The 288,358-nt window shown below is 38.7% G+C and overlaps 3 protein-coding genes and 1 long non-coding RNA gene across 26 annotated transcripts; 1 reads left to right on the forward strand and 3 right to left on the reverse strand.

The window, feature by feature from the left end:
- Positions 1-261: 261 nt before the first annotated feature.
- On the reverse strand, positions 262-120,677 carry LOC100522542 (uncharacterized). 6 transcript variants are annotated; one of them, XR_014838605.1, is made up of 11 exons: positions 120,554-120,675; positions 114,979-115,005; positions 113,444-113,603; positions 111,147-111,297; positions 97,040-97,389; positions 94,355-95,136; positions 93,048-93,165; positions 80,962-81,082; positions 43,244-43,398; positions 2,972-3,134; positions 262-1,914 (listed from the first exon to the last, which is right to left on the reverse strand). It is a non-coding gene; the product is annotated as an uncharacterized LOC100522542 (long non-coding RNA). The 6 variants fall into 6 exon arrangements; XR_014838604.1 differs by lacking the exons at positions 43,244-43,398; positions 114,979-115,005 and having other exon boundaries at positions 262-935; positions 94,355-95,133; positions 120,554-120,677; XR_014838607.1 differs by lacking the exons at positions 262-1,914; positions 43,244-43,398; positions 80,962-81,082; ... (3 more) ...; positions 114,979-115,005; positions 120,554-120,675 and having other exon boundaries at positions 94,355-95,238.
- A 1,447-nt stretch (positions 120,678-122,124) lies between these two features.
- On the reverse strand, positions 122,125-135,022 carry CDO1 (cysteine dioxygenase type 1). The gene is given in 5 exon segments (NM_001167643.2): positions 122,125-122,863; positions 124,477-124,646; positions 129,429-129,583; positions 131,392-131,469; positions 134,613-135,022. Coding segments are annotated over 5 exon segments (603 nt in total). The 5' UTR covers positions 134,783-135,022; the 3' UTR covers positions 122,125-122,833.
- Positions 135,023-142,808: 7,786 nt separating this feature from the next.
- Positions 142,809-160,088, reverse strand: ATG12 (autophagy related 12). Its single transcript, NM_001190282.1, is given in 4 exon segments — positions 142,809-142,960; positions 143,891-143,953; positions 150,058-150,194; positions 159,721-160,088. Coding segments are annotated over 4 exon segments (423 nt in total). The 5' UTR covers positions 159,884-160,088; the 3' UTR covers positions 142,809-142,900.
- Positions 160,089-160,268: 180 nt separating this feature from the next.
- AP3S1 (adaptor related protein complex 3 subunit sigma 1) lies at positions 160,269-240,616 on the forward strand. Of its 18 annotated transcripts, none has more exons than XR_014838602.1 (8): positions 160,269-160,440; positions 185,940-186,031; positions 189,603-189,714; positions 193,421-193,455; positions 207,922-207,993; positions 224,404-224,511; positions 234,057-234,097; positions 239,897-240,616. XR_014838602.1 is itself a non-coding variant. In XM_085014325.1 (8 exons), the coding sequence occupies exons 6-8, from the start codon at positions 224,425-224,427 to the stop codon at positions 239,956-239,958; spliced, it is 294 nt and encodes a 97-aa protein (XP_084870451.1). In that variant the 5' UTR covers positions 160,269-160,440; positions 185,940-186,031; positions 189,603-189,714; positions 193,421-193,455; positions 207,922-207,993; positions 224,404-224,424; the 3' UTR covers positions 239,959-240,616. The 18 variants fall into 18 exon arrangements, 9 of the variants coding, with proteins under 9 accessions (XP_084870451.1, XP_020940316.1, XP_020940311.1 ...); XR_014838600.1 differs by lacking the exon at positions 193,421-193,455 and adding an exon at positions 238,591-238,638; XM_085014325.1 differs by lacking the exon at positions 234,057-234,097 and adding an exon at positions 238,179-238,323.
- The last annotated feature ends 47,742 nt before the right edge of the window (positions 240,617-288,358 follow it).

Consider the following 288,358-nt stretch of genomic DNA (forward strand, 5'->3'; position numbering starts at 1 on the left):
TATATATGGCCTAGGAATTCCACTTTGCATATGCTTTAAAGTATATACTTTAGAGCAGTGGTTCTCAACGTGTGCCCCAAAGACCTCTGGGAGCCTGTGAACCCGCTTCAGAGAGTCTGAGATTATCTGTGTGCAGCTTGATTTTCATCATCCATCTCAACCAAAAGAATGTATGACATTGAATATAAAAACAGATGAACACCCAACTTCTTGTACAAATCTAGATATTACAGAGATGCACACAAATATAAAGCAATGTCACTCTTATCATTAAGTTTTTATTTGGACAGTACTGCTCTTTGTCATTTTAAGACATGTTATCTATGCTGACATATGTAGTAGGTAAAATTGTGTACCCCTCCAAAAAAAAAATATGTCCCAGTCCTAACTCCTGGGCCCTGTAAATTTGATCTTACTGGGAAATAGGCTTTTTGCAGATGTAATTAAGGATCTCAAGATGAGATCATCCTGGATTTAGGGTGCACCCTAAATCTAATGACTGGTGTCCTCATAAGAGAAAGGACAGGGAGATCTGAGACACACAAACCCAGACACACAGGGAGAAGGCCATGTGAATACAAAGAAAAAGATTGGACTGATGCATCTACAAGCCAAGGAAAGCTAAGTAAGGATTGCCCAGAGCCACCAACAGCTAGGACAAAAGCACAGAACAGATTCTCTCTGAGACCCCAGAAGGAACCACCCCGGCAACACTTTAATTTCAGGTTTCTGGTCTCCACAATTGTGAGAGAATACTATTCTGTTATTTCAATATAATATTGAGTATTAATATATTTTATATTTCTATAAGGTAAATATATGTGGATATACACATATAAGGAGTTGACTGTATGAATTTGACTGTTAATTGTGGGAGCCAGTTAAACAGTCTATGGGAGGCTGCTGCTTCTTCGGCTGGTTCTGGAGCCTGAAGCCTGCAGGAAAAAACAGTCAAAAGGGAACGATGGATATGAAGTAGAAGAAGAAATAGGGCATGTGAGGATGGGCCACAACCCACTTCACTTTCTCCCTGCCTCTAAACCTCCAACTTCAGTGATGAGGGATCTGCAGGAAAAGCTGCTGTTATTCTTCATAAAGTTAATTAAACATGCTCCTGGCTCAGAGCCAGAGAAGCTTCAGGTGTATAAAGAAGTATCGCTGCTGCTTCCTCACTTCCATCTTTCAAATGTCCCTTGTGGCTCACTAACTTCCAGCTATGTAGGGAATGGAATTCTGGGAAAGACTAGTTCCAGCTTAGCTAATTAGTACAGCTATTTATTTATGTATTTATTTATTTTTAATGGTTTTTATTTTTTCCATTATAGTTGGTTTACCATGTTCTGTCAACTTCTACAGCACAGCAAAGTGACCCACTCACATACACACATATATATATACATATTCTTTTTCTTACATTATCGTCCATGATGTTCCATCATAAGTGACTAGATATAGTTCCCTGTGCTATACAGCAGGATCTCATTGCTCATCCACTCCAGATGCCATAGTTTATATTTATTATCCCGAGATTCCCAGTCCATCCCACTCCCTCCCCCTTCCCCCTGGCAACCACAAGTCTCTTCTCCAAGTCTATGAGTTTCTTTTCTGTGAAAAGGTTCATTTGTGCCATATATTAGATTCTACATGGAAATGACATCGTATGGTATTTGTCTTTCTCTTTCTGACATACTTCACCTAGTATGAGAGTCTCTAGTTCCATCCATGTTGCTGCAAATGGCATTATGTCATTCTTTTTTATGGCCAAGTAATATTCCATTGTGTATATATACCACATCTTCTTAACCCATTCATCTAGCACAGCTAATAATGTAAATCCAGCATAGACACTTTGCAAAAGTAGGCAGGTGGGTGTGTGGGAAGAATCGTGTTCCTTTTTGCAAGCAATCTACTCTTCTGGATAAAGACAGAAAATGAATTAACCTTTATTTGTAAGGGTCAAATCAGAGCTACAGCTGCCAACCTACACCACAGCCACAGCAACGCCATATCCGAGCTGAGTCTGCAAACTATGCTATGTCCTTACCCCCTGAGCAATGAAGCTTGGGTAATGACCTAATCTTTCTGATACCTGAGCAATGAAGCATGGGTGAATGACCTAATCTTTCTGATACCTAATTTTTCCATCCATAAAAAGCAGATAATAATACCTATTTTGGAGGTACTGAGAGGATTAAATGAGATAATATCCATACAGCACATTATGTGCATGTTCATTGCAGTGTAGAAAGAAACAACTCATATCTGATCCTGTATAGTATCTTTGAGAGCTATATACAAACATACCACTGATAAGCCCATCAAGTGTTAAATAATTGAATGATTAATTTTTTTGTCTTTTTGCGGCTGCACCCATGGCATATGGAGGTTCCCAGGCTAGGGGCTGAATCAATGTTCAAATCATAATTCTTTAATAATGTGAAGATATTTACAATATACAGCCCATGTAAACAACATGAGCAAGGATCCAGCCTATCAGGAAAAGGTCTGAGCTAGGGCTGCAGTGCTCTCTGCATCCTCTGCTCCAGATGTGTATTCTAACATACATATTTGGCAGGCAGGTGCATGTAGATTAATTGCATGTATGGGTTTTGATTCAGAGTGAATTTGGAGTGAAATTGTTTGTAATCTTCAGTTGGTGGGAACTCAGAAAGTGAGGGATACCTGAATTTTAGCCCATCCCCCACAGACTGCTCCCTAGTGAGGACTTATCTGATATCTCTGATATTTAAGATAAAGTCAAATGGCACATTAATCCATTATTCTTCCCAGTTCCTTAATCTATTTGAAGAAATAAACAGTAATATGCAGAAAGGCTACCTAACCAGATTTTTGTGAATACCCAGATCTGTGAGTGCTAATAAGGCACATATTTTTTCCACAGGAGGCAACAAATTTGAAATTTAAAAACGGATGTAACCTCTTCAGAATCTTGCCAAGAGTGTCTGCTTACCTGATAGCAAATAAAGAACGAAACCACAAGGAAACCCTGATGTTGGCCAGTCATGCAGATCACATTTGTGTCTCAAGAAAAGGGTAAATTCAGAAGACTTTAGTCTCTCCACCAAAGGCTGAATGGAAAACAGCCAATCTTTGGACGCCAGGAATCCATCCCCCTATGTTGTCAGAACACCAGAAAGCTGTAGTCAGACCATGATCTTTCCTCTCCAAAGTAATTTCTCAACATTGCAGAGTTAGGATTTTAGGTTATGAGCATGTAATGGGGCACATTTTAAACACACATTTGAAAAATGTTTGGCAGTTTTAAAAAGTTGAAAACAGTAACAAATATACCACCTTGGGAACATCAATTCTGCATTCTCCAAAACACAGGAAGCAATGGAGGAAGAAGTTCCATATATGAATGGGCAAGTGGCCCTGTAAACACACTGTGAGGCTTTCAGAGTCATCCCTCATCGTCAACTCCCACCAACACTATACTGGCCACTAGGGGGTGCTGCTCCCTTTCTAGTAATTCTGCTCAGGCACAATTATTCTATTGTTTGCTCTTTTTTTTTTTTTTACCCATCTGGAATTTACAGTAGCACAGCTGAAATATTTAAGCAAAAACTTTGCCCAAGGGACCAGGATAACAAAAGAAAAAAGAGGATGAAAAGTGGCTAGTGAATATATTATACAACTTCTAAAAGTCATGTTAACAGATTTGGACTTTTTCTGCAAAACTGTGCCCAACCACTGAAAAGTTTTAAACATGAAAGAACCTAATTAGAGTTACATTGCAAAAGAGTATTCTGGCTGCCACATAAAGACTGCATTAGAGAGATGAAAATATTGAAACAAGGAGACCAATTGAAAGACTATTATAAAAACCGAGATAAAGGACCAGATAAGGTGACCAGAAATAATATGTCTGGTGATGGCTGACTAGCACCTGTTGGGATGAGTATAGGATGGAAGAGGGTATGAGTCAGTACACTAGAGGATGAAAAGATACCTGACAGGAGCAACTGAGTAGAATTTAGAAGATGCTGTGGGAGAAAAATGAAAGAGAGATTTGATTAATTGATCTGATGGATAGTCCCTGAGATTGAAAAAAAGAGTTCCCTAAATGAAACCAAACTACTCAGCTATTCAGACACATTCTGGTGATGCAAAAGAAACTGGAGCATCCTGGCAGGAGAGAGCAGAGAGCAGTCATTTCTGGGAAAACTAAAATGTGGCATTCTCTAAATGAGTACCTCTGTTTTCTAGGTACTGTGTTAGGTGTTTGAAATACAAAGAAGTCAAGAATCTTTATTTTTACTGTAACTTCCTCCCTTAAAAAAAAATCACATTACAGAGTTCTTGTGTAGTTCGGGTGTTGTCATTGCAGTGGCTTAGGCCATTGCTATGGTTTCAGTCCTGGCCTGGAAACTTCCACATGCCATGGGTATGGCCAAAAGCAAAAAAGAAAAAAAGAAAAAAGAAAACAATCACATTACAAGACAGAGAAGTGTCTTCTCTTTACTCCATAATAGGTGATAAATAAATATTGGTTGAAGGGACGGATGAATAGAGAATACAAATGATAATTGTTTGGATATAGAGCACTATTCAGAACCCAGCTCTTTCCTTTCCTGTCATTATATATGGCAATCTTATTTTAAGCTTTTGAAATATTAGGGAGTTATCTGGTGGCTCAGTGGGTTAAGAATCTGGTATTATCACTGCTGTGGCTCTAGCTACTGCTATGGTGTGGATTTGATCCCTGGCCCAAGAACTTCCACATGCAGTAGGCCTGGTTAAAAAAAAAAAAATGAGAGAGAGAGAAAAGAAAAGAAAATAATAGGATTATGTATGTGCCATCTTCAAACAACTATATTTACTGGGTTACCTTTAATGAGATAATCATCATCATTTTCAGTTTTAGGGATATTTTAGTTGGAAACAAAATTACATTAAAAAATACAGAGGAACAGTTCCAGATGGGTTGTCAGGACAGAAAGCAACTGGAGAGAACCTTAGTTCATTTGCATTGAGATTACTGTAAGGCTTACAATACAAAGTGTCTTATATACCATATTATATAATTGGGTAGCAAGAGCTAATAAGAAAACAACATCTTTTAGCTTAATATTATGCACTTGGAAAATTCAGCCATAGTTTTGAGGCTTAAGACAGACAATGTAGTGTAATTAAGAAGAGCCTAGTTAGAATGTCCTTTAAAAAGGTCACTGTGGAAAATAGTATGCAGATTTCTCAAAAAACTAAATATAGAACTAGCATATGATCCAGCAATCCCACTCCTGGGCATATAGCCAGACAAAACTACAATTCGAAAAGATAAATGCACCCCTATGTTCACTGCAGCACTATTCACAATAGCCAAGACATGGAAACAACCTAAATGTCTATCGACAGATGAATGGATTATGAAGATGAGGTAGGTATATTCAATGGAATACTACTCAGCCATAAAAAAGAACAAAATAATGTCATTTGCAGCAACATGGAAGGGCATAGAGATTCTCATACTAAGTGAAGTAAGTCAGAAAGAGAAATACAAATACCATATGATATCATTTATATCTGGAATCTAAAATATGACACAGATGAACCTATTTACAGAATAGAAACAGACTTACAGATGTGGAGAGCAGACTTGTGGTTGCCAAGGGGAGGGAGTGGAAGGGACTGAGAGTTTGGGGGTAGTAGATGCAAACAATTATATTTAGAATGGGTAAGAAATGAGGTCCTGCTGTACAGCACAGGGAACTATATCCAGTTTCATGATAGAACATGACAGAAGACAATGAGGGAAAAGGACTGTATGTATATAATCAGGTCACTTTGCTGTACAGAAGAAATTGACAGAACATTGTAAATCAACTATCGTTTTAAAAAAGAAAAAGAAAAGGTCACCCTCTATAATCCTATAAACTACAAATTATTCAGGGTTATGCTGCTATATGACACATTATACAGAAAAAAAAAAGAATACAGTCTGTGTCTGAGTAATAGTCTCATTCTATTGTTCCTGCATCTATTCATCTAGAAATTTAGGAATCACCCTTGATTTCTCTGTTTTCCTCAGTACTGCTTTTAGTATTTTTAATAGAAAGAACTATAATAACTTCCAATTTGAGCTTCTTGCCATAATGTTCCTTACTCTCTGCATCAGGAGCCAACCTGGAAATGTTATCAGTTCTTTGCTATACCAACCTTATATCCAGGAGCTGAGAAAATAACTACAGACTGTATCTTAGGCACACCTGGGCTTAGAGTGAAGTAGACTTGAATCAGAAGCCCTGCTCTGATTGGTGAATCACAGTGATGTTTGGAGTCCCCTGCAGTTAGTGTTAGTTAGCTAGCACTGCGTCATCCTCAAAATTAGAATTATTTCTCCAAATGCATGATTTCCAAGGTAGATGGCCAAAGTCCCTAAAAAGAAGACAAGCTGCACCATCATGGAAAAGAGGTTTTTTCAAGGATAGTCAACATCTTACTCGAAACATTCTAGGGCTGGGAACAGACTCAAGTCTGAAAGTAGATGAAGGCTCTTGTCTCTCTGGAGTGGAGATTCAGCTCAGGTTTCTCCCAGCCTTCACCCTACCTGGAGTCTGGGACTGCATAAATCAAGAAGGACCTTGGTGGGTTGCCTACCAATTTTATTCCTGTGGACCCAAGTGAATTAAGTACAACCAGAAATCTCTGCATAGTAACCCTATTCTAGGCCTAATGAATAAACACACTCTTGCTTGTTAAAATGAAATATATTCTTTATAACACACTGTCTTTAGAAACCCTTCTGATTCCATTGATTTCAAGGAGGCCATTTGCTCAGCTTTTTCTACCAGTCCCAGTTTACTAAGGACAACCAGTGAAGCAGGTTTTAATGGTGGTGGTACTCTCCTCCCCGATTAAATTATCATGGCCAGATCAAGAGTCTTCAAGACTGCAGTGCTGGCGAGAAGGTGAGTGGAAGGGATGCTTACAATACTGAATTCAACATGGAGGTCCTCTGAAGTCTTTGAATTCATTCCTCTACCTCATACAAAGAAACTTTTTCCCCTTTGATACCATTTAACATAGCCATTCACTGCAGGCTTATATTTGCTAATCCAACCACTAGGCTTTTTATCTATTTATTTATTTTAAAATCTCTTTATTTATTTTCCAGACCACACCTGTGGCCTGTGGAAATTCCCAAGCTAGGGGTCAAGTTGGAGCTGCAGGTGTGGCCTACACCACAGCCACAGCAATGCCAGATCTGAGCTGCATTTCAGCTTGTGGCAACACCAGATCCTTAACCCAATGAGCGAGGCCAGGGATTGAACCCACATCTTCACAGACAGTATGTCAGATTCTTAACCCACTGAGCCACAATGGGAACTCCCAGCCAATACACTTTTAGAATCACAATTGATTTCCTGAGCCAGCTCAAAGAATAGCAACACTTGCTCAAAACATAAGCTATCTGAACATATTCCCTCCTCAACCAAGCACCTTCAAAGTCCATTTTCATTAATATTCTAAAAATTTTTATGATGTGACTTAGTAAATTCCTGCAATTCCTTAAAATATAACCTTCATTCTCCCTATTCAGGTATTATGTTTCCTTCTATTTGAGTTTAAATTCTGGTTATCAGCCAAGCTACAATGAGATTTAAAGCATAATTGTCAGCTTTCTTCTGCAAGGGAGGTAAGCTTCCTTGACACAGCCAAGTAGTAGTCTATCAGAAGATTTGGAAGGTTTTATACTTGCCAAGTCCTAAATGTGTCCTAATATTTGCTCTTCTAAATGTCAGGATCCTAGTTTCTCCTTATCATTTTAGTGAATCTTGATGATTTTATTTAAAAGTCATAGTGAGGTTGTGAATTCAACCTTATAATAAGGCAGCCCTAGAATTAATCTCTCGGTTTGGTTTTCAGTGACTTCAAGCTCCATCAATCACCTGAAAGGTTTAGAGTTTCATCCTGTGCTTTAAGGAAAAAATTTTTAAGACGTCAGTGTGCCTTTCTTTCAGTTTTTCATCTAGTGCCTTTGCAGACAATTCTCCTGCTTAGTACACCAGAGATTGGCTCCAGCTGAACACAGACTGGAGATTACCTGTCTCACCACAGGATACCTTGGGCTGTTGGCTTCCAGCCTGGAATCTGAACTTCTGTCACTCTCTCAGTGTGATTTTTTTAGGGAGTATGTATGAAGTAGACTATAATAATCATTCAGATTGGTGGGGGGCTTATGATTAAAATCAGATGAACAAAATGCTATGTTACTGGGCATTTTGATATTTATGCTGATTGCGTATGAGCTCTTGGACTTGTCCTCAAAGGTTCTGAAAAAAAAGGACAAGTCATCTCTTCAGAGAATACAGCTCATCAAATAGTATGATAACATGTTCATGTAATAATTTCCCACCTTCAATTCTCTTTAGAATATGATACATGGGAGTTCCCGTCGTGGCGCAGTGGTTAACGAATCCGACTAGGAACCATGAGGTCGCGGGTTCGGTCCCTGCCCTTGCTCAGTGGGTTAACGATCCGGCGTTGCCGTGAGCTGTGGTGTAGGTCGCAGACGCGGCTCGGATCCCGCGTTGCTGTGGCTCTGGCGTAGGCCGGTGGCTACAGCTCCGATTCAACCCCTAGCCTGGGAACCTCCATATGCCGCGGGAGCGGCCCAAGAAATAGCAACAACAGCAACAACAACAACAACAGACAAAAAGAGGCAAAAAGACAAAAAAAAAAAAAAAAAAAAAAAAAAAAGAATATGATACATGAAAGAAGGAAAAGAAAAACAATAAAAAAATAAATAGAAAATCACACAAATAAGTTATAAAGAATTCTTACTGCTAATGACTCATATTTTTGCTACCTTTAGCTTTACAATGATAATAGCTTATTAAAGCTCTGTGACTTGTATGGTATGGAATCTGATTCCCCCATCAAGAAAAGGGGTTATGTGATGTATGCCAGATAATCACTTTCAGAATAGAAATATGATTAGACAACTGCACACTGACCTTTCTAAAGGGATACAAGAAAAAATTTTTGGCCATCCCCTTATGGTTATCATTGGCTATCTGCCCAACATATAAATTTCTTACCATACAGCTGACTCAGCAAGAAGAAGAAAAATATTCACCAATAATTTGACAAAAGTTATGTATAATACTGAGGGTTCATATGTCATATTTTAGGTATTTACTTAATTCAGATGGAGAATAGGATAAACTTTTATTTGGAGATTTGGAATTTTATTTGTGCTGAAAATTAACCCATTCCAGATTCCTCACTCAGTGGTTACACGTGATAAAGTACTTAATCTTGAGAGTGGGTGAAATTATTAAGTTTCCCTAATGTTAAACCATAGCAAGTTTTTTACTGGCTTTTAAAACACGGCAGGGATGCAGTTTCTGAGTTAGGCTATACAATTCTTATGTGTATATTTCATTTGAAAATTCATTTCGGCAATAGGACAAGGGGAAAAAGAAGGAAACCGACAGTATATTGTGTCAAGGGTGAAGATGACAGAGAAAAGGCTAAGGTCCAGAGAGTAATCTCACATGAGCTTTCTTACTACACAGGAATAAAAGATGATAAATTATTATTATTATTATTATTGCTTTTTAGGGTGGCACCCACAGCACATGGAGGTTCCCAGGCTAGGGATCTAATTAGAGCTGTAGCCGCCGGCCTACACTATAGCTACAGCAATGCGGGATCTGAGCTGTGTCTGCAAACTACACCACAGCTCACAGCAACACCGGATCCTTAGCCCACTGAACAAGGCCAGGGATCGAACATGCAATCTCATGGTTTCTAGTCGGATTCGTTCCTGCTGCACCAGGTCGGGAACTCCAACAAATTATTATTATTATTATATAACTCTACACTGTCCAAATGCACTATAAAAAATAGCGTGTTTTCCTTAAGCCCACACATAATCATACTTTATACATATAAAAAGAAACCATGTTTCCAAGAATTAAACACAAGAATAAAGACTCCAGCAGGGAGACTAGCTCAGGGGGCAGAAATCAAAACAGGAAGCTCTTCCTGAGGAATTGTGGTCACAGTGTGAGGTCCTGACACAAAATGTGACAAGAAGTTGCTAGGAACTGTGAAGAGAAGAGAGTATTGTAAATCTCTTGGGGATGTGGTGTGGAGAATTAAGTTTGGCTACGAGAGGGAAACAAAAAAAAAAATCTAGAGTGACCAAATCAATCTCGCAGAAGAAAAACTGTGAGAATTTAGACTACCATACTTTAAGACTTATCATAAGCATCTTGAATAAGACAATGTGATATAGGCACATGGATAGTCAATTAAAACAATGGAACTAAATAAGTCCAGAATAGACTTACAGAAAAATACCAATGCAATTCTTTGGGAGTAGGGAGGAGAGTTACCTTTACAATTTGTTTTTTAGTAAGTGGTGTTGAATAAATTGGATAATCACATGGAAATCAAAATCAGCTTTGATTCCTATATAATACCATACACAAAAATTAATATGCAATGGGTAATAACCAAACATGAAAGGTAAAATAAATTTTTAGGAGAAAATGTCTTCATGACCTTGCTGTAGGTAAAGATTTCCTAAAGAGGACACAGTAAGCACTATCATTGAAAGAAAAATATTAGATTTCATTGAGTTACAAACTTAAATTCATCAAAAGGTATCATTTAGAGAGTGAAAAGACTGGGAGGAGAAATTCACAACTGATAAAGGACTCATAATACATACATACATTTTATCAGATTGCTCACTTTAGAATTTTGTACTTGACTTAACATATAGTATACCTCCATACAAAATTTTTAGATGTTGTGGATAAAGAAAAAATTATAATGAAAATTATAAAGAGGAGAAGTGAGTTAGTAGCGACAGAGAAGAAACAGAAGCACTAAATGGACAAGTCATACTATCTGCTCTGTGACTCCAGGATGTGGCAATTCCTAGAGGAGCTGTTGTGTTCCAGGGTTGCGGTCAGGTTACTGAGCTACAGCTATATTGGGAACCATTCTTTATTTTTCCTTGACGATTACTGAGACTGTTTTCTGCTCTCCCTTGTTTTCACTTGGATTCTTGCAATAAAATCTTATCATCAGAGGTAACTTGAACTTATCTCTAATTTTTGCAACCTGTTGTGTTTACCTGACCAACGTTCTTGCCCTCTTTTGTGAATAGCTGGGGACCACTCTGAACACTTTCTCATTACTCAAAGTTTTGTTTCCTGAGATGTTGACCCAGTCTCCAAGTACTATACTGGGCCCAAGGTCCAGGCATGGTTAAGTAAAGCACAGTCTTACAGGAGGCTGATGCAGGGGTGGGCACCTGTCCACTCAGACCAGTCAATGCTATTCCCATGACTTTTCCTGAAACCACTGGGAAGAAGGCAATCTCTTTCCTTGAGGTTACTAGCTTGATTAAATACAGTCTAGAGTTAATGATGACCACTTTTCCAACACAATGGGAAGAATACCTTGCTTGAGAATGAAGCCAAAACAGAGGAAAGCAGAGCAGAGATGGAGAAGAAAAAGCGTAGGAGTGACTGCTAACAATATTCCTGAAGGTCCTGGATCCAGTGATGGTTGGATCCATATTTAATTGCTTTTTAGCTTAAACTAATTTGTTCTAGATTTCTACACTTGCAACTCAATGCCCTAATAGCAGCCATTGACCAATATAAAACCCTATCTCAATTACTTTTTCAAAAAAATATCACTGCTCTTTCAGGAACACAGAGGATTTATATATGCATTTTCCCTTAATGTTACAGTTATTTTTTTCCTTTTAAATTAGTATTTATAAGACGGTTTTTATACTATATATCAGAATGTATAAAAATTTTACCAATTGCATGAGATTTCATTGAAACTCTTAGAAGATCACCATTTTTTTTTTAAAAGGGCTGCACTTGTAACATAAAAATTGCTGGGCTAGGGGTCAAATCAGAGCCGCAGTTGCTGGCCTACACCACAGCCATAGCAGTGCTGGATCTGAGCCATATCTGCAACCTAAACTGCAGCTTAAGGCAATGCCGGATCCCAAACTGCTGAGTGAGGCCAGGGATCAAACCTACATCTTCATGGATACTAGTCAGATTCCTTAACTTGCTGAGTCACAATGGGAATGCCTGTGGTTTGAATTTAAATTGAGGAAATAAATAAAATAATTTGTCAGGGCCATGTATATTCAGTAGTTATAGTACAAACATAGCTTCCCCAAAGAATTATTCTCCTTTCTTCCATGGACCCTCCTGGGCATAAGCTGCTAAAATGAGATTTTAAATTATTGGCATGATCGAAATGCTCAGAAAAATCAGTGCTCTTAGAAACTGTTGAGCTCTCATTATTTTTCAAATACTTAGAAGTCAACCCTTTTGAGTGCTATCTTCAATTTCCCCACAAAAATCCATGAGTAAAGGAAATAAAAATCATAGCAATACCAACAGAGCCAGCAGAATAGTGCTGAGCTAATCTGCATTTTCCTCTGGGATCTGCTCCCAGGCCAAGCCCTTGGCTAATACTCATTGTGTGCGCCCTCTCCCATGAATGTGTTCTCCAGAGAAAAGCCTGGATTCCCACATCATAAAGGCTGAAAGCGTTCTCTGGTGCTTTCAGAGCACACCACATCGCACTGCAAAAGCTTGTAGTTTTCATTGTTACGGTTTTCAATTCCAGTTTTAATAGCATGAATTTTGATAGCAGAACTTTCTTCTTAGTTAATGCTAATCAGTGGTTAATAGACAGAACTTTAGAGACTGCAGATGACTGAATTACTCTTCCCTCTAAATCAGAGTCTCAATTAATAAAATGTACAGCTATTCAAACAACAATCCTGCATTCCCAGAGCAAACAAGTTCTCTCACAATGGCTTTCATGGGTTTTGTGCACAAATTCTCCCCCTCTGGCTGGCCTTTGCATTCCCATTTTAAGAGCAGAAGATGAAGCACTTTTCAGCAGAAAGGTAGTAGGTGTATTTCTTTTGGCTTGCTGCGTTGTTCATTTTATTTCTAAACACTGATCTTATTACATCAATGTAAGGTGATACATTGTATCAGATTTACAAATATTTGATTATTGGAATAAATTCAGATAAGACTACATCTCAAGTTCTCCAAAGAACTGAAAAACAAGGAACCCATGTGCCTCCCAGCAGGAGTATCTAGGCTTTTAGCTAAAAATAATTTCATTTTTAATAATGCTCATTATTATCTCTGGTCTCTAGCATAAATACATCTTTAATCAGTGAATAAATGAATGGATGAATTCTAGTTCATCAGGGAAATTTTCTCTTTCTTTTACAACTTTGGTTTGCTAATAGTTTGCAATTAAATCTTTGCTGCTGAAGGTCATAAAAAGAACTTTGATTTATCATATAAATTTCATCTGTCTTCCTTTCAGAACGTTTTCCTTCCTTAACTTTTTCCCAGAAACCTAACGGGGAGCGACTGAAAAGGAAAATTCAGTATTCATCTTTTTTCTTAGGCTCAGCCAGTAATTTGGGAGTCTAAGAGAATACGCCTGTTCACTGATTGGTGGAAGTCTTTTTTTTTTTTTTTGTAATGGCCACATTCAAAAAAAATGTATTCCTGGGCTAGGGATTGAATCTGAGCCACAGCTGTGACCTATGCCACAGCTGGGGCAATGGTGGATCCTTTAACCCACTGTGCCAGGCTGGGAATCGAACCTGCACCTTCACAGTGACCCAAGCTACTGCAGTCAGTTTCTTAACCCACTTTGCCACAGTGGGAACTCCTGGTGGAACACTTATGGCTAGATAAACAGTTCTTTGTAAGATGCTGATCTGCAAAAATCAAGTCAGGCAGAATGTCAAATGAGAGGCAAAATTCCAATTCTCCTGAGGGACAATGTGTTCCGAAAAAACAAAGCAAAAGTTTCCAGCGCTTTTATACTGGTCTGCATACCATGTTCAGGTATGCTCACCTCTAAAATTTATCTCGTTAATTCCACCATGAATTTTTAATGAATTTTTATTTTTTGCATTATAGCTGGTTTACAGTGTTGTCAGTTTGCTACTGTACAGCAAAGTGACCGAGTCACACACACACTCATATATATATATATACATTCTTTTTCTCACATTATCCTCCATCATGCTCCATCACAAGTGACTAGATATAGTTCCCAGTGCTATACAGCAGGATCTCATTGCTTATCCATTCCAAATGCAATAGTTTGTATCAAAACCCCAGATTCCCCATCCACCCCACTCCCTCCCCCTTCCCCTTGGCAACCACAAGTCAGTTCTCCAAGTCCATGAGTTTCCTTTCTGTGGAAAGGTTCATTTGTACCATATATTAGATTCCAGATATAAGGGATATCATATGGTATTCGTCTTTCTCTTTCTGACTTACTGCACTTAGCATGACATTTTTCACAGAACTAGAACAAACAATCCATAATTTTATATGAAACCATAAAAGACCCGGACTTGCCAAAGCAATCCTGAGGAACAAAAACCAAGCAGGGGGCATAGCTCTCCCAGACTTCAGGCAATATTACAAAGCCACAGTAATCATGACAGTGTGATACTGGTACCAAAACAGACAGAGAGAGCAATGGAACAGAATAAACCCAGACACCTTCAGTCAATTAATCTTCAACAAAGGAGGCAAGAATATATAATGGGGAAAAGACAGTCTTTTCAGCAAGTGGTGCTGGGAAAAATGGACAGCCACATGTAAGTCAGCAAAACTGGAACACACCCTTACACCATGCACAAAAATAAACTCAAAATGGCTTAAGGACTTAAACGTAAGACAAGACACCATCAAACTCCTAGAAGAGAACAAGGCAAAACATTCTCTGATATAAACCTTACAAATGTTTTTTTGGGTCAGTCTCCCAAGGCAATAGAAATAAAAGCAAAAATAAACCAATGGGACCTAATCAAACTGACAAGCTTTTGCACAGAAAAAGGAACCACTTAAAAAAAAAAAAAAAAAGGCAACCAACAGAATGGGAGAAAACAGTTTCTTTCAAATGATGCAACTGACAAGGGCTTAATCTCTAAAATATACAAACAACTTATACAACTCCACAGCAAAAAAAACCCAACTGCCCAACTGAAAAATGGGCAAAAGACCTGAATAGACATTTTTCCAAAGAAGATATACAGATGGACAACAAGGACATGAAAAAAATGTTCAACATCCCTGATTATTAGAGAAATGCAAATCAAAACTACCATTAGATACCGCCTCACACCAGTCAGAATGGCCATCATTAATAAGTCCACAAGTAACAAATGCTGGAGAAGCTGTGGAGAAAAGGGAACCTTCCTACACTGTTGGTGGGAATGTAAGCTGGTACAGCCTCTATGGAGAACAGTACAGAGGTACCTCAGAAAATTAAATATAGAACTACCATGTGACCCAGCAATCCAACTCTTGGGCATATATCCAGACAAAACTTTCCTTGAAAAAGATACATGCACCTGCATGTTCATTGCAGCACTATTCACAATAGCCAAGACATGAAAACAACCTAAATGTCCATGGACAGATGAATGGATTAAGAAGATATGGTATGTATACACAATGGAATATACTCAGCCATAAAAAAGAACAAAAGAATGCCATTTGCAGCAATGTGGATGGAACTAGAGACTCTCATACTAAGTGAAGTAAGTCAGCAAGAGAAAGACAAATACCATATGATATCACTTATATCTGGAATCTAATATACAGCACAAATGAACCTTTCCACAGAAAAGAAAATCATGGACTTGGAGAACAGACTTGTGGTTGCCAAGGGGGAGGGGGAGGGAGTGGGAGGGACTAGGAGTTTGGGGTAAATAGATGCAGGATTTGCCTTCGGGATGGAGTAGCAACGGGAACTTGCTGTGTAGCACTGGGAACTCTGTCTAGTCACTTACGATAGAACACGTAATGTGAGAAAAAAGAATGTATATATGTATGTGTAATTGGGTCACCATTGCTGTACAGTAGAAAAAAATAATAACTTGGTCACATAAATATGGTCAACTGCTCTAGTGGCTGACTTTTTTTTTTAATTTTTTTTTTTTTTTTTTTTTTTTTGCTTTTTAGCGCCTCACCTGCAGCCTATAGAAGTTCTCAGGCTACGGGTCGAATCAGAGCTGCAGCTACATCACAGCCACAGCAATTCTGGATCCGAGCCACATCTGTGACCTACACCACAGCTCACGGCAATGCTGGATCCCCGACCCACTATGTAAGGCCAGTGATCTAACCAGCAACCTCGTGGATACTAGTTGGATTCATGTCTGCTGAGCCACAATGGGAACTCCCTCTAGTGGCTGACTTTTAAAGTCTGACCTTAAGATTTGAGCAACTTTGGCCGAAAGAGGCAAAAAAGTAGGAATCTGCTATAGCTTAAATTGATTTTTCACATCAGTTTGAAGCTGCTTTAGGGGGAAAATAACCTGCATCATCACTTTTCATCAAAACCAGTTAAGAGAAGAGACAGAAGTTAAGAGTGAAACAAGTCAGAGAAGGTCCAAGCCAGCACCAGCTCTCCTGGAATGCCACAGCCCTCACTCAGCCCTGAGAGTAGCAAGCAGCTGGGTGCTAGTTGCTTTCCCTTTTCAATCTTGTGTTTCCCTTGAAAATGAGTTCTCAGATCTCTCTGGAGGAGTGACTGCAATTGTAAACAAAGAATATGGGTGAGAGAAAATAATTCAGTTATTTTCTACCCTTCTCCAAATAAGGCATGGAAGTTAAACTTGGGAGAAGACAAAATGAAACCACCCCAGCATGTAGATAAATAGCATCTGTTTAAATGATTGCACTTGGGATTTTGTAAACACCGTGAATACAGGTCAAGAAGCACGTGGCTTTGTGGAAACTGTTTAATGGATCTTTATGAGCAGCCTAGGAACAGAATCCGAAAGGTGACAACTGTAGATAATGGGACAGAGTTGGATTGTGGGAGAAATTAACTTTGCTAATCTCTAGATCAGGAGATTAGATTTAGATCAACATAATGCCTGGGATTCATAAATAACAGTGGAGGGAAGAAATGAATGTCCAGAAAGCTGTTATTCCTCTGCTTAGCTTTTAGCAAAGTCTGAGGAATTTGATCGGGTTATTTGAGAAATTCCTGTGGTACTTATGACATAATTAGACTGAGGTTTTCATAGCTTTGCTTGCCTTCCAGATGCTAATGATTGCTGCATAGGAGGTGTTAAATGAGTTTTCCTTCCTATCGTCTCCGGGGGTATCTGGCAGTGTGGGTACCCTGTCAAGTATGCCTCAGGGGTGAATCACCAGATCCCCAACCCCTTTTCTACTCTGGAGGCAGAGATTAATCCCCAGGCCTCGTTTACCTCCCTGACACTGCCCAGAACTTTAAAGAAATTTTAAAGTTTCATACATCCTCAGGGGTATGACCGCAGGCTCCCGTATGCAGGCTGAGCTTGGCCCAAGAAGGCTTTTTCACACCAAGGATGTTTGTCTCCTCCACCTTCCCATTCCTCAAGGGCTCTGCCTGCAATGTTCTCAGCCTCTGAGCAACCTCAGAAGCAGCCAGCAGAGCTTCAGCCAGATTTGGAGAAACACAGCCAACAACACAGCCTAGAGAACACTAAGCAAGCTTGTGAACATCCTAGAACTCGCCCACCTGGTCTGCCCCAGGGCATACCCCCTTCTTGAGGGTTTATGCTCATGGTCAGCTTTGAGTGTAGATGGGAAGTGAGTCCCCCAAAATACACCCTTCTTATCCTAAAAGTGTAGGCCGAGGTAGTGAGAAAAGGGGACCTGGGCTTGCGTTTTAAAAGCCACCACTGTGAGAATATAAACTGGTACATTTCCATACTGATGGAAACAGTTTGGAGTTTCCTCAGAAAATTAAATATAGAATAATCATATGATCCAGCAATGCCACTCCTGAACATATAGGAGGAATGTGAACATATAGTTCTAGACAAGACTACAATTCAAAAAGACACATGCACCCATATATTCATTGCAGCAGTATTCACAATAGCCAAGACATGAAAACAATATAAATGTCCATCAACAGATGAATGGATTAAGAAGACGTGGTACATATTATACAATGGGATCCCACTCAGCCATAAAAAAGAAACGAAATAATACCACTTGCAGCAACATGGATGTAACCAGAGATTCTGATACTGAGTGAAGTAAGTCAGGGAGTGGGATGGACGGGGGGTTTGGGGTTAGTAGAAGCAAACTATTACATTTAGAATGGATAAGCAACAAGGCCCTACTGTACAGCACAGGGAACTTTGTTCAATATCTTGTCATAGAACTTGATGGAAGACAGTATAAGAAAAAGAATGTATAAATGTGTGTGTGAGAGAGACTGGGTCACTTTGTTGTACAGCAGAAATTGGCACAACACTGCAAATCAAGTATAATTTTTCAAAATGTAAAAAAAAAAAAAAAAAAGCCACCATCATGATGGCCATTCTGACAGGTATCAACCCTGACTATGCACCACAATCACCTGGAGAGCTTAAACACCAAACCAAAAGCACACCTAGCTCACTCCTGACACTCAGACCTAATCAGGTGCTGCCACTGGGAGGTTAAGAAGGCACCACAGATGGTTCTCGTCTTTGGCCAGGGCTGAGAGCCTCTGCTCTAGACTTAGACAATGATCAAATTTTCTGGTTATAGAAATTAACTCACTGAGGTAATAGTCTCTGCTCTCCTTTTTGTGCTTGGGGGAAAGAACAAAGTAAATGTTGGGGAAGATGATGTCTACTGGGAGATAGAAAGGATGCTTTATCCTCTTACGGAGGCAATAAGGGGGCCTGCAGCTGCCCTCCACCTACAGCTGTACAGGCAGGAGTTGACCCATATAGTCACACGTTTCAACATGTCCTTCTTGATTGTCACTGAAAGTTTTCTAGGATAATCGTGGGTTCACATGCTCTGGTAAGAAGTGATACAGATTCCACGTACCCTCTACCCAGTCTTCCTCCATGATGATATCTTGCAAAATTCTAGTACAGTTCCTCAACCAAGATATAACTCATATGATTTGCTGATCTTATTCAGATTTCCCATTTCATGTGCACTGTAAATTTAGTTGCATACAATTTTTGACTGTCCATAACCACGGTCAAGAGGCAAAACAGTTCCATCATAAGGATCCCCATGTTGTCCTTGTAAAACCACACCCTCTCCCTCTACCCTCCCTATCCTTCTAACCCCTGGAAACCACCAATCTGTCCTCCATCTCTAAACCTTTGTCATTTCAAAAGTATCTATAAATGGAATCATAATGATTATAACCTTCTGGGATGGGCTTTCCTCGCTCGACATGATTCCATGGAGTCATTACATGTGTTAACGGTACTGCATGGAGCAAATTGCACCACAGTTCATTAACTTATTCACCCATCCGAGGATCTCTGGACTGTTCCCAGTTTCTAGCTATTATGAATAAAGCTGCTATGAACATTCATTTTGTGGGTGAAGTTTCCATTTCTTGGAGTAAATATCCACGAGTACAACTGCTGGATCAAAAGGCTTAGTTTTATACGAAACTTTCCACTGTGGCTGTACCATTTTATATTCCCTCCAACAACAGGGGCCAGTTTTTTTCACATCCTTGTAGTTTTCACGACTCTTTATTTTAGCCCTTCTGATAGGTATGTAACAACATTTAAGTGGGGTTTTAATTTTTATTTTTCGTATATCTAATGACTTTGAACATCATTTCATGTGCTATTTGCCATCAGGATGTCTTTCTCAATGAAGTGCCTATCAGGTTTTTGCCCATCTTCTAACTGGATTGGTTGTTGTTTGCACTGTTGAGTTTTGATTTCCTCATATATTCTGGCTACAGGTTTTGTCAGCCAGAGGGCAGACAGGGAATACAAGTAAATGCTGAGGGCTTCAGAATTACATGCAGTTGTACATTAGGTGATAGAATATAGTCAGTATGCAGCTCAGCATCTGGTTTTAGTTCTACTGCAGTTTGCCTTTAGTTAAAAATAGATGTGATGGTTGCCAATAACTTTCCCTGATTAACGTGAAATGATTTATGCAGAAGGAAGAAATTCCAAGCCACATCAACACAATGTATTTCCATTGTCTAAGTCTGTTCAAACACAATGTCTAGCATTTCAGAACTTTTTAATAACCAAACGATGTTTAAAAATGAGAGGTTTTCGCATTTTCACAGGATTGGCAGTCTTGCTTCATGCTGCCTTTAAAAATCATTTGTGAAAGTGACAGATATTTGCAGTTGTCCTCATGACATCACTGAAACCAAATGTTTTCTGTCAAGGTCAGGTGAACCCATTAAGGAAGTTGCTAATGTCAAGTTACCAAGTGACAGAATGTTAGATTCAATAAGAGCAAAACTAGAATGAGATCCAGACTGTTCAGCTCTTAGTCCTGGGCTGTAGTCTTGACACTACCAGAAAGTCTTTAAAAGAGAGGGGGGGAAAGAGCTTTAAAACATCTGTTACATAATTTTTTTAATTGAGATGCCAGATCATTTGGGAAAATCTGGATAAAGAAAAAAACACTCACATTCATGCCACCTTTTCCACTTTCAGAAAGTGGAGTAATTTTATTTATAGAATAATTTAATTCAGTGTGAGAAAAATGCTGGAATGTTTTCTTATTGTTTTCTAGGACTTAGTGATTTCAAAGCCCTCTCTTATATTAGCTATAGATCCAGAGCTTCCAACAAGGTCATTTACATAAGAATTTCTATCTTAAAAAACTGCTTGTAGAATATAAAGAAATCAGGAGGACAAGGAGTCACTTGGCTCAGAATAAAGGGGGAAATAATTATGAATGATTATTCCCAAGAATTAATTTTAAAAAGACTTTTTTTGGCTGGTATTGTTTCTTAGAAAGCAATTCAACAGCATTTATTAAGTATTCAATTTGTACTTCAATCAACCCTGTCCCCATTTTCAGTTTTAAAAAATTTCTCTCTTCTTCAAGGCCTGGCTTGGACACAAACTTCTTTCCTGATTTGTTTCTTCCTGTCCTGTGGCACAAAGATGATTTCCTCTTGTGTTTTGAAGACTTTTTTTTTAATTTTACCTGTTACAAAGTAAGCTCCCTGAGACCTCATCTGTTTTGTTCAATACTAGAGTCTCAGAATCTATAAGAGGTGCTCAGAAAATAATTGTTTTCCCCACTTGCTGGTCTTTCTCATTGAACTAATACAGGCACACCTGATTTAGAGTTGCCCTGCAGACTGCTGAATCATTAAAGCCCTCTCAGCCAATTCAGAAAAATCTCCAAATTGCTATGGCTATACTCTGGCCATGCTTAGGTTAGGATGGTGCACTTGCTTAAGGGAAAGTGGTAGTTAAATTTATGTGTCAATATGGCTAGGCTAAGGTGCCCATATGTTTTGTCGAATACAGGTTTTGTTGCTGTGAGGTATTTTTTAGATATGATTAACAGTTAAATCAGTAGACTGGGAGTTCCCATTGTGGTGCAGTGGAAATGAATCTGACTAGGAACCATGAGGTTGCGGGTTCAACTCCTGGCCTCACTCAGTGAGTTAAGGATCTGGCATTGCCATGAGCGGTGGTGTAGGTTGCAGATGCGGCTCAGATCCAGCGTTGTTGTGGCTGTGGCTTAGGCTGGCAGCTGTAGCTCCGATTTGACCACTAGCCTTGGAAACTCCTCATGCCACTAGTTTGGCCCTAAAAAGCAAAAAAAGAAAAAAATCAGTAGACTGGATAAAAAAGATTACTCTCCATAATGTAGGTGGACCTTCTCCAATCAGCTGAAGTTCTTAAGAGGGAAAAAACTAAAGCTCTACAAAAAATTCTGCCTCCGGACTGCCTATGAATTCAAGGCTACAATATCATCTTTCTCTGGGTCTCAACCCTGTTGGCCTCCTGCTTAGGACTTGCCAGACCCTTCCATCACATGAACCAATTCCTTAATATTTCTCTCTCTGTATATGTATGTGTGTGTATATATATATACACACATATGCATATGTACACACACCCACCCCACTGGTTCTGTTTCTCTGATGAGCCCTGACTAATACTGGAAAGAAGACAGAGAGGGAGACTGGCAGTGATGCTTTTTTTTTGTTCACTTGTTTTCCCTGTGAACATAATGTGACCTAGAGCATTTTTCTGTGCACCAAGCTGAGAGGATTACATTAAAATGATGAGAAGAGTGACCACAAAAATCCCTTGTGCTGCAGAAAGTTTCACCTTCTAGCAAAAGCAAGTTTATGGAAAGAGTTATCATGCTTAAAGATAAGAACAAAAGGAAGAGGCTATAAATCTTCTGACTTCCTCAACAAGGACAAAATAGCTGAAAGTAGTATGCCCTCTAGTAATATTTTCAAAAAGATAGACACACTGTTACTTCAAGGTGAAGGCGGTGCTTTAAACAGTGTGTGAGAAAGCAATAGCTCAATTGTGCTCCAGAACAGTATCTCAAAAGCAAATGTTTAGAAATAATTTTTGTTAACAAAAGTAACCTAAAAACCTATAAAACTTACATATTTATACACTTTAAAGTTGGAGATAAAATGTTAAAATGCAATATCTTTCACAGTTCATGAGAATGGAAATGACAAGAAAGTGAGGGGTAACAATACTCATATCAGACAAAATAACCTTTAAAACAAAGGTCATTAACAATAGAAATACAAACAAAGATAAACAACTGGGACCTAATCCAACATTTAAGTTTTTGCACAGCAAAGGAAACAATTAAAAAAGAAAGAAAGAAAAGACAACCTACAGAATGGTAGGAAATAGTTTCAAAAGATGCAACTGACAAGGGTTTAATCTCCAAAATATACAAACAATTCATATAGCTCAATAACAAAAAACAGACAACCCAATCAAAAAATGAGCAGAAGACCTAAATTTAGGTCTCCAAAGAAGACATATGAATGGATAGTAGGCACATGAAAAAATGTTCAACCTCACTAATTATTATAGAAATACAAATCAAAACTACAATGAGGTACCACCTCACACCAATCAGAATGCCTATCATCAATAAGTCTACAAATTACAAATGCTGGAGAAGGCGTGGAGACAAGGACACCCTCCTACACTGTTGGAGGTACAACCAATGTGGAAAACAGTTTGGAGGTTTCTCAGAAAACTGAATATAGAACTATCATATGATCCAGCAATTCCACTCCTGGGCATATATTTGGACAAAATTTTCATTGAAAAAATTACATACACACCTATGTTCATAGCAGTATTATTCACAATAGCCAAGACATGGAAACAACCATGTTCATCAACAGGTGAATGGATTAGGATGTGGTATATATACACAATGGAATACTACTCAGCCATAAAAAGAACAAAATAATGCCATTTGCAGCAACATGGATGCAACCAGAGATACTCATACTTAGCGGATAAGTGAGAAAGAAAGATAAATACCAATGATATCACTTACATGTAGAACCTAAAATGTGGCACAGATGAACCTATCTAAGAACAGAAACAGACTCACAGACATGGAGAACAGACTTTGCGGTTCCCAAGGGGGAGGGAGTGGGATGGACTGGGGACTTGGGGGTTAATAGATGCAAATTATTACATTTAGAATGGATAAGCAATGAAGTCCTACTGTATAACACAGGGAACTATATCCAATCTCCTGGGATAGACCATGATGGAAGGTAATATAAGAAAGGGAATGTGTATGTATGTATATCTATATATCTATGTCTATATCTATGGCTGGGTCACTTTCTTTTATAGCAGAGATGGGCACAGCATTGTAAATCAACTATGCTTTAATTAAAAAAACAAGACAAAATGAATGCCATTAATAAAGATAAAGGACACTACACAATGATAAAAGGATCAATACAAGAAGAGGATCTTACACTCATTAACATATATGCAGCCAATATAGGAGTGCCTAAATACATAAAACAAATACTAACAGACATCAAGGGAGAAAGTGATAAGAAAATGATAATAGCAGCGAATTTTACATCACACTGACATCAGTGAGCAGATCTTCCAGACAGAAAATCAATAAGGCAACAGAAACCCTAAATAACACTGTAGAACAGTTAGACTTAATTGATATTTTCAGGACATTAATCCAACTAATCCCAAATACATACTCTTCTCAAGTGCACAAGGACTATTCTCTAGTACAGACCACATACTGGGACAAAAAGCAAGTCTAAACAAAGTTAAGAGTATAGATAGAAATTATTTCAAGCCTCTTTTCTTATCACAATGGCATGAAACTAGAAATCAACCACAGAAAGAGAAATGAGGGAAAAAATGACTACATAGAGCATGTAAACAACATGCTCCTAACAACAACAACAAAAACCAATGGATCACCAACAAAATACAATAGGATGTTAAAAACTAGTTTGACCAAATGACAAAGAAAACACAACCATACAAAATCTATCCTTTCCCCATTGTACAGTTATTCTTGAGTGCTGCCCCATGTAGTCAAAAATCCATGTAAAACTTCACAGCCAGCCTTTCATATCTGCAGATCTGCAGCCACAAATTCAATCAAATGTGGAGCACGTAGTATGTATTTATTGAGAAAAATCCATGTATAAGTGGACCTGCACAGTTGAAATTTGTGTTGTTCAAGAGTCCACGGTATAGTCTTGGTTCTTTTGTTACAAATTAATTTACCATATAAGTGTGCTTATTTCTGGGCTCTCTATTCTGCTCCATTGATCTAGTATCTGTTTTAATGTCAATGCCACACTGTTTTAATTACTATAGCTTTGTGATACAGTTTGAAGCCAGGGTGCACTTTGTACTTCATTTATTATGCTGAACCTTTGGTTGAACTTTTAGGAAAGGACTCAAAATTCTAAGAGAGAATCCATTGGAGAGAAGTATCATTAATATGTGTAGGTGGTAAGAATCAACTTAGCTGATTTTAAAGGAGGAGACTTTCTATACAAAACCCTAAAAATATTTTTCTCCATCACATTACTTCTAGCTCATATGGAAGATCTGAAAGAATAGAAAAAGTAGGGGAGTATTCCTAAGTATTAAACCTGGCTGGATGTTGACGTGTCATGAAAATGAGTAAGTTCTGCACCGAAGAGGGTCCTAGAAATAGCAGGAAATAATAGTTGTTCTCTGCTACATAGTATTTATGATATTTTCAGGAGTAAATAAAGTCTTTTTGAGTATGTTTGCATTTCCTGTTGGGACTATTTCTTAAAGATAATGAGTTCCATACTTTAACTATAGATTTTGTCTCAAATGTATTGTGCTTATTATTTTAGAATAAACTCTTAGAGTTCCTGCTGTAGTGCAATCAGATTGGCAGAATCTCTAGAGCACTGGGATGCAGGTTTGATCCCTAGCCTGTCATAGTGGGTTAATATCCAGCATTGCTGAAGCTGTGTCATAGGTCCCAACTGTGGCTCAGATCTGATTCCTGGCCTGGAAACTCCGTATGTTGTGCGTCAGCCAAAAGTGGAAAAAAAAAAAAAAAAAAAAAGAATGAACTCTTAATCTAGCAAAACGAACACTTATGAAAATATAGTATAGTGAAAAGAGCATGAACTACGAAGTTGGAGCAATTTGGACTGAAATTCCAGCTTCACCACATACCAGCTATGTAATCTTAGGCATATTGCCCAACTTCTGTAAATCTGAGGACTCTCATGGTGATTCAAACTACTAACCTTATTGGTCTTGTTTTATTTTTTATAACTAAACTCATAAATAAAGTGGTCTCCTCACTTTGACTGGAATTTTAACTCCCTAATCTGGTCTAACCTTTCATGTGTCTTTATGTTTTTTGCACTGCATTTATCATTTACTTAATTATCTACCTTTTTGACTAGATTGAATGTAAAAAGGTATAGTCACTTTGGAAACAGTTTGGCACTTCCGCAAAGAGTTAAAACAGTTGCCTTATTATGAATCAACCCCACTCCTAGATATGTACTCAAGAGAAATCAAAATATGTGTCCACACAAAAACTTTCACATGAATGTTCATTTTAATATTATAATAGCCCAAATATGGAAACAACTCAAATATCCATCAAGAGCACAATGGAATATTATTCAGTACTGATAAATGCTACAATATGGATTAACTTTGAAAACATTATACTATACTTAGAAACATTAAAATCACTGGCAATTCCAAATGCTAGTGCAGATGTGGAGCAAAAGGAATTCTCATTTACTGATGGTGAGATGGTAAAGCCACTCTGGAAAACAGTTTGGAAGTTTTTTACAAAACTAAACATACTCTTACCATATGATCCACTGATCATATTCCTTGGTATTTACCCAAAGGACTGGATATAGATGTTTAAAGCAGCTTTATTCATACTTGCCAGAATTTGAAAGCATCCAAGATGTTCTTCAATAGGTGAATGCATAAGTAACCTTTGTTATATCCAGACCATGGAATATTATTCAGCACTTAAAAGGAATGAGCTATCAAGCCATCAAAAGATATGGAGGAGCCATAAAGTTATTACTAAGTGAAAGAAGCCAGTCTGAAGAGGCTACATACTGTATGAATCCAACCATATGACATTTTGGAAAATAATAAACAAAAAATAAACAGTTGCCAGGGGTTGGGGGTGGGGAGAGGTGGAAAACAGAGGAATTTTAGGGCAGTCAAAATATTCTGTGTGATACTAATAATGATAGATATGTGTCATTACACATTTGTCCAAACCCACAGAATGTACCACACCAAGAAAGAACTCCAATATAAACTGTGGACTCTGGGTAATAATGATGTATCAATGCAGGTTCGTCAGTTGTAAACAAATGAACTGTTCCAGAGGAGGATGTTGATAATGGGCAAAGCAATGTTTGTGGAGGTACAGGGGTTATCTGGGAAATCTCTGTACCTTCCTTTCAACTTTGCTGTGTACCAAAAACTGCCCTAAACATTTAAAAAATATGCTAATGAAATAAACCAACTATAAAAGACCACATATGATTCCATTTATATGAAAAGTCCAGGAAAAGGCAAACCCATAAAGTAAAATAGTGGTGGCTTATGTCTTGGGGTGGGGGGATGAGAGATAAGCAGGGGGTTATAGCTAAGGGTTTAAGGCTTCCTTTTTTTTTTTTTTTTTTTTTTTTTGGAGGGGATACACTTCCGCAAAGGCTTCCTTTTGAGATGATGACAATGTTTTAAAAATGACTGCAGTGGTGGTTGCACATATTTTGAATATACTATAAACTTTAAATTGATAAATTGTATGGTATGTAAATTGTATCACTAAAAGCTGTTAAAGAAAGCTATATGTCCTCTTGCTTATTTTCTTTCAATAAAATGTAAAATAAACTTTACACTGTGTTTTCTGTAATACTCAGGGTTTGGTTATTTCTGAAAAACCTAATTAATTAAATGTTCTAAATTTCTGAAGAGCTTAAGATATTTAAGTCAGCTAAGTTATTTTTTTCCATAAAATACTTAAGGGCACAAAAATATAAACAGACATGTTTGATTAAATTGTAACAAATACTACCTCTTAAAATCATTGTATTTTATGAATATCAGACAATACTACAAATACTTTTGACTTAGTTATTACACTTTCTGAAAACTTTAAAATACCATCTACCTAAATTTTAATACCAATAACAATTATGTTACTCTATACTTTCCAACTTAATTTCTAAGATCCTTAGAGCTTAGACTTGCATTAAATTAATTTATGTATAAATTTGGTTACCTGAAGTCTTTGGTTATCTGAATTTTTTTTTTCTTTTTAGGGCCACACCCATGGTATATGGAGGTTCCCAGGCTAGGGGTCGAAATGAAGCTACAGCTGCCAGCCTACACCACAGTCACAGCAATGCCAGATCCGAGCTGTGTCTGCAACCTACACCACAGCTCACGGCAATGCCAGATCCTTAACCCACTGAGCGAGGCCAGGGATTGAACCCGCAACCACATGGTTCCTAGTCGGATTCATTTCTGCTGAGCCGCAACGGGAACTCCATGGACATTTTCTAAGGAGATTAAAATTTATGAAGCTGGAAATTACAAAAACAATGTAAATGAGTAATATGTCTTTAGTTTTTGCAAAGTTTCAATTACAATATAAATTTAGTACATTAGATTTAGTATACTCATAGTCTTAGGTAAACTAATGATATAGTTAATATATCTGAAAGTTAAAATTGAAGCTTTAATTTTCATCTTGTTTATATGCACTTGTGTTACATTTAAACTTACATATAGTATTATAATCGAAGCATGAAACTGAGAACCTTATGAATAATAAAGAGAAAAAACTAACAATTTAGGAGGAAATAGTCTTTGAATATTCAGTATGCTCTTTAATACAAAGAAAAGAAATAAAAGTCACATCTTATTTGGTAGCTTTTATGAAAAAAAGAACTTCTTTATCTCACAGAAAGAAAACTTCTAGAGAAGTCTCCCAACTCTGTGATTTGTGCAGATTTCTTTTTATACTAAAATTTCTAATTTCTGTAAAAGTTAAAATTTCTATTGTTACTTACTGATGTGATTGATTTAAATATTATTATTAGTATAGCTAAGATTTTTAAATCTTTTTTGGTCTTTAGACACCTATGTCTTATGTTTATAGACTAATGCTATAAAATATTTATTTCATAATTATTTTTGATAATGATTTTCCCAAATTTAGGCTTTAAATGTTGCATAATGAAAATGTTAAGATATTTTTCATCTAAAGTATCTTTCAGATTTCCCCAAGAAGGATTCTGGGACAAAGCAAGGACTTGGTCTGGGAATTTATAAAATGAATGACACTGCAAGTGATTAAGAATATGTATTATACGCTATGTGTTTTTTTAATGAGCTCTAATTCTGAGAGCTGTCCTGTCATCGGTCTCATAGAGTGTGTGGAAAAAACCCTCTCAAACCAAACACACTTGACCTCTCTAGGTTAATTATACACAGCTAAAATGTTATGAATGCATATATATTCTTATTTTCAGGATACTTGAGAATCATTTATATTAAGAGGTCTCGTTTTTCTTCATTCTAACAATTCTGGGTAATGTAATGTAGGACTCAGAGCCATTTTGCTTTGTTATCAATAGATAGTGTCTGCCTTTCCCTTATACTTGTATAAAGGGTTTTACACAAACAGCAGATCAGAAATTCTGGACAAAACTTCAAAAGATCTTCAGTTAAGACCTGCTAACCTTTTGAGTCCACAAAAAAAAAAAAAAAAAAAAACCAGATTCATGGATCCAGACTTGCCAAACAAAGCTGGTTTTATTATCACAAAGAGACACCTTGTCAGACTTCAAGAAGAACAACTTAGAACCCCCACAATTCTTTCAGCCAAAAGCAGTCATTCTCACAAAAGTAGATCTTAAGATAAGATTAATAAAACAAGAATTAATTACCTAGGGCTAAAGGAACAGACTTAATTATACTAAATGCTTTATTTACAAGGGGTATATTAAAATTTAATTTTCCCTTCTTAACTCCTACCCTCAGGAATAATTCCCTACAGATCCCATAGACTAAAGATTTGGTTAGTTTATTTTTTGAAATAATATGAATAGTAACTCAATCAGTGAGACTGACTATGTGCCCTTTTTGCACATGATATTTTGCTAACCAGAATGTAATTACGTCGTCAGAAAAGTGACTTGTGCCTCTAATTGTTTACACTCTACTACATTAAGGATATGTCGATATTAGCGATTTTTTTTTTCTTTTTATGACCACACCTGTGGCATATGGAAATTCCCAGGCTAGAGGTTGAAATGGAGCTGCAGCTGAGGCCTCTGCCATGGCAACACCGGATCTGAGGTGCATCTGAGATCAACACAGCACTTCGTAGCAATGCCAGATCCTTAACCCACTGAGCAAGGCCAGGGATCAAACTTCAACCTCATGGAGACTACATCAGGTCCTTAACCCACTGAGCCACAATGGGAACTCCATGATATTTTTTACATTAACAATACATTAATTTCATGTGTCTCCAAAAATGCATCTAAGAATATTCGGGTTATGTGCTATTATTAGGATTGTGTGCTCTTTTTAGGGATGTCTATTTTAACATTTATAAATATATCCTATTCAGCTTTGTTCTGCTTTTTTTTAACAAGAGATCTGTGATGGTGAATTCTGTGTATCAAATGACTAGGCTATAGTATTCATTTAATCAAACAGTAATCTAGATGTTTCATGAAGATACTTGGAACATGTAGCTAATACTTATAATCAATGACTCTAAGCAGAGTAGATTACCCGTGATAATATGGGGGGCCCTTTTAATTACTTGATATTTTAAAAAGCAAAATCTGAACTTTCCCAGGAAAAGCAATTCTGCTTCAGAACGGAGACGTCATCTTCTGTCTATGCTTCAAGCAGGGTCTGCCCCACAAATTTTGCACATCTCAGTGCCCCCAGCTGTGTATGTCAATTTCTTAAAATAGGGAGTTCCCATTGTGGCTCAGTGGTAATGAACCCGACTAGTATCCATGAGGAAGGAGGTTCAATGGGTTAAGGATCTGGTGTTGCCATGAGCTGTGGTATAAGTTGCAGATGCAGCTTTGATCCTGCCTTGCTGTGGCTGTGGTGTAGGCTCGCAGCTGCATCTCTGATTCATCCCCTAGCCTGGGAACTTCCACATGCCATACCTGTGGCCCTTAAAAAAATTCTTAAAATAAATTTCTTTACATAAGTACCTATATCTATGTCTGCCTATATAGCGATCCTGTTGGCTTTATTTCTCTGGAGAACCCTGACTAATAGAGGAGTGGATTTGCATAGAAGTTAGCTAAGGTTATAGGAACACTGTTGGTACCTGTAGAAAAATAGATTTTTCTCTATGAAAAGATGACTGACGTCATTTAAGGAATAAATCCATAAACTGGATTTCATAGGACCACCAGCTTGTAAAATAAGGATCTGAAGGGATGGGCACAGACCAAGACGTATTTTTAAAATAAGGCATTTTATTCTTAATCAAATTATATCTATTTGTTTCAAGGTCAGAATGTGAGAATTCAGAATGCCATGAGTTATCAAAGCAGAGTTCTCTTTGCCCTAATTTTTCATCTTAATGGCTGATTAGATAACTTTTCCATTGACACACCAGGCTTTTATGTGTCACCTACAGAGTGGATCTTATTTTCTCTATCAGACTTCTCCTCAAATATTAAATGCTTCAGAGAAACAAGCATTCCAAAGTCAACAAGGCAGAGCTGGAAAAATACATTTCTTTTAAAATCATAACCACACTTGACCACAGAACAGATTTGTCTCCTTTGGGAGACCACATCTATTTCCGTTCCAACTGCTAACACCAGTTAAAATGCTATTTACCCTGTCTTCAGAGGAAAAAGCATTTTCAAATTCATATTCTTACGTCTTCATCTTCATCTAAAAATTTTTAGAAGCTTTTTTTCATAACACAGTTGTAAAATTAGTTACCTCCACTAAATACCTGGAGGAAAGGGGCAACAGGAATTTGAATGATTTTTGTAAGAACAGTTTCAAAGACTAAAAAAGGATTTCTACCTCTCAAATAGTTCCTCACAGTACCCTGTAGAAAAAGACTTCATTTCTAGCCTGTTATTTTGTATCTATTGTTATTGGCAATTAAAATAAATGTCAAACAATAATGAAAAGGTTATGAGACAATTAATATATTCATGTGCTATGGAGCTTTCATCTATTCATTTCCTAAATTCATGTGAGCCTTTTGAAACAAAAATCATGGAGTTCCCACTGTGGGGCAGTGGGTTAAAAATCTGACTGCTGTGGCTGGGATTGCTACAGAGGTATGGGTTTGATCCTAGGTCTGGTACAGTGGGTTAAAGTACTGGTGTTGCTGACAGTATGGCAAAGGTCACAACTGTGGCTTGGATTCACCCCCTGGCCCAGGAACTTCCATATGCCATGGGTATGGCCATAAATAATAATAATGTTTTTTCATTTTTAAAAATTTGAAAAATCAGAAAAATGTGTTCCTTACATTACTATCCCCTAGGATTTTGGTTCTGCTACTTTGAACATCAATTGCTATAGAAGGTTCTCCATAAAGAATACACTTTATCTTTTCCAGAATACAAATGCTAAACATTTAAAAATTCTACAGACTATCATAAAAGATCACCATATCAAATTGTTACAAGAATAAAAACAAATTTCCCAACAATATTTACATTGTTATGTAATGTATAAATTGGTATGTGTATTGCTTAAACAGGAAAAAATCTGGAATAAGAGTTATCAGTGCATATCTCAAAGGACATATGGTGCTAAGGGTAGAAGGAGACATACCTAAATTACAAATATTTACAGAGGACCTATTTATGAAGAAGCCTAGAACCTATTAGAAAAGATCTTCTACAACTAAAGATATAAAGAAGGAACTACAGAAGTTCCCATAGTGGCTCAGTGGTTAGCAAACCAGACTGGTATCCATGAGGATCCAGGTTCGATCCCTGGCCTCGCTCAGTGGGTTAAGGATCCAGCATTGCTGTGAGCTATGATGTAGGCTGCAGATGCGGCTCAGATCCTACATTGTTGTGGCTGTGGTGTATAGCACCTACAGCTCTGATTCAACCCCTAGCCTGGGAACCTCCATATGCCACAGGTATGGCCCTAAAAAGAAAAAAAAAAAAAAAAAAAAAGAAGGAACTACAAAGAGATGGGGAGGAAGGGCAAAGTCAGAGTAGGCAACCCAAAAACAAGAAGACTATTTAAATTGCAGAGGATCTTCCCAAGGAGTGAAGGGTCTGAGCCCCACATCAGCCTTCCCAGCCTGGGGTTCCTGAGCTGGGAAGACAAGCCTCCAGAATGTTTGGCTTTGAAGGCCAGATGGGTTTACCTTCAGGAAACCCAGAGGACTGTGGGAAATAGAGGCTCCACTCTTGAAGGGCACATACAAAAACTAATATACTCTGGGACCCAGGAAAGAAGCCATAACTTGAAAGAAGACTGGATCAGATCCATCTGCTGACCAAAGAGTGTCTCCTCGAGAGGCATGGTAACTGCAGCTTACTCTAGGAACACAGACAGTGGGAGTAGCCATTTGGGGGAACTTATTTTACCACAAGGACACTAGTAAATGCCAGTGCCATTGTGGAGTCCTCCCTCTAATATACTAGCCTCTGGACCCAGCCTCAACCTTCCCACTAGCCTGTAAGCACTGGGACTGGGACTCCTCAGGTCAAGCAACTAGCTGGGCAAGGACACAGACCCACCCACAAGTGGACAGGCTGTTTTAAGACTCTCTGAGCTCACAGCCACCATTGAATGTGGCCCTGACTACCAGAGGGACAAGGAACTGGACCCACAACATGGTGCACAGCACTAGACCCAGGATTTCCAGGGCCCTGTAGCCAGAGACCCAGGACCCAGCTCCATCCACCAGTGGGCAGCCACAAACCCCAGAATATCCATGACCATGACACCACCCACAACCAAACTTGATCTAGCCTCAAGAGCAATCTCACCCACCAGTGGGCAGACATCAGCCCCAAGAACTGCCATGACCCAGCCCACCTACCAACAGGGCAACAGTAGCTCTGAGACACTCTGGGATCCTCAGCCAGTCACCCTGGGATCCAGCCCCATTCATCAGTGGGCTGATATAAGCTTCAAGACACCCTAGACCCCGCAGCCAGCTGTGTTAGGAACTGGCCCCATCCACCAATGGTCTAACACCAGCTCTGAGAAACCTGGGTATTGTAGCCATACCCCAGAACCTGTCTTCACTCACTGGTAGAGAAGCACCCACTCTGGGACCTCCTTAATCCCAACCTCACCCACCAGTGAGCCAGAACTAGCCCCAGCACATACATCCCATGATACTGCAGCCAGCTGCCTTGTGACCCAGCCCTTCCAACAGCAGCCAGCAGGCTCCATACAAGGCAGGACCTGGCAACAAATCAGACAGGGGCCAGCCATGCTTACTAGATCACCCACCATAGTGAGTCTGCCACAAAAGAAGGACACAAGGAGCCCACAAAGGGGTAAACAGCCTTAGGGACCAGAGAAGAAAGCATTACTGGGACATCTTACAAAAGACTGCTTCTTCAAGGTCAGGAAATATAACCAACCTACCAGCTACACAGAAATAAAAACAGAAAATTAGGCAAAACGAGGTGAGAGAGGAACATGTTTCAAATGAAGGAATAAGATAAAACCCAAAAAGAACAACTGGTGAAGTGGAGCTAGGCATTCTACATGAGAAAGAGCTCATGGTAATGACTACAAAGATGAAAGAACTTGGGACAAGAATGGATCAACAGTGAGAAGTCAGAAATTTTTATAAAGAATTAGAAAATATAAAGAACAACCAAACAGAGATCAAGAATACAGTAAGTGAAATATAAAATACACTAGAAAGAATCAGCAGTAGAATAAATGATACATAGAAACAAATAAGTGAGCTGGAAAATACAGTAGCAGAATTCACTGAAGCTGAACACAAAAAAGAAAAAGTATAAAGAGAAATGAGGACAGGTTAAGAAACTTACAGGCCAACATCAAGCATACTAACATCCACATACAGGGGTCATAGAAGGAGGAGAGAGATTGATAGAGATAGATAGAGAGAGAGAAAGAGAGAGAGAGAGAGAGAGAGAGAGAGAGGCTGAGAACATATTTGAAGACATAATAGCTAAAAAATTCTCTAAACTGAGAAAGGAAATAGCCATCCAAGTCCAGGAAGTGCAGAGAACCAACAAATGATTAACCCAAAGAAATTCACACCAAGACACATTGTAATTAAAATGGTGACTATCAACAGACCTAAAGGAAAAAGTTGACAGTAACACAATAATAGTAGGGGGCTTAAACACCCTACTTACACCATGGACAAATCATCCAGACAGAAATCAATAAGGAAATAATCACCTTAAATGACATATTAGACCAGAAGAACTTGATAGAGACATATAGAATGTCCCATCCAAAAGCAGCAGAATACACATTCTTTTTAAGTACACATAGGATACTGCCCAGGATAGAGCCCATGCTAGGTCACAAAACAAGCCTTGGTAAGTTTAAGAAAATAAAATTATATTAAGCATCTTTTCCAACCACAATGTTATGTGACTAGAAATCATCTACAAGGAAAAAAACCGCCAAAAAAAAAAAAAAAAAAAAAAAAAAAAAAAAGCCCCACAAACATGTGTAGGCTAAACAATACACTAAAAGCAACCAAAGGGTCACTGAAGCAATCAACGAAGAAATTTTTAAAAATGACAATGAAAACACAATGATCAAAAATCTATGGGATACAGTAAAAGCAGTTCAAAGAGAGAAGTTTGTAGTGACAGAAGCTTACATAAGAAAAAAAATCTAAAAGAAACAACCAAAACTTACACTAAAGGAATTAGGAAAAATTCAAACAAAATTTAGAGTTAATAGAAGGAAAGAAATCATACAAATCAGAGAAGAAAGAGACTTAAAAAAATAGAAAAGATCAATTAAAGTAAGAGCTGGCTCTTTGAAAAGATAAACGAAATTAATAAACCTTTAGCCAGAGTCACCAATAAAAAGAGAGGGCCTAAATCAATAAAATAAGAAATGAAAAAGGAAAAGTTACAGTTGATACCACAGAAATACAAAGCACCATAAGAGATTACTATGAATAACTATATGCCAATAAAGTGGACAACCTAGAAGAAATGGACAAATTCCTAGAAATAATCTCCCAAGATTGAACCAGGAAAAAATCACAAGTATTAACAGACCAATTACCAGTAATAAAACTCAATTAGTAATAAAATAACTCCCAGCAAACAGAAGTCCAGAACCAAATGGCTTCACAGGTGAACTCTATGAAATGTTTAGAGAAGAGTTAATACCTATCTTTCTCAAACTACTCAAAAAAATTACAGAAAGAAAATAATGCTTCTGAACTCATTCTACAAGGCCAGTATTACCCTGATACAAAACTAGACAAAGATACCACAGAAAAAGCAAATTTCACATAAATATCACTGATGAATAGAGATGAAAAGTCCTCAACAAAAAATTAACAATACATTAAAAGGATCATATACCATGATCAAGTGGGATTTATCCAGGGATGCAAGAATGGGTCAATATGCACATATTAATTAAGGTAATACATCACATTAACAAATTGAAAAAACATCATCTCACGGATGCAGAACAAGCTTTTGACAAAATTAAGCATCCATTTATGATTAAAAAGAAAAAAAAACCTCTCCAAGGGAGTTCCTGATGTGGTGCAGTGGGTTAAGAATCTGACTGCAGTGGCTCAAGTTGCTGCAGATGTGCAGATTCAATCTCTAGTCTGGTACAGTGAGTTAAGGTATCTGGTTTTTGCTGCAGCTGTGGCATAGGTCACAGTTGTGGCTTGGATTCAATCTCTGGCCTGGGAGTTTCCATATTTCATGGGTGTGGCAATAAAAATAAAAAAAAAAGCCTCTCCAAAAAGTGGGTATAGAGGGAACATACCTCAGTGTAATAAGCCATATATGCTAAGCCCACAGCTAATATCATAATCAAAGGTGAAAAGCTGAAAGCATTTCTACTAAGATCAGGAAAAAGACAAGGATGACCATTCTCACCTCTGTTATTCAACACAGTATTATAAAACCTAGCCACAGCAATTAGAAAAGACAAGGATTCCAAGTCAGAAAGGAAGAAATAAAACTGTCATTGTTTGCAAATGACATGATACTACACATAGAACATCCTAAAGAAGTCATAATGCATTTGGTAATGTTGTAGCATACAAAATTAATACATAGAAATCTGTTGGATTCCTATATACTAACAAGGAAATATCAGAAAGAGAAATTTAAGAAACAACTCCATTTACAATGGCATCAAAAAGAATAAAATACCTGGGAGTTCCCGTCGTGGCGCAGTGGTTAACGAATCTGACTAGGAACCATGAGGTTGCGGGTTCGGTCCCTGCCCTTGCTCAGTGGGTTAACGATCCGGCGTTGCCGTGAGCTGTGGTGTAGGTTGCAGACGCGGCTCAGATCCCGCGTGGCTCTGGCGCAGGCCGGTGGCTACAGCTCCGATTAGACGCCTAGCCTGGGAACCTCCATATGCCGCGGGAGCAGCCCAAGAAATAGCAACAACAACAACAACAAAAAAAAGACAAAAAGAATAAAATACCTGGAATGAACTGTCCTAAGGAGGTAAAATACGTGTACTTGGAAAATCAGAAGACATTGATGAAAGAAAATGAAGACAACATAAGAGGAGAAAAGATATACCATGTTTATGGATTTGAAGAATTAATATTGTTAAAATAACCAGGAGTTCCCATTGTGGCTCAGCAGTAACAAACCCGACTAGTATCTATGAGAATGCGGTTCAATCCCTTGCCTGGTTCAGTGGGTTAAGGATCCAGTGCTACTGTGAGCTGTGATAAGGTGCAGTGCAACTCAGATCTGGTGTTGCTGTGTCTGTGGCATAGGCCAGCAGCTGCAGCTCTGATTTGACACCTAGCCTGGGAACATCATATGCCACAGGTACGTCCCTAAAAAGACAGAAAAAAAAAATAACCGTACTACCAAAAATAACCATACTACCAAAGATTCAATGCAATACCAATTAAAATACCAAAGGCATTTTCCACAGAACTAGAACAAAAATTTTTTTTAATTTGTGTGGAAACATAAAAGAACCCAAATAGCCAAACCAATCTTGAGAAAGGAAAACAGAACTGAAAGAATGAAGTTCCCTGTCTTCAGACTAGACTACAAAGCTACAGTAATCAAAACAGTATGGGATTGAAACAAAGACAGACACATAGATTTTAAAAAATGGAAAAGAATATACAGCCCGGAAATAAACCCATGCACTTATGGTCAATTAATCTATGACAAAGTGTGCAAAAATATATGAATAAAAGACAGTCTTTTTTTTTTTTCTTTTTTAGGGCCACACCTGTGGCCTTTGGAAGTTCCCAGGGTAGGGGTCAAATCAGAATTACAGCTGCTGGCCAACACCAGAGCCATAGCAACACCAGATCCGAGCCACATCTGTGACATATGCCACAGCTTGTGGCAACTCTGGATCCTAAACTCACTGAGTGAGGCCAGGGATTGAACCCACATCCTCATGGATACTAGTTGGGTTCTTAACCTGCTGAGCAATAGCAGGAACTCCAATACAGTCTCTTTAATAAGTGGTACTGGGTAAACTGGACAGATACATGTAAAAGGATGAAATTAGAACATTCGATAATTCCATATACAAAAACTAAACTCAAAATGGATTAAAGACCTAAATGTAAAACTAGAAACCATAAAATTCCTAGAAGAAACTACAGGCAAAACACTTTTACATAAATTGTAGTTATATTTTTTTGTTTCTATCTCCTAAAGCAAAGGAGATAAAAGTAAACAAATGAGATTTAATTAAACTTAAAAACTTTTGCACAGCAAAGGAAACCACTGATAAAATGAAAAGACAACCTACTGAATGTGAGAAATATTTGCAAATGATATGAGCAATAAGGAGTAAACAACCAAGTTATATAAATAGCTCATACTACCTAACACACACACACAAAACCAAACAACCTGATTTAAAAAATGGGAGGAACACCTGAAGAGACATTTCTCCAAAGAAGACATGCAGATGGCCAACAGGCACATGAAAAGTTGCTCATCATCACTAATCAGTAGGGAAATGCAAATCAAAACCACGATAAGATGCCACCTCACACCTGTCAAAATGGCTATTATGAAAAACAACGAATGTTGGTGGGAGTGTAGGAAAGAAAACCCTTATACTGTTGGTGGGAATATAATCTGGCATATCCACTGTGGAAAACAGTATGGAGGTTTCTCAAAAAACTAAGAATAGAACTACCATATGATGAAAAAAATTTCACCTCTGGGTATATAACAACAACAACAAAAAAAACCAAAAAATTTAATTCAAAAAGGTACATGCACCCCATTGTTCATAGCAGCATTATTTATAATAGTCAAGATATAGAAGCTGCCTAAGTGTCCATCAACAAAGGGATGGATAGAGAAGACGTGGCATATACACAGTGGAATACCACTCATCCATAAAAAAGAATGAAATTTTGCCATTTGAAGCAACATGGATCGACGTAAGGGTATTATGCTAAGAGAAACAAATCATAGAAAGACAAATACCATATACTATCACTTTATGTGGAATCTAAAAAATGAAACACATGAATGAATATAACCAAAAAAGAAACAGATTCGCTGATATAGAGAGCGAACTTGTGGTTACCAGCAGGGAGTGGGATGGTCAAAGGGGCAAGACAGCGGTAGGCAATTAAGAGGTACAAACTACTTTGTATAAAATAAAGGATATATTGTACCACATGGGAATATAGCCAATAGTTTATAATAACTATGCATGGAGTATAATCTATAAAAATTGTGAATCACTATGTTGCACACCTGAGACTAATGTTATAAACCAACTATTCCTCAATTTTTAAAAGATTCAGAAAAAATCCATATCAAAATCACTTGGGGAAAAAAAAAATCACTTGGGGAATAACCAACTAAAACTCTTCACATGAGTCAAAGACATGAAAGATAAAAGGAAAGACCAAAGTATTGTTACTGATCTATGGAGACTAAGTAGACACGACAATGAAATGTAACATGGTATCGTGGAACAGAAAAAAGACATTAGCATAAAAAATGTGAAATCCAAATAAAGTCTTTAGTTTAACTAATAGTATCATACTAATGTTAATTTCTTGATTTTTACTAAGTGTACCATGGTTAACTAAAATGTTTGAGGCCTAATGAAGGGTATAGGGAATTCTCTGCAACTTTTAAATAAATATAAACTTATTTCCAAATAAAAACTTTAATAAAAAAGGGAAAAGGGGAGCTTATAAAAATTACACATTCCTGGAGTTCCCATCATGGCTCAGTGGTTAACGAATCCGACTAAGAACCATGAGGTTGCGGGTTCGGTCCCTGCCCTTGTTCAGTGGGTTAAGGATCAGGTGTTGCCGTGAGCTGTGGTGTAGGCTGCAGACGTGGCTCAGAACCCGCGTTGCTGTGGCTGTGGCATAGGCTGGTGGCTACAGCTCCGATTAGACCCTTAGCCTGGGAAACTCCATATGCCGTGGGAGCGGCCCAAGAAATGGCAAAAAGACAAAAAAAAAAAAAAAAAATTTACACATTCCTAGACCCCACGTCACAGTTAATAAAATAGATCAAGCAAGGAAATCTGCATGTTAAATATGCTCCCAGGTAACTGTGCTGCAAATCAGAGTTTAAGAATTTCTATGCTATGTACTTCAAAAAATGTTTTAAACATTTAGACTATGTATGAAAAAAATTAACAAGAATGAATTTATGCATTACTTATGTAACTAAAAAGAATATGAGAACTGTCAGTGGTTCTCATCTTGGGCTGGATGTCAGAATCACCTGGAGAAGTTTAAAATAATCCGAAAACCAGAGCACTCCCCAAAGACTGTGTCAGAGTTCCCAGGGGTTGGACCCACGCAGGAGTAGGTTTAAGAGATGCATGGTATTTTACTGCTTTATTGCAGGAAAAATTTTATAAGAATTTCCCAAATTCTCAGTATCTCATGCAGTACATTTTATTTAGAAAAAGTTACACTGAAATTATTTTAAAAGAGAATGAGCTATGGGTTTTTGTTCGCAAAGAAGGAAGAGGGAAGTCTAGTCTCATTTTCCAAGCAGATCTCCACTCTTTTTCAGGCTGAGGATGAAATGTTACCAGCCTTTTAAAGGTCGGTTAGTGGAGGCATCTAGTTCTTTCTGAAGAACAGAACTGCTCAAGCCACATATTTACATGGTTGCAGCAAAAGCAGCCATGTCTTAATCTGATCCAATGCTGCACCCAATCCAGCCAGGTGTCTGGACCAAGTTAGTATCTAACCTAAGTCGGGTCTGAGAGAACTTTCCTGGTATTTTTTTTTTTTTTTAATGTGAGAAAAAAAGGGAGTTCCCATCATGGCGCAGTGGTTAACGAATCCGACTAGGAACCATGAGGTTGCGGGTTCGGTCCCTGCCCTTGTTCAGTGGGTTAACGATCCGGTGTTGTCGTGAGCTGTGGTGTAGGTTGCAGACGCGGCTCTGGCGTAGGCCGGTGGCTACGGCTCCGATTCGACCTCTAGCCTGGGAACCTCCATATGCCGCAGGGGTGGCCCAAGAAATAGCAAAAAGACAAAAAAAGAAGAAAAAAAAAAAGAAAAAAATATAGCTAATCTTTTTTTGGGGGGACTTGAACTGTGAGATATTAAACTTGCAGAAATAAATCAAGTAGTGCCTTTTTTTTCTTTTTTTGGATTTTTAGGGCTACACTTGCAGCATATGAGATTCCCAGGCTAGGGGTCGAATTGGAGCTGTAGCCTCCGGCCTACACCACAGCCAGAGCAATGCCAGATCCCAGGTGGGTCTGTGACCTACACCACAGCTCATGGCAACGCTGGATCCTTAACCCACTGAGCAGGGCCAGGGATCAAACCCACATCCTCAGGGATACTAGTCAGATTTGTTTCCACTGAGCCATGACAGGAACTCCAAGTACTGCCTTTTTTTCTCAGTTATTGCTCAGTACAATAAAACATCCATGTTCCCATTGGCATATGATGATCAAAGAATCATAACATACATACCATACATAAACACACTGTCAGCAGTGATTCCTTTATTAGCAAAAGAGTGGAAGTGGGGAGGGAAAATAAGCTTTTTTTTCCACATTTAGTATATATTTCAATGTTTTCTAGAAAATTTTCATAATCAATGGATCATTATGTTACCCAAATAATTATTTAAAACCACAGGGGTCAGAAACTTTGATTATAGTAGGTAGTAGCCCTGCTGCTAGACTGTAATTAATGCATTCATAAAGGAGCATGTGTATTACAATATCACAAATTTGACTTAATATTTAGGTAACTGTATTTATAAATAATAGTTTTCATTTGTAGCCCTATATATGGTGTTTTTATGCATTTAAAACATTATTCTTAGAAAAAGTCTGCAGACATCAAGAAATTTCCAGAGAGGTTCATGACATAAACTAAGTTAAGAATCTCTGCTTAGAGCAAAACAAAAGTCTATTTAACAATTAAAAATAATAATGGTCTTTGACTCCTGTTAGAGGAGATTTACAAGGAATTCCCGCCATGGTGCAGTGGGTTAAGAATTCAACTGCAACAGCTCGGTTTGCTGTGGAGGCACGGGTCCAGTCCCTGTGGGTTGCATTGGGTTAAAGGATCTGGCACTGCCACAGCTGTGGCTCAGATTCAAGCCCTGGGTGAGGAAATTCCACACGCTGTAGGTTATGGCCATAGAGTTTTTAAATTTTTCTTCAATTAAAAAAGAGAGAGATTTATAGATCCTTAAAAGTCCATATGTTGGGACTTCCCATTGTGGCTCAGCAGTAATGAACCTGACTGGTATCCATGAGGATGAGGGTTCGATCCCTGGCTTCATTCAGTGGGTTAAGGATCTGGCGTTGCCATGAGCTGTGGCATACGTTTCAGACACAGCTTGGATCCCGCGTTGCTGTGGCTATGGCATAGGCTAGCAACTGCAGCTCTGATTCAACTTGGGAGCTTCCATATGCTGCAGGTGCAACACTAAAAAGAAAAAGAAAAAAAGAGTCCATATGTCAAAGAAGTCTTTATTTTTTAAACACCTAGCACAAAGAAAATAACATTACCACTCTTATCTGGAGGTAAACCATCTTCCTATAGCTCTAAAAAGATCTTTTGTTTAGAAAGAGGACTTAAGCAGGAAACAATTTTTACAACAAACATGGTATTTTTTTCCTTTAATCAAGTAAGCAGTATTTGACAAAGTCCCAATTTATCATATTTCTCTTTCAAATGATGGAGAGGGTGCTTTGGAATTTCGACTGAATTTTTCTAAACAAGAGACCCATATCCCATTTTATCTTTCTGGATCTAAAAAAAGAGGAACAGGATCCATACAGCAAGTCAAAATGATACGACACATACAGTACTCAGTTTAGGATTTCAAGATTATTGCCTGGAATCACTGTATTAAGGTTTCATAGCTCAAACAACATCTTCAGAAGGGCAATGCAGAGAACTGAGCAGTAAGTCAGCCGCAGGTGTCTGTGTTAATATGTTCCAGAGTGTCCGTGGACTTTAAAAAGTTTGCAGAAGGATGGCAGTGAGAGAAGTAAAGACCTCAGGACTTAGTAAGGGGATATTAACGGATGGGGATGAGGAGGGGCTGCAATGTCATGTGATGCCCCACATGTCAACAGAGCACAGTGTGTAATAACCTTGCTTGCCCCTCCGTGGGACACATTCCCACCCTCATTTTGAGTTGCATAAGTAGAGATTTCAGGGTTTCCTTTTACCTTATCAGTGAGGATGCTGTTTATGGTGCAAGGCATCAGGACTTATGGACTAGAGAAACATCCCTCTCCCCTCCTTCCTCTTACTTCTCAGTGTCTGAGTTTGAAGCAAGATGCAGGGCATCCCAGGTTACCCTAGGAGGGCAGGGAAGTCCCATCTAAGAACAGAAATGAGAGGGATCAGGATGGAGGACTATCAGGGCGCAGATATTCAAAAGAATGGCACCAACCAACACATATGCTGCATGTTTTTAAGGTTTATCTGCTTCTGATTGTCCTGGCTCCATCAGCCATATTTATTAATAAATAAGGAGTGATCCACCAGAGACACTCAAGTGTGGCCTGTGGACAGGAAGCATCATTCCAGGAGCTTGTTAGAAATTCAGAGTCTTGGGATCCAGCCCAGAGCTACTGAGTCAGAATCTCTGGGGTGGGGCCCAGGAATCTGTGTTTTAACAAGCCTTCTGGACAGTTTCTAGGCAACCAAGGTTCAGGGAGCCCTGACCTAGACAACCATCTACAGACTGTTCTTCTCAGGAAGAAGGATGTCATTGTGTCACCAGGCAGCAGTAGTATGATGGGGTGTTTATTAAGTGGCCAAAGCCCTACACCTAAGGGCACCAAAGCCAAGATCTCATTGGAAAAAAGACCAAGCGGGAAAAAAATCCATGAGTTTGTCTTTAACTTGCCCATGCTGCACCCATGCCAGTGAGTTTGCAAAACATGCCACACCTCTACTATGACTAATTGTTTCGAAATTGCAGGCAAGAAGAGAGGTGGAGTAGTTCAGAGAATTAAGGCAGAACAAGTTGTTTATATAGTTTGAAATCTTTTCCGGTCTGTCCAATGACTTTCTATAAACATGTTAAAAGCCAAGACTGGATCATATGCATGTTTTTATTACCAAGGACCTGCTTGGAACCTGGTTCATTATAGCTGCTCAAGCAATGTTGAAAACTGAATAAATGAGTGAATAAATAACATTAAATGAAGCTTTCATCTTTACCTCCACCTATTAGCTTTATACTGCTACCAAAAAAACTTACCACTAATTTAGTGGCTTAAACAAAAATGTATTATCTTATAGTTCTCCACATCAGGAGCCCAGCATGGGTCTCACTGGGCCAAAATCAGGGTGTCAGCAAGGCTGCATTTCTTTCTGAAGGCTATCGGGGGCAATTTACATCCTTGATCATATGGGTTGTTGGAAGAATTCAGTCTCTTATGGTTGCAGTAGAAGAAGTCCCCACTTCTTTGCTGGCTGTCTGCTGAGGGCTTACCTAGGTTCTAGAGGTAGCCTGCATTCCATGCTCATGACCTCCTTACGCCACCCATAAAACAGCAACAGAGGGTTGAGTACCTCTCAGGCCTTGAATATCTCCTCTTTCTGATCCTGCTACATTTCTCTGGCTGGCTCATTTGCCTTCCTCTTCCACTTTTAAGGATGCATCTTAGTAAGACTCATATCAAGATTCATTAACTTCACCATAGCTGCGAAGTTCCTTTAGTCATGTAAGGTAACATACTTACCAATTCCAGAAATTAGGATGTGTATATCGTTGGTGGGCCATTATTATGCCTACAACACTCTACTGAATAAAGTGTATTACAAGCATCTGACTCCCAGGAATTTGGTGGAGAGTAGATACAATATTCTTATAGAATGCACTGATCTAAGGCATCAATAGCCAGAATCGGCCCTTTGAGAGATGATGAATTTAAAGAAATTTCTAGCTTTCCACTACCACCACTTTGAAAACTTTCCCTCTTACATTTCCTCCTTCTTTCACACAGGGCTAGACAGCACCCAAGCTCTTAACCCTTCCTCCTCTTTCCCTTTTCCTGCTTCCCAATCAAAACATAATAGGAATAGCAAATAATCATTGACTGTTCTACTATATACTGAGTATTTTCACACAAACCATTTCATTAAATGATCTCAATTCAGTAATTGTATTTTCATTTTGGAGGAAGAGGAAGCTTAGAACATTTAAATAATCCATTCGATATAGTAGATAATAAAGCTGAGATTCTATTACAAGTCCTTATTATTATTATTATTATTATTATTATTATTATTTTGGCTTTTTAGGCTCTAACCTGCGGCATATGGAAGTTCCCAGGCTAGTGGTTGAATTGGAGCAGAAGCTCCCAGCCTACACCACAGCCACAGCAACGACAGATCCGAGACTCATCTACGTGAGACCTATACCGCAACTCATGGCAATGCCAGATCCTTAACCCAGTGAGCAAGGCCAGGGATCAAACCTGCATCTTCATGGATGCTGGTCAGACTCATTACCCCTGAGCCACAATGGGAACTCCACACAAGCCCTTATTGTTAATCATTACAAATCTTACCTCCTTGAGATGCCCTGTTTTCACATTTTTCCCTTCACCCCAAGAAATAAACAGGAAACTTAATTCAAGCTTATCTGTTCACTAGCTGATATGCAAAGAAATCTTAGTCAGTGTTCTCCAGAGAAAAAGAACCAACAGGATATATAGATATATATAAGGGATTTGCTCAAGCAATTAGGGATATACAATATGGAAATTAGAGAATCAGGAAAGTAGGTGGTATCATTCAATTCCAAAGGCCTGAGATGCAGGGTGCCAGTGACATAAATCGTGTACAGGACCTGAAGGCCCACACTCTAAGAGGATCAGGGGCACTGGAGTCTGTGGGCAGGAGAAGATGGGTGTTTCTAAGCACCTTTCCCTCTCCTCTGCCATTTTGTTCTGGTCAGGCCCTCAGTCATTGGATGACCCACCCACATTGGTGAGATTGCTCTTCTTTATTCAGTCTCCCAATTTAAAAGCTAATCTCTGCTGCAAACACCCTTACAGACACACCCAGAAACAATATTTTACCAGCTATCCGGGCATGCCTTAGCCCAACAAAGTTGGGCACATAAATTTACCCATCAGAGGGACTTTCATAACAAGATTTCAAGCTGTAAAAATCACCTGCAAGGGTCAAAATCAAAGTAATCTTGTGATAAGCCACAGAGGAAGTGAAAACATCTGGTTTCATTTGGGACAGAAACATTTAAAACCCTAGAAGAGTAGGAGTTTAGGAGAAGAGCATTGGAGAATTCATTTTCATCCTTTCTGTGCCAGGAAAACAAAGCACTTGTTTGAGGTAGTTAGAAAGAAGGACTAGGGGAAGTCTCAAGAACACTAGTTATTACTATAGACAATATTTGAACAAAGCCCCTCACTTCTAGATTAAAATTCTGTCCCTACCAGAATTGTATCCAGATTGGTCCACATGTTTCCTCAATATGTGAAGAACATGTGAAGTAAGAATTAATGAGTAATGGAGTTCTCTTGTGGTGCAGCTGTTAACCTGGCCTCAATGCAATGGCTCTGTTTTCTGCTGGGGCCCTGGTTTGAACTCTGGCCCTGTAACGCCTATATGTCATGGGCATGGTGGAAAAAAATGAAAGAAAAAGAAGAAGAAGAAGAATTAAGTAATGAGTTACTCTGCCCCTCTTTTAAATATTTAGCCATTCTTTGTCTAGTTTTATTAATTGGTATTCAGTGACTTATTATTTGTACATAGGGGTAGAATATTTTGCTATTTGCTGATATCATGATAGCTACAGAGGGTAAAAAAGCAAGAATAAAAAGTTCAAACACAGATTGAGACACACTCAGCAACCAGCAATTATAATATGACATTTTTAATCTTTATCCTGGACGATGCCTTAATCGAGAATCCCAAGAAACCACAAGGAAACATGGATTTGATTTTAAATGACTTGTTTGTTTGGAGGCCTAGTCTTGTCCCTAAGAGATTTATTTTTAACAACTGTCCCATACAGGTAGGGAAGCCCATTTCCCCTTTGCTCCTTCATGTTCCATTCACGAAAAGGAACTGTGTTCCTGGAGAATAGGGACAAGACAGTAGTTCCTTCACCACCAAAGACTGTTTCACCCTTAGATTTCCCACCAGCTTTCCTGAAAGAATAATCAACATTCTCTTATGACTTACACCTTTATTGAAGCCATAAATGAGTATTTATTGTACCCAGTGTTTGCCATACATAATTTGCCATGAATGATAATCCTATAGCTATGGTAAGTGTTTAATTTTTTTTTTCATTAGCAGGACTGACCTTGTGAAAATGATCATGTGGGTGAGTTTGTCTTCACGCATCTCTCCTCATTCATCACTAGTTGACTCTTAAGATACCAAGAGGACAGAGGATGCTATTTGATCCACTTTTACAACTACACTTCCAGACTTCACCTACCTAGCATGTGCTTTTCCAGTGTGCATTATGTGGCTTTGGGATTTGTATTGCTGATCTCAAGACCCTATTCTAAAAAAATTTGGTCCAGTTCACCTCTCCAAACTGAGTTCACCACTTCAGAACTTAGCTCTTTAACAAATAGATAAGGAACCAGTTACAGGACAGGGTCTATGTCTTATATATATATCTCTATTCCCAATATCTAGGTCACTTCCTGGCTATGATAATAAATAAGGACACCACAAACCAATAGTACAATGTATAGTATTTCATCTGTGCCAAGCAACTATTTATACAATTTATATATATTAATTCATTTCTTCTCATAACAACTATATGAGATAGGTACTGATATAATATTCATTTTATACATAATAAAATTAAACCTGTTTGATGAGCTAATGAATGAAAGAATGGGAAGTCACAACATATGCTTAAGTGGACTTCCTTGAAATAATTCCTTTGGGTCTGGAAAGATACTTGGGAGTGAGGGGATCTAACATGGAACAGGACAAGTCTTTCACATCCCTTCTGTGACATGGTACCCAACTTAAGAGTTTTTCAGGAATCTCACCATGGCTATGGTCTTGCTTCAGACAACTGTGCTCTATCATTTTTCTGATTTTAAGGAGTTCCAGGAGTCAGCACACGTTTTCCCAGGTCAGGGAAGTTCCTTGGAGAAATTACAGCTCTGCAATCCAAGGATCCTGAGGACCATAAGAGAGGTGAACAGACGAAGCCAGCTTAACCAGCTAGAGAAGCCCGTGGGACAGTGCTGGTCCTGGTTCTTCCTCTTGTCTACAAGGGCTCTGTACTAATTTTCTATTTTCCTTAAGATAGTACCAAAATCTCAGCAGCTTAAAATAACACTCATGTGTTACCTCACAGTTTCTCTAGGTCAAGAATCTAGAAATGGCTTATCTGGATCTCACGAGGCTGCAGTTAGACTGTCACCAGGATGCATTCTCATCTGGAAGCTTGAATGGGGAAGATTCCACCTCTAAGATCACTCAGGGTGCTGGCAGAATTCAGCTCCTCACAGCTGTAGGCCTGAGGACCCTGCCTACTTCCTGCTTGTAGATTGGTGGCTTCCCTCAGCTCCTTGTCACACAGACCTCCCACAATAGCCCCTTATTTCTTCACAGTCAACTACAGAGTTTCTAGAGTATGTGTTATCAAATTGAACTTAGGTCTCCTTGTTTGCCAAGCAACAAAGGCAATTTACCAACACCAAGTGTGGTGAAGGGAAGTACAGTGTTTATTGCAGATGCCAAACAAGGAGTATGGGTAGCTCATACTCAAAAGACTCAAACTCTCTGATGGTTTGCAGGAAAGCAGGTTTTTTGTCTCTGTCTGTGGCATGCAGAAGTTCCTGGGCCAGAGACTGAACTCGTGCCACAGTGGCAACCTGAGCTACAGCAGTAGCAATGTCAGATCTTTAACCTGCTGAACCACCAGATAACTCCCAGGGAAGTGTTTTTAAAGGCAAGATTTAGGGGTGAAGACTTCAGGATGCATGACTTTCTTCTGATCAGTTGGTGGTGAGATAACAGAATATTGTTTCAAGAATCTCAGTCATCAGCCTTCTGGTTCTAACCAGTCTGGGGCCTATGCATTTATGCTCAGCATGTGGTCACTGTCTACCACCTATGGCAGGGCAGTGTGTGTGGGGGTGCTTATTTTTTGCAGGACAACTCAAAGATATCCATTAGATTATTAGGTAAATCCCTTGAGAAGGAATCAGGACTGAACTTCTCTTGTTTGACTGCTTTTCCTTTCTTTCCAAATTCCTTTACTTTCCAAATTAACAACAGCTTGTACCTGTTTTTTGGAACTCAAGGAAGTCCTAGGAAACTAAAGCCTATTCCTACAAATAAGAAATGGTGAGCATGGAGAAGCTTTTGTACCCAAGAGGGCCCTGCAGAGTCCTGCTTGATTCCATGTAAGCAAGATAGAATCTTATACATCCTATTGTAATCACTGAGCTTGTAACCTCTCTTCCACAGTCTCTCAGGACAGTTTCTTGAAAGAAGCCCCACCACGCCACACATGGCCATTCACTAGTATGTGAATAGGCATTATCAGGAACCCTGTCTGACCTGTTCATGAAGGGATCTTGAGTTGAAAATAGTGCCTCTCCTCAATTAATGTCTATCCATGAGTGAGTAAGTGGATGACTTCTGGTATCACACCTGTGGTAAAGAAAAGGAGTAAACATGCTGGGCAGGAATGAGGCTAGAAAGCGTGCTCACGTTAATCTGATGTGTACAGATGGCCCTTTGCTACTATTTACTCCAAGTTTACTAGTCCATTTTCTACAACAGAAGGTCATAGGCAAAGAAAATTGAGGCAGGAGACAAGGGAGGAGGAAAAAGACCTTGGGTGAGGACACATTTTCTGGTGGACAGAAAACTCATCTGCTCTCAGGAGGGATTGGATCCTAGGCCCCAAGTCGTCCTGGTTGTCTCTGCTCTTCATAATCTTTGAAAGCACTATAAAAACATAACAAGGGCCCTATGCCTTTCTCTTTTATAGTACTTTTACCTTATAAACTCTCAGAGTTTTCTTTGAGCCTCACTCTTCTGGTAGCAACAATGGACACAACGAGAAAATAAATGGAAAGACAGAGAGACTGAAATGAGAAGGGAAATTTTTAGCATTAAAGTGGCTCCAGGATCCAGATAAAGATAAACCCAGATACTGCTTAGAGCCTTGAGTGTTTGACCATTCTTCCTAGAGCATTTCCTGTGGGGCCCATCACATTGTACTAAATTTGACCCAGGTGGTACAGGCATGTACACATGTAGGAGCCGGGACATGAGGACAACAGCAGAGCAGATATTCAAGATGTGGCCTTTGCCATTCATTTTGACCATACTGAAACATGGCAGTTTGTCAACCAAATTCAAGACCAGTTCAACATTTAAAACACTGGTTGTGGAGTTCCTATCGTGGCACAGTGGAAACGAATCTGACTAGCATCCATGAGGACACAGGTTTGATCCCTGGCCTTGCTCAGTGGGTTAAGGATCCAGCATTGCTGTGACGTGGTGTAGGTTGCAGACACAGCTCGGATCTGGCGTTGCTGTGGCTATGGTGTAGGTCGGCGGCTACACCTCCAATTCGACCCCTAACCTGGGAACCTCCATATGCCATGGGAGTGGCCCTAAAAAAGACCAAAATAATAATAATAATAATAATAATACACTGATTGTTGGTGTGTCCACGTGCTAGTGCATGTGCACAGGCATAGATACAGGCATTGGGGAGGGCACACCCAGCCTCACTTTCTATAAATCAAGCAGGTATAAAGGGGAGGAATAAAGAGTTAAGAGGGAAAAGAAGACATGAGACTTTTCCTACAGAAACCCAAGGTGTGTGAGAAGGACAGGGATCAGAACTCAAGAGACTGCCTGTGGCCTCCTCTTCAGCAGATTTTCTAAATTCCAAGTGCACAGGAACTTTCAAAAAGGATAAAGGATCTATTCACAGGCAAAGCCTTCACCAAAACTTATAAATCAGAGCATATTGTATAACTAAGAGGTAGGCTCTGCAATCAGGCCAAGAAAAACTCTAAAACGGCAGGATTTATTTCCAAGAAGAAACAGTGACCACAGAAAACAAAGCACAAAAAAGCAATAAATAATTGGTGTTACCTTTCCACCCACAACTCTTTGTTGCTATATGTCCCAGGCATTTCTAACATACAGTTCTCATCTTCTGTGTCACTGGCAGATCATGCTAACTCACCAGAGACTCTAAGGACTTGAGTGACCCTTAGAGGGTCTGGAGGTCTTAAGACTTTCTTTGCCTTGTTCCTTTCCTCCAGTCTCCCATCTCCCCCACCTCTCCCTATCCCCACCTCCCACCAATGTGGCTGATAATGAGACATGTCACTTATCTCCAACAATCACCCATTACTTCTGGATGAACTGTATAGAGGGCCTCAGAACACTTTTATACTTCCATAAAATATTTCAAACATCTTCCTAGCCAACTAACCAAGTAGGGAGCTGGAAGCACTTAGAACCTTTCCAAGCACTGGTCTTTCCAGTTTGGACACAGTTTGTGATTATAGATGATATTCAAAGAAGTCATAACTGAACTTTATTTGAACCCATGAGGCTAGGGAAGCTTTTCTCAAGAGACAGAATGTACAATGGCAAAAATTTTACAAGCTAATTAGGGACAGTCAGATTTCTTGGCGCTAGTTACAAAGATATGTAGGCACAAAGAATTTCTGCTTAGCTCTAGGTAGGAGAATCTTTGAAATTCTGGCTGTGCTATATTTTTGGAGTATACTGTGAGCAGAAAGAATATATAATAACCTTAATAAAGGTAAATAAGAACTGGCACTTTAGTTGAGTGCCATACATGCCAAGGATGCTCAGAAATGCACAGGAGTGGTAGGAAGATGAAGTCAGAACTTGAAATTAAAGCCTTTACTTGAACAACACGATAAAAAAGAGAGAGAGGACAGAGTGGGAGAGGAGAAAGGACATAAACATGGTAAGTGGGTAAGAGTCACCTTGGAATTTATGCACAAGGCATTAGCTGCAAGAAATGTGAAATGCTATTTTTTTGCTTAAGGAATAAAAGTAACAAAAAGGTTAAAATAGGGAAAATAAGTTTATCTGGGACCTGAGTGGACTGAGAGACAGAATTATTTCTACAATTAAGATACACCAACCCTTATCAAGGTTATGGTGAACTTCATTAACATTTGTCTTCTAAGCTGACAAAATAACCGTCTTTTCTTTTTTTCTAAATTTATGTATTTATTTTTCCACTGTACAGCATGGGGGCCAAGTTACACTTACATGTATACATTTTTTTCCACCCTTTGTTCTGTTGCAATATAAGTATCTAGACATAGTTCTCAATGCTACTCAGCAGGATCTCATTGTAAACCCAAGTTGTATCTGATAACCCAAGCTCCCGATCCCTACCACTCCCTCCCTCTCCTGTCAGGCAGCCACAAGTCTATTCTCCAAGTCCATGATTTTCTTTTCTGTGGAAAGGTTCATTTGTTCTGGATATTAGATTCCAGTTATAAGTGATATCATATGGTATTTGTCTACTTTCTGACTTATTTCACTCAGTATGAGAGTCTCTGGTTCCATCCATGTTGCTGCAAATGGCATTATGTCATCCTTTTTTATGGCTGAGTAGTATTCCATTGTGTATATATACCACCTCCTCTGAATCCAATCATCTGTCGATGGACATTTGGGTTGTTTCATGTCTTTGCTATTGTAAATAGTGCTGCAATGAACATGCAGTGTATGTGTCTTTTTCAAGGAAACTCTTGTCTGGATGTATGCCCAAGAGTAGGATTGCGGAGTCATATGGAAGTTCTATGTATAGATTTCTAAGGTATCTCCAAACTGTTCTCCATAGTGGCTGTACCAGTTTACATTCCCACCAGCAGTGCAGGAGGGTTCCATTTTCTCCACAACCCCTCCAGCATTTGTTATTTGTGGACTTATGAATGATGGCCATTCTGACTGGTGTGAGGCGGTATCTCATGGTAGTTTTGATTTGCATTTCTCTTATAATCAGTGATGTAGAGCATTTTTTCATGTGTTTGTTGGCCATCTGTATACCTTCCTTGGAGAACAGTCTATTCAGGTCTTTTGCCCATTTTTCCATTGGGTGATTGGCTTTTTTGCTGTTGAGCTGTATAAGTTGCTTATATATTCTAGAGATTAAGCCCTTGTCAGTTGCATCATTTGAAACTATTTTCTCCCATTCTGTAAGTTGTCTTTTTGGTTTCCTTTGCTGTGCAAAAGCTTGTCAGTTTGATTAGGTCCCATTTGGTTTATTTTTGCTTTTATTCCTGTTGCTTTGGGAGACTGATCTGAGAAAATATTCATGAGGTCGATAGAGAGTATTTTGTCTATGTTCTCCTCTAGGAGTTTGATGGTGTCCTGTCGTATATTTAAGTCTTTCAGCCATTTGGAGTTTATTTTTGTGCATGGTGTGAGGGTGTGTTCTAGTTTCATGGCTTTACATGCAGCATCCGGGTTTCCCAGCTATGCTTGCTGAATAGACTTTCATTGTCCCATTTTATGTTCTTGCCTCCCTTGTCAAAGATTAATTGACCATAGGTATCTGGGTTTATTTCTGGGTTCTCTATTCCATTCCATTGGTATGTCTGTCTGTTTTGATACCAGTACCACACTGTTTTGATGACTGTGGCTTTGTAATAGTGCTTTAAGTCTGGGAGAGTTATGCCCCCTGCTTGGTTTTTGTTTCTCAGGATTGCTTTGGCGATTCTGGGTCTTTTGTGGTTCCATATAAATGTTTGGATTGTTTGTTCTAGTTCTGTGAAAAATGTCATGGGTAATTTGATAGGGATTGCATTGTATCTGTAGATTGCTTTGGGTAGTATGGCCATTTTTACAATATTGATTTTTCCAATCCATGAACATGGAATATCTTTCCATTTCTTTACATCTTCTTTAATTCCTTTGATTAAAGTTTTATAGTTCTCAGCAGATAAGTCCTTTATCTCTTTGGTCAGGTGTATTCTGGGGTATTTGATTTTGTGAGGTGCAATTTTAAAAGGTATTATATTTTTGTATTCTTTTTCTAATATTTCATTGTTGGTATACAGAAATGCAACTGATTTCTGAATGTTAATCTTATATCCTGCTACTTTGCTGAATTTATTAATCAGTTCAAGTAGTTTTTGGGTTAAGTCCTTAGGGTTTTCTAGGTATAGTATCATGTCATCTGCATACAGTGACAGTTTTATCTCTTCTCTTCCTATTTGGATGCCTTTGATTTCTTTTGTTTGTCTAATTGCTGTGGCTAAGCCTTCCAAAACTATGTTGAAGAGCAGTGGTGAGAGTGGGCATCCCTGTCTTGTTCCAGATTTGAGTGAGAAGGCTTTCAGTTTTTCTCTATTGAGTATTATATTTGCTGTGGGTTTGTCATAAATGGCTTTGATTTTGTTCAGGAATGTTTCCTCTATACCCACGGGCAAGAGTTTTGGTTTTGATCATGAATGGATGTTGGACTCTTTCAAATGCTTTTTCTGCATCTATTGAGATGATCATATGGTTTTTGACTTTTCTTTTGTTAATGTGGTGTATGACGTTAATTGATTTGCGTATGTTGAAGCATCCTTGTGAACCTGGGATGAACCCTACCTGGTCATGGTATATGATCTTTTTTATATGTTGTTGGATTCAGTTGGCTAAGATTTTGTTGAGAATTTTTGCATCTATATTCATCAATGATATTGGGCAATAATTTTCTTTTTTGGTGGTATCTTTGTCTGGTTTTGGAATGAGGGTGATGGTGGCATCACAGAATGTCTTTGGGAGTGTTCCTTCCTCTTCAACCTTTTGAAAAAGTTTAAGGAGGATGGGCACCAGATCCTCTTTATATGTTTGGTAGAATTCACCTGCGAAGCCATCTGGTCCTGGACTTTTATTTGTAGGGAGTGTTTTTATGACATCTTCAATTTCATTTCTAGTGATCGGTCTGCTCAGTTGGTCTGTTTCTTCTTGATTCAGTTTTGGCAGGCTGTAAGATTCTAGCAAATTGTCCATTTCTTCCAGATTGTCAAACTTGTTGCCATATAGTTGTTCATAGTGTTCTCTGATGGTATTTTGTATTTCTGCAACTTCCATTGTGATTTTTCCTTTTTCATTTCTAATTTTATTTTTTTTGGGTTCTTTCCTCTTCTTAGTAAGTCTAGCCAAAGGTTTGCCAATTTTGTTTACCTTTTCAAAGAACCAGCTCTTGGTTTTATTGATTTTCTCTATTGTTTTTTGAATCTTTATTTTATTGATTTCCTCTTTGATCTTTATAATTTCCTTCCTTCTGCTGACTTTAGGTTTTTTTTGTTCTTCTTTTTCTAATTCATTTAGGGGGAGGGTTAAGTTGTCAATTTGAGATCTTTCTTCTTTTTTGAGAAAGGCCTGTATTGCTATGAATTTCCCTATGAGCTCTGCTTTTGCAGTGTCTCATAGATTTTGAGAGGTTATGTCTTCATTAGCATTTGTCTCCAGGTATTTTTTAATTTCCTTCTTGATTTCCTCATTGACCCATTGGTTTTTGAGTAGCATGTTGTTTAGTCTCCATGTAGTAGGTTTTTTCTCATTTCTTTTCCTGTGGTTGATTTCTAGTTTCATGGCATTGTAGTCAGAGAAAATACTTGAAATAATTTCTATGCTCCTAAATTTGTTGAAGTTAGCTTTGTTTCCCAATATGTGGTCGATTCTTGAGAATGTTTCATGTCCACTTGAGAAGAATGTGTATTCTGATTTTTTTGGATGTAGTGTCCTAAAGATGTCAATTAAGTCTAACTTTTCTATTGTTTCCTTTAGGATCTCTGTTGCTTTATTGGTTTTCTGTCTAGAGGATCTGTCCATTGATGTGAGCAGGGTATTAAAGTCTCCTATGATTGTATTCCCATCAATTTCTCCCTTTATGTCTGTTAATATTTGTTGTATGTCTCTGGGTGCTCCTGTATTTGGGGCATATATGTTGACAATAGTAATATCCTCTTCTTGGATGGCTCCCTTAATCATTAAACAGTGTCCTTCTTTGTCTTTCTTTATGTCTTTTGTTTTAAAGTCTATTTTGTCTGATATGAGTATTGCAACTCCTGCTTTCCTGTCATGTCTATTGGCATGAAATATTTTTTCCCACCTCTTCACTTTTTCCTAAGGTGAGTTTCTTGTAGGCAGCATATTGAAGGTTTTTGCCTTTTTATCCACTCAGCCACTCTGTGTCTTTTGATTGGAGCATTCAGTCCATTGACATTTAAGGTGATAATTGACACATGATTATTTATTGCCATTTTAAACCTTGTGATCCAGTTGATTCTATGATTCTCCATTCATCATTTCTTTTTTTAGTTGGATAGTCTCCAATTATTTTCTGCTTGAGTGTTTTTCTTTTCATTTTTTGCGAATGCAATGTTTGGTTTTGATTTGTGGTTGTCCTGTTTTTTAAGTATGCTAACCCCTTCCTATAATTATGTGTTTTAGCCTGATGGTCCTGTAGGTTCAAACACTTCACTACTATACTAAAATTAAGAAGAGAAACAGACAAAAAAAAAGGAAAAAAAATTTTAAAAAGAGTCTATTTATTTCCTCACACCAAGTCTTTTTTTTTTTTTTTTTTTTGTCTTTTTGTCTTTTTGTCATTTTAGGGCTGCACCTGCAGCATATGGACGTTCCCAGGCTAGAGGTCCAATCGGAGCTGAAGCCACAGGCTACAGGGATCCGAGCCGCATCTGTGACCTACGCCACAGCTCACAGCAATGCCAGATCCTTAACCCACTGAGCAAGGCCAGGGATTGAATCCATGTTCTCATGGATCCTAGTCAGGTTTGTTAACCACTGAGCCACGATGGGAATTCCCAACACACCAAGTCTTTTCTAAACACTCCCCACCTTTTTTTTGCTGAGAAATTTGGATGGTTGGATTGACAGCATGGTATGTGAGAAAAACATCTGTATGAGTCAAATGATCCTGGCTCTCTCTAACACACCAGGCAGTGCATATCATTGGGTCCCATCATCGATGGATGATGAACTGTTCAGCCCTTATCCCCTTCAGTGAAATGGAAAGCATTGACTCTACATTAGTCTGCTAGTGCTGCTATAACAAAGTATGACAGACTGGGTGGTTTGAACAATAAGAATTTATGTTCTCACAGTTATGGAAGCCAGAAGTACAAGATCAAGATGTCAGCAGGGTTGGTTTCTTCTGAGGCCTGTCTCTTCTTGGCTTGGAGATGACCATCTTCTCCCTGTGTCTTCACAAGGTCTTCTCTGTGTATGTGTCAGTGTCCTAATCTCTTATTATAAGACACAAGTCATATTAAGACCCACCCTAATGACCTCCTTTTGCCTTAATTATCTCTTTAAAGACCCTATTTGCCATGAACTCCAATGTTCATTGCAGTACTGTTTATAATAGCCAAGACATGAAAGCAATCTAAATGTTCATCGTCAGAAGAATGGATAAAGAAGATGTGGTACATATACACAATGGAATATTACTCAGCCATAAAAAAGAATGAAATAATGCCATTTGCAGCAATGTGGATGGACCTAAAAATTATCCTAAAGTTAAGTAAGTCAGATGAAAAAGACAAATATCATATGGGATCACTAATATCTAGAAGCTAACAAAAAATGATACAAAAGAGCTTATTCACAAAGCAGAAACAGACTCAAAGGTTTCTAAACCAAACTCAAGGCTACCAAAGGGGAAATGTTGGGGAGGGATTAATTAGGATATTTGGATTAAAATATACACACTACTATACATAAAATATATGGGTGACAAGGACCTACTGTATAGCACAGAGAAATACACTGGATACTGTGTAATGACTTATATAGGAAAAATATCTGAAAAGAAATGGATGTGTGTAACTGATACACTTTGCTATACACCTGAAAGTAACACAACACAATAAGTCATTTTACACACTGCAATAAATTTTTTAAATGCAAAGTGAGTAAAAAAATTAACAAGCTAAAATTGGTTTTGAAACTATAAAACATTCTTTTTTAAAAGACCCTATCTCCAAGTACAGTCACATTCTGTGGTACTGGGTATTTTTCAGCCCATAGCAGACACCAAGGAAGTAGAGACCAAGATAGGAGTTTTTAAAAGGGGCTTCTTCTTCTCCAGTTTCTCCCATCATTTCCATAATACCATCCCTAACTGTGAGCTCTGTAGATGAGAGGAGGTTCCCAGTCTCTCCTGAGGCCAGGACTGATATCCTCATTTGAGGACCCACTGTGGGGACTAAGATTTGACCTCAGAGTCCTTAGTGGAACATCACTCAACAGTCAGAGGGAACCTACAACAGACTTTTCTTCCTTTTCTTCTATAAAAACTGCATATTCTCTTTGCAGATATTGTGCCTGCACGTGATCCAGTATAGAGCTGCATCTTCAAGGTATATCTGTTATTTCACTTGTGAACAAAAGCTTCACAAATTTTCTCTCACCTTTCTAAAATGTGATATGCATACCATTGGCAACACCCGTGACAATATAAGCAGGGTATCAAGTTACACTGAATCCAACAGCGAAAAGGTTATTCCCTTTTGATCAATTTTTAGTTCTTTTGATTAAATGAAAAACAAAATATCAGGTTGGGGCTAATATGTCTTTAACACCTGACACCAATCTTTCTTTCTAACAAAGAGGGCGGACCTTAGGTCAGAGAGTTTAGCAGGCAAAAATAAGCAGCTGGAACTTAATATTCTTTAGTCTCCGTTACATGTATTTTTAAACTTAAATTCTATCACCAGGGAGGTGAGAAGTATTCATTGATCTTTTTAAGTCAATATGTATGTAAACGGAGTTAATTTAAAGAAAACATTAAGGGAATCATAGCACAGGTGGTATTTGAATATGGCAAAAACTGTGCAGGCAATTTTTGCATTGGTGAGTTACAAATGACTGAAATTTGGAGAAATCTGCTTTATTTCATTTAATTATAGCAATAATTCTACAGAAATCAACTATAATAGAAAAAATAAAGATTTTTATTTTTTCTGTTATAGTTAACAGAATATTCTTCATACTTTAATGAAGAAGAAACTGAGGTTCAAAGAGCTTGTTATTCAAGATCACCCATCTAGGAGTTTCAGGGGTGGCACAGCAGAAATGAACCCGATTAGTATCCATGAGAACTTGGGTTCGATCCCTGGCCTTGTTCAGTGGGTTAAGGATCTTGTATTGCCATGAGCCATGGTGTAGGTCACAGATGTTGCTCGGATCTGGCATTGCCATGGCTGTGTCATAGGCTAGCAGCTACAGCTGTGATTCAACCCCTAGCCTGGGAAGTTCCATATGCCGCAGATGCAGCCCTAAAAAGACAAAAAAAAAAAAAAAAAATCACTCATCTATTTATTTACAGAACCAAAATTCACATGCAGGTGTGTCTGACTGCAAAGCTTATGCTCTTAACCATTCAACAACCCCACTTGTTCATCACACCCACAACTTATTGAGTAAAATAAAAGGTAACTGCCTAAAGAAAACACCTCAGAAATGGGAATGTGACTAGGGAGGGATAGCTTGGGGTTTAACTAGTATGTTAAAAAAAAATTTCTTCAGTCAGTCACTAAATTTGTACTGAGTGTCTGCTACTGCCAGCCAAGAAACTTGCTACTGAATTATGATTTTTCTGGGAGTAACCAAAGACATGAGTTCCCAGACAAGAAAAAAATCAACCAAAGCAAATTAACACAAAACAGGGAAATCTCTTTTTCCATGGTGATCACCTAGTGGATTGAGAATGATTTAACCGCCAAAAGATCAGCAAGACTCGTCAGCAGCAAAGTGTACTGACCTTCCGATCTGGACCATAAAGTAAATATCAATGATCTCCTCATAAAGGAACATTGCGCCATTACTACTTCAAGGCATGGGGCTCTAAAGTACAAAGCAGGAGGTTCTTATCCAATCTCTGTTGGTATGAATTTCTCAGCGTTGGCAATAATCCCCAGTAATTTTGCCAGAAAAGTCATTGCAGTCTTTTAAAGACTTTACCTAGGAGGACTGCCAAGACAGAAAATTCAAACTGTGACAGGGGTCAGAATCCAACTCACTCATGCTTCCCCAGCCCACTGTACCACCTATCATAAAAAAAGGTGATCTGCAAACTGGAACCTGTTGGTGAGCAACTGACCAGATGAGGATGAACAATATCTGTAATTTCTATAGCACCAGAACAGCAGCAGAGAGAAAGGAATCAAATGATTCTCTGCAGCCTCTTTCTCTTTGTGGGGCCCTCTACCAGGAGCCACACCCGAGAGGCATCCTCTGAAATCCAGCACCAGCAACCAATGGTTGCTCCCTCTAGTCCTGGGAATCTTGAATCAGAGAAAGAGCAATAGAGTTTGCTCCCGGAACAGAAGCCCTCTCTGTGGAGTCAGTTTGGGAGTTTCCCTCTACTTCTTTGTTCTATGTGAAATGTTTCCAATTTGGGGAGGGGGGGCACTTGGAAACTTTTGATTAAATATTCCCTGAGAGTCAGCCTCCACCACACAGTATCTTGGCACTGACTGCCACACTTCAAGGGGCAGAATCCCTTACGCCTAAGCAAATAGGATGATTCAGGTTTCTATCAGAATGTACCACCCTTTCAATCAGCAGATTCAGCCAACTTGACCATAAGGAGCTATTTTTAATATCCTGTGAAAAATGTTGCAGACTACCACATAATTGCAAAAAAAATAAGAATACGGGGTCCTTCAAAATTATTTTTAACATTTATCAATCTCAAAGTAACTACATATGTTTTTAAAATAAAGCATATATGTCTGAGATAGATCATTCAGTCTGATGAACAAACAGATTCTCAGAAAAAGATTTCCTAAGGAACCTCCAGTCTATAAGCTGAAAAGGATTACACTGTGCCATTAGCTCCTTGAGGATAAAAGGATGTTTTGTTTAGATTTAAATCCCTAATGCTTAACCCAGTACTTAGCCCATAGCAACTGCTTAATAAAAAATAAATGCTTGGGAGGTGCTTTGTTTTAGTTAACACTTGTGCCATTCATGGCACACTCACTGTGGGCCAGGCACAGATCTGAACAATGTACATGTATTAACTCATTTAACCATCAAACTACCCTAGGGGGTAGATTTTTTTTCCTTCCACATATATAGATGACAAAACTGAGCCTCAGAGATATTGTATAATTTGCTCAAGTTCTCATTACAAAGAATTTTAAAAGCCAGGATACAAACTAAGATTTTATTGTTTTCCGTGTGTTTAATTGTAACTTCGCAGAGTCCTCAGCTATGGGTATTCAGTAGGGCTTTGGGCACGGCTGAGCCACCATTTTAATAGAGTGCCATTGGGAAACTCCACCCCATATGAGGAGGAACGGGTGCCTTTCATGAAGAGGCATTAATCTCCTCGTCTCTAGGCTACTAATAAACAGCTTCACAAGCATGCATCACAGTGCCAGTCCCAACCTGATGTATTTCAGACAGTAAGCTCTCACCTGGTCTTTAAGGAGAATGAGAAATGACATGAACGAATGACTGAGTGAATGAACATCCATTCCTGCAGGAAGAATTTAAATGACATCTATTACTTTTTCTGAAATGTAAGCCCTGCCATGAAAGAAAAGCATGTCAGGGTTTGTTTCTAGTGGCTGAAGCATTAGAATTCATCAGTAAAAGGCACAAAAACATGAAGCCGAGAGAGAGACATGAGGCCAAGCCCAGCCCAATGTGGTCAGTCTGACTCCACGGCTTCCCCTCAGCTCTGTGTGCTCCAGAGAGGAGGGACTATGAGAGATGCAAAGAAATGTGGAGCGTGCTGCCCCCGAGGAGCTCAGGTGACAGAAGGTGAAACGTGTCCATCGATAAACACAAAACAAGGCCAAAATGGGACCTGAGTTTACAAAAAGTAAAACAGAGAAAGATTTGAACCAAGTGTTCTCAGAGCACAGAGAGGGTCAGGTGACTGCCAGCTAGGAGAAGCAGGAGATACCAGCCTCTGAACTAGCTGTTTTTTGATTAATAGAGATTAGAGGGGAAGGACTTTCTACACAAGTGTAACTCCCTGGAAATGCAGTGGGAGGGGAAGAGGAGAGAGAACAGGCAGTTCATTCCAGTTGATTAAGCAGTAGTTGCACACTGGCCAACTCTGGGCTAATCTTCCTTTGGCTAGTACATTATTGTTTTTAAAAAACAACAACAACAAAAAAAAACTCCACAAATGATGTATTTCAATGCCCTGACGGAAGATGCGGGTTCGGTATTAGTCACTATCCTCCGCTATCTGACTGAGCAATTCACATACTTGTGTTACCTGCTGTCTCTGAAGGTTTTAGGATGGGTTATCCCTCCACTAAAGCAGAGGGTGTCTGGAGGCTTGTTGGGGAACAAGGGAATGGGCAGGGGTTCTTCACCTGGAATTGAGGCAGAGAGGGAGTTGGGGGAGAATGTGTGTCTGTCTCTATGAGGTTGAATTTCACAGGGGAAAAAAAATGCACCTTTGTTTTCACTAACCTCTAATTGAAATCTAGCATTTCCTTCCATTTTAGAACATGAGCAAAAAAAATCACATTAACAATGTGGGTGACTTTGTCACCAATAAAACTCACAGATGAACTCACATTAGCATTGTCGCAGAGATCTTAAACTACTGTTTACGTTCATCAGTACGTCAACACTGCGGTAGTTAGGAGACCTACGTCAGCTGTTCTCATACAATGAGTTCATAAGGAAGTACATACACTACCATATCAAACATTTGATAAGTATTTTGATATAATTTCCATTTCACTGGTTTCCTTTACACTCTTACATGTTTTATTTTTCACCATGCCAACAAAATCGGCCATGACACCAAATAGGTTAAAAACCTCTGCTGAAGGTAGCTTGGGCCCATGTAACAGAGAGCTTTAAATATCTTCAGTGGTGTGAATTTAATCCGATGGGCCAATAGGAACTACTGAAGAGTTTTTTTTGGTTTGATTGTTTTACTGTGAATTGTTATTTTTTTTTTTCTTCTTTAAGGTCACACCAGCAGCTTATGGAAGTTGGGCTAGGGGTTGAATCAGAGCTGCAACTGCAGGCCTATACTACAGCCACAGTAATGCCAGATCCAAAGCTGCATCTTCGAACTATGTTGCAGGTTGTGGCAACAATGGATCCTTAACCCACTGAGCGAGGTCAGGGATCAAACATACATCCTCATAGAGACTATGTCAGGTTCTAACCCACCTAGCCACAATGGGGATGCCTATAAATTATTACTTTTTAATTATATGATTGATGCATAATTACTTTTAGTAAATTTTGTTGAAGTAGAATTATAAAGAACTGTACCCTCTTCAAAGTGCAGTGAGTTTTAACAATGTGTAGATACACATGTAACAAACACTACAATCAAGATACAATTTGGGTGGTAGAAAGTAAAATTTTTAAATTGTACATCCTGCTCTCCTTTTCCCACTCTGGGCTCACAGCCATTCACTGAGGGACCCAGGACCCAAACTCTGCAGAAGAACAATTCTCAAAGCAGTTCAGGTGTCCAAAGGGATGGCATATTGAATAAAAGAGATGTATATTGGGAGTCCCTGTTGTGGCGCAGTGGTTGACAAATCCAACTAGGAACCATGAGGTTGCAGGTTCGGTCCCTGCCCTTGCTCCGTGGGTTAACGATCCAGCGTTGCTGTGAGCTGTGGTGTAGGTTGCAGACGCAGCTCGGATCCCGAGTTGCTGTGGCTCTGGCGTAGGTCAGCAGCTACAGCTCCAATTTGACCCCTAGCCTGGGAACCTCCATATGCTGCAGAAGCGGCCCAAAGAAATAGCAAAAAGACAAAAAAAAGAAAAAGAAAAAGAAAAAAAGAGATGTATCGTGGGATACATACATGCACAGACTAGTGTTAGTCTTCAAATATCTATCTATGTAATAATTTATGGAACCCCTACCAAGATCACTACTTTTTAAGGGTTAAGGAAGGGACAGAATCTGATCATTCATTCTTATTTCCCGAGAGCACGCAATGCTGCTAACCATACAGTCACATGGATTGATAATACTTGTTTTATATTAGCTACTACTTAAGCTACACTTTGCTGGAACTCCGGAAAACTAGAGACATTCATTAAAAAAAAAAAAAAATCTCCAGTAATCTTCTCTCTGGGACACTGAGAAATTAGGCCAATTTGGTTTGTCAGCTTCTACAAATATTTACCAGGATAGCATAAAACTAAACAAAGTCACAAGACTGTTTGCTTTAGTAGTTACCTTAGCTGCATCAGGGTAGGTTTCCACCATCCTAAACAAGGCTTTTTAGGGCTGAACACGAGGCATATGGAGATTCTGAGGCTAGGGGTCTAATTGAAGCTACAGCTGCCAGCCTACTCCAGAGCCACAGCAACACAGGATCCGAACTCAGGCTGTGACCTACACCACAGCTCAGGGCAACGCTGGATCCTTAACCCACTGAGTGAGGCCAGGGATCAAACCCACAACCTCATGGTTCCTAGTTGGAATTGTTTCCTCTGCACCACGATGGGAACTCCAAGGAATGCTGAAGCTATTACTGAAACTCTCCAATATACTTTTTTAGTGTCTGAGATAAAACTGAAAAGAGAAAATTTTATAGAAGGGTGTATATGGAGTTGTTTGACTATTATACAGGTTTTTGTCACATGCTTCCTTGTAGTATTCATGTTAGGGAAGCAAATTACACTAAATAAATACGTTTGTTCCAAATTAAATTTTCTGCAAGAATGTTCGTAAGCCTATCACTGCATGCTAATGATTACAATACAGTGACACAGTGATTTTTTCTCCCCGATGTACATGGTGAGTGTTTTAGCATTTACTTTAATAATAATTGTTGTCATTTATTGAATACTGACTGTAGATCAACATTGTATAAGACACTTTATTTATATTTATGTGTCTTCATTTAATCCACACAACAATCCTAAAAACAGTATTAATAACCATATTTTTTTTACAAATGAGGAAACAGAGAAGCATAGAGTGCCAAGTGGCAGGTCTGACTCTGTCTTCCCAAATTACATTCCTTTCACTTCCTTATCTTAATATTGGATACCTTATCTCACTGTCTAGAGTTTGTTCACTATACTTCAGAATCTCATTTTACAACACCTGGATTTGAAAGGTGTGAACTAAGAGTGATGGATTCTAAGAAACAAATTCATGGACATGGAGAACAGACTTATGCTCACCAAGGAGGAGCGGAAGGGAGTGGGATGGACTTGGAGTTTGGGGTTAGTAGGTGCAAAGGAATGAATAAGCAATGAGATCCTGCTGTATAGCACTGGGAACTATATCCAGTCACTTGTGATGGAGCATGACAGAGGATAATGTGAAAAAAAGAATATATGTATATATATATGTATAACTGGGTCGCTTTACTGTACAGTAGAAATTGACAGAACACTGTAAATCAGTGATAATAAAATTTTAAGGCAAAAAAATAAAATGAAAGCTGATTGTAACTTCAAAAAAAATTTTTTTTTTAAAAAGTACTAGATTCTATTTTGCAGCAGATAATCTCATCTTTTGTAACTAGTGAGATTGCTGAGGCAAGGGGTAAATTTTAAGAAGGGGATTGATCCCACCAAGTTCCCAGGACTAATTGGCTTCGTTCTTCTTCTAAGACCTTTACTCTGGCCTCCTTCACTTCTTACTAGAGACTGAATGTTTGTGGTTCCCCAAAAAACTCATGTGTTGAAACCCTAACCTCCACTGTGATGATATTTGGAGATGGGGCTTTGGGGAGGTATTTAGGTCATGAGGGTGGAACCCTATGACAGGATTAGTGCCTTTTTCAGAACAGACATACACTCCCTCTCTGCTCTCTCTGCCATGTGGGGGATACAGCTAGTAGATGGCATTCTGCAAACCAGAAAGAATGGCCCCAGCAGACACCAGATCTGCAGGTGCCTTGATCCTGGACTTCCCAGCCTCCTAACTGTGGGAAATAGTGCATGTTGTTTAAACACTCCTTCAACGGTATTCTCTTACAGCAGCCTGAACTAAGAAAATTCTTTAACTCCCAGTTACTGCACAGCCATACAAATGCACCTGAGGCTATCCCTGATCATCTTTTCTTTTGACTCTTTTTTAGCCTATTCTTAGTTTTCTTCCTAAGAGAGTGCTTTTTCCCATAATTTAACAATAACTGCAGAGACTGCTCAGAGAACTACTGCAGGGCCTGCTTTAGCTCTTGGTGATCAGTACACTGAACAAGCACATTCATGAGAGGTAATCAAAAGGAAATGTGAGCTTTGACTCCAACTGTCCCTTTAATATGTGTTCAGCTACTCCTTCCCCTGAATGCAATCCAGCGTGTTCCATGACTCTTCCGCTCACTCTTAGGGAATAGGCCATCTTAGGTCATTTTATGTCATAAAACAGTCTCTATCTGATGAGAATGTCCAGTCTCATGTAATAGAAAGAACTCTTTGATTTAGTGTTAAATCTTTGCCCTCTCCTAGCAAGGGCAGGCTTCCAGAAGAGTGGTGAACCATTCCTCTCACTCCCAACCTGGCAAGCAAAGCTCCTAGGTCCCTGGGGTTGAAGGAAAGAGGGGAAGGAGTAGAAAGTTCTTTCTTGACAGGTGTCATTCTCAAGGGCTTTGCATGATCTGAAATGGCAGATGCTTAGAGGACTACTTAATAGTATTCCTAATGGATGCATAAGGACTTCTATAGGTTCTTCAGAAAATCCTTTAATAGGACCCTCCGACTGCAACTCTGCTTGAGAAACCAACAGTTTATCAACAACTTTTAACAAATGTCATTTTGATCTGCTTCGTTATGCCCTTTGGTACCCGAAAGCTATTCTATCTCAGAACCTCGGTCCACATTTCCTATTTAACAACCTACAACACCTGCCATTACATTAGTCTTATATATTATGGCTCCCTTTCACTGAGTGCAGAATGGCATTCCTTTTAGCCGTAAAATTATATATAAGAAAAATGCTGACTGGCCTTGTTATAGTACTTGAAATTTTTCTTTCTTTCCTTTCTTTTCTTTTTTTTTTTTTTTTTTTTTTTGTCTTTTTGTCTTTTCTAGGGCTGCACCTGCAGCATATGGAGGTTCCCAGTCTAGGGGTCCCATCAGGGCTGTAGCCACTGGCCTAGACCAAAGCCACAGCAACTTGGGATCCAAGCTGCGTCTGCAACCTACACCACAGCTCATGGCAACACTGGATCCTTAACCCACTAAACGAGGCCAGGGATCAAACCCGCAACCTCATGGTTCCTAGTCGGATTTGTTACCCACTGAGCCACAACAAGAACTCCAAAAATTTTCTTATAATTAATTACCATTCATTCAAAACTTTGTTTTGACTTCAATTTAAAAATGATTTATAATACCTCTTCCACTGATGCTAATTCTTTTTTTTTTCAATTTGTTCCACATTTGATGGTTGTCAATAAAAAGACACTCAAGTTATCTGTGCTTAGACTTGAAATCAATTCTGTCTCTCCTTGCTGACGGGAAATTTTCCTATGAGCTCATTTATATATTTTCCTATGTAAAAATATAGAAGAGGGTATACACCAGAATTCCTAATCTCCAGATTCACACCACAACTGCAGATCACTGCGCCATTCTTGGTCAATATCACCTGTGCTGTTGATGGGCTTATTAGAGACTCATTGGAGTTACATAGTTTAAAATAACAGTAGCATGTTAATTTTTAAACACTTCAATCCCTTTTCCTCTCTCTCACTCTGCCCTAGAATTATATTAGAGATTACTGTGGCAATTCCATCAGCATGGCAGTGACTAGGGTGAGGAGAGTGTGGCATCTAGGATACAAAATTTAAGGAGGCAGTCACTTCCATGGTCATGCAAGCTCAGTGCCTCCTTAAATTCTGCACTCTAGGTACCTCACTCACCTTACTCTTACCTAGTCTCTGTGTATTAGACTTGCATTTATTCAGTAATCTTGAGTTCCCATCATGGTGCAGCAGAAACGAATCTGACTAGTATCCATGGGGATGCAGGTTCGATGCCAGGCCTTGCTCAGTGGGTTAAGGATCCCATGTTGCCATGAGCTTGTGAGTTGTGATGTAGTTTGTAGACATGGTTTAGATCTGGTGTTGCTATGGCTGTGGCATAGGCCAGTAGCTATAGCTCTGATTCAACCTCTAGCCTGGAAACCTCCATATGTTACAGATGCAGCCCTTAAAAAAAAAAAGAAGTAATATTCTTGAGAACCTTCTGTGAATCAAACACTGGTCTTCATAGTGGATCTCCAGAAGGTGAGCAATCAGATAAAAGTTTCTACCCTTACTGGATAGTAACAAGTGCCATGAAGAAATATAAAGCAGAGAAAGGGAACGAGGAAGTGTCAGGCTGGGGTGGGGCGTGTTATTTCAAATAAGTTGGTCAGGGAAATCCTTACCAAGAAGGTGACATTTGAGAAAAGAATTGAAGAAGGTGGAATATTTTTGAAACCTTGACAAAGTGTTCAAAGTATTTTCTAAATTTGTTGGCAATGATACAGGATGAATAGATTTCATAAAAAATATCTAGTTTCTTTTGACAAATCCAAAGAACTGGCCATGAAGAGCCACACCACTGTAAAAGAACTAGATGGAGATGAGAAGGGCTAGCCACTTTGAACCAGGACTTAAACTGGACAAGAGTTTTCTGGTTCTCTATGTTTCCAGCCACTCGCCATCCTCCGTTACATCACCTGTCTGTCCATTGTAAGCACTGGAGTGTGCAAACTTGGGCAAGAGTCATTAAGAAGGATCTCAAATGCTGATAACCTCCCTCCAGGTAGTAACTTAAAGGTTTGGTGGCTATTATGATGAGACGGTATGTTTACCAGATCACAGTAAAATCACTCCACTGGTGAAGCAAGGAGACCTTGACTCTGGACTCCAAAGATGAGTGATGTTTACTTAATTGCTCAAAGCTAAGGAGAGACACAAAATCAAATACCTCGGAATACACCTGACCAAGGAGGTAAAGGACCTATATGCCGAGAACTATAAAACCTTAATCAAAGAAATCAAAGAAGATGTAAAGAAATGGAAAGATATTCCATGTTCCTGGATTGGGAAAATCAATATTGTGAAAATGGCCATCCTACCCAAAGCAATCTACAGATGCAATGCAATCCCTATCAAATTACCCATGACATTTTTCACAGAACTAGAACAAACAATCCAAACATTTATATGGAACAACAAAAGACCCAGAATTGCCAAAGCAATCCTGAGAAACAAAAACCAAGCAGGAGGCATAACTCTCCCAGACTTCAAGAAATACTACAAAGCCACAGTCATCAAAACAGTGTGGTATTGGTACCAAAACAGACAGACAGACCAATGGAACAGAATAGAGAATCCGGATATAAACCCTGACACCTATGGTCAATTAATCTTTGACAAGGGAGGCAAGAGCATAAAATGGGAAAAGGAAAGTCTATTCAGCAAGCATTGCTGGGAAACCTGGACAGCTGCATGCAAAGCAATGAAACTAGAACACACCCTCACACCATGCACAAAAATAAACTCCAAATGGCTGAAAGACTTAAATATACGACAGGACACCATCAAACTCCTAGAAGAAAACATAGGCAAAACACTCTCTGACATCAACACCATGAATATCTTCTCAGGTCAAAGCAATAGAAATTAGAGCAAAAATAAACCCATGGGACCTAATCAAACTGAAAAGCTTTTGCACAGCAAAGGAAACCCAAAAGAAAACAAAAAGACAACTTACAGAATGGGAGAAAATAGTTTCAAATGATGCAACCGACAAGGGCTTAATCTCTAGAATATATAAGCAACTTATACAACTCAACAGCAAAAAAACCAATCAATCAATGGAAAAATGGGCAAAAGACCTGAATAGACATTTCTCCAAAGAAGATATACAGATGGCCAACAAACACATGAAAAAATGCTCAACATCGCTGATTATAAGAGAAATGCAAATCAAAACTACCATGAGATACCACCTCACACCAGTCAGAATGGCCATCATTAATAAATCCACAAATAACAAGTGCTGGAGGGGCTGTGGAGAAAATGGAACCCTCCTGCACTGCTGGTGGGAATGTAAACTGGTACAGCCACTATGGAGAACAGTTTGGAGATACCTTAGAAATCTATACATAGAACTTCCATATGACCCTGCAATCCCACTCTTGGGCATCTATCCGGACAAAACTCTACTTAAAAGAGACACATGCACCCGCATGTTCATTGTAGCACTATTCACAATAGCCAGGACATGGAAACAACCCAAATGTCCATCGACAGATGATTGGATTCGGAAGAGGTGGTATATGTACACAATGGAATACTACTCAGCCATAAAAAAGGATGACATCATGCCATTTGCAGCAACATGGATGGAACTAGAGAATTTCATCCTGAGTGAAATGAGCCAGAAAGACAAAGACAAATACCATATGATATCACTTATAACTGGAATCTAATATCCAGCACAAAGGAACATCCCCTCAGAAAAGAAAATCATGGACTTGGAGAAGAGACTTATGGTTGCCTGATGGGAGGGGGAGGGAGTGGGAGGGATTGGGAGCTTGGGCTTATCAGACACAATTTAGAATAGATTTACAAGGAGATCCTGCTGAATAGCATTGAGAACTATGTCTAGATACTCATGTTGCAACAGAAGAAAGGGTGGGGGAAAAACTGTAATTGTAATGTATACATGTAAGGATAACCTGACCCCCTTGCTGTACAGTGGGAAAATAAAAAAATAAAAAAAATTAAAAAAAAAGCTAAGGAGAGAAGATAACAGTGGGATGTCCTGTTGCACAGCAACTGACATGACCAAAACTTTGTTAAAACCCTGCTGTCCTAGACTACTCAGGTTCTAACATTCAACTAGTCCTTTTCATGGAGCAAAAAATTTAAAAATTATGGAGTATGCAAGGCATGATTTTCTGTCTCAGCAGAATTTTAATACAACAAGTAGTCACAGGCCTTTGAAACACCACTCATCTGCTGGCACATGTCAGGGACAGGAATTTTCCACATGGCTGAGATGCTCATAACGTTCATTGAAACTATCCTGAGGAAGAGATCTGTGATGGCAGAGAGCTCCAACAGCCACTTCTGTGAAGGGATGACAGCTAGAAGAGGTGAAGGCACATCGCCATAACAACTATCCCTTATTCTTTACATGCTTTATCTGGATTTTCGTTCCTGCAACGCTCCACCTAAATTACAAGATTTTAAACTGATGCCAAGTAGGTGAGAACAAGTTAAGATTTCTCAACTTCAACTTATATAAAATCTCAACTGTGAAATGAACCAGTTTTGTTGTAAAATAACAATTGCTGGGACCACTAAGACTTTGAAGCAGACATGGCATGTTTGCTTGACAAACGATGAAGAGTCTGGATACACTACAATCAATTCACTATATTTGAACTTCATTAAAAAAAAAAATTTCACACCCTGCCTAGTGTACAGAATATATTGTCTCAGCTTTATTTCACAATCAGCTAAAAAAGAAAAAGCAAGAAAGAACTGTGTGTGTCTCGGGGGGGCATATTCCCAATCTTAACTCCAAGTAGGTTATTGGAAAATTTAACTTTCATATTGGCAAAAATGAAAACCATGGGTAAAATACTAAAACTATTTTTAAGACAAGTTTGCAGATAACTACCAGGCCATTCACATAATGCAAATACCAAACTCACGTGAGGTGAAGGGAAACATTTTAGGGCAAACCAAAGAAAATTTGTGAAACAGGAGAAATTTCTCCTTTGCGTGCAAAATATCTCTTCTCTGTACTTTTCCTCCACCTTTAGTGGCCTTTCCTAAACACTGCTCACCACATGGTGCCCCTAATCAAGCTCTCCTCACATTTCTGCCATGCCCTTTCAAAATATGCACCAATGGGAAGACACAAGACACTTTTAAAAATCTTCTTGAAAGCTCTGGTTCAAAAATTTCCTCTGATTTTAAGAATGTGAGGTAAAGAAGATCAAGGCAACAAAGACTTTGTCCCTTTACAAATTCTTATGACATGCTTCTCCTCTGGAGCACATTTTTCAAAGGATGTCAATCACTTTAACAATGATAGGTTTTTGTAGTGTTCTTTCGGAAATCAAGCATTAGGCAGCAGCATCTGGCCTGTAGATTGTTCTAATTGCTCTAATATCTTCTTGTTACATCTATTGCATCGTAAAGGTATTTTGCAAAAGTTTTCTTGGGATATCCTGAATAAACATATGTTCTAATTATGTAGAAGACCTGGACTTACCAAAAGTAAAACCAAAAGAAATCATATTTTAATTTTTCCATTAAAAAAACCTTCAGAGTTCTTTTTTTAGCCAGCATATATCCCTTTTCATTCTTTTTAGTTTTGCCTGTAAAACAAGTCTGCAAGTAACTACTGACCCGTGCACAAAGCTTAAATACTAAATTCTTATTAACTGCAGGAAATTCTAATTTTAGCTTGACCTTCCATATGTGAGAGAAACCACAGGTGAGAGAGGTATTACTTTAAAATATTTAAGATGCAATAAAGCCATTTAACAAGAAACACATTTTTTTTACAAAACAATGCCATTTGCAGCAACATAGATGGAACTAGAGACTCTCATACTAAGTAAGTCAGAAAGAGAAAGACAAATACCATACGAGATCACCTATACCTGGAATCTAATATACGACACAGATGAACATTTTCAAAGAAAGGAAACTCATGGACTTGGAGAACAGACATGTGGTTACCAAGGGGGAGGGGGAGGGAGTGGGATGGACTGGGAGTCTGGGGTTAACAGATGCAAACTATTGCATTTGGAGTGGATAAGCAATGAGATGCTGCTGTATAGCACTGGGAACTATATACCTAGTCACTTGTGATGGAGATGATGGAGGATAAAATGAGAAAAAGATTATACATATATATGTGTGTGTGACTGGGTCACTTTGCTGAACAGAACACTGTAAACCAACTACAATAAAAAAATAAAAATCATTATTAAAAGAAAAACACAAAACTGAGTGGATGAGGTTAAAGGGATATACATAAACTCTGTACTTTCCACTTATTTTTTCTGTAAACCTAAAACTTCTCTGTAAGGTAATATACATTAATTTTTAAAAAGTAAACAAACAAACAAAAAAGGCTGAGGAACTAACTTTGGGTACAGGGCTCTTTGCAGTGCCCAGAAAGCCCAAGAGGCGATGGGAAATTCCGCTTTTGCCAAGGTTGACCCTGCTTACCTGCTTTCCTTTCGTGAACCATTACTAAGGTGCAGCAATGTCTCAGGATGGTCCGCAAATAGACGACTCAGGACAGTCCCTGTCCTCAAGGCTGTGCACTATATGAGAAAACACCCAGCTTTTCTCCACTTTCTGTGATGGCACCTCCCTATCCACTCCTGGCACCTCCTTCCTTCCCGCAGAGGAAGAAGATTCTCTCTTCTGACTTGTCTTTTCATCCACTTCCTTTTTTCATCAACTCGCTCCTCTCCTTCTGAACACCTTCCCCTCCTCCTATCAATTCCTTCCTGGCTAAAAACCTGTGCCCATCTCCCCTATTCTGAGTGACCCTTCTTTACGCTGTGCTGTCACCTCAAGATACTACTGTCAACATTCTTTCCCTACCAGTCACCCTGAACAAGCACTGCCTGCATGGGAATCACCTGAGGAGCAGTGTTCCAGCACAGATTCTGATCCAGTGAGGGCCTGAGAATGTGCATTTCTAATGAGCACTCAGGGGACACCCATGTGGGAGGGTATCTCAGTGTGTTCCCTCTTGATTGTTCTTTCATCCCTTATGGCCCGTTTCTTCCACCTCAATGAAATGGTTCCTACAAATCACCCCTGATCTTCCTACCCTCAAATCCAAGGGCTCTTTTCTTTGTCTTCAGCTTCTCTAACGTGTCCCCAGGATCATGTATCTCCACTGGTCACCTACCACCCCTCTTGTGGGTTCACTGGCCTGATACGCCTTTGGCTCTTCTTCCACAGGCAATATCTTTGTAGCACTTGCCCTTTTTGACACTTGAAGGAACCTAGTTGCCACCTAGCTGATGACCTCCAAATTCAGTATTTGCTCTTTGGTTCATCTTTGTCCCCTCCCTCAGAATTATCCAATATCTTGACTCCATTGTGTATTTTTCAAAAGTGTACTTCTAAGGGGACTTTTCCCCCAAATCACATTCCAACCTCCCACTAGCCATTTGTTATGTCCACCTGGACAAGGTGATCATGCCTGAAAACTTAGGTTTTAGACCAAACTCGAGACCTAATTTCTATGCCTCCCTTTTCTGTTTCTCTTAATGGTGTCATTATCACACCAGTCACACAAACTCTCAACCTCTAAGTTATCCTTGGTTTTCCTGTCATTTCAAGTCCCATCACTAACTCTAAGCCAGCAGGACAGAGGAGGAGGCTCACAGGATCCAGCAATGAGTGAGTTGAGACTATGTACTGTGAGATTTGCTAATCCCATTTCTAGCTACATTTTAGCAGTATTTTACATCCTTGTGAAAAATCTAGATAAACCTCAGCTAACCTATCATCTTAAACTCTTGTGCTCTTTTCTTCTTTCTCTTTTAATTTTCATTTGCATCCACATCTCCTATTTTCTTTACATTTCTCTGTTATTTCCTTCTTCCTTTGCTTTTCTCTTTCTCTTCTATCAGTAATCAATCATACTTTTTAAAAGGAATCATATTCCCTTCACCTCTCCCAATCAGTGCTCCTTTAGTGAACAATATTCTACCCAATCCTACCACCCTCATCTCTCTCCCATTATATTCCATCACCATACTCATTCTTGCAATCCTTTTTAATCTTTTTTTTGGGGGGAGATGCATGCCTATGGCATGTGGAAGTTCCTGGGCCAGGGATCAAACATGCACCACAGCAGTGACCCAAGCTGCTGCAGTGACATCACTGGATCCTTACTTAACCCACTGAGCCACAAGGGAACTTCTGCCTTCTTAATCTTAAAATAGTTTCAGGAGAACAACGACCATTCCAGTGTTGTTCCTGTCTTATCTTGCATCCCCTGGTTTCTGGCACTGGGTAGGTGCTCAGTAAGCATTTATTAAAGGAATAAAGAAGGAAGGGAAGGAGGGGGAGAATATGATCCCATTTTGCAGATGAGTAACTATGGCTTCAAGAGATTAAGCAGCTTGCCTATAATCGTACGGTTCACTGGTGACAAAGATGGGTTTTTATGTCTGTTCTGTGTTAAGGACACCGCCTTTCTGTGTTCCCAGCTCTGCATTAGGTGTCCTAGGAGGAGACAAATATGTACAAGGTAAAGGCTATGCCCTGAGGCGTATATAAATTAATAAGGGAGCTAAATGCACAAATAGCTGTAATAAAAAGTAGGGTATAATCATGAGTTCACATTTCCTAAAATGATTTGTTTACTACCTAGCTTCCGGGTAAATAATTTTTGAGTGTGACAGAATAAAACAAGTTAATGAACAGTGTTTAGTTGGAAGGTTCTCCTTTTCCCTGGAGCCTTGTGGTTGCCTCTACTCAGACTAAAAAAACCCTTGAAAGCCAACCAAAGAGGACTTTCCACCCCATGTTAGAACTAGTGGCCCAGGTTAATGGAGACTCCACAGTAGTTCTCAGCCTAAAACAGACGCAAGGTGCTTAGGAGCAAGTCTTAACTACAGGCTGGCAAGAGCAGAAACAGTGTTACTAAAAGGTGCTGCCAGTTTATTGTCTTCTACAAGTTGCTACAAAAGAGGAAATTTCCCTAAGGCTTGGAAGAGACAAAAAGTTAATTTTTTTAAGCCTCAACTAGATAAACAATGTAGGTTTCTCTTATTATTTTTCATTCTCAGATGCTTTATTACAAAAACATTTGGCCTTCTGAAGAAAAATTTGGTATGACTTTCTGGCTGCTTAGCAAACAGACTGACTGGGTAGTATGCTCAAATTCATGCAAGCCACTAAGGTAGAATGCAAATAGCAAGCAAGTAGGTACTTTAGAGAAGTTAGTGTGGAGTGCAGCTCTGGAATGCAAAAGTTTGATATGAAAGGGTAGCATTTGCCATGGACAAGTAGGTTCCATATGTGTTTATTACATTTCTAAATCTCTAGTAGTTTGGGGTTAGATTGTCATAAATCAGACATTTCAAATCAGAAGGATTAATGGCATTAGAACAACTAGCCATCTATTTGGGGGAAAAAGAAAAGTCAAATCATTGTCTTAACCTTCCATGAAAAAAATATATCAAGTGTGTTTTAAAATTTAAATAAAATTTCAGGCTGTAAAAGTACTAGAAAAACTGTGCAAGAGGTAAATCATTTTACACCCATAGGGCAAATAAGAGTCTTGGTAGCATGACACCAAAAGCAGAACCCTGAAACATGCAACTATATGTAAGCACGCTCAAAAATGAAAAAAGAAAACTCCTGTATTGCCAAAAATGTAATAAAACAATGTCAAAATTAAAAACTAAAAAAAAATATTTAAAACACAGGCAGAAAAAGAATTTACATTTCTACAGTGATTCAACTCAAAAAGGAGGAAATACATCCTTACTATAAAAAGATAAGAAAAACAAATTTTTTAAAAAGATCCATAAGTTCTCAGATTGCCAAAAATATGTAAGAATCATCACATCCAGTGACAGCAAGCATGTAGGAAAATGAGCCCTCACACAGGGCTTCAAAATGGACCCAGCAATCCTATTTCTAGGAACTATTCTAGAAAATTTTTAGAAAACTACAAATCAATATATATCCAAAACATTTATTATTATTTATAATAGTGAAAAACTGAAATATATTATGATCCAATCATACAGTAGAATATTCTGCTACTATTAAAAAATCAAGAGCTGGATATGCTTTTGCTGACACAGAGAGTTATTTAAAATATGCTATTAAGTGAAAGAAAACCACATTAGACCACAACTTGTGTAACAGTTTCTTTTTTAAAAAAAGATATCAAATAACAGAACTTGTGTAATAACTTCTTTTAAAATAATACATATGCACACACATACATGTGAGTGCTAATAAACATATATATATATGTGTGTGTGTGTGTGTGTGTATTAACATATGCATATAGGAGTTCCTATAGTTGCTCAGTGGAAATGAATCTGATTAGTATCCATGAGGATGCAGGTTCAATCCCTGGTCTCACTCAGTGGGTTAAGAATCCCACAATGCCATGAGCTGTGATGCAGGTCGCAGACGTGGCTCTGATCCTACATTGCTATGGCTGTGGTGTAGGCCAGCGGCTACAGCTCCAATTTGACCCCTAGCCTGGGAAACTCCGTATGCTGTGGGTGTGACCCTAAAAAGACAAAACAAAAATATACATAAGATGTGTATATTAAAAATACACAAAAATATTTGTATAAAAATATACAAAAATATACATACACATGGAGAGAGAGAGAGAAAGAAAATGGACCAGATAGTCACCAAGGGCCCCACTGGAGTTGAACTGGCTTTGAGGATCTGGTGAAACCTGTATTAGCTTAATGCCAACTTCAAGCCCTTTGAGAGTTCAACACCCTTCCCTGAAGTGTACTTCTTCATGTTTCCTTCTGGCTCTGCACTTCTGTATCCCTGGGTACTGGTCTTGTTTCATCTCATGAACTTCAAGATAAAACTTAGTCTTTTCACAACAAATCCACTCCCAGGAAGCCTTTTGTGAGTTTTGGCTGACTTTATTGAAGGGTTAAGCAGGATGGTGGTGATCACCTAGACTCCTGGCTCAGTAGCTCTTCAGTCTTCTTCTGCCTGATTTTGGGGACGCTTTGGTGCTGGCCAACATCTGGCCATGAGAGGAAGGTAATAGACTAAGATTCTCTCCTTATCGTTAGATATGTGTGTGTATGTATGCATGTATGTATTGTATATGCACATGTATATGGATGTATATATAATAGTGTATGTTTACAAATGTACATAATATCCTTTGGCTCTCTGGATATTTAAAAATCTAGTAAAGTATTATTCAAAAGTTAACAATGGCTATCTCTACATAGTGGAAATTTGAGTAAATTTTATATTCTTTATATTTTTCTAAGTTTTTTGAAATTTTTATAAGCATGTACTATTATTACAATAAGAGGAAATTTGTTATTTCACTGTGAAAGGATAGAGGTGTAGAACTGATGACACAGCAGTTTTTTTCTGGATCTGTCCACACCTGCTCTGCAGAAACCCAGCCCCTTCAAATTCACCCCTAATTGTTTGAGGACCCTGTGGGAAATGTCCACAGGCACCATGAAACAGCCATCTGGCTATCATGTTAGCCTCCCATTTGCTGTCTCTCCTGCAGTAACATCCCCCACCCATACGCCAAAGGGCATTTGTCCTCAGATGGCCCTCAAAGAGCCCCACACTACTGCCAGCCAATGCCCTCCAGCACCTCAACCAAGGGACCAAAGGTCCCACAAGGCCACCATCCCCTATCTTTGCCCAAAATGACTTTATTCTACTGATTTTTTCTTTTGCAGCTACCACAGAGAACACTGCTACCTTCCAGAATTAATAGCGATCTCTTTTCCCCTGATTCTATCTTTGATAGAAAGAAAAGATAAAAAATAAACAAGGCTTAATGTCCATGGCAGTCCTTCAGTTTTTCCTCCTGCTCAGGTCAAAGAGAACAAGGAATCCTTGTAGTCCTACCTTCCTGGAGATCTCACTGCGAGACCTTGGCAGGAGACCACGTGGAGCAGCTGAGAGACTGGCTAGACCACCCACACAGAAGTGACAGAAGCCTGCCTAGCTCCCAGTCTACCTGTCTGGTGGAGTTCGGGGGTAGGGTGGGGACCAAACAAAGGTACCCCTAGTAGACTTATGACAACTACGTCACCAGTCCCATTTCATTGGAGATGTGTCTCCATGTGTCTCCATCCCTAGCACCTTGCTATGGAAGGGTCAGCCCCTTACAGTCAACCACTCTGTAGAGGATGTGTGAGCTGAGATGCACTACCAAGACCATAAAATATAGCTTACTGTAACAGTCTCTACATGGCTTCATAACCTCAGGATGGGAAATACACAAAATCTGAGGCCAAGTCTCAAAGGGCCTGTGCAGCCAAAAACACCACACTGAATACATGGGTTTCCAAAGGAAAAATAATGAATCTCAGGATCTCTGGCATACTGGCTGGCCCCAGGCTGGACCAGGTTTTGTTTTAGGCCACTCACCTGAAGGGGTGACAGAGTGAGCATGGATATACCCAAGGAAGCCCATCGAGGCACAGACAACAGCCCATGGGAAGATTCTGAACTGGGAGGTGGCCCAGTGTTTTCAGTTAAGAGTTAATGTGGTTTGGAGCAGAGTTAAGTACATGAGAGTGAAATTTCCGAGTGAAATAACAGAGTAAGTACGTAAAATATGAATGAAATTTCAGAGGGAAATAACAGATACACTGGATCACGTGCAGGCACAGTATCTGCTGAGAAAATGCAGCTTTTATAAAAGGGAAGGAAAGTGTGTTGTGGGTTCCCTCTTACTGCTGAGTGAGTTTCTACAAAGGACTCTGAGGTCAAATCTTAGACCCCACCATGGGTCTTCCAATTAGGAATTCAGTCCTGGCCTCAGGAAGACTGGGAACCTCTGCTCATCTACAGAGCTCTTGGAGATTATAGGGTAGAGATGATGTGGTGTCCTGTAGAGTGCTGTCATTTACTGGGTGAGATGGAAAACCACTGGAAGGTTTTGTTACTTATAATCATACTCAAGTTACTGATTTTATTACAGCAGAGCTAAGAAGAAAGGGAAATATTTTTTGGAACCATGTCACTACCCTGATCCCTATAGACATCTGAGTTTACAATTCATGTGGCAGTACTGGAATATGATAATATAGGACAAAATATCTGGCTTTCTTCACCTTGATAGGCCACATCAGTCACACTGACCAACTTTCAGGAATATGCCAACTTTGGGGTTCTCCTTTCTCTAGCCTTTGGATTCAATCATGCCACTGTGCTCTCACCACTTAGAGCACCTGTTTCTCTTCCTTTACTTGTGATCTGCTAGTGCCCTCATCACAGAGGTCTTCTCTAATCCCCTTTGCCAAAGCCACCACTCTGAAGGTTCCATCCAGATACAGATTCCACATCCCCAAACCAGAGCTGCCTTAACGTCAGGACTCACACCATTGACAGAAAGACTCGTGATCCCTTGAAAAGGAAAATGCAGCACCCAAAAATTAACTCAGCGACCACACCTACAGGTAAACTATACAAATGGAGTCCATGCTTGAAATATGCTTTGAGATTAGAGGAAAGAGTTTAACTTCTAAATGCAAAGTAAACTTTACTGAAATTAGTTCACCAATTAGGAAAAAAGTTAACTCAGGAGGCTAGAGATTAGGGACTTAACCTAAACAGTTACATATGATTTCTGAAAAGAAAGAAATATGGCCAAAAGTAATCTGGCAGAATGCAATATGAAAAAATCAGTTAAACCAAAATAGTCAGTCCATGTAAATTTGCTCCTAAATTAACACTCTCAGTCACAAACAAAAACTCAAATTTAACAGTTGATGGATTCAGTTGACACAGAAATCCACATATTTATCTTGGTTATAGTACTTTCTAGAGCTCAGTTATTTCAAAATATTTGAACTCTGAGGGTACCTCAAAAGGGTTAAATTATTATGACTGGAAGCTAGAATTATGTATTTCTCCCTCTTCCTTCCTCTAGATATAGCCAAATCCCTGAATGTAAATCATATATAAAACAAACATAAGAAGACTCTGAAAGGTTGAGAGAAGAAGAAAGAGCATCTATGAACCTTGGAACCTTAGAAACAACATGGCAGTGAATTATCTGGATTTTCTTTTGCCTTATATACTCTATGCTGGGTACTGAAGAAGCCTAGAACCAAGAAACGCCAACAGACAAAAAAAAAAAGCATCAAGAAAAGCCTGTTCTCTCTAGCTAGGTCATCCTAGCAAGACAGAAAATTTTTGACAAAACTCACCCAACTCCAACCAAACACCAGGAAGAAAACTGATCCCATGCCCGCTCCTGTCAGCGAAGGTCCAGTGGGGAGCTTAGATTTCCATCCTCACCCAGGTGTAATGAGGCGCCCTCTTCATTTCCTGGGGGTAACAAAGGAGGTTGAATTGGGAAGCTAGACCTATAATCCCACCTAGCAGTATCTTCCCCTGACAGTGTGATGCTAGAAAAGGCCTGCCAAAACAGAAGATTTAAATAAGACACAGAGTCTTACAACATAATACCTAAAATGTCCAGATACAATTTTTAAAAAATCACTTCATAAAGAAAACCAGGAAAATCTCAACTTGAATAAGAAAGGGCAATAAAAAATGTCAATGCTGAGATGACACAAATTTTAATATGACAAGGATTTTAAAACAGCTATTGTAAAATTGCTTCATGAGGTTTACAAACATATACTTGAAACAAATGGGAGAAAGTCTTATAAAAAACAAACCAGGAGTTCCCGTCGTGGCGCAGCGGTTAACGAATCCGACTAGGAACCATGAGGTTGCGGGTTCGGTCCCTGCCCTTGCTCAGTGGGTTAACGATCCGGCTTTGCCGTGAGCTGTGGTGTAGGTTGCAGATGCGGCTCGGATCCCGTGTTGCTGTGTCTCTGGCATAGGCCGGTGGCTACAGCTCCGATTCGACCCCTAGCCCAGGAACCTCCATATGCCCTGGGAACGGCCCAAAGAAATAGCAAAAAGACAAAACAAACAAACAAACAAACAAACAAAACAAAAAAACAAAAAAATGGGGGGGGGGGAGAAGACATAAGGAAGAACCAAAAGGAAATTTTAGAGCTGAAAAATACAATAACCAAAATAAAAACTTCAATTGACAGGCACAATGAAGAATAATAAGGAAAGAATAAGCAAACTTGAAGCTAGAACAATGGAGATTACCTAATGTGTACAGACAGATAATAAATGGAAAAAAATCAACAGAGCCTCAGGGACCTATGGGACCATAACAAAATTTCTAACATTCATGTCACTGAAGTCCTGGAAGAAGAGGAGAAAAAGGATGGATAATAAAAAGCATTTGAAGAAATAGTTACTGAAAAATTTCCCAAATTTGGCAAAAGACACAAAGCTACATGAATTCTGAATAGGATAAACCTAAAGAAATTCCCACCAATGGGGGTTCCCATTGTGGCTCAGTGGTAATGAACCCAACTAGTATCTGTAAGGACATGAGTTCGATCCCTGGCCCCACTCAGGGGGTTAAGGATCTGGCGTTGCCACTGCCATGAGCTTTTGTGTAGGTTGCAGATGTGGTTCATATCTGGCATTGCTATGACTGTGGCTAGGCTAGCAGCTACAACTCCAATTCGACCCCTAGCCTGGGAACTTCCATATGCTATGGGTGCAGCTCTGAAAAGCAAAAGAATGAAATCCCCACCAAGACATCATAATTTCTGAAAACTAAAATCAAAAAAAACTTTGAAACAACTAGAGAGAAACAACACTTCACCAATAAAAGAAAAACTATTTGATATTAAATTTCTCATCAGAAACCATGGAAGCCAGAAGGAAGTGGCTAAAAGGACTATCAACCACGAATACTATATACTCAGCAAAAATATCCTTCAGAAATATGGAGGAAATCAAGACATCCTCAGATGAAAGAAAATTAAGAGAATGTGTCACCAACAGAACTATCCTTTAAAAATGGCTACAGAAAGAGTTCCCCTGGTGGCCTAGAGGTTAAGGATTCAGTGTTGTCACTGCTATGGTGAGGGTTTGATCTCTGGCCTGGGAACTTTTGCACACCAGGGGTATAGACAAAAAAAAAAAAAAAAAAATCCAAAAAAGCAACTGATTCATTAAAGTTAATTAAAAAAAAAAATAGCTACAGGAGTTCCCGTCATGGCACAGCGGAGATGAATCCAACTAGGAACTATGAGGATGCACGTTCAATCCCTGGCCTCACTCAGTGCGTTAAGGATCTGGTTTTGCCATGAGCTGTGATGCTGGTTGCAGACACAGCTTGGATCCAGTGTTGCTATGGCTATGGTGTAGGCCAGCAGCTGGAGCTCCAATTTTACCCTTGCCTGGGAACCTCCATATGCCTTGAGTGCGGCCCTAAAAAGCACAAAAAAAAAAAAAAAAAAAAAAAAGCAAAGCTACAGGCTGTTCTTGAAACAGAAAGGAAATAATAGAAGGAATCTTGGAACATCAGGAAGTTAGGGAGAACAACAGAAAATGTAAAAATATGGGTAAAATACAATAGACTCTCTTCTTGAGTTCCTAAGTAATGTTTGACCCTTGAAGCAAAAATTATATTGTCCAATATCATTTTCAATGTTTATGTAGGATATACTTAAGACTACTGTATTATAAACAGTAGAGAATGAAGGGGCTTAAAATGAAGAAGGTTTGTTTTTTTTGTTTGTGTTTTTTTTAGGGCCACTCCCACAGCATATGGAGGTTCCCATGCCAGGGGTTGAATTAGAGCTATAGCTGCTGGCCTACACCACAGCCACAGCAATCGAACCTGCATCCTCCTGGATACTTGTCAGGTTTCTTAACCACTGAGTCACAACAGGAACTCCAAAATGAAGTAAGTTTTCTATACTTTACTTGAACTGGTAAAATGTCAACACAAATAGACTATGATAATGATATCACTTGTGCATGGAATCGAAAAAAAATAAAAATAAAATAAACTAGTGAACACAACAAAAGAGAAACAGACTCACCGATAACAGTGAACAAACTTGTGGTTAATGGTGACAACTTGAGAGAGGCAAGTTAGGGGTAGGGGATTAAGAGGTACAAACCACTCTGTATAAAATAAAGAAGGTACAATGATGTATTACACAGAGAATATAGCCAATATTTTATAACTTGTATTGGAGTATAACCTTAAAAATTGTGAATCACTGTGAAACAATAACACCTGAAATATAATTAATAAGTAAAATAATAGTTGAAACACAATATTGTACATCCCAACTACATGTCAAGAAAAAGAATAATATAAAAAATAGACTATGATAATTTATTCATGTGTAATATAATAACTAGAACAACCACAAAGAAAATCTATACAGAAAGAGAGATTCAAAAATGCTAGATATATCAAAATGGAATTCAAAAAAACTCCAAGTGATGTAAGAAAAAGAAAAGAAATTAAAAGACACAGGAAAACAATTTTTTAAATGTACTGATATGTTAAGCGTTTTTTTGTTTGTTTGTTTTTTTTGTCTTTTTACCTTTTCTAGGGCTGCACCCACGGCATATGGCGATTCCTAGGCTAGGGGTCAAATCGGAGCTATAGCCGCTGGCCTCTGCCAGAGCCACAGCAACGCGGGATCCAATCCACATCTGCAACCTACACCCACAGCTCACTGCAATGCCAGATCCTTAACCCACTGAGTGAGGCAAGGGATCAAACCCGAAACCTCATGGTTCCTAGTCGGATTTGTTAACCACTGAGCCACAAGGGGAACTCCAGGTTGTTTTTATTATTTTTTTCCCGCAGATTAAAGATCTGGTGTTGTCACTGCAGTGGCTTGGGTCACTGTTGTGGTGCAGGTTCATTCCCTAGCCAAGAAATTTCTACATGAGAAGCAAAAAAAAAAAAAAATGACGGATGGACTGGTTGCCATCCCATTTTCCTCAGAATCCTATTTATTTGTGCTCTAAACTTACATTTGTTAAAATGAAGGCTTGCATGTATAGACACGCCCAAAATGGTTAAAGCCACATTACCCCCCCCCATGGTTTTCCACTCCTTTGACTCATTACAAACTTTAAAATGTTCTTCAAACCACAGACCTTAGAAATCAGAACAGTAATCAGTCAGGTAGGGTTTACAATTACCTAAAGCTATGATATCTTTAGCACTTCCTCCAAACCAAGGTTTTCCAAATATTTCAGATTTAAATTAAGCCTTGGAGTTGCTCAGCTCAGATCCCACATTGCTGTGGCTGTGGTACAGGCCGGCAGCTGTAGCTCTGATTTGACCCTAGCCTGGAAACCTCCATGTGCCATGGGTGTGGCCCTAAAAAGACCAAAAAAAAAAAAAAAAAAAGACATGACAACTGATAGGCTGCAAGAGAGGCACTATAACCATGAGTAAAACACATAGGTACTCAATAACAAAGCAGTTTAGGAGTGGGGACAAATAGTTACACACCTCAACAGGCAGGAAGTAGCTGTATTATAGAATAGTGCCAGCAATCATGCTGGCAGTGTTAACCCTGAGTCATTAAGGAAAGTCTGACTCACGTTCAGATTATATTATTTAAGACATTTAGCGAAGAGTGAACTGCATTTCTATCTAAAACTTTTGGAAAGTTTGTTTTCCAATGAATAACATGTAGTTTAACTATTTGAAATGCAACCAATTAGAAAATGTAATGGGAGCCTTCGCTTGAACCCCAGCTGGGCCTGGCTGGCCTAGGGCTCAGAGCTGTGTGATCATGAAGGCCCTTGGAGAGGATGCCGGGAATCCTGGAAAAGGAAACTTACCTAAGGAAAAGTACCTGTACAAGAGAAGGTGCAGGGGCATCTGAGAAGCTGGTTCTTGGTGCTCTGTGGCCCACATCCTCCCTTCCCCTGAATACTTCACACTGCCGCCTACCTGCAGGCCTGAGAATTGCCCTGGCGAGCAGACAACTAACAGACAGCCATTCCCTGGTAGCTGAAACCACATGTGTGAGCAACATATGAGACCCTTCAGGGGTTTAGAGAGGACCAGAAACCTCAGCGGGGTCCCTGAGCAAGGCCAGGGATCGAACCTGCATCCTCATGAATGCTAGTCAGGTCCCTTGCCACTGAGCCACAAGGGGAACTCCATTGTTCTGAATCCTAACTGAATTTTCTTGTAATGTGCACTTGTAATCTGCATGTTTGGTTTTCTGTATCTCACTATAAGGAAGGTTATTATGAATAATGTCTTTGGAAACTGAGACTCTAACAAAACCATCATAATGTAGATGAATTTGGTTAAATTCTTGTCTTGGGACCTTATGCAAGGTTTATTTTTCTATGAAGCTATTATCTTTCCTGAAAAAAATTATTAAAATATCTCCTTGAATTTCCCATTGTGGTTCAGTGGAAATGAACCTGACTAGTACCCTTGAGGATTTGGGTTTGATCCCTAGCCCTGCTCAGTGGGTTAAGGATCCAGCGTTGCTGTGAGCTGTGGTATAGGTCGCAGACATGGCTTGGATCTAGCATTGCTGTGGCCGTGGCATAGGCCAGCAGCCCTAAAAAATAAATAAAATAAAAATCTCCTTAGGTAAATTAGTTCTCATTCAAATATTGAAAACAAGTGTATGTGTGCATGTGTGTGGACATATACAGGTTCTGGGGTTAATTTTAGATATGAGAGAATGATTTAGAATGTGACTAATTTATTTTGAATAATTAAGAAATTAAGAGATTTTTTTGGCGGGGTCGGGGGGGCTGTGCCTGTGGCATGTGGAAGTTCCTGGGCCAGGGATCAAACCTGAACTGTAGAAGCAACCCAAGCCTCTGCAGTGACAATACCATATCCTTAACCTGCTGAGCCACCAGGGAACTCTGATTATGACATAATTTTAAATATATGTACTATTTAAACTAGTGATGCATAGAGTTCCCTGGTGGCTCAGCAGGCGAAGGATTTGGCATTAACACTGCAGTGGCTTGGGTCACTGCTGTGGTGGAGGCTCTATCCCTGGCCTGGGAACTTCCACATGCTATGGGCACAACCACTAAAATAAAATTAAATTAAAATTAAATAAAATAAAACAGCGGTGCACAATATTGGGATTCAAAGATAGTCCAAAAATAGCACCTTTTGAAATAAAATAGATACAGATATTTTCAGTGTTTAAAACAAAGTGTATATAACTTTATAATTAAATAGATCTCTCAAATGCCACATTAAAAAAAGGGGGCAAAGGGAAGGAAGAGGCAATTCACAAAGGAAGAAGTAGAAAGAGATAACAAACCTATAAAGCTTTTCTCTACTACAAATTTTAAAATAAATAAGTAAAATGATGTTTTTCTCCCTCCTTTTATTTTCTTTCCTTTTTTCTTTTTTTATTACTCAATGAATTTTATTATATTTATAGTTGTACAAAGATCATCACAACTTTCTCCATCCATTTATTGGGAGAGGAGGAGGGGCTTCCAAATCAAGAAACTGCAAACAAATGTCTAAAGCCACTGTTGGCAAAAGTGTTTAGAAGTGGACAAAGTCACGTGAGTGCACAGGTGCGTGCAAAGGCTCAAAAATGTGTGATCTCTACCAGTCAGACCTGAGACACGTTCAACAGTCAATCACAGGAAGTAATTAATAAGTCATAACATCACTGATAAAGTAGATTGGCAGCGAGGTAAATCTGTGCTCAAAAGCACTGAGGTTAATGACACGTTGTTAAAAAAAGAAAAAAACCAGATGCGAGATCCAATCACCATCTTCTTACTGATAACACTGATGCTGGAGAAGGGGGCTTGTATCTATGAACAGAAAACTTCCTGGTATTGGAGCTGAAATTAACCCCTTTCCCAACAGCAGTGGCAGGGCTATCCTCTGCATGCAGAGGAGGAAGATTTGTATGTGTTCTATCTGGGACAGCTCACTCTCCAAAGGGAAGGAAAATGAAAAGTCTATGCTACTGATGCTCATTTTTATCCTTCCAAACTCATGGGTGTGATAAAGGAGGTAGTGGAGAAAGTGCTACCTAATGAATGTGCTTCATATGGAAGGAAATATCAGGAGTGATTCCCAATTAATCCTGGGGAGCAGCCACCCCTTTGGGGGAAATTATCAGTTGTCTGTCACTATCATCCCCTGCTCACCCATCATGAGCTTCCCAATACCAATGCCTTGCCCTGTGAATAGCATCGTGGAACCACTGGTGGGACTTTTTGATTTTGCTTTCAGAGGCTCATAAATGTATCCGAACATTAAGTAAAGCCAAAGTCACTTTATACCCAGTTATAAAAGTTGACTACCTAATCTTTCTTCCATTACAAATCCTGAGCAGCCTCATTGTCCAACATCACCTGTTACACAGTCACAATGACAGCAAACGACAACATTAACATAGACCAACAAAAATGTTCAACATAGAAATATGAATATAAATTCCCTCTCATTAACAGTTCTCAAAAACCAATGGAGGTCCATAAACTGAGCCCTGCTTACAAAGTGAATCTAAAGCCATAACAGTGAAAAAAGAAGCCCAGAATCAATTTTCCTTGCCTTTCAGTGTTAAAGTACAAAGACATTAGTGCTCACAATTTACCCTTTCCAATTCCTTATCTTGTTGAGTTTTGATAGAGGAAGTCTCTATTTTGGGTAAAGCTGGGATTCTTGCAGCAGCCAAACCTTCATACCATAATTAATGTAGTTTATAACAAGTGGTATCACCTAAACGCCAAATCTTTGACAAACCACCCTTGAAAAAAGTCCAGAGTTAATTATTAGTAGGACATAAAAGATTATCATAGCATTGGTCCAGGTCTACAAAATTTAGAAAATGACTCCATCCCCAGTGCTTAGGGCAGTTAGCCCAGAACAAAATTATATTCCCAGAACTCAGTATTTAGTCTAGACCAGAAAGAGCTGGCAAGACCACAGATTCAGTGGCATTGAGAGAAGGGCATCTCCTTGTTTTGACCTGTGCCAGTGTGCCAGAGTTTATGTTAGTTGTCCAGAGACCATGAACTGTGAACTTCAAATCAGTTGGGAAATAGCTCCTGGCAAAGATTATTTTTGGAACTATGAATTTTCTAGATTGGGAGAGAAATCCACTTATACATATTGTCTTTTCTCAGAGAAGAGCATTTAAGATATTGCTGCCTTGAGACAAGTCTAGAAATTTGAACTACTGGCATTCCCAGTCTGATGTGAGGTGCCTTTCCTTCCACCTCATGTATATCACATTTCCTAACTTTCCATTTCCCCTTTGAATATGCTTTGAATGTTAAAAGATATTTCCAAAAGAAGCAAATCATAACTCACATATACATAGAAAATGAACATATGGTAAAGATTTTATTTCACTCATAGATTAAATGGAAAAACCAGGCAACTGGCTCAGAGAAGCCAAAGAAGCACAGATATTTATGGAGTAATGAATGTTGAAATGAACGTGCAAATAGATACCAAATTGGTTTTTGCACAGGATGGGAGGTAAGTGCTGTCCCTCCACAGAAGGAATCATTTCCATGTCTGAAGACAATTATTTTGCATTGCCATCAGTTATTTAACTTACAGAGTCAGTGGTAAAAAAAATGGTTCCATAGAATCAGAATAGGATAACCATGAAGGGTGTGTGCCAGTCTAGGTGGCGCATGGATACATAGTTTTCAATCTCAGTACACATTTTCCTTCACTAGTACCCCAATATTGACTTGAATGTAGGCCCCAGTTCATTCCGTAGTATTTACATTCTTGTGTAAGCCTGCCTTTCCTTTCTTTGGCCATAGATGCTGTTTCTAACACCTCTGGCCGTGGGTTCACTAGTCCTTAATACCTTGCCTTCTAACCTGAGCCATATTAACATCACATGGTGGGGAGTGATTCTTGAATCTGTCCACAAGCCCTGCGAACCCAAAGTTGGCTCTTTCACAGCTCACTTCTTTGGTCTGGAGGCAGAATGGAATTGAGGCAGCTCAGCTAATGTTCCCTCCCAAGCTCTGGCATTCATAATTGAAACCCTCTGCCACACACACACACACACACACACACACACACACACACACACACACTTCATTTATTTATTTATTTTTGGTCACACCCACAACATGTGGAAGTTCCCAGGCCAGGGACCCAAGCTGCTACAGTGACCATGCCTGATCCTTAACCTGCTGTACCACAAGGGGACTCCTGAAGTGCATTTTAAAAACAGCAAAAGAATTCTGCTTTAAAAATCTCTTTTTCTCTAAAAGTGGGTGATTGCCTCAGCTCCTTCATTATGAATTCCTCTGAGGTCCTCTGGTATTGCAAGAAGCCCGGGAGGCTGAAGGACATGTGCCTGTGTAATCCAAAAAGACAGCTGCAGCCTGTACATCAAAGCTTCCACTTGGGAACAGTACTTCTGCTGAGCTCAGCAAGGCCAGGGTCAGCTTGCTCACCTGTCCCCTCATGGCTGTCTGCTGAGGCCAACCGTGGATCCCCTACATTTGCTGGATCCTCTTCCATAAAAGACAGCCACTGGCCTGCGAATAAAGCCCCATGAGCATCAGTAACAGCAAGTTCAAAATACCACATGGCCCATGAGAGGGAGGCTCTGGCCCAGGCCACAGCCATTAAGAGTTAATTGTGGAGTTCCTGTCGTGGTGTGGTGGTTAATGAATCTGACTAGGAACAATGAGGTTGCAGGTTCAATCCCTGACCTTGCTCAGTGGGTTAAGGATCCGGTGTTGCCGTGAGCTGTGGTGTAGGTCGCAGACATGGCTCAGATCCCGCATTGCTGTGGCTCTGGTGTAGGCCGGCAGCTACAGCTCCGATTGGACCCCTAGCCTGGGAACCTCCACATGCCATGGGAGCAGCCCTAGAAAAAAAAAAAAAGTTACTTGTACAGCTGCAGATTGTGTGAAACCACCACAGTCACAGGTCTTCGTAACAGGACCCCACTTTAGACCTCCTTCCATCTTAGACTACCATTTTGCCACCCAAATTAATTCACTTCTTTGTCTAGTTCTCCAGGTTTGCTGCAAATGCCCTAAGGCCCAGCACCCCCTGGATTGAACTCATCCATTCATACTACAGTCCCAAAAGGACCAGAAAGGAAGAGCAGGGTCCCTGCAGTCCAGCTTTTGCCATACTCTTCAGCGAGAGAAGCAGGAAGGGAAAGGCTAAAGAAAGGCCAAAATCTCAGGGCTAAATGCTATCCTTTCACATCCCTCAAAGGAAATATAGAATCAGAAATAACTATTCAGCAAACACAAAGTACTATTTAAGATGCATTTGTTTCATGTATCGCCAAGATAGAAAAAAGAACTGTCCTTTAAGCCATGTCACGTCATCTAATATAGGATATATCCCAACCAGAAAGAAATTACAAATTGGAGAGAAAAACAAATCGAGTCTTACAATTCCATAGTAATGATAGTAACAAGAGCTAAAATTTGCCTTTAGTTACAATGTTTCAGGCACTGTTTAAGCTCTTTATTTGTAGCCTCTCATTTGATTCTCTCAAGAGCCTCATGAAGGCAGATAGTATTAGTACTCTTATCCCCATTTTACAGAAGGAAATGGAAGTAGAGTGAGACAGTAATTTTCCCAAGGCCATGTAAGTCTTAGTAGAGCCAATCACTGGAGTCTAAATCCCTACTCTTGCACCATTGTAGCTCTCTTGGAAGTTACAGAAAACATGAAGCAGCAGGAAAAAGTCACCTGTGATCACACGATTAAAAACAACATCACAGATTTGACACTGTTCCCTCCAGTAATAAAAATAACAATACATTTTCTGTGAGATTTTCAATGATTAGTATTTGTGAAGGCAATAATTTATATGGGGACCAAATGGAACAATTAATAAATACCACCCTGAAATTGCTGTGCAACACTTTCTAATAAACCTACAGAGTCTTCTGAACTAGAAAATTTGTGTTGGGTGTGCCTGCCAGCCAACTCCTTGCTTTGTTCCTTACTGGATTAATCCAAGCCTTCCAATGATTTGCCCCATCTCCATGGCTTATGAAAGTCCCCAAGAAATATGTTTCTTATGTCAATACCAAGTGCTTCTTGGACACTGTAACATGATGCTGCTAGATTCTTGCCGAAAGTGGTCACAGACCCCTTGAGACACCATATGGCAAGCAACTAGATGTCATCATAAAAGCCTGTCTCAGATTTCTGGGCAGCCAGCAGCCTCAGAGGACACAGCTCCTCCAAAGCCTTGGCGTTCTTGCAATACCACTAACTGGCTGGAATGAGTATCTCCAGGTCAGACAGCCCATCCCAGAGGGGTGTTTGACACTTGAGAATGCAGGTGAGGCCTAAAAGCTTGTGCATAACAAAGCTGAAGATTTTGCCTGTGCCTGTGACATCAGCTGTTCATGCATCCAGTGAGGCCAGAAAATGGAATGCAGATTAGCTATGTTCTACTGGAACAAATTGAAAGCATTATGCTGCAATATAGTTCCGCTTAAAGCACGCAGAAGGGAAAAGTGGGGTGCCTTACACTGTCAGGGCCTCCAAAGGCCCCACATGTGATTGGGAATGGCTTTGTATGGAAATAAATTTGGCAGTATACGTTTTTTCAAACTAGGCAGTGGGTGAGAGAGACTTTGCTGTTTCGCAAAGGCTTGGGAGTTTTTTGAGTTTTCATTTTAAAAATAGCAAAAAAATCATTTTGTTATGAAGAAATCATTTTCTGCAGTGACAATTCATGTCTGAAAAACTTTTTTAGACTAAAACTTGGTTTCTCTCAAAGAAGAGTTTCTCCCACTGAAAGAGGTGAATATATTCTTGTGACTTTATGAGAAGGTTTTTTCCCTTAAAGAGGTTAATAGAGCTCTGAAATTTGAAAAACATTTGTGTAGTACATAAACAATTTTGTTTTTGTCTTTTGTCTTTTTTTAGGGCCACACCTGAGGCATATGGAGGTTCCCAGGCTAGGGGTCGAATCGGAGCTATCGCTGCCGGCCTATGCCACAGCCACAGCAATGCCAGATCCAAGCCACATTTGTGACCTACACCACAGCTCACAGCACCACCGGATCCTCAACCCACTGAGCAAAGCAAGGGATCGAACCCACAACCTCATGGTTCCTAGTCAGATCATTTCTGCTGCGCCACAATGGGAACTCCTTTTTTCTTTTCCTTTCTTTCTTTCTTTTTTTTTTCAACATGAACAAGTTTTTAAAATTACTACACCTCACTATAATTTGGGATCAAACTGTAATTTAGGATCCCTCTTTTACCTCCATTTCTCTGTTAAAAGGCTTCCTCTCACTCTGAAATGAGATGTAAGATCAGGTGAAGTTAATAAGCTGTAGGTCTCTCAGCGGAAAGATATGAACTTAATGGAGGATAGTAGTTGTTTTAGGCATAAGTAGGAATGCAATGCATTCTATAGATAAGGAAAAAAAAATCCATTCTTACCCATGAGCTTTGCAGGGGCCAGGGTGAGACAATGGAACAGGGGCTCAGAGCCAGCTGGTCTCCTCCTTGGGCTCTTCTGCAGGGGTGGATCATCCTGGGCGTGGTCAGCACTGGACATCTAGGCAGGAACCGAAGGGGGATTTCTATTTTGGTCAGATAAGCAAAGCAAACCTCTATGTAGAGAGCAGTTACATGCAAGTGAAAGTACATATAAAAGTACCTACATGGTGCTTGGCACAAAGCAGACAACCCTCAGGTGTTTGTTCATTCTGAATCTTTAATTCCAGTTCTGGAGCTCTTATGGATGCAGATTTGGCTGGATAAAACTGATAACTAATATTCTGGACAAGCTTTTGTCTTATACTCTGCCTACCTTGGGTAGAGACCAATGAACATACATTTGACAAGCCCACAGTGGATCTCTACCATATGCCAGACACCTGTGCCAGGTGACTTCACAGACACTACTCCAGCCCTTCCCGGGTCCTCCAGTGTCCTAGGTTCAACCTGTCGATGAAAACCCAAATAAATAATGGTCCCATCTCATATTACTCCAGAAGCCCAAAGCCCTAAGTTTCTGGCATGAAGCTCCCACTCTTCCTATTAGTTTTCTGTCCAGTTCACTTTATGCCATAATGTGGATACTTCTTATCCATCATTCCCCAAAGAAGACTATCTAGCGCTCATTTGCTCTTACAATGAATTCAGCTGCTTCTCTAGAAAACTACCTCTGCAGCAGGATTCTTACCTCCAAACGATAAGCATGTGTTTCCATTCCTTACTCTACTTTTATTTCCTAATCCCAAAGAAATCACCTTGCCTGTGAGAGACCCCTCTCAGGCCAGCCCTCTTACTGCTGACTTGTATCTAAATTCAGAATGCTGGATATGCAGATTTATTCTGATACCTGTTAGTGCCCAAATAGAAGTTAAGGATGATCAGAAAAGAGCAAGTTACCTTACACATGCAATTCTACAAAGTCTTTCTCTATTATAAGGCCCTATCTCAATTATTTCATTTCAGAAAACAGAGTACTATTGAGGTAAACACTCTATCAGTGCTAATTATGGCTGGCTCCCCAGAGAGTCACCTGATGAACTTGAAAACAAAGGAGGAATATAAACATTCATTCAGTCATTATTCCTTTAGATGTGACCACACAGCTGTGGTTAAACGTTCTTGTAAGTAAGTCTTTTTTAAAATTACTTTTAAAAGCAGTAGAGTAAATGGTTAAATTTGGGCAATGAGGGAAATATATACCTACAGAAGGAATGAAAAACAACAAAGAAGCACCATCCTGTAGTTACCTGCTGGTGTGCCTACAGCTTGCTTCAGGACTGTCTTCAGCTGCATGTAACAGAAGCCTAGCTAAAATGGCTTAATCAAAAAAAAGGTTGAATTCTTCTCACGTAGCAACAAGTTTGGATAGCAGCAGTCCAAATCTGGTAGCGCCATGCCACAGTCCCAGTAGGAACACAAGTTCCTTTTCACTCTCACTCCACCATCCTCACTGTGTATTTCAGTCCTGGCAATTACAAGACGACAGCTCCACTTTCTAGCTTCAGGTCCACATTCCAGGCAGAAATGAAAGGATTAGGATCTGAAGGCAAGTCCAAAGAAATCCATGCAAGCTGAATAACCCTTTTCTGAAGAATTTTTCCTGAAGCCCCTTCTAAAACAGGAGGGAAGGCGGCAGGGCATAACCTTTCAAAAAAGCGCCATATGAAGTTCCCCGCAGTGGCTCAGCGGAACCGAATCTGACTAGCATCCACAAGGACGCAGGTTCCATATCTGGCTTCGCTCAGTGGGTTACGGATCCGGCGTTGCAGTGAGCTGTGGTGTAGGTTGCAGATGCTCCTTGGACGGGGACACACACACACACACACACGGGGTGGGGGGTACATAGCAAAATTCCCTGGTGGCACACCTTGGACGGGGACACACACACACACACACACGGGGAGGTGGGGGTACATAGCAAAATTCCCTGGTGGCACAGCAGGTTAAGGATCCAGCATTGTCACTGCTGCCGCTCAAGTAGCTGCTGTGGTGTAGGGTCAGTCCCTGTCGCGAGAATTTCCACGTGCTACTAGCATGGCCAAAAAGAAAAAGAAAAAAAAGAAAAATTACACAGCTCTTGAGAAAGCAAAAATTAGTTAGAACCCATAACGCCCAAGATGGCGGAAGGTTCACTCCCAGGGGCCCTTGAGCCTCTTTATACGCTCATGGTAATATATTAGCATATGCTAAATAACCTGCCAGGGCACCCTGACAGTTCTGAGGCTGCCCACAAAAGAGCAAAAATGGGCAGGAGCTCAGTTCCTAGAAATCCGTACCCCTCCCCTGAAACGGTTGGAATAATCCTCGCACTCATTAGCCTATGAAATTACCCAGCCCATTAAAAACTCACCACCCCTAAATTGAGGCCTGTTCCCTCTGAGATACTCTGCACAACTTCTGTGAAGCGTTATGCTTACATGTTTTCTTGACTGTACGAATAAACCACATTCTGCCTATAGAATGTTTATTTTTCACATTTTTTTGGTTCTTTGAAACAGTTTAGCCTTTGTCTATTTTTTGTTGGAGTATTTTGGTAGCTTAACAGTTAAGGATTTGGTGATGTTACTATTGCAGCTGAGGCTCTACCTCTACCCTAAAAGCTTCTACAGGGGTTGCCAAGAAAAAAAAAAAAAATTGCAGAATGGGTCTTTCTTTCACTGAAGTTTTTCATATTTTGTGTTGTCTTTATGTCCTTAGAGATAAAACCTGAACTACAGTAAGCAGTGAGACCAGGTGTGTAATTTTAATTAAAAAAAAAAAAAAAAAGCTGTGGGTTCAAGTCACAATCTGACTTGTGTAGTTTCATATCCAGCAATTTTTGCTTACCTCTCATTAGTCAGAGGTTAATTGTGTTATATGGTCAAGCCAGCTGTCAAGGAGTCTAGGAAGTTGAGTATTTCTAATTGGGCACAGTGTTCCACCTAAACAAAGTTGGAGTTCCATTCTTTAAGTGAAGAATAATGGCTATTGGGAGAGCAATGAAAGCATTTGCTGTAGCATCTTACAGAGGTTCAAAGCATGCCATACTGTAAGCAGCTGACAAGGAAGTAAAAATTATGTACTCTGGGGGAAAAAATGACACTAGTGAAATGCTTTGTGTGGACCTGTGTATAGTGCATCTCAAACATTATTGTGCATACCAATAACCTGGGCATTTTGTTAAAATGCATATTTTGATGCAATAGGTCTAGAAGAGAGCTTGAGATTCTGCATTTCTGACAAGTTCCCAGATGCCAGTGCTGTTGATCCATGGATATGTGTAGCAAGCATGTAAAAGATACAGATGAAGAATAAGGTAAAATGGCTTATTGATATATTGAGTAGGGAAAAATAACATTTCTTAATCAGTACATTATTTTGAATAATACGTCATTTAACATATATGTAACAAATTAAGTACGTGAAACTAGTCATCATTTCAAAATTTCATCTACTTCAGTACAAGTTTTCATTTTCAAGATGGCCCCTTGAAACGTTTAAAAAATGAGAAATGAGGAAAATATCTTTTATTTAGAGTAGCTTTTTTTCTTTTCTTTTCGGCACCTTGTGGCATATGGAGTTCCCCGGGCCAGGGATCAGATCCAGTGCTGCAGCACTGATCCCATTGTACTACATCAGGAACTCTTGGAGTTGCTTTTTATCTGGTCATATTCAGTAACATTGAAATCTTGTCTTATGTCCTGTAAACCACACTCTCCTGGATTCTGTAACTCCTGGGGCCACTGTTTAGTTCACATACTCAATAAGACAAGCCATTTTTTTTGGAAGAGGTAGGGAGGGAAAAAAAGATTAAGAGATATGCTTCTTAACTCAGAGAAATCGGAGTTCTAATCCCAACTATTCCTATTCCTATATAGATCTATTCCTATATAATAAATTACCCCATTTATTAAATACCCTGAATACAGCCATAATCATTTATTGTATCTTACAGTTCCTGTGGGTGAGGAATTCAGACATGGCTTGACTGAGCTGCTCCAGTTTGAGGTCTCTCATGAAGCTGATGTTACATGTTGGCTGGGGCCAAAGTCGGCTAAAGGCTTTTCCGGAAATGGAGAATCCACTTTCAAGGTGGCTCATACAACTGGGGCTGGCTCTTCGGGAAGCCCTGAGCTTCTTTTTATATGCACCTCTCTCCACAGGATTGCTTGAGTGTCTTCACAGCAATTCAAAAGCTTAAGGCTGGGAATTCCTTAGTGGTCTAGTGGTTAGGACTTGATGTTTCATTGGTGTCGCGAGGGTTCAATCCCTGGTCTGGGAGCTGAGATCCCACATCAACGTGCTTCACACAACAGCCAAAAAAAAAAAAAAAAAAAAAAAAAAAATTGAAGCTACAATGTCTTTTCTAAGCTTACTTCTGAAGTCATACACCATCACTTGTGCCATATGCCATATTTATTGGGCGCAGAGAACAGCTCTGATTTCAACACAGGAGTAGATTACACATGTGTGGGACTATCAGGAGATAAGGATCATTAAGGGCCTTCTTGGGGACTGGCTACCATTGTTTAGCTCCGTCACTTGTTTTCAGAAGATTAGATCACCCCTCTGAGCACCAATGTTCTTATTTTTAAAGTGAGAATTAATAATAGCCTCTAATGTATATGAAATTGTTAAAGATAATACGTAAGTGCCCTTCACTTACTAGGAATTCGGTATCCATTAACCATAATGATAATACTGTCATCAACATTGTTAGATGATGGCTGTGATCCTGTGATTTATAATAAGACATGTAAATTTGGTCTTCCTTCCCTATACACTGCTCCTAAAATCCTTGCAATTTCTTAAGCAATAAGAGAAATGGGAGCATCTTTATTATTTTTTTGTCTTAGTTCTTGAAATAGCTCTAGAGCAATAAAGATAAAAATAATCTCTCTTGTTATTCACAAAGAGCTCCTTTTCACCATACTTGAGTTTATGTTAATCAGGTGAATTTTGGAAAGTCCCCAGATAACTACTTCGTAAGGGTTAGTTGCCAAGTTACCACGTGATTAGAGTGTAAGAACTTTCAGCCCCACCCTCCACGCTTCAGGGCCAATAATTTATCGACATGCCTGCATAATGAAGCTTCTAAAAAAACTCCTAAAATATGGAGCTTGGAGGTCTGAGAACTTCTGGCTTGGAGAACTCTGGAGGTGCTGGGAGAGTGGGAGCCTGGAGAGGTCCTAAAATTTCTGTACCCCTTTCTCCTACCTTGCCCTAAGTGTCTCTTCCATTTGACTCTTCCTGAGTTGTATCCTTTCATAATAAACTAGTAACCTAGTATGGAAACATTTTTTCTTTTCTTTTCTTTTCTTTCTTTCTTTTTTTTTTTTTTTTTTTTTTTTTTTTTGTCTTTTGTCTTTCTAGGGCTACACCTGTGGCATATGGAGTTTCCCAGACTAGGGGTGAAATCGGAGCTGTAGCCACTGGCCACAGCCATAGCAACGCAGAGTCTAGGACCTACACCATAGCTCACGGCAATGCCGGATCCTCAACCCACCAAGCAAGGCCAGGGATCAAACCCAAGTCCTCAGGATTACTAGTTGGCTTCATTAGCCGCTGAGCCACGATGGGAACTCCAAGGAAACATTTTCTGAGTTCTATGAGCCATTCACGCAAATTATCAAACTGGAAAAGGGGATCATGGGAAAGTCTGACCTATATCCAGTCAGCCAGAAGCACAAGTGACAACCCAGACTTGCAATTGGTGTCTGAAGTGATGGGTCAGTCTATGGGACTGATCCCTTTAATCAGTGGGGTCTGATGCTCACACTAGATAGTGTCAGAATTGAGTTAAATTGTAGGATACCAGGTAGAGAATTGGTCTGTGTGAGGAAAAAATCTACAGATTAGGTGATGGATGTGAAGTCTTAAGAGTGGTGTGTGTGTGGAATTCCTGTCGTGGCTCAGTGGTAAACGAATCTGACTGGGGACCATGAGGTTTCGGATTCAATCCCTGACCTTGCTCAGTGGGTTAAGGATCCAGCGTTGCTGTGAGCTGTGGTGTAGGTCGCAGATGTGGCTTGGATCCGGTGTTGCTGTGGCTGTTGTGTAGGCCAGAAGCTACAGTTCCAATTGGACCCCTAGCCTGGGGACCTCCATATGCTGGGGGTGCAGCCCTAAAAAGCTTAAAAAAAAAAAAAGAATAACTTAAATAATTTATCTTTCCCATATTCTCCATAGACTGTGAATATCTCAGATTTGGATATGAGATCATCAACCTCTATATCTCGAAGTACTTAATGTATCTGACAAGATCAACGCATTCAAGGTAATATGGCTCTAGACTCCAGGACTTAACGCATCTGGAGCCAAGGAGATGTTTAATAAATATTTGTTGAATGAATAAATGTTATATTCCAGTATAAACTCCAGATGAGAAAACTGAGTCCCAGAAGGGTTGGATTGGCCCAAGAGTGAACAGACAACAAGAAATAGAAATCTTAACTCCCCAAAATGCTTTCTTCAAGGACAATGCTGTTTTTACTGTGTCATATCATGCATGCCTAAAACATCTTTGTTTTAATAATACCCCATCTGTTCCTCTTTCGGCATTTGGCTACTTGAATGGAATTCTGAGAGCTTGTTTTTCTAGTTCTTAGTCTTCATGGAAACCATCACTGTTTATTCTTGATGAGACAAAGTCCCCACGGTATATTTGTTCACCTGGTCAAGCAGTTGCTTGGTCATAAGTCACAAATCTTCAGCATGCGTAGCTGATCAAGGACCAGACAAGCCTTCCCACTGAGATCTTCCTCTAGGATGCTTTTTACAAAGGAAAAATACATTGAGGACAAGAGCTCTCAAACTTTTTGCCTGGGACAGCTTTACCTTCTTAAACATTACTGAACAGCCCATACCGCTTTCGTTTATGTCAGATATATCCACTGATATTTGCTATGTTAGAAATTAAAACTAAGGAATTTTTAAAATATTTAACTTTCTAAAAAATAGCAATAGAAGATGGATTACGTCTTCGCATAAATAATAGCGATAATTACGAAAAATGAGTATATTTTTAAAACAAAAAAATAAATGAGAAGCAAGACATTGTTTTCTATATTTTGAGAATCTCTTGAATGGTTTAGGTAGCTCAACAGAAAGGAAGGCTAGATCCTCTCAGCTTCTGCATTTAGTTTGTGGTGATGATACTCACCATTTAGCCTCAGGAAACATTCCCTCATTCATGAGAGAATGAATGTGAAAAAGTCAAATAATGTCTTGGTATTCTTACAAAAGGGTCACTTTGATCTGTGACTCTATGCAAATGTATTGGTGATCCCAGGTTTTTTGTTGTCTTTGTTGTTCCTTTGCTTTTTTAGGGCAAATGGAAGTTCCCAGGCTAGGGGTCAAATTGGAGCTACAGCTACAGGCCTACGCCACAACAATAGCTATGGAGGATCCGAGCCTACACCACAGCAACCTACACCACAGCTCATGGCAACACCGGATCCCCGACCCACTGAGCGAGGTCAGGGATCGAACCTGCATCCTCATGGATACTAGTTGGATTCGTTTCCTCTGCACTGCAACAGGAACTCCAAGAGCCATACATTTCTATTGAAATACAAACAAGGAGATGCAATTAAACTATGTGTTGAGTTTTTGTTTTGAAAATGTATGTATTTTCATATTCCTATAACAGTGGTCCTCAACTTTCAGTACGCATGCTTAAGAATCATTTAGGAGGCATATTTAAAGAGATGATTCTGGGCTTCCTTCCCCAAAGCTACTGATATACTAAATTTCAGCTGAGATCTAGGAATGTGTGCTTTTGTTTATTTGTTTTCTTTAAGGAATGTGTAATTTTTTAACAAGTCACCACTCCAGTTCCTCTGTCCCCAGGTAATACTAATCCACAGCGGATTGCTTGAGAAAAATTGTTCTGGAGGAAAAAAAAATAATCTTAGTTATTTTGCAAAACGGAAACACATTTCAGTAAGATGAAATTTTAAAATCTGAAGTGAAAGAAAATACCTAAAACAGAGGGAGGTAACCAAGAATAGAAAGAGGCATTTCTTGTGATACACAAGGGCCAGTTCTGGTTATCGTACCAAGAATGTATATTCTTGGGAACATGTGGCATGTAGAATTTTCCTGTCTTTTGGATTTCACTATAACTAAAAGCCCCTTAAAGTCATTCAAACATGGTTCTTCAACCTATTAATAAAATATTTACTTTATGCCATGAAAGTGAAGAATACTTTTTTTTTTCTGGAAGGAACTAAACATATCCTTAGAGCTTATGAAAATATTACAAAAAAGTAAACATTTTAAAACAAGGACTTGGAACATGCATGAACATTAAGGTAACTCCCTTATGTCCACCACCAAGTCATGGAGGCACAAATTGACGTAATCTTCCCCAACTTATCCAAAATCCTTATTTTTAGATAATGTTGTTTCTTCCATATAAGTCTAGTCATTTGACTTGCTTGTCTATTTGGCTGAGAAGACAAATATGTTGTATTATTGTGAGGTCTATGAATAAATACATTAAATGTGTTAATATTTACCAATATCTACTAAAGTGCTGTTATTTCATTATTTTAATTTTATAAATTCTTTACTTAAATCTTAAATTTTTTTTTTGTGATGAAGAAAAGTGCAGCATTTATCACAGGTGCCAAATAATGAGTGCAAGTAGCTGATGCTTAAAAGACTGGAACTCCCTGGTGGATTTCAGGGAAGGTTTTTTTTTTTTTTTAATTTCATAATGATTTTTATTTTTTCCATTATAGCTGTTTTACAGTGTCCTGTCAGTTTTCTACTGTACAGCAAGGTGACGCAGTCACACATACATGTATTCATAAAAAATATTTTTTGAGAGTCCCCATCTATCTCCCCCCCCCTTCCCTCCTCTCCCTCCTTGGACATCAGAACTTCTGGCCTGTGCCAGGTTGTAAGCAAATTCTTCACCTAGATCTTCTAACCAATACTTAATCTTCACTTTTGTCCATGCTTCTGTTAAGCTTTTTGACTGAGATTTCAAATTTTCTGTTCATATTTTTAATTCCCAAGACTCTTGGAGATTTTCATAATTGTCTATCTTGTCATATATGGATATATATCTATAGTCCTCTTTTATCACACGAGAGTTGTTATAACGTTTGGGGTTCTTTCTTTTTGTTCTAATAACTGTTTCTTCAAGTGTTGAGTTTTTAGGAGTTCCCGTCGTGGCACAGTGGTTAACGAATCCGACTAGAACCAAGAGGTTGCAGGTTTGATCCCTGGCCTTGCTCAGTGGGTTAAGGATCCTGCATTGCCGTGAGCTGTGGTGTAGCTCGCAGACGCAGCTCAGATCCCGCGTTGCTGTGGCTCTGGCATAGGCTGGTGGCTACAGCTCCGATTCAACCCCTAGCCTGGGAACCTCCATATGCTGTGGGAGCGGCCCAAGAAATGGCAAAAAAAAAAAAGACAAGTGTTGAGTTTTTAGGTGAGGTCGGTGCCTCTCTTTAACAGTATTCCTCAAGTTGAGGGTTGTGTGCTTGCCTTTCTATTGATACCTCTGTATATACATATCTGTGGATTTGGCTTCTGCTTACTACAACCTGCTTCCAGGGATTGTGGGGTGGGACAGAACACGTGGCCAGGAGGAGGTGTCACGACAGATGTTCTCTGTGTGAGAGGTCTCCTCCTGTCCCTCCTTGAGTCAGCAGCTCTCTGTGGCGCTGCTGTGCTGTTTCATCCCCAGGGTCCACTGTAAGTGTCAGACACTGCTGCCACTGCTTATGTGAGGGAGAGAAAGGGGATGGGCTGACCCCCCCCCCTGCTGCTCTGCACAGGATGCCCTCATTAACACCTGTGGCCTCCTGCTTCACCTCATCTGGGCTTGCAGGTTCATTGAACTACAGTTAGATTTCACAGTTACTTATAACAGATTTCCTTTAAACAACAACCATTATTCTAGAGAATTCATCTAGCGCATAATATGAAACACATTTATGTCAGTATAATTATGATATTTGCTTTCCATTAAGAGATCTATGAGATTTCTTGAAGCCTCTTTAAAAATGTTTTTGCTTTATGACCTGCATAAATTGTTTTCTGGGTTTTTTTTGGTTTGGTTGGTTTTGGTTGTTTTTTTGTTTTGCTTTGTTTTTGTTTTTGTTTGCTTCTTAGGGCCTCACCTACGGCATATGGAGGTTCCCAGGCTAGGGGTCAAATCGGAGTTGTAGCTGCCAGCCACAGCCACAGCCACGCCAGATCCAAGCCACGTCTGCCACCTACACCACAGCTCAAAGAAACACTCCTATCCTTAACCCGCTGAGCAAGGCCAGGAATCGAACCTGCATCCTCATGGATACTAGTCGGATTTGTTTCCACTGCGCCACAATGGGAACCTCTGCATAAATTGTATTAAGAAACTTCTAGGAGTTCCCATCGTGGCGCAGTGGTTAACGAATCCGACTAGGAACCATGAGGTTGCGGGTTCGGTCCCTGCCCTTGCTCAGTGGGTTAACAATCCGGCGTTGCCGTGAGCTGTGGTGTAGGTTGCAGACGCGGCTCGGATCCCGCGTTGCTGTGGCTCTGGCGTAGGCCGGTAGCTACAGCTCCGATTCAACCCCTAGCCTGGGAAACTCCATATGCTGCGGGAGCGGCCCAAGAAATAGCAACAACAACAACAAAAAAAAAAAAAAAAAAAAAAAAAAAAAAAAGAAACTTCTAAAGAAATACGAAATTCTCAACTTACTGTTTTAAAAAGACAATGCTGAAGTTCCTGTCATGGCTCAGCAGAAACGAATCTGACTAGCATCCATGAGGATGCAGGTTCAATCCCTGGCCTGCCTCCATGGGTTAAGGATCTGGCATTGCTGTGAGCTATAGTGTAGGTGGTGGATGCGGCTCGGATCTGGTATTGCTGTGGCTGTGGCTAGGCCAGTGGCTATAGCTCCGAACCGACCCCTAGCCTGGGAATCTCCATATGCTGCAGCTGTGACCTTAAAAAGATTAAATAAATAAACAGGCAATGCTAGTCACTAATCAATTGCCTGATGGTATTTATAGATCTTTTTATTTATTGGTATACATTTCTCTCTAGAAAGTAGAATTAGAGCTTTGAATAAAGCCAGGAGATAAGCAAAACAGTTACGTCCAAACTCAGATCTAATTTTAAGAACTTTTGGTAGGAAACTATTACCATCATAAACAACAGCAACAAATAAGCTTGTCCTTTAACAGAATAGATCTTAAATATCTCTGTACAGTTTAGGGAAATTAAATGAGAGAGAGAAAAAGGCATAAACTCAATTTAATTTGATATTTTTAAAGATACATAGGGTCAGCTGAACAACAGCAGCCTTCCCCAGTGACTACACCAATGCATGCTGTGGGCATGGCCAAAATAAAATAAAATAAAATAAAATGCCTACTCCTAGTTGCCATTCACCTCCCAGAGTAAAGAGATGCCATTCACCTCCCAGAGTAAAAAGAAACCTATTGATGAATGTGGAGTGATTTAGATTATATATTCCACATGCATCTCAACTGAGGAATATACTAAGAACATTTCAAGCTAAAGAAAGCTTAAAAGAAGATGCAAGAATGATGAATAATGAATCTTGACAGACTTGTATTTGGCTGTATTTTAAATAAACAGTGGTAGAGTTTGTAATGTAAGTGTCAAATACAGAGTCTCAAACTGAAAAGTTGAAGACATATACAGCAAGTGAAAACTCTAAAAACTGTTTAGAATTAAAAATACCAAAGAATCTCAGCCAATAGGCATCAGGCAATGGCGTGAAGTAAGGGAAATATTCTAATCTTAAAGATCTCCTTTAAAGAGTGAAGAAGCAGGAGTTCTTATTGTGGCTCAGCAGTAATGAACCCGACTAGTAACCACAAGGACTTGGGTTTGATCCCTGGCATCACTCAGTGGATTAAGGATCCAGTGTTGCCACGAGCTGTGGTGTAGGTCGTAAATGTGGCTCTGATCTGGCATGGCTGTGGCTGTGGCTAAGCCGGCAGCTACAGCTCTGATTTGACCCGTAGCCTGAGAACTTCCATATGCCACAGATATGGCCCTAAAAAGACAAAAAAAGCAAGGGCGGGGGTGAGGAAGCAAAAACCTGAGAAAGGCAAAAGTAACCCTAAGTATCTTGGCTTTTATGTAATAGCAGAAAAAAATATGTAATAAGTAGGAGAAATTAGAAAACAACCTCCAGTGGAATGGAAATTTAAGTAAGAACTTCTAAAATGAGGGCCCTTTGCCAGGAGAATTTGGACGGAGTCTCAGTTTTATGCCCAAGGGCTCAGTTTCTTGGCTTTAAGCATCTGAACAGCTCAGCCTGAAGCCAGGATACTCATCTGGCCTCCAACTCAAGAGTGTGAGAAAAACCCACTGTAGAGTTGGAGCTGTAGGATGCATGGAGCACAGGCTTTGGAGTCAGTCATTCAGAACTTGATCTATATGTTCAGAAGTCTGCCACTTTGTAGCTTATCACTATCTGTAAAAGGGGGATAAAACGCACACTCATGACACCAACATCAAATGCTTTCACTGACATGTGGAATCTGAAAAAAGGACAGACTGAAGTTCTTTGCAGAACAGATGCTGACTCGCAGACATTGAAAAACTTATGGTCTCTGGAGGAGACAGTTTGGGGGGTGGGGAGATATGCTTGTGTTGCGGGATGGAAATCCTGTGAAATTGGATAGTGATGATCATCATACAACTACAGATGTGATAAATTCATTGGGCAAAAAAAAAAAAAACTATTAGCTGAGAGGTAGACCAAATTTCCAAAACTGAGTATAATTATTGACTTTATTGAAGTGATATTTTTGTTTAGAAAGAAATGCACCCTCACAAGGTTGCTGTGAAATGGGGTGAAATAATATGTGAATGTGCATGCAGAGCCTAGCGAAGGTAGCCATGCTGCAAGAGTGATTTTTATTTTTATTATCAGTCTTATTCTTCAGGGAGATTAGCTCAGCCTGCACAGATGTTCTGGAGCCCAGGGGCCAACTGGACTCAGCTGGTTAGCCAGGGACTTCGGTTTCATCCCCCTGACCCCTGTTTTAACTCTTTCCTATGTGACTTTGTTCTGTAATTCCAGGACATTCCAAGGACCATTCCTCCTGCCTGGAGATAGATTGGACTGGCTTTTTGAATCTCTCTTTACATGACTCTTTGGAATATATTTACATGATTTTGTTGATCTGTTTCCTTACATTTGGTGAAGTTAGGATAGCATACATGGATTAAAAAGAGACCGTTTTGTGACTATTCTGAAAAAAATCTGAAAATTATGAAGTAAAAGAAGTTTAAAAATTGAAGTTGGGTTTGAAAGGGAAGTATTCAAATGCTTCACTAAATATTTTCACTAAAAGTGAAATCTGTAAGTTAAAAACTAATTTTTTCCCCAGTTAGGACCACTGCAAATTCCTGCTGATATAGGGTATGGGTAAAGAAAGAAAGCATCAGACTCAAACCTAGACTTAAAATGTTGTCGATGGGGGAGTTCCCATTGTGGCTCAGCGGGTCAAGAACCCAACTATTATCCATGAAGCTGAGGGTTTAGTCCCTGGCCTCTCTTGTGAGTTAAGGACCCAGCATTGCCACCAACTGCAGTGTAGGTCATAGATGCAGCAGAGATCTAGCATTGCTGTGGCTGGGGCATAGGCCTGTGGCTAGGGCTCTGATTCGACCCCTAACCCAGAAACAAGGCCTTTAAAAAAAGACAAAATATTGTAGATGGAAAAAGAACTTGATGGTCCTGCAAACAAGGGCTAAATTAACATATGCAGACAAGTTTATATCTTGGATAAAGATAAAGCATAGCAAAATATGTAGGACTAGTTTTTAATGCACCCTTAAACCTACTATTAATGATTTGCATGGGGATTTTTTTTTTTTCTGAAACTAATTTGATAATTCTTTCCGTCATGTGCCTAAGAATGATACTCTGTTATATTTACTTCAAAACAACCTATTTACCTGAGTAAATTAAGTCAATCTCCTTATATGGGGAATATTTTTAAATGGAACTCATAGAGTGGAATGGTGGTTTCCAAGGGCTTGGGGAGCTGGTGAGAGAAATAGGAAAAAACTGGTAAAGGATACAAAATTTCAGTTGTAAAATGAGTAAGTTCAGAGGCTCTAACATGGTGACTAGAGTTGAGTAACGTTGGATTACATAATTGCAACTTGTGAAGAAAGTAGAATTTAAATGTTCTCACCTGTATACCACTGCTGCTAAATAGAAAAGGTGATGGCAGTGTTATTAATTCAATGGTGGGAATTCTTTCACAGGGTATACACATATCAAATCATCATTTAAATATATTATCATTTCACTTGTCAATTATACATCAATAAAGTTTTCTGTTGCTTTTCCCCCTTTTTTATACCGCAATACAGCTGGAAGAGAAGCAGTTATTAATAGAATGAAAAAATAATTAAGTGAATCTACACATTGTTATCTTGGCAATTGACACAGAATGGACTCTCCTGTGAAACATCTTCCATCCCATTCCTGACTGCATTCATTTTCCCTTCAGGCTGTACTCTACTGACAGCAGTGAAATTTGGTTTGATAAGAGAATTAATAAAAAGCAGATCAGCTCATAAATTCCATTTCCCTATGAAACTACCCCAAATCAAACAATTTTATCTTTATGAGATATAGTTCTTTCTGACTTATCTGTGGTAGATATATATTGTCCCTTCTTCCTGGAGCCTGGTGGACATGTCAGAGTCATCTTTGATTCCTTTCCACAGATTCTCCTTCCAGCCAATCCATGACTACATTGTATGGATTCGGCCAGGCCAATGGCTCCTCCCTTCCTTGGCCTCTGTCTGTTCAACCTCAAACTCCTAATCCAGATCTCCCTGTCAAGACTTCTGCAGAAGCTTCTAAAATGACCCTTCTGGCTTTACTTCTCTCCTTCCCCCAACCCAATTCACATCAAGAACCAGATAATGGAGTTTCCACTGTGGCTCAGCGGGTTAAGAACCTGACATAGTATCCATGAGGTTGTACGTTCAATCCCTGGCCTCACTCAGTGGGTTAAGGATCTCGTGTTGCAGTGGCTGTTGCATAGGCTGGCAGCTGCAGCTCTGATTCAACCTCTAGTGGAATATCCCAGTAAAAGCTGGTAAAAGAGCAAAATCAGAACTCAGGTCTCTTGTTTGAGTATTCTTTCTTTCTTTTTTTTTTTTTTTTTTTTTTTTGTCTTTTTGCCATTTCTTGGGCCGCTCCCACGGCATGTGGAGGTTCCCAGGCTAGGGGTCAAATCGGAGCCATAGCCACCGGCCTACGCCAGAGCCACAGCAACGCAGGATCCAAGCCACGTCTGCAACCTACACCACAGCTCACAGCAACGCTGGATCGTTAACCCATTGAGCAAGGGCAGGGACCGAACCCGCAGCCTCATGGCTCCTAGTCGGATTCGTTAACCACTGCGCCACAACGGGAACTCCTGAGTATTCTTTCTATTCCTCCTAGAACAGGGTCGTGATAGAAAAATGAAGTCCAAGGAGAAACAGACTAAAACTCAGAAGAGATACTAAGAAATAGTGTAGGCATATGCATCATAGCAGAACAAAGTCCCAATAATAGTAACACAAGTGGTATGAACCTGCAGGGTATTATACTTAGCGAAATAAGTCAGAGAGAAAGACAAATACTATATGGTATCACGAATATGTGGTATCTGAAAATAAAACTATTGAATATAAGAAAACACAAATAGACTCACAGATATAGAGAATAAACTAGTGGTTAACGGTGGGGAAAATGCAAGATAGGAGTAGGTGTTTTAGAGGTACAAACTACTATGCATAAAATAAATAAACTACAAGAAAACTTTGTATAGCACAGGGAATATAGGAAACTTTTTCTTTTTTCTTTTTTTTTTTTTTTTTGGCTTTTTAGGGCCATACCTACGGCATATGGAGGTTCCCAGGCTAGGGCTCAAATCGGAGCTACATCTGCTGGCCTAAGCCACAGCCACAGCAACGTGGGATCCAAGCCCACTGAGCGAGGCCAGGGATCAAATCTACAGCATACCTCATGGCAACGCTGGATCATTTAACCCACTGAGCAAGGCCAGGGATTGAACCTGTGTCCTCATGGATGCTAGTCATATTCCTTTCCACTGAGCCACAACGGGAATTCCAGCAACATTTTATAATAACTATCAATGGAGTTTAACCTTTAAAATTTGTGAATCACCTGAAACTCATACAATATTGTATATCAACCAGACTTCAATTTAAAAATTTTATATTGGAGTTTCCATTGTGGCTCAGTGAGTTAAGTACCCAACAGTGTCCATGAGGACATGGGTTTGATCCCTGGCCTCACACAGTGGGTTAAGGAACCAGTGTTACCGCAAACTGTGGTGTAAGTCAAAGATGCAGCTCATGTGGTGTAGGTTGCAGATGCGGCTCGGATCCTGCGTTGCTATGGCTCTGGCGTAGGCCAGTGGCTACAGCTCCGATTGGACCCCTAGCCTGGGAACCTCCATATGCCGCGGGAGCGGCTCCAAGAAATAGCAAAAAAAAAAAAAAAAAAAAAAAAAAAAAGATGCAGCTCAGATCCTGTGTTGCTGTGGCTGTGATGTAAGCCTGAAGCTACAGTTCCAATTTGACCCCTAGCCTGGGAACCTCCATATGCTGTGGGAGCGGCCCAAGAAATGGCAAAAAGACAAAAAATAAATAAATAAATAAATAAAAATAATAATAACAAAATGTAATCTTCTATAGCATTTTTTTTCATTTAATATCAGCTTTCATGTCTTTCATTTGTCTTGGACCAAACATTGAATTAGATAACTGCCTGAGCTGGATGACATCAGATTAATATTTTATGGGATGACATCAGATCAATACCTCATAGCATGATTTCCCCAAGTGTAATATACATCCACTGATATATGCGAAATGATTTTGAATGGTACACAGACAAGTAATTTTTAAAAGTTGATTTTAATTATGTCAGAAAAATGTATCATTGGCAAATCAAATCCCTGATTCCATGAGAATTTTTGCTTCAGGCAATGCTAAAGTGGAAATCATTAAAGAACCAATAAAACTTTAATAATAATATAGTGAGATGTATGACATTCACATTTCCACATGGAAGTCGCCCAGCTGCACTAACACTGTGTGTGCCTTTCCCCACCCAGACTCTGCAGGGAGGAGGAGGGACTCATCTGACTACATAGAGTGTGGGAGAAGAGCTGAGCATGCGCACTTAGCCCCCTTCCTCAGTCCTGCAGACTGTTCCCTGCTCAAGGGTGCTATTCTTGGAAAAGGTGTATGAAGGGAAAGGGGTTGGGGAGAAGGCCTGACGTTTTCCAGCTGGGCCAGCACCTAGATAAGTGACTAAATCTGATCAAGGAGTGAGAGAGATATTAGCAAACGCACGTGGCTACAGTCCTAAAGCCACAGGCCCCAACCAACATTATCAGCATCAGAGCTCGTATTTTCAGTTCTATATGTCTGACTCAGAAGAGTCTCTCTCAACTTGTTCCAAACTCAGGCCCCCTGATCCTCTCAGTGTGTGAAGCTACGAAAGGAATCTCAGAAATATGGGTGTATACATTCCATGAAGACAGTGAACATGGATTTGGTTACTCTCTGTATCTCATCTCCCAGCACATCCCAATGATTAAGACTGGGTGAGAGTTCCGGTCACGGCCCAGCAGTAACAAACCCGACTAGTATCCATGAGGACGAGGGTTCAATCCATGGCCTTGCTCAGTGGGATAAGGATCCAGCATTGCTGTGAGCCGTGGTGTAGGTCACAGACACAGTTCGGATCCTGTGTTGCTGTGGCTGTGGTGTAGGCTGGCAGCTGTAGCTCCAATTCGACCCCTAGCCTGGGAACTTACATATGCCACAGGCATGGCCCAAAACAGACAAAGAAATAAAAAATTTTAAAAGGCTGGGTAACAAATGACCCCAAAATATAATGATGTAAAGCAACCATTTGTTATGCTTATAATTTTGAGCATAATTGTAATTATGAATTCAAACAGGGCACAGAGGGGATGATTTTCTTTGCTCTCTGTTATCTGGGATTCTCTGAAAGCTCATTTACTCACATGGCTGGCAGTTAATGCTGGCTGTTGGCTGGAGACCTCGATCTCTGTTCTCATGTGTCTCTCCATGTGATCTTTCTGCATGAGCTGGTTTGGGCTTTCTGGAAGCACAGCGGCTGGGTTCCAAGAGTGGTCATGCTGACAGAAAGAGAGACTGAAAATAGGTGGAAAGTGGTAGTCTAGCCTTGAAAACCATGCAGCATTATTTCCACCACATTCTATGCACTGAACCAGGTTTGAGGAGGGAAGTGGGATAGGTTCTGGGAAAGCCTGTGGGTCTAGAGGTAGTGCTGGAGCCATTTTGGAAAATATAATGTGCCACACAGAGTAGCAGGGTCTAAGAGAAATTGTCTTCCCCTTATCAAATCTGTAAAATTGCTGTTACAAGACTATGCTACAATTTGGTCATTGCATACGATATTGTGGGTCTATGAAGTGATTCCTCTGGATTATTAATCAACTCTGAAGAAGGTCTGTCCTTCAGCATGGAAATAAGAAAGGGGTTGAGGTGGGCACCAAGGTGGATGAGTAGGAAGAAAATGAGAATAAAGCACACAGGACACCACTGCCCTGTGGGAGAGAGGAGGATGGCACTTGACCCATGGAAACAGGCTAGAACATAGAAGAAAAGAATTCAAAGGAGTTGTCTGTGAAATTGTCTTAGTGGTATAGTGAAGTTATTGTAAGATCTCAATCTTTATATTGAAAACCTTTGTATTGTGTGCAATTTTTTTTTTCTTTTTAGGGCTGCACCTGTAGCAAATGGAGGTTCCCAGGCTAGGGGTTGAATCATAGCTGCAGCTGCTGGCCTACACCACACCCACAGCAACGCGGGATCCTTGACCCACTGAGTGAGGCCAGGGATGGCACCCACATCCTCAGGGATACTACTCGGGTTTGTTTCTGCTGCACCACAACAGGAAATCTGCAAATTTTTTTTAACGAAGTGATTTTTTGACCAATATTTTATTATGAACAAGTGTCAACCTATAGCCTAAAATAATTTAGTCTATTTGGAATTAATTAGAATTCAATATATATTTACAGGCCTTTTTTGAAGTAAAAATTCAAATTTATTTATTTTAGTATGAGTTAATGTCTCTTAGTATTGAGATAGCGCAATGTTTAGGAGTTCTGAGGCGCATAGCTTTATTCTTGCTCAGCCAAAGTGATGAAGTGGGAGCAGCATCCTCTGGACCCAGCTGGGTGGTGGCCACAGGAGTTGGACTGGAAGAAGAGTCTCATAGAAAGGCAAGGCTTGAGGGCACAGAATGAGACCTGCTTGGCTTCACCTGGAGATGCTGCCCATGCATTAGATCCCAAAAAACCTCACTAACCTTCAGATGTAACCTTGGAGCATCACCTTTCTGTTACATATATTCATGATGAAGTTCCAGTCCCTACCAGCATGATTTTGGACCCCCAGTACTTGTAAAGCACCATCTAGGTATTTTTGAGAATATGCAGGATGCTCTCTTGTGTGTGTAACAAACTGCCTTTGTCCTTTCTTGCTGCCTCACCTACTGATTTTGCCGTGACTCATGAAGCATACTGAACCCGTCAGTGTGTCCCCAACTCTGGCCTCAGGGAGAGGACACCACAGCCCTTCTGTGAATTCAACCCCAATTTTCCCTTGATCCCTGAGAGCCCTGTAAAGACTAAGTTAAGGTGAACAAGGCATTACTGAGAGCTTGGGCACAATGAAATGAACTATAGGAGTTCCTGCAGAGGTTAAGTGGGTTAAGACTCTGGCGGAAGCAGCTGGGGTGGCAGTGGAGGCATAGGTTTGATCCCTACCAGGTGCAGTGGGTTAAAGGATATGGTATTTCTGCAGCTGCAGTGTAGGTCACAGTTGTGGCTTAGCCTGGGAACTTCCCTATGCTGTAGGTGTGGCCATAAAAAAAAGTACCATGTATAGTACATAGCCTCACAGTCCTGCTAGATATGGTTTCCTGAGACCCCATGCTCAGACCTGCTCTGAGGCCTCTTAGAGGGCTGCCTCCTGCCTCCACCTGGAAGGAGAAACCTGGCTTCCCTGCAAAAGTCCTGAGATTCATATCACATTTTACACTCTTCTGCTGGGCAAGAAGAAGGAGTTTCTCACATCCTGTTGGTCTGTGGCCCAGCATCTCTTTCCCTCAGCCAGAATCTGCCTCTTCCCAGAAGGACTGAGAGAAAACAGACGCTCCCTTTAGGACAAGCCTTCCCCACCCTGTCCACCACTGCTGCCTCCCGGACATGATCTGGTCCCTTGGCTCCAGCAGGACACTCACAACAGAAAACACGTCCAACAGAAATACCTTGCCAAAGTCTGGCATGTTCCGTAATGACGGCCGGATGGCTCCCCAGCCAGTCCGGTTCCTTTCAGCATCTCCTGCAGAGCAAGGTGACCATGACCATGACCATGACCATGTCTCTCCTCTAGTCTCCTGTGGACTCCAGCTTCACCATACACACCGTCTACACAGACAAAAGATCCCTTTACTCCAAAGTAACAATAACGACTAAAAAGACGTAAACCTAAATCGTATGACACCCAGAGCATTTAGCTTATTTATCATAATACCTGAATAGAGATACATGAATACATCACAGTTTTCTCAAAACAAAAATGTGGGAGCTTTTTGACTTACTTTTTTTTTTTAATCGTATTTATGTTATGGAAAGACTGTCCAAAGATACTGGCCAAGAACAAAAATCAGTCTTGAGCAAAAGTAAGTCAGAAAGTTCTAACAACTTTTAAATCACCTTTCCCCCCAATTTTCTATTGTCCTCAACGTTTCTAAAAATATCAGGTTATCCCATAACACATATTTGTCTTCTATCTGACAAAGAATTGAAGGCTTTCCGTGATTAACACATGCTTGGGTACTCACTACTGCATGGTGATAGTTAACTACTGTATTTGTTGATGACAACATGTATTTTGAACCTCTGATAAGTTCCTGTTGTCTGCCAGAGACCAAGAAAGATTGTTGTATAACCTGCCATAACAGCGAAATGCACGTCTTCAGAAGGAGGCAAAACTAAGTGCATCTATCAGCTGCAGAGTCTGAAGAGGCTCATCTGATCCCAGATGATACTGTCTTCTATTCTTACGCTACTTGTGCCCTTTTGCTCATGATTTGGACCTTTTCTGCCTTAGAAACCCAGGTGTTCACAGCAGATTCTTGCCCCATGGTCCAGTTGACTGCAAGTCTATGAATCTGAACCTGGCTTGAAAAAAAAAAAAATACCTTTTGACTGGGCATTCAGTTCACAGCAGCCAGCCTCTTATTCAACTCTGGAAGCTGTATTACTTTATTTTTCTGTGAATCAAATTAATTCCAACTCTTGGCCAGTATTCTGCCAGGCTGGTGGGAATTCACTTTTAGGTTTTTATTGGAAGCAATTCCTTCCCTGACTCAGAACTGCACAAGAATTCAAGAAACTTATGTGATGCTGAAAAAGTAAATATTCTAGGTTTCAGTTTATCTTTGAGGTCACTGATAGGCTTATTGCTTAAATCTGTATGGTCCCTGGAAATATCCTGCTCTGTGCCAAGGCTGGAGGCACCGGTTCTCAGAGTCCAGCCCTCCTGGGTGCAGCATAAGTGAACTCTTTTCAAAATACTTCCACGGAAGAGGGCACAAGTCCTTCTAAAAGATACTTCCTTTTCCATTCAGCTGTCATTCACAATCCCCAACCTACACAACTCCTGAACACTTGCCATAATTTCTCCAGTTTAAGCTTGGGGGCGGGGGGAGGCCAGGAAAGATTGTCCCAAAGTCACTTCTTTGTCCCCTTAGGCAAACTCAAAGACAGACAAAAATCAAGGGAAAAAAAAAAAACAAACCTCAGTGGCCCATAATCTTTCTGATTTCTGTAAAGCAGCAAAAAAAAAAAAAAAAAAGAAACAAATTATATTCCCTTAAAAAAAAAAAAAAGTTGCTACAATTCAAAACAAGAGAATTAGCTGGGCCCATTGAAGAGAGGTCCCTGTTTTCAGGGCAGTTCCTTGTTATCTGGTAGTAGAGCAAAGACAAACAAATTTCTATAACCTAGAGCAGAATATGTAAATGTTGTGTTGATGAAAAATTTATCAGTTGATTTAAGGAAGAAATGGAAAATTTTATTCGGGATAAATATGAGGATTATAACCTAGGAACAACATCTCAGAAAGCTTTGAAAACGGTTTCATCCTTTAGGAATCATGGTGCAGTTGGCTAAGGTTTTTTTAAGTTCATTTTTCTTTTTAGAGCTGCACCTGTGGCATATGGAGGCGCCCAGGCTATGGACTGAGTTAGAGCTGCAGCTGCATGCCTATGCCACAACAACAGCAATGTGGGATCCTTAACCAACTGGGTGAGGTCAGGGATCAAACCCACATCCTCACAGACACCATGTTAGGTTCTTAACCTGATGATCCACAGCAGAAACTCCTGGATATGTTTTTTGGAGACAGTGGGCTATACATTAAATGAGAGTTACACAACCCAGATCTAAGCCCCTTATAAGATCTGGAAGAAATGTTATCTTCTAAGCTGTCTTGTTGGTGCTAGCAGAATGTTGCTCTTTAAGGTTGAGCAGGCATTTCTGCCTATGGCAGAGGTTTGGTTGATGCATAATGCAGATACACAGTGCATAGTAGGGGGGAGAGAGGAGGATAAAGGGCAGAGAAAAAAAATTCCTGTTTAAATTTTTCTTGTCTTGCCAAAAAATGTGGATTTTATTTCATAGTGTCAAGAAAGTGAAAATGAAATTCTAGAAAAGCCCAAAGATGGAGAGATTTTGTCCCACTGGGGAACTTGTGAAGGAAGTGGTTTTTGATCTGGGCCTGAAAGAGTTGTTGGAATTACCCTCAGAAGGTCAGGTACTGGGACAGAGCGCATTTTGGGCAGGAGACAGGAGAGCAAGGCCAGTGAGGTAGCAAAGTGTTATTTGTCTAGAGAACAGGGAGGCCTAAGATCCAAATGGAAAATCTGGCTCATCTGGGCAGAGGAACGGGGAATGGGGAGGAGGGGGCAGGAGCTACATGAGTTGTAGTCCTAGCAGGAGCTGGGATGCAGCTCTAACAGGCTCTTGCAGTCATGTAGACTTAAGAATGAGTATTAGACAGATGTGAGCAACTCGAAATGCCATTACTCCAGATCCAAGCCTCATCTTATGCAGGCAGGGGAGGGGTGATGGGCTAGTGTTGCTGCTGGAAGAGCAGGGGCCTCTGGCTCCTAATAAGCCCCAAGAGAAATGCCTTTCCTTACGTCCTAGGGGCTTTTTCTGTTCACTTTAGAATATGAGGGTATTTGACACTTTTTTTTTCTCCCCTAGGACTGCATGTGTGGCATATGGAACTTCCCAGGCTAGGAGCTGAATCAGAGCTGCAGCTGTAGGCCTATACCACAGCGATAGCAATGCCAGATCCAAGCCACGTACCTGCAGCTCATGGCAATGCCGTATCCTTAATTCTCTGAGCAAGGCCAGGAACTGAACCTGAGTCCTCATGGATACCAGTCAGGTTTGTTACCACTGAGCCACAACAGGAACTCTTGACACCTTTTATTTTCTATTTCATGACTTACTTAGCTACGATTCTGGGACAGTGTAAAAAGCTCACTTGCCCCCGTCACCTAAAGCTGTAATTCTGGTGGAAAATTTTGCTTCATGGATTAGAAATGGTGGAGGATATTTACATATTGGAGGTTTCCTTGGGGCACACCTATGAGTTTTTCTGTAAATGCCTCTATCTTTGGAGTTATGGTGTGTTTTGTAAGTTTTATTAGTAATTAAGTGAAAGAAAAATGACTACAGTTGAATTGTTTAAATTGATGTTATCAGGGGTAAAAAGGTGATGGAGATTTAGTTGCTATGATCTTTCCTTCATTACTTCACCAAATATCTGCTGGGCTCCCAAGTAGTAAAAATCAGTTGATTTTATCTGCCCAGGACTTAGTCTTCCCTCTCCCCTTTCTTCTCAAAAGAGTATTCAGATTTCCCTTGGTGACCTTACCCATTCCTCCTCCACTAATCCATTTCACTGGGCGATACTGGTTCCACCCCTGACTCCAGAGGCAAACAGATGACCCAGGCCAGGGCCGAGCTCACACGCTGCTGCCCACAGTGAATGGGCCAGGGATGTGCATATGATGTAATCAGAGCCCATACAGCTAAATTCCAAAATTTCTATGGAAAGACTGTAAAGAAATAAACCCTTATCTTGCCAAAATTGAAATTGAAATTGTAAACCTGGAGATAGGGGGAATCCTCTTATACCACAAGGGTAGGCCTCAAAGTCAAGAGAAGTGGTGGGCAAGGTAAGAGTACTAAAAAGCTCTTTGGACCCTTTGACCCACTCGTGCCTGAGGATCCCCTGGACTTGAAAAGTACATGAGCACATTTTCTTCAGGTCACTTGGATCACATTTTGTCGCTTGCAACTGAGTGAGTCCTAATGAAAATAAGCTGGAATACTGGTCTGGTGCCACGGGGGTGTAACCATGACCGCAGGTGCCGAAGACTATAACCTGTGCTCTGTTAAAAAACTAGGAAGAAAGCACAGATCACTCCCAACTTTGCTATGACAGAATAATTAATTGGATCCCCTTGAGGGAAATACGACTGTCCCATCCAGCTTGAGGAGTTCCTGAGTATTTCTCTTTTAAACTATGAAGTCAGGAACCAGTTGACAGATTTCAGACAAGAAGGCCACAGAATCACCATTGAGTTGGCCACATCATTAACTTTCTGTCCCTGCTTAATAGTTTTTCTCTCCTGCCAAAGGTCCAGTGTGTCCTAGGTGGAACCAATGTCTATTTTGGTCTTTCCATTACCTAGCAATGTGTCCCTGGGTAAACTGTTTGATCTGCATCTGCCTACATGTCCTTATCTCTGAGATGGGGAGGGGAGAAATAATATCCCTATTTTACTCTTAAGGATTTCTCTGAAGTGACAATAACGTTTTTCTAAACATGTAAAGGTCCAGTAACAATAAAAGGATCAACATGTGTACTTAAATACTCTAGGCAAACTTTGTCTTTATTTTGAGTTGGCTGAATAGCCTTAGATACAGAGGCTTGCTGTCAAATGTTTAACAGACTCTCTTGAAGAGAACAGCTTTGATTTGTAATATTGACCGATTGCCACAGTGTAAATATTCCCACTAGAGCCAATTTAATCTATCAATCAGCTTGTGAAATTCCTCAATATTGACTCCCATGGGGTTGTGTGAACCTGCCCTGGCATACCTCTGCTCAGGTGCAGTGGCTAACCTTAACCTCACCTGCCTCAATTTCCTCATTCATCAAAAGATTTGTTTGACTCTATGCTCACTCAGGTACATTTCCTCTTCATGACTCCAAGCTAGCATTATTTTATTTTATTTTATTTTATTTTATTTTATTTTATTAATTAATTAATTAATTTATTTATTTTTGTCTTTTTGCCGTTTCTTGGGCCACTCCCGCAGCATACGGAGGTTCCCAGGCTAGGGGTCCAATCAGAGCTGTAGCCACTGGCCTAACCCAGAGCCACAGCAACACGGGATCCAAGCCGCGTCTGCAACCTACACCACAGTTCACGGCAACCCTGGATCCTTAATCCACTGAGCGAGGCCAGGGATAGAACCCGCAACCTCATGGTTCCTAGTTGGATTCGTTAACCACTGAGCCATGACGGGAACTCCAAGTTCATCAGTGAGATGAGTCCTGCATGAACTTATTATAATTACACCTTCATCTGCTGAAAGGGGCATCACAGTGATCTACTGTTGTAATGACGCTTTTTCTTCTTGTCATATGTGCCCAGGAGGCTAATCAATCTTCCGTTGTATTACATATTACATTATATATAATAACTATTATACTATACTATACTATACTAACTATTCTATTATAATTGTAATGCACATATAACTTCCTAATTCTATAATATTTCTATCCCTCTTGTGCAAGTAATTTTTCTGGTTGCACTTTTAGGTAAATATTGCATGAACCACTATGGTGTATGATATACAGACACAAATATGTTAAGCCGATCACCACCTCCTTGACCTTGTATAAGGATGTCCCTCAGACGACTGACTGAGGCTTACATCAGTGCTCAAAACCACATTCAGTAGATCTCTTTACATCTCTCTGTGCGTAACTCCAAAAGTAAACAAAATGCCCCTCATTAAGCAACCTGAGGCATGTTTTCAAATAGTACATGAAGCCATCACATCTTCAACCCCTCAAAAAGCTCAGTGACTAAACCAAACAAACAATCCGTCAAGCTCTTCTATTGAACATGGGCAGAATCCTAAATTGACTGTGACTAGATCATTCACTTTCTCACAGACTCAGGGGACTTCCTGTTGGTGTTAAGTAATCTCTGTCAGTGTCAAGCTTCTGACAGCGCTGGAGGCCTCACACGAACACACTTGACCAATGAACAGTGTGGAAGTGGTTGAAAAGTGATGACATCAGGTGACAGGTTCTGCCCTGAAGGGGTCCTCTTCAGCCAGGGCAGCTTGCTATGACCTCTCTCTGTTACCTCATTTCTCGGGGCTGAGTTATCTTGCTTGTTTTGTAATCAAGAATGTCAACTACTATTTGTGGAATGACTTCATATACATGGTTATTCATTGCAGAATTGTTTGTACTTGTAAAAGGTTGGAAATCACGTCAAAGTCCATTGGTACAGGACTGGTGGACTAAACTATGGTACATTCATACGATGTAATACCAGACAGCCAGCCATCAGTCAAAAAGGAAGGGGGAACTTTTTAAGATTTTATAAGTGAACTGCACAAACTTGAGAAAGCTACTATGTTGTATAAACAAGGGGAAAAAGTAAATGAGGAAAAAGAAGAAAGTGGTACCATAGGTTAGGTCACATCTAGAGAGGAAAACTGAGAGCCTCGGATGGGAATGAAAAAGATACTTTTCACCATGTGCCTTTCATATAGCTTGCATTCTCTCTGACAGTTTTACCTAGTCCAACACACACACACACACACACACACACACTCTTCACTCACTTCTCTCCCACATACACTTTCTTTCAAGAAGTAACTTCATGTGGGAAAATACACATTTACTATTTTAACTATTCATAAAGCTGCAGTTCAGTTGCATCAAAGACATTCACAATGCCGTGTACCTATCACCATTAACTATACCTAAATCATTTTCATCAATCCCAACAGAAACTCTGCACCCATTAAACCCTGACTCCCACTTTCTCCTACCCCTTAGCCTCTGGTAACCTCTAGTCTACTTTATTTCTCTGTGAATTAGCGTACTCTAGCTATCTTGTCTAAGTGGAATCACACATTATCTGTCCTTCTGTGTGTGGCTTATTTCACTCTTCTGCATACGCTTGTAAAAGAAAACATCTCCCAACAAGATAAAATTGTGAAAGTCTGCAATGTTTTTCATGTGTTTAGAGATAACTGACCTTGTGAAACATGTGGACGTGCCTCGGACAAGGTAGCATCAGCTTTTGGTGTTTTCCTAGAAACTCCACTATAGCTTTTAAAAGGTTAACAAGTAGCCCAGCTTGCGAATGCCTTCCTTGCTCTGAAAATGAAGTGAAATAGCCACCATTTACCACAAGCCTTGGAAAAGCCTCACATTTGCTAGGTTGGGGTCCCTAACGGCCTTCACAGGGTCCAGGGAATTGGACCTGAAATTGTATGCAAATTTGTCATGTGCTGGCCTTTCTGGAGCATTTTTTAACTTTTGAAGATTTTAAAAGTGGTCTCTGAGTCATGAAAAAGAACAAGACTAAGCACCATTGCTAAATGCTGTCCCTTCCCATGAAACATAGATAAAAGCCCTTCTTTCATCAACCAATTTGTCTAAGGACAAGATTAATGAACTCACACTAAAAGATAAGCCTCTGACATGGGCCTGGCACTTCTGACTTCTGAGCAATGGAGCTGGAGAGAAATAAATTTGTGTTGCTTAAGCCACTTGGTTTGTTGCAATATTACAGCAGCAGTAGGAAACCAGTGCAGTACCATACTTATGATTACCACAGTAACTCATAAGAAGTTTTCTGGATTTTGTGACTATCTCTATGCAACTTACAACAATGTCTAATATGTTACAAGTACTCCATAAATGTTCATATTCTCCTCAAAGATGAGAGGAAGCAAAGGTATAAAGATGCAAATAATGCTATGAGATGATATAAAACCATAATCAATGACCTAACCGGAACTATCTTCAAAGGACTTTACCTTCTGATGAAGTTACCAGAGATGACAGATTCCTAAGAAAATTGCCTTAAGTAGGGGCAACGAACTCAAATGCATGTATGGGTTTTGCAGGTAGCATACACAAGGGAAACAGGCAAGGTGGGGACTGCCACAGATAGGAGAGGTGGCCCCAGCCAAGGGACAGACCCCCACCCAGCCAACTGGTATCCCTGAAAGTGCAATGTGGGTTCAGTCTTGCCAGATTCATCAAAATCCATTCCTTCTTCTGGGAAATCTCCAGTTGTTAAGTGGTGAAGTTAATACACACAATTTTCAGACAAAACTGATTAAGTCTACGAGCCACACTAAGGCCAGAGGCCCTCAGGTTGGTATCTCTGTCCACTTGGTGAACACGTATAAAAGCCCCAAGAGGTAAGCTGCTCTTCAACATCATTTTTGGGCTTTTTTTTTTTTTTTTTAGGGCCCCACCTGCAGCGTATGGAAGTTCCCAGGCTAGGGGTCGAGTTGGAGTTGCAATTACACCACAGCCACAGCAATGCCAGATCCAAGACACATCTGGGACCTACACCACAGCTCACAGCAACCCCAGATCCTTAACCCACTGAGCAAGGCCAGGGATTGAACCTGCATCCTCATGGATACTAGTCAAATTTGTTACTGCTAGGCCACAATGGGAACTCCCAGCCTTTTTATATTCTTATATCACAAAAGCATCTTTTGTGATGGTTTTGGTAGTCTACCTAAATCTGAGAAGCCATGAATCATATGAAATTCTCAACATGTTAAAGAGAAAGACAACTTCAAATTATGTTCAAATCCAGTTTTATTAAAATGATTTGGCAATTTTGGCAGCAGTACAAAGTCTTTGACCACTGGACACATTAGAATGAATTTATATTTTTGGTTTGTTGTGGGTTTGGATACATGTACTTTTCTAAAGCTCCTGCCCTTCATTTCATTATCAAATGGCCAAGTGCCTTAACTTTCTCTATCTACAATACCCTATTATTTATAGAACAGGAATTTGTAAAATAAGATTGAAAAAATAAAATGCACGGATTCAAAAAATTCTCTTCCAACATTAAGAACGTACAAAGTATACTGAAGACACCTACATTTAGTTCTCGAAGTAACAAGGTGGGTGGTTTGATGTCTTGTTTTTATTTATTCCTAATTACAGTTCAGAGACCAAAGGATTTCCAAAAACTATAAAAACCTTTGTTGATACTCTCCAGATGGTACCAATGGATTTAGAGGGTGAAACCAGTAGAGCTCTTGAGCTGGCCTTTAAAATCACAAGCCTTTTTATCCTTAGTGGGAGTTTTTTTCTTCTATAGTAGCTCAGGGCACTATTTGCTTACTTAATGCCTTATAATTAGCATCTGCCTTATAGTAGATCTAAATATTGGCTTTGTAAAGTGTATTACTGGAAAGAAAATGGTGGGAAGCCTTCCCGTCCATGGCAAAACTTTCACCAGACCTTGAAGTAAAACATCCAGAGGGTTTGGTGCTCCTTAGTTGTTCTCCAGGGACCCTGAAGTTGCCTGTAAGGAAGGGAAAAAAAAGAAAGCTAGGTAAGAATCTTGACCTAAAACATCTCTGCTTGTTCTAAGTAGTCCTGCTTATCTAGCAGTGTAGGAAAATTCAGGACATGGCAATGGAACCCTGTTGTTTGTTCCTGCGATAACAGTATCTCTTGGAGATTGAAATGCAGGAAACAAAGGAGGGTGATCACTTGAGAAAACTCTGTCCTAGCTTCTCTCAAAGGCTGTACATTCACAAGATTAATAAGAATTTTCAGCCTCTGGCTTCATGCATTGTCTATTTCTGCATTCTGATGAATAACTCTAACTTCTTTGCAGAACAGATACTGACTCATAGACCTTGAAAAACTTAATGGTTTCCAAAAGGAGACAGTTTAGGAAGTGGGGGATGAGCTGGGGTTGTGGGATGGAAATCCTATAAAATTGGATTGTGATGATCATTGCACAACTATAAATGTAATAAATTCATTGAGTAATAATGAAAGAAATAACTACAGACCATTCCCCTGAATGGCTGATTTATTTCAGAGACAGAAGACTGTCATCTCATATTATGGTTGGTTGCCATCACTACTCAAAGAGAAAGCAACCTGGCAATCAAAACAGGCAAGTTTCTTTATATTATCAGAATTAGCACTCCACTTTGCAAAGGTTAATTATGCAAACTATTTGTGCATATTTGTGCAGGTCTCAGTAAATCAGACCTGTAACATTAACAGGAATAAGTATACATTTTGAATTTTTTCAATAATCAATTCTTTGCATCTAAGGTGTTTGTCTGTTTGTTTAAGGGCTGCACCCATGGCATATGCAGGTTCCCAGGCTACGGGTCGAATCAGAGCTGTAGCCACCATCCTATGCCACAGTCACAGCAACACCAGATCATTGGATCCTTGATTGAACCTGCATCCTCATGGATGCTAGTCAGGTTCGTTTCCACTGAGCCACGATGGGAACTCCCCTAATATATATATATATATATATATATATATATATATATTTTATCCATTGAAAATATAGTCTTCGGGGAGTTCCCCGGTGACCTAGCAGTTAAGGATTAGGTATTGTCACTGCTGTGGCTCAATTTCAGTCTCTGGCCTGGGAACATTCACATCCTGTGAGTGTGGAAAAAAAAAAAAAGGAAGAAAATGTAGTTTCCGAAGTTTAACAAAATAAGTTTAATAGGAAGTTCCCATTGTGGCTCAGTGGTAACTACCCCAACTTATATCCATGAGGATGCAGGTTCAATCCCTGGCCTTGCTCAGTAGGTTAAGGATCTGCTATTGCCATGAGCTGTAGTGTAGGTCGAAGATGTGGCTTGAATCCTGTGTTGCTGTGGCCATGGTGTAGGCAGGTAGCTGCAGCTCCAATTCAATCTCTAGCCTGGGAACTTCCATATGCCGTGGGCGCAACCTTGAAAAGCCAAATAAAAAAAAAAAAAAGGAAATACTGTGTCTTTCCCCCAAATTAAGGCTCATCTCATTCTCCAATTTAAGAATACTTGAAACTTAAGATATTCAAACAATATCTAGAGCAAAAAAAAAAGCAGTGTATCAGTATAACGCTGCCAACTCACAAAGTGTTTAAATAGAGAAGAAAGCAATTATACTTACAAGTGGAGTCCTGATTCCAAATTTGCTATGGAATGTCATGGTGACTTTGTTTTTATGTCCTGTTCTTTGATCAAAGGCATGGCACGTATCGAAGGGTGGACTGTACAAGTGAAGGCTCACAGCAGGTTCTGTGTGACTCATATTCTCTACTCGATGTAAGCCAATGGAATCTAAACAATATCCACGATGAAAGAAAAGGTGAAGAAGGTTAGACGACAGCTGTAGGTAAAAACTTTGTCCATTGCCCAAGATCCTTAATAATTTGATGGATTTAATAAAAATTACTTAGAACTGAACTTTTGAGTTACAGACAATAAATGACATACACTCTGCTTTTTCTTAAAAACTCCCCTACAACTGCAGCATAAGAATAAAAAGGCATCCATATTACAAGACAACGGAAAAAGAGAAAACTTTTAAACTTAAAAAATAACTTAAAAAAAAAAAACTTGAAAGCTTAAAAGTAGATGGATGGTGGGATTCCTGCCATGGCACAGTGAAAACAAATGAGGTTTTGGGTTCGATCCCTGGCCTTCCTCAATGGGTTGAGGATCCAGCGTTGCTGTGAGCTGTGGTGTAGGTTGTAGATGCGGCTCAGATCCCGCATTGCTGGGAACCTCCATGTGCTGCAGGTGTGGCCCTAAAAAGACAAAAAAGACAAAAAAAAAAAAAAAAAAGAAAAAAAAAAGTAGATAGATGGCTTTGTAGAAGAGAGAAAGCTAAATCCTCAGTTGTCCTTGGAGACAGCCAGGAAATAACCTGATTTACATCCTGAAACTAACAAACAGCTCAGCAACTGTACTGGTACTTCTTAAGATGAAGGTGAAGAGGGGCTACAGATATAAGATCTGGTTGAGGGAGTTCCTGTCATGGCTCAGCGGAAAATAACCATGATGACACAGGTTCGATCCCTGCCCTCATTCAGCAGGATAAGGATCAGGCATTGCCATGAGCTGTGGTATATATCACAGACTATGGCTTGGATCTGGCATTGCTGTGGCTATGGAGTAGGCCAGTAGTTACAGCTTCGATTCGACCCCTAGCCTGGGAACTTCCACATGCCGAGCGTGCAGCCCTAAAAAGACAAATAAATAAATAAATAAGAACTGGTTGAAACCTATTCAAGCTTTGTCTTAAACCCTTTTCATCACTTCTCCCTCGCCTTTCTTCCACCCCTGATAAAAGCCTGAGATCTATTCTCTAGAAAGAGTACAACAGATGAATCCAGGACTGGTGGATACCCAGTGAAAAAAGGTGACTTAAATGAAAATTTACACACTGAGTGGTAAGATCTCTACTTTCTTCACCACATAGCCACCAGAATGCTGCCAGACAGGAATTTCTTCTCCATGCAGAAGATGGGAAGCAGATTCTCTGAGAACCAGGTCAGCCCAGGAAAGAAGTCCTGAAAAGATTGCCACTGGTTGTTCCTCAAGGAAAAAGCTTTACCAGATTATCCTGAAGTGAAGTCCAGTTGACCAACACTATCCATGTGTGAAAGTTACCAATGTATTTTTTTGTCCTGGTTTTTTAAATATTAGCACCCAGCTGAGGTTACTAGACATGCAAGCAGAGCCTCTAGTATAAAGATACAACCTGAAAAAAAAGATGACTTGAAATAAAACACTACTCAAGGGAAGACTTTAAAAAATAAAACCCAAAACTTATCATCAATATCCTCATAGAGATAAAATACTATTTAAAAAAAGGACTAGAGAATAAAGAGGTTTTAGAAATAAAAAGATAGCAGAAATAAAAATCTGAGTAGAAGAGTTAGAAGAAAAAACTGAGGAAGACTCAAAGAACAAGGGGACAGGAATTCCCTGTGGGCTTAGCAGGTTAAGGAACCAGCGTTGTCACTGCAGTGTCTCAGGTTACTACTGTGGCATGGGTTCAACAAAAACAAAACAAAACCCACCATCACCACCAAAAACCAAAGGGCCAAAGATAGAATATAAGAAGGTTTAAAAAAAAAACCCCAATGCCCGCCCCCCAAAAAAAACCCCACAATCCTAAACCAGAAGACTACTTCAGAAGGTTGAATATCTGAGCAATAGGAGTTTCAGAAACAGAACAGAAACAACAACAAAATCAAAGTAACAACTTGAGAATATTTTCTTAATGTGAAGGACATGCATTTATGGATTGTAGAACCTGAGCTTCCAGCGTAGCGAGTGTCGTGAAACAAGTGCATGGCTATGATACTGAGGATGTGGAAGAGACCCAAAGAGAAGGCCCCAAAAAATTTGAGAAAGGAAAAAGAGGTTTCATAGATTCAACAATCAAGATGGTATCAGGCTGTCAACAAGACTGGAAACTAAAAGACATAGGATGACTTTCATAATTCTGAGAGAAGATGACTGTCAGGTCGTGATTTCACATCCAGCTAAACTATCAAGCTACTTGCAAAGGTTGAATATAGAGAATTTTAGATACCAAAGGTCTGAAAAATTTACTTTCCATGAACCTTTTCTCATAGGGGCTTTGAAGGGTATGTTCTACCAAAACAAGGACATGGAGTCAAAATGAAGCAGACACAAGATCAGCAAACAGGGGATCAGCAATAGGAGAAAACAAAGGGAAAGACTGGATGATGTAATGGGACCCCAGGATGACAGTGGAGCCCTGGCTGAAGGAAGTCAAAAGGCCTGGGGAGATGCCTTCAAAAGATTACAAGAAATAGACAAAATATCTGACTTTTATAACTATGTTGATAAGGAATTTATATAGTAAGGAGAGAATTTGAGGATTACTTAAGGAAGGAATTCAGTGTATTACTGCAGTTAGTACAGGCACCTATTTGGTCTTCTGCTTTATGATATAGCTCCATTAGTCCACATGTCAAAGAAGAGCAAAGCCTAGAAGCAGAAGACTTTGGCTTTATTCCAGCTAGAGGGACTACCTTTGACCAACTCAGAAATTCAGTTTTACTCATTTTAAAAACTAGGGCCGAATTCTCAGATCTGCCAGCTCTTCGATTCTATAGCTTACTGCTTGTAAAAGAACACTGGCTTAAGCATAGTCTTCAGCAAAAGTTAATGACTCTAAAGAAATGACTTCCCTTTATACAAATTCCAATTTCAATGCACTGACCACCCATGGCAAGCAAAGCTCTCACAAAAACAAGTCACCCATCCTTTTGAGAAGCCCCTGAGGCTCATGCTTGATGCCTATTAATAATCCCATCATCATCATCATTATTATGTCTTTGCCACCTTTTTCTTTACACCCATGATTTACCCTCTGCCACAATACTTTGGCCCTTTCTTGGTGATACCTATGGATGCCAGCTTGCTTCAGGCAATGTCCATCTTTTGCCTATTACAACAGGCAAATTGATCTCTTTGTCCCAATTCTCCCTTTCCTCACCCAATGACTCATATTGCCAATGAAGTGATCAAGACATTCCCAAACACAATTCTGTTGACCAAAGAAAGATCTTACTCTAAGCCAGTCTTAGAGGCTCAAGCCCTGATCTCACTTCTCCTATCCAAACCCATTTTTTTTTGCCCTCCAGCTAGACCATTCTTGCATAGTTTTCATTCTTTGCAATGGCTGGACCTTCACTCATGCTCTTCTTTATACTCAAGATATCTTTCCTTCTGATCACTATCCATCTTTAGCCTTCTTCCTGAATCTGTAAAAATCAAAAGTTGAAAATTTGTGGCTTTTGAGTAATTACTCTGCAGAAATATTTGGCTTATCCTAAACCAATCTTTTTCTGATTGGCAAAATTTCCCACCTCTATGGAAAAAGAAGTCAAGACGATTTCATTGTAGCTGGGTGGCCACTGTTGTCTCTTTAGGCAGGGTGGCTTGCACACCAGTCCCCACAGCTATTTCTGGCTTATTCCACTCACCTTACCTGCTTGGCTCCTAGAGACTTTTGCATTGAGGACTCTTGAAAAAAAATTTTTTACGTGTTCTTCAAGGTCTAACCTAGCTTCCCAAATACTCTGTAACTCTAGCTGAAAAGGCTTTTGGCTTTATTGTGAGCAGTACTGGAAATCTGGTGTGCCTTCTATAAATAGCAACCCTCAAATGTTTCCTGCTACCTGAGAAAGGAACCCCTTTGTGTTATGTGAATGGGGGAAAAACTTCCTATACAATCAAATCTAAGTGACTTGCATTCTTAAACTAATGAACAAATTTTAGGCCAAGTATCAAGGCCAATATTAAACTTTAAGACAAAAGAACTTAGTGTGCCAGAAAAATCTCTGTAGTATTTTACATAAGTGGGACAGCATTCCAACTAAGACTATGGACTTTGGAATTAAATTTTTGGGGATTCAAATCCTGAGTGACCTTGGACAGGTTAATTTTCCCATGTGTTGGCAATTTCATTTGTAAATGGGAATAGAAAAGTTATTTCATAGAAGCTTTAAGCAGCTTTCTGGAAAGTGATGAAGTCCTTCAGGAATACAGACATTAGCCACTGCCTCTGCTGAAGAACATCTGTCTCTCTCATATCACATTTAAGGGAAAGAATGAATTCTTTGTAAGAGATCTATAAATCACTGCTAAATAACGTACTTTGTAAAGTTTCTCTTGAGAATACTCTTTAAGCTGTATGCACTTTAGTAAAACAGGGACTAGCTAGCATGCTAAATCACTTCCAGAACATTTCTTTACATTTTCTAACCAAAGACGAATACTTTCAACTTGGCCTCATGCCTATATTAAGACTCTACTTATGTAAATTCATGTTTAGTTCTAACTGTTCTAAGACTTGGTAGGTTAATGTCTTTTCAATGGATGCTAAACTGTGTGCATATGTTTTTAATAAGTGATTCCAAGCTTTAAAAAAAAAAACCAAACACCCCACAGCTTCTAAGCAGATGAAATCATGATTCCATGATCCAAGTTCTAATGCACACGTGTAAGTAAGCAGTACTTTAGATGGGAGTTGAAGGTTTTTCCCACTTGCTGTTAGAAAAATGGATTGAATGTTACCGTTGATGTAGGCACACTGGTTTTCCCTCAAGATTCTTTCAGACTTCTTGATCATCTCGTTGGATTTTTTGTCAGGCCAGGCAAATAATGTCTCCTTTAGATTTCCTTGCAGCATCTTCAGAAAGCAGTGGGAGTCGGTGTGATCATGGATACTGCTATACATACACAAAATGACAACTGAACTCAGCAGATGGTCTAGTACCCAGACCTGTAGCAGTCTGCCCAGAGCTTAAAGCTGCAAACGGTCAATAGGACATCTCCCAGGCCAAAATCCATGTCCGTTGGATTTTTGTATGTCACTGATTTATAATTCAACATTGTTGAGGACAAGGTGTTAAAATACTATGTCCTCCGCATCAATGCATAAAAGGGGTACAGTTTTGATGCACACCCCTACTGAAGGACAGTTCATTGTTTAAAACCTTGTTGTAATATTACTTTGATAACAGAGACACAAAACCAGTAACCATTTACCTTCTCTAAGATATAGCTTTTAATAACTCAATTAAGCTGGGCTAGAACTGGATTTTAAAACCACAACAGAGAACCTTTAGAAGGAATAAAGATAATCATCTGTAATAACTGCATCACGTTGAGAAGATCACCTAAAAGAGTTTTCCCTCCATGGCTTTTTTTTTTTTATCCTTCCTTTAAGGAATAAAAGGTATGTATATGTGTGTTACCACATGAAAATTATACTGCAAAGTATATATAATGTTAACTTTTTGTAGATTTACAGCATCCTATCCCTTATTACCTCCCAATATTTGTGGGAGAAAGAAAGCAAAGTGAATTTGGGGAAAGAATTTATTCCTGTAATCTTAGGGGAAACAGCATCTAAGTTTATTAAGCAGTATTAGCTATAGGGTTGATTAAAAGATAAGACATGAACTTGTATACGCTATTAGCATTTATTTCATATGTTGGATTCTATTAACCCATATATGTACTATAAGAACTTGTTTTCTAATTCACAGAGCCTTTTCTGTTGCCTGACATATAATCTGCTTTCAAAAAATATTGAGAGAATGAAAACTCCATTCCATATGAGCAAATAAATGTACTCTGTAGACCTAACTTACAAAAACATAGAAATTTATGTTCCCTCTTTTGCATCAAAAATGATTCTGGATATAGGTTTTTTTTTGATTGCTTATTTATTTTTTACCATTCTCAAAAGACTGAGCACGATCTTCTTAAAAAGGAACAATACTTGGGGAGTTCCCTTTGTGGCTCAGCAGTTATGAACCTGATTAGGATCCATGAGGATGCAGGTTTGATCCCTGGCCTAGCTTGGTGGGTTGAGGATCTGGTGTTGCCTTGAGCTGTGGTGTGAGTCGCAGACGCAGCTCGGATCCAGCATTGTTGTGGCTGTGGTGTAGGTTGCTGGCAGCTGTTGCTCCAATTTGACCCCTAGCCTGGGAACCTCCATATGCCTCGGGTTTGGCCCTAAAAAGAAAAGAAAAAAAAAGCAATACTTAATTGGTAGTAAGATGTGCAATATATAAGGTAAGGAAAAATTAAGGAAGAATTGGTGTTAAGTTGCTTTATTGTCTGTAAAGAAATTTTCAAATTTGTGAATTGTTTTCTAGGTCCAAATCTGGATCCTTTGGTCTTTGATCCGACAACTGTTTACACACTTCAGTGCACCACAAAGGTCAAGATTTAGCACTTCCATTGAAAGTTTAACTCCACAGAACACAGATTAAACTGATCACTTACCAGCACCTCCTTGGATTTACCACTCATTTTGGGGGCAGATCTGCCACACATGGTATATGTCTAACACCGCCCCCCCCATGCTAATTCCCATGAGAATTTGTGCTGGGATTAGGAGACTCTGTGAACAAATTATTGTAACACACAATTTGTTAGTGTTTAGAAGGTGTGTGGCCAGCTTGGCACTGTACTTTTTCTATGCTTGAATAAATACTAAATATCTGTGAATGAATAATTGTATTACCTGCCATGTCCTTCACCCCAACATAGAATCATTAGATTAAATTTTCCATTTCCTTGATCCACAAGATTTCGGGTATACCTAAAAAGAATGTTTTCAGAAGTTTGAATTTAGTTGATGAAACAAACACTGGGAAAAATAAGTGTGTCATTAAGTATCATTCATTTACAAATGCTAATGCTTCTGCCTCTAAGCAACTTTAAGTGGGGTTGTCTCATTAGAAGTTGAGCACAAATGAAAAAACAAATGTTTTTTCAGTTCTTTTTGACATTTTTGTATTTTGAATCATATGTATAGCTGCTCAATATTAATTTATGGCTTGAAAAAGATAACAGGAAAAAAAAGCGAATTTTTTGATTCTCCATGTGACAGCCTCAAAGTGATAAAAAGAATAAAAGTTTCTCACAGAAAACATTTGCAAAGTGAGATCCTGCTCTAAGCAAGAATGTTGCTATTTTTTCCCCCTCCCTGTTGCTAAACCACAATCCGATAAACAAGGTTTCACTAAATAGCTGTTCTAGAATTCTCCTTAGTTTTGCCATAGCCCAGACACAAAGGACAACACATTCAAAAGCATCATAATGAAAAGCCATCTACAAATGAAGTAGGGGTTGACCTAAGTACCAGAACAAAAGAGACTACGCTAGCGAACTAAAATAACAGGCTAAACCTTTTACAATGAGAAGAAATTAGTAATTGGCCTCCAAAAATTTCAAACCAAAACAACCGCACCCACACTACTCCCCCCCCAACAAAAAACCAAAATCAACTTTTAACATTTCTAGTGGTACTCTTGCCACCATCTTAATTAGTAAAGTTTGATAATAGTGATTCATTTAGATTCCTTTTTCAGGAAAGGAATCTGTATCCCATTTGGGGGTAATATATGTTCAAATGGTCACTGTGTTCTACGTGCTCCTTCCTCCCCTCCCCTCCCCCAGCCTGGAGGCAAAGTGCTGGCAGAGGAGGATCAATGAGAGAGCTGATTAGTAAGTACTTTGAGATGTCAGGCATCCTTACTTTGTAGCCCTTTATGACCTAGCAAGGGGCTGGGGGCACACAGACTTCTCAGTTCATGGTAAACTTGGTCCTCCTTCTCCCTCCACCTGTCCTAGGGTTTACTTCTGGTCCCACACTGCGACATACTCTTTCTTGATTCTTCTGCCTTGGCCTTCCCAAGATCACAGATCAGACTCCTTCACAGTGCTGAGACCCTTATTACATGCAAAAAATAACCATCATGTTGATTTCTGCTCTCTTGCCTCCCTCCAGCCCATTATCTGAGCTGTGCCTCACAGACCTGTCGAATAGATGGATCCAATGAGTTGCATTTCCGTTGGCTTAGAGCTTGTCAATCAAGATGAATTCAAGGCCCCTGGAAATGCCCAGCTTCTACGATTTGAAAGCTCTTACAGCCTACCCTGGTTAATTCATTTCACTAGGTCAATAATAAATCTAGGCAGAAGAAAACTAATATGGCACCATACATGCATCAAGTTTAGTGTTGGTTTAGACTGTGAGCTCTGGAACAATAAGGCTAATTTGTCTTTTTGCCGTTTCTTGGACCGCTCCTGGGGCAGATGGAAGTTCCCAGGCTAGGGGTCGAATCAGAGCTGTAGCTGCCAGCCTACGCCAGAGCCACAGCAACGCGGGATCTGAGCTGCATCTTCGACTTACACCACAGCTCACGGTAACACTGGATCCTTAACCCACTGAGCGAGGCCAGGGATCAAACCTGCAACCTCATGGTCCCGCCACAACGGGAACTCCCACAATAAGGCTAATTTGGATCTTGGAGCCACTAACTGACATTAGTTTCACCTTGAGGTAATCCAACCTTTTCATTGAGTACCATTCCTCACCTGTAAGATAGGGATAAGTATGGTACCTATCTCATAGAGCTGTTGTGAGGTTAATATATGTGTCAAGTGACTGGAAGAGTACTAGAGCCCCTAACAAGTCCTCAATTACTTGGAGCAAATGGCAAAATTAAACGAGACTCTGATAGCGTCACTGGCAGCCACAGAAGGATAGGAATCAAAGGAATTTCCTTGAGCCACTTGCAAGCGGAAAACAGGACCCTCAAGAGCTCACTTTCTAATTCAACTCCTCAAATTCAATTGAAACCACCCTTGCCCACAAAACTTTACCAAACCCACTTGCACATGTTGAGGTAAAGGGACTACAGAAACTGCTTTGAAGGAAAACGTCACCTTTCTTTATTCTGCTCTTTTCAACTAACTAGCCGCCTTTCCCAGCCCTCCACACAAACCACCAGTAAGCCCGTAAGTGCTGGCTGCGCTTTGGAAAAGAAGCCCTCACTCTTCAGGGTGACTAAGTTTTACTTATCGCCCCAGAGGACTGGAAGAGCGTTTCATTTTTACTTAATCTCCAAGCCAGGGCTGCAAGGAGTGGTCTCCTAGGGCATCTCACTCACGAACATCTGGGAAGCAGGGGCCTTCAATTTACATTCCAGACCCTCAGATCTGAGGATAAGGGAAAACCTATTGCTTGGGGCTGAAAAAGAAGTACTCCGTTTAATTCTCGAACCTGACAGTGGGTTTAAATAAACCCGCAGTCCGTGGTGGTGGTGGGGGTAGTCAAATTGGTTTGGGAGAGGGGGCAGCATAAACCAAACAACAGCAGCTGAAAACTCCAAGATGTTATTTTAACAAAAATTCCCTTTGGCAGAAGCCTGGTTGCAGGCGACCCAGGGAGCAGTGATGGAGAATTGGCGTCGGGTAAGTGTGTCCTGCACTGTCACCCCTTTCTCCCGGCGGCCGTTGGAGTTCTCTCCTGGGAGCCCCTCCAGTTGGTCCAGCCAGTCGGAGCCTGGGTGAGTCCGGCCGCCAGGATTTCTCCCAGCCATCTCCTCGATGTCCGAGAGGAGCAACGGCTCAAAAGGAGAGAATATTGCTCCTGGGGCCGGGGAGAGAGGAGGAGTTGCGGGGGGGGGGGGGTTCGGGAGCCGCGAGTTGATCCGCGAGAACAGAACAGAAAACCCGCAGCCGCGCGATGGCCTTCCCTTCGGGAGCCCGCCGCCGTCTCCGGGCACTGGGACTCACCTTCTGCTCAACCGCGCCGGGGTGTGGGAAAGGCCCGAGGACGCGGGGAGGGTGGGCGCGTCGGGCATCTGGCAGCTGGCGCTCTCCGGGAGTCAAACCCCCACCCACCGCGCCCGCTGGGACTCCGAGTCACCGTAGGCCTGCGCCCGAGATCCTCACCTGTACTGGTCGAACTTGGCGTACATGGCCCACTCCGCGGGGTCGCTCTCATAGGCTTCCATGACTGCCTGCACCTCCTCCACGTTGACCTCTTCGCTGGCGAAGAGCTGGTGCAGTATGCGGATCAGATCCGCCAGGGTGCGTGGCTTGAGCACCTCGGTTTGCTCCATCCCTTGAGCAGCTGACGCGCGTCTAGCTGCTGGGCTGCGACGAACGAGCTGAGAGAACGAGGAGCTGGGAGGCGAGGGTCCCCTAGCTGCTAGCTATACAGTTGCACACAGACACAAAGCCCCCAAAGGCACGAGTGCCACAGCGTAAAGAAACCCTTGCCAAGATATCAAGAGGTACCCTGGCAGCTTGGCCGTGGCGGACCTCGGTACCCGCCAAGCATGCAAATCGGGACCAAACCTGCTAGGTTCAGCCTCCCTGGGCCCTTTTTAAGCTCTCGGAGTCGGCGGGAATGTACCAACGGCCCTCCGAGGGTGGGGAGAAGCTGGGAGCGACCTGATAAGGGTGGCAGAAGGGGGATAAAGCTTGCAAAAAAGGCCCATGCACACGGTCCCAGCTCTTTCGATACTCTGGCCATTGCTGAGCCCTTCTCTCCTGGGTTCCAGCCCTCGCGGTGGGCTTCGTGCAATCTTTCCCCCACCTTAGCAGGGCGCGTTTTGGAAGCCCATCCCAACCTCTGTCCACCCCACCCCACCCCCGCCGCCTCTCTCAGAGGCCCCTCTCCACCGCTGCGGTTCGCGACCCTAAGACGCCGACAAGAGGGGTTTGGAGAAGGGGGAACGAAGAGGAAGGAATTAGAAGGAAAGGGATCCTTCAATACAAATGGAGCCGACGAGAGAACTGTGAAGTTTGCAAAGGTTGAGAATGGATTCCACTCCCAAGGATGAAGAGCTACTGTTTGGTCGGTTGAAATCATTGATAATATATTCAGAGGCTAGGTGAAAAAGTCCAAGTCTTTTTTAAAAATTTGAATGGGCTGTACTGAAACTAATTTGACAAGGGAGACGTGGGTCTAGAGCAAGACTAGTGAAACAAATAGAAGGCCACATATTCTTTTTGGTTTTTAAAATAAAACATTATCTTAAAAATAACATATTCAGTGAAAACACTGATGTTTCAAGTAATGGTTCAAAGAAATGCTGTAATTTGAGTTCTAATTATACTTCAATTCTAGGGGTGTGCTTGCAGGAGCCTCCTGGTAATACACACAAGGAGGGCATTTCTATGTAGTGGACAGAACATAGCAGCAAGCTTTGGGAATAATACAAATTAAGCATGAATGAAAATAAGAAAAAAGGGAGAGAAGAAATGCTAGGATAGCTTCCTTCTTTCTTGTTATAAAAAGACTCTGGGTAAAGATCTAAGCTTTGGGAAGACTGACCTGTTTTTTCTAGACTTTGTTTCAATTTTCAAGATATGTATGTGTATAAACATGTATGTACATGAATTTACTTGTGCCACCTTAAGTCTTAAACATCCCTAGTTAAACTGATTACACTATAAGTACTCTAACGATGTTATTAGGAAGTAAAAATGACACCTCAATCACCATTGTTCAAAAAGGGCTATAGGCAGAAAGCACTCCAGAAGCCAAAGATGTGGTTAAATAAAGAATTATGGGACAAAGTAACTTGTGCCTTTTCATCGTTTATTCAAAAAATTTTTTTTATCAGTGTTTTCTACTGAGTCTCTAAATCAGTTCATTTCAGTTTTTAATCCATGAATATTTGGAATGAACAAAATTAAATAAGCTTTATTTTTCTGCATTTCATACTAGATTACACTCTTGAAATTTTTCAGACAATTCTTTTTCTACTTTCTCTGGCTCCTCGTGACAGACACCAAAAGGATCTTTGCTAATGTAGCCATATTCACACATTCATGTTGATTGCCTCTAAATCCTTGCCCAAACTCACATTTTCATTGACTCCTTGTATGTGGATGTCTCCCTCATCTCCCATAGTGAAAGCCATCTCTAACGCCTTTTGGTACCTCAAATGAAATACATTGAGTTTAAAACTCCTTTCAGACATGTTTTTCTATTTCCATAATGAGGCTACCCAAGCTCAAGAACCTTACTCTGCCTACTCTTTTTCTGGATCATTCTCAAGCCCTTTTAACCAATAATTAAATTTCTGAAATCTCCAGAATTATCTTTTGTTTTCCCACTTTTCTATCCCTACTGCTACTCCGCTTGCTCAAGCTTCTATTCCAATTTTGAGTGGATTACTGTGCTGGCATCCTAAACTGGATATCGTGATTCCAGGTGTTCCCAGTGCAAATTCTTTATTCATACCCACTAAAATTATTCTTAAGCATGGACCAATGGTGTTGTTTCCTTGTCAGAAACTTTCAATAACTCTTATTTTCTACTCACTAGGCTGTAAATCTGGCATTTAAATTCTCCATGTTTTGGTTCTACATTACCTTTTTCAACTTTTTCTTCATTACCAAATGTCTTCCAGCCAGACTGTGTTAGTTACTACTTCTTGTGGTTATCAAATCCATTCTTTCGCTCAAGCTTTTATTTCTGCCTAGATGCTAGAAAGACATTTTGGTATGTCCAAATCCTACCTTAAGGTCTTAGCTCAAATGCTTTTTTCTCTGATATAAGTTATATCCCCTCCTGAACAACTAGGGTAGTAATCAATATCTTTCGTACAGGACTTCACAGCAGGTATGATAGTTACTTATGTGAATTATCTTGACAGTGAGAATTTTGGGGAAAGGCTCCACTTACATTTTATTTTTCTATCACCCCTCTATGCCTAGCAGAGTGTCTTGCAGATGCATGAATGGTGATTTAAGTAAAAGCACGTGGTAACTGGCTAGAGTCATTCAACTGCTAGTTTTTAAGGATCCCTGGGGTTGTGAGTTCAAATCAAGCAAAGATCTATTTTCTCTCTCTCTCTCTTTTTGGTTTCTCTGCAAAGAACACTCATATTCTTCCCCAAAGAAGCACACACTGTAACCTAACTACTGTCCCCCTGCCCGCCATTCCACCCACAACCCCAGCCAAAAAGAAGCGAGTGAGTGACATTACAGGCTTCATCAACAAAAGTAGAATATCTAGATACCACTCTTGGGCAATGATCATTCACATTTTATGACAGACATTGTCATGTGGTAGACATCCAGAGAAAGGAATTAGAGGTTCAGAAACACTGATCTATCCATCCATTCAACACATTTTTATAAGGATGTACTATATGCCAGGCACCACTTATAAAACTTAAGTTTATGCCCTCTGAGGGCTTATGTTCTAATGGGAGGTGGGGGTAGATACACCAATATTTACTTACAGTATACATGGAGAAACAGACAAACAGTACTGTATTTACAACATATGATGGAGAAAATCAAAGCAGGGAAGTTAGAGGGTGCTAAGGAGGTGTCATTTTAGAGCGAGTTCAGGGAACACACTTCCTTTGTGAAGTGATAGTTGAGCAGGCACTGAAAGATATTAGCGAGACAGCATTTGCCTTGATGAAGTTTCCATGTAGAAGAAATAGTAAGCTGCAAACAGTCCTGGGATGTGAGCAAGCCTAGTGTTTGAGTGACAACACAGATGAACACAGACATGGATGGCAAGTTGTGGACATGGGGACTGCAGATCACACAGGACAATAAAGTGTTTCAATTTTTATTCTGATGTGGGAAGCCACTTGTGGGGTTTGGTCAGAAAGCAGATAAATGGCGCTAACTGTGGCTTTACCAGACTGGGAGACATGAAAAATGGTTGGACTCTGAACATGTTCTGGTATAGCTGTCAGGGTTTGCCAATAGACTGGACGTGAGCTGTTAGAGAGGGATCAATAAGTACTTAAGCAATTGGAAGGAATGGAATTGCCATAAGATAGAGAAGTCTTGGGAAAACTGAGGTGAGAAAGGGGGAAAACATAAGCCCCAGCGATCTAGATACATACCAGAATTGGGAAGAAAGTGTGTTAAGAGGCAGGGAGGAAGGCCACAGGGAAGAATTCTATAAAGAATAAACCCACCTCAAAATGGATAGTGCTTTCCTAGTGGCTACCACTAGAAGTAATCAACCCAAGTTTCAGATATATCTACTTCACATGAAGACCTACCACAGCTGTAGCAATGCCAGGTCCTTAACCCACTGTGCCATAGCAGGAACTCATATGAGGACAAAGAAGGAATTATGCGACTTGATTTAAAGATTCTTCTAACTCAAGATTCTAATCACACTCACATACGCACATATTTTACCTTTTCTTCATCAATATAAGAAAACACAGGTAGGAGTTCCTGTCATGGCTCAGTGGTCAACGAACCCGACTAGCATCCATGAGGACATGGGTTCAATCCCTGGCCTTGCTCTGTGGGTTAAGGATCCGGCATTGCTGTGAACTGTGGTGTAGGTTGCAGACAAGGCTCTGATCCCGTGTTGCTGTGGCTGTGGCACAGACTGGCGGTTACAGCTCCAATTAGATCTGTATCCTGGGAACCTCCATATGCTGCGGGTGTGGCCCTAAAAAGACAAAACAAAACAAAAAACCCCCATGGGTAAATCTAATATTTGCTATCAACTTTCCATTATTACATATTTAAAATTTCAAGAATTATTTAAATTCATGCCTATCTATCTCCCAATTAGAGGAATGAAAGTTCCAGAACAGGGATCTTATGTCTTACTCCAATGCTAAGGACATAGTAGGCACTCTATTGGTGAATAAACAAATGCAGATTTAGTTTTAAGGCTTCTGATAGAAATTGCCAAAATGTCACCTAAGAATGCAGTACCAATTCGCATTTCATTCACCAAGAATGACAGGACTTACTTCTCCATAATGCTGCCAATACTGGTAATTGTTTTTAACTATTGATACTGTAAGAAGGGATAATCAGAATTTCATTGTTTTTACTTGTACTTTATATAACTAATGAGGTTCAGCACTTTTCATGCTTTATTAACCATCTATATTTTTATTTAGTGAACTGCATTTTTATGTATTTTGCCCATTTTTCAGATGGCCTTTTTTCTTATCAACTGAAATGAGCTCTTCAATTATTGGACATCAAAACCCTGTCCTATGTTGCAAACTTGATTTCATCTTCTGCCAAACAAAAACTAAAAACATGCAAATTTACACTGAAGCATATGGAATGATTGGTGGAAGGGAATCTGCTATATAGCACAGAGAATGCTAGCCAATATTCTGTGAAAAATTATGTGGGAAAATAATCTGAAACAGAGAATGGATGTCTCTTCCTGTATTATGGAATCACAGCAGAAATTACCACAACACTGTAAATCAACTACACTGCAATACTTTAAAAAATGAAAATAAAAAAATGCAAATTTCCTTTATTGCTGCTTTAATTCATTCTGCAAGTCAAATTAAACTTCATAAACTTAACATATAATAAATTACTGATTATATATGTATAAGGAAATGTACTAAGTGTTATATGTGTGGGTACCATATAAAAAAACACCAAAAAAAGTCCTATTTTCAGGGATATTATAATGATGAAAGGGTGCTGAACAAGGCTGTTATTAAGTGCATAACCGCTGTAACAGTGGTAGTCTGCTGTGTTCTTATGAGGGAGAGAGTTATATCTTCTCCTTGAGAGATTCAGGTAAGCTTTAAGGAAGTCAAAATATGCATTAGGAACAGAGGTAGGAGTTGAAGGGGTGGAGGTATAAGTATATTTTCAGCATGAGCATGTAGGAAACATAAAAAAACACAAGGCATAATCAGGGAATAGTGAATAATCCAGTGTGGGTTGAACAATTTTGAAGGAAAAAGATATTTGTAAGCTAAAGCTATTCAACTGGTTTCTGAATACTTTCCTTCCACTATGTGGTCTGTAGCTGAATTCTTTAGTGCCTTACCAAGTATATTATAATCCTTGGAAAATGAAGCAGAAGCTGCACAAGATTTTCATTTTCATACCCCTGAAAACTGCACTTTCCCCCTTTGGGTTACACACAACTAAATTGTCTGACTAATGCTATATAAGCTAAAGGTAGTCTGCACTTCTCTTTTGTTTTCTAATCTTATCAGAGTAGATGATATTTAAGGTCCCTTCAGGCTTAAAACTTCTAGAAAATTACAGATTCCAGGAAGTATTCAATTGTATTTTGATTACAGATAAACATTCTTTGCTTGTCTTATAGCCTAAATATGGGGGAACTCATTGTCAAGTCCTTGGCATAGGTAGCTTCAAAGATGAAAGCACAATATTCTAACATTATACACACCCTATATAGCATGGGTCCTATTTGGGCAATTAAGATAAAACATGACATTACTGACACTGAATATAAACATGGAAAACTTAAAATATAACCTGAAGGTTTAGGGTTCCTTCCTCCCCCACTGCTCCAGCTCAATTACAACTAAGACAGTTTAAATCAGACATTTGCAAAAACATTCTGTGAATTGTGTTTTAGGTTCCTGCTACTCAATAACTTAATGGAGGCTCTAGGCTTACAAGTAAATGTTGCAAAGCTGACAGAGAAAAATTATTTCTTTGGGTAAAGATTAAGAAATAATATGAATACGGTTTGAAAGTACAAAGCCCTATATATTCTTAAAGGTTATGAGGGAAAAAAGCAAATATACATATTTAGCTAACCTCAGATTTAATAAATTAATAATTTAGATAAAAAAACAGTTGACACTAATTCAAACTCAAGTAGCTTTGACTGTTGAGGTATGTAAATATGCTATCATTTGAAACTTTAGCAGCAAACATATATATGCATAGGTTAAACACATTTTTGCTATTTGTTAAATATCTATGCATGTAGATAAATATACTCACATCCTTCAATAAACTGTAAACCAGAGAACAGATCTTTCCCATACTCAACTTATTTGACCTGAAAATACTTTCCAGATTTCAATATATATACTAATTTCTTACCTAGTTTTACAAAGTTTACACAATTTAACCTGTATTATTTCAGGGCTAAATACTTGCGGTATTAATTTATTAAACAGAGACACAGGTATAAGGGGACTTAGGAATTCATTCTTGGGCAGAAAATGAGAATTGAACAGTGATTTCATCACCTTAAAATGAGTTGCTCCTTAGCACCCCCTAATGATAATGTATGGCAGATCATTAACTTTAAAGTACATTCTGGGACTTAACGGATATAAGTATAGTTCAAAGTCCTTTGACAAAATCATACCATTCTCATTACCTTTGAAAATAAACACTTAGAATTCTTGTACACATTAGATCTTATTTGAACTTTCCACTCAATTTATGGATTTTTTAAAATGTTGCATTACAAATATGATACAGAACGAAAAAAAAGTTAAACCTTACTTAAAGCAATTATTAGTTTAATAGCATCAGTAAAAATGGTACTTTCAATCATGGCATGAAATACACATAAAATCTAGCTACTTTCCAATTATTCCTTGGGCATTTTCAAGTTGAAAAATATATAAAACCGAGAGATGCTACCAAATTTACTCATAGAGTGCTTTTGACACTGCACAAGTAAGAGAGAGAATAACACAGTTATAATCCCTGGGACTCAACAATCATTAAATGAAAGGACTGAAAAGAGCTGGATGACTCATCTGCCCAGAATTTATAAAATTCCTTCTGTTTCCCACTAAAACAAACCTAAACCACATATTTTCTTTAAAGCAGTCTTCCACTGTGTCAGCATATGTACCCTCTTGACTAGGTGTTTGTTAGAAATTAGCAGGAACAGCTATTATCTTCTGGCAAAAATGTAAAACCAAACTGCCTAGCTCTTTCTGCCAGCTAGGTTGCCCTCTGCTGGCCTAAGTAAGGCAATAAAGCCAGCAATGTAGATAGAAAAGTAAATGTGAAAAGGGGTATCCCATACCTCAAATAAAATGAATTTCCCTGAATAAGTCCCCAAAGAAAACTTTAGTAAGTTGACTTTTATAGTGAAGGGAAAAAAAAATCAGCAGGAATACTAATTTTATGAGTAAACAATTTCAGTCATTTTGAGAAGTGGTAATAAAAGCAGCTTTACATAATCTTAGTCTCCTTTTTCAATACCTTGGAGGCAGCTCTGAAGCAATAGCTGTAGTAATGAGTATACTCTAATGTCAACCTTTTATGATGCTTTGTGTAGTAACACAAATGACATTTTTGTAGGTTCATCTACTCTGTGGATTTTTAAAAATGTATAAACATGGGTCACAGCAGATACATGCTGAATAGATTACATCTATGTCTCTTGCCATGAGATCAAAACTGTTCAGAGCTGCTTCCTTTGTGTAGATTTAAGTTAGTGAGATCTGTTCCTCTGTAGTTCATCCCCAAGCCTGAGATTTGCAGTAATGCAGGACCAGTTTACCATCACTGCCAAAACACTACGAAAAGAAAAAAGGCAATATATTAAACTCAATTTTTGCTATTCTTAGATGCAAATAAGAAAAAAAAGTTACATGCATCATAAATATCCTCATACATGGACATGTAAGTTATCTATAAGGCTATTTATTTCAACAGATGCAAGCTGGCCACTGTACGCATAACAGTTATCATAAATGTTCAATAAAACTTGTCTCCACCTTAGACACGAATAGGCACACATATTTTAATCTTGTCCCTTCTCTGTATCTGACTATAATATACATACTATTTTCTAGTAGTAGAGTTTTAAGAATGCTGAATAAAGTCATTCTTATACAGTCTCCTTTTCAATTTCATGTAAGGAGATCTGGATTACTGATTACATTAAAAATGTAGAGACTAAATGCAGGTAAGAAAGGAGACCTTACTTTCTGGTCATATTTCACGGTCATCTTCTGTGTTATTCATTCCTTAATTCTTTAATTCCTGTATAATTAGTTGAGATCCAACTACATTCAAGGTGTTAGAGATATAACAGAGAACAAGAAATTAATCTCTTGATAATTAAGAATGGCTTATCATCTCTTAAAATGATGTGAATTAAGGATCATACTCTACACAGATGAGAATGTTTCATTAAGAATATAAAGCAGGAGTTCCTGCCGCGGCTCACTGGTTAACGAATCTGACTGGGGACCATGAGGTTGAGGGTTTGATCCCTGGCCTCACTCAGTGGGTTAAGGATCTGGCATTGCTGAGAGCTGTGGTATAGGTCGAAGACAAGGCTCGGATCCCGAGTTGCTGTGGCTGTGGTATAGGCCGGCAGCTACAGCTCTCATTAGACTCCTAGCCTGGGAACCTCCATATGCTGCAGGTGCAGCCCTAGAAAAAGACCAAAAAAAAAAAAAAAAAAAAAAAAAAAAGAATATAAAGCAGTAATGTTTTACCTCATAGAGGGTTCCAACTTCCTGGTCTGGAGAGGGGGCAAAGGACTGATTCACATAAATAAACTACAAGAAAGAAAAAATTCATGGTGATTCATTTTTAATGGTATTCAGGTTAATCTGCATTTTTTTTTTTTTGGTTCCCAATCAGCCAGCTATTTCAAATTCTTTGTCTTCAGAATTGAAACTTTCCCTAAACTCCTTCTAATTCTTATAAATTAGTCAACTAACTAGATCTTTACATGAGCATGTCTTCTCCCTGAATGAATAAGATAATTTTTGCTTCAAAATTTTGTAGCTAAGAAACGTTCGCTTTTACAAATAGCTTTTAAAGGTTTATCCAATAAACATTATTAAAAATATTAATTTTCTCACTTACTCATAAAGACATAATTTCTTCTATCAAAATTCTACACACCAGCCCCAAGGCAAAAAATCTAATTAACTGAGATAGACAATGCATTTTTCTTAAGTAAATGACATCTATGGTTTGATTTTTTTTTGACCATTTACTAACTTTGAAAACTTTTGAATGTATTAAACTTCAGGCTGAGTATGACCACTGTGAAGTTCCTTGCAGCAAAAGGAAATAGAAAAAATTGAAACCTAATGATCTTATAATCTGGTTCTTAATTTAAAGGGTGCATTGTTCAATGTTTCAGTTTAGTACGTTTCTATTAAAACATTTTGAGTACATAAAAAATTCTTAAAGATATTGAAACAAAACATCAGAGTATCAAAGTGGCTTTTGATAGTTTTAAGAAAACAAAACATTAGTTTCCTTCTTAGAATTTGAAATTTCCTTCAAATCGTACTTTCAAGTATTTGTTCCTTTGCTTTGGTTTTCTTCAGGGACGCCTGTTATCTGTGTTTACTGTGGTATCTGTTCATATTCAATATTTGTCACTTTCTCTCAAATTCTTCTTACTTTGCATTTCTCCCCACCCTCCCACCCACCATCCCTGGGCCTAAGCAATCAAACGCTTCAGGTTAAAGTTTAAAACATTTTTGTAAATTAAAAAGTTTTGTACAATTTTTAAAGATGACTTTCCATTTACAGTTATATTACAAAATAGTGCTTATATTTGCCATGTTGTACAATACACCCTTGAGCCTATTTTATACACAACGGTCTGTACCCTCCCACTCACCTATCCCTATATGCCCCCTCAACACACTGGTAACCACTAGACTGTACCTGTAAGTCTGCTTTTTTGCTACATTCACTAGCCTGTTGTATTTTTTAGATTCCAAAAATAAGTGCTATCAGGCAGTATTTGTCTCTGTTTGACTCATTTCACTTAGCATGATGCCTCCTGAGTCCATCAATGTTGCTACAAGTGGCAAAATTTCCTTCTTTTTTTGTGGCTGAGTAGAATTCCATTGCATGTATATGTATGTGTTCTATTTATCTGCTGAGGGACACTTAGGATGCTTCCATATCTTGGCAGTTATAAATAATGCTATGAACATTAGGGAGCATGTATCTTTTCAAATTAGTGTTTTTGTTTTATTCGGATATATACCCAAGAGTGGAACTGCTGGGTCATATGGTAGTTCTATTTTTAGTTTTTTGAGAAACCTCCATACTGTTTTCCAGAGTGGCTGCACCAATTTACATCTCTACCAATAGTGTACAGGGATTCCCTTTTCTACACATCCTTGTCAGCATTTGTTATTTGTGGGGTTTTTTTTTGTTTGTTTGTTTTTGTTTGTTTAGTCTTTTTAGGGCAGCACCACGAGGCATATCAAGGTTCCCAGGTTAGGGGTCAAATCAGAGCTGTAGCTGCTGGCCTATGCCACAGCCATAGCAACGCCAGATCTGAGCTGTGTCTGTGACCTACACCACAGCTCATGGCAACGCTGGATCCATAACCCACTGAGCAAGGCCAGGGATCGAACGTGAATCCGCATGGATACTAGTCAGATTAATTTCCACTAAGCCACGACTGGAACTCCTATTTTTTGATGATAGCCATTCTGACAGGTGTTAAGGCGCTATCTCATTTTGGTTTTGATCTGCATTTCCCTGATGATTAACAACACTGAGCATCTTTTCATGTGCCTGTTGGCCATCTGCATTTCCTCTTGGAAAAATGTCCTTCCAGTTCTTATGCCGATTTTTAAATTAGTTTTTGTATTTCATTGTATGAGCTATTTATATATGGTGGATGTTAATCCCTGGCTGGTCATATCATTTGCAAATATATTTTCCCATTCAGTAGGTTTTTTGTTTTTTTTTTTTTTTCATTTTGTGGATAGTTTCCTTTGCTATGCATAAGTTTATATGTTTGATTAGGTCCCACTTGTTTATTTTTGCTTCTATTTCCTTTAGGAGACAGTTCTGAAAAAAAGATTACTGAAATTTACGTCAGAGTGTTCTGCCTATGTTTTCTCTTATGAGTTTTCTAGGATCTGGTCTTATGTTTAGGTTTTCATCCATTTTGAGTTTATTTTTACATATGGTTTAGAGAATGTCCTAATTTCATTTTTTTGCATGTAGCTATCCAGTTTTCCCAGCACTATTTATTGAAAAGACTTTTTTTCTAATTATTCTTCCCTCCTTGTTGTAGATTAACTGATCACAGATGTATGGGTTTATTTCTGGACTCTATCCCGTTCCACTGAGTTATGTTAGTTTCTGCACTGGTACCACAGTGTTTTGATGACTATAGCTTTGTAACATAGCCTGAAATCAGGGAGTGTGATGTGATTCTTTCAGCTCTGTTCTTCTTTCTCAAGAAAGAAGACTGTTTTGTTTTTTGGGGTCTTTTCTGTTTCCAAACAAATGTAAAGAGTTTTTGTTCTAGTTCTGTGAAAAATGTCACTGGTAATTTAATAGGGATTGCAATGAATCTGAATGTTGTCTTGGTGGTATGACCATTTTAACAATATAGATAATTCCAATCCAAGATGATGGTAATCTTTCCATCTGTTTGTATCATCTTTCACTGTTATGTAGTTTTTGCAGTACAGGTCTTTTGCTTCCATAGGTAGCCTTATTCCTGGGTTTTTTTTTTTTTTTTTTTTTTCAAAAAAAAGTTCTTTTTTTCTTTCTCTAATTTTCTTCAGGCACTATCTGCTGTTTATTTGCTCTGACATTCCTTCTAGTTTAGTCTCCATTTCTGAAATAACTTTTTATTTATAATGTTTTTTCCTCAGCTCTGCCACTTCATTTGAGTTTATTACTGCTGGTTTGTTGTCTTTTATAATTTTCTTGCTGCTTTTGAAACTTGTTTTGATATAATGTTAGTTATTGAGCTGTCACACAAGCACATTTTTCTGACATGCTTTCATTGTCTTTACAGATGTTGTTTTCTTATATCATTGTGCAGGATTTGACCTTGATACTTCTCTGCTGCTTGCTTTTACATGAAATTAGTTTACTTCAGCTTTTAGAACGAGGTGGGTAAGTGCAGTTTTTCTAGCTCCACAAAGCTCCCTCCTCTTGTTTTTTTTTTTTTTTTTTTTTTTTTTTGGCATAGTGTCACACAATATGGAGGCCCGCTCTCTGAGTTTTCCAGGTTGTTTGCCTCCATTTTGATCTTGTCCTTCTCTTCCTTTCTCAAGTTTCTGCTCTGCTTAAATGTGTTTCCTTCACTTGTGGAAGTTCCTCCTCGGTGTGGGATCTTGTCTTGGAAGGGAGCCTTACTAAATCTATTTAGAGAGCTCTCAGGGGATAGACTGCTCCAGTCCCTTCAGTTCTCTTTACTGCAGATATAATGTAATCACCGCTATTGGAGAGAATCAAACCCTTTCAAATTTCAGCTACTTTCTGAAATTGGCTCACTGCACTTTCCACTGAATACCTCTTAGCTATTTTCAGATTCTCCCTTTCTCACTGCTGTCAGATGCTGATCCTACTCCTTGCTTCTTTCAGGAAATTTGTAGATAGCCCGCAGATCCATGTGATCCTCAACAACTTGCATCTTAGGTTCATGAGGATACTCTTGTCATCTAAGTTTTGTTATAAGCATAGTGATCATGGGTTTTTGGTCTGGCTATCTAGCTCTGTGTTTTTGTAGGAATCCATGCCTTCTGACAAAACTGCTATCATCCCAGTATCTCCAGCATGACTTTTCCTTTTGACACTTATTTTGTGAAAATAATGTAGGGTACAACTCTATGAAGCCAGAAGATAGGAGTTCTAGTTTAATCTAGAGAAGTGACAAAAAAACTCTACTTTTGTTTATGTTTCCTATTGCTTAAATGAGAAGGGATAATCAAATTCCCTACAAAGTTTAAGTTTATACTATATGAAACTGCAGTTTTTACAGGTTAAAATGATTGATTGATGGCTATTTTACGTGGCTCAACCTAATATATATTGACATCAATCAAGTTCTTTCAGATTACTGAATATAGGCAATACAAAATGTCAACATTCTAACATTAACATAAAACAGCATTGTTTCATCGTTTCTTCAACCTACAAATTTCTACAAGTAATGCATTTATTACTTGGAATTCCTCTGGTTTCATACTTCACTAACTCTTCACACTCTATTCTTAGTAGAGATAACTTCTATTCATTTCTCTTAAGTGTATGTCCTTATTCCAACTTTTCCATTTAGACTGGGATTCTAGGCAAGGTCCTCTACTCTTGAAGTTTTAGCTACTATATGAAAATGGATGACACTATAATCTGGTTTATCTCTGAAATTTAATTAAATTCTATATAGTACTCTGCTAAAATAGATGATTTTCTCACTCTGAGTGATAATAAACAAATATGCTCACCTGCAAAAGTCAAAAATCCCCAACACTTTCCCCTTACAACTTCCTTTGGAGGAATTCCTGGGTCTAGGCTATCCTTCCTTGCCTCAAATATCTCCTAGTGATTAATCTATCTTGCATTTAATTCTATACCTATGACACGACCCACTTGTGAAAGCTACATTGCAGCCAAAATCTTAGATCAGAGTAGCTTCTTTCTCTTCACTGACAAAAATAAATTCCAACACATCCCACCATAATAATTAGTTCATTCATTTTACCAGTTCTCATTCCTGTTTTCACAGGCAACTATATCTCTCCCCAATGCTTATACATAATTTTATTTAAAAAATACTGATTCTTCAATACCTATTCACTCATACAATATATGTGTTAACACTGACCAAGACTGTGATCTGAAGATAAAGGCATTTAATACATTAATATAACATGATAAAACATCAAATACACTTAAGACATTTAAACTTCTGTAGTCAAATGCCAAGTTAAAAACAAGTGGCATTTAAAATTTTAATCCTTCCAACTTATCACGAAATGTTTAACATGTACTGTAGTATGAAGTAAGTACAAGTGACTCCTGAACAATGAGGTTGGGGAACCCACCCTCTGTACAGTTAAGAATCAAGGCAGATTAACCAAGTGAGCATCATGTAGTATAGTACTATTGTATGTATCTCTTGAAAAAAATCCATGTATAAGTGGACTGGCACAGTTCTAACTCATGTTGTTCAAGGGTTAACTATATAACTCTTAGTTTTTTCACAACACATGGCAAAGGTATATTGCTTACCTTGAGGAGAATGGAAAGGAAGCAGCATTGATACTAACAAATAAAGAAAACCCTAAAACTTTCAATACCAATATTTGATGATAAATCTTACTGCATGGGCATTTAGTGACTTTTTGAGGAAAACAACCAATACAACAGGTTAAAAAAAAAAATCCGTTCACACTGTAAAAGCAAATCTAAAATTCGTTTCATTTTAGGGTTCCCATAAAATCCTTCAATAAATCACAAAAATTCCCCTAATAAATAAAAGAACATTACTGAAGTAACATGTGACTTCATATGTATTTCTACATACAATAGTTACTCAATGTTGCCTAGGAACTACACTTCCCTCTCTGTAACCATGGGTTCTGCATCCTCCTTGAGATTCACCCAAATGTTATGGAAAATATTTGAGTAAAAATAAATTTCAGAAAGTTCCAAAAAGCAAATCTGTAATTTACATTGTATTAGGTATGCTAAGTGATCAAGACATGATTTAAAGTATATGAGAGGATGTGTACATATTATACGCAAATATGCCATTGTATATAAGGAAGCTGAGCATCTGCAGAGAATGGTCCCAGAATCAATCCCCCTCAGATACCGAGAGACAAATGCACTATTAGTTTTTGTAGGGAAATGATCACCATTGATTTCGTACCAACTGTTCTGAAGCCACGAGTTTAAGAAACTTTTTGATGAAGTCAATGAGTCCTTGGATGGTTCGGGTTCGCTCTACAGCCCATTTCTTTGTTTTCATTATAGGTGTGTCTCCCACAGCCTTTAGTAGGATGTCAACTGTAAAAGAGAAAAAAACAAAAAACAAAAAACAAACAGAAACAGTTGACGCTAGCCAAACAGGAGTTAGAGGCATCAACCTCCATGCAGTTGAAAATCCAGCTATAAATTTGCAGTCAGGCCCCTGCACCTGCAGATTCAACCAATAATGGATTGTATAGTATTCTTGTATGAGTTTATTAAAAAAAAAAAAAAATCCACATGTAAGTTCAAACCCATATAGTTCAATGGTCAACTGTACTACAAGTACATTGAAATGTCTAAAAAGAATGCAATATAAAAAACTTCAGAAACTTAAACCTTCACTCAACATTTAGTTTACATCTTTATAATACTGGAGGTGTGGCCAAGATGAACACACGAGATATGAAAAGATTCACTTAGAAGGATCTCACTTTCATTGAAATATTTACTTTCTTTAAAAAAAAAACAAAATAAAACCTGGTAAACCTAAATATCCAACAAAGATTCTTAAAGGGAACAGGTTAAATAAAGGATATTATACTTTATGATAGAATTTATATATTGTAGTAAAGACAAAGAGCACACAAACTTCTTTGGTTCAAGATCCTGGCTCTGCATTTGCTAGGGATATACACATATATCTAGATAAGCTACTTAATCTCTCTGTGCCACAGTTTCTCCATATGTAAACTGAGAATAACAGTACCTACTTCATAAGTTTATTATAAAGATTAAGTGAAACATGTGTTAGATGTTTAGAATAGTGAGAGTTGCCATTTTGGCTCACAGTAACAAACCTGACTAGAATCCATGAGAATGTAGGTTCGATCCCTGGCCCTGCTCAATGGGTTAGGGATCTGGCATTGCTATGAGCTGTGGTGCAGGCAGATGGGGTTTGGACTGGAGTTGCTGTGGCTGTGGTGTAGGTCGGCAATGGTAGCTCCAATTTGGTCCCCTAGCCCGGGAACTTCCATTTGCTGTGAGTGAGCCCCCCCCCAAAGTGTTTATAATAGTACCAAATCACAACTCACTTATTAAAGCTTAAGACTTATAAGCTGCCACTAAAGGAATACATTATAAAAGCATACTTAACAGTACAAAAAAGTTATCAAAAGGTACTAAGTATAAAACAGTATATGATCTTAATTTCATCGAAAACATCACGAGCACCTAAGTACGGAATATACACCAAAATGCTTTTTCTCAGTAGGGACATTATAGGTGGTTATAATTTTATTTTACTTGTGTTTTTTGTAACTGCCACATTTTCTACAGTAAAATATAGTAAATAAAGGAAAACAACAAAAATCATTAAGAGAAAAATACAAGAACCAAAGGCCAGAAAGCTTTCAAAGAAATTAAAGGTTTCAATAATTCAAAATACAAAGATGCGAACACAAAGATTATGGTTTTATCTTCTGAAGTTACTTTGCTTAAAAAAGTTAAGTTTTAAACAAAGAATTAGGAAATATAAAGAACCACCAAACAGAATTAAAGAAAAATTGAAATAAAAAACACACTTGGAGTGCCCATGTGGCTCAGGGGGTTAAAAACTCAATGTTGTCTCTATGAGGATGTGAGTGTGCTCCTTGGCATTGTCCAGTGGGTTAAGGCTTCAGTGTTGCCACAAGCTAAGGTGTAGGTCGAAGATGCTGCTCCAGCCTGGTGTTGCCATGGCTATCTCTTAGGCCTCAGCTGGAGCTCTGATTTTACTCCTACTGGGAACTTCCAAATGCTGCAAGTCTGGTTGTTAAAAACAAAAAACAAAAACCCAACCAACCAACCAAAAGACACTAGAAGGAACCAAGAGTAGGCTAAATTCAGCAGAAGAACAGATCAGTGAAATGGAAGACAGAACAGTGGAAATCACTGCTGTCAAACATAAAAAGAAAAAAGAACGAAATGAACCAAGGACAGTTTAAGAGACCTCTGGAATAACACTAAGCACACTTAACATTCACATTACAGGGGTCCCAGAAAGAGAAGAAAGATAGAAAGGGCCTGAGAAGATATCTAAAGAAATAATAGCTGAAAACTTCCCTAACTTGAGTTTGGAAACAGTCACCCAAGTCCAGGAAGTGCAGGGAATTCCATACAGATTAACCCAGAGAGGAATACAAGACAGTATAATCAAAATAACAAAAATGAAAAATAAAGGGAGAATATTAAAAGCAACAAGGGAAAAGCAACAAATAACATGCAAAGGAACTCCCATAAAGCTGCAAACCAGAAGGGAGTGACACAATACACTTAAAGTAATGAGAGAGAAAAACCTATAACCAAGGATACAACAACTGGCAAGGCTCTTATTCAGATCTGATAGAGAACTCAAAATCTTTACAGATAAGCAAAAACTGAAAGATTTTAGCACCACCAAACCAGCTTTGCAACAAAGCTAAAGGAACTTCTCTAATCAGAAAAGGAAGAAAATTACAACATGGTGAAGTTCACTGGTAAAGTTAAACATAGAATAAAAGTAAGAAATTGCCCAAGCACAAAGCAAGTAGATGTTAAAAGAAAAAGTAGTAAAATCATTTCTATCAACAATAAGCAATGAAGGGATACAAAAACAATTAAATGTAAAATACAATTATCAAAAAGTAATCATGAGAGGAGGAGAGTACAAATGGAGGGTACTTAAAATGCATTTGAAATTAAGAGATCAGTAACTTAAAACAAGCATGTATATATAAGCACATACACTGCTATACACAAATCTCATGGTAAATGCCAAATAAAAATCTATAATAGACACATATGCACACATACACACAGAATCCAAACATGCTAAAGATAGTCAGCAAACCGTAAGAGAACAAAAAGGGGGGAAAGACCTACAAAGACAAATCCAAAACAGTTAAAACGGCAATACTGATAATTACCTTAAATGTAAACGGACTAAATGCTCCAACCAAAAGACACAGACTGAATGGATACAAAAATAGGACCTGTAGAGGAGTTCCCGTTGTGGCGCAGTGGTAACGAATCTGACTAGGAACCATGAGGTTGCGGGTTCAGTCCCTGCCCTTGCTCAGTGGGTTAAGGATCTGGCGTTGCTGTGAGCTGTGGTGTAGGTTGCAGACGTGGCTCGGATCCCGCGTTGCTGTGGCTCTGGCGTAGGCCGGTGGCTACAGCTCCGATTTGACCCCTAGCCTGGGAACCTCCATATGCCATGGGAGCATCCCTAGAAATGGCAAAACAAACAAACAAACAAACAAACCTGTATATATGGTGTCCACAAGAGACTCACTTCAGGTCTAAAGACTCAGAATGAAAATGAAAAGAAGGAAAAAGGTATTCCATACAAATGGAAATCAAAAGAAAGTTGGAGTAGCAATATTTAGACAAAATAAACTTTAAAATAAAGACTGCCACAAGAGATAAAGAAGGACACTATATAATGATAAGAAGATAAATCCAAGAAGATGACATGACAGTTACAAATATATATGCATCCAACATTGGAGTACACATACATATGTTCTTAACAGACTAACACATTAATAGTGGGGGACTTTAACATCCCACTTACATCAACGGACAGATCAGGCAGATGGAAAAAAGAACAATCTCAAATAACCTAATCTCCCAGCTCAAGCTACTAGACAAAGAACAAACAAAACCCAAAGTTAGCAGAAGGAAAGAAACCAAAAAGATCAGAGCAGAAATAAATGAAATAGAGACAAATAGAAAAGATCAATGAAACGAAAAGCTAGTTCTTTGAAAAAAATTAACAAAATCAATAAACCCTAAGCTAGACTCATTAAGAAAAAAAAAGAGAGGACTAAAATCAATAAAATCAGAAATGAGAAAAGAGAAGTTACAAATGATACAACAGAAATACAAAGGATCCTAAGAGCAACTATACGCCAATAAATTGGACAACCTGGACAAATTCTTAGGCGCATTCTCCCAAATCCAAACCAGAAAGAAACAGAAAATAAGAACAGACCAATTACCATTCTGAAGAAATTAGTAATTTTAAAAACTCCAACAAGCAAAAGTCCAGGACTAGATGGTTTCATTGGTGAATTTTATCAGAGAAGAGATAACTATCCTTATGAAACTATTCCAAAAAACTGCAGAGGAAGGAACACTTTCGAACTCATTCTATGAGTATCTTGACCCAGATACCAAAACCAAAGATTATCACAAAAAAAGAAAATTACAGGCCAGTATCATTGATGAACATAGATGCAAAAATACTCAATGAAATACTAGCAAACAAACTCCAACAATATATTAAAAGGCTCACAGGCCACGATTGAGTGGGATTTATCCCAGGGATGCAAGGATTTTCCAATATCTGCAATCAATGTATACACCACATTAACAAACTGAAGAATAAAAAAAAATCTGATTACCTCAACAGATGCAAAAAAAAAAAAAAAGCTTTTGATAAATTCAACATCTACTTATGATAAAAACTCTACAGAAAGTGGGCAGGAGTTCTCATCATGGCTCAGAGGGTTAAGAACCCAACACGGTATCCATGAGGATGTGGGGTTGATCCCTCATCTTGCTCAGTGGGTTAAGGATCTGGCATTGCCAAAAGCTGTGGCACAGGTCCCAGATGTGGCCTGGATCTGGTGTTGCTGTGCTTGTGGCCTAGCCCTCAGGTGAAACTCCAGTTCAACCCCTAGGTTAGGCATGTCTATATGCCACAGATGCAGCCGAAAAGAAAAAAAAAGAAAAGGGAAGAAGAGAAAAGAGGGCATAAAAGTAATACAGTCAACATAATAAAGGCCAAATATGACAAACCCAGTTAACATCATACTCAACAGTGAAAAGCTAAAAGTATTCTTCCTAAGATCAGGAACAAGACAAGGATGCCCATTTTCACTACTTTTACTCAACATAGTTTTGGAAGTCCTAGACACAGCAATGAGAGGAAAAAAAAGTAATAAAAGGAATCTAAATTGGAAAAGTAATAAAAGGAATCTAAATTGGAAAAGAAGTCTGTCATTGTTTGCAGATGACATGACGCTATACAGAGAAAATCCTAAAGATACTACCAGAACACCCCTAGAGCTCATCAATGGATTGAGAAAAGTTGCTGGATACAAAATATACAGAAAGCTGTTGCATTCTGACACACTAACAACAAAATATCAGAAAGTGTAATTTAGGAAACAATCCCATACCACTGCATGAAGAAGAATAAAATGCCTAGGAACAAACATACCTAAGGAGGAAAAGACCTGTACTCCAAAAACTGTAAGACACTGAAAGATGACACAAACGGAAAAATACACCATGATCTCAGATTGGAATAATCTATAATGTTAAAATGACCATACTACCAAGACAATCTTCAGATTCATTGCAATCCCTATTAAATTACCAGTAACAGGAGTTCCCTTTGTGGCTCAGCGGTTAACAAACCCAACTAGGACCCATGAGGATGTGGGTTCAATTCCTGGCCTTGCTCAGTGGGTTAAGGATCCGGTGTTGCCATGAGCTGTAGTGTAGGTTGCAGATGTGGTTTGGATCCTGTGTTGCTGTGCTGTGGTTGTGGCGTAGGCAGGCAGCTGTAGCTCTGATTGGACCCCTAGCCTGGGAACTTCCATATGCCTCAGGTGTGGCCCCCCCCCCCCCCGCCAAAAATCACCAGTGATATTTTTCACAGAACTAGATCAAAATCTTTTTTACATTTGTATGGAAACAAAAGACCCCCAACAGCCAAAACACTCCTGGGACAGAAGAACAGCTGGAGGAATCACGCTCTCTCATTTCAGACTATACTACAAAGCTACAGTAATCAAAAATGGTATGGTACCAGCACAAAAACAAACACATAGATCAATGGAATAGGATAGAGTCCAAAAATAAACTTACACATCTATGGTCAATTAATCTATAACAAAGGAGGGAAGAATATACATTGGAGAAAAGACATTATTTTCAATAAACAGTGCTGGGAAAACTGGACAGCTACATGCTAAAGAATAAAATTACAACATTCTCTAACATCATACATAAAAATAAACTCAAAATGGATTAAAGATCTAAACATAAGACCAGATACTATAAAAACTCCTAGAGGAAAACACAGTCAGGACACTCTTTGACACAAACTGCAGCAGTATTTTTTCAGACCCATTGCCTAGAATAATGGAAATAAAAGCAAAAATAAACATGTGGGACCAAATTAAACTTAATAGCTTTTGCACAGCAAAGGAAATCAAACACAAAACAAAAAGAAAACCTATGGGAGTTCCCATTGTGGCTCAGCAGGTTAAAACATCAATATCATGTCCATGAGGATGCATGTGGGTTTGATCTCTGGCCTTGTTCAGTGGGTTAAGAATCTGGCGCTGCCACAAGCTGCAGTGTAGGTTGCAGATATGGCTCAGATCCACAGCGGCTGTGGCATAAGCCAGCAGCCACAGTTCTGATTCAAATCCTAGCCTGGGAACTTTCATATGCTGCTTGATGCAGCTGTAAAAACTTAAAAAAAAAAAAAAAAAAGGACAATCTATGGAGTGGGAGAAAATATCTGCAAATGATGCTAATTACAAGAGGTTAATTTCCAAAATATAGAAACAGCTCAATTAAAAAAAAAATCTGATCAAAAAGAGGCAGAAGACCTAAATAGACATTTCTCCAAAGAAGACTGACAGAGGGCCAACAGGCACATGGAAAGATGATCAATATCACTAATTATGAGAGAAACGCCAGTCAAAACTACAATGAAGTATCACCTCAAATCTATCAGAATGACCATCATTAAAAAAAAAAAAAAATCTACAAATAGGAAATCCTGTAGAAAGTATAGAGAAAAAGGAACCCTCTTACATTGTTGGTGGGAATATAAATTAGTGCAGCCATTATAGACAACAGTAGCATGGTTCTTTAAAAAACTAAAAACTGAGTTACTATATGATCCAGCAATCTCACTTCTGGGACAAAACTTTAATTTGAAGATACCTGCACCCCAATGTACTAGCAGCAGTGTTTACAATAGCTGAGGCATGGAAGCAACCTAAATGTCCACTGACAGATGAATGGATAAAGAAAATGTGGAGTGTGTGTATACACACACACACACACACACACACACACGTACACACACACTATACACACACATATATATTGGACAATTACTCAGCCATAAAAATGAATAAAATAATGACATCTAGCAACATGGATGGATCTGGAGATTATTCTATGAAGTGAACTAATACAAAGACAAACATATATTATTCAATGTGGAATTTTAAAAAAAGATACAATTAAACTTATTTACAAAACAACAGAACCACAAAGAAAACAAACTTACGGTCACTAAAGGAGACAGTGGGGAGGGGGAAGATAATTAGGAATTTGGGATTAACATATATACACTTCCAGTAAAGAACATGGGGAACTAAGTACCTTATAATACCTACAAAGAAAAAGAATCTGAAAAAGAATGTCTATCTATCTAAAACTGAAGCACTTTGTTGTATACTTGAAACACAATTCTGTAAATTAAATAATTAAAAAAAAAGATATCCACAATTAAAAGAAACACTGAAAGCAAAAGTGTTCTGCTGCCCTCTAAAGTCAATTCTATTCTATTACATCCTTCCTGTCCCATTCTTTGGTATTAAAAAATCAGGAACCAATGAGGTTACTGAGATCAATTTATTCAAGTTTACCCCTGGAATGAAGCACCTACAACACATAACATATAGTTATCTTCCTACTAAAGTTTATCTTCCTTCTTCCACTGAGTAATTCTACCCACAGTTACCTAAGGAAAAGAGAATAACTGGTAGAAAACTAAAGGGATTTTGGTTAATTCGCCTTCCATACCTTCCCCTCCCTGCTCCCTCAGTTCAGTGGGGCTATCAATTGTCAGCTGCAACTGGGCATTCCAAGAAACTTAAGCTGAAAATAATGAGGTGTACTACTGAAGCAAAGGGGGAGAGTTAAGATGTTTAGAGAATGAAAAATATTTATTATAACTCTATTTTTTAACTTCTAAAGGTTACTTATTGGTGTATCTCAACTGTAGCTACACATCAGACCCAAATGGGGGAACATTTACAAGAACACAGATGTCTACATCAATTAAATCAGAATCTTCTGGAGGTAGCACCTTGACACCGATATGTTCAAAAGCTCCCCCTGGTGATCCTAATGTGCCATCACAACCAGCAAACTTCCTCACCTTCACTAATCTGAAAATTAAACCAAAGGTAGAACATATGAAATATTTAAGGTTTCATCAGAAAAGGTCCTCAAAAAACGACAATAATTTCAGGGTAGAAATTCAACAACTACAAATAAGTTTTATATCACAGAGCCTAAATGCTCCCAGGAACTAGAAAATGAAAATTTGATTTTTAATTGATGGCTAAAAAACATAAATTGTGCAGACTTAAGGAAACATTATACATAACTCCAGGCCATATCTGGGAGGTGGGTCATTACTTTTAGCCACTGTTTTACACAAAAGCCTTCACGGTCAAGTACATAGTAAGCTGTTGACTAAGACTGCTAGATACTAAGACAAACCCTTTGAAAGTCTGTTCCTGCTTATAGTAAACTGATAGGAAAAAGGGGTAACCACAATCTATAAAATTAAGGGGATTCATTTAAAGAAAGATTCTAGCAGTTAGCCACATAACTAATCATAGGTTTCTATTTCTCTACTGGTGCATCATGTGGAAATAACTGAACAGATTTCCACCAAATGTAGAGGCAGTGTGATTTAAAAAGGGGACCGTGCTAGGAGAGACAATTATCCTCCCTAGCAGCAGAAAGTGAGGTTGGATGAAAGGGCATGGGATCACTAAGCACAACGTAGGATACCTACACTTTAATAAGACTCTGGTCTGAGAAAGCCTGTCTCATGGCCAGGGTCAACCTCTTTCAACAGGGGATGTTGATTTCCTGCTTTTCTCAGCAACTCTACAGAGTGTCCCATTTAGGAATTTCTGTATTTTACAATGGTGAACTAATTCTCAAGAAATAAAGGCTGAAGACAGCTAGTTCAAGCAATGAAATGATTCATTTACAAGCGTTCCAAAAAGGTGTTTTGCTTTGTTCTGTTTATTTAAAAGAGTGATGCCTATGCCTTTAATTCTCTCTTAGCATTCTTCATACTGGGTAAATCTCCCGTTTTTGGTCCAATTCACACTAACTGATTAAAACACAGCAACCTAATCGGAAGGTGTGGATTTTAATTGATTTACCACTGACCATCCCTATCACCTAAAATCATTACTCAAATTATTAGGTTCCTCATTAAGCATCTGGAACTACTGAGGTCCCAATGAGCGCCCACCTTCCGATAGCTCACGGTCTGCCCGATTCAAAGGAAGATGCGAGCACAGCATACTAAATGCTGTGGCACTCATGTGCGTCCAGAGATAGCTTCCTGAAAGGCACTCAAGGCAAACGTCTTAAAAGCCGAAAAGTATACTTCCTCTCTCCTGCTCAAAAACCTCGTCTTGAGCCGGCCCTGGTCTGGAACCCGCCCTCCTCTAATTTTCATTAGCTGCCATCCCTACTTGAACTGTAAGGAAGGCTTAAGCTTCTCTGCCCAAAGTGAAACTTCTCTGAAAATTACTTTTTTTCTTGGTGTCACCGGCAGGTTCTTCTGTTCCGGGGGAAACTGAAGCGGAAGAAGGGGGTTCCGGAGTGGCAGTTTCTGGGGAGACCTCCGTAGGTCCATCGCCCTCAGCAGCAGTTGCGGGCGGGAGCTGCAGCGCAGACTCCGGCTCCTCTGCCATCTTGCACCGAGAGAGGTGAGGGCGGAAGTGGTCGCTCCGCGCGCGTCGTGGGCGGGCTTTGAGCTGGTGAGAGTCGCTAGGAAGGCGCCGGAGTAGGCGGGTATCCAACCTACTACGAAAGTCAGTATTGCAGCCTGGTCCCCTATGTCCAACCTGCTGCAGTCTTCTGACCGTTGATAACGCAACTGCTTCCCCCAAGACAACAAATCTCCGGAAATGTTCGGTGAGCAACGGCCCCACGAGCTGCCGAATGCGCAAGCGCCGCTTTGCTAGGCGCTCCGGCCTGAAGCTGTTTCCGCTTCCCTCCGCGCTGGCCCCGCCCAGGCCCCGCCCCACCCAAGCCCCGCCCCGCAGCCTGGAGGCGCGCGCGCGCGCGCGCGTGCGGGAGGGGGCGGGTGGGGAAGGATCGCCAGAGAGATCCGAGGCGAGCCTCGCGCGCCCGCCCCCGCCCTGGCCCCCAGCTCCCACCCGGTGGGCCCGGCTCAGCCATGATCAAGGCGATCCTCATCTTTAATAACCACGGGAAGCCGCGGCTCTCCAAGTTCTACCAGCCCTACGTGAGTACCCTGCCGCCGCCAACCCGGGCGAGGGGGAGTCGTTGGCTGCCGGCTGCGCCCTCAGGGCGACCCCCTCAGGCGCGCCGCGGCCCTGCTCGCGCCCTGGCCGTCTCGCGCTCGCGGCTGTCAGCCTCCGGGTGGGTGTGAGCGAGGTGCCCACTTCCCGCCGCGCTCCCTTCCTCCGACGTGGCTCTGTCCAGGCGGCTCCTCCGCCCGTCTGTGGGCTGGGTGGTTTCCTGGCTGAATGGGCGAGGCTCTGGAGACTTCCCGGTGCTGGGCCGAAGCCGGTCTGGCATCCGCAGCCCACCTGCGCCGCGAGCCCACCCGGCGCTCTCGCCTTTCCGCTGCCCGCGGCTTGTGTTAGCCGCCCAGGGAGACCGAGCGGGGCCGGTTGTCTCGCAGCCCCACCTCCCTGAGTTCCAGCCTTTCCTGGTGGACTTCTTTCTCTTTTCCTGTGGGCTCCTGGGCTACTGCTTTTCGCCGTAATCCTCTCGTCGCGCAGGAACTTTGGCTTCCTGCGTTGGAGACCTGCACGCTCTGTATAGTCTCTCCTGTTAGGCTGCCATACGTGATACACTGCCCACTGTGGCTTTCAGGTGTCTCCTTTTAAAGGAAAAAGATAAGTGAGGACTTAACGTTTTCCTGTGGCTGTTCCCCTTGGTGGCTACAATTTATTTACTCTTGGAATAACTGGCGACCATTGTATTTGACCGATTAGAACTGTGATTCTATATCTCAAAGTTAGAATTTCAGCGGCTGGTTTGGCATTTGTCTACGTAAGGGAATTTTCCCTAATTTATAGCTTTTCTGCTACTTACGAGAAGTAGTAATATTAAACTCTTTTAAACGGGTACATACTGTTGAAAAATGCAGAAGGTTTCAAGGTGATGACGATAAGTTATCATTGGTTGAGGGAGGGTCATAGACAGGTGTGCGTATCTGAGGGCAAAATCCACCACGAGGTAAAACATGAAATTGGACTCTGTGGTAGGAATAATGTAGAGATATACCTATGTGTGGTGTTGGGGCATTTTGCTTAGAGCCAAAAATAAACTTTCAGTTAAATATTGAAATTGTGCCAAGGCTAACACTTTTATGCAGATAAATCCCAGATGGAAATCATTCCTGCCATTAAAAATTGAATGTGAAAATGTCACTTTGCCTAAAAACGATAATGCAGTCTGTGGAGGTGTTAGTTGAAGTGAGAAATCTTGAGCTCATTCCTCATTTCCTTAAGTAGTTTGCTTTTGCTGGCAATAAAGAATATTTTCCACTACTCTTGTTTGGTTTTAATTTAAACAATAAACATAATTTAAACAATAAAGCTCTAAAAAGTCCATATCATTCTTTAATCCAGGATACAATTCTAGTTGATTCTTGAGTGGAAAAAAATCCCCTTGAGTTTACATTGTTACCCGTTTGCTTAAAATATAGTACTAGCCTTTACTGAAGGAATCTTTTCTTTTAGCCATTTTGCCTCTGCCATCCATTTGCAGTGTAGAAGTGGTATGTTCCAGTAGTGAAGCAAGAAAATGTGTTTTTTTATATTTCTGCTTAATAATTAAGCAACATTCAAGGTAATAGGTTTCATGGCTATGCCATAATATCAATATAACTACTCCTGTTAGCATAGAATTTAACTTAACCACATGCAGAGAAATGTATTGAATTTGGAAATCCGGAAACACATCTTTCTCTTGGAACAGAAATATATTTTACCTTTACTCAGTAGGTAGCAGTGAAGGTTAATATGGGAAGAGACAATTCTTGCAGCAGTGGCAGCTCTGGTGTCATTTTTAGCCATTGCTAAATGAGAGTGTTACTGGGGGCAGAGAGCTGAGATGTAAAAAGGGGAATCTAGTGGTCACTAGATGTGTGGAAATGGGGATGCCAGGAACTGTAATTAGTCTTTTATAAATTGAGTTTTGCCAAGTTTATTTTTGTCATTCAGGAGTAATTTAAGATTATATATTTGCTTCCTCTGCTAGAGCATAACCTGTTTGAGGTCAGAAATTTTTTTCATTCCTTTATTCTATGAGTTAGTTTGCCAACAAATATTGATTTCAGGCCTACCATGTGTAGGCAGTATTTTAAAATTTGGAGATGAACAAATGGATAACTTGTGTTCTTTCAGCAGGGGGATAGGCAAAGCTAATAAGCAGAATATATGCCATGCCACATAATAATCAGTGCTGTGGGAAAAATTAAGCCAGAAAGGGTGATAGGGAATGCAAGAGTGACAACTTAAAATAGGATAATTAGGTAAGTTTTCACTGAGAAGGTGACTCTTGAGCAGAGACCTGAAGGACGTGGGAAAGGTTGCTTCCGAGTATCTGGTGGAAAATCATTCCAGGTAGAGGAAGCAGCAGATGCAAAGGCCCTGAGGAGGAAATGCCTGTTTGAAGAACCTGTACTATTGGAAGAACACCAAAAAGACTGGCATGGCAAGAACAGAATATGTAAGGAAAGGATAGTTGGAAATGAGGTGTGTATATATAAGGCATCAGAGTTTATTCTGCTCTCACTTGCCTGGGATGTCCTTCCCTTCCATTACCAAAAGACTAGATTCCAGGCTTAACTCAAACATCACTTAAGCATCCTCTGAAGCCTTTTATCTTGCATAAAAACTTCTCCTGGTTCTTAGGATTTTATTTTTTGTCTATATTATGGTATAATATTCTGTTTCATAGCCCATAATTCCTTGGGATATCCTTTAGATTCCTTAAAGGAAGGTATCAGGTTTGAGATATATTTGTGTTACTCCTTACAATCAACATTGAACCTCATATATAGAGAACTCCATAAGTCTTTGCTGAATGCATTTATCAGTAGCTTGAGATGGAGCTGGATTAGAAATGACTTCCTAAGATTCTTTCCAAGTCTTAAAATTTAGTTCTTTATTAACTAGAAGTTTTAAGAATCCATGTCTTTAGGAAAAAAGTAATGATGAGATAGCTATTAATGCAACTGTTTCTGTTTAAGTTGAAATAAGTCTCGGAGTTCCCGTCCTGGCTCAGTGGTAACCAACTCAAGATCCATGAGGATGCAGGTTTGATCCCTGGCCTCATCAGTGGGTTAAGGATCCGGCATTGCCGCGAGCTGTGGTATTGGTTGCAGACAAGGCTTAGCTCCCTTGTGGCTGTAACTGTGGCTGTGGCATAGGCCGGCGGCTACAGCTCTGATTTGACCCCTAGCCTGAGAACTTTCATATGCCGGCAGGTGGAGCCCTAAAAAAAGCAAAGGGGAAGGAAAGAAGAAAGAGAAGTCTTTAAGAAGTGTGTATCTAGTAACATTGACAGTTTTGAGTTTGATTTATTAAGGGATATCTAGGGGTGTGGCTTTGGTACCAGTTCTATACTCTGATAGGATTCGAAGTTTTCAGTCCAGCAGTAATGATTTAACATGGAGGAGTTTGAAAACTGTATAACCATTTGCCAACCAGGTTCCTTAGTTTTACATTTCTCATTTATCCTCCCTCATTATAAAACAGTTTATATGTTCATCTTTATCCTTTAATTGTGCAGATATCCAGCCCCTGCTATAATAGGTTTTTAGATTTGATTTTGCTTCCAACTTGCTGTTATGAGTGGGACATAAGAAGTCATACCAGTTTTTCTAAACTGAAGTTTTTAGTTCATTCTGCTAGAGTCAGACATTAAGATTTCAAGGATGCATCCAGTTTTGTTTTTGCCTTCTATATCCTTGAGCTGTGACTGCAGAAGTTTAAATTTTTTGGGGGGGGTTGTTCTTTAATTGATATTTAGTCACAGTGACTTGGCAACAATAAACTTTAGTCTTTTTAAATATTTGCCTAGCAATATTTGTTTATTGCTATGAACGACTAAAGAGATTTTTTTTTCTTTTTACAGCCACACTTGTGGCATATGAAAGTTACCCAGGCTACGGTTTGAATGGGACCTGCAGCTGCAGGCCTATGCCACTGCCATAGCCACAGCAGATCTGAGCCACATTTGTGACCTAAGCTGCAGCTTGTGGCAGTGACAGATCCTTAACTCACCGAGTGAGGCCAGGGATTGAACATGCGTCCTCACAGAGATAGTGTTAGGTTCTTAACTTGCTGAGCCTCAACAGGGGAACTCCTAATGAGATTTATATTTCATAAACCAGATATATTTTTACATAGCCATCAAGCAAGTTAAAAAAAACCCCCTTGGTTTCTGATTCCCGTGTTATTAATGCACCACAGCATATCCTTTGGTGAATTACTTTTAATAAAATAAAAATGTTTTTCTTTTGTATGAATTGTCTTAGTTGTTTCTATAGATAAATAAAAAGTTTTGTATGTATAAGCATGTGCACACACACCAGTTACAATAGAAAAGATTTCAGACTGTTACATACATGAATTATCTCTATATTCTTATAAACTGTATCTGATTATTAAGTTGTTTGTCAACCAAATGCAAGCCCCAGAAGGAACTCTCAGATTGCTCTTTACTTTTTTTTTTTAATTTGCATAAAAAAGATAAAATGTAAGTATGGATAACCTTTTTTTTTTTTTTTTTTCCTTTTAAAAAAAATCTTCGGAGTTCCTATTGTGGCGCAGTGGTACATGAATCCAACTAGGAACAATGAGGTTGCAGGTTTGATCCCTGGCCTTGCTCAGTGAGTTAAGGATCTGGCATTGCTATGAGCTGTGGTATAGGTTGCAGATGCGGCTCGAATCCTGCGTGGCTGTTGCTCTAGCATAGGCTGGCGGCTATAGCTCCGATTAGACCCCTAGCCCGGGAACCTCCATACGCCGCGAGAGTGGCCCAGGAAATGGCAAAAAGACCAAAAAAAAAAAAAAAAAAAAAAAATCCTCAAGAAAGGTGCATCCCTGTTTACTGATGTCTTTTTTAGTGGCTATTAAGACTATGTGGCAGATGGGCTAGTTAAAACTTATATTTATGATCGAGATGTAGGCATCAGTGGATCTAAGTGTTAATTAAGGTATTAACACATAGTATTTGAGCTGTTTTGTTAATAAGATAATTCAGAATGATTTCCTTCCATATGAGATAGGATGCTTTTGGTTACATAAATTGGGTTTTATATAACCTGACTCAAATTTGCTTAAAAAGAACTTTGTTAGGATACATAATAGGAAGTGAAGACTAGTAGACAAACTCTGAAATCATTTGATTCAGCAAATCAGTGACTTAAACATAGCTCCAGTTTCTTTCTCCTTCTGTGTCTAGCTCTTAACAAAGTTGATGTCTAACGGCTGCTTTCCTCCTTGAGAAAGTTATAATCAATAAAATCCACAAGGAGTGTGATCTCTTCCTGTAATCCTAGAATATATCTTTCCCTTCATTCTGGTTAGTTCTGCCCAAGACCAATAACAGCTTATACTAGTTGAGATCCACACTTATAGCTGAGGATGAGGGTGGAAACATGAAGAAAATTGGTATTCTGTTGGAAAGGTGGAAGAGAGGAGTGGATGAGAGGAGTGGCACACAAGTATCTGTTATTCCCTCTTCATGGGCTCATGTTATTTCTTTTGAGTAGATATTTTTTCTTCTATGTAATTTTATTTTGTTTTTTTTGGCTGTGCCCACAGCATGCAGAAGTTCCCAGGTCAAGGATTGAACCCGTACCACAGTAGCCACTTGAGCCACTGCAGTGACAATACCAGATCTTTTACCCAATGCACCACAAGAGAATTCCCTGTGTAATTTTATTTATTTATTTATTTATTTTGCTTTTTAGGGCCACACCCGTGGCATATGGAGGTTCCCAGATTAGGGGTCTAATTGGAGCTGCAACTGCCAGCCTACACCACAACCTCAGCAATGTGGATCCAAGCCGCATCTGTGACCTGCACCACAGCTCATGGCAATGCTGGATCCTTAACCCACTGAGCGAGGCCAGGGACTGAACCCGCAACCTTAGAGCTCCTAGTCAGATTTCGTTTCCGCTGTGCCACAACGGGAACTCCTCTCTGTGTAATTTTAGATTGCTTCTAAGGATGTGACTATCAGGAATTGTTCTTGCTAATATGTGGTTCTGAACATGTGCCACAGAAGATCTTAGCTCAGGGTATTCTTTATATCAATGGTTCACTGAAAAACTCAGATTCTTATGGCACAGTTTTTATACATAGTATGCTTGAAGATTTGCTTTTAAAAAATTAAGATTAATAAGCCTGTTAAAATTGAATTGAAAAGAAATAAAATGTTCAAAGTCACAGTGATTTTTGGTTTTGGGGAAAAGGTTATAAATAAGACAATGATATAGGTCATTCCTTTGCCTTTGAAAACAGAAAAAAGCCTTTCATAGGGTGGCTGTAATATGTTTCTTTAGTAAAATTGATTGTTAAATTATTCTTTGTTTTTAATTTTAAAATAAGTTTCTTTATTGTGATTACATGGAAAATATTTAAACACGAGGTTCACTAAAGTCATCTTTGTTTCACCACCCACAGATGACTATTAATGTTTTATGTATTTCTTTTTTATTTTTCCTTAAGTTTTTGTTCTTCCAGAATGTCTCAATGAAGAGTATATACCTTTTAGATGTTAATAATACCAAGAATGCATTGAAGCTGTTGGTGGATTTATCAAACATTTGTGGCTTTAAGATAACTACATACGTTAATATCTGGCTGTTCTATTGTTAGATGTTTAAAAATACCATAATGTATGTTGATTGCACTCTAACAATATGCATATATCTTTTCTTTGCATATGTTTCCCCCCACACACCCCTAGTACAGAACTGAACTTATGTGAATAACCTGAATGTTATCAAGGTCCTTCTCATTTTTGACCTTGAAGTGAAATCTTTGCTAATTTTTGCTATAACGTCTGAGAATTCATTCTTTAGCACTTGGAGTTCTCTTTGTACTTTTTGGGTTATGTATCACTCCTGCTGCTAAGCCAAGGTGATTCTGAGTTGTAAACCGCCTAGAGGAGCCAGTCCTCTTCCAGCTGTTATATAAAACTCTCACATCGGGATAAATTACACATGTTCTTTCCTTACCCATTCGGCCTTGTCATCCTTCTCCTATCAAATCCTTTGAACTGCAATACAGATAAACAGCTTTCTTTATGGAAGGATCAGGCAATTCTCAAGAATATTGTGCTGTAGAAAGAGTAAAGACTAATATTCTAGCTACTAAGTTCTTAAGACTCCAAGGGGAGGTATATCTAGACTTAGTCCTTAGTTCTCTGCTAATAACCAAAAAGGAGTGGCCTCTTTGGATACTACCTGACCTGTTCATTGCACTTTCCTTTTTTCTTTCCCTGCCCACATTCCTTGAACAGATATTTTTTTGTTGTTTGTATGCCTCTGTTGTAAGCACTAGTAATATTGTAATGAGTAAGACTGATGTCCTTCTTGCTGCTATGAGTTAACATTCCAGTGATAGGAAGTAGGCAATAAACAAATTATGTAAAGTTGTGATTAATCTGTGGAGAAAAATGAAACAGTGTAGGGGGATAAAGAATGATAAGGGAAAAGCTAACTTAAATAAGATCATCAAGGAAAGCCTCTTTCAAGGCCTGGCATTTGAGAAGAGAACTGAATGAGGTGAGGCAGTGTTGGAGAACAGCTGAGGAAAGAATGTTTTGGGCAGAAAAAGATTCAGGATCCTTCAGATGGATCTGGAACTTGTGTTGAGGAATAGCAAGAAGGAAAGCGGAGTGATCACAGGAAAGAGTGGCAAGAGATGAAGTCAGGGAGAAAGGGACAGATCATGACTATATGCCAAGTCATACAGTCTCTTCAAATCTTTCAGTCTGATGACATCCTTAACATGCTGTCCACAAGAAGTGCTATTTCTCCCTGAATCCCGCTTGTATCTTGTACAGTTCACCAATGCCGCTGGCCTCTGCAGGGGAGGCAGTGTTGCTCTTCTCGGCTCAATTATTTCCGTCTCTTTCTGGTTTGGAGAGGTCGGATTCCTGTCCTAGTGAATGAAGGTAAGAGTGAGTCCTCAATTCTGTGCATCCTGAATATTAATGAGACCAGTGATATTGGTCTCATTAAGCTGGTTTCATTTCCTAAGTAATCTGTGAACTAATACAGTTCAAAATGAGCAAAGTTTATGTGAAACCCACTAGACCACCTCTATTTTTGTGCCAAAAAGCATCTACATCTTTCTGGTCTTGCCTGGAGCCTTGTAATTCAAGAATCACTAGCAGTCAGTCATTGTTCCCTTTGTTACCAAAAAGGAAAGAGTGCTTTATCAGTGTGTCAGACCCATTGAATTGTTTTGATTACTGTGCACTATTTTATTAAAGAGAAGATTGCTAGTTCATCCCACCACACATATATTTTGCTGTTTTCTCTCATTGATATATCTTATGGTGATTTTTATAAGATAATTGTTTTATGGTCATAAAATATATGTATCATGAAATTTACCATTGTAAGTATATAGCTCTGTGGCATTAAGTAAATTCATAGTGTTGTGTAACCATCACTATCATCCATCCTCAGAACGTTTTTTAGTCTTCCCCAGTTGAAACTTTGTATACAGTTAAACACCTAACTCTGACTCTCCCCTTCTTCCAGCCACTGGCAGTCACCATTCTACCTCATGCCTGTGAATTTGGCTGCTCTACGAATCTCACAAAAGAGGAATTGTACAATGTTTGTCCTTTTATGACTAGCTTATTTCACTTAGCATAATGTCTTCAAAGGTTCACCCATGTTGTAGCATGTGTCAAAATTTCCTTCCTTTTCAAGGGTGAATAATATTCCATTGCATGTAAGTGCCACTTATTGTTTATCCATGTTTATCCAAGTGTTAATGGACCCTTGGGTTGCTTCCCCTTTTTGGTGACTGTAATGCTGCTATGGACATAGGTTACTTTTCCCTGCTGACCAGTAATGTTGAGCATCTTTTCATTTGTTTACTAACCATTTGTGTATCTTCTTTGCAGAAATGTCTTTTTACGTCCTTTTCCCATTTTATAACCTGGCTATGTTTGTGGTGGTTGTTGCTGTTGAATTGTAGGAGTGATTTATACATTTATCAATCCCTTATCAGATATATGACTTGCAAATATTTTCTTCCAATCTTTGGGTTGCTTTTTCACCCAAGGAGTGGCATCCGCTTTCAAAGGATGGTATCCTTTGATAAATGAAATTTTTAAATTTTTGGTGAGATCCAGCTTATCTTTTTTTTTCTCCTGTGCTTTTGGTGTCCAGAAAATAATTTCACAATGACTACCTGATAATTTGTTGTTTAGTGTATCATAATTTATTTAACTAGTTTTTTGCTGCTGACTTTTATTTTGAATAGTTTTTCTTTTCTTTTTTTTTTTTTTTTTTTTTTTTTTTTTGTCTTTTTAGGGCCACTTCCTCAGCATACGGAGGTTCCCAGACTAGGGGTCGAATCAGAGCTGTAGCTGCTGGCCTGTGCACAGCCACAGCAACTCGGGATCTGAGATGCATCTGCAACCTACACCACAGCTCACGGCAATGCCGGATCCTTAACCCACTAAGTGAGGCCAGGGATCAAACCTGTGGCCTCATGGATGCTGGTTGTTTCTGCTGAGCCCTGATGGGAACTCCATGAATAGTTTTTTTCTTTTTTGATGAAAATTGAATAAGACAATCATATAAAACCTGGCATTTAGTAAGGATTCAGTAATTGTTACCTAAATTGATAATAACAATTATTTTTATTCTTACTACTTTTTGCTACTTCCTACCCTTAGTTGGAAAATTATATAGCCAAGGGACTGTAAAACATTCAAGAGATTTTTTTCTCAGATACTCTTTCTGTTTCCTCAAAATGAATTGTCTCTTTGTAGGCCTTGTTTTGGAATGAACTTTCTTATTACAAGATACAAGGTACCACAAGATTCTTCCAGAGAAGAGTGTCACTGGGAGAAGTTTTAAAGAGATAATTAGCTATAAAACTTGCCCTGGCTTTTTTTTTTTTTTTTTTTTTGAAGAATAACCCATCCTTTAAAAAAAATCTCTAAGAGATAATTCACAATTTACATACTTAATATAAAATTCACCCATTGAAAGTGTACAATTCAGTGATGTTTTCATGGTTGTGCAACTATCACCATACTCTTTATGTTTCGAACATTTTCATCAAACCAAATGAAACAGTCACTCCTCAGTCTCCACTTTACCCTACCAGCCCCTGGCAACCACTAATCAATTTTCTGTGTCTTTAGATTTGCCTATTTAGACATTTCTTGTAAGTGAAATTATGAATTGTATAGTCTTTTGTGACTGGCTTCTTTTCACTCAGCATGATGCTTTTAAGATTCACCCATGTTTTGGAGTTCCCTGGTGGTGCAGCTTGAGTTTCTGCTGTGGCACAGGTTTGATCCTTGGCCCCTAGAACTTCTGTATGTCATGGGTGTGGGCCAAAAAATAAATAAATAAATAAATAAATAAATAAAGAAGATTCACCCATGTTGTAGCATGTATCTATTGCATTCTTTTTTATGGCCAAATAACATTTCATTTTATACCTGAAATTATATACATATATCATTCTTGTTTATCCTTTTATCAATTGATGGATGTTTAAATTGTTTCTACTTTTTGGCTACTATGAACATTTTTGGCTACAGTGAACATTTGTGTACAAATTTTTCTGTGGACACGTTTTCAGATCTAGGAGTGGAATTGCTAGGTCGTATGGTAACTATGTTAATTGTTTAAAGAACTGCCACACATTGCTGAACAGTAGAAATTGACAGAATGTTTTAAATCACCTATATAGAAAAAATAAAAATTTTACAAAAAAAAAAAACCTGCGGAACTGTTTTCCAGATTGTCTGTTCCATCTTCCATTCCCATCAGCAATGTATGAAGGTTCTAATTTCTCCTTATTCTTGTTATTTTATTATATACCTTCCTGATTTTAGTCATCCTGGCTGATGTCAGATGGTATCTCATTGTGATTTTGACCTGTATTTTCCTAATAACAATCATAGTGAGTATCTTTTCATGTGCTTTTTGGCTATTTGTCTGTCTTTGGAGAAAAGTCTATTCAAATACTCTGCCCATTTTTGAGTTGGGTTATATGTCTTTTTGTTATTGAGTTTGTAAGATTTCTGTATACACTCAGATATGAGCCCCTTACAGATATGCAGTTTGTAAATATTTCTTACTGTTCTGTTGTTTTTACCTTCCTATTATACCATTTGCAGCACAAAGCTTTTTAAATTTTTTTTTTTTTTTTTTTTGGGCCACATCCATGGCATGTGGGGGTTCCCAGGCTAGGGGCTGAATCAAAGTTGTAGCTGCTAGCCTGTGCCACAGCCACAGCAACGTGGGATCTGAGCCTTGTCTGCAACCTGCACCACAGCTCAGAGCTACGCCGGGTCCTAACCCACTGAGCAAGGCCGGGGATTGAACCTGCGTCCTCATAGATGCTAGTCAGATTCATTTCCACTGAGCCATGATGGGAACTCCCAAAGGTTTATAATTTTAATGTTCTCCAATTTATCTTTTTTTTCTTTGCTTGTGTTTTTGATGTCATATCTAAGAAAGCTTTGTCTAATCCAAGGTCATACAGAGTAGTACCTGTATTCCTTCCAAGAGTTTTTTAGTTTCCTTTCACTTAAGTCTGTCATCCATTTTGAGTTAGTTTTATGTATGGTGAGAGATAGGAATTAATGTCATTTTTTTTTGCATGTGGCTATTCAGTTTTTCTTATACCGTTTGTGGAAAAGACTATTCTTTTCCTATTGAATTAAGTGTCTTACTTCAACTGTCCTCCCCAGTTTTACTTTGTTTTTGGGTTCTCAGACCTTTCAGTTTTCACCACAGTGCATTCTCTCTCTTTAAATATTTCAAACTCAGTCTGTCACCTTCTCAGCTGTTTAGTTAAATAATAGGGCTTTTTTTTTTTTTTTTTTTTTTTGCCACTGAAAGTGGGAAACATCTTAGTATGGTAGATGTTAGTTTTAAAGTATTAATAATAAAATGTAATTGTAATGTATACATGTAAGGATAACTTGGTCCCCTTGCTGTACAGTGGGAAAAAAAAAGTATTAATAATAGCTGACATTTATTGAGAACTTTCTTGTGCTAAGAAGTTTTAATACATTTTTTATACATTGTGAGGAAAAACACATTTTATGCATAGAATTCAAAGAAATTTATCTGAGCAAGTTTATTTCTGTTGCAGGTGCCCTATTCCCTCCTTGTTTGAATTCAAGGGTAGCCCCATCCTGACTGCTTCTGTATATATTTCAAGCTAAAGTGAAGCCTGCTTACCAGGTCTCTAGCCAGCCTTCCTACTTCCTTCTTGGGAGAGATCTGGCAGAAAAACACACTAACTGCATTTTCTTTGGTGAGACCTTTTCTTTTTCATGATTCCTAAATGTCGGAGTGCTTTGAGGCTTAGTTTTCAAAATTCTATTCCTTTTAGGAAAAAGACGTCTTCTTTCCTTTTTCAATTTAATCCAAAATGAAGTAATTATTATTCCTCATATATACTCTTTACTTCCTTGATTCCATGCTTTGGCCAGACTCTTCCTTTTGCCCCCAGTATCATGCAACTTCACATTTTCTCTTCTCTGCATTCATGAATTCTACTTATTCTTTAAGGCTCTGCCTAGGTATCTGTCACTTTTTTTGAAGATAATCTTGCTGCTGAAAAATCATGTGTTCGCCTTGACTTCCTTTTTTTTTTTTTTTTTTTTTTTGGCTGCACTCATGGCATGCAGAAGTTCCAGGATCAAACCCAGGCCACAGCAGTGACCTGAGCTACAACAGTTGATAATGCTGAATCCTTAACCCAGTGAGCCACCAGGGAACTTCCCCCCTTAACTTCTTGTAATTTGTCATTTATACTGTTCTTACATCAGGGTTGCCTTCTTTCGTTATAAAGACATTGATTTCTTTTCTGAATTATGAAAAAAAGTCAAGATATAGAACACAAAATAAAAATGTTAAATGGTTATATTCATTTTATTTCTTGCTTTAAGCTGTTTGAGAGAAGAATGTGTTTCTCTTTTATCTAGGTGTAATTCTTGGTATTCTAACATTCAGTGGAGTGAATTAATGCATTTTCAGAAAAAAATTCTTTGTGGGAGGGAGGAAAGAGGGTAACGACATAATTACTGTTTTATTAGAGAGCATTTTGGGTTTTAAAGTTGCCTTTTATGATATATGCATAGGAATAAGAAAGGAACACAGGAAAAGATGCAGTTTTATTAGTGGGATGCTGAATTTTTAAAATTTAGTTTTCAGTATGCACTAAGAAATATTTAAAGTACTAAATGTTGCTGCCTTTATGTAGCTCTGGTTTTCCTTAGATTGTTGTAATCTAGGAGTTGTGACCAATTGGAATGTTTGTATCTCTTTTTGATATCAGTTATGAAACTGTAGCATTAGGAAATCTGATCAGCCTGTAGCAAGCCCCAGGCTTCTTTATGAAAGCTGTTAAATTAAATTGCTTTTTAAAGAAAAGGAAATTGTCTTATGTCAGCAGAGACTCAATTTGTTTAATCTTAACTTAGACTTTCGTTTTTTTGAATAAAATTTCGAGGCATTCTTTCTAGTATTGATTTTCTTAGCTAAGTATCGATTGGCATTTTAAGAAAGATGATTCAAAGTAGCAGTGTTGAAGTTCATATGAGAAATACTTTTCACTGTTAAAATAGTGAAACATAATTAAGGTTTATCATATTTAACCTGTTACTTGTTTATAAACAATAATGTAATGCAAAAAGATAACTTGCCTTAAAAGAAATTCCTCTAAGACCTTTACACTATCAGAATTCTAGAGATGATGACAAGGCCTAGAGATAGATATTGTAAAGTAAGTCAGTATTAACCCATGCTTATTATGTGCCAGGTATTGTTTTGAAGAGCTTAATGTATTATTAACTGAATCCTCACAACAACTCTAAGGTAGATATTGTTATTTCTTTCTTGCTACAAATGAGGGAAACTCAGGCACAGAGAGGTTAAGTAACTTACTGAGAGTCACAACAGACCATATTCAGGAATAAACCCATATAGTCTGGTTGCAAATTTCATACTTTGCTCTCTTCTTTATTTTTAGTTTGCTAATCAAAGTTATATATAAGCATAAAGAATATAATGGTTCTATAAGGTTTATTATGAAAAATAGCATGCCTTTATTACCCCCTTTCCCCTAAGTACTTTTAGCTGACAACTGACTGTTTATGTACGTCTCTAACATGCTTGTTTTATTGCCTGTTTTTTTATTTGTAGGCATTATCTATTGATTATCTATTCACTGCTGCTGAAAATGATTATTTAGCTCTTTTTCCACCTTCCCACCCAACACATGTATCTTTCCAGTCCCCTTGTAGTAGTTATTTCATAATTTTCATTAGGTCAGTATTTGGTGTTTACATTGTATTTACATTTTGGCGTTTATATATGCAAACACCAGCCTCAACTGAACCATATTGTAAACTGCTTAGTTTTTCTTTTCCTGATCATTTTCCTTGATGATAAAATCACCTTTTCCTTTGATCTTTTTTTTTTTTTTTATTATCACTAATTCATGTCTTTGTCAGTTGTTTCAGTCATATAAGTCTTCTATCAGTTTCATATTCCTAAAGAAATCCCTTCTGGGGTTGACTTTGACTAGGGCCACTCTGGAGCTGTTTTATGGCAGTCATACTAGGATCTTTGTTATCTTAGATAATCCTTTTGCCCGTTCTGTGTTGGATCTCCTATTTTTGATTTCTTAGTTTATTACTTACTGTGATGGAGGATATCCTCCAGTAACATCTTGAGCAAAGTCACGGGAGGTAGATTTTTTCATACCTTGCATGTCTGAAAAGAGTCTTTGTGGAGTTCTGTTGTGGCTAAGTGTTAATGAACCCAGCTAGTATCCATGAGCATGTGGGTTCAGTCCCTGGGCCTTGCTCAGTGGGTTAAGGATCTGGCATTGCTGTGAGCTGTGGTATAGGTCACAAAAAGAGTCTTCTTCACATTGCCTATAAAAATCTTGGTTGAAAATAACTTTTCCTTAGAACTTTGATGACATTTCTCTATTATCAGTTTCCAGTATTGTTATCAAAAAGCTTGAAGTAATTCTCTTCTTTGTGTACCTATTTCTATTGTTCAGAAAGTGTGTAAACTCCTGTTGGCAATTTCTCAAGTTTCAAGGGCCCTTGCTAAGAGTCTGTTTTGAAGGGCCCTTTAATTCTAGAAATTCTTGGCCTTTCTCCTTGAAAAATTTATCAGTTTTCTCTGTCCTCCCTTTGAATATCCTTTTATTCAGTATTCCTTTGGAGTATGTTCTGCTTTTATTATCTATTTCTATCTTTTTGCCCTTTGGCTTTTTTTTTTTTTTTTTAAAGATTTTCTCACTTTATTTTCCAGTCTTTTCCTTAGACCTTAAATTGTCTCTTCATATTTTTAGTTTACATGAAGTCTTTTTAAAAAGTTTCTGAATGTTACAATTTTATGGAATGCAGTTCTTGTTTCCTAGTTGAATTTTCTTCCCTCTCTGGTACTAATGATATATGTTTGAATTTTTTTTCTCCTTACTTGGTTTATTTCTTCTGAATTGCTTTTCCCTCATTTTTATACTAGTTTTTATGTTAGAGCTCTGCTATGTTAGAGCTCTACTAATCTTTGGTCAATTTCTCCTGTGTAAAGGTAGGATACCAAAAGCTATTTGGAAGCTCTGAATCCATGCCTAGAGGTTATCTATATGAGATGGTCAGGCCAGGCAGTTTAGGTGTTGTTAACAGTTTGATTGCTATAATAACAATCCCCCAGTCTTAGTGCCTTAACATAGTAAAAGTTTATTTCCCATTCACTTAAATTCTAGTATTGGTGTTCCTAATTGGCTAGAACCTTCTATGTGGACATTTATTTGTCATTCTTGAGATGGAATCAGAGGATCTCCTGAATCTAGTGGAAGATTGTGCAGGAATTTTTACGGGTGAGATGTGGATGGTATATTTTTAACCACTGGCTCACCTGGGAGGAAAGAGCTCTGATTCGTACTATTTGCTTCATTGGTTGTAAGTGCTCCTGTTATGACCAATTTCAGGCTTCTGACATGTCACTGAAAGCAGAATTGGGAAGAGATAGGCACAATTGGCTCTTAGTTGTGCCAGCTCTGTTTTACTACTGCGATTCCCACCACATTACACTGACCAGAACTGAGTTGTAGGGCACCCCCTAAATTCAAGGAAGAATGGAAAATAGTGTTGAATTGTGTGCTTGGGAAGTAGATTTTGATGAATAAATAACTGTTTTTGCTATAGTTGGTAACCCCAGTGTCATTACCTTTAGATCTAAAAGGTAGGGTTCCCAGAGAAGTTTGCTCCAGGCTCCAGGATGAAGGCCTGGCTGTAGGAATTCTGGGAACTGACTGAAGAGAAGAACTAGGGATTTCAGCATATGGCTTGTCATATTTTCTTAACCTTCCTGTTTTCAATATGGCTTTTTATCCACTTTTATTGCTGCGCTAACAAATGACCAGAAACTTAGTGACTTAGAAACAATACAAATTTACAGGCATACTCTGCTTTATTACACTTATCAGATACTGCCTTTTTTTACCAATTGAAGGTTTGTAGTAACTCTACCTTGAGCAAGTCTATTGGTGCCATTTTGTTCAACAGCATTAGCTCACTCATGCCTCTGTTTTCATATTTTGGTAATTCTCGAAATATTTCCAAATTTTTCATTATTATTTTCTTTCTTATAGTGATTTGTGATAGTTATAATTGATGTTACTCTTGTGATTGTTTTTGAGGTGCCATGGACCACACACACACACACACACACACACACACACACACACACAAGACAGTGAACCAGTTGTGTGTGTTCTGTTTGGCCCACTGACCAGCCAGTCGGTTATGTCTCTCCTACTCTTTACGGGCCTCCCTATTTCTTGATACACAACAGTATTGTTACTTCTAAGTTGTTTAAGTGAAAAGAAGAGTCACTTATCTCTCACTTTAAATCAAAAGCTAGAAATGATGAAGGTTAATGAGGAAAGCATATTGAAAGCTGAGATAAGCTGAAAGCTTGGCTTTTTGTACGAAACAGTTAGCCAAGCTGTGAATGCAAAGAAAATGTTCTTGAAGGAAGTTGAATGTGCTATTGCAGTGAGCACACAAATGGAGGGAAGCAAAACAGCTTTGTTGCTGATGTGGAGGAAATTTAAGTGGTCTAAATAGAAGGTCAAACCAGCTACAACATTTCCTTAAGCCAAAGCCTAATTCAGAGCAAGGCCCTAACTCTTTAACTCTGTGAAGGCCAGCAGAGGTGAGGACTCTGCAAAAGAAAAGTTTGAAGTTAACAGAGGTTGATTCATGAGGTTTAAGGGAAGAAGCCATCTTAATAACATAAAAATGCAAGGTGAAGCAGTAAGTGCTGATGTAGAAATGTATTGAGTAATCCGGAAGATCTGGCTAAGGTAATGAATGAAGGTGACTATGCTGAACAACAAATTTTCAGTGTAGATATAACAAACTTCTCCTGAAAGAAGATGCCATCTAGGACATTTAGTAGGTGAAGAGAAGAAGCTAATGTCTGGCTTCAACAATTCAAAGAATAGGCTTTTTTTAGAGGCTAATGCAGCTGGTGACTTTCAGTTGAAGCCAATGCTCATTTACCATTCCAAAAATCTTAAAGCCCTTAAGAATGATGCTAATATTATACTAAAATTGTGCTATTGTGCTTGTACTCTATAAATGGAACAATAAAGCCAGACGACAGTGCATATATTTATAACCTGGTTTACTGAATTTTTTAGGCCCACTGTTTTTTTTTTTTTTTTAATTTTATTTTCCCACTGTACAGCAAGGGGGTCAGGTTATCCTTACATGTATACATTGCAATTACAGTTTTTCCCCCACCATTTCTTCTGTTGCAACATGAGTATCTAGACATAGTTCTCAATGCTATTCAGCGGGATCTCCTTGTAAATCTATTCTAGGTTGTGACTGATAAGCCCAAGCTCCCGATCCCTCCCACTTCCTCCCCCTCCCATCAGGCAACCACAAGTCTCTTCTCCAAGTCCATGATTTTCTTTTCTGAGGAGATGTTCCTTTGTGCTGGATATTAGATTCCAGTTATAAGTGATATCATATGGTATTTGTCTTTGTCTTTCTGGCTCATTTCACTCAGGATGAGATTCTCTAGTTCCATCCATGTTGCTGCAAATGGCATTATGTCATCCTTTTTTATGGCTGAGTAGTATTCCATTGTGTATATATACCACCTCTTCCGAATCCAATCCTCTGTCGATGGACATTTGGATTGTTTCCATGTCCTGGCCATTGTGAATAGTGCTGCAGTGAACATGCGGGTGCACGTGTCTCTTTTAAGTAGAGCTTTGTCCGGATAGATGCCCAAGAGTGGGATTACAGGGTCATATGGAAGGTCTATGTATAGATTTCTAAGGTATCTCCAAACTGTTCTCCATAGTGGCTGCACCAGTTGACATTCCCACCAACAGTGCAGGAGGGTTCCCTTTTCTCCACAGCCCCTCCAGCACTTGTTATTTGTGGATTTATTAATGATGGCCATTCTGACTGGTGTGAGGTGGTATCTCATGGTAGTTTTGATTTGCATTTCTCTTATAATCAGCGATGTTGAGCATTTTTTCATGTGTTTGTTGGCCATCTGTATATCTTCTTTGGAGAAATGTCTATTCAGGTCTTTTGCCCATTTTTCCATTGATTGATTGGTTTTTTTGCTGTTGAGTTGTATAAGTTGCTTATATATTCTAGAGATTAAGCCCTTGTCAGTTGCATCATTTGAAACTATTTTCTCCCATTCCGTAAGTTGTCTTTTTGTTTTCTTTTGGGTTTCCTTTGCTGTGCAAAAGCTTTTCAGTTTGATGAGGTCCCATGGGTTTATTTTTGCTCTAATTTCTATTGCTTTGGGAGACTGCCCTGAGAAAATATTCATGATGTTGATGTCAGAGAGTGTTTTGCCTATGTTTTCTTCCAGGAGTTTGATGGTGTCCTGTCGTATATTTAAGTCTTTCAGCCATTTGGAGTTTATTTTTGTGCATGGTGTGAGGGTGTGTTCTAGTTTCATTGCTTTGCATACAGCTGTCCAGGTTTCCCAGCAATGCTTGCTGAATAGACTTTCCTTTTCCCATTTTATGCTCTTGCCTCCCTTGTCAAAGATTAATTGACCATAGGTGTCAGGGTTAATTTCCGGATTCTCTATTCTGTTCCATTGGTCTGTCTGTCTGTTTTGGTACCAGTACCACACTGTTTTGATGACTGTGGCTTTGTAGTATTTCTTGAAGTCTGGGAGAGTTATGCCTCCTGCTTGGTTTTTGTTTCTCAGGATTGCTTTGGTGATTCTTGGTCTTTTGTTGTTCCATATAAATGTTTGGATTGTTTGTTCTAGTTCTGTGAAAAATGTCATGGGTAATTTGATAGGGATTGCATTGCATCTGTAGATTGCTTTGGGTAGGATGGCCATTTTCACAATATTGATTTTTCCAATCCAGGAACATGGAATATCTTTCCATTTCTTTAGATCTTCTTTGATTTCTTTGATTAAGGTTTTATAGTTCTCGGCATATAGGTCCTTTACCTCTTTGGTCAGGTGTATTCCGAGGTATTTGATTTTGTGTGGTACAATTTTAAAAGGTATCGTATTTTTGTATTCCTTTTCTAATGTTTCATTGCTGGTATACAGAAATGCAACTGACTTCTGAATGTTAATCTTATATCCTGCCACTTTGCTGAATTTATTAATCAGTTCAAGGAGTTTTGGGGTTGAGTCCTTAGGGTTTTCTAGGTATAGAATCATGTCATCTGCATACAGGGACAGTTTGATCTCTTCTCTTCCTATATGGATGCCTTTGATTTCTTTTGTTTGTCTAATTGCTGTGGCTAAGACTTCCAAAACGATGTTGAAGAGCAGTGGTGAGAGTGGGCATCCCTGTCTTGTTCCAGATTTGAGTGAGAAGGCTTTCAGTTTTTCCCCATTGAGGATTATATTTGCTGTGGGTTTATCATAAATGTAGGCCCACTGTTAAGAGCTACTGCTGAAAGGAAAGGATTTCTTTCAAAATATTATTGCTCATTGACAATGCAACTAGTCACCCAAGAGCTGTGACAGAGATGTACAGTGAGAGTCATGTAATTTCCATGCTTGCTAACAATGTATCCATTCTGCAGCCCACAGATCAAGGAGTCATTTCGACTTTTAAGTCGTATTCTTTAAGAAGTACATTTTGTAAAGCTATAGCTGTCATAGATAGTGATTCCTCTGATGGTTCTGAGCAAAGTCAATTGAAAACATTTTAGGAAGGATTCACTGTTCTAGATGTCATTAAGAACATTTATGATTCATGGGAAGAGGTTATAATATCAGTATTCACAGGAGATGGAAGAAGTTGATCCTAACATTTGTGAATGACTTGGGGGAGAGGGATTCAAGATTTCAGTGAAGGAAGTAACTGAATTTGTGGTAGCAGTAGCAAGAGAACCATAAGTGGGAATAGAGTCTGAGGATGTGACTGAATTGCTGCAATCTCATGGTAAAACTTCAGTGAATGAGAAGTTGCTGTTTAAGGATGAACAAAGAAGTAGTTTCTTGAGATGTAACCTACTCCTCGTGAAGATGCTATGAAGATGGTTGTCATGACAACAAAGGATTTAGAATAATACATAAACTTAATTGCTAAAGCAGTTGCAAGGTTTGAGAGGACTGACTTGAATTTTGAAATAAGTTCTGTGGCTGAAATGCTATCAAGCAGCATTACGTGCTACAGAGAAATCATTTATAAAAGGAAGAGTCCATCGATGTGGCAAACTTCATCATTGTCTTATTCCAAGAAATTATCACAAAAACTTCAACCTTCAGCAGCCACCACCCTGATCAGTCAGAAGCCATTGAAGCGATACCTTCCACTAGTAAAAAGATTTTGACTCACAGAAGGCTCAGATGATGGTTAGCATTTTTTAGCAATAAAGTGTTTCTCAGTTAAGGTATGTCCATTTTTTTAGATATAATGCTGTTGCACACTTAGTAGACTACTGTATAGTGTAAACATAATTCATATACTCACTGGGAAGCCAGAAATTTCTTGTGACTCCCATTATTATGATATTTCCTTTATTGCGGTCTGCAATCAAACCTTCAATATTTCCAAGGTATGCCTTTATATACACCACATTTTCTTTTCTTTTTTTATTTTGTGGCCGCACCAGCATGTGGAAGTTCCCGGGCCAGGGATTGAATCCAAGGTACAGCTGTGATCACTGCTGCAGCTGTGGCAACACAGGATCCTTTAAACCACTGCACCAGGCGGAATCCAACCCATACCTCCGCAGCAACCCAAGCCACTGTGGGAGGATTCTTAACGCACTGCACCACAGCTTCACATTTTATTTTCCTTATCCATTCATCATCCACCAGTGGACACTTAAGTTGTTCCCATATATTGACTATTGTAAATAATGCCCTAATGAACATGGAGTGCTTGTATCTTGTCAAGTTAGTGTTTGCATTTTCTTCAGATAAAAACCTGAAAGTGGGAGTTCCCCAGAGGCCCAGTGGGTTAAGAATCTGACATTATCTCTCTTGTGGCACAGGTCATGGTTGTGGTGTGGGTTCATTCCCTGGCCTGGGAACTTGCACATGCTGTGGGTATGGCCAAAAGAAAAAACAAAAACAAAAACAAAAAAACACCTGAAAGTGGAATTGCTGGATCATGTGGTAGTTCTATTTTTAATTTTTTGAGGAACCTCCATACTGGTTTTCAAAAGCAGCTGCAGCAATTTACCTTCACTCCAAAGAATTCCCTTTCTTTGTTTCCTCACCAATGCTTGTAATTTTTTAGCATTTTTGATAATAACCATTATAACCAGTGTAAAATGATACTTGATTGTGGTTTTAATTTGCCTGACCCTGATGATTAGTGATATTGAGCACCTTTCCATGTATCTTTTGGTCATTTGTATGTCTTCTCTGGAAAAATGTTTATTTAGTTCTTTTGCCCTAGTTTTTTTTTTTTTTTTTTTTTTTTTCTCTTTTAAGGTGCCACCCAGACCTTATGAAAGTTCCCAGGTTAGGGGTTAAGTCAGAGCTGCAGCTGCAGGCCTGCGCCATAGCCATAGCAACACCTGATCTGAGCTGCATCTGGAACCTATGCTGCAGCTTGCAGCGATGCCAGATCCTTAACCCACTGAGTGAGGCCAGGGATGGAATCCACATCCTCATGGACACTATGTCGGATTCTTAACCTGATAAGCCATAATGGGAACTCCTGCCCCAATTTTTTAAATTGGATTGTTTGGGGTTTGTTTCCTTTCCTCCCTCTCTCCCTTCCTTTCTTTACTGTGAAGTTATATGAATTTTTTATGTTTTGGATAATAACCACTTATCAGATATATGATTTGCAAACATTTTCTTCCATTCAGTAGGTTACCTGTTTATTTTATTCATGGTTTTCTTTGCAGAAATTTTTTATTTGAGGTATTCCAGGTTTTATATTTTGTCAAGTCATTTTTTTCTATTGGGATGTTTATCTTTTTCTTACTGGCATATAAGTGTTCTTTATGTATACTGGATACTCTTCCTTTGTTAGTTTTTATGTATTGCAGATATGTTCTTCATGTATATAGCTCTCTTAATTCTTTTTCTGGTGTCATTTATTAGAAGTTCTTACTTTCAATGTGATAAAATTTGCCAGCCTTTTTCTTTATGATTACCCTTATTTGTGTCTTGTTTAAAAGTCCAGTATTCTTACAATGTCATGAAGATGTTCTCCTGTATTATGTTTTTAAATTTTTGTAGCTTCACCATTGACATTCATTTCTAGTCGATCTGGGGTTGATTTTTGAGTATGAGAGCTAGAAGTTCATTGTATTAGGAAAAAAACCCAAAAATTTTTATCCTAGCACTATTTCTGGAAATGCCCTTTATTCCCGCCAATTTGCAATGATTATTCTGTTTTAAATTAAAATTCTGTACTTATGTGTGAGTGTGTTACTGGTTCCATCAGTGTTTCCCTATTTCTCTACCAATATATTATCTTAATTACTATGGCTTTATATTAATCCTTATCTGGTGAGCAAGTCCTCTTATATTCTACTTGAGAGTGTCTTTTTATTCTAGTCCTCTGATCTAATATGTAAGTTTTAGAATCATAATGAGGTTTTCAAGTTTCTCCCCCATAACCTCCTTGGGATTTTTATTAGAATTACCTTATGTCTTTGGAACATTTTGGGGAGATTGAGCATCTCTATAATACTGAATCATTCAACCTATAAACATTGTACATTTTCCCATTTACTTAGGTCTTTTTAAATTTTTTCAGTAAACTTTTACATTTTCTCTTCCATTTTTTTTCATTTATTCCTATGCACTGCATGATTTTTGATGGTATTGTAAATGGTATCCTTTTAAAATTACATTTCATAACTCATACTTGCAGAAGTTTATAATTACAATAGAATTTTATGTAATGTCTGTGTTCTTATTAAAACTTTTTATTAATTATACTATCTGAGTAAATTATGTTAAATTTTCTATTTGGAAAATTTTTTCATCTGTGAATGACAGTTTTGTTTCTTCCTTTGATAACTAATTCTATGAAATTTGTTGAACATTTCCATGATTTTCTTCAGCTTTATTTTTATCACCTATGTGTCTGTCATTACATAATATTTAGTTCTGCATGTTTTTTTAATTTTATACTAATAGAATGATTACCTATCATTCTTATACTTGATTTTCTCCCCTGCTATAGCCTGAATTGTATACCCTCCAAATCCATATGTTGAATCCCCTAACCCTCTATTTGATGGTATTTGGCATTGGGACTTTGGAAGGTAATTTGATTTAGATGAGATCATGAAGGTAGGGCCCTTGTGATGTGGTTAGTGATCTTATAAGAAAAGATACCAGAGAGCCTGTTCTTGCTTCTGTCATTGGACATTGGACAATGAGAAGATGGTTGTTTTCAAGCCAAGAAGAGAGTAGTCACCAGCAACCAACTATGTTGATACCTCTGTCTTAAACTTCTTGTCTCCGAAATTGTGAGAAAATACATTTCTTTTAGTTAAGCCATTAGTCTCTGGTATTTTTTACAGCAAATTGAGTTAAGGTGGTAACTCCTTTTTTCCACATTAAATTTTTTTTTTTCTTTTAGGGCCATACCTGTGACATATGGAAGCTCCTAGGCTAGGGATCAAATCGGAGCTCTAGCTGCCTACCTACACCACAGCCACAGCAACGCCAGATCCAAGGCTCATCTGCGACCTGTACCAGAGCTCATGGCAACACTGGATCCTTAACGCACTGATCAAGACCAGGGATCGAACCCGCATCCTCATGGATACTAGTCTGGCTCCTAACCTGCTGAGCTACAGCGGGAACTCATCCATATTTATATTTTTGAGAATCATTCATATTGATGGGTGTAATTTACATATGGGTAAATTAATAATTTTCACTTCTTGTATGATTCCATTTAATGATTTTACCATAATTGTGGTTTTTTTGGACATTTGGGTTATTTTCAGCTCTTTTTTGTTGTTACGGTGCCTTTATGAACATTTGTCTTTGTGTTTGTTGGTGTACAGATTAGGAGTTTTATATATATATGTATATAGAGAGATTTGCCTACATATATAGACTTGCCTATATATATAAATATATATGCTAATTTTCTATTGTTTTTGACTTTCAAAAATAGTGGTTTCATATGGTGTAGCATTGTACCAGGGAGTGGAAGTGCTAGATTTTAAAACTTTTTGCTCAAGTGATTATACCACTTACCTTCCCACTGGTAGGATGAGAATTTCCTTGTTTCCATATCTTTGTCAACATTTGATACTGTCAGAAGTTTACATTTTCATTAATACACATGTGGAGTTACCTCATTCTTTAATTTGTATTTCACTTCATTGATAGTATAAGGTTTAGCATCTTATCATTTGTTATAGACCATCGTGTTTTCTTTCCTGTGAAATTCTTGTTCACAATTTTGCCCAGTTTTCTATTGCAAAGTTTGAGAAGCTGACTCTTTTTATTGGGATATGAATTGTTTGGTAAGTTTAACAAATATTTATTGAGTCAATTCTTGGTTTTAGAATGTGCTTATATAAAGATGAGTAAGATGGATAGACTCAATCTGCATTTAGTTAAAATTACAAAATTGGAAGCTTGAAACTTCTGTACTTTCTTCCATTAAAGTATAGATTACCTGCATTAAATGTTTATAACTTTATCTCCCTATTTCATTTTACTCATTTGTAAAACGATGGGCTTTGGATAGTTAATATCTAGTGTCCCTTTTTATAGTATCTATAATTAATTTGTCATTTTTTTATTGGATTTTGAAGGTAAGAAATAAGTTTTGTAGTGGTAAGCTATAAAGTGCTAATTTTTTATTTCATTTTTGCTATTTGTTTTTAATAAAAAAAATTAGGCTTTGTTTCTGTTAAGATATGATAGGTTAGTTCTTCAGGGACCTCTCTCTTAGATGAATTTCACAGATGTTAAGTTTTATTTTTAAAATTGTTAAAATGCTGTTAAACCTAGAACTTTGATCCTAACATAGATGAATTATTCTTTCTCAGAGTGAAGATACACAACAGCAAATCATCAGGGAGACATTCCATTTGGTGTCTAAGAGGGATGAGAATGTTTGTAATTTCCTAGAAGGAGGATTGTAAGTAAACCATTTCCTGGACATTTCTAATCTTTGCCTATATGTTTAAAATATATACTGTTTGTTTGGTTTATTATAAAATCCTAAATTGATTAATTGGATCAGGTGAATTAAATGCCACTTATATTAAAGTCTAACTTAACTAATTTTTTGAAAATATGCAATCTTTTTTGCTCAAAAGTTTATAAATGCATTTCATATAAAGGTAATATATTCATATGGCAGAAATTCAAACATTACAGGGAAGTACAAAATATAAACTGAATCTTCCCCTCCAACTTCAGTTCTTCTTCCAGTTTTTTGGGTGTCTTTCTAGAAGATTAATTTTGCATTAACGTATAAAAGTATAACCTTAAAGTATTTTACTTACAGGATCACCATGTATGGTGGTTTTCGTGTTGCTTATTTGCACTTATATTTTGAAAAACTTTGCACATAAACACATCTAGAGCAGTCTTATTCTTTTTAATGACTGTGAAGTATTCCTTAGGGTGAATGGACCCGTTTGTAAAAGTTTATAGAGCATCCTTATTTTATTGTTATAAACAATTCTGAAAGTCTGCTTTTTAAATGTATGTGTTTATATAGATAAATTTGAATTCAGCTAATAGACTTTTCTGTTTTTAAAATGAATAACAATTGCTAATAATTAGTTTCCAACTATTGTATTGTAATTCTTCAAATTTGTTTATTAATTAAAATACTGTTAAATTAATGGGTTTCATGAAAACAGTTTGTTCTCAAAGAGTTTCAAAAATGTTCCCTCCCCCCCTTTTTTTTTTTGATTTTAGGGCTGCACTTGTGGCATATGGAGGTTCCCAGGTTAGGGGTCTAATCAGAGCTACAGCTGCTGGCGTACACCACAGCCACAGCAACGCCAGATCCGAGCTGCGTCTGCGACTTATACCACAGCTCACAGCATTGCCAGATCTTTAACCCACTGAGCGAGGCCAGGGATTGGACCTGCAACCTCATGGATCCTAGTCGGATTCGTTTCTGCTGCTCCTCGATAGGAACTCCCTCCCATTTTTATATGTTTAATTTCTTAACAAGATTATTTCCTTATTGACAGTTTAAAAACTAAACTTTAGTTGAACCTCATTTTGAATAATCACAGATTAGTCAGAGAAGTCCACACTTTTCTGTATTTTTAAAGTGTAAAAAGCATATTATGAAAAATAGTTTGGATAAGGGAGAATCCATTCTTACCTGATCATAAATTACTTTTTATCATGTATAAAGTTTAATTATATTTCTTAAAGGTTGCACTTAAACTTGCAAATACACACCTAATAGTTTTTGCTATTAACTCAAGGCCTCTAATTTAATGGGTGAGAGAAGTGTACCTGCTTTCTGTTTTTATATTTTAATTATGCTTTACTTACTCCTCTTAAACTTCTGTAGTTTAGTTGTGTTTGCCAATGCCATCATTTCCCTTCATCTCAGCCTCTTAATCTTCTAATCTCACAGGAAATGTATCACCCGGCACAGTGCACTGCATGTGGTAGACATGCAGGAGCTTGCTTGATCAAACCAGGGCACTGTTTGAACTGGAAGTTATGACTTGAATTTGTGATTATTTTTTTCTAGCCTCATAAAAGGAAGAAAGCAAATATTGCATCAGAGATGAAGCTACATATCTGGTTTAGTCCTGGTTTTGTTCCTAACAAATTCTTTGTATCTCAGTTTTCTCCTCTTATGTTAAATAAGATATTTGGACTAAGAGGATTTCTTAAACTGTGGTTTTTATATCATGTATTGCATTCTATACACAAATTTGAATCAGTGTTGTACTATAGTATGAAGATGAAATTATAATAAAGCATGTACTTATATTAATATCATTGTTTTCTTTTAATAACTTTAATTGCCATTTTGAAACTTACAGTTTTCAAAAGTTTGCTCTCCTTTTGAAGCACAACCAAACAAAAATTAAGGTCATCACCAAATTGAAGATTCAGGATTAAGCAAAGCCTGCTGTTTGTGCTTTTTGTCCCTTTCAAGGAACAGTTGCAATGATAGTTTATAAATACAACTCGGAGAATCTTTAAAGTGCATACCTATTTTTAAATTGCCTATCTTTTCTAGCTAAGTAGGGGTTTTTAATTCTTGCCAAAGATCATTTTCACTTTTGCTATTAGAGGATATAATATATCCAAGTAACAAATATATGGCTATTTTCCTCTGTCTTGTTTGAATGTTCAGTTATCTTTGATTGCATTTAGCCTTCATTTTTTTTTTTTTTTTTTTTTTTTTTTTTGTCTTTTTAGGGCCCCACCCATAGCATATAGAAGTTCCCAGGCTGAGGTCAAATTGGAGCTACAGCTGCCGGCCACAGCCACAGCAACGCCAGATCCTTAACCCACTAAGAGAGGCCAGGGATGGTAACTGCATCTGCATCCTCATGGATATTAGTTGGGTTCCTTCCTGCTGAGCCATCATGGGAACTCCCATTTGTTTGTTTGTTGTTTATATTATGTGTGTATTAAAGGGTCTTTTGAGAAGGTAAACTAATTGCTGTAAACTTAACTAGGGATAGCTAAGCTATTTTTAGAAAAATAGAATATGTTTGGAATGGTTCCTAAATTATTAATTTTAAAACACTGAAATTCCAGTCAATATAAGTAAAAATATTTGGTGAATGAATTGAGTATCTTTTAGCTCAGTTTTCTTGCATTTATATTCCAAAACAAAATCTATTTTTGGAAATGATATTGATGATAAACCTTTCCAAAACTTAAGAAGAAATGTAATTTTTTTTCCTAGTTGATAGTCAGTCTTAAGCGGTGTAACTCGTGACCTTTGGAGTTAAATACATGCTTACAAATGCCCTATGATCTCATTTTTGCCCTATTCTCTTATCTGATCGCTTACTAATCTGTCATTGATCACAAGCCTTCTTTTTTTTCTTGAGTATATATGTTTCATTCTTTATGAAATGGCCTTTTTATTAGTTATTACCTTTCCTCGAAATGTTGTTCTCTAAATTTTTTCGTGACAGGTTCCTTATCATTAAAGCTCAGCCTGAATGTCAACTCTTTCAATACTCAATTGGAAGTACCAAATCCATCAATGTGGCATCATCTTATTTTGATTCTCTATACTTAGCCCCTTCCGCTCTGATCATTTTTCCTTGTTTGTTTATTGCTCCTTACCCACTCTCAGTGCATCAGCAGGGATTCCCGTCACGGCACAGTGGAAACGAATCTGACTAGCACCCAAGAGGATGTGGGTTCGATCCCTGACTTTGCTTAGTGGGTCAGGGATCTGACTTTGCTGTAAGCTGTGGTGTAGGTCACAGATGTGGCTCGGATCCTGCGTTGCTATGGCTGTGGCGTAGGCTGGCAGCTATAGCTCCGATTCGCCCCCTAGCTTGGGATCTTCCATATGCTGTGGCATCTTTTAACTTGACTTCTCTGAAGAAAACAACCATCTGGTTCACTTGAATGCTATATCATTAAATGTTACCTTTCATTTTTTAGAGGGTTTTAAATAAATGGTAATTTTGCTTTAGCTAATGATATGTTTTTCATTTTATTCGTATAACATTACATTTTTTTTTGTCATTTAGATTAATTGGAGGATCTGACAACAAACTGATTTATAGACATTATGCAACATTGTATTTTGTCTTCTGTGTGGATTCTTCAGAAAGTGAACTTGGCATTTTAGATCTAATTCAAGTAAGTTAACACTTGTGTCTTATTGTTTTAAACAACAATTTTGGCATTTGTATTTTTTAAAACTTCTTTGTTCTAAATTTTCTAAAATGATGTTTTTTGGATAATAAAAGTGTTCCATAGTACGTATTGGCTAGGTAAAGAGGGATAAGCAATGTAGAAATCTTTGGGCTTAATCTGGTTAAGCTAGTTTCCAAATGCCCCTTTTTCCTCTTCATGAAGGTCATCACAGGATGCCCAACACTCATGGTTTTTTTTTTTTTTTTTTTTTTTACTGTATGTATCCAGATGTAACCCCCAAACCCACCCATTTTTATTTCCTGAAAATCTTTCATAATGTCTCTGAAACTCGTCAGCAAATTCCTCCTTATCTTCAACTTCTTCTATTAATATTACCTTTACATTTTTGTGCTATTTACATCTGGCTTCTCTGATGACATTATCTGCCATCTTCTCAAGTACTGGCAGTTTTCTCTCCTGCTTTCTTCATAGCATTAAACCTAGAGGGTGTTCTTGTTGCTTCTTACTGCTTTTTCCATTCCCTTTTCTTTTCTAAAACATCTTCAGACTTTATCTCATGTTATTAAACTATACCACCATCTACCCATCCAGTTGCAGTAGTCTCTCATTCCCACCCCTCATTCATTGGCGATTTTGTCAAAAACTTTCAATGATGAGAAGTTATGCTTTGCTTACAGGCAAACATGTTAACTAGCCTGGTTTCATGGATGCTGGCAGAAGATGGAAGATTTCTGGGACAGAAAAAAAAGACTTCATTGCTAACAGCAAAGGCAGTAGCCAAAGGGACAGCATTTGCTAAACTGGTTATTCAAGTCCCATTTCCTTAAGTGTGACTTGATAAGGTACAAGTAGGGCCTGCATACATAGTGAATTGAATTATAAGAGAGAAACCCCAAGCTTAGGGAACTAGAATCTTTTCTAATGGACACTAAGCATGTTTACCCTTGTCCTGGAGGAAAAGAGTATCTTCCAAGAGTGTAGGTAAACCTGACTTTTGCTTTAGAAGGAGACATTATCTTTTCCAAAGCAATTGGCTATATAAACTTGCTTGAAAAGGTAATCCCCGATAAAGGCACTCAATACCTCTGTTCATAAGATGTGCAGGAATGGAAGACCCATGGAGAATGGTCTCCTAACAGATTTTGGTTCTTATTTCAGTGACATTCATTCTGGTACCATTTGTGTTAACAATTCTTGATTATTTCAACATTCAGGTGGTAATTCATTCAATACACTGGTATTTTCAAAACCGTGATTCCTCTTCTCCAATGGATTTTGCCTATTACCTCACTTCTCTACTCATTTCTAGATAGTCTTTATTCAAACTACAATCCCTATATTACCTTAATTTCAGTTTCTGCTCTCTGCTGCCATCTCTTATGCTTTCATATCACAGTTTCTGTTATTCTAACAGTTCTTTGAGCCTATTGGGACCTTCAGGCTTTTTTTTTTTTTTTGAGGACAAAAAATTTATTGAAAGTTTTCTAGCTATAGTTATACATTTTTAGTTGTTCAATCCATTCATTAATAAATAAATGGCAACTTTAGAAAAACAGACATGTTTATGTCCAAAATCCTATATTCCTGTTTTCCTTATATCTTTTCAGTGTCTCTTTGGGACCTTCATTCTTTTAAGTCTGTCATTTTTCACTGTCCCTGATCCTTCTAATGTCTTATTTTTCTTGCCCAGCTTAAATTCCATGGTCAGTCATGATGATCACAGGCTTGTATATACTCAGCTCTTTGTCTGTACCCACATGTTTGAACATACTCAGAGAAAAAAAGGATAACCATACATGGCTTGCCTCACTTTAAAGTCATGATCCCTAACCTCAGTGAGTCCTTAATGGACCCAGTAATCATATTATATTTCCCTAGTTATTTTATTCTCCCACACTCCTGGACAACTGCTGATCCATTTTCCTCCGTCCTCAAACCTGTAGCACTTACAGCACATAGCTTTCTGATATAGTAGACATTCAGAAGCAGTCAGAAGGGAACTTCTACAGACTGCATCTGTGTCCTTGTAATCTACTGTCTTCTATAAGAGATGAACTTTGTGCCTAGCTAAGACCAACTCACCCACTTATATGCTAGTTTCCTCCTTCTCATTGCTCTAGCATTTCTCCACTTCTGTATCATTTTTTCCCCTCTTCTAGATCATTCCCACTAGCCTATAATATGTTCTTCCATCGCAAAAAAAAAAAAAAAAAAAAAAATCTTGTCTCTATTTCTTTTCCAGCCACTCTCTCATTTTTTTCCTTCCCTTTTTAGCAAAACCCTTTTAAAAAGTTGTCTGAATGCATTATCTTACATTTTTCTTCTCCCATTCTTTGTTGAACCTACTCCACTCAGGTTTTTCAACTCTACTGTTGCTGAATCTAGAGGTTCTCATCAGTCTTCTTTTATTTGATTAAGATTGTTTATTATTCTCCTTCCTCTTCATCAAGTATCTTCTTCACGTGGCTTCTTGGACACCTTACTTGCCTGGTTTGCATCCTACCCCTTTAGTTGCTTCATTTAGTTTCTTGGTCTCTGTTATGTCTTCTTCTTTGGCAAATCCTGTTGATCATACAGAATCTACTTAATAGTCACTGCACTGCCTCCATGTTAGTCCATGTTGCTGTTAGTTTTGCCTGGATTATTTCAGTAGTTTTCTGACTGGTCTTCCTACTTGCACTGTGTTTTGTCTTTTGTCTTTTTTCTCAGTAAAACAGCCAGAGTGATACTATTGAAATGTGTTACATTTTATACCTTTGCATTCTGAATGCATCCGTGTAAAAGCCAACTTCCTTATAAATGACCCATGAGGCCTCATGTGGTCTGACTCTCCTCCCCATACCCTACGACCTAAGAATTTAAGCTGTCTTACTTCATTTTCTACCCCTTTCCCCTTTGTTCCACCCACACTGGCCTCCTTCGTCCTCAGATATAGCAGGCATGTTTTTACCTCGGAGCCTTTATAATTGCTCATCTTTCTACCTAAATTATTTGCCCGTCATTGATTACGTTGATGTCATTGCTGATCTTAATGGTTATGATAGCATAGTTATTATATCTCAGAAGGGAGTTATATGGGGAGTTGTCAAAAAACATAGATCCCACACCATATCCATGTATTTGTGGAAAGTGGAAACTGTGTCTTGTGTTTTGTAGTTTTTTAGCAGTTACTCTTTGAAATGTTGGTAATTTATCTTGATATTAGATACAGAAAAAATAATTTCAGGAAAATTGTGTCATTTTCCCATTTCTAATGTAGGCTTAAGCTGTTTTTACAGGAAAATACTATTGATTTACCACATGTTGATCTATCATTTCACAAAAAAAGAAACTTTCTGTAATTTACCTTAAAGGGATGAATTCTCTCACTACCTGAACGTGTTGGAAATTCTGTAGTTGCTGTTTTTCCCCTGTGGTTATCACAGATCATTAAATATTTAAGACAGAGTGCTAAATAGGCGTGAGTCAGTGACTTTAAAAACATTGGTTGAGTGAACAGAGATGGAAGGGAGTAGCTTATTGTTTCTGCTTCTGTTTTGTGAAATAGCTATTCAGAGCTTATTTAAAACCAATCTTCTTGCTTTGTCCATCCTGTAGTTTTGAGAAAAGCAAGTATAATGTAAGTAAAAGTGAAATATTATAAATCAAGAGAGTTTAGATCAAAACCTTGGTTTTGTATTTTCTTTAGAGAATGGATGAAGGAAATTTCATAAACATCAACAGGTAATGACTGAACATGTTTCATTTCTATTTTTAAATATTAAAAATGACACAATTCAAATGTTCATTGGAAACATAAATTTTTATGAAAAGATTTCCTGTTTCTAAGGTATGCATGCATTGTCCCAGATTTGACTTTTTATCGTGTACAAAATCTGAGAGGAGGCATTGTTAGTAAATTCCATGTGGGATTTATACCAGTATGCCACCAAGTTGAATAGTCAGCTTCTGTTTTCTTTTGTTTCTTTTAATTCTTTATTAGTTGGAAAAAAGGTGATTTTTTTTTCTGATGTATGCTATTATAGTGTGATTTTAACTGTAATGTAAGTCAATTTCAGAGTTGATAGCCTTTTTTGAAGTCCCTTCTGTTACAGCATATCTTCTTTGAGAGTGTTAAAATATTTACAGAATGAGAATAGAAGTACATTAAATATTAATGTTGACTGAGTTATTTATAAGCAGTCATATTGACCTCAATTAATTTAGTATATGCCATGCTGATACTGGAGGCATAAAATTTAGTTCACTAGATAATTCCAAATTTTGTAGTAGTTTTCTGTATCACATGTAGCAGTTATATCAGCATCAGCCTTGTTTGGTTATAGCTAGTAAAAAATTGAGAACTAACAGCTGAACTTTTTAGGTTTAGAAAGTTGTGTTTTGACCATGGTGTTAGAATATGTATAATAGCATTTGTCATTACTGTAGTACTGAGTGTTAGACTAGCTTTTGTGAAGTTTTATTTGTGGCCACTAATGATAATTTAGTATGATGTTGAACAAGTCATTTCATCTCTATAGACCTTGAATTTTTTCACCTGTTAACTGCCTATTTCATATTCTGCCTATAGACTTCATGAGTTGTTAGAAATAGCAGTGAATTAAAACAAGCTACTTGGTTAAAATCGTTTGGGCCCTTCTTTGTACTGGCTATATAATTTTGGGCAAGTTACTTAGTATCTTTTATCCTAATTTTTCTCATCTGTAAAATAGGGGTGCTAATAATAAAACCAATTCATAGAGTAGATGAAAGTATTGAAAAAAGATAGTGTATGTGAAGCCTGTCACTAAATGACTGACATGTAGTAGTTAGTGGTTTTTAGCTAACATTATCGTTAAAGTATTGCAGTAGCACACAAACTTAATTGGGTAAAGAAGTCCTTTTCTTTTTCTTTTTAATATTTACACGAATTTGTGAATATTTTTATCCTATATGTTCTTTGATGCCTTAAGAGGAATTCTGCATTGTAGATAGAATTATATCATAAGAATAGGCTTAACTGGGTAAACTTAGAAGCCAAGGATACTTAAGTGAAGATCCCCTGATCTTCCACTATCATATAGGCCAGTGGAGGACTCACCCCTCCCACCCCACATCATTGTTCTCTTTTATTGTAAGGGTAGGCTTCATTGAAAGCATCCTTGTCAGGGAGTTGCCATCGTGACTCAGCAGTAGTGAACCTGACTAGTATCCATGAGGACGCAGATACTAGCCTTGCTCAGTAGGTTAAGAATCCAGTGTTAGCATGAGCTGTGCTGTAGAGCAGAGACCTGGCTCGGATCCCCTGTTGTTGTGGCTGTGGTATAGGCCAGCAGCTGCAGCTCTGATTCAACCCCTATCCTGGGAACTTCCCTATGCCGTGGATTCAATCCCAGTCCACAGGTGCAGCCCTAAAAAGCAAAAGAGAGAGAGAAAGAAAGAAAAGCGTCCTTGTCAGTGAGGTGGAATATGCATTACTTAAGCCTTTAGCTGCTCACCTTTAGGTGCCACCTGTTTTAAAAAATTATCTGGGGAGGAGTTCCCATTGTGGCTCAGCAGTTAACTATCAGACTAGTATCCATGAGGATGTAGGTTCAATCCCTGGCCTTGCTCAGTGGGTCAAGGAACCAGTGTTGCCATGAGCTGTGATGTAGGTCACAGACTTGGCTCGGATCCTGCGATGCTGTGACTGTGGTGTAGACCAGCAGCTACAGTTCCGATTCAACCTCTAGCCTGGGAACTTCCATATGCCACGGGTGCAGCCCTAAAAAGCAAAAAAGCAAAAAAAAAAAAAAAAAAAAAAAAATGTCTGGGGAAACTGGCCAACCAAGTCTTGTGGGAAGTTACAGCTCTCCTGTTGGGGAATTAGATGGTATGTATAAACGCCTGGTCCTGTGGAGAGATGAGTGAGTTCTGGTGCAGTTCCTTATGCTGACAAAAGAGGGAACTCTGGCCCCATTGGCTTGTTTTCCAGGTTCATTTTAGGAAAATTCTGCTTGCTACATCATACTGTGTTACCAGAGGATTAAAATTTTCTTTTTTTTCCTTCTTTGTTTTTAATGGCTGCACCTGTGGACTGGGATTGACTGTGAGTTGCAGCTGTGACCTATGCGCAGCTGCTGCAGTGGCTGCATCCTTTAACCCACTGTGTGGGGCAGAAGATCAAACACCCACCTCCACAGAGAGACCCGAGCTGCTGCAGTCAGATACTTAACCCACTGCAACACAGCAGGAACTCCATAATTTTATTTCTAATAAGATTTGTTTCTTATATATATGTGGGAAACCAAAAAATAGTGCTGTGAGCCATTTGAATCAGACACTGGTAGAGCCATTCGGCATTCCTAAAATCCTTTTCCTATCTTATTTTCATTGTTGAAAGGTCTGACTTACAATGATTGGAAATATAATAATTCACTTTTCAGTTATTTACATTGCTGCTGCTTCACGATAAATGCAGGTATCAAATTTGATGATACTTAACATTCTAGTTTTCATGTTTTGTTAACATCTCAGCAGTCCTCTTGGGAGGCTATCAGATTGGTATTTAGAGTTCAATTTTATGGGTTTAATAGTGGCTTAGTCATCTAAAGTTCTGCAACTTTGAGCAAATTAGTTAGTCTTATTCATCTCCAGTTTTCTTGTCTGTATGTACTGATACTGAACCTTCCTTGTCAGCACTGTTTTAAGAATTGGGGCTAATCTACATAAAGCAGTCAGCAAGGGCCTAAAATAAAGCAGTGGACACGTTATTACTTACTTTTTAGTGGTGAGGGCAGTATTTTGGAACTCAAGTACTTAAGTCAGAATTTTGAAGCTGGAAGTAACTTAAATTTTTTTCCCTTTAAAAGTCGGTTTGAAAGAGAAAAACTCAGCTTGTGTTGGTATCTTTCTTTACGTGTAGAATAGTAGGCTTCATGGAGGGATTGGATATAAAGGAAAAGAGTGCCCTTTGAGATTGGTTTTTCATTTTTTTTCTTTAAAAATTTAAAACTTTTCATGTTGAAATTATTTCAGTCTTCAAAAGAGTGGCAAATATAATACAAAGAGTTTTTCTATACTGTATCCTTATCCAGATTCCTGCATTTAACATCTTCTGTAATCTCAAGTACATGATTAAAATAAGGAAATTTAGCAGTGGTGCAACGAATTAAGGGTCCAGGATTGTCAACGAGTTAAGGCTCTGTTTGCTGCTATGGTGCAGGTTCAATACCTGGCCTGGAAACTTACGCAGACTGTAGGTGTGGCAAATAAGTAAATAAATAAAAATAAATAAAATTCAGGAAATTTATGTTGATGCAATACTAGTATCTAATGAGCACATCTTATTCATAGTTTGCCAGTTGTCCCATAATGTAATTTTTCTTGTTCAGAGTTCGGTTCAGGTCACACATTGCATGAGTTTTCTTGTCTTCTAAGTCTCCTTTACTCAGTAATAGTTCTTCATCTTGCCTTCCATTCATTTCATGATGTTCCTACCTTGGTCTTTGAAGTGTAGTAGCCAGTTACGTTGTAGAATATTCCTCAGTTTGGATTTGTTTAATGTTTCTTACTGATTAAATTCAGGAATACCATAAGTGATGTTACGTCCTTCTCAATGCATTACATCAGGAGATACATGATGTCGTTTTCTCCCATTATTTCATGTTTATTCTCATCCCTTGGTTAATGAAGTGTCTGCCAGGTTTACTTACATGAGCTTCCATTTTCCCTTTCTGCTTAGAAATGTCTTATGGGGAATACTTGAGAGAGTATATAAATATTTTTTTTCTAACCATAATTTGGTCATTAGTTTTAGCGTCTTTTGATATGATTCCTGCCTAGAAGAATTATTATGGTGTTTGCCAAATGGTGGTTTTTCCATCATGATTTCTGTATTTATTAGTTGATATTCTCTAAGGAAAATCTAAGATTTTTATTCATTTTAATTTATTTTATTTCTTTTTTCTTTTTTGCTTTTTAGGGCCACATCTGTGGCATAGGGAGGTTCCAAGTCTAGGGGTTGAATCAGAGTATAGCTGCTGGCCTACATTACAGCCACAGCAACACAGGATCGAGCTGTGTTTGCAGCCTACACCACAGCAACGCTGGACCCTTAATCCACTGAGTGAGAACAGGGATCAAATCCATATCCTCATGGATTCTAGTCAGGTTCATTACCACTGAGGAATGGTGGGACCTCCCTCATTTTATTTTATTTTAAGTCAGTGTTCAAAATAACACTTGTATGGCATTTTGAACAGAGAAGATTTTTCAAGGCCAAATATCATTTTAAAAATCAACTTTTGCTTGGAATTTTAAATGGCGTTCCAGCAATTGGTATCAATATGAGTTTTTTTAAAAGTCTTCTCAGAGTAGCTTTTGTACACTGAAAAATAATTCACAGGCTATTTTTATTTTAAAAGTTAATATTTGATATATTACCTTACAAATTTAAAACCCTACTTCTACCTTAGACTTTTAAATTCAACATGCAAATCATAATGTCACTTTATTTATTTATTTTGCTTTTTAGGGCCACACCCGAGTCATATGGAGGTTCCCAGGCTAGTCGAATGAGAGCTGTAGGCTTTGGCCTACGCCACAGCCACAGCAGTGCCAGATCCGAGCCACCTCTGCAACCTACACCACAGCCCACGGCAATGCCAGATCCTTAACCCACTCAGAGAGGCCAGGGATTGAGCCTGCAACCTCAGGGTTCCTAGTCGGATTTGTTTCCGCTGTGCCATGATGGGAACTCCCATAGCAAGTCACTTTAATGAGTAGGCTTCAATGTAATTAAATTTCCTATAGTATAAGCAGTCTTTGCACGATACTGTGTTAATGTGGGAGACAGAAAAAATTTTATTTGAGTATAGTTGACTTACAGAAAAATTTTGCTTTATGTAGTTCCCATCGTGTCACAGTGGAAACAAATCCGACTAGGAACCATGAGGTTGTGGGTTTGATTCCTGATCTCGCTCAGTGGGTTAAGGATCCAGCGTTGCCATGAACTGTGGTGTAGGTCAGAGATGTGGCTAGGATCTGACGTTGCTGTGGCTGAGGTGTAGGCTGGCAGCTGTAGCTCTGATCGGACCCCTCGCCTGCAAACCTCCATGTGCCACAAGTGTGGCCCTAAAAAGAAAAAAACATTTGCTTTATATTTTTCTGTATTTTCCAAATTTTTTAAATCACTTCTTACTGCATTAAAAATAAAGGATTATTTTTGTTGGAGGGAGTATGCCTAGTGAATAAGGATGTAGCTCTGCAGTGAGACTTTCTGGATTTTAATCAGGACTCTTCTTACCTAACTGTGCTAAGAATTAAGTTTTTGCTTTAAATTACAGATGGTTGATAAAAAGTATCTGCCTGTGGGATTACTGTGAAGGATTAAATACAATAATCTATTTAAAGAACTTGGAACAATAGCAATGTCATTATAAATTGTACTCAGTAAATGCTAACTAATATCATTAGCCTTTAATTTTTTTAATTTTTAAAAATTTTTTTAAAATATAGAAATATATCACACAAAAAGAATCACTGATGTGAACTCTTAAGGAATCATTATCACATGAATATAGAACACAGTCCTTCATCGACTTAATTTTTTCATATTGAAGTCAGGAGTTTAATATGTCTTACGTAACAGGTACATGGTGTATATACACAATAGATGTCTGTATTTTACTGGTAGAATAATTGTCATCATTGTCATCAGTCGTCATTGGCACGTTAGTACCCAGGTCAGGTATCGTGGAAATCCAGTCCAGAATCCGGTCATATGCTGAATCAAGTGCTCTCTACACACCTTAAACATGCAATAGTTCATATTGGAGAGTATATCTCAGCTACATTCATAGCTGTTTAAAGGTATTGGTCTGATTTTAAGTTTAGTTTGTCCTCCCTAGCTCTGTTGGTACATACATTTTAGTGGTATTTTGATTTTTTAGTTGAGCTAGAATATCTTGCAGCTGACTAAAAAAATTTTTTTAGATCTCTTGGCATATGCTTAAATTTATGCCTCCTTTTCTTGGGCTTAAGGTTTTTCCTGTCTTATAACATGTCAGTTTAGTAGGGTTTTTTTTTGTCTTTTTTTTAGGGCCACACTTGCGATATATTGAAGTTCCCAGGCTAGGGGTTGAATCAGAGCAGCAGCTGCCAGCCTACGCCACAACCACAGCAATGCAGGATCCGAGCCACATCCACAACCTACACCACAGCTTGCAGCAATGTGGGATCCTTAACCCACTGAGTGAGGCCAGGGATCAAACACATATCCTCATGGATTCTAGTCAGGTTCTTAACTGCTGAGCCACAACAGGAACTCCCTTCCAGTTTAACATTTATGTGTTTTATTTGATATTTTAGATTAGGAACAGGAGGATCAATTCCTTCTGAAATTTAACGGAAGTCTCCATACCCAGAATATATTTTTTTTAACTCAGAAACTCTAAATGAGGGTCTGCCAAAGAAGTGGTATTGCTTGAGAATATTTTATATCTCCATCTGCCTATATTATTATAAATACTAGCTAATATCTATTGAGTACTTTTTTTTTGGTGAGATGCTATTCTAAACCCTTTATGTTTATTCATTTAATCACTAAAACAACTCTGTGGCATAGACAACATTATTATGACCAAATACGGCTTAGTGTTAAATAACTTGTCCTAGATTTCATAGAGGCTAAGCTGGAATTTTAATAGAGTACTAAGTATTTTTAAGTGCTAAGCCGCTTTGTACATGATTCTTGTTACCCTTTGTGGCCCAAGCATGTAGATTTGTAAATAAAGATAAAGGATGAACCTAGTGGATATTATGCTAAGTGAAATAAACCACTCAAAAAATGACAAATGCTATATGATTTCACTCATATGAAGTATATAAAGTAGTCAAAAATCATAGAAACGAAAAGTAGAAAGGTGGTTGCCAAGGTCTGGGCAAAGTGGGAAAGAGAAATTAATGTTTAATGGGCATGGTTTCAGTTTTACAAGAGGAAAAAGTTCTAGAAATCTGTTGCTCAGCAGTGTACCTAACACTATTGAACTGTGTACATATAAATAGTTAAGATGGTTAATTTAATGTTATGTATTTACAACCACAATTAAAAATAAAGTTAAAAAATTTAAAAAAAAGATAACAGGAGCACAAGGACGTTCTGTTTATAGAGGGCCGCAGGGAAAGGAGACTATATGGATATGGCATTTTTCTAAATATCTCTCTCTTTTTTTTTTCTTTTGCTTTTTAGGGCCATACCTGCAGCATATGGCAGTTCCCAGGATAGGGGTGGAATCGGAGCTACAGCTGCGGGCCACAGCCACAGCCAAAGCCACAACGGCACCAGATGTGAGCCATGTCTACAACCTACACTACAGCTCATGGCAATGCCGGATCTTAACCCATTGAGTGAGCCCAGGGATTGAGCCCACAACCTCATGGTTCCTAGTTGGATTTATCTCTGCTGCACCACAACAGGAACTCCTGAATATCTCTTTTATAGTTATTCTTGGGAAACATGTGATTATTAAAGTGAAGGAAAACTTGAAATATGATTCTTAGTAAATTAAAAATATTTTTTCTCCCACCACCATTTGAATTCCCAAAACCAGAGATTAAGGAGTAGCTACTTAGTAGATAACTTTATATGGAAATTGACTTTAAATTTTTATCATGTAAAAATCAAACACATGAGAGTGCCATTTATTTACCATGTCACTTGTAGTTTTTTGCTCTTTTTATTTTTCTCTTTGTGAAATAGAGTGCAGCAGCAACTTTATTATTTTTTGGTTGTTCTGGCTAGATCTCCCAAGGCCCATTATTTTTTTCTTGATTTCTTTACTTCAGTTTGTGGATTATTAGTTTTGTATTGGCCTTGTCCATGTAACAGATCAGCAGTGTATATCTTCCATGGGGCTCTAGGTTCTAATTACGTTAAGTAATTCTTGCTAACTCAGAAGAAAATAAATAGAGTGTTTTTTGAAGAGGGTTTTTAATTTTCCAACCAAAGTTAGCATTTGAATGTCTTATATCTTAAGAATTCACCTAAGTTAAGGACATGTAGTTATAATGACATTTTGCTGTGGGGCACCTTTTTAAAAAGTATTTACATTTTTCATAGGTAGTATTGTTCTGGCTTAAATATTGAAAACTCTTTTTTCTTTCTAAGTTAGTAAGCAAATCCCAAAGCCTTGGCAACCTCTGTGTGTAGTTATCTTTCCTTTATATCAGTGTTTATTAGCCTAATTAGAAGTTTCTATTTGTTTTAATTTTATAATAATAGTATGTTTTGAATAGCCAGATAATCAGTACTTGATTCTGTTTAGTAGGTGTGTTTTGGACACTGTGTTGAGCGTTTAATTTAAATTATTTAAATCTTGAAGATAATTCAGGAAAGGAGATAGTTGTATAACTCTTTTATAGTTCTTATCTTTGGGGGAGTTAAGTGATGCTTCGGTTCGAATAGCTAGATAGTAGCTAAGTAGGAATTTGAAGCCCGTCTTTCAGGTATCCTTACCCCTTTGCCATACTGCCTCTATAGAGAGCTTATATTTTTGCACACCGTAGTTTACCAATGGCACATTCACTGCTACCGGTATATTTGTCCAGTATAGTCTGTGCATTCATTGGGTTCCACTGATCCTTCATAAGTAATACATAAGTGAAGGGAGCCATTTAGACAGCCTTTTCACCAAGGTTGTGGTCTTTTGATGTTTAAAAAAGAACGTCTACAGTTTATGGGTAATCAAACCAGTGGATTTGGGAAAAGCAAACATGAAAAAATCAAGGCATACTGGAAACTTTATTCTGATTAATAAGTTTAATAATGCTTTTAAATTAAGAAAGACCACCCCATACCACATATAAAAATTAATTCCAGAAAGATTTGGTCCAAACATGAAAAATAAAACAGTGACGTTTTTATTTTGTTCTGGAAGAATATCTTCCTCACCTTGCTAGAGGCAAAAATTTCTTAAGTTGGACACAAAAAAAGATTAACTATAAAGGGAAAAAATCTGATAAGTTGGACTATATTGAAATCAAAACATATGTTCTTCCAAGTACATTATTGGGAGAATGAAAAAAGATTAACTATAAAGGGAAAAAATCTGATAAGTAGGACTATATTGAAATCAAAACATGTTCTTCCAAGTCAAAGAATGGGAGAAGATACCTGTAACATGTGTATATGACATGACTGTATCTAGACTATGTAAAGAATTTTTAGACAGCAGTAAGAGAAAGATATGAGCAGAGTCTTGAACAGACATCACAAAAAAGGGGTATTTAAATGGCCGATAAATATGAAGTGGTGGTCAGTCTCCTTAGGCATCAGGGAAATACAAATGAATATTACAGTGACATAACTGCCATACACACACACTAATGGCTAAAATTAAAAGATTGACAACAGAGTGCTGGTAAGGATGTGGCACTGTGGGAACTCTTAATGTACCACTATTTGGAGTGTAAATTTTTCTAATTGCTTCAAAAATCTGTTGAAAATTGCTTTGAAAAATCTCTATGACCCAGTGCCTCTACTCTAGGTATACACTCAGTAGATATGTATATGTATGTTCACTAAAAGCCTTGTATGAGAGGAGTTCCCACCATGGCTCAGCGGTAGTGGACCCAAGTAGTATCTCTTAGGACACAGGTTCAATCCCTGGCCTCTCTCAGTGGGTTAAGGATCCAGCATTGCCATGAGCTGTGGTATAGGTCTCAGATGCGGCCCAGATCCTGCATTGCCCTGGCTGTGGCATAGGCCAGCAGCTACAACTCCCAATTCCACCCCTAGCCTGAGAACTTCGATATGCCGCAGGTGCTGCCCTAAAAAGATGAATAAATAAATAAAAAAGACTTGTATAAGAGTGTCCTTAAGGGATTCCCATTGTGGCTCAGTGAGTTAAGGACTGGACATAGTCAACGTGAGGATGTGGGTTTGGTCCTGGCCTTACTCAGTTAAGGATATGGCATTGCCACAAGCTGCAGCATAGGTTACAGATGTGGCTCGGAGCCAGTGTTGCCATGGCTGTGGTCTAGGCCTGCAGGTGCAGCTCCATTTTTTTTTTTTATTGTATTTTTGTGTATTTAGGGGCTCATCTGTAGCATATGGAGGTTCCCAGGCTAGGGGTCGAATTGGAGCTGTAGCTGATGGCCTACGCCACAGCCACAGCAATGCCGGATCCTTAACCCACTGAGCCAGGCCAGGGATCCGACCCTCGTCCTCAAGGATACTAGTGGGGTTTCTTAACCACTGAACCACGATGGGAACTCCTGCAACTCCAGTTTGATCCCTAGCCTGGGAACTTCCATATGCCACAAATGCAGCAGTTTAAAAAAAAATATTGTTCTTAGCAGCACTAATTGTAATGGCTCTGTATTAGAAACAACCTGGATTTCTGTTGACAGTGAAATGGGTAAATACATTGTAGTATATTCCTGTGATGACATACTGTATAACAAGACTGAACGAACTATTGTATTATGTAATAAAATAGATGAATCACAAAAACAACAACAAATGAAAGAAACCACTCAAAATGTTACATACTGTATGATTCCATTTAAACATACTGTTGTTCCTTGGGTTCTGCAGGAGGATTGGTTCTGGGACCCACTGACCAGAATCCATGGATGCACAAGTCCCTTACTGTTGGCCTCCTATGTCTGTGGGATCCACATCCATGGATTCAGCCAACCATGGGTAGTGTAGTACTATATTTACTGAAAAAAATTAGCTTATAAGTGAACCCATGTGGTTCAAGACTGTGTTGTTCAGGTGTCAACTAAAGTTCAGAAAGTTCTAAAGTTCAGAAATAAAGGCAGAATGTATTTTTAATGTTAGAAAGCAGGGTAGTTTTTACCTTTGATGATAGCTGACTGATGGAATATGAAGGAGCTTCTACAATACTGGTAATATTCTAAAATATTAAGGGTTGGTTACAGAGATATGTTTACTTTGTGAAAATTCATCTGGCTGAACATTGTTATGATTTGTATACTTTTTTATCGTTGAGATATAGTTGGCTTATAACATTACATTAGTTTCTGGTGTACAACATAGTGATTCACAATTTTTATGGATTATACTCCAATATGTTCTTGTAGCTCATTTATTTGATATGTAGTAGTTTATACCTCTCAGTCCCCCACCTCTATCTTGCCTCCTCCTTCCTTGTCCCTTCCCAGTAGTAACCACTAGTTTGTTCTTTGTATCTGTGAGTCTGTTTCTGTTTTGTTGTATATTCCATAGTTTTATTTTTAGATTTCACATATTAATGATAACATGGAGTATTTATCTTTCTCTTTGACTTATTTCACTAAGTATAATACCCCGCAAATTCATCCAAGTTGTTGCAAATGGCAAGATTTCATTCTTTTTCATGGCTGAATAGTATTCCTCTGTGTGTGTGTGTGTGTGTGTGTGTGTGTGTGTGTGTGTGTGTGTGTGTGTGTGTGTGTGTTATAGATTACTTTCAGACTTGGAATAGAAGTAGGAGCTATGTTTTATGTTTGCATATCTTGACAGTTGTAAATAATGCTTCTATGAACATTGGGGTGCATATATCTTTTCAAATCAGTGTTTTTGTTTCTGTCAGCTGTATAACCATGGAAATGCTGGGTTATGTGGAACTTTTACTTTTAGTTCTTGGGGGAACCTCAATACTGTGTACCATAGTGGCTACACCAATTTACATTCCTACCAACAGTGTTGTGTGTTTTTGTGTATGTATAGTGAACCTAAGTAAAAATTTACCAATGGAAAGAACTTAAGTGGCTTTATTTCCTGTGACTTTTTTTTTTTTTTTTTTGGTCTTTTTGTCTTTTCCAGGGCCGCACCCTCGACATATGGAGGTTCCCAGGCTAGGGGTCTAATTGAAGCTGTAGCCACCAGCCTACGCCACAACCACAGCAACTCAGGATCTGAGCTGAGTCTGTGACCTACACCACAGCTCATGGCAACGCCAGATCCTTAACCCGCTGAGCAAGGCCAGGGATCAAACCCGCAACCTCATGGTTCCTAGTCGGATTTGTTAACCGCTGAGCCATGATGGGAACTTCGTATTTCCCGTGACGTATTTAAATGTGAGTTTATAAATGTATTCAGACTTTTTCCAAGTTACAGATACTGTTCCAAAAATATTTTCATCTTTCTCATTGGAAAAGTTTTTTCTTTTTCACTTCCATTCTTACTTTCCTCAAGAAGTTATTATTCATATTGTTTACTCTGTGTTCAAGCTGCATCATCGAATTATATTCTTATAATAAGAATCTGTTCTAACAAGAAGAAAAGTAAATCTGAATTAGATATAAAATTATGCCATGGACCATGTCACCAAGGCCTTGGGAAGAAATAGATAAAGTTAGGAGTTGGATAGGTACTCAACAATATTTATTTTCTACCTACCACACAGTTGACATGAACTAGGAACCCTCTTGAGGCTGCCCTGTTTATGCCTTCTCATAAATGAAATTTTGTATAAAACTGTATATTCTTCATTATTACTGATCTCTTTATTTTTCCTAGTGATTTTAGTCTAAGTCAAAGGTCAACCAGTTAAAGCCTGCAGTTCAAGTCCAGCCTGCTACCTGTTTTTGTAAATGAAGTTTTATTGGAACAGAGCCATGCTCATTTGTTTATCCATTGCCTGTAGTTGCTTTTGTGCTATACTGTATGGCCCACAAAGCCTAAAATCTTTATTCTCTGGCCCTTTTCAGAGAAAGTTCGCCAACCCCTGGTCTAAAACAATGTTGATCATGATTAGATAGTTAAATATCTACGTTGTCTCACCTGTCTTATTCACCTCCATTGATTCCAGGAAGGAGCCTTAGGGTGTGGATCTGTGTAAATTGGCCTCAGAGTGGAGTAATTATAGCTGGCAGCCTACTGTTTAGATTTTACTCTGTCCCACAGGATCATAGAATAGTGACAGCTATCCAAAGTGGAATTTAAGAGATTAATTTTTGAAAGTTTGTGTCAGAGGTCTCCAAGATGGTCTCACTGATTTGCTAGGATTTATAGAACTCAGAAGTGGCGATGCTTATGATTAAGGTTTATTGCACTGAAAGAATACAGAGTAAAGTCATCAAAGGCACATGAGGGGAAGTATGGAAGAAACTAATCGCAAGCTTCCAGGTGTTGTCCCTTTCTGCTAGAGTCACATAGGTGTGCGTAATTCCTCCAGAAGTATTATGTGATGATGACATGTGCAAAGTGTTCCGAGCTAGGAGAGTTTATCCTTGCCTCGGTGTCCAGGATTTTTATTGGAGGTCAGCCACAAAGGTATGTGACACTTCACCTCCGTGATTGACCTTGGTTACTTAAACTCCAGAACTTCAGAGAAGAAACCTGTTTATCATAAGTCACATTGTTAGCATAAATTGTTCCTATTGGTGCAGTGTGGCCCAAGGCCACAGGCATACAAAACACTCTTATCAGATAGAACTTTCCAAGGACCAAGAGCTCAGTTACCAGGAACTAGCCAAAGGCCATTTTGGGGGATGTGTAGATTTTGAGAAACACATCTTTACTGAGTTAACCCTTTCCCACACAAGGTCATACAAGGTATTTGAATCAGAATTGGAATCCAGGTAAGTCTTATTCCAAAGTCTGTGTTCTTTTCATAAGTTTAATTTTTAGTGATAGTTATACTGATTTGCTTATTAAAAATTACTGGCTACATTAGATGGGGTTGAGACTTGGACTGTTTGCCCATCTATCTTGATAAATACTTAGGATAAGCTTTCTTTTTTCTCATATGAAGATGGGGAGCCTGATTTGAGTATTTTTCAGAACTTTTGTAAGTAATGGTGCCAAGAATTTCCAGTTCTTAGTAATTTTCAGAGAAGTTTATTTTGTTTATTGTATTTCATTTATTAATGTAGTTAGTAGTTTAGATGAAGAATAGTCTATTCCTTTTGCACTTAATTCAATTTTTAATTTAAAAAAGAGAAATGTGCTGATATTCAGTGGGTTAAGAATCTGCCTGTAGTGGTATGGGTCACTGTGGAGGCATGGGTTTGATCCCCAGCCCAATGCAGTGGGTTAAAGGATCCAACATTGCTGCAGCTGCAGCTCGGATTCAGTCTCTGGCCCAGGAACTTCCACATGCCACAGGTGTGTCCAGAAAAAAAAAAAAAAAAGAATTGTCTGCCTTGTAGATATTAGATTTAAATGAACTTTTCCCATTTTCAAAAACTTTTAACCTTTTTTTTTCTTTTTCTCAGGTATTTGTGGAAACATTAGACAAGTGTTTTGAAAATGTCTGTGAACTGGATTTAATTTTCCATGTAGATAAGGTACAGTTTCTATGTTATATTTTCTGAGCTTTTTGTTTTAGAAAAATGTTAGTTTGTATTTGTCAAAGTAAAAATGTGAATAACACAGTGAATAACACAGTTTTTATTCCTTTATTCAGTTCATAAGTTTTATTTACTATGAGCCAGGTATTGTACTTAGTGAAGAAGTTTCAGACCTTGGCCTAGAGGAATTTCACATCTAGAGGAGGAAACAGTGGTATTAACAAGTATGTTCAGAATGTTAATGCAGCATCACTCTCTGCCAGGGAGAGTGGGAATGGAGAAAATTAAATTTAAACTGGATTTTTAAAGGGTTAGTGATATTTATAGGCAGAAAAGGAGAGTATGGTTCTTCTGGCAGAGATATAAAATACAGCCTTCTTTGAGAAGGGCACCAGGATTTGATATTGATCAGTAGGCTTGCTTATTTATTTATTTATTTATTTATTATCTGTCTTTTTAGGGCCACACCTGCTGCATATGGAAGTTCCCAGGCTAGGGGTTGGATAGGAGCTGTAGCTGCCCGCCTACGCCACAGACACAGCAATGCCAGATCCAAGCCATGTCTGCAACCTACCCCACAGCTCATGGCAATGCTGGATCCTTATCCCACTGAGCAAGGCCAGAGCTTGAACCCGAGTCCTCATGGATACTAGTCAGGTTCATTACTGCTGAGCTGCAATGGTTAACTCTCAGGAGGTCTAATTGTAAAGTATCTTTAGTGCCATGGATTTGGGGCTTTATTCTGAAGCAGTTTAATTTTAGAAAACAAATTTTTATTGGCATTACCGTTACTTTGTTCATTTTTTAGAAGGAAAGATAATTTTCTTCTGTGTTAAGAATGTTGAATTGGTGGGTGGGAGATAAAACACAAGGAAATCAGAAGTCTATGGCCGTAGTCCAAAAAGAAATGAACTAAGGCAGTGAAGTAGGGATGAAAGAAAGTAGAGATGACAGGACTTTGAAGGCTTATCTAAAAGGAGGCGAGAAAAGGAAAGAATGACTGAGACCTCTAGCCAGTATAGGAAATACACTATATATAGATTTTTTTCTCTATTATATTTGTAAAATGTAACAGATTGTTCTGAATGGTTAAGCCACTGAATAAAATAGTATGAAAATAATCTGAAAATTTTAGCAAAAAGTGATTTTTTTTTAAAGAAATCAGCTTTTTTGAGTTAGAATTTATACACATTAAAATTCAGGAGCTTTTAGCATACATTTTACTAGGTTTGGTAAATGCACGTAGTTACATAACCACTACCACAATCAAAATATAGTGCAAGGATATAGCCAATCCTTTAGATTGTATTTCTAATTTACCAAGTGACTTAATTTCATCTATTGACTCATTTTGGATAGAGAACTTAAACCTGGTTTTTGATGGTTTGTTTTTTTGTATTTCTAGGGCTGGACCTATGGCATATGGAGGTTCCCAGGCTAGGGTTCAAATCGGAGCCATAACTACTGGCCTACACCACAGCTACAGCAATGCTGGATCCAGGCCATGTCCACGACCTATACTACAGCTTTTGGTAGTGCCAGATCCTTAACCCACTGAATGAGGCCAGGGATTAAACCTGCATCCTCATGAATACTAGTTAGGTTCTTAATCTGCTGAGCCACAAGGGAAACCCCAAAGGTGGTGTTTTTGAGAGAATTTTTTTTAGTTTTCTACTGCTTTTCTCAGTTATTATCCATCTTCTGTTATCACACTAACAGAGACTCCTGTTATTTTTAGGTAATAGTGTTCAGAGTATTTATAAGTTTCTTTTGGTACATGGTTAAACTTTAAAGTTCTATTTTTAGAATAACTGCTCAAAAGATCATTAGCTTATATGATACTTCTAGCAATTTTATGAAAAAGTTGAGGATTCTGTTGTAAGATGTTGCAGGTAAATTTATCACCTTTGTACTAAACAATAAAAATTTTCTGTAACAGGCAAATTAAGTTCCATACATACAAAACTTACGTACATGACACACAGTGTTTTTTTTGTTTGTTTGTTTTATGGCCTCAACTAGGTCATATGTAAGTTCCTGGGTCAGAGATTGAATCCAAGCCATAGCTGGGTCAATGCCAGATATTTTAACCCACTGAGCTGGGCTGGGAATTGAGTCCACACCTCCATGAGCCACTGCAGTCAGGTTCTTAACCCACTGTGCCACAGTGGGAGCTCCAGTACACAATGTTTTTAAAACTTCTGTTTTACATTAATATACATTCATTTTAGAAAAATTAGAAAATGCAGATAAGAGGAAAGTAAATAGAAGCCATCTCAATTTCTGAGACTGCCTAGTATTAAAAGATAAACTGAGGTACATTAAAATTTTTAAAAGTTTATTTGAGCAAAAATTGATTTAAATTGGGAAGCACCAAACTGGAAGTGGTTAAGAGCAGTCTACCAACAGGAGCAGGGGAAAGAAAGCCTTTTATAGAAAAGAGGCAGAAGCAGAGCAAGGAAATTATCTGATTGGCTTTTGCTTAAGCAGGTGCTTTATTTGGGAAAGCCAAATTGGCTGTTTGTGATTGATTGTTCTTAGGTTTTGCTTTCTTAACCTTGAGGCATTTCAGGCATAGGTTTTACTTGGCTGATGTAGACTGCTGATGTATTAGAGCCACCTCACTCTAATGGCCTCCTTGTTTAATTAACATGAGTGTTAACTTTTTAGAGTATGTCTATTTCTAAAATGTTTTTTGCACAAATGAGTACAGAAACAACTATGTCTTTTAAAAAAAGCAAAAATAAGATCATATATGTAGTGTGTGTATAGCCTGTTCATTTCACACTGTATCACTATTTTAGAACCTGCCAAAATTAGCTGTGTCTCTTCTTTCTGGCCTAAGCTCTTGTTTTAATTTTTTTTCAGTGCAGTGAAAGAAAATCTTCAGTGTAACAGGAGTTAGAGACCAGTCAAATAGACATTTCCTGCCCCTACATCTCTACCTAAAACAATACAAGTCTTGTTTTCAGCCCTTCTATGAAAGTAGGCTTGTTTTCAGCTTCAAGCGGCCCTGGACCACCCAGCAGTCAGGGATCTCCTAACTAGCTCAGCTCATTTTCTCTTGGGGGCAAATATAGAGAGTTTTGTACACAATCCTTTGAGTGCTGTTAGATAACACTTGGATAGAGGAAGGAAGGGGGGACGTTGTTAAGAATACCCTTTTGTTATCAGTCAGGATGGGCTAGTTTGTGCTGCAGTAACTCATATCAAAGTATTTCTAATTCAGGCAGCATGTTTATCATGTCCCACATGCCATCCCTCTGGGATCCATGGTGACAAAGCTGCAAGTATCTGGGAAATCACTGATTTTTATGTCAGAGAGGGAAGCGTTTTTGTGGTGCTTCTCAAAGTATTGCATGTAATAGTTTTGCCAAATGTTTTTCCACTGAAAACATTCATCACTAACTTTCTAGCTTTCCAATATAATGGATTCCATGTGGCTTTCTGCCCAACCCCTAAGTATATTTTCTTTTATTGTGATTGTAGTGAATTTCTCATAACAAACCTTTAAGTCCTAATTTCTGTATCCATCGCATAGGCTGATATTTGTAGTCGCCCTAATGTAGTGGACAGCAACTTCTACCCAAAATTGGTTTGGATGTAGAGACTGAAGATACCATGTATACACCAAGAGGATCTGATGTGAAAAGATGTATCACTCACATAATAAGCTTTTAGGGGGAGAGCAAGGAATGTGCACTATCTTAGGGTTTCATGTGGTGGGAAGGTGGGGCTGGGGTGAGGGTTTCCACATGCAGGCCAGGTCTTCCATAGTTTGAACTTCTCACCATCGCAAAGGAGAACCTGGACTTTATTATCAACCTGCCTGGACGTGGGCAGAGAGGAAGGGAGAGTAATGGGGCTTAAAATCTCAGCAGTCAGACATCAGAAGTGGAGTCAGACTCTGTTACAGCTAAGTTATTCTGTGGTAATCACTTAAAATACAAGTAACTTGGTTTATTTCTAACTTCTACCACATGGCCATTGTGGGTTTACTGCTGGCAAGGTCTGCTTATTTGCTCAACTGTGTTGCCTGCCCCTTTCCTCAGCACTGTGGCCTTAGTTGGGCATCCCCAACTTGTTACTACCACTGCAACACAGTATCAAATCCCAGGGCAAAGATGAGAAAGCTGAAGATTTATGAAGAGCTTGATTTGGAGGATGTATGACACTGACAGCTATGAATGTGCTCTCTTCACTCCTCCCTTCAGCCTCCAATCACACAAATGATCAGAGCAAGGGAGATCTGATTGGAGGTCTCAGTATCTATCCTATCCCCCAGGCTAGGAGAATGAAGAATTAAGGGCAGAGTGGTTTCCTCTAGCCCAGTGCTTCTTAAGGGCCTTGACAGCCTGTCCTTAAACCACAGGGCACGGAATGAGTGACTCCTTTTCCTTTCACCAACTGAAGAAGTCTAACCATTAAGTGTATCTCAGCAATGAGACCTAAGTACCAGTGAGCCAAAGAAGAAAAAGAATATCATGTCAACAAGAGAGGTGAGGAGCAGGCCAAACAATCAGAACATATGCTCCATGAAAAAAACTTCTGGAGAAGTTTAATGAAAACTTGAAGTTTTAAAATGGTAATAAGTACTTAAGAAGATCCAATTTGAAGAGGTCTTCCTGGGAATTAAAAATGTGTTTTCAAACTGTAGAGTTTAAAAAAAACAGAATAGTCACAGTTGAGGTTTGCATTACATATAGAAGGTAAATGCAGGAAATAATCTCAAAGCATATAATTGAAAGATTAAGAGAAAAAAAGGAAAAGATAAGAGAATTTGAAATATTTAACATGCATTTTTAAAAGGCTTTTATTCAACTGGGGGAAAGGAGAATAGGGAATACTCAGAGCATTTAAGTAGGAAAACAAACCATCTCAGTGATTAAAAAAAAAAGATTTGATATTTTATTAATAATAATAAAGTCATATTTGTTTGATTAAAAGAGCAAGGAAAGATAGTTTTCATTAATAAAAATTATAAGCAATAGAATCTCTCATTTAAAAGAAGGGGAAATGATATAAAAAAATTTGATCGGAGTTCCCGTCGTGGCGCAGTGGTTAACGAATCCGACTAGGAACCATGAGGTTGCGGGTTCGGTCCCTGCCCTTGCTCAGTGGGTTAACGATCCGGCGTTGCCGTGAGCTGTGGTGTAGGTTGCAGACGTGGCTCGGATCCCGCGTTGCTGTGGCTCTGGCGTAGGCCAGTGGCTACAGCTCCGATTCGACCCCTAGCCTGGGAACCTCCATATGCCGCGGGAGCGGCCCAAGAAATAGCAACAATAACAACAACAACAACAACAACAACAAAAGACAAAAGACAAAAAAAAAAAAAAAAAAATTTGATCAAACCAGCCAACTTAGGGGAGGAATAGGAAATAATTTAAAATAGATGTATTATTCAGTACACTAAGCGTGAATTGAGTGAAACATTCCATTAAAAGACAGATGATGGGTTTAAAATGATATAGTGTATATAGGAAAGACAGAATAAATTCTAGAATATTTCCTTCTATACACCAGCTTTCATAGCATTTCTTTCCCTAGTACCCACTCAAAATGATCATTGAATTTCTTTTAGTGCCCTGTGACATATGAATTTTAACATAATTAATTCGTTTTTGTTTTAATCCACTGCAGATATCATTCTTTTTGATGATCACATTGCCCTGTCTTTGGCCATTGGGAACCACTTCAGGTTGTCTTCTCAGTTCTTTTGACATGACCCCTCTCCCCCTCATGGACTTTGATAGCATCTTTGTTCTGATAAAACTAGATGTTCCAGATTCATTTTGTTTATTTCCTGCTCTAAACATGTTATCAGTCATTCCATCTAGGAGCCCTGATTCCTTTTAGTGGAAATGATACAGGTATTGACTATGCTGAGAATTTTCCAGAATTAATGGAAGAAGCCAGTCCACAGATAAAGAATCACAAACAGAATAAATAAAAAGAAATCCACATATAGACTAATGACAGTAAAGTTGAATAGCAGAGAAAGAGCTCTTAAAATCATCCAGAAGTAAAAGACATATTATTTTTATAAGAGCAATGATCAGATTTGGGAATTGATTTCTCAAGACAATACAGAAGCTAGAAGACAATATGCTGAAAGAAAGTAACAGCGAAACTGTAATTCTAAAATTAGCAAAAATATTTGTTAAGACTGTGGGTGAAATAAACACATTGTTAGAGAAATAATGAGAGAATTTGCAACCAATGAGCTTTTGGACTACCCTCTTAAGAGGGTAGTTTACACAGAAAAAAATCTGAGATATGAGAAGGAGTGAATTGAAGAGGGAAGAAGAGCAAAGATAGAAGTAAATCTGTGAGTGAGGATAAAAGAACATTGACTGTTAAAGTACTTATGAAATTAAAATTAAGAAAACATGCATAGCATTAAAATACAAGTCAATAATAACACATAAGTCAGGAATATTCATTCTAAGGTTTACTTTATTTTATTTTATTTTTTTTTTTTTTTTGTCTTTTTGCCATTTTTTGGGCCGTTCTCGAGGCATATGGAGGTTCCCGGGCTAGGGGTTGAATTGGAGCCATAGCTGCCAGCCTACACCAGAGCCACAGCAATGCGGGATCCGAGCCATGTCTGCGACCTACACCACAGCTCACGGCAACACCAGATCCTTAACCCACTGAGTGAGGCCAGGGATTGAACCCGCAACCTCATGGTTCCTAGTGGGATTCCTTAACCACTGAGCCACGATGGGAACTCCGTTCTAAGGTTTTTTAATGAGCATCTGTGATTCTTATGATAAGCAGTCTTTAAAAAAGGATTCTATATAATCAGCCCAAAATATGGAATAGCAAGTAGACAGCTTTCTAGTTCTTCAGTCAAACTTGAATAATTTGATTTTCATTGAGACATTCGCATTCACTGTGAGTATAAAATGCATTGTGTGGAGTTCCCATTGTGGCTAAGCGGTAATGTACTCAACTAGTATCCATGAGGATGTGGGTCTGATTCCTGGCCTCGCTCAGTGGGTTAAGGGTCTGGCATTGCCATGAGCTATGGTGTAGGTTGCAGATGAGTCTTGGATCCCACATTGCTCTGGCTGTGGCATAGGCCGGCAATTGCAGCTCTGATTCGCGACCCCTAGCCTGGAAACTTCCATATGCCACACCTGTGGCCTTAAGACACAAAGGCGGAAAAAAAAGCTCTGTGTACCAAAGTAGAATTACTCTTACCTATTACTGTAAGTTATTGTATCTCTGTTGCTTTCCACTGGTCAACAATTAATGAATGTCTTCATTATTATTAGCATATTGTAGTATGGTAAAGTATGTTTATACTTATCCTTTCCATTTTGTCTTAAAAAATTTTATCAGCATTTTAATGGGGTGATAAAATATCCTTTTTAAAAATTTTTTTTTTTTTTTTTTCCTTTTTAGGGCCGCGCTCATGGCATATGGAGGTTCCAGGCTACGGGTTGAATTGGAGCTGTAGTTGCTGGCCTACACCACAGCCACAGCAGTGTGGGATCTGATCTGCATCTGTGACCTGCACCACAGCTCCCGGCAACGCCGGATCCTTAACCCACTGAGTAAGGCCAGGGATTGAACCTACATCCTCATGGATGTAGTCAGATTTGTTAACCACTGAGCCACGATGGGACCTCCAAAATACACTCTTAATTCCTTTTAAGATTATTTTTGAAATTGTCATACTTTAGAATGTTTTTCATAGTAGAATATTAAATAAGATAGGAGTTCCATTGTGGTTTAATGGGTTATTGTCTCTGTGAGAATGCAGGTTCAATCCCTGGCCTTGCTCATTGGGTTAAGGGTCCAGCTTTGCCACAGGCTGTGATGTGGCTCAGACCCAGCCATTGCTGGGGCTGTGGCATAGGCCCTAGCTGCAGCTCTGATTTGAACCCTGGCCTGGGAACCTACATATGCAACAGTTGCACTGTAAAAAGGAAAAAAAAACAAACCGGTAGTTTGTTTGGGGGTTGCAGCAGATCCTGCACAACTGAATCAGTCTCAACGTAATATTAACTAGATAACTGTAGAATTGATTATGTCCTTAGCAAACACTTTCTTCAGGCTAATGACATTATCAAGTGAACATTTTGATTTATATAACACTTTGATATTTCAGCTATTCAGTTGGAGAATTATTATACAAGAGTTTAATGTATTTTTAAATTTAAGTTCTGTGAGGGTATATTTCTGAGGCTAATCTTTTTTTTTTTTAATGTTGCTAATGAATCCAGTAAAACCCAAAGACATTTGTTTTCTTATTTAATTTTTTTCATTAAAACTTTTGTTTATAAATACCTCTGGAGCTAAAGCATGGCAAGAAAATATGCCTGTCTTATTGATTCTAAAATGCTGATATTCTTTCACATTTTAGCATATTTGAGATCAGGATTCATTTACAATTCTATAGCTTGTCATAATTTAATTGCCAGGATTTTTCCTTTTCAGTGGTATGTAAAGTGATGATTTTTTTAATCCTCAATTGTAGCTTAGATTTGAAGAAATACTAAAATGTGAAGTGAAATTTATTGAGACCATTTAGATTTATAAATATAGATATGAATAGATTATTATAGGTACAATGTTTAAATTTTTATTGGTAAATATATATAAAACATTTTATTATCAAATTAGTAACAGTATGACCCACGAAAGTATGTAAATAGAAATTTTCTAACATATTTTATATAATGTATAATTTCATCATAATTGGGTATTCTATCTTAATAAAAAATCATATCTTCTAGTATTGTAATTTTTAGAGTAGCCTTATAGCTCTGCTTTGCCTCCCCTGACTTTAAAAACTCCTGTTAAAGAGTTCTAACAGTGGTGCAGTGTTGCTGCAGCTGTGGCATGAGTTGCAGCTGGGGCTTGGATTCAATCCTTGGCCTGGGGAACTTCCATATTCTGCAGATGAGGCCAAACACATTTTACAAAATATTGATTGAGTGCTTAATACTTTTCAGGGTTGTGTAAAGAACATATATAAATATTTAATAAATATGGTTTCCTGGTAGGAATAGTGAAACTGTTAAGTACAGAAAAACGCCATATTATTTTAACTTTTGAACTTTTGAGATGGTTGCGATAAATGATTTTGAAGAAAAAATATATTTAATATTTATTAGAGTCCCACAATGTGCATTTTAATATTTTATAAATAATAATATAGAGACCACTTAATCTTATATGTTAAAGTAGTTGTTTTGTTTGTTTTTTTCTTTCAGGGCCACAACTGCAGCATATGGAAGTTCCCAGGCTCAGAGTCGAATTGGAGCTGCAGGTGCCGGCCTGTGCCGTAGCCTCAGCAACACCAGATCTGAGCTGTGTTTTTGACCTACACCACAGCTCATGGCAATGCTGGATCCTTAACCCACTGAGCGAGGCCAGAGATTGAACCTGCATCCTCATGGATACTAGTCGAACTCTTTACCACTGAGCCACAATGGGAACTTACTATATTAAAATAGTTTTAAGCAAAATCTTAGCTTCTGCATTGACACATAAAAAGACTTCTTATTGTTTAAAATACATGTAAAAAGTGGCATGCCTGTCTTTTCTTATTACCAGCAAATATTCAACATCTTTGGGCTACTTCTTTTTTTGTTTGTTTTCCTTTTTCTTTTTTTTTTTTTATAGCCACACCTGGTGGCATATGGAAGTTCCCAGGCTAGAGGTCGAATTGAGCTGCAGGTACAGGCCTGTGCCACAGCCACAGCAACATTGGATCCCTAACCCACTTAGGCCAGGGATTGAACCTGAATCCTAGCAGAGACTATGTTGGGCACTTAACCCACTGAGTCACAGTGGGAACTCCTGAGCTACCTCTTAATAACTTAAATATGTATATGGCCATTGCCTTTAGTATTGTTCCTCTGAATGGTCTCTGTTTTAGTTTTAGCAAGCCTTTTATTTACTTTTTTTAAAGCATTATGTGCTCATTTTAAAAGTTTTTCAAAACAAATAAACCAAAAAAACCCCCATAAAATGAACTCTAAATCTCCATTTCCCCCCAGTCCTCCAGTCTCATTCTTCCTGTTTTTTTTAGAAATTTTATTTATTTATTTGTTTGTTTATTTTTGTCTTTTGTCTTTTTGGGGACACACCCATGGCATATGGAGGTTCCCAGGCTAGGGGTCGAATCAAAGCTGTTGCCGCCGGCCTCTTCCAGAGCCACAGAAATGCCAGATCCCAGCCACGTCTGCGACCTACAACATAGCCCATGGCAACACCAGATCCTTAACCCACCGAGTGAGTCCAGAGATTGAACCTGCAACCGCATGCTTCCTAGTCAGAATCGTTTCTGCTGTGCCACGATGGGAACCCTCCAGTCTCATTCTTTAGGTAACCACTATCTAACTAAAAAATATTTACAGCACATTGTGCACCTATTGGAATGGCCAAAATCCTGAACACTGAAACAACAAACGCTGGTTAGGGTGAGAAACAGTAGGAATTCTCATTCATTTCTGATAGGAATGAAACGTGGTATATTCACTTTGGAAGACAGTTGGCATTTTCTTAAAAAACTAAATATACTCTTTACCTAGAATCCAGCAGTCATGCACCTTGATGTTCACCCAAAAGAGTTGAAAACTTAATGTCCATACAAATTCCTGCACATGGATGTTTATAGCAGCTCTTTGCACAGTTGTCAAAACTCGAAAACAACTAGGATGTCCTTCAGTAGTTAACTGGATAAATACATTGTGTTATATCCAGTCAGTGGAATTTTATTCAGTGCTAAAAATAAGTGAACTCTCAAGCTATGAAAAGACATTGAGGAACCTTGAATTGCATGTTACGAAGTGCAATCAGAAAAGGCTGTGTACTCGAATTCCCTTGTGGTGCAGAGGGTTTAAGGATCTGCTATTGTTACTGCAGCAGCTTGGGCCACTGCTGTGGTGAGTTCAGTCCCCAGCCCCAGAACTTCCACATGCCATGTGCACAGCCAAGAAAAAGAAGAGAAAATGCTGTGTGCTTTATGATTCCAACTATATGACATTCTGAACTATACAGACACTGAAAAGATTAGTGGTTGCCAGGGTTGGGGAGGGAGAGGGTAGACAAATAAATGGAGCATTGATATTTAGGGTACCTTGTGTGATACTGTAATGATAGATATTTATCATATTTGTCAAAACTCATAGAATGTGCAGTTCCAAAAGAGAACCCTGAGATAGACTATGACTTTGGGTGATTATGTTGTGTCAGTATAAGTTCATTAGTTGTAAAAAATTTACCTCTCTGGATAGGCTGTGTGTATGGGAAAGTCTGTGTACTCTGTACTTTCCTCTTAATTTTGTTGTGAACCTAAAACTTCTCTTAAAGAAATTTTTTTGAAGTATTCGTTTGACTTTCCAGAGTTTTTTGGGTATAACCAAGTATGTGTATGTGTATAATTTTTATTTTTGGTATACCTCAGTAGGACTATGGTATAGATATTGTTCTGTCCCAGCCATTTTTCCTTTAATAACCTACCTATATTTCTAAGTAATCTGTAGATTTCTCTCATTTTAGGTGTATAGTAATTAATACTTTTTTTTTACTTTTTTAAATTGTTATTTCCTCAATACAATTTTTTTCCTAGTGTACAGCATAGTGACCCAGTTACACATATGTGTATACATTCTTTTTTCTCACATAATCATGCTCCATCATAAGTGACTAGACATAGTTCTCGGTGCTACACAGCAGGATCTCATTGCTAATCCATTCCAATAGCAATAGTTTGCACCTATTAATCCCAAGCTCCCAGTCCATCCCACTCCCTCCCCCTCCCCCTCGGCAACCACAAGTCTATTCTCCATGTCCATGATTTTCTTTTCTGTAGAAAGGTTCATTTGTGCTGTATGTTAGATTCTAGATATGTGATATCATATGGTATTTGTCTTTCTCTTTTTGACTTACTTCCCTTAGTATGAGAGTCTCTAGTTCCATCCATGTTGCTGCAAATGGCATTATTTTTTTATGGCTGAGTAGTATTCCATTGTGTATATATACCACATCTTCCTAATCCAATCATCTGTCGATGGACATTTGGGTTGTTTCCATATCTTGGCTGTTGTGAATAGTGCTGCAATGAACATGCGGGTGCATATGCCTTTTTTAAGGAAAGTTTTGTCCAGGTATATGCCCAAGAGTGGGGTTGCTGGGTCATATGGTAGTTCTATTTTTATTTTTCTAAAGTATCTCTGTACTGTTCTCCATAGTAGTTGTACATTCCCACCAACAGTGTAGGACGGTTCCCTTTTCTCCACACTCCCTCCAGCATTTGTTATTTGTGGACTTATTAATGATAGCTATTCTTTTTTTTTTTTTTTGTCTTTTTGTTGTTGTTGTTGTTGCTATTTCTTGGGCTGCTCCTGCGGCATATGGAGGTTCCCAGGCTAGGGGTTGAATCGGAGCTGTAGCCACCGGCCTACACCAGAGCCACAGCAACGCGGGATCCGAGCCGCGTCTGCAACCTACACCACAGCTCACGGCAACGCCGGATTGTTAACCCACTGAGCAAGGGCAGGGACCGAACCCGCAACCTCATGGTTCCTAGTCGGATTCGTTAACCACTGCGCCACGACGGGAACTCCTGACTGGTGTGAGGTGGTATCTCATGATAGTTTTGATTTGCATTTCTGTAATAATCAGGGATGTTGAGCATTTTTTCATGTGCTTGTTGGCCATCTGTATATCTTCCTTGGAGAAATGTCTGTTCAGTTCTTTTGCCCATTTTTTTCAGTTGGGTTGCTGGCTTTTTTGTTGTTGAGTTGTATAAGTTGCTTGTATGTTCTAGAGATTAAGCCCTTGTCAGTTGCATCATTTGACACTATTTTCTCCCATTCTGTAAGTTGTCTTTTTGTTTTCTTTTTGGTTTCCTTTGCTGTGTAAAAGCTTGTCAGTTTGGTTAGGTCCCATTGGTTTATTTTTGCTTTTATTTCTGTTGCTTTGGGAGACTGACCTGAGAAAATTTTGTAAGGTTGATTCACCGTTTTAATTTTGTATTTTTCTTTGCTCTTACGAGCAGTTTCATTGATGATTAGTGTACATATATGTGGCTCTAGGATCTTTTATTAATTAATTCATATGCTCATTTTCTCTTGCCTCTAACTTTCAAGTCATTTTCTTGTAGAACTGTGGGAATAATATATACATATGATCTTACTTGTGTATGTTATATATATGCATATATCAAGTATATGCATAACAAGATTTCTGGAATGGTGTGTAAGATATAATTAATTGTGATTATCTTTGGATAGAAGGACCTAATCATAGAAGCAGAGAGTAGTAGAGACTTCTTATATTTAAGTTTTCTTTATGGCTTATATTGTGATTTTAAAAAATAAAAATGAATTTTAGAAGTTATGGTCTATGTCCAGAAGAAGTTATGTCCTTGAGTAGATAGGGCATATACCTATGTATATATTTTTTAAGGCAAAAATACATTGTTAATGTGGTATTTGCCACTTTTTAAGCACTTAAATGCCTACAAAAATTCATAAAAAGAGTGAAATCTCATTGAACTCTTATTTAGGTGAACATCAAAGCAGTTTAGTAGATGAGTTGTATTATAAGCATATTTTTAACCATTTATTTCCAAAAAAATCTGTTTTAAGTAAAATTTATAAAACAAAATATTGGAGTATGTCAACCATATGAGTTGGCTAAGCTAAAAGCAGAGCTTTTATCATCTTCTTTCTTGTATTAAGTCTGCCAGAAATTTTCTCAATTCTTTTGTCTTTTTAGGGCTGTGGCATATGAAAGTTCCTAGGCTAGGGGTCCAGTCAGAGCTGTAGCTGCTGGCCTGGGCCACAGCCATGGCAGTATCAGATCCGAGCCATGTCTGCAACCTACACTACAGGTCACGGCAATGCTGAATCCTTAACCCACTGAGTGGGGCCAGGGATTGTAGTCCTCGTGAATACCGGGTGGGTTCGTTACTGCTGAGCCACAGCGGAAACTCCATTTATTTTTTTTCATTTCTTGAACATGAATTTTTCTGTCATTGGACGTGTTCATCTTCTAAATTTCCCTTCCTCGTGAGACATACCTTGTTTTGGACACCATGACCTAGATAATATTGGAGTAGCCTCCCAATTAATAATTCTTATTCCCATCCTGCTTATCTCTTTGAATTTCTATGTAATGTATTATAGTACCTCATTGAGAATACAGTCTTTAGGCATTTATTAAGGATTTAGCTCACAGGCCCTTCATTTGTATTTTCTGTCTTTTGGATCTGAATTTGCTTTCATAGGAATTATTTTTACTTTAAGCACAAATTTGCATCCTAGTCCTTAGCTCTTAAATTGACATACGACATTCTTAGAATTTCCTGTGTACGACTCAGATTTGTAGGCTGCTCATATGTTGATGGCTCTACACTTGGTAGCTGTTTCAGTAATACTGAAATCTGTGGTGTCCTGCAATCTAGTGCTTGTGTTCTGGGATGTTTTGAAAGGCAGTAGTGCCATGTACTTAGGGGTGAACCCTCAAGAAAACCTGGGCAAAGTGGGGGTGGTGGAGTTGCTACACTTCTATCGGCACATGAGAATTTGTTTTAAAAAGAATAGAGGACTTTCAACTGCTGAAACAGATATATTAATGAATCTCTGTCCCCTGGACATAGCCTTTCTTTCTGAACACTTTTCTTTCCTGCATGTTGTACCTATTAGCTATTATAAAGTAATTTTATTTTATCATCTAGTTGCCTTGTTGACCTTTCATTGAATTTTTGTAGATTAAGACTCTCAATTTCATTAATTATTGTTAGTAGAAGAAAGCAAAATATTAGACTTGGATCACTCAGATTTAGGTTTGAGTCATTGATTTGCCATGTTAGCCAATGTGTCTTGAGTAAGCTGGTTTATTCTCTCAGCTGTAACAAAGGTTAATGTAAGAATTAATTTAAATACCATCAGGGGAGAAGGACCAGAGGAGGGTTGAATTGGGAGTTTGGGACTAGCAGATGCAAACGTTATGGATAAACCACAAGGTCCTACTATATAGCACAGAGAGTATACTCAATATCGTGTAATAAACAGAAATGGGAAAGAATATGGAAATGAATATATATGGTATATATGTCTAAACTGAATCATTTTTCTGTACAGTTGAAATTAGCACAACATTGTAAATCAACTATACTTTAATAAAAATTTTTTTAATTAGATACTATAAGTCTAGCATCAAAATGGAGTTTTAATAAATGGTATCTAATAACACAAAGGATAATAGTAGAAGTGATGATATTTGGTGCTAGTTTTTCAATCAGTTGTGGCTTCTGGTTTTGTTTGCTCAGGGAAAGTAATTTCTATAATTCTTCAAAATTGGTACATGAGGTGTCCATCTTTCCAAAATGAAACATTAGTAAATAATGATAGGATGTTTCTAAAATCATAAATACATTGAAATGAAATCTTAAAAAGGAATGAAAATCAAATAGTATAATATATATTTAATCAAAAGAATTTTTGTTTAAAAAACCTGTTAGATACTGTGCTATGTACTTTACATGAATTTATTTAATTCCTGTGATAACTCTATGATGTATCTATAATGAGGTACCCATACTGTTTCTTTCTGTCTCTGGTTTACAGATAAGGTGACATAGAGGTCAAGTAGCTGTTGAAGGGCATGCAACTAATAAGTGGTAGAGTCAATATTTCTACCTATCTAATTTCACAGTCTTCATTTTTAATGCCACCACGTTGTTTTTTAAAAATTATAGCACAGTGTACTATTCTTTGACACTCAATTCAGCTATGAATTGATGATTTTTGACCAGTAAATACCTTATGACAAAACTCGTGGTTATAGGTTTTCTCCCTAGTGGAAAATGTTATTTTTAGTCATTATAAAATATTTTTGATGATTGAAAAATCTGAGTAATTAGACACATAGAGAGGGCTTATTAAAAGCATTATTAAAGTACCTTTAATAAAAAGACAATTTTACTTCATTTTAAATCTGGGTCTTGTAGTAATGCCATATAGCTTTGTTAAGTATCTTAGACATAAAGTAACTTAATAGTTATTGACTAAGAATCTGTATAAAAGGCCAGATAGGTAATTTTTTAAGCATTAAACTTGATACTACGATAATGGTAGCTAATGTTTATTGATTATTTACTTTGTTTTTGGCACTTCTGTGGTGGTTTACCTCACTTAATCCTTTCAACAATCTGTGAAGGAGGTTCTGTTATGCCTGTTTTACATTTCATTAAACTAGAAGCTAAATAAGTTTGTATAATTGCCCAAGGCTTCACAGTAGTGACAAATGTGTATTATGAATGCTCACTCCAAATTATTTTTATTTTACAGCTCATAAAATAGACGCAACTGAATATGAAATAAAAATTACTGGAATCTTGAAACGTTCTTATAATGAGTTTTCTTTATTTCCCTTTAGGTTCACAATATTCTTGCAGAAATGGTGATGGGAGGAATGGTATTGGAGACCAACATGAATGAGATTGTTACACAAATTGATGCGCAAAATAAACTGGAGAAATCTGAGGTAAGAATGGAAAGTGCTCTAGTTACTGAAGGTGGTAAGCATGATCATAAATTATGCATGATTTGTAGCTTTCACTGTTTGTCCTCAGTATCACTCTTTAGGTATAGCTGGTATGCTTATTCAGTTTTAAAAAGAAATGGAATATACACATTTTAGTATGTTAAATGTTCTGTGACCACTATCCACCAAATAATTTTGCTTATTCTTTTAGCCACAGTCAAATTGGGTAATAAATTAAATTCCAGTTCTTATTGCTTAAAAAAATTGTTTATTTGAATAATGCAATCAATGTTTGATATTAAACCTTAGTCAATAATTATCAAGGAAGTCTTAGAACTGGTTTTAAAAAAATATATAAGTTTACCCAAGACCCCAAGGGGTGCTGAGACCTAGTGGACCAGCTGCATAGGACTGCCAGCTCCAGGCAGGACCCCCTGCAGCCCAGAAAAGCTGCAACAAGCCTGGCCGAATTGGGAAAAGATCTCAGACGGTCTTTCTGAGTCGGGCTGTTCTGGGGAGGAGCCTCTTGAGTCTCCAAAGGCCCTGCTACTCGCCCAAGACCCCAAGGGGTGCTGAGACCTAGTGGACCAGCTGCATAGGACTGCCAGCTCCAGGCAGGACCCCCTGCAGCCCAGAAAAGCTGCAACAAGCCTGGCGGAATCGGGAAAAGATCTCAGACGGTCTTTCTGAATCGGGCTGCCCTGGGGAGGAACCTCTTGAGTCTCCAAGGGCCCTGCTACCCGCCCAAGACCCCAGGGGGTGCTGAGAACCAAGTGAAATCTGCTACCATCGTGGGGTGGACCTCCCAGTCCTGTCTGCCCTCAGGAAGTCCTCCTTTGCTTCAAAGAAACACTGTTAGTCCCATCAACACTCCAGAAAAGCCACACTGCCTCAAAAAAAAGATTGACCAACAACGACAGCCCTCAGGAAATATTCCACGGCAGTGACAAGGCAAACACTACCCGATAACGGAGAGTACAACTCCCTCAGGAGAAAGAAGACAACAAGCAAGATGAAGAAGCTGAGAAACCACCCCCAGTCAAACCAACAGGAGAACTCACCTAAAACAGTCAACAATGAAACTGATCTCTGCAGTCTGACAGACCTGGAGTTCAAAAGAGAAATAGTGAAAATACTGAAGGAATTAAGAGAAGATATGAACAGCAATGCAGATACCCTCAGAAAGGAGCTAGAAAATATAAGGAGGAGCCAAGAAAAACTAGAACATTCATTTGCAGAGATGCAAACTGAACTAGGGGCAGTAAAAACCAGAATGAATAATGCAGAAGAACGAATCAGTGATATGGAAGATAGAATAATGGAAATCACTCAATCTGGTCAACAGACAGAAAACCGAATCAAAAAACTGGAAAGCAATATAAGAGACCTATGGGATAATATAAAACGAGCCAATCTACGCATAATAGGAATTCCAGAAGGAGTAGAAAAAGATAAGGGAATGGAAAATATATTTGAAGAAATTATCGCTGGAAACTTCCCAAATCTAAAGGATACTGGATTCAAGATACAAGAAGCACAGAGGGCCCCAAACAAACTGAACCCAAACAGACCCACACCAAGACACATCATAATAAAAATGGCAAAAGTTAGTGATAAAGAGAGGATCCTAAAGGCAGCAAGAGAAAAACAGAATGTTACCTACAAGGGAACCCCCATAAGAATATCAGCTGATTTCTCTACAGAAACACTACAGGCCAGGAGGGAATGGCAAGAGATATTTAAAGTGCTCAAAGGAAAAAATATGCAACCTAGAATACTTTATCCAGCAAGAATATCATTTAAAATAGAAGGGGAAATAAAAATTTTTCCCAACAAACAAAAACTTAAAGAATACAGCAACACAAAACCCAGGTTAAAGGAAATATTGAAAGGGCTTCTCTAAACCAAAAGAAAGGAAGGAAAGGGAAGAAAAAAGAAAAGAAAAAAAAAAAAAAAAAGAAGAAGAAGAAGAGGAAGAACTAGGACAGAGGAAGATACAATCAGAGAGCAGTCATTCAAATAAGCCAGCATACAGATTTAATCATGAACATGCTTCAAACAAAATAAAATTAAAAAGAAAAAAATAAAAGAGTCATCAAAACCATAAAATGTGGGCAAGGGATGTTAGGAGGTAAATAATCCTTTTTGTTTGTATGTATGTCTCTCTTCTTAATTTTAATATAATAATGAAGTGTTTGAACTTACAGGACCATCAGGCTAAAACACACAATTATGGGAAGGGGTTAGCATACTTAAAAAACAGGGCAACCACAAGCCAAAACCAAATATTGCATTTGCAAAAAATGAAAAAAAAATACACTCAAGCAGATAATAACAGGAGACCATCCAACCAAAAAAAAAAAAAAAAAAAAAAAAAAAAAAAGAAAGGAAGAATGGAGAACCATAGAATCAACTGGAACACGAGGATCAAATGGCAATAAATAATCATCTATCAATTATCACCTTAAATGTCAATGGACTGAATGCCCCAATCAAAAGACACAGAATGGCTGAGTGGATAAAACGGCAAAAACCTTCAATATGCTGCCTACAAGAAACTCACCTTAGGACAAAAGATACATATAGATTGAAAGTGAAAGGCTGGGGAAAAGTATTTCATGCCAATAGACATGACAGAAAAGCAGGAGTTGCAACGCTCATATCAGACAAAATAGACTTTAAAACAAAAGACATAAAGAAAGACAAAGAAGGACACTATTTAATGATTAAGGGATCCATCCAAGGAGAGGATGTTACTATCATCAACATATATGCCCCAAACATAGGAGCACCCAGATACATACAACAAATATTAACAGACATAAAGGGAGATATTGATGAGAATACAATCATAGTAGGAGACCTAAATACCCCCCTCACATCAATGGACAGATCCTCTAGACAGAAAACCAATAAAGCAACAGAGATCCTAAAGGAAACAATAGAAAAGTTAGACTTAATTGATATCTTCAGGACACTACATCCAAAAAAATCAGAATACACATTCTTCTCAAATGCTCATGGAACATTCTCAAGAATCGACCACATATTGGGACATAAAGCGAATCTCAATAAATTTAGGAGCATAGAAATTATCTCAAGTATCTTCTCTGACCACAATGCCATGAAATTAGAAATCAACCATGGGAAAAGGAAAGAGAAAAAACCTACTCCATGGAGACTAAACAACATGCTACTAAAAAACCAATGGGTCAATGAGGAAATCAAGAAGGAAATTAAAAACTATCTTGAAACAAATGATAATGAAGACACAACCTCTCAAAATCTATGGGATGCTGCGAAAGCAGTGCTCAGAGGGAAATTTATAGCAATACAGGCCTTTCTCAAAAAAGAAGAAAGATCCCAAATTGACAACTTAACCCTCCACCTAAATGAATTAGAAAAAGAAGAACAAAGAAGTCCTAAAGTCAGCAGAAGGAAGGAAATTGTAAAGATCAAAGAAGAAATCAATAAAATAGAGACTCAAAAAACAATAGAGAAAATTAATAAAACCAAGAGCTGGTTCTTTGAAAAGGTGAACAAAATTGATAAACCCCTGGCCAGACTCACTAAAAAGAGGAGAGAAAGAACCCAAATCACCAAAATTATAAATGAAAAAGGAGAAATCACAACAGATACAGCAGAAATACAAAAAACCATAAGAGAATACTATGAACAACTATATGGCAATAAGTTTGACAATCTGGAAGAAATGGACAATTTTCTAGAATCTTACAGCCTGCCAAAACTGAATCAAGCAGAAACAGACCAACTGAACAGACCAATCACCAGAAATGAAATTGAAGAGGTCATAAAATCACTCCCTACAAATAAAAGCCCAGGACCAGATGGCTTCACAGGTGAATTCTATCAAACATATAAAGAGGAATTGGTGCCCATCCTCCTTAAACTCTTTCAAAAGGTTGAAGAAGAAGGAATACTCCCAAAGACATTCTATGAGGCCACCATCACCCTCATTCCAAAACCAGGCAGAGATACCACCAAAAAAGAAAACTATCGCCCAATATCATTGATGAATATAGATGCAAAAATTCTCAACAAAATCTTAGCCAACCGAATCCAACAACATATCAAAAAAATTATACACCATGACCAGGTTGGGTTCATCCCAGGTTCACAAGGATGGTTCAACATACGCAAATCAATCAACATCATACACCACATTAACAAAAAAAAGGTCAAAAATCATATGATCATCTCAATAGATGCAGAAAAAGCATTTGACAAAGTTCAACATCCATTCATGATCAAGACCCTCGCCAAAGTGGGTATAGAGGGAACATTCCTGAATATAATCAAAGCCATTTATGATAAACCCACAGCAAATATAATCCTCAATGGGGAAAAACTGAAAGCCTTCTCACTCAAATCTGGAACAAGACAGGGATGCCCACTCTCACCACTGCTCTTCAACATCGTTTTGGAAGTCTTAGCCACAGCAATTAGACAAACAAAAGAAATCAAAGGCATCCATATAGGAAGAGAAGAGATCAAACTGTCACTGTATGCAGATGACATGATTCTATACCTAGAAAACCCTAAGGACTCAACCCCAAAACTCCTTGAACTGATTAATAAATTCAGCAAAGTGGCAGGATATAAGATTAACATTCAGAAGTCAGTTGCATTTCTGTATACCAGCAATGAAGCATTAGAAAAGGAATACAAAAATACGATACCTTTTAAAATTGTACCTCACAAAATCAAATACCTCGGAATACACCTAACCAAAGAGGTAAAGGACCTATATGCCGAGAACTATAAAACCTTAATCAAAGAAATCAAAGAAGATGTTAAAAAATGGAAAGATATTCCATGTTCCTGGATTGGAAAAATCAATATTGTGAAAATGGCCATCCTACCCAAAGCAATCTACAGATTCAATGCAATCCCTATCAAATTACCCATGACATTTTTCACAGAACTAGAACAAACAATCCAAACATTTATATGGAACCACAAAAGACCGAGAATCGCCAAAGCAATCCTGAGAAACAAAAACCAAGCAGGAGGCATCACTCTCCCAGACTTCAAGAAATACTACAAAGCCACAGTCATCAAAACAGTGTGGTACTGGTATCAAAACAGACAGACAGACCAATGGAACAGAATAGAGAATCTGGAAATTAACCCTGACACCTATGGTCAATTAATCTTTGACAAGGGAGGCAAGAACATAAAATGGGAAAAGGAAAGTCTATTCAGCAAGTATTGCTGGGAAACCTGGACAGCTGTATGCAAAGCAATGAAACTAGAACACACCCTCACACCATGCACAAAAATAAACTCCAAATGGCTGAAAGACTTAAATATACGACAGGACACCATCAAACTCCTAGAAGAAAACATAGGCAAAACACTCTCTGACATCAACATCATGAATATTTTCTCAGGTCAGTCTCCCAAAGCAATAGAAATTAGAGCAAAAATAAACCCATGGGACCTCATCAAACTGAAAAGCTTTTGCACAGCAAAGGAAACCCAAAAGAAAACAAAAAGACAACTTACAGAATGGGAGAAAATAGTTTCAAATGATGCAACTGACAAGGGCTTAATCTCTAGAATATACAAGCAACTTATACAACTCAACAGCAAAAAAACCAATCAATCAATGGAAAAATGGGCAAAAGACCTGAATAGACATTTCTCCAAGGAAGATATACAGATGGCCAACAAACACATGAAAAAATGCTCAACATCGCTGATTATAAGAGAAATGCAAATCAAAACTACCATGAGATACCACCTCACACCAGTCAGAATGGCCATCATTAATAAATCCACAAATAACAAGTGCTGGAGGGGCTGTGGAGAAAAGGGAACCCTCCTGCACTGTTGGTGGGAATGTAAACTGGTACAGCCACTATGGAGAACAGTTTGGAGATACCTTAGAAATCTATACATAGAACTTCCATATGACCCCACAGTCCCACTCTTGGGCATCTATCCGGACAAAGCTCTACTTAAAAGAGACACATGCACCCGCATGTTCATTGCAGCACTATTCACAATAGCCAGGACATGGAAACAATCCAAATGTCCATCGACAGAGGATTGGATTCGGAAGATGTGGTATATATACACGATGGAATACTACTCAGCCATAAAAAAGGATGACATCATGCCATTTGCAGCAACATGGATGGAACTAGAGAATCTCATACTGAGTGAAATGAGCCAGAAAGACAAAGACAAATACCATATGACATCACTTATAACTGGAATCTAATATCCAGCACAAATGAACATCTCCTCAGAAAAGAAAATCAATCATGGACTTGGAGAAGAGACTTGTGGTTGCCTGATGGGAGGGGGAGGGAGTGGGAGGGATCGGGAGCTTGGGCTTATCAGACACAACTTAGAATAGATTTACAAGGAGATCCCGCTGAATAGCATTGAGAACTATGTCTAGATACTCATGTTGCAACAGAAGAAATGGTGGGGGAAAAACTGTAATTGTAATGTATACATGTAAGGATAACCTGACCCCCTTGCTGTACAGTGGGAAAATAAAATTAAAAAAAAAAAAAAAAAAAAAAAAAAAAAAAAAAAAAAAAAAAAAAAAAATAAAAATATATAAGTTTAGTGTTATAAAACTCTTTCTGAAAAAGGAAAAAAGAAATGGAATTCTCCTGAGGAAGTAATGTTATGATAGGTACTTAGTAAGCTCCTGAGTGCATATTGAGAAAAGAAATTCAGTGTTTTAATCTTTTAATTCTGAATCCTTCCCAAAGGTCACTGACAAGTTAGCCAAATCATGTTTAAAAAAAAAAATTTATATATATATATATACATATATATATATGTACATACACACATATACACACACACACACACATATATAGTGATATATGTATTCATGGCTTCTAGAGGAGAAAGATTTGGTTATACATGGCTCACTAAGTGCTGTTAGATTGATTGAACGAGGACCAACTAGCACTTTTCACTGTGTAAAACTTCACTTTACAATTTTGTGACTCTTTTGTCACTTACTAGGCTGAATATCAGTAACAGGTGCTGTAGCTGAGCCACTGAGGTTTACATTAATGTGGTTGTTTCCTGTTACTGCAGAAGAAATTTAGATAGATGAATAGTCTTGCTGTCTCACTCAATGCTATTCTTGTTTGAGGATACTCTTACCTTTGGTATTATAGTTATGACTAAGATTAGAAAAACTAATTTTATTTATAATTATTATTCCAGTATTTGGTTGATTTAAAGTAAATACTATTATATAAACAGCAAAGTATTAAAAATATGCCAGCGTTAATTTACAACAGGTGAGTTTTGAAGAATTTATCTTGTTGGCACTTTTAAAGGATCAGTTTAACAAAATGCTGTGCTCATTAGAATTGAATGAAATGCAGGATGGTGGATAAATCTGAAAACTGAGGGTTAGAAACAATGGAAACTTTATACAGAAAACATTCTCCAATATTCTGTTTTAAATTAAAATAGTCCTAGAGTTCCCTTGTGACTCAGCAGGTTCAGGAATCATCATTATCACTGCAGCAGCTCCGGTCACTGCTGTGGCATGGGTTTGATCCCTGGCCTGGAAACTTCTTCATGCCATGGGCATGGGCAAAAACAAAAACAAAAAAATAAGAGAGTCCTGCATTTCTCCTTCTCTCAATTTATCATCCCTCTTGTAATGAGGAAGAACTTGGTATTAGGACTTTTTAAGTAACTGTGTATATTTTGCATGTTCTACAACCAATTTTTAAAATACTGGTTTTTGAAAAGGGAAAACGAACTAGCTCAATAGAGAACATTTTGTTTTAAGACAAGGAAAAGGGCTCAGAATATTATTTGATAGAGTTGGTTTGCAATATATTGTTCCGTATAGTAAAATATTTACCATAAATGCCATTATAACTTTTAAAGTCTTAAAATGATAACTTGAAGTTTATATAATCTATTAAACCTTACTTTACAAAACTGTTTGGATATAGATTTTAAATGGCAAGAGACAGTGATACAATCTGTTAATAATTAGTCTAAAATGAGTGGCTATCTGGGTAATCTGTGAATTCTGTATAACCATATGTAAAAATACATCAACTTCTTGTCTGGAATTTTCACATTTCCAGGTATTTAACTCCCTTTCATTGGTGGTGCCCTTTCCCCCTCTGTTTTTCTCTTCAGTTTGTTGTATATAACAGTGACAGAAGTCATGAAGGACCTATAATAGTTGCATAATGGATATTTGAATTTTGGTTGTCCCATAAAACTTTATAAATGAGGCAGTTTTTCTTAACTATAAACAGTAAAATACGGAATTTACGTTTTCAGTGGAACCAGTTATAAGCATACGTTAACTTGAAAATTACTATCACAGAAATAATGCAATTTAAAATAGTTTTGAATATTGGTGAATATGTGTATTTTTCATCTATTGATTATATTTTAACATGTATAGTCAATCATTATCTGCTACCAAATTAATTTTTCTATTTTTCTTTCATAAAGAAGTATGTTTTGAATCTGATGGGGTAAACATAACATTATGTTTATCAAGTGTTTCTCTATATGTGATGTCTGCTAATATTTTACTTATAAAATAGGATTTTGAGTCAGAATGAAGCCATTTACTTCCGGTCATACTTTGAGAAATTGTGTTGAAAATAATGTTGACTTTGTGTAATTTTTCAGTAATTTTCATATATTTTAAGTATGTTTGGGAAGTTAGCCGCTTTTATTCCAGACACATTGAAATGTCAAAAGTTTTTGTATGAGTTCCATTTCCATGTTACTTAAACTGGTTATCTACCAATCTATGACTAGAGAATAATCCAGAATTATTTGAGAGCAAGCTATAGGCTTTTATTAATCTTACTTTTGCTAAATGTTAGTTAAAATGTATTATGTAAGCAAATACTTACCAAGAAAATCATAATTAAAATGAAGAATGCCATGATTGCTGAAAGGTGTGTTTATCATATTTTTAAAGTTAATTTAAGTAATATTTAGAATATCATTTGTCTTTAAAAAGCTTAAATATAACTCAGATACAGCTTTTAAAATATAACATGGATCTATCAAAGTGCCTTTGCCAGAAATCAAAAATTTTATTATTTTATCTTAAAAGTACTGTATTTCCAGTAACTATCAAAAATGAGCCAATTTAATTCCCAAAACCTAGAAAGGTGGAAGCAAAGATTATTCTGATCTTTAAAGAAAGGAGAAGCCAAGATATGCTCTGAATGTTTTCATCTGTCCTGCTTTGATAGACAAATGGTTTACTGTAACTTTGGGATCTTGGGAAAGGAGAATTTAAGCTGGGAGGTTGGTGGGCTTTGGAGAAATTGTAAGAGGCACTCAGGAACCTGTGTAGGAGTAAAAGGACTCCCTGGGGGTGGAGGTAGAGGGGTGGGGTTGGGGAGACTTGTTAGCTTTTATGTATTTCATGTGATTTTTCAAGATGAATAAATGGGTCTGAATTTAGTCACTACTTTTTAAAAGTCAGTCCTCTTTTTTCCGAACATCCTGATCTTTCTAGCTCTTTCCATTCTTCTCTCTTACAGACCTTTATCTTTCAATCTCCCAGACAGGACAGGTAGACAAGGTATTGCTGACTTTGAGAAACATGTACTTTAACAAAGGGAAAGCAAAATGATGTCAAAGGCAATTAATTATTTAGGCCAGACTCAAAAATTCTTTGTGTTAATGAACCCATATAGTCCCTGTAGCCTATTTTCCATTCTAGTTTCTCCTTGTAGTTTATTCATCTTTTATTGGACTTAGTGTATTTTACTAGTATATCATTGATGTCATGTTTGTTCTGTTTTGTCTGCCTGCGTTGTAAAGGAAAGTTTAAATTTTTTTTGTTCTTTTTTTTTTTAACATTGTCATTTAACTGACAAATTACATTTGTAGAAATGACAATTTACTTTGTATAAAAATTAGAGTTTATTTTGAACATCATGTGGCAGAACTAGTCTTAATTTAATCTCTCACAAGTATTCCCCCTCCCCTTCCTAAATTAGGATTCTAACTTAAAATTGCCTGCTGGGTTTCCAGAAGCTGGAACTTAAAAACCAAAAGCTGAACCTTCAGAGATTTGCATGCAAAGTGGAGGCAGTAAAGACTTAGAATAGTGACTGTTAAATAGTACCCCCCCCCAAGCCTTTCCCTTCCAAAGTCTTAACAGAATTGCTTTTACAATTTTGACTAACAGATGCATATGAAAAGTGGTCCAAAAAAAGTAAGATGAGAAATCTTCTAAAATTGAACTAAATACTCTAAAACATGGAATTAAATATATTGATCAAAATAAAATGGTATTTCCACTGTAGCAATTTTCTTACATCCAAACATGTCATAATAAGACTCAATAAAATATTGTAAACCTTGAAAAGTTTTGCAAAACGTATTGGCAAAAATTGGAAATATTTTTAACAGACTCCTAAGCACATAAATTTTCTCTAGTATTTCCTGGCATTTTCACACCATAAATTAACTGTGTGAATTACTTTTTAGATATTTCCATGTAGATGGTGATGAACAACTTTTTTGTACAAAGCCATTTCAGAAAAAATGAAAATATGTATATACTTCCATTTGAAAATTTGAAAATGGCAATAATTTATTGAGTCCCATGCAGGGAAAAAAAAATATACACTATACAAGTTAGACTAACCACTGAGGTTTGGCATTGCTTTTAGACACTAAGTTATTGCTTTCTGGATGTGTTCAAGAAGCAGCAGCATACAGGTGGCTTTGCACTTTCTTATCCTGAGATTGTGGGCTATGTATCATGAAGCTGGGGATACCACTTTTGGTCCCTAGATCTGTATATTCGTATTACTTTGTTCTTGGAAGAGAAAACACGTAATGGTCTCTTTTACGCCATTGATTCCAGTTACTGCCAATTTCTATGTTCCAGTCTTTAATTTATGTTAAATTGTGGTTTTCTAGCAAAGAGCCATCAACTACTTATGTCTTTTAACTTCCATCACTAGAATTAGTAATTTGCTTTTTAAAAAAAATCAAGAATCTGTTTTCAAAGAATAGAGAACAAGAACAGTAGCCCTAAGATACAGATGTTAGAAAGCCAGTTTGTGAGTTGGATCCACCTCTCTCCCTTGATAATGCAGTTATTCTGTTCTTCAAAATTATGGTGAGGACCCCAAGGTCACTTGTAATGGTCAAAACTAGTTATATTAAATCCATAAATGTCACCAGTCCACTGTATTTATTTTACACAGGTAAATCCTGTGCTAGAAATTATAACTTACGGTTACATAAAATGACTAGTATTGAAAGGTTTAAAATTTTTTAATATTCTCATTTTGATAAAAATTTTCATAAAAATTGTAAGTTCTTGCTCACAAGAGGACTGTCATCAGCATTTTTAATCTGTTTATAATTGCAATATTAAAGCACTGCCTTTAAAATAGAGCAAACTTGTTCCCAATTTAAAAGTTATTCTGCCTTAAATTGAGAAATTAAAATATCGATATTTTCTGTTTTGTTCAAAACGTACTTTCAAAATCTGCCATTATTTTGTTAATGATTTTGAGTCTGAAACCATTTATTACACTGTTTTTTAATGTTGATGTTCTTTCACTTTGCTGTTAGGTCAAAATTGTGAATGTACATATAGCAACTTCTAGCAGGAAGGATGGGTAAAGGTTTTTAGTATGTACACATTATTCCAACTACCATCTTATTATGCTATATTTCAAGCTTGAAAAATATTTTAAGATGGTAGGATGGTATTTTATGTGTTAGATGAAATAACTATCTAGGTTCTTTCCTTTTCCCTTCGAGAAAGCTAATTGCTTATTGCATGAGGAAAAGGGAGCCTTTCAGATTCTTTGAAATATAATTTAGTAATGCTGCTTTTTCAGTTTTGCTTGCACATATTTTGTTTATTTTTGGGTCTGGCAATTTAAAAACAAAATAAAAAACAAATCATATCCATCCATTACTATCTTTGTGATTCAAGTGCTTGAAATTTCCAAGAGTATGTCTGTATAAGTCTTCTATCTGTTTGGCCTCATTTTGGTATACTTGCAGACTTCATTTTGTTTTCTTTCTCTTAATTCTGTTAATTTATTTAATCTCATGGGAGAGAAAACATGACCATCCTTTTATATGCTGTACTTCATTCTTCATCTGATTCATACTCTTAACTGCTTTGGATTCATGTATTTGTTTTTGTTAGTGGAGTTGCTGCAGTTTACCTGCCATGGTGGTGCTCGAGTATTAACTACATAGATGGAAACAAGTTATTTCTCCAGTAGGGTTTCATTCTTTTTATTTCTGCTTTATGTCAACTGTGTGATCTTAAATCTGTTAAGAACTGTATTGTACTGTCAGAAGTATCTTATTTTCACATTTTACATGTACATACCTACTAGTAACAAGTCAGGTAAACTTATGTAAATTTTAGTGTTCAAAAAATTGTGTTAGTAATAATTATATTATTGTTTTGAGTATATCTTACTGAAAAAAACTAAGATGAAAATTACTTTATACCTTTGTGTTGGCAAACTTATTTCCTAAAGGCGAATTACCTCTTTTATGTTTTATTCTTCAATAAAAATGTTTCAGACTTCACTTTCATGGAAGTCTGAAAATGAAATGTGTTTTTAGCCATTCTGCTGTTAACTACCTGAGTACCATAGAGTCTTTTTTTTTTAAGCTGTAAGTTTTTGTATATAAACATTGACAGCTCATGTAAGCATCTACTCGCTGATCAACAATACTTCTTATATTTTACTTTAGGTTTTATATTTTATAGAATCTGATTTCTTAAAATATTGGTTTAATTAAAACTTAGAGTATACATTGCATTTTTAATTTTCTGTCATTTAAATTCATGACATACTATACAAAAGTATTGAACATGCTTGAGAAATAATTTGATTCTCTTAATTCATTTGCGTGTTCTGAATAGTTACCATCCTTTGCATGTCTATGGCTTGCTGCTTATGTTTAGAGGAATTGTAGTTTTTTGTATTTAGAAACTTCTTTTGGTCTTAACATAATAAGAATTTGGCACATATATGCTGTTTAAATCAATTGCTCTATTGACTTTATGTATTCTCATTAGCAGCCAACAGTCAACACCATCTATGGTCACAAAGAAATGACTTAATCTAACAAAATTTAACAGGATGCATTTTTATTCTTTAGCTTAGCTCATGGTACCAGGGTATTACGGAAAAGAAGCCTTCTTGACAATGACATTTAATAGTTAAAAAAAACCAGCATATTTTTACTATTTATAAATGTAAACCATAGATCCAGTAAAACAGCCAAATGGGCACACACACACACACACACATATACACCTGTCTTTTCTCTCTCTTTTTCTCAATAATAAAATCCTCTAATAATTCATGCCTTTTAAAATATTTATAGTCCTATATGTTATGAATACTTTTCTATAGCCTACTCATTCTTAGCACCCTGTATAGAAATTCCAAAGTAAAAATAATGCAAATTGATTTTTTTTTAATTAGAAAAATTACAAAATCCTTCTACCTAGAAAAATGACACTGGTTCCAGGTTGTATATAAAATAATTTTCATTCCCTTGACAAACAACATGCTTCCTGAAAAGGAAGAGCCTACAGGATGGTAAAGCTCTTCACAATAGATTCTTCTCTGACTCTAAACCATTCTAAATTTTGGTAGGTAAACACTGAATTTGAAAGGATCAAGTTAAAGACCCTTTTGAATATGATTCTTGCTACCCTAAATAATACTCATCTGTATCTCCAACATCTTTTGGGGGGCAGTTGGAGAGAAGTGGGGTATAACAAAAACTACATTGCTGCAGGTAGGTATAAATGTAGAGGTCAATCAGAATTTTAATCACACATCAGAATTGACTAACCTCCATTAAAGTAAAAAAATTGAATTCTCCAGCCCTATTCGGTCTTTAATTGGGTATGGAGTTTTTCATCCATATCACCCTTATCATTGCTTGTGTAGACCATATCTATTATTAATACTATTTTACTGATTTTTCTATTATTTCCAAGTCTAACTTGATAATTCATGGCTTTTGTTTCATTGCTTAACAATGTTTGTATCCTTTATTCAGCAAATAGTTTACACTGGCCTATTTTGTATCAGTCAAGATTTTTCTCAGGTAACAGCTTTATTATTATTATTTCTTAATTAGCAAAGAGGTAGGATTACATAAGAGGGAAAAAACCAAAATACAGAGAGGGAGTTTAAAACTAATCTTTCTGATTACATGGCCACTGTCTCATATATGTCATCTAAGCAAAGTGGAAGATTTGTTTTTGTTACTTAATTGCTTTTTGTGCAAGATGTTGTATGGCACTGAATTCAGATGTGTTTGTTGGCTTTATTATATAACCTGAATAAAAATTGACAAAATCTAATTGGTATATAAATTCAGCCTTAAAAATATGAAGACTGATGTAGTTATTTGAGAAGTGATATATATGCATTTTCTTTTTTTTTAAGCCTATTTTCTCTCAAAATTATTTCACAAATTATAAATTTTCCTAATATGAAAGCCAAATATTGTGCACTAATGGTGGTGGAAATTTTAAAGCTTATTTATTTATATATACTACCTTTTAAATTTATGCTGTTCTTTAAATTTGTATATTGTAAACTGAACATATGTTGAATCTACCTTATATGACGAAGTATTTTTAGTCATTATATTTTTACCAGTGCATTTAAGGATTGGATTGATCCACTTCTTCCAGTTTCATTTTTAGCCAGAACTGTTATCTTTGGATTGAGGCTTCACTTTAAAAGCCTGATTTTTTTTTTTTTTTTGACGTTCTAGAACTTTTCTAGAAAAGTTTAGAAGAGCCTCTACAATTTTAAAAAATAGCTCTAAATAAACTTTATTGTATTGAAATGTTTTAAGGGGTTAGCCCTAAGAAACTGAACAAACTATTTATTACTTTCAGTTTTTATTTCACAGCATATATTGATAATAAATAACAGTTTAAAAGCAAAATAACCCCAAATCTATCACAGTTATTGCAAGAGATGTTTAATAAGGAAACTAATGTAAAATACACTTCATGCTTTTAACTCAGTTAAATCAGGATATAGGTGAAGATCTAGCTTTGTCATTTGAATAACATTTGTGATGTCTCTGTAGTGCAGGTTAATCTGTATTTAAATCTTGACATTGTTATCATTGCATGTATTCACTGTATTTTTTACTGTGTCAACTGTTTTCTCTTATAGATTAGTATTTCAGAGTAACCATTCCATACCAATTCAAACTACCATCTGGTCTCTAAGCTTGTTATATGAAAATCTTTTATCATTGTCCTCCATTTTTAGTGTTTTTTTTTGATGAGCTACACCTGAGTTGTACATTTTCTTTTTCTTTTATTTGCTTCTGTATACAGGCTGGCTTAGCAGGAGCTCCAGCCCGTGCTGTATCAGCTGTAAAGAATATGAATCTTCCTGAGATCCCAAGAAATATTAACATTGGTGACATCAGTATAAAAGTGCCAAACCTGCCCTCTTTTAAATAAAAAATTTAAAAGGCCACTCCCAGGTAAAATCCAGGGGGAAGAGTCATCTAAGTTTACCATGCAGTTGTTTACCAAAAATAGAGGAGGAGAGTCTTAACTTTTGCTCTTGGATTTAAGTCAAGGTACTGTATAGAAGTTATGTAAAATCTGTATCGAAGTTCAACATTGCTTTTCTTGCTCAGTGATTTTGAAGAAATTGAGTAGTTCCAAGTGTGATTTTTTCTTTCTTTTCTAAACTGCATTCCTATGGCCACCTAAGGCATGCCTCTATGTATTGGCTACTACAGTATTCCGAAAAGTGTTTTGAGACATCTCTTTAAATTATGTACAACCCAAAATGTTGGTGTTTTGTATGGATCACAAGTGCAGCGTTCCTTAATTCCTTCTGTTATCTGTCACAATTGTTATTTAAAGAACCAAGTATGTATTGCATGAAAACATTATAACCTTTTCCTCTTAGTTTAAATAAACTCCAAGGTAACTGGACTTCTAAAGCACCTTTCTGTTTGCCTGATATCTACTTTAGCAATAATTTTTTTTATGACCCTCTGACTCAACAAAGTAAATAAAAGTATATTTTATCACTGTTCAGCAGCTGTTAATGTTCATTTATTTAATTTATGCCTATATTTTTAATATTCAGAAACATTAAATTATTCTGAAACTCATTTCACAGTCGAGAGTCCCAGATCTCTTAGTTGTGTGTGATGAGATTTGGAGTGGGAAATGACAAATCTTTTTCTAAAATCTATATTGAGAAATTGCAAAATCTGTTTTATACACGTAGGTTTAAGTCTTGTATCTCATCTCTTCTTGCTGTGATGATGAAAAATAATTTCATAGGAAATACTTAGTTGCTTATGAACACAAAACCCTTTGGGTCCCCACTTGATTGTTTCATCCCAGAGTCAAAGCTAAACTGTTTTCTTAAGTCCTGATATTCTCGTATTCTGATTTCTCATAATTTGCCCACAGTTTCTTTTTTTTTTTTTTTTTTTTTTTTTTTGTCTTTTTTTCTAGAGCCTCTCCTGCAGCATATGGACGTTCCCAGGCTAGGGGTCGAATCGGAGCTGTAGCCAAAGGCCTACACCACAGCCACAGCAACGTGGGATCCGAGCCGCGTCTGCAATCTACACCACAGCCACAGCAACGCCAGATCCTTAACCCACTGAGCAGGGCCAGGGATCGAACCCACAACCTCATGGTTCCTAGTCGGATTCGCTGACCACTGAGCCCACGACAGGAACTCCGCCCACAGTTTCTTATTTGGGCTTATCTTGTGATCCATAAGTGGGGTTCCTCTTCTAGTTAGACTGAGATTTCCCTCACAGTTCTTTCTAGTCCTCTCTCCCCAAATGTTCTTTTTGAAATATCTCCTTAGATTGTGACATCAACTAATTTTACTCTTAAGTTGTGGGATGTAAGAAAAGTCACATTTTTTTTCTAAATAAAATTAATCTGACTCTAAGCCCCACCCTGTTGAGGCAACAGAAAATTCATTCTGTGATTATTGGGCTTTCCATCAGTTCAGAGATGTATAAAAGTCCTAGAGAATATTATGCAAAGCAAAACATGCAGGGAAGTCCCTGGTCTTCAGTCATTTCTCTGATAAGCCAGATGAACAAGTCCCCATCCTCATGGAACTATATACAGTACCTCACAGAGTGCCTGCCTCTTTTCTCTTAATTTTTTTTTGGAGGAAATTATGGAAAGATTGTTTTAATTTGGTTAGAATGTGCTGAAATGAGGAAAACTCTGGGCTAGATCAGACTTTAACCTCAAGAAATAGTCAAAGGAATTTCATCTCTTCTTATATCCTATTAAGAAATCCTAGTAAGAAAAAGAACCACATTCATATGTAAATGACAGAAATAGGTCGTAGAAAACTAAACATCAATGACAAATAAATATATAGAGATGCTCAGTCTCGCTAGTAACCAGTAGTACTAGTAGCAGTAGAATGCAAGTTTAAAGGAAATTAGGTTTTATTTTCATCTATCATATTAGCAAAAATTAGAAGGGGTGACAACATCCAGTGCTGGAGAAGATACGAGGAATGAGAACTGTCATATGTTGCTTATGAGAATGTAATTTACTATTAAAAAAAATTAAAAATACACCTGTAAAACATACGCTGTGACTCACTTTGGAGACTCTATAGTCTCTTATCATTCCTGGATCACTTTATATATGAAGGTGTTTATTTTATCAAATTAAAAAAAAATAATAATAAACTGGAGAGGTCTTAAATGCTCACCATTAGGTAAATGGTTGAATAAATTGTGGTAGCTACCACACTAGATGTAATAGCAAAAACTAAAATGACCTAAATGTCCATTAGAAGGAGATTGATAGAAAAGCTGGATTAAGTCCACATTACTGAGTCCTATGAAGCTATCAAAATGAGAAATGTCTCTTTATATTGCTACAAATTAACAGAATATACTGTTAAGTAAAAAGTCAAGAGGGAAAAAAGTATATATATGGTATATGTATTATTCAGGGTTCTCTAGAACCAGCAGGGTCTGTGTATGTGTGTGTGCATGTGTGTGTGTGTGATGTGAGATTAATGTTTAAATCAGTAAACTGAGTAAAGCGGATCGCCCTCCCTAATGTGGGTGGGCCTCACCCAATCAGTTGAAGGCTTGACTAGCGTAATAAGGCTGATCCTCATCTGTGTAAGAGAGAAATGCCTTCTGCCTGACTACCTTCAAATTGGGACATCAGTTTTTTCCTGCCTTTAGACTCGAACTGAAACAGGATCTTCCTGGGTCCCAAGGCTGCTAACCTTCAGACCAGAAATACACTATCAGCTCTCCTGGTTCTCGGGCGTTCAGATTCTTAAGCTCTCTGGGTCTCAGGCCTGTGAACTCACCTTGCAGACCTTGGAACTTACTAGCTTCTCTAATTGTGTGGGTCAATTCCTTATAGTAAATCTCTTTAAATAAAATAAAATCATGGTGTTAGTGATTGCTTTGCATAAGAGATTTATTATAAAATTCGGAGTCAGAAGGCAAGAAAAAAAATGATATCCTAGCTTGAAGGCAGTTCAGCAGGAGCAATTTCTCTCTTGGATGAGGGTCAGGCCTTCTAGTTCAGGCCTTCAACTAATTAGATGAGGCCCACTCACATTATAGAGAACCATCTGCTTTACTCAGTGTATTTATTTAAATGTTAATCTCAACCAGAAACACTCACAGAAACACCCAGAAGATTTCACCAAATGTTTGGGCATCCCATGGCCCAGTCAAGCTGACACATAAAATTAACATTGCAGTATGCTACCAGTTACCTAAGAAAAAGGAAGAATGAGTGGTGTGTGTGTATATATGTGTGTGTGTATGTTGTTTGTATGTTTAAATAAACCATATATATATATATATGCACAAACATAATATATAATGTGCATGTATAAATATATATGGTATATATAGTGAGAAGGAGGAAACAGGTCAGAAGTGTAGTCTTAGAAGCTCAACTTCTTGAAATATACTTTGTTTTGAAACCATGTAAATATTTTATGTAATAATCACAAATTTTTTAAAGTAACCCTTAAAAATTAAAAGCAGAGTGAATAAATTGATTTATGCAGTGAGTGGGTGGCATAATCACCCAAAGGGAAACTGTTTCACATGACTTTAAAAACTCTTAATTATACACCAGTAAAGACAAAAAGACCTGCCCTGCCCCTCCCCACCCCCAGTTATTTTCTGTAGTTCTGGTGTTGGTGATGTTTTAAGACTCTGAGGCTGTGTGTGGCCTGTGGGCTAAAGCAAAGCAGAAGGTGCCTCAGGGGTTGTGGTGGAGGCTCTGACATGCTTCCTTCAGGATGGAGGTGCTCATTCCCTCAGCTGCTGGCAGTGCTGGTGCTTGAGAGCACTCAGCCAAGTTGCTCCCTGAGAACTGCCACCAGCTGAAGGGACCTACTTCACCTGAAGCCATGCCTCCTCTCCAAAGACATCCCATATCCAAGATATAAAAGCCCTGTCCCTTTGGCTAAGGCAGGACAACTTGGAAAGGCTGTCTCAGCTCCAGTGCTACCCATGGAATCAGCTAAAGCCTTTGTCGTGAGTGCATTTCAGTAACACTTCTCTCTGCCCATCCTACTTCCTTTAGACTTCAGGCTTTAATCTCAAAGGCGTATCACAGCATTTGGCTTGCATCTGAATCTGTATCTAACTTGGTCTGTTTTTTTAGGGAAACCCATCGAAGACATTTATAGCCAAGAGTGGTCTGAGGAAGCAGATTCTAAAATGAGCTTTTGGAGCTGAATCATCTACTGGCAGACCGGCAACAGAAAACCCTATTACTGGTGGCAGGTGGAGCGTGGTTCACCACAAGCATGCCATAGCAATGTAATTGTTGAGACTTTCACAGGTGATAAACTGAGAATGCCTTGGTAGACATTGAGGTAGAATGCCTCAGCATAAAGAGCATGCTGCTTATAGGGACACCGGCATTGTTTCAAAGCTTGGTAGTGACTGTCTTCTGAAGGCCAGGGCTGATGGTAGAAAATGCTACTACAGAGCTGGGTGCCCTGATAAAATGAGGATGATAAGATAGTGAAATAATAGATGCCAGGTTGTGGCATTTAACCAGCAGGAGCAAAGTGGGTTAATTAGCTTAATGAACTGCTGGGTCAGAGTGGCAGCCAAAGGTCCTCATCTGCAGAGAGCTATCTATAGAGAAGGTTAATGGAACATGGCTTCAATACGTACAAGACGGATGGTCAGCCAGTAAGGGCATTGTCCAATCTATAGACAATCAAATAATAAATGGATGATCAGGAGATTAACTCTTGCTACAGATTCTGGTCCTGAGCCAGTTCTCAGACCCAGAACTCATTGATTGATAAAGATAACGTCTCCAGGAGGAAGGACCCTACACACCATGGCAAGTTCATATATTAACGATTTCCTCACTAATTTCTTCAAAGGGACTTACTTGGATAACTATTCACTGGGAAATGGAAAATACACAACCTTTTGAGGATTATTGGGCACAGTTTCCAGGTTGACACTGATAACTAGGAACCAAACATCATCATGTTCCATTGCCCCCATTACAGTGGAGCAGATGGGAGGTAGGTAATAAATTTAGTCCTGGCCCAAGTGTGGTTCATAGTGAGACTACCAGGTCTATAAATCCACCTATTGGTCATTTTCCCCATCCCTGAATGTAATTTGCATGGACAGGTGTCTGCAGGATAAAAGCTACTACAGAAAGGTTGACTTAAGTGGAAGCTTTGAAATTGTCCCCACACTCACAGCCAAGATATGTAAATAACAATATTGCATCTTGGGGAGAAGAGAGATATTAGTGCCACACTTAAAGACCTAAAAGATTTAAGAAGAGTGGATTCCATCACATACTCAATTAACTGACTAGTCTTCCCTAGAGGTGGATCCTGAAGGATGACAGTGGACTTCAGCAAACTTGAAGAAGTTGTAGCTCTAATTGTAGCTGTTGTACCAGATATGGTATCTTTCTTAGGGAAGATTAATGAGGCCTAAGTTAGCTGATATATGGCCAATGATCTGGTAAATGACTTCTTTTCCATCCTTGTTAGGTGGGAGGACCAGAAAACTCGTGATATGGGTATACAACAGTGTACTATGGATGTTAACTCACCTGCCCTCAGTGCATAATATAGTGAGAAAAGATCGGGATTATCTGAATATAATGTCACATTGGTCCACATATTTATGACATTATGTTACTTGAACTGAATGAACAAGGAGTTGTAAGCACATCGAAGGCCTTGGTAAGATAACATGCTCTCCAGGGTAAGATGAGCCCTGTGAAGTTTAAGGGACCTACCACATCAGTGAAGTTTGTAGGGATCTGATGATCTAGGATATGCCAAGGTAACCCTTTCAAAGTTAAAAAAAAAAAAAAAAAAAAGTATTTCACAGCTTCCCCACTCAGGAGCAAACACAGTGTTTGGTAGGACTCTTCAGATTCTGAAGACAGCATACTTGATACTGGGAACCCTATTCCAGCCCATTTATAGAAATAGCTTCTAGCTTTGAGTGAGGCCTGGAACAGGAAAGGAAACTGCCAACAGGTCCAGCCTTGCGGTGCAAGTAATCCTTCCTCTTGGACCATAATCCTGACAGACCCAATGATATTAGAGCTGTCAGTGATGGCAAAAGATGCCATGTGCTATCTGTGACATCCCCCAGCTGGACAATTATAACATAAACCTCTTATTCACCTGCAATCAGACAGTGCCATCTGGAGTGGAAAATTATACATCATTTGAAAAATATCCCTGGTTAAGACAAGCATCTGATCATAGAAGTGACCATACATCCAGAACTGAGCTGGGAATCCATCAAACTCACAAAATCATAAAGTTAAGCAGACCCAGCAACAGTCTGTGGTAAGATGCAAGCAAGACATGGGACAGAATAGGGCAGAGTGTACAAATAAGCTGCACAAGTCCTGGCCCTGGTTTCATTTTCCACTGTTGACCAGTGCATCTCCTTTAGTTCCAGGAAAAGAGGGCTACACATGAGCCCAGCAGCATGAGTTCCTACTCATCTAGGCTCTTCAGATACTGCTTGTGCCAGGTGTTCTATCTACCAGTAACAGAGCCTTTGCTGAGTCCTTGATACAGCACCTTCCCTTGGAGAAGTGAAGCAGCCATGTGGTAACAAGTAACTTCCACTTTAGAAAGAGGGGTGAATTAATCTTGATAGAACTGACTCATATTCTGGGTATGGGCTTCCCTTTCCTGACTGCATGACCTCAGCCAACATTGCTATCGAAGGACTTTCAAAGAATTTGATCAACCTACATAGGAGCCCACCTAGCCTCACAAAGGACCAAGGAATCAATCTTAGGGCAAAGGAGGTGCTGCCGTGAATGCAGAACCATGAGATCAACTGATCTTGTTCTTTGCTGCCCAACTCAAGCTGCTGCACTGATAGGGCAATATAATGGTCTTTTAAAAGGGTACATCTGAGGCACCAGCTTGGGACTAAACCCTGCAAAGATGGGGCAACATTCTCCAGGATGTAATATATGCGCTTAATCCATAACCATTATATGGTGCTCTTTCCCCAACAGGTGGAGTGCAAGAGTCCAAGCATCAAGGGGTAGAAGTAGGAGTCGCTGGACTTAAACCAGTCCCAGTGACCCACCGGGGGAATTTGTGCTTCCTGGCCTTACAACTCTAGGATCTGTGGTGTAGGGGTCTTGGATCCCAGAAATGTTTCCTCTAGGATGCAACAAGGGTTGTATTCACCTTTAATCTACAGCAGCCCCTCCATCCATTTCAGGATCCTCATATCAAAAGACCTTGTTGGCAAAGAAAAGAGTCCCCATCCTCCATTCCTCCACAACTCATTGACATCTGATCCAAAAAAAAATGTCTTTCAGAGCACCAAAAATAATAGCCATCATGACTTCTCTAGCAAAAATCACAGCTATTTTGGAGAAGGGTTTCATTAGGACTCTGTTGCTGGAGTTGCAGCTGCTGACTTAACACAGGTCACTCAGTGTAACTCCAAAACTGGACGTTTATATATATATATATAGTGTATGGTTGTGGAGAGGGAGAGAGAGAGCTTTCACACTGAAGAGGAACCAACTATTGCAGGTAAAGAATAGATGAGGTTACCTCCGAGGCTATCTTACCACCCATGTAAGATCACAGAAATTGGAAAATATAATTTCTATGTCAGAATTACCTTCTGAAATAGGGTTGCTTGTTAAGAGTTCATAGGGAGTGATGTCAGCATCACAGTGATGGAAGATGTTCCTCTTGTCTTTCCTCCCCTTTTAAACTATTAATTAGGAGTTCCTGTCGTGGCGCAGTGGTTAACGAATCCGACTAGGAACCATGAGGTTGCGGGTTCGGTCCCTGCCCTTGCTCAGTGGGTTAACAATCCGGCGTTGCCGTGAGCTGTGGTGTAGGTTGCAGACGCGGCTCGGATCCCGCGTTGCTGTGGCTCTGGCGTAGGCCGGTGGCTACAGCTCCGATTCAACCCCTAGCCTGGGAACCTCCATATGCCGCGGGAGCGGCCCAAGAAATAGCAACAACAACAAAAAGACAAAAGACAAAAAAAAAAAAAAAAAAAAAAAAAGGCATTAAGGAGGTTCCTGTTCCTGCTTCAGAACTTCAGCAGGAAGTCTACCCCCAAAGTTTTGGGATTATCCCACTTGAAAATCATTTCCCACCTACACTTCCCCCACCTCCCAACTTTCTGTGGAGGATCTTTATGAGTGCTTCATAGTTCAGAGTTGAGAGAGCAGGTCCAGCAATCCCAGTGCTCTTAGAAAAATGGACCAGGGACACATCACAAACCAGAGCTGTAGCGCCACCTTCTGGAAAACAAGAGATTTCCAGCAGTCGGCTGGGTGAGTTATAAGAAAAGATGTAAAATCTTAACAATTTTGTTACAAGAGGGAACAAGGAGAGTAGAGCAGGTCCACCTATTCAGAAACTGAGGAAAGCCCAGAAGTGGCAGCACCAATGATCACTGCCCCATCTGAAGGTAACCAATAAAGGTTTAAGGAGGTGTTTGCTACTTAAGATGGGGTTCGGGGGAAAAGCAATGCAAAAGTATAAGGAACGTGAAAATCCAATAGACTGCATCACCCCTAAAATAAATAATTAACCAACAACTGAGCTCAAAGCTACAGCAAAGTGTGATCTAGCTGATAAAGAGTTCAAAATGGATGTTTTGAAGAAATCTGGTGAAATATAAGAAAACTTAGACAATTTAGTGATACTGATGGGAAAATACACAACAAACAAAAATGAACTCTTGCCCAAGGAGATAGAAATCATAAAAAATAACCAAGCAGAAGTTCTGGAGCAGGAGAATGAATGAGAAGAGGATTACAATAGAGAGCATCTACAGTAGAGCAGAATAGATGGAAAACAGAATTAGCGACTTAGATCTAGGAATTTAGAAACAATATAGAAGTGAACAAAGACAATAAAGAGCAAAGAAGTTCTGAATAATCTATGGAACTCCAAAGGACAAATATTAGAATAGTCTTTGTTCCAGAAGGATAAGAGAAGGAGAAGGAAATAGAGAGTTTATTTAAAGAACTCCCAAACCCGGGAAAAAACTTGAACATCCAGGTTCACAAAGCTAGTAGATCAGTCATTTAGAAATGTAAGCATAAACAGAAGGAAAAAGAAACAAGGGAAATACAGAACAATCAGAAAGCAATTGATAGAATAGCAATAGAAAGTATTTTACTTATCAATAATTACTCTAAATGTAAATGGATTGAATTCACCAACAAAAGGCGCAGAGTGGGGTGAATGGATGAAAACACAGTGCCTAATTTTATGCTGCCTACAAGAGAGTCACTTCAGTTCCAAGGATACACTTAGGCTCAAAATGAAGGGATGGAAGAAGATATTCCATGTAAGTATAAACCAAAAAACGTGGGGTAGCCATAATTGTATCAGACAAAATAGACTTTAAGCCAAAAACAGTAGCAAGAGACAAGGTCACTGTATAGTGATAAAGTGTCAATACACCTAGAAGATATAGCAATCATAAATACATACACATCCAACATTGGAGCACCTTATTATGTTAAACAAATACTAAAAAGTCTGAAGGGATAAACAAACATAATAGTCGAGAATGTAGATACCCTGCTTTCAGCAATGGATAGATCGTCCACACAGGAAATCAACATGGAAACATTGGAACTGAACCATATTTTAAACCAAATGGATTTAACAGACATGTATAGAGTATTCCATCCAATAGCAGCAGAATACACATTCTGACAAGTGCACACAGAATATGTTCCAGATAAGTCATATGATAGGACAAAAAACAAGTTTTAGCAAATTTAAGAAGACTGAAATCATACCAGCTGTCTTTTCCAACCATAATGGTTGAAACTAGAAATCAATAACAAGAGGAAAGCTGGAAAATCTACAAATAAATGGAAACTATCTTCTGAACAAGCAGTGGATCAAAGAAGAAATCAAAAGAGAAATTAAAATATCGAAACAAATGGAAATGGAAACACAACACACCAAAACCTTTGGAATGCTACAAAAGCGATTTTGAAGTTCTGAGAGGGAAATTTATAGCAATGAATGCACACGTTAAGAAATTAGAAGACCTTAAATAAAGAATCTAACTTTACATCTCAAAGAACTAGAAAAAGAAAAACAAATTAAGCTTAAAGAATGCAAGGTAAAAATCACATGATTATCTCAGTAAATGTAGAGATAGCACTTGACAAAACATCCTTTTATGATAAACACCCTCAACATATTGGGTTAAGAAGGAACTACATAATCAAGACCATATACTATATTATACACCCATAGGTAACATTATAATACTATACTCAATGGAGAAAAATTGAAGGATTTTCCTAAGATCAGGAATAAGACAAGTAAGCCTCTCAGCTCTCTTGTTCAGTATGTTACTGGAATTCATAGCTAGAGTAATTAAGCAAGAAAAAGAAATAAAAGTTATCCAAATTGGAAAGGAAGAAGTAAAACTTATTATGTGCAGACGATATGATTTTATGTATAGAAAATCCTAGAGACCCAGTCAAAATACTGTTGGAACTAATCAACAAGTTCATTTAAGTTGTAAGATTAACATACAGAATTCAGGTTCATCTGTACGCTAACAATCAAAACATCTGAAAAAGAAATGAAAACTATCCTTTTCACAGTATCTTCAAAAACAATAAAATACCTAGGAGTTAATGTAATCAAAGGAAGTGAAAGGTCTGTAGAATGAAAGCTACAAGACTCTTTGGAAGGAAATTGAAGAAGACAAAAATAAATGGAAGGTTGTGGGTTCGAGGAATTAAAATTGTTAAAACGTCTATACTATACAAAGTTATCTATATTCTGACTGGTTATTTTTCACCATTGCTAGAATATACTGCACTATAATTTATGATGTCACTAATTAGCATCTTTGCATTTCAGCTTGAAGAACTTCTTTCAGCATTTCCTGCAAGGCAGGTCAACGGGCGATGAACTCCCTCAGTTTTTGTTTGTTTGGGAAAGCCTTTATTTCTCCTTCATATCTGAAGGATAAATGCCAGATAAAGTATTCTTGGCTGGCATTTTTATCTTTGAGCACTTTGAATATGTATTTCACTCTTCTGGCCCATACTATTTCTGCTGAGAAATTTGCTGATAGCCTGGTAAGAGTTCCTTTGTAGGTTACTCCACACCCACCCTCCCCAGCTGCCGTTAAGATTCTTTATCATTGATTCTTGACAATTTCATTATAACATGTCTTGGGAAGTTCTTTTTGAATTGAGATAATAATGTGTTCTTTTAGCTTTCTGGACTTGTATGTCCATTTTCTTCCCCAGGGTTTGTAAGTTCTTAGCTATTATTTCTCTAATTATACTCTCTGTTCCCTCCTCCACTCTTCTCCTTCTGATAGACCAGTTATTCTTTTATTTATTTGTTTCCTCGTAAATGATATTTCTCATAGGGTTTTATTTTTGCTTCTTAAAAATCTTAGTTTGTCTTAAATCTGAGTTATTTTTACATTCTTATCCTCCAGGTTGCTAATTCCTCTTTGATCTTCCTGCCCTACTTCCTGAGTTCTCTAATATAGTCTTCATCAGATTCACTGACTTTTTTCAGCTCCAGAATTTGTCTGGTTCTTTTTTTGGCCACTCCCATGGCATGAAGAAGTTCCTGGGCCAGGGATTGAATCTGCACCACAGCAGGGACCTGAGTCACTATAGTGACAATGCCAGATCCTTAACCCACTATATCACAATGGAAATCCTGTTTTTTTTTAAAATTTCAGTCTCTTTGCTAAATAACTCCTTCTATTTATTAATTTTGTTCCTGAGTTCATTTAATTGCCTTTCTGAGTTTTCTTGTAGCTAATTGAATCTCTTCATAACAGTGCTTTTGAATACTTTATCAATTAGATTGCAGTCTTCTGTGCCCTTGGGTTCAGTGACTAGAGAATTATTTTCTTTTTGTTATACAATATTACCATGATTTTTCATTGTGTTTGATGAAGTGTGCCTGTGTAGTTTCATTTGAAGTAGCACATCCCTTTCTTGTTCACTTTGTTCAGTTAAACCAATTGGTAATTAGAAATTTTGTTTTCCACACGGTGGCGCTGTAGGTCAAACCTTTGGCTCTCCTTACCTGAACTAGCTCTGGAGCTGCACCTAAGAGTCACCCAAATTAAAAACAAAAACAAAACAAAACAAACAAACAACAGCAAAAACTGTCAAAGAAAAAGCTAGTGGCAGAGTAGGGGGAAGTGTGGGCTGGCACTGGGGGCTTTGTGGATGCCCATTGCCCAGTAGGAAGATCCTCTAGTGAGGCTACTGCTGCTGAAATCCTGAAGCAGATAGCGGGGCACTTTTTCTTTTAATGACCTTTGTTATACTTGTCTGCCTCATATGCTTTCCTTTCCCTCTCTTCAAGTCAGAGTTTCTTCCTCAGAAATTACATGCTGCTGGTAAGAAACTGGTCCATCCTGCTGCAGCTTGTGCAGCCTAGAGGTCAGTCATTCACTCCTTTTGCTTTCCACCTCCACTATGAGGGGAGTCACCACTGTCACTGCTGAGGAAAGCCTGGGGAATGTGGTGTCACCCTGCGGAAGGAGAGCTGACTTTTTGAGATTCTCCTTCTTCTCTGCCTCTCACCTCATCTCTCTACTGCTCCAATGACAATCCTGATTCTCCTGTCATGCTTTTTGGACTTCCACAAATTCATTAACTCCCTTGCTTGTCTCCCTTGTTTTTCACTCTCCAGTTTTGCCTCTCCTTCCCCAGCACCCATTCTCCTCCACCACCATGTTCTATTGTAATGCGAAGAGGCACTTTTGTTTGGTTATAAATAACAGGAGAGAGAAAAAAGGAACAACTCATGCCACCATGATGCTGACATCAACCCCTGCCGTACCCAAGCCATCTATAGATTCAATGCATTCCCTATTAAAATTCCAGTGACATTTTCCACAGAAATACAGGAAAAAGAAAAACAGTCCTAAAAGGTGAATAGGATCACAGAAGACCCCACATAGCTAAACCAATCCTCAGAAAGAACAAAGCCAGAGGCACCACACATTCAGATTCCAAACTACATTACAAAGCTATAGTAAGTAAAATAGTATGTAACTGGCATAAAAATAGACACAGAGATCAATGGAACAGAATAGAGAATCCAGAATTAAACCCCTAAATATACAGTCAACTAATATTTGACAGAGGAACCAAGAAAACCCAGTGGGTAAAGGAGAATCTCTTCAACAAATGGTGCTGGGAAAATTGGATAACCAGAAAAATGAAACTGGACCCCTATCTTCCACCACTCACAAAAATTAACTCAAAATGGATCCAAGACTTAAACATAAGCCCTGATACCATAAAACTCCCAGAATAAAACACATGGAAGAAGCTCCTTAACATTAGCCTTGGTGATGATTTGGGGGAGTATGACACCAAAAGCACAAATAACAAAGGTAAAAATCAACAACCCACTCAAATGGTAAAAATCAAAAGGGAAACATCAATCAACAGACTTAAAAGCTTCTACACAGCAAAAAAAAAAAAAAAAAAAATCAATAAAATGAAAAGGCAACATACAGGATGAGAAAAAAATATTAGAAAACCGTATATCAGAAGAGGGTTACAACTAAATAACAACAATAGCAACAAAAAAAAAACCTGATTAAAAATAGGCAGAAGAACTAAATAGACACTTTCCAAAGAAGCTGTCCAGATAGCCAACAGGTACATGAAAAAATGATCAACATCACTAATCCAAGGAAAATGCAAAAGCACAGTGAAGAGATATTTGCACTCTCATGTTTGTTACAGTGTTAATCACAATAGCCAAGATATAGAAACAACCTAAGTACCGTGGAAGCATGAAAGAATAATTAAGTTGTGGTACACAAACATGTATTCTTTAGCTGGGAGAAGAAGGAAATCCTGTCATTTGTAGCAGCATCGATCTTGAGGGCATTATGCTGAGTGTGATAAGTCAGGCAAAGAAAGACAAATGCTAGGTATGATATCACCTGTGTATGGAATCTAAAAAAAGCTGAATTCATAAAAGCAGAGAATAAAATGGTGGTTACCAGATGCTGAAGGATTGGGGAATAGAGAGATGTCCTTCAAAGGTACAAATTTGCAACTAGTAGGTAAATAAGTCCTGGAGATCTAATGTACAGGATTGTGGTTTAGATAACAATATTGTATTATAAACCTCACGTTGCTAATAGACTAGATTATAATTACTCCCAGCACAAGAAAGAAATCCTAAGTATGTGATGTGATAGAGGAGCTGGCTTCGGTGACAATCACATAAATATATCAAATCAACTTTTTGTACACCTTAAGCTTTCACAGTTATATATTATGTTATATGTTAAATATATTTCAATTTAAAAAAGAATTGATAGGACTGGAAAAAGGAGAAGGAAACTCATTGACCTCGCCTATTTTACCCATCCGTACCTTAGCAATTCCCCTCACTTTGAGCTCATTATAAAATAAACCTTTGGCAGCGTTAAAAAGAATCCCCTGCACTGCAGATACCATGATGATTAATTGCATGGCCTCTAGAGTCAAATCACCTGCTTTTTAATTCTCAGTCCCTCTTAAGCCTCAGTTTTCTCAAGTGTAAGTGGAATACCAATGGTCCTTACCTCACAGAATTGCTGGAGTGACTGCATGAACAATTCCGTGTAATGTGCCCAGCATAGTGCCAAACATAAGGCTGGCATTGAATGAAATGATTGCTTAAAATTTTTTTTATGTGTTTTTGCACCGGGGGGAAATACATGCAAATTCAGAAGGAGCCTGTCTGGCTAGTAGGGAATATTTTTCACTCTCAAGGGCTTGTTCTGTTTGAAACATTGCCCTTCTGGGACTTTTTCTTTCAGACACCTTCCTCAACTATTCAAGGTCCTGAATTTGGGGCTGCTAAGACCCCTCGTCACTCTTATACCAACCTCCCCTAGGGTTGGGAAAGTTCTGCACATTGCAACACGGAAAGTAAGATCAGAGTATATTCCGCAGTAAAACTATCTTAATTTCAGATGGCAGGAACTCTAATTATTATGTTCAAAACCCTCTTTGTAATGCATCTTCCACTTTCTGGAGTTTATTTTTATAGGTGCTTTCATGTTTCTTTGGAACTAGAAGAGACAATAACACTCAAATTATAGAACCATTCATTCTAAAATTAACAACACATGATATTTTTTTCCCTAAAGACCACCCCAAATTTGAAGACTAAAATAGATTTTCACAATAAATAAAATAAATAAATAAAATATTTTCACAATAAATAAAATAGATTATTTCCACCCTTTAAACTAAGTGCCACCACTCCCTCTGTGTGTGTCACTCCTGACCTCTACCCCAATAAGCTGGCCCTGTGAATGTGGCCTGGGCCTCCCTTAGAAAGTTGTCCCCTATCGGCATTAATTAAATGTCATTTCCTAAACATATGGTGTATTTTAAACCATTTACTTGTAGAAAGAACAGACGTAGTTGTTAACTGTATTTTCTACCCTTAAGCTGCTGCCTAGCACCCTACCATGGAACATACAGAATGAAGGGCACTGTAAAATTATTTTTAAAGTGAAAAAAACTCCTAAACAACCTTATAATGTGGAAGTCATTATCTTTTCAGTCTCCAGTGGGCCAATGGTACTCGTGTCCCATTCAGAAGATTTTCAAATGTACTTTAAATATGACTGCAGCAAAATCTGATAAAGCATTAGATTTTAGCTGACCAGAGGAACTGATTTGTGGTTGGGGAAGTGAAACAATTTGCAGGTGAGATGGTTTCACTCCCTGAGAGGCGCACTCTGGAATAAGCCACTATGTGCCAAGATCTCATGCATGGTTCACCCAGTGCTACTTTCCATTCATTAATAAACTCTTTAAAATGCAGCTGTCACTTACCACAAGCTGCTGTGGTCTGACTTCATCCCCCTAAAATTCATAGGTTGAAATCTAGCCCCCAAGGTGATGTTATTAGGAGGTGGGGCCTTTAAGAGGCAGTTAGGTCATGAGGGTGCAGCCTTCAAGGGTGGGATTCGTGTCTTTATAAAGGAGGCACCAGAGGGCTTTCTCTCTTCTTTCAGTGTGGAAGGCCACAACCGGGAGTCTGTGACTTGGAAGAGGCCCCCTCACTCGTCTGTACTGTCATCTTGATTCGGACTCCTAGCCTGCAGAACAGTGAGAAATACATTTCTCGTGTTTATAAGCTATCCAGTTTGTGGTGTTTGTTACAGCAGCCCAAATAGACTAAAACACAGAGGTAAATCCCAAGAGTTTGTGACTGTTTTATGCCAGGTAGGAAAAGCATAATTTTAGTCCATAGGACATAGTAAGGGCAGATAAGCCTAGAAAGGACCTCAAAAGAGACTAACACAGCCAGGTGGGACACAGCTAAGAGAAGATGCAGCTGGAGCTTGGCTTCTGATTCTGGGCATTACTGGTGTGTGGAGTTGGATAATTCACTGTTGTGGGGCTTTCCTGTGCCATGTAAAATGATTAGCAGAACCATCCCTGACCTCTAGCCACCTAATGCCAGCAGTGGCCTTCCTCCCAGTTCTAATAGCAGAAATGTCTCCAGACATTGCCCAGTGACCCATGGCAGCAAAATCACCCTCAGTTGAGAACCACTGAAATAGAGAATTCGTAGTTCCAGAGAAAAACTTTATATGTTGTCTGTACTTTGATTAGGCCCCTGATGGCAGTGGCACCCACTGTGAGCCACTAAGAAGCATTTGTCATATGCTGTCAGGAGGTTGGCATTTAAAGCCCATCTCAACTGGGTTCTAGTCTACCCTTCCTGGGTGATCATCTCTTCCCTAAACACCAGTGTTTTACAAGATACTCACTAGGAGATTATAAAATCAATTTAATGGATCCAAATCAGCATTAAAAAAAAAGAGAGACTGGAATAGATTAAAATAGTATAGAAAATAGCAGGGTGGCACATTGTGGAACAAACGCCGATTTGCAGAACTTTGGATTCTGTATTTATGAATAGCTTGCTCATATTGGATATTAATGTAAAATGTATGTCTTACATTTAGCATGCAAAAGAGTTTGAGAATTCCTGTCTTATTTTAACACATCCCCTGGACATAACACTTCTCTCCCAATGTGCAGTGTATTAGTCTCTTATTGACGCTGTAGCAAATTCCTACAGCTTGGCAGCTTAAACCATACAAGTTTATTCTCTTACACTTTGGGAGGTCAGAAGTCTAAAATCAGTTTCATGGTACTAAAATCAAAGCGTTGGAATTCCCTGGTTGCACAGCAAGTTAAGGAATCAGCATTGTCACTGCAGTGGCTTGGGTCACTGCCATGATGTGGGTTCGATCCCTGGCCCAGGAACTTCCAAATGCCACAGGAGTGGGGCCTCCCCCCCTCCCATTAAAACATTGACAGGGTAAGGACCTCAGTCCTATAGCTGCAGGAAACTGCTTTCTGCCAGTGGTGAGCTTCGAAGAGGGTTGTGAGTCTCAGATGAGATAGCAGCCCAGACTGAAGTGTGGATTGCAGCCTGGTGGGACCCCCAACAGAGGACTCATATGAGCTGTTCATGGATTCCAGATCCTGGGAAACTGTGAGTTAATAGACTAATGTTGTTTTAACTCCCTAAGACTGCACTAATTACATAGCAATAGCAAATGGGTAGAGGCATTCAAGGGATTCACTAGAGCAAAAAAAATGTAAACTATGCTGATGTGGTACATGAATATGGATGTTAAAACCACGTGATTCTGTGCGATAACATGGAGGAATCTCCAGTGCATGTTTGCTAAGTGAGATAAGCCAGACCCCAAAGGCTGCATCCTGTATGACATTTAGAAGAAGACAAAACTATAGAGATGATGCATAGGTCAGTGGTTAACAAAGGCTAGGGAGAGGGCAGAGATTGACTCTAAAGGGAAACAGGAGGTAACTTGGGGGCTGAGTGAATTGTTCTGTGTCATGATGGTGGTGACAAATACACATCTCTATACACTGGTGAAAAGCCATGGAACTTTGCATCACAGACTCTGACTTTTACTGTCTACAAATTTCAACATAAATTTAGAAACTAAGGAAAGGACCAATTCCTTACTTTGAGCTGCTTGCCCTGGGAAGAGTTTGCCCAGCTGGACATTAGGAGAGGCTGAAGAAAACATTGTCCCAGGATTGGAGCCACTAGCATGGGGCTTAGCCTGGAAGTCATAGAGGAGGTTTCTCTTCTTGTCCCCTGAGCCACTTTATCCCATTCATGGAGTCAGGGTCCATCTCTAATGTGTAGGGCCTAGTGAAGTTACTGAATTTCAAAGACAGGCAGAATTGTTAAGCAAATTGAGTTATGTAGAAGAAGAGAAAAATTTTAGTTTTCCATGCTTGCAATATTTACAAAATGTATGGTAAGGGGTTAGAACTGGAGACATTAGTATGAACTTATTTTTATCAAAATAAAGAGACAGACAGATGCATATAGAAATACGTATGGATGTGTGCATATACACTGGTTAGTATACACACAAATATTTCTTTCCTTTGCCAGCTGAGAGGATCTAGAAGAAGTACAAAGGAAAGAAGTGCTGTAACCTAGTGGCAATGAGCATTCCTGGCGCCCAGATCTTGGATTCTAAATATCATTCTTCAATAAAGGGGAACAGGACTCATTGGGGAAGAGGCTGATTCTAGGGCTGGGACAGGGAGTATATAAGATGTACTGTACCTGGTGCCAGAAAGTAATGAAATGCTCAAAAAACAAGACAATGGGGGGAGTTCCCATTGTGGTGCAGCAGAAACAAATCCGATTAGTATCCATGAGGATGCAGATTTGATCCCTGGCCTTGCTCATTGGGTTAAGGATCTGGTGTTGCCGTGGGCTGTGGTGTAGGTCACAGACAAGCAGCTGTAGCTCCAATTTGACCCCTAGTCTGGGAACTTACATGTGCCACAACTATGGCCTTAAAAAAACAAACAAACAAAAACAATGGGTGTATGTCAAAGAGGCTGGAGAGCAACCTGAAAGAGCTCTCAATGGCCAAATCAGAAATATATTGAGCAACAAACTAAGTAACATGGCAGTGGATTAGAAATCAAAATATAAATATCTTTGAATCCACACTGACACAAATAAGTGAATAGGTAGATAAATAAGAATAAACAAATCTCCTGTCCCAAAGAACTTCAAATACCTTAAGTAAGTACTATATCCTGAAGTCAATAGAGTCTAGCTCTGTCCCTTAGGGTGGGTGCCTATGGTGACTTCCATCCAAAGCGTGCAGTATGGATGGAGGACAAGAGTGCAAGAACCTGCCACACTGCCTCAGTGTACACTCAAGCTAAATGAGTTATGTGGAAAGCCTGTACCCTGGGCATGTGGTGGCCAGAATTGTGCCTGACCTTTGCCCAACTACCCTAAACCCTAAATCCTGAGAAAAACATTGGACAAACCCAGACTGAGGGTCAGACTATTAAAATATCCTGAACCACGTTCTTCAGAACTCTGAAGTACATCAAAAACAAGAAAAATCTGAGAAACTCTCACAGTCTGGAGGAGCCTAAGGAGAAGTGGTGATTTAATGTAATATGGTATCCCGGATGAGATCCTGGGGCAGAAAAAGGACATGAAGGAAAACCTAAGGAAATTTGAATTAAGTATGGACTTTAGTTAATAATAACATATTGGTTCACTTGTTTTGACAAATAGTTTTGAGGCATATTTGGGGGCCTAAGGCCGGCTGCCCGAAATATGCCTCAATGGCATACTGATAACTTTGAACTAGTTATTTGGAAAACAGCCGGTGGAAAAAAAACCTTTTTTTAACAACATGGCTCTGACCCTCCTTTTCCTGTGGAAAGCAGGAAATAAATCTCTCCTGTGAAATTATCCTTCCTGTATCACGAGGAGGTAAAGCACCCTAATCACTAGTTAGGGAATTCAAGGCTGAGAAAGCTGTCTAAACAAACTGTGCTGCCTCTTCATTAGTCTGCTACCCAAGCACAAGCCCCATTGTTTAGTTAAATCTTCAGAAATAGTTGTTTGTCTAAAGATGTTATAGAAACAGCTTGCTTTGTTCACTTGGGGGTTCCATTCCTGTGAGAACTCCATGCATACAGATTAAATTGTTTTGTTTTTTTTTTTCCTCTCTCTCATTTATCTGTCTTGTGTCAGTGTAATTGCTAGATCAACCAAAAGAACTTAAGAGTGGTGGTGGAGGAGATTTCCCCTTCTGACAGTATCATACTAATGTGGGATATTAATAGTGAGGACAACTGGACTCTGTTATAAGGGAACCTCTGTGCAACCCTTGCTGCTTTTCTAAATTTGAAAATATTTAAAAACACACCTTAACAATTCAGAAGCATGTACAGTACGACTTTCTTCTTTCCTTCCTTCCTTCTTTCTTTCCATCCATCCATTTATCTCTGTCCTTCCATCAGTTCTCTCTGTACATGTACATAGAGAAGGGCCTGTAATGCTGTTTGCCACATTTTTTTCCCCTACAAGGTTTGGATCCCTTTAAAAAAAAAATTGAGGTAGAGGTGACTTACAGTGTTAGTTTCAGGTGTATAGCAAAGTGATTCAGATGTAATATATATATTACAGCAAGTATGTATATATATTATACATATGTATGTATATATAATATATATATATATACACACACACATACATATATTCTTTTTCAGATTCTTTTCCATTATGGGTTATTGCAAGATATTGAATATACTTCTCTGTGCTATAAGTAGGTCCTTGTTACTTACCTATGTTATATATAGTAGTGTATATATATTATTCCCAAACTCCTTCTTTACTCCTCTCGCCTCTCCCCTTTGGTACTATAAGATTGTTTTCTATGTCTGTGAATCTGTTTCTGTTTTGGAAATAAGTTCATTTGTATAATTTTTTTAAATTCCACAAATAAGTGGTATGATATGATATTTATCTTTCTCTTTCCGACTTATTTCACTTGGTATGTTAATCTCTGGATCCACCCATGTTGCTACAAATGGCACTATTTCATTCTTTTTTACGGGTAGTATTCCATTTATGCATCTTATTTATCCATTTATCTGTAAATAGAAACTTAGATTGCGTCCATGTCTTGGCTATTGTAAATGGTGCTCCTCTGAATCTTTTCAAATTAGAGTTTTCATCTTTTCTGGGTATATGCCCAGGAGTGGAATTGCTGGACCATACAGTAACTCTGTTTTTAGTTTTTAAAGGAATTTCCATACTGTTCTCCATCGTAGCTGCATCAATTTACATCCACACCAACAGCGTAGGAGGGTTCCTTTTCTCCACACCCTTTCTAGCATTTATTATTAACAGACTTTTTGACAATGGCCACTCTGACCAATGTATCACATTTTTAAAAACTGAAGTACATGGAGTTCCCGTCGTGGCGCAGTGGTTAATGAATTAGACCAGGAACCATGAGGTTGCGGGTTTGATCCCTGGCCTTGCTCAGTGGGTTAAGGATCTGGTGTTGTGGTGAGCTGTGGTGTGGGTTGCAGATGTGGCTCGGATCCCGTGTTGCTGTGGCTCTGTCATAGGCCAGTGGCTACAGCTTCAATTCAACCCCTAGCTTGGGAACCTCCATATGCCACGGGAGCGGCTCAAGAAAAGGCAAATAAATAAATAAATAAATAAATAAAATAAATAAAAAATAAAAACTGAAGTACGGTTGACTTAAAATATATTGGTTTGACCTAAAATATTACATTTTTATAGATCATACTCCATGTAAAAAGTTACTATAAAATATTGGTTACATTACCTGTGCTGTACCTAACATCCTTATAACATCTATTTTTTTGTCTTTTTTGACTGCCCCACAGTATATGGAGCCAGGGATCAGATCCCAGTTGCAGCTGTGACATAAGCCACAGCTACAGCAATGCTGGATCCTTAATAGCACTCCCAGGATCCTGCCGATCCCCTTGGGCCTCAGCCGAAACTCGGTAACATCTATTTTATAGGTAGTAATTTGTACCTATTAATCCCTCTCATCATCTTGCCTCTCTCCCACCCCACTTCCCTGGGACAACCACTATTCTGTGAGTTTATTTCTGTTTTTTTGTTTTTTGTTTTTTGTTTTTTTTTTTGGTCTTTTGTCCTTTTAGGGCCACACCCACGGCAAATGGAAGTTCCCAGGCTAGGGGATGAATTGGAGCTGTAGCTGCCGGCCTACATGACAGCTCACGGCAACACTGGATCCTTAACCCACTGAGTGAGGCCAGGAATTGAACCCCAACCTCATGGTTCCTAGCTGGATTCGTTTCTGCTGCGCTACAACAGGAACTCCATGTTTCTGTTTTTTTGCACTTGTTCATTTATTTTTTAGCTTCCCCATATAAGTGAAAACACAGTATCTTTCTCTCTCTGATGTATTTCACTAAGCATAATACCTTCCAGGCCCATCCACATTGTTGCAAATGGCAAATTTCCATTCTTTTTTATGGCTGAATAATAATCCATTTTCACCATATATATAAATATATGTGTGTGTATACATACATACATATGTGTATATATATATATATATATATATATATATACACACACACACATACGATACATATACTACCTCCTCTTTATCCATTCATCAGTTGATGGACCCTTAGGTTGCTTCCGTAGCATACCTCTTATAAGTAATGTTGCTCTGAACATGGGGATGCATATACCTTTTTCTGAATTAGTGTTTACATTTTCTCTAGATAAATACTCAGGAGTAGAATTGCTAGATATTATGGTAGTTCTACTTTCAAATTTTGAGGAACTGTCATAATGTATTCCACAGTGGCTGCACCAATTTATACGCTAACCAACAGTGCACAAGGGTTTGTCCACTACATTTTAAGGATTACTGTATCTGACTAGTGGTGATTTTCTGAACTGCTTGAATTATTTTTAATGATTGTATTATCTCTATCAAGTTATTAAAGTCACTATTTTTTTTCCCTTTTTTAAAAAATTATTTTCCATCATGGCCTATCCAGGATATAGTTCCCTGTGCTATAAAGTAGGACCTCATTGTCCATCCATTCTAAATGTAATAGTTTGCCTCTACCAACCCCAAACTCCCTGTCCATCCCATGTCCTCCTACCACCCCCCGGCAACTACAAGTCTGTTCTCCATGTTGGCAAGTCTGTTTCTGCTTTGCCAAGAGGTTCATCTGTGCCACATCTCAGATTCTACTATAAGTGATATTACATGGCATCCATCCCTCTCCTTCTGACTTACTGCATTTAGTATGAGAATATATATTTGCATCCATGTTGCTGCAAATGGCATTATTTCATTCTTCTTTATGGCTGAGTAGTATTCCATTGTGAATAAGTACTACATCTTCTTAATCCTTTCATCTGTCAGTGGACATTTAGATTGTTTTTTTGTCTTGGCTACTGAGAATAGTACTTCTAGAAACATACAGATGTATGTATCTTTTTGAATTGTAGTTTTGTCTGGATATATACCCAGGAATGGGATTGCTGGATCATATGGTAGTTCTATATTTAGTTTTCTGAGGCACCCTATACTCTTTTCCATAGTGGTTTTACCAATTTACACTTCCACAAGGTCAATATGTTTTTTAAATGAAGGAGTTGGAGAGGGAAGTGCCAATCAAGAACTCGGTAATATTCGTGGGAGTTCCCATTATGGCAAAGCAGAAACAATCTGACTAAGAACCACGAGGTTGCAGGTTTGCTTCCTGGCCTTGCTCAGTGGGTTAAGGATCCAGCATTGCTGTGAGCTGTGGTGTAGGTGGCAGACGCAGCTCGGGTCTGGTGGCAGCTGTAGCTCCTATTAGACTCCTAGCCAGGGAACCTCCATGTGCCTGGGGTGCGGCTCTGGGGGAAAAAAAAAAAAAAAAACCAACTTGATAATATTCTAGTTATGATAAGGCCAAGCATACTGTTTCATTTTATAAAGATGAATAGGCTGTTTGGCCCAAGAGAGAGCTTGACGATTTACCGTAATCCATCAGTACATTTAAATGGTTTTTTTTCCCCCTGTGGAAACTTCCACTCAATAAATAACCTTAATTTTGTGATTTTGTTGTTAAGATACATGACTTTTACTGTCAGCCACTACAGAGGGGAGGAATGCTCAATTGTTTTCACTTCAACCCAGCAGAGCTAATTTTTTTGAAGCCAAGAAGTAAAACATATCTAAAAGCTGGCAATATGTTTAATCCGTAGTAGATCTCTGCCTAATAGGAGAGGTAGGGCTGGCGTAATAGAAATAATTATTTCAGGTGAATATAATCACAGTAGGGAGTTGGTTGTGGAATCAATAAATGAAGACATTTTTTCAAAAAAAGATTTCCCCCCGCATCCCTCAAAGCAGCAAAGGGCACCAAATCTCGATATTTGGAAGTAAGTTCTAAAACATTATAATTTTAGCACTGGAAGAAACATTCGACAAAAAGAAAAATACTCAAAATCACTGAGTCCAGTCCCCTCATGCTGCAGATGAGGAAAAGGGGATATGCATACTCAGTTTTTTTGTTTTGTTTTTTTGTTTTTGTGTCTTTCTGTCTTTTTAGGGCTGCATCGGCGGCTTATGAGGTTCCCAGGCTAGGGGTCTAATTGGAGCTGTTGCCATCGGCCTACACCAGACTCAAGATGCATCTGCGACCTCCACCACAGCTCATGGCCATGCCGGATCCTTAACCCCCTGAGTGAGGCCAGGGATCGAACCCGTAACCTCATGGTTCCTAGTCAGATTGGTTTCTGCTGCGCCAAGACGGGAATGCCCCCATCCTCAGTTTTAAGGAAACCTAATAAACCCAATTCTGCTTACAAAACAAATAACTCAGGAGGTGATATTAATTTTATAAAAATGATCCGATGCAGTATTCCTCTAAATGTGCTCCCCATATGCTCTTAAAGTATGATTCAAGTTATAGCAATATCATTTACACACAGCCTTTAGGAATTTAGCAGACCACATTCCTGGAATGTCTTCTGTGTGCCAAGCTCTGTGCTAGGTGCCCTAAGCATTGTAGAAATAGACCTCAGCTCCACTGTAAAGTAACAGAAGATGTTGAAAACATTTACCCTGAAAGCTGACACTCCTCAGTAAACATACAAAACAGACTGAGTTTTCAGCAATCATCAGAGTCCAGCGACAGCAACAACAACCGGGGTCTGAATCTCACTTCCATTGCCTGGAGTCCTCATCTTCCTCCCAGATTTCTCTGCTTTTCTGTACACCAGGCGGAGAGCCCACAAACATCTGGCTAAAACTAGTCAAGTGTTCACATACGTGGATTTCCAAGGGAAAAAACCAACTCAAACAGAAATGAACGAGAAAGGAGAAAATATTAAAATTCTTCTAAATGTTTTACTCTTCCACTGGCCTGCATTTTGAGTTTCTTTTTTTTTTTTTTTTTTTTTGTCCTAGTGCTTTAATTCCCCCAGATTACTGAAACTGATACATTCTGGATATAAACATGACTCTACTGTTTGTCTTCTCAGGAGTATGTTAAGGTTTTACTAGCAAAGTGTTAAAGCCTCCCTAAGTGCCAATCAACTCTCTTCTGACAGCCCTGCCCTGGAGCAGGTATTTGTCTATAGACAGTCACAGGCTGACAGAGTTCTTGAAGAATTTGTAACCAGCAGACCAACTCTAGGACTAGGACTGAAATGAAAAGGAAACCTCATTTAATCCTTTGTGTATGGCATCAACACAGCTGTGTGCAGGTCAGTGGTATCATTCATGAAGTGTTGATAACTGGGACAGAGATGATAAAAGTCACATGTTACTTATACCACGCCAGTGGCACCCCTGAGGCAGTTAGGGTAATGGAAAGATCCAGACAGATCCAACAGGAGTTTCACGGAGATTCAACTCAAGTGTTTATAAATAAAACACCTAGACACACTTCAGAATCTGTAGGGGCAGCCATTTTTCTTTTTGAGTGTTTGTCCACGTTTAACATTTGAAGTAGCCTTGGAAAAAATCAGGCTAGAAGAGAAACAAAACCCAATATCAAAAACAACTTATGAAAGAGAAGAAAAGTCAAAGTGAATTTTGATTTCTAAAGATGCTGTGTTTCTGGCCAGAGGAAATAACACACATTTTGCCCTTTGGCTTCATGGAATCCAGACTGGCCCCAGAGACAGAGGGAACAGATGTGGGAGCTTCTTCCTGGGTTGTGTGGCCAGACTTAGAGCCTTTGGAATCCCCAGCTGTAATTCTCTGAGAGGTGGGAGCTGGCCACGTCCTTCGATGGTGCGTGTTGTCATTCAGAGGTGGGGTGTGGAGCCTCGGCTCTGCTCCTGGTGTAAACAGGACAGAAAAGGGCGGTGTGTTCCTGCCAGGCCTATGTCCTAGTATGTCCCTTAGTAAATTCTGCCACTTCTGGGAAGACTTTCAGTTTGGCCTCGCCCATTCCCTCCCTCTTCCTGTCAGTCAGACCTGCTTTCCTCGCCCCGCAGAGAAACCCCCCTTGGCTTTTTCTAGAAAAGGTTGATGTACAGCTCTTATTTGTGTGTCTGGCCCACATCCACATGCCCTAAGTGGTTTAGAAATCTTGGTAAGTTTGAGGGGAAGTTAATGAAACACCAACGAACCACCCTAACATTTCACAACCAGGCTGGACTCACAGAATGCCAATGTAAAATGAATTAAAATGTCAAGAATGAGACTTAAAAAACAACCAACTGTGAGAACATTGACATCACATGTGGAAAGCATAGCGGTCTGTTTGACTTCTTTTAGAAGAAGCCTACAATCAAAGAGATGCTCATAGCTACTAGCACACTGGAGCAGGGAGAGAAGCAGCAGGAGAGGGGAACTGTCAGCTTGAGCGTTTCATCGCCATTCATCTCAAGAAGAGCTCTCGGGGAGTTCCTGTTGTGGTGCAGTGGAAACGAATCTGACTGGTATCCATGAGGATGTGGGTTAGATCCCTAGCCTCGCTGGGGATCTGGCATTGTCATGAGCTATGGCGGAGGTCACAGACATGGCTTGGATCCTGTGTTGCTGTGACTGTGGCCTAGGCCGGCAGCTGTAGCTCCAATTCAACACATGAGCAGGTTCCTAGCCTGCTCAAAAAAAAAAAAAAAAAAAAAAAAAAAAAAAAAGGAAAAAAAAGAAGAGCTCTCAGATAGGAATCTCAATGTAGTTATCTCAGCTGATTCTTATAATAATAATAATGATTTATATAAGTCCTGTTGCACTTAGGTTTCAATTGCTTTGAGACTGTAAGTTATAGGAGATCAGAGACTGAATCTTAGACTTCTGTTTTCTCTGTCAATGCCTAGGTCACCCTAGCAATTCATTGCAGGTGTTCAATACAGAATGGAGCATTGAATTACTCACACAGCTAAAATAGCCCTAAATAAGATTCTTCTTCTCCAGTCCCCTATTAAAGCAGGTGCTAACTCTCCTGAAAAGGTAGTCCTCTTTCCTCTTATATGTCCCTGGAAGTGAGAGACAGCGCCCCACAGTGCATTTGGGCCTGATAATCAGTTTGCATGCAGGGGTGGGGTGAAGCTGATGGTGCAAATATTGACATGCCTCTATACTGTTGGAAACTAGGCACGGCTGCAAGCCTCCAAATGTTTCTATCTGCCACCCAGGCCCCACCCCTGGGACTCCCAGACCTCTTCATCATCTGTATCATCTGAATCAGTTGGCTAGAACTGCTATAACAAAATGCCACAAGCTGGATGGCTTATACACACAAATTTATTGTCTTATGGTTCTGGAGGCTAGGATTCTAAACCTGACATCAAGGTGTTGGCAGGCTTATGCTCTCTTTGAAGGTGCTCAGGGCAGGATCTGTTCCAGCCCTTTCCTCCAGCTCCTGGGAATTTTCTGATAGTCTTGCTTGGCTCATAGACATGCTGCTCTGATGTCTGCCTTCATGTCACTTGGTGTCCCCCTGTGTGAGGGTCTGTGTTCAGATGTCCCCATTTCATAAGCACACTGGTCATATTGGAGTAGGTGTCTACTCCAGGGTAATCTCATTTTAACTAAATATATCTATAATGACCTGATTTCTAAATAAGGTCACATTCTGAGGTACTGAGGATTAGGACTTAAAGATATGAATTGGGCGAAGGACACAATTCAACCCATAACATAATTTATCAACTAAAAGTCAACTCCTGGTACAAGAGGAGAATACTAGGACTCACTCTAGTCCCTCATCGATTCTGATTTGTCCATCCATGTGATGTAGTTCTGGGTAAATACTTCAATATTTCCTTGCTCCCAAGTTCATTCAGTGTTGATATATTGCTTGGCTTACCAAGAGGTGTTTATAATAGTTTTGTTCCACCTTTGGGTAATACTGGGAAAGCTACAGATCAGTGTAGGAGTAGTTCTAAGCCAGCTGCATGCTTAGAATTCCATGTTTCTATTTTACCAGCTGGCGAAGCAGAGGTACCAGGTGGATCTGCCTAACCCCCCTCCCCAGGGTCTAAGGAAAACCAGAGCTTTGGAAGCTAACAGCAGCATGCTGGAGGAGATTCTTACAGGCTAGAGACTTTTGACATCCAGCCATGGGAAGGGGTCTCTGAGTTCTTTGTCTGTTGGGATAAGCCAGGGTGGCACATCTTAAATGGTAGAAGGGAGGCCTGCAGGAAGTGAAGAACTGTGCAGAGCAGCGAGACATTGGTAACCCTCTCAGCCTCTGGCAAACTAAGGATCTCGAACCAAGAGCTATTTATTGAGTTCCCATTTCCTCCCATGCAAAGTCAGGGTCTACCAACCAGTATAAAATTCCTCCATAGGAGTTCCCATCATGCTGTAGCAGAAATGAATCTAGGAAATGAATCCGACTAGGAACCATGAGGTTGTGGGTTCGATCCCTGGCCTTGCTCAGTGGGTTAAGGATCTGGCATTGGCCTGAGCTGCGGTGTAGGTTGGCAGCTACAGCTCTGATTAGACCTCTAGCCTGGGAACCTCCATATGCCACAGCTGGGGCCCTAAAATGACAAAAAAGATGAAAAAATAAATAAAACTCCTCCATAGAATTTTCTATTCCATTTATCCAATTTATCAAGAATTGTTCTGCCATGGCTGTATTTCCAACTGACTATCACAGAGTGTGGCCCAAATCATTTTGACATCTTCCTTCCCATCTGCCGGAAATAATAACAGGTCTGATATTTGAGTATCACCTTGCAACTGTAAGATTCCCTTGAGTGGGTATCTGCTGTAAGGGTCCCTCAAGTGGATCTCGGCTGCGTGTGCGTGTGTGTGTATGTGTAGGACAAGACATCATCTGTGTGGCAGGAGGGTGCAGGGCATGAGGAAGGAGTGCTCGGGACGGTTTCAGCAAGGACCTTCAGCAGTCCTCTAGACCAGGAGCTTTCCATTGTTTCCTTTCCAAGTTTAACAAGAGCAGCTCCTTTAAAAAAAAAAATCTGTTTTGAATAAAGAACGTTATGCTTCACAACCAGCAAGCTTAGAAAATTTCTCATACAGGTTAATACCCTCCTTCTCAGAGATGGGATTTCTGTGGTGCTAAGAGGTTTGGGCCTCCCTGGGGCACTTGAAGCATCTCTCCTTGGGAAGCGAGGGAGTGGATTCAAGTGGCCTCTTTCTTAGCCCAGTGCCCACGCTTGCATACCACACTGGCTCCTATTCCAGCCGCTGTCATTTAATTCAAAGGAGCTAGTCTTCCCCTTGTCTTTCTTCCACCTGTTCAGAAGACCTTCAAAAGAAGGTCCTTGTCCACAGAATCCTGCAAAGCCTGTGGCCGCAGAAGGAGAGGACATGGGGAGCCCAGAGAGAAGAGACATCCAAGTTCAAACATCTGGACAGCTGTCTCAGACCTCTGCCTTCATGCATTGAAGGTACATTTTCATTTTTGACAAGCTCCCCTGATCACTTATTTCCTTGGAGCCTCATGCTGAATTCTCAGGTGAATCTTCTGTTTCTGTCGTGTTGGAGGACTGGGGGAGTTGATCACAGAGCTTGAGGCTTATGTAGTGTCAGGCTGGTCTCATGAGTCCTCCCTTGGATTCATGCTTGGAGTATGGGCTCCTCACCTCCAGCTGAGGGTAGCAGCAGGTTCTGACCAAAGTTCAGGTGTTCAGGTGCCTCAAAGGCCATGTTACCTAGAGGTGGTCTGGAGTGTTGTGGGAGTGTAACAACTTTAGACACCGAGGCCCATCTCTCTTATCCAACAATGGGACCCTAGCCCTATTCCAAGGATCGCTACCCCAGAACCACCCCCTTCAGATGGAACGAAGTTCAGCATCTTATAGTTGAAGAGGGGAAAAAAATACTTTATTTCTAGCACGTGATTCAGCTAGATTATTGTACATTTAGGTGCAAATCAACTGCCAAACTATGAGTGACACTTGAAAATAAGCCCTGTTGCCCTAAGGTTCCCTTTAGTGTATCACACTGGTCTGGTAATAATCTGTTTGGAATCATAAACTGTACTGCTTGGGGTAATAGACTTCAGTTTTCCTTTGGCCCCATTCCACCTTGGCCCCAAGGAATTCCTCATAAAGGCACATCTGAAAGTGCTCTTATATATGTGTCCAAGGCCAGACGTTTGACTGAACAATGGGAGCAATGTTTCTGTATTGGACACCAGATACCAGATGAAGCTTCAGGACCTGGAAGTGTTTCTGTCTTCTTGATCTGAGTTTCCTACTTTAAGAGACTACAAGCACACTTAATAGTTCCAGCTGTCCTGAGATGGGGAAGAAGATGACATATAAGCTCTTCTCTGAATTTTTTTTTTTTTGGTCATAGTAAAGGGCAGAATATTGGGGAAAATTTGCATGCATTAAAGCTTAAGAATCTAGATTTTCCCTTTGATAGGTGGGTCAGTGGGTTGGGGTGGGGAATTTCCACATAGCAACAATCTCGAAGTCCTGGACCAGACGTATCCTTTGCACATGACAGGCTGTTTTGCTGCTTGAGAATTTTTGAGACTGAGATATTTTGTTCCAACCTAAGAAGCAAGTCATCTGAGCCTGGGTTCTTCCAAGAGTGGAGCCTGAGGTAGATGCTTATGTGCTTTATTATCAGGTGCAATCCAGGGAAAGGAGTTGGGGAAAAGACTGAGACAGTGAGGTAGAAGATCCAACGTGACAGTGTAGCACCGGCTCCACAACAGGTGCCAGATACAACTGATTGCTCAGTCTCATAGGACTGAAGAGAAGGGCAGAGGAATTTATATTTTGCCTCCTCTTGGTTAATGAGTCATCAAATAAGACTTAAGTGCCCACCTCCTAAACTCTCCCCTCATTCTGGATTGTACAGATGTGGGCACTGTGTGGTTCCAGGCCTCATCAACATTGAGGACACTGAAGCCCAAGCCAAGAGGATAGAGTTGCAAGAGGCAAAGCCTGTCAAGTTGTTGGAGGCTCCAGGTAGCTGGTCATTGCAGTGGAGGCTGGAAGGGAGTAAGTGACTTCTGACTCCATTCTCTTCCCAGGCCCAAGGCTGAGAGTGGGATTTGACTTTAAGTCTAAGTGGCTTTGGCTTCTCCACTCCTTGTCCCATTTACATCATTTTGTCTTTCCATCCCTTTCCCCAGTTTGGAGTAACCCATCAGTGTGCTAGAGGAAACCTATCATGCATTTAAAAATTTTTTTAAAATTATAGTTGATTTACAATGTTGTACCAATTTCTTCTGTACAGCAAAGTGACATAGTCATACATATATATGTACAGTATATATATTATATATATATATATTATTTTCCATCATGGTCAGACTATTGCCTATAGTTCCCTGTGCTATGCAATAGGACCTTGTTGTTTACCCATTCTAAATGTAATAGTTTGCATGGTCTCATACTTTTAAAACACTTTTTAAATTAAAGTACAGTTGATTTGCAATGTGTTAATTTCTGCTATAATAGCAAAGTGACCCAGTCATATATATATATATATATATATATATATATATATAAAATTTTTTCTCATGTTATCTTCCATCATATTCTATCACAAAAGATTGAGTATAGTTCCCTGTGCTATACAGTAGGACCCCATTGTTTATCCATTCTAAATGTAGTAGTTTGCATCTATCTACTAACCCCAGACTCCCCATCCATCCCATTCCCTTCCCCCCTTCTTGGGAACCACAAGTCTGTTCTCCACATCTGTGAGTCTGTTTCTGTTTTACAGATACGTTCATTTCTGCTATATTTTAGATTCCACATATAAGTGATATCATATGGTATTTGTTTTTCCTTTTTTGACTTACTTAGTAGGAGAATCTCTAGTTGCATCCATGTTGCTGTAAATTGCATTATGCATTTTTTATTGTTACTTCCACCGGTAGTCCTTTAGCATAGAACTTTTTTTTTTTTTTTTTTTTTTTAAATGACCACACCCATGGCATATGGAAGTTCCTGGGCCAGGGATTAAATCTGGGCCACAACTGTAGCAATGCTGGATCCTTTAACCAACTGTGCTGAGCCTGAAATCTAACCCCTACCTCTTCAGTGACCCAATCCCAAATGGGATTCTTTACCCACTGCACCACAGATGGAACTCCTTTTTTTTTTTTTTTTTTGGCCTCCCTGCACCATATGAAGTTCCTGGGCAAGGGATCAAATCCAAGCTGCTGCAATTGTGACCTACATGGCAGTTGCAGCAACACTGGATCCTTAATCCATTGTGCCTGGCTGGTGATCGAACCTAGCATGCAGCATTCCAGAGACAATGCTGATCCCACTGCAGCATAGCAGGAGCTCTTCCTTTAGCTTAGAATCATGCAATTCTATTTTTTTCTGGGAGACTATGCATCTGGTTGGATTTCATACAGTGCTAAGTCTTTATTCTATATTATCTACAATTATTGATAGAAAATATTTTACATTTCAACAATTTTAAGGACTATTTACTCTTTTTTTCAAGCTAATGTAATTTTATTTCAGTTGTGTGATGTCTTTTGCAACTGAGAGAGTCCTTGGTCCTTTCTAAATCAAGATTAAAAATAAATACATAATAAGGCACTTCAAGTTCTAGGTCTCATCAAGAGACTGTTTAAGCTGATGTTAACCATTAGCTTTCTAGACTTTTTTACCTGGATCCCAGGCTAAGAATCTGCCATGGGCCAGCAGAAGTGAAAACCTTTTATTCTATGACATTTGAACAAATATAAGCCTCCAAGCTCAGCTACAGATTATCAGTTTTATATAAGATAATCATCTAAGTCCTAGTTCTGTTTCTAGCCATGAATTCCCTCAAGGCTCCTGGTGTGTTCTTCTGCTGCTACTGTCCCTGCTGACTTCACAATAGAACATCAGGCCTTCAAGGACACTGTGTGTCCCCTGGATTCCTCAAGGGACCCATCCATGGCTTCCTGGTCAGTTGCTGTCCTGTTCTCTCATTCCACCCCACCCCCCTTTTCCAGATGTTCATGTCTTAATTCTTGCCAGATCCTTGCTACTATTGCTCTTTGGGGCCCTTTCAGAATACAAAGTGGGCATGTTTACAATTTAAACCTTATGAGTTTGAATTTTCAAGTTGTGAACTTAAACGTTTTGGTGATCACTCTTGTCCAAATGCAGTTTCCTGCCCTCATGGGAAAAAAAAAGTCTCCAAAGACATGTGGACATGTAGTAACTATTGCAAAAGAACATATTGTTGGTGACTTAAGTGTAAAGGAACCAGAAACACATGGGTTACATTTCCTTTTAAATGAGCATGGTCTTCAGAATGAAGGCAGTGAATGAATTATTTGGTAATACCCAGTTTAGAGGTGGTCAGTATTCAACCATTGAACAGTAAGGGAGAGCACCAGGCCTGCTTTCAGGACTCTCCATCCCCGAGTGGTGGGAGCTTCTGTACCTGGTTCTCTTGAGGCCAGTCCCCAGCTGTGGACCCGTCATGATGTACAACTACCAGCATGGCAGACCACCACTGTCCAAAGACATTATTGAGTGGCGGATATTAAACATTTGAAGCCACAGTAGCATATGTGTTACCAGCCCGGTCTTTGTAAACAGAAATCCTACCTCAGTGACTGCAGGCACATCCCTTTGCTTTTCTGGGCCTGTTTCCTCATCTATGTGAATATTAAATAAGACAATGTACATGAAGTGCCACTTCAGACCTGAAACATTCATGACTGTGCAGATTTGATTCCTCAGTAGAGAGAAAATTAAGTTTTTGTCAGTTTTACACTGGAATGAATGACCATGACCTTTCTTGTATCAGGCCCAGTTTGACACAGGTGTGCATTTTCAAGTTTGACACAATGTGTAGAGATTGGTCAATGATCTGATTAAAAGAAACATCTTCAGGAATTTCTGCTGGGGTACAGTGGGTTAAGAATCTGACTGCAGCCACTTGGGTCTCTGTGGAGGCAAGGGTTCAACCCCTGGCCTGGTGCAGTGGGTTAAAGGAACTGGTGTTGCTGCAGCTGTGGTGTAGGTCATGGCTGCAGCTCAGATTCAGTTCCTGTACCAGGAACTTCCATATGCCATGGGTGTGGTCATAAAAATAAATTAAGTTAATAAATAACACCTTCAGATCATCAGGTAGGGCCTACTGCTTTTCTCTTTAGGTATCATTGATTATTGATTTTCCTTGGATTTTTGCTACAAAAAAATAAAAAAATTTAAAAAGGCAAAACCAGAAAAAAAGAGGGAAGAAATGCCATAAAGAGGATGAAATCATCCACAGTGTGTGATATTGTTTCACAGGTACAAACATCTTAGAACCAACCAGAAGAATCCTATGGAGGATGCAAAATCACACAAAGGCGACCACAATATTTGTGCGGATCATGGGGGCGGGCATAGGCTGTGACCTAACTTTGTATTTCAAACATTTGTTAGATTAGTGAAAGTGAAAGTATTTGACATTTGAAATTACAATAAGAATTATTGAGCAGCCCTTAAGCACAGGATAGTGAGCTAGCTGGGGTGGGAAATGCAGACATTGTGATGAGTCAGCCAGGACCTGCGGGAAACAGACAGAATTCAAGGCAGTACTGTAATGACAGCAACACTGCATTATTAATAGCCTGCCATCTTGTACAGAATTGGCAGCCTTTTGAATCTGGTCTGATGCATTCCTCTGTCACTCTAAAACAAGCCCAGGTCTCCAGGAAGAGGGACTTTAGGTGGCCCAAGAACATTTTCACATCCTTTGTTTCTTGGTCACTTTCATAACCTGCATGACTCTCTCTCAGTCACTGTGGGTTCAACATACATATCAGGTGATGCAATATTTTTTTCTGCCAGCCAACTGGGTTCCTTCTTTGTTCCTTTGTCATTATGCTAGAGTTTCCTGCCGACCCAATTAGTTTGCCTTAGATCTTAGATTCATTCCCCAACCTAATTTATCATTATACTAAATTGCCACATCCCGTTGATGTTTTTAAAAGAGTTTTATGAGATGAAATTTACATATTGTATGATTTGTCCACTGAATGGTACAGTGGTTTTTTTTTTTTTTTTTTTTAGATTTGTACTTCTATGCAATCAAAACTAGAGTCAATTTTAGAACACTTTTAGCACTTCAAAAAGAAGGTCTGTTCTGTTTAGCTGTCACCTCTTTACTCCCCCATTCCTGTCCCAAACCCTGGCCGTAAGCAGCTACTACTCTATTTTGTGTCTCTAAAGATTTGCCTACTCTGGGCTTTCATATAAATAAATTATGCAGCATGGTTTTTGTGACTGGTTTCTTTCACTTAAGCTAATGTTTTCAAGTTTCATCTGTGTTGTAGCATATACAGTACCTCATTCCTTTTTATGGCCAGATAATGTTCCATTGGCTGGATATACCACATTTTGATTATCTGTTCTTAAGTCGATGGGCATTTCAATTGTATCCATTCTTTGGTTGTCAGGAATAATGACATTCTAGACACTCGTGTATATCTGTCTCTGTGGACATATGTTTTAATTTTACTTAGGCATATATTGAGGAGTAGAATTGCTCAATCATATAGTAACTGAGATTAAGCGTTTGAGAAAGGACCAGACTGTTCTCTAAAGTAGTTGTACTATTTTTCATGACCCCCAGCCACATATGAGGGTTCCATTTTCTTTACATTCTTTCCAACTCTGGTTACGGTCTGATATTTTGATTCCAGCTATCCTATTGATTTTTGAAGAATTCTTTTTCACTGAAAAAAGGCACCGTCTTTCTTACTTAAACCTTTTGGTCCTATCGCGATGTCACCACCCTAGTCTAGCATTTCGTCATCTCATGCAGAATTCTGGAGGCTAAACTGCTTTCTTTTCTCCCCTTTCCAAATTACTCTACCCAACACTACCCAACCTACTACTGTAGGTTTCAGTATGTGAAACCTACAGTAATCTGTGTTTAATCTTCCTCAGATCCCTTCAGTGGCCTCTAAGTTCCTATCACACCAATGCTGAACTCTTGTTGGCTTTGCAGATCTCCCTGGAAAATTCAGCCCTCCCTCATCAGAGTCTTCTCTCTCCCTGACCACATTTTTAGGCAGATTTCACCCTCCTACCAGTAGTGATGTTGCTGCTCAGTTTTACCTCCTTAGCCTTAGACTTTTCACTATCAATATTCCCTTGTCTCTTCCCCTTGCCTGAAATATACCACAGCTTCTAAGAAGACTTCTCTGACTCTTTACCCCTCCTTTCCCTATCCAAGAGGTGGCTGTGACTAATCCTGTGTCCAGAAGGTAGGCCAATCTTGTATTTTCTCCCCGGAATGTAAATCTGAGCCAAGTGATAACAGGATTGAGAAACAGTGACAGTGTCTCCTACCAACACTCTTCCTTCATTCCTATTAGTAGATCCCTGATTCAGCCTGGAATTCCTGTTCCTTCAAGAACTCTTTTTCTTGAGTCTCTAAGCTATCCCCATGAATTATCAATCCATTCCTTTTCATTTGATTATTTGCCTGTATTAGTCAAAGCCACACTTTAGTGGTTAAACCTGATGATCCTAACAGATACGTTGAGCACAATAATACTAGCAAGTTTCTTCTGCACTTGCTCTGGACCAGGCACTGTGCAAGTCTCTTAACTTAGATGATTTCAGTTACTCGTCATGATCAACCTCTGAAGCATTTTGTCTCCTTTTTAGGCATGAGGAAATTCTATCTTTGAGAAGGCAAGAAAACCATCCCAGGTGATGAGCCAATTAACAGAGGAGCCAGGTTGATGCTTGGTTCTCAGTATGTGCCCTTAGCCATTACACTTTAGGCCTCTCATGGCAACTGTCTGTCATCCACTGAGTACCATGTATATTTCTACCTTCTTTGGTTTGAGGGTAGTTCCTATTTCTCTGATGCCACTTGATCCCATTTTATCTTGCATTATAATTATTTGTGTATAATGACTGGTGTAGAATTATTTCCTTAGCCCAGAACCTAGTATACATAAGAGATAACAAAATATTATTAAATATTTATATAAGGGATAACAAAATATTAAATATTTCTGAGTGGATAAATATATAGATGCAGCTAAAGATCAAATGAATCAAGTGAAATTTCTAATTCTAATGAAAGACAGAAACCATTTTAGCAAAGCAAGTAGAGGAAACATACCCTGGCAAGGATGGTGACAAGTACCCTTTTCCCCTATTCCTAATTTCTTCTTTAAAAAGCTTGTCATGTTGGAGTTCCCGTCATGGCTCAGTGGAAACGAATCTGACTAGGAACCATGAGGTTGCAGGTTTGATCCCTGGCCTTGCTCAGTGGGTTAAAGATCTGGCGTTGCTGTGAGCTGTGGTGTAGGTTGCAGACAAAGCTTGGATCCTGAGTTGCTGTGGCTGTGGCATAGGCTGGCAACAACGGCTCCAATTGGACCCCTACCTAGCCTGGGAACCTCCATATGCTGCGTGTGCAGCCCTAAAAAAACAAAAAGACCAAAAAAACAAAAACAAAAACAAAACCAACCAAACAAACAAAAAAAACTGGTCATGTTATTATAAAATACTGATCTCCTTTCCAGGATTTTACACACAAGCCTTTAATAGTGGATTGTGGTTTTTGTCACCAAGGTTACTCTAATTAAATGCAGTAGTTAGCAAATATTTGTGGCAGTATTTCTTTCAATCTCTACATTGACCAGTGGAGCAAATTGGTTTTTACCAGAGTCTCTTTGCTGAGATATTTTCTCCTTCCTTAAAAACAATTTGTTTTTATCTTGCTTCCCCTAGACTTTCATCATGGCTCCACCGAGCCAGCTGCCCCTCTCCTTATAACCTTAATGTTACATCCTGGGAGGGATTGGTGGAAAATCATTTTCCCAAGTAGCAGTTATTGGTAAGGCTAAGAACAGAGGGAGGGGAGCAGCTGGGTTGGGACAGCCTGATACCAGGCTGGCTGGCTGATCCTTGGATTAAGCAGGAAGGCACAGACCAGCACTAATGATATCAGTAATAACATCGTCATGTTCCCACAAGATGCCTGAGTTGTCTCAGTGAGACCGTTTTTTGAAACTTCTACACAAAAAGTACAAATTCTGACTTTTCCTTTTAAATATCACCAGCTGCTACCAGACTGTCTGGGCTTCAGTGGTTTAAGACTATTGTTCCCCTTGTAAAGGCCATGGAACGCAACATTTGTATGTTTCTTGCCCCTTTGTTCATACAGAATACTGTAAGCTGTCCCTATCAGGTGGCCCATGAGATAGAAAACCAATTAGATCCCTGTAGATATGGGCAAGTGGAACTGATAGTATAACTCAAGGCAGGAGAAAGGCAAAGTCAGACCATGCAAATGGGTAACTTCAAGGAAAGATGAGATTAGTGCAAGAAGATCAGTATGGAGAATGAAAAAATTGAAAATACCGAGCAATCTCCATTTCAAAATGCGAATATATTCTACACACCTGCAAAAATTTTTCTTCGTTTCATTGAAATATTCTTTCCCAATATTGATGAATAAGCATGCTAAACTAGGAAATATCATGAACTTAAGGCCACACGCTCCCAGCATGTGGAAGATCCCAGGCCAGGGATCGAACCTGTGCCACAGCAGCAACCTGAACTGCTGCAGTGACAATGCCACATCCTTAACCCACTGAGCCACAAGGGAACTCCCAGTCAGCTGTGTTCTTGAGCAAATCACTGAAGCTCACCAAGCCTCAGTCTCCATGTTTCTGCAATGGAGATAAAAGAACTGCCTGAAGGCCGATTATAAAGGGTAAATGAGATGCATGTATATAAAGTACTTGCTACAGTGAGCAGTACATAGTGGTGACTAAACTTATGATAAGCAGTGTGTTTGCTCTTCCACCACTAATGTGCCAGTGTGATCACCAGGCTTCTTCTTCATGACCAATGGAGTGAACAAGACATATTTACTATGTCTGATGCAAAGAGCAATGGCATAGGAAGTTATAAGTTTAGGTAGAGAGGCTTCTATGACAAAAGATTTTTTTTTTTGGGAAAAGACAACATATTTCTCTAATGTAAAGTGTTCATGGGAAAGCAGAAGTATCTGAACATCTTTTTTGTAAGATTGGATGCACCCACCCTTTTCAAACAGAATTGCAGACTAAGTACATTAAGTAAAGTGGAGGCTTCCCAGTTTATGACCTCAGTACTTTTATACCAATTTAAATTTTTGCCAATTCCAGCCTACCTGGACAATCAGAAAAGTAAACCAGAGTCCCAGAAAGAAAAAAAATGTTGGAAGCAATGGTGAATTTATATTACGTTTTTTCTTTGTTTGTTTGTTTTGCTTTTTATGACTGCACCTGTGGCATATGGAAGTTCCCAGATGAATTGGAGCTGCAGTTGCTGGACTACACCACAGTCACAGCAACGCCAGATCCACGCCAAGTCTGTGAACTACACCAGCAGCTTATGGCAACACTGTAACCTTAACCCACTGAGCAAGGCCAGGGACAGAACCCACATCCTCATGGATACTTGTCGGGTTCTCTACTGCTGAGCCATAACAGGAACTTCCTGAATTTATATAATATTGAAACTAAAAGGGGCAGGATAAAATGAACCATACTATCTAAACATGCTTTAATAACCTGCAGTGTAAATCAATGATCAGCCTTATAATATGACTTATAACGCTATTAAGATAATAGTTGGGAAACTGGTTACATAGTCATAGCCAAAAATCATAGGAAATCATAGACCCTGATTTTACCAGATTTGATTTGGATTTGAACGTTTAAATTATGTGAAAAAATTTCTTTTTCCCCAGCCCTCTAGTTTTTGGAGATTATTCTTGGCCTTACTCATAACATTTTTTTTTTTTTTTTTTTTTTTTTTTTGTCTCTTTAGGGCCACACCCATGACATATGGAAGTTCCCAGGCTAAGGGTCAAATCGGAGCTGCTGGCCTATACCACAGCCATAGCAACACCAGATCTGAGCTGCATCTGCGAACTACACCACAGCTTATGGCAACACCAGATCCTAACCCCAACTGGGAGAGGCCAGGGATCGAACCCAGGTCCTCATGGGTGCTAGTCAGATTCGTTTCCCCTGAGCCACAACAGGAACTCCGCTCATAATATTCTTGAAGCTGATTCTTTGCTCGTGGTTGTAACTTCCTTGGACATAGAGTGCAGCAGAGAAGAAAAAGCAGAACTGTTTAAAATTGTTCATCAAATTTGCAACTTTTTTCTTTAAACGATAACTTGTAATTTATTGGGTGTTGCCAGAGAACAAGCTGCTTTGCTCAAATAAATTTTGTAGGCGAGAACCAAGAAAGCTTTTTTTAAAAAAAACTCTCAACTTTTCCTGTGAGGAAATCTTGTATTTTCAGCTTTCTTAAGCAGAGTGGACAGAATATAGCCAAACCGTTTTTGACTTGGACATAGATGACTCAGGATAATTATTTGGAGTATCTGGAAGGTAGAAAAGTGATACATTAAAAAGCACAGAGTCAGGAGATCTGGTTATAACAAATTAACACTATTACTTGAACAAATCACTTAATATGGGCCTTGATTTTTCTCACATGTAAATTAGGGGTTAATTTCTAAGTTTCTCCAAGAATTGGAATCCTTTACTTCTAAAGTCAGTTATGGGATTATGCTTAGCAGCTGGATGCAGTAGCTAAAGTCATGTCCTTATCTGCCTTAACTCTTGAACACATTTAACACAACCGATCACTCTCTTTTCCTGAAGAGACTTCATTACTTGGGTTCTAAGAGTCTTCACTCACCTTGTTTTCCCCTTCGCTGGCATCCTCTTTTCTGTGTCCTTTTTTGAATCTTCCTCATCTTACCAAAGTTGAGCTATTGGAGTGGACAATCTCCTCTCTGTTCATACATCTTTCCTAGATTATTTCACCCAATTATATGGCCAAAGCCATAAAAAAACCCCAGCTATTGATAACTCTCAGATTTATATGTGTAGCTCTCATGTCTCCCCTAAATTCCAGACAGCCTACTCATTATCTTTGAGTATCTAACACGCATATCAAAATAAATAATTTAAATAGGACTATTGATTTTCCTCCAATGCCTAATTCTTGCCAAGAATTCTGGATGTTACCAAATGGTATTTCCATTTCTCCTGTTTCTCAGATCAAAGCTTTGGAGTCAGTCCTCGCTCTTCTCTTTCACTCATATGCCACATGTCCTCCGTTAGCAGATCCTTTTGACTCTACTTTCAAAATACAACTGTAATCTAACCACTTCTCAACACTTTCAGTTGATACTATCCTTGTCCAAGGTACCATCATATGTTACCTTGAGGTAGTCTTCTAATTGGTCTCTATCAGCAGCAGGGTGATCCTTTGAAAACAGAAAGGATGATACCTTCCCCTGCTTGTAGCCTTCCTGTCATGAAGAGAAGAAATTCCCAAGTCCTTACCTTGCCCTGAATGACCCGGCCCTGGTAGTCCTCTATTCCATCTTCTCTTGCTTCTTATGCCCTTCCAGTCACATTCCTTGCTATTTCTCAAGCTCAGTGATCATACTCTTGCTTTGGGCTCCTTACTACACCTGCCTGGAATGCTGTCCTCAGAAATCTTTGTCTGGTTTGCTGTGTCACTTGTTCAAGTGTCACTTCTTTAGAACATCTTCTCTAGCGGTTCTGTCTAAAATGGTAGCTGCCCTGCTTCCTTCATCCTCTTCCTTTATTGACTTCCTCCTTCTTTAAGACATTTATTTCTACCCAATACATGGATTTTTAAATTTACTTATTGTCTATTTTCCATGACTAGAACGTCATCTTGCGGGAAGTGCCTTTGGCTGTTCTGTTCACTGCTATGTCCTTAGCAGCTACAACAATCCCTGACATTCAGTAGGAGCTCAGTTAAGTATTTGCCAGATGAATTAGGAAAGTGTTGAACTGTTTGCATCGACCTTAACTTCTTCCAGAATGTTTGAACACACACACTGTTTTATAGCTCTGTAATCTTACTTTTCAGGGTGCTAGCTTCTCAAACCACTCCCACCATTTTATAATCTGCTGCTCCTCATGAACTATGGTTATAAGCTACCAAAAATTCCAAGGTTTCAAGGGGAAGCTAGATAAATAAACCTATTAGGACAGTGAGATTCATTTTATGAATGATGCTGCATTAACAGGTCCTGTCTGTGGCAGTGTTGAAAAAACGGGACCCAGGAACTCCTGTATGCTGTGGGCATGGTCAAAAATAAAATTGAAAAAAAAGCAGGGTCACTAAATGGGAGCCCGAGGCTTGGAGCTCTCGTTATTCCCCCTCTACCAACCAGCTGTGAGATGGGGAAAGTCATATGGTTTTCCTTCCCCTCCTCTGTCTCCACGTCCTGAAGATATCTCCATATGGCTGCTTGTGAGCAGAGTATCTAAATTTGTGACACCTATTTCTATCCCAACTGGGAAGATAATTTTTCTTGCATTTGGATTTTGAATTGAGTAAAAGATGTGTTTGCTTGAAGTGATGTACAGTAGTTGATTGGAATTCAAGGATCTCATATTCCTTCATTAACTTTTAAAAAGATTTATTAGGGTGTTCCCGTTGTGGCTCCCAGTGGTAACAAACCTGACTAGTATCCATGAGGATGCAGTTCAATCTCTGACCTTGCTCAGTGGGTTAAAGATCTGGTGTTGCCGTGAGCTGTGGTGTAGGCCAGCAGCTGTAGCTCCAATTCGACTCCTAGCCTGGGAACTTCCATATGCTGCAAGTGCAACCCTTAAAAAAAAAAAAAAGACAGAAAAAAAAAAAAGATTTATTAGGCATATACTGTGCCAAGCAGTAAAACAGTAATTGTAAATAAAGTGGTAAGACAGTCCTTATCTTTGCCTCTGTGAAGTAAACAGTCCAGTAAACGGACTGTTTTAGCAGTCACATGGCAGGAGACCAGTTAAGAGGTTTGTGCAATTCTCCAAGTCAGGGATGATGTTAGCCTGGCCTGGAAGGGTATAGATGCACCGAGGGAGAAAATAAGAGAGCATTTTTTGGAGGTGAAACGGATAAAACTTGGCAATCGACTGGATGTCAGGAGTGGAGAAGAAGGGGAAATGTGGGTAACTTCCCAAATGTGGTGATTGATTGGGTGTGAGAAATAAGGAAGAGGGAGGAAGCATGGCTAACTCCTAATTCTCTGGCTTGAGCAACTGAGGGGTGGGAGTGGTGATGTCATTTCCCAAGACGGGAAACACTGGAAAAGGAGCAGATGTGGGGGCGAGAGGTTGGGAGAAAGAATGAGTCCAGTTCAGCCTGAGGGGCCTGGGAGACCGTTTGTGGAGATGGCAAGGAGCAGATGGGTACACGGGTCAGGACTACAGGCACTGGACAGAAATGTAGGGTTCGTCAGCAGATGTGGGCTGTTCATCTATGGGACAGGCTGACATCATTCTGGGAGAAAGCACAGGGTCAGAAGAGAATAGGACCCAAGAACAAGCCTTGAGGATCTCCTCTACTTCATATTCGGGTAGAAGAGAAGGGTGTGCAAAGGTTATCTGAAAAGATGGGTGAGAGAGGACAAGAGCGAGAAGAGCTGGGTCCCAGAGGTCAAATGGAAGAGAGAGGCCACTGACAACTCTTCAGAGAGGCCCCGTGAGGTCAGGAGTTTATGTTCAGTGCTATGGATACAATAGCAACCAGGGAGTGAGCAGGTTCAGGAAATAATGAGTTTGAAATTTCCACTGGGGTGGTTTGAAGAGTGAGTAATAGGTGAGAAAACAGAGACAGTGTATAATGTTTTAAAGATGCTCTGCTCTAAGGTAGAGGAGATGGAATCATAAATGGAGAGATGCAGGAAACCAAGGGAATAGCTCTCTTTTTAAATCGTGCATGTTTATTTATTTATTTATTTTTATCTTTTTTAGGGCCACATCTGCAGCACATGGAGGTTCCCAGGCTAGGGGTCTAATCAGAGCTGTAGCTGCCGGCCTACGCCACAGCCACAGCAACGCCTGAGGTCCTTACCCCGCTGAGTGAGGCCATGGATCAAACCTGCAACCTCATGGTTTCTAATCGGGTTTGTTAACCACTGAGCCACGATGGGAACTCCAGTTTGCGCATGTTTAAATGGGAAGAAAAATGGTAGAGTAGAGAAGGCAAAGTGAGAGTGGGAGCTAGAGGGGACAAGAATGAGATTAATAGAATTCCAAGAAGATAGGGGAGAATAAGATTCATAGCATAAGTGGATGAACCGAGGTTAGATCAGAAGCACATGTTATCTGCTAAGTCAAGAAGGAGGAGGAAAAGATAGGCGAGGATGCAGATAAGTTGGATTACAGAAAAGTGAGGTGGTTCCCAGCTGATCACTTCTGTCTTCACTGTAAGGTAGGAGGCAATGGGGAGGAAAAGGGTTAAAGTGAGGAGAATGGAGAATGTGTGAAAATAGTAGTGGTGGATGGTACAAAGCAAGACAGAGAAAAATGGTAGGACTGAGGACCCAAAAGTGGCTGGTCACCATGAATTTATAATGTTACCAACATGCCTGGTCATGTTACCCTCTCCTGTTTTGTTTAATTGTAAAAGTTAAGTGGAGAGAAGTATGAAGAAGCAAATACAAATCTGCCATCACATGTTGGTGTGTTTCCCCCACTGCCCACCTCCCTTGTACCACGGGGGCACGTCCACAAAGCATCATGAATCCCCAGCGCTAGTTGTCTCTGTGGCTGGAGGCCAGGGAAAGAGGCCTTCCTGGGAAGAGGTAAGGCTGTAAGGCTGTTGTCATCTTGAAACATGAGGAAGAACCAACTAAGAGCTGTACTAAAAGAGCTGATATTACTGAGGATGGAGAGAGAGAAATCCGGTCCTGGTGATGTTGTTTGTACCTTGGACTTAGAAATGCCTGGAGTGATATCCTGCCCTTTCCTGTTCCAGAAGCCAGTAAGTTTCCTTTTTTGCTTGAGTGAGTTTAGATTGAGGTTTTGTTTGTTTTTTCTTTTGGGGGCAGCACCTGTGGCATATGGAAGTTTCCAGGCTAGGAGCTGAATTAGAGCTGCAGCTGCTGGCCTATACCACAGTCACAGCAACGTGGAATCTGAGCTGCATCTGCAGCCTACACTGCAGTTTGTGGCAACATTGGACCCTTGACCCACTGAGTGAGGCCAGGGCTTAAACCCGCATCTTCATGGACACTATGTCAGGTTTTTATCCGCTGAGCTGCAATGGGAACTGGTAGATTGAGTTTTCAAAAGGGATTTTCCTTAATGCAAGGTTTTAATTTTAATTTTTAAATTTCAGTTTTTTGTTGTTTTTTATTTTATTTTTTTTAGAGACGAACCTGAGGCATGTGGAAGTTCTCAGGCTAGGGGTCAAACTGGAGCTGTAGCTGCCAGCCTACACCGCAGCCACAGCAATGCAGGAAACGAGCCTCGTCTATGACCCACACCACAGCTCATGGCAATGCCAGATTCTTAACTCACTGAACAAGGCCAGGGATGGAATCCTGGTCCTCATGAATACTTGTCCAGTTTGTTACTGCTGATCCACACTGGGAACTCCAAGGTTTTAATTTTTTAAAAGGAGCCCCTATACTCAGTCATCTCCTTTTTGGAGATGTCTTTGCTGTCCATCTGAGTGCTAAGCCTCATAGGGATGCAGATCAGAGGAATGTTATGCAGCCACTAGAATGGTTGATAAAAATTACTTCAGAATGACAGAAAGTGAAAAAAGGGGAGCAGTATTTTATACATATAAATTGTATAAAAAAGTAGTTTTAAAAAATGTAGTTATAGTGCTATTTTTTATAAAAGATGATAGAGTGATTGTTTGGGATTATGAAACTATAGTTTATTTCCCCACTCCCATCTTTTGCTGTTTTATACATTTTTCTTAATGAGCATGAGTCACTTGTATGGATTTGCATATTTAACCTCTTTTGAAATTAATTTATATTTTTTACCAAAATCATGTATACATTTTTTTTAACATCAAACAGTGCTGAAAAACGATTAATAAAAAAGAGCAATCACCTATCACACACCTTTCCACCTCTCCCTGAACCTTTTTTAACCTTTCTTTCTTGGCTATACTTCTGGGTTTCTAAATACTATGTATGCATAGACAGCTATTTTTTGAAAAAAATTTATTGGAGTATAGTTGACTTACAATGTTGTATTTCAGGTGTACAGCAAAGTGAATCAGTTATATATATATATATATATATATATATATATATATCCACCCCTCCCCACACACACCCCCACATATACATATATCCATTCCTTTCAGATTCTTGCCCCATTTGATCACTACAGAGGATCGAGGATTCCCTGTGTTATATAGTAGGTCCTTGTTAGTTATCTATGTTAGATATAGTAGTGTGTATATGTCAATCCCAGCCTCCCAATTTATTCCTTCCTTCAAGACTTCCCCTTTGGTAACCATAGGTTTGGTTTCAAAATCTTTGAGTATGTTTCTGCATTGTGAATAAGTTCTTTTTACATCATTTCATTAGATTCCACATATTAGTGAGCTCATGATTTTATGTTGCTCCAAATGGCATTATTTTGTTCGTTTTTATGGCTTAGTAATATTCCATTCTATGTATGTACCACATCTTCTTTATCCAGTCTTCTGCTGATGGACATTTAGGTTGCTTCCATGTCTTTGGCTGTTGTAAATAATGCTGCAATGAACAATGGGGTACATATATCTTTTCAAATTATGGTTTTCTCTGAATATGCCCAGAAGTGGGATTGCTAGATCATATAGTAGTTCTGTTTTTAGTTTTTTAAGGAACTTCCACATGGTTCTCCATAATGGTTGCACCAATTTACATTCCCACGAACAGTGTTGGAGGGTTCCCTTTTTCTCCACAGCCTCTCTAACATTTATTGTTTGTAGACTTTTTGATGATGGTTGTCTGACTGGTGTGAGGTAATACCTCACTGTAGTTTTGATTTGCACTTCTCTAATAATTGTGATATTGAGCATCTTTTCATGTGCCTATTGGTCATCTGTCTATCTTCTTTGAAGAAATGTCTATTTAGATCTTCTGACCATCTTTTGATTGGATTGTTTTTTTATTTTGTTGTTATGGAGCTGCAGGTGTTATTTCTATATTTTGGAGATCAATCCCTTGTCAGTCACTTGGTTTGCAAAGATTTTTCTCCTATTATTTGGGTTCATATATAGCTGTTTTTGTCTGTCAGTTTTAGAAAGGATCTTGTGACATCCTTTTATGTTGAATTAGGGACTAAGCTATCTCCACAGAACCACCTTTCAATTGCTTTATTCCTATCCTCCTAATACAGTCATGCCACAGTTTAATTGGCATTGGCAGTGATTTATATGCACATTATTCACTACTAAGGCAATAGTATAGCCATGAATATATTTCTAAGATAATTTTTTGCTTCTTCTTGGAGTTAATAATAGCCTGTTTTATGTTTGTTTATATCCATTTATTTCCATGCATCCATTAATTTTCTTAAAAGGATCATCCAATGATCAGCCAAACTTGTGGTGAAAAATGTTTGTCAAAAAATAAAACACCTCAGACAATCCTACCATCACTCTTAGACCTCACCTCGGCCTAGAGATAACTCAGCCTTCCACCCTCTTGGACAGGTTTCTCTCTAGATCTGCCACAAAGCCACAAAGCCTTCACCCCCAGAGGTGATGGACCCATCATTTACTGAGCTCCATGTCTTTGTCTTTATTCAGCGTTTGGGGAAGTACATCTTTCATTAGTTTCCCAAGAAAGGCCATGGGAAGTAATTTTCTAAGTCCTCGCATACCTGAAAATTTTAGATATTTAGTTTGCTCTTCTACTTGATCAATATTTTGGCTTGGTATAGAATTCTAAGTTGAAAATAATTTTCACTAAGAATTTTGAAGGAAGTAGCAATGTTGTGATAAATCTGATGCCATCTGATTCCTGTTTATTTGAGCTTTCCCTCTGGAGCCTTTTAAAGATTGTCCTTTTTAGATGCTTTGAAACTCCCAATGAAGTGCCTTGGTGGGAGTCTTGAGTTTTTATTTTTGTTACTGTTTTTCAATTAATTATGCTGGTCATACAGTATGGTCATCCCTCC

The sequence above is a fragment of the Sus scrofa genome, chromosome 2 (assembly GCF_054392235.1).
Source record: "Sus scrofa isolate SSC_HxYL_T2T_F1_AM1 chromosome 2, Sscrofa_HxYL_maternal_Yorkshire_Landrace_v2.0, whole genome shotgun sequence".
Lineage (NCBI taxonomy): Eukaryota > Metazoa > Chordata > Mammalia > Artiodactyla > Suidae > Sus > Sus scrofa.

What these genes read in the sequence shown, in the direction of transcription:
- AP3S1 (XM_021084652.2), top strand. Translation starts at nt 160,372, where the DNA reads ATGATCAAGGCGATCCTCATCTTTAATAACCACGGGAAGCCGCGGCTC. An exon ending in CCAAGTTCTACCAGCCCTAC is followed by an intron (nt 160,441 to 185,939) that starts GTGAGTACCCTG and finishes ATTCTTTCTCAG; the next exon opens with AGTGAAGATACACAACAGCA. An exon ending in AATTTCCTAGAAGGAGGATT is followed by an intron (nt 186,032 to 189,602) that starts GTAAGTAAACCA and finishes TTTGTCATTTAG; the next exon opens with ATTAATTGGAGGATCTGACA.